Source organism: Bufo bufo, chromosome 2 (assembly GCF_905171765.1).
Source record: "Bufo bufo chromosome 2, aBufBuf1.1, whole genome shotgun sequence".
NCBI classification, from domain to species: domain Eukaryota; kingdom Metazoa; phylum Chordata; class Amphibia; order Anura; family Bufonidae; genus Bufo; species Bufo bufo.
Genome location: NC_053390.1, coordinates 805,465,015 through 805,693,251, shown reverse-complemented (window position 1 = coordinate 805,693,251; position 228,237 = coordinate 805,465,015). Strand labels below are relative to the sequence as shown.

The following is a 228,237-nucleotide window of genomic DNA, read 5'->3' as shown; positions in this document are numbered from 1 at the left end:
AAGTCAGGTTAAGGCCTCATTCACACGTCAGTGTTTTGGTCAGTGATTTCCATCAGTGATTGTGATCCAAAAGCAGGATTGGAGCCTCCACAGAGATGAGGTATAAGGGAAAGATCTGCACCTGTTCTGTGCCTAGAGCCGCACCTGGGTTTGGCTCTAAATCACTGATGGAAATCACTGACCAAAACACTGATGTGGGAATGAGGCCTAATACTGGTATATTTCTACCAAGTAAAAGAAATGGTAAGATGTGATGTGTGTTGTTTCACCAACTAGATTAGCGCTGTACATCATGGCTGCGTCTCTTCTCCTTCTGCAGAGGTTGTTGCTGAGTCTTTAGCTTCTAGCTTTTGCAGCACATCCCTTCACTTTGTACTAATACAAAACCATCAAAGTGCCGCACACTGTGCTCCTGCTACACACACCTTGCCCTTTGAATGTAATAGTTCTATACACGCCATGCCCCTTCAATACAAGGGTCCATTCACTTGTAAAATGCGGAACGGAATTGCGGACCCATTCATTTCTATGGGGCAGCACATAGAAATTCCGAACCCTGAAAAAAATAGAACATGTCCTATTCTATGAGAATGCCGGCGATGTCCGTGTTTTGTGGATCCGCAAAATACACGGCCGTGTGAATGGACCTTATTAGTGCTACACACAAGTGCCCCCTGAATATAGTACTACACACCATTCTCCAAAATATAATAGTGCTATATACACCGTACTCCTGAATATAACAGTGCAACACACACCATGCCCCCTGAATGTAAAAGTGCTATAAACTGTGCTGCTACTGAATATACACTCATTGACAAAAAAAAAAAATGCATCAAGGAGTTGTTGGAAAAAGTTTTTTTCCAGCTGGGAAACTCCTAGGCCATGGCATCAGTAAGCAACCTAATTAGGACTGATTAGATGAGTAAGTGCTCATCTTCTCGCCCCTTTTTTGTGAAGAAAGTGACTATGCATGCTGATTGATGTGGGGTTGATAACATCCACATATGTTCATGTTACCCCTCCACCTGTAGTCATGTCCAGTTATACAGGAAGAGGGAGATCTATGTCTTTCCCCTTCTTTCGGCTGCCTTTCAGCACCTCACTAACTCCCTCCTTCCTCCTCCACACTGACCAGCTTGAGGGAGGCTGCTTGAACCTGCTCTTTCTCAGGCTGTATGGCAACTAGAGATATAAGGTCTTGTCTGGTTTTAAAGCTAAGAATCCAAATAAGACCAGGATAGCAGTACAAGAGCCATTGGAGATCGGGTCAGGAGTGAAATCTGCAGGTATTCCCAGAGCATCTCATTCACAACCCAGTTCCTAACAGTTGCCCCCCTAATCCTGGTCATAGATTTTTAGCTTAAAACAAGACCTGACTCAAATCTCTAGCTACTTTACAGCCTGAGATAGAGCTGGTTGGGGGTTTCTGGAAATCAGGGGAGCCTGGGCCCCCCTGAGCCAGCAGGAGAGTGGGGCCTGCAGCAGGTACTCCAAATGCACCAATCAGGCCCTGGCTGTTCTCCCCATATGGGGTTCAGTGTATCGGTTAAAACCCTGAAGAGAGTCCATGTGACAGATTTAAAACACAAGATACCCGTCCATAGAGAATTTGTGCTGGGCAGAGTATTGCACCAGAGCCCAAAAGAGACTGAGTAGGTTGGATCCATGTCTGGACTCCGACTGGTGACAGATTGTTTACATTGTCGTAGTTAACTCTTTGTAGCCAACCAGGCTTGTAATGCAGCATTATAGAGTCATGCCCATCTTGGCCTTTCATGGACAGTATGGGAATAACCCGAGTTGCTATACTATTGCTAAAACTAATAAATATATATATTTTATTTTTTTATGAACGAAAAAGGGGGGGTGTATGTATGTATGTGTGTGTACGTAGTCTGCTATACTATTACTAATACTAGTAACTTGCTATAACTTTTTTTTTTTTTGTGAATTTTCTTACTTATTATTATTTTTTTATTTTTATGAATTAACCCCTTTCTGCCATAGTCAGGACAGAAAGGGGTTAATTCACAGGGTGCTAGTAGATCGCGATGTAACCCGATGCTTTTATACGTCGGGTTACAGGTTAAGAGCCTACCAGCATGATGTATAAAGTCGTGCAGCGGCAGGCAAGAGGTTAACGTCTCTCTTTGGGGACTTGAACATGCAATTGTCTGATCACTGCTCCCATAGACTCCAATGAATTTCCATGGGAGCTGGTAGCCTTCGATCCTTCCCTAAGGCTCCAGGCTGCCACAACGAATGAACTGCTTCCCCGATCTCGGAGCAGGGAAGCCATTCGGGCAGCGGGAGTGCAGTACTCCCTGGGAAACAAACTCTCAAATGCAGTGGTGACAATCGACCAGGATATCTAAGGGGTTAAATGTCTGTGACCGCAGTTATCACAACCCCTTTAAGAAAACAGAACATTTCCTAATTCAAAGGGGTTACTCAAAGTAGATTATCACTTGTGATAAGGTAAGGCTCAGCTGCAAATATCACGATGATTCGTGCCACATGGCAAACTCGGATCTGCTGCATCTGTACATCATGTTTGGTGTTCTACAAGCATTATGCACTCATTTCTATTTAAGATGTGATAATTCAGCTTCCTGCCCCTGTAGCAATGCGTTGTATCCGTCCCCATTTACTCGGTTCTATCTTCTACGAGGCGCTTGTGCCCATTCCCTGTTGCCATGACAACCACATCACCATTCCTGACAGTATCCTCCTGGTAGATTCTTCCTGAGCTTCGGCATGTGACTCCGATGTGTCAGAAACACTCTGCGGAGACGAGCCGAGGCCTTACATAATATGTGCGAAGGTCTGGTGCATAGTCTTACATCCCCACCCCAGTCATTATATACATCTGCCGCCTCGTCTTCTCCAACCCCAGCTTTGCTCTAGGTGAAATGAATGATTAAATGTTGTCTGAATGAATGGGAGATCACATAAGACGTGGTCACAATGAGCTGTGGCTTAGGGGGGTCTCCAGAAGTGGATAACTATCATATGACCACTACAATGTTATAGCCTCCTTGCTGGATATGTACACCTTTAAAAATGTTCCATCTTGTCATTTGCATGATTAGGTAAGCACAATATGCACATAATTATTAACGCTATGGAATATAAATAAAAATCAAGTAATGTTAGTATTATCTATAATAGCGGAAATAGCAATAGTTTTACATGCAGTACCATGCTTGGCCACATGGTGTGCTGTTAAAGAGCTACAATCTGTAACGGCCAGTGGGTGTGGACCCACTGTACCAACTAACCAATTTGGCTTTGGGCTATCTCTAATGGCGTTATCCTGGCAGTCTCCTGGTTTACAACCTTTTAACCCCTATACAGGAATCTGGACTTCGCTGCAGTGGAGCCACCAGGCCAATATCTCTTGAGATAGACCTGGTTTAGATGGCAACTGACGCATGGGGTGCGACATCGGTGCGATATTCATAGTCAGAAACAGGCTGAGGTCAAGGCAGGCAGAGTTCATGTATGTCTGTGAAACTGAATATACTCAATATGGTAGCCAGGTTATAGTCAGGGCAGGCATCGGATAATCAGAGTCGATGAAGGGGCAGAGGTACGGTACACCTGCAGACAAACAGATATGCACACCTACACTTGGAACATTAACTCTAGGGACCTAAGCTCAGGCACCTTCCACCTGGGGAAGGTGCCTAAAATAGACACAAATAACCAGCCATTGACTGGAAGCAACTGGAGCCTTCAAGAGCCAGGAAGCGTGCTCACCGTAAATACAGGCCTGGAGGCCTTCACAGAGCAGTGCAGGCCATGGCCTGCATAGATCGCATGGGACGCCGGTGAACAGGACTGCTGCTGGTGAGTAGCAGGGGGGTGAGCAGATCCTGTTTGTTGGCTTCTGAGAAGAGGCAACTGTGCCAGAGGGAGGGAACTGGACAGTGGTGGGCATGGGCCACCATTGTAACCGTCTGATTGATTATTCTGGGACAATGCACACCCTTTCCTTTGCATTCGTTTTGATTAGATTCCCCTAATATCTGAGGTCACCATAGCTGGTAATTGAAGAATTTCCTATGAAAGCTCTTGAGTAGCTCATGACATCACAGGGTTGTTCGCTTGTCATATCCAACACAGGTTTCGGCTACAGCCTAATAGAGGATAGTAAAGTTAATCTATGTCGTTCAGCTTTAGAAAGACCAAAAGCTTAAACATCACATCTTAACTGTAAAACAGCCATGAGACAGCAACTTGACTAGACAACCTCTTCAATTGGTGATCCATTGATTAATTCTGGGTCAGATTGGCCCACCAGTACCATAGGTTTCCCGGTTGGTCCAGGCTTAGACACAATGATAGGCCCTCTAGATGCAGCAGAAGACAGATCCGTTTGGAGGTGATATTGACGGAAATCACCTGCCACCATTACTTGCCATGACCAAGGCCCACTGGCTAGTTGCCACCATGGTGTTCACCACAATTGCCATTGACTTTTACCTAAAAGTTTTTGGTTAGAACATCCTAGGGAGATAAACTGTTAAGCTTGTGTACTTGAACTGTAGCCACCAAGTTGTTCCTGAGCCTCACCATTACGTAAAAGTTTCTGATCTTCCAAGCCTGTGTCTGCTATGCCATTCTCTGAAAACCAACATCTCATTGCCTGGTCTGGTACATAATCGTTGACCACAAAGCTGCTCTAATACGAGAATTGGGTGATTAAGTGTTGCCCACAAGTCCTCTAAATAAGCCTTGTTCAGAATCAAGCCCCATCTGGATAAAATTATGATGTTTTGAGTAATTTGGTAAAGGTCACTTCTTGTCTTACCAACATAGGAACGTCAGCATTACAAATGACGTCATTCGGACCCCAGTCTACTCTATACTTAGTGGTCAGTGCTCTGTTGGTGATGTACGGCAAGGGCTTAGCAGCCAGTTTAATGCTTGTCTATTGAAACAGCACAAAATTACAAGGACTTGCTATTTTGAACGACAACCTGCTGGCTCTAACAGTATTTTCTAAGCAGAGCGTTTTTTAGAAAATGCAATCCAAAGTCACCTTCACCACTCGGGAAACTCTGATTGAAGACACTGCCATTAGTGGCATTCACTAATATTAAAGATAAAGCCTACATATAAAACTAGATCATGTCAGATTTCATTTAAGGCAAAGTGATCTAATTGGTGGCCCATTATGAGCCTTTAGTAGATGCATCCAGGTTCTGTCAGGGTCACCAGCTTAATATGCCATGTGTATGTAAGTTGTGCTTATTAACAAGGTCAATGAACCATTGGAATGCACAAGTAAAACTCCCTCCATATCTCAACTTTGTGCTGTGTGGACCAAGCCTAGTGGTATGCCGCCAGGTATGGAAACAATGGTAGATATGTAGCACTGGTGAAATCACCGCCTTCTGATCTTCACCTTGAATTTTTGATGATGATCTAAATGCCACAAGAGATAGCACAAACCAAATTGTGTGTACAGCATCTTACACGAGTGTACAAGTAGCTCAAGATCCCAACCAAAGGAGTTCATGGGAGTGACTTTCCTTCATGATAATGATGGTAGTATATCTCCTGGAGCATCTTCTCCAGATCACCATTCTGGACTCCTACATAGACTGCACCATGTTACTGTTCAATTGAAGATATATATATATATATATATATATATATATATCAGTATCTACTCCTTGAGAACAGATGATTACCCTCTTGACCTTGTTCCCTAGTCATCTACTGTCGAGGGAAACTAGGGACACCACTATCTGCCCAAAATCATTGGCTTTGGCCAACGTTAATCTAATGTGTATGGCCACCCTTACTTTACTTGCACTAAGCTGTATGGCACATTCAAATTTTGAGCTTTTTTCCAGAAATTTTGACTATTTTTCCACAGTTCATCTACTTGTGCAAAGTGGATATGCAAAAATTCATGAGGAGATGTAAATGTAACAGAAACTTGAAGAAGTTACTCATGGCAAAATTGTTCTCCACAATATGCTACCAAAGAAAGCAAGGGTCAGACATGTTGAAGTTCAACAGATCCAGTCCATTGTTCCACTTTAGATAGGTAGTGCTAGATATACTAGGCCACCGCTTATGCATCTCTCCTAATGTTTCCTGAGGAGTTGTTGATTGTTTTCCCTGTTTTCGATCAAGTTGCAAACTATACTAATAATTCTTTCTTGACATATTAGGTGAAGAACAATATCCAAGAGCCATGAATTCTATATCCATGCCCCCAAGCTACATTCCCGTAACTAAATTGGTACCCATAGGCGCAGACCACATTTACAGAAAATAACTATAGACACTGTTTGAAAGATGACCAGAGGCGGTATCATAAAGAGATGACTATTCCGACCAGAAATGATAAACCGAGAAAAGTTTCCTGAACTGTTCCAAAAACAGCGGTGGTGGGGGTCTGCTGAGTATTGTGATTTCCGGGATGCGTTTCACTTGCCTCCCTCTGTTATAAAAGCCTCTGACTCTCTCTTTGATGCCTCTCCTGACTGGGACTCTCGCTGGCAGGCTTTACAAATGTTATCACATGTGAAGTAGAGGGTTTAAAGGGAATATTTTAAAGGCAGGTTCATCGAGAGTTCATACTGCACTATAGAACAGCCATGAGTGACGGCTCATCCGCACATTAAAAGGCAATTCAACCCATTAAACCAGACCAAAAAGATCGGCTGGAGCTCCACTGTTTATTTATGGATGGAGCAGGTTTACAGAGGAATAATGTGACAGGCAAGTCAATATATAGCGATACAGCAGCGGGACTCAAAAGTGCAGCCAGAGCTCTTATTAAAGTCACCTTACAACAACAATGACAAACAATTAAAGGGGTTCTCCAGGACGGTACCATGGATGGCGCATCCATGGCCACCTATGGCACATATCCGGCCAAACACCCCTCTTGCCTCTAGCTACAGATCCTTGCTCTTTTTAAAGGGGTTATCTCATGATTAATGTAAAAAATGAAAATCAGACATCATATATACATGACAATCTCTAACAAAGCTAGAACCAGCCCTGGACCTCCCATGGATCCAGAGATCTCCCCATCCATTGCTCTGGTAGAGTGATATCAAGCTGACAGCTCAGGAGGCATGTCCTTTCTGCTGCAGCTCTCTTCCTATCACAGCTCAGGAGGCAATTAAAGGACTGAATTGAGCATGTGCGTCCACCTCGCTAAGGTGGACAGAGAAATAAGAATAAAGAACAAAGAGCAGGTGGCGCTATACATATACATTTTATTGAATAATCAGTGGCGACTGACTACATTTTTTATTACATGCAATTACGAAAGTATTCAGATCTAGAAAACTGGCGCGAAAACTGTAGAATAGTTTTTTATGGCACAACCCCATTGAAGCTGGCCATACACATTAGATTATGATCTGCTGTGATCGCCAGATCCTGTCCTATGCATCTAGTTTCATCCAACAATCCAGATGAAAGAAAGAAATCTGCTGTCAGCCATCACAAACGATTGCCAGCCAAAATAGTCAAAATTGGCTCTTTCAGCAAACTTTCATCTACGCCTTGGGCAGCAGAAGGTCAGACTAACATTTAGGTTTTTATTGAACCAAAGGCCACACTATATGATTGCTGGATGAAATCACCGTTTTCTGCAGGACCAGCCGATCCTCTGAGGCCTCGCTCACAGAGAGCTCGTTAACGGAAATCCGCCTGGAAGAATGCCTCAGAACTGCCTGACCATGGCTTCTTGCACTGGTAAAAGAAGTGTCCTGCCCTGTCTCACCCCAGTTTCCACAGAAAAAGAATACTGGGGGCTACACACTGATTATCTCCATTGAATGAGGCTAATTGCAGTGGCTGGGTTTAGGGTGGTCCCAACGCCACTCTGGGTACCCTGGACACCATCGAGAAGTTGCTGCTCTCTGGAAGGGATGGTAAGGCGTGGTGCCCCCCAATGGTATATAAGTCCAGAGAGTCGGGGTCTGCAGTAACCAGTGAGCTTCAGTACTGGAGGAATTCAGGTGCAAAACTATAGAGGCGAGACGTAGGGCTTCTCCAGTCTCCTCTCCAGCAGAAGAAGGTTCAGTGCTGAGGAAAGGACTGAGCTAGCTGTCCCTCAGATCAGAAGGCTGGTACCCTGGTCAAAGGGCTGGTGACTCAGGGTCAGTGGCAGAATATCCCTGTCTCATTCATGCAATCTGGCAGAGTCTCGTCTACTAAACACTGGTACCTATCTGCAGACCAGCAGAGTCTCACCCCCTAGTAGTCAGAAGGCACTCCCGCCCCCAGTAGTTCTAACGCTCCTTGTAGTAGCCCCAGTAGATATAATGCCCCCTACAGTGTTCCCAGTATTTATAATGTCCTCTACCATTATAATGCCCCACTGTAGTGCCTCCAGGACTTATAATGCCCCCCCCCCCCCCCCCCGGAGAGTTCCCTGTAGTTATAATCCCCCCTGTAGTTCCCCCAACAATGATAATGCCCCAGCCCCTCCAACATACAGGCCCATGTAAAACATTGCTCCCCTTCCTTCAGCCTCCTCCAATGCACAGTCTCATGAAAACAAAATTTCTTACCTCCCTTCAGCTCCCTCTAATATACAGTCCCATGTAAATAACATCCCTCTCCTCCCTTCATCCTCCTCCAACATACAGTCCCATGTAATTAACAGCCTCTTTTAACATATAGTCCCATGTAAATAAAAGCACTCCCCTCCCCCAGCTGCCTCCAATATACAGTCCCATGTAAATAAGATTGCTCCCCTCCCTTCAGCCCTTCTAACATATAGTCTCGTCCTAGCTTTGTTAGAAAGGGATTGTCCTGTACGGTATGATTTCAGATTTTTATCAATCATGGCATAACCCCTTTAAGTGGGGTTACATGCACATTTCTAACTATGACTAAGGACTAGCATACAGCCCCAAACGCGTCAGCTGTGTATCGTTTCCGCACTTGGATTTACTGGATTTAATAAGGACATCATTGTTTTTACAGTATAATGTCTCCTTGTGGCTGCCCCCATACAGTGTAACGTCTCCTTGTGGCTGCCCCCATACAGTGTAACGTCTCCTTGTGGCTGCCCCCATACAGTGTAATGTCTCCTTGTGGCTGCCCCATACAGTATAACGTCTCCTTGTGGCTGCCCCCATACAGTGTAACGTCTCCTTGTGGCTGCCCCCATACAGTATAACGTGTCCTTGTGGCTGCCCCCATACAGTATAATGTCTCCTTGTGGCTGCCCCCATACAGTATAACGTCTCCTTGTGGCTGCCCCCATACAGTATAACGTCTCCTTGTGGCTGCCCCCATACAGTATAATGTCTCTTTGTGGCTGCCCCCATACAGTATAATGTCTCCTTGTGGCTGCCCCCATACAGTATAACGTCTCCTTGTGGCTGCCCCCATACAGTGTAACGTCTCCTTGTGGCTGTCCTCATACAGTATACCGTCTCCTTGTGGCTGCCCCCATACAGTGTAACGTCTCCTTGTGGCTGCCCCCATACAGTATAATGTCTCCTTGTGGCTGCCCCATACAGTATAATGTCTCCTTGTGGCTGCCCCATACAGTGTAACGTCTCCTTGTGGCTGCCCCCATACAGTATAATGTCTCCTTGTGGCCCCCATACAGTATAATGTCACCTTGTGGCTGCCCCCATACGGTATAATGTCACCTTGTGGCTGCCCCCATACAGTATAACGTCACCTTGTGCCTGCCCCCATACAGTATAACATCTCCTTGTAGCTGCCCCCATACGGTATAATGTCTCCTTGTGGCCCCCATACAGTATAATGTCTCCTTGTGGCTGCCCCCATATAGTATAATGTCTCCTTGTGGCTGCCCCCATACAGTATAACGTCTCCTTGTAGCTGCCCCCATACGGTATAATGTCACCTTGTGGCTGCCCCCATACAGTATAATGTCTCCTTGTGGCTGCCCCCATACAGTATAACGTCTCCTTGTAGCTGCCCCCATACGGTATAATGTCACCTTGTGGCTGCCCCCATACAGTATAATGTCACCTTGTGGCTGCCCCCATACAGTATAACGTCTCCTTGTGGCTGCCCCCATAAGGTATAATGTCACCTTGTGGCTGCCCCCATACAGTATAACATCACCTTGTGCCTGCCCCCATACAGTATAACGTCACCTTGTGCCTGCCCCCTTACAGTATAATGTCACCTTGTAGCTGCCCCCATACGGTATAACGTCTCCTTGTAGCTGCCCCCATACAGTATAACGTCTCCTTGTGGCTGCCCCCATACAGTATAACGTCTCCTTGTGGCTGCCCCCATACAGTGTAACGTCTCCTTGTGGCTGCCCCCATACAGTGTAACGTCTCCTTGTGGCTGCCCCCATACAGTATAACGTCTCCTTGTGGCTGCCCCCATACAGTATAATGTCTCCTTGTAGCTGCCCCCATACGGTATAACGTCTCCTTGTAGCTGCCCCCATACAGTGTAACGTCTCCTTGTGGCTGCCCCCATACAGTATAACGTCTCCTTGTGGCTGCCCCCATACAGTATAACGTCACCTTGTGGCTGCCCCCATACAGTATAACGTCACCTTGTGGCTGCCCCCAAACAGTATAACGTCTCCTTGTGGCTGCCCCCCATACAGTATAACGTCTCCTTGTGGCTGTCCCCATACAGTATAACGTCTCCTTGTGGCTGCCCCCATACAGTATAATATCTCCTTGTGGCTGTCCCCATACAGTATAACGTCTCCTTGTGGCTGCCCCCATACAGTATAACGTCTCCTTGTGGCTGCCCCCATACAGTATAACGTCACCTTGTGGCTGTCCCCATACAGTATAATGTCTCCTTGTGGCTGCCCCCATACAGTATAATATCTCCTTGTGGCTGTCCCCATACAGTATAACGTCTCCTTGTGGCTGTCCCCATACAGTATAACGTCTCCTTGTGGCTGCCCCCATACAGTATAACGTCACCTTGTGGCTGCCCCCATACAGTATAACGTCACCTTGTGGCTGCCCCCATACGGTATAATGTCACCTTGTGGCTGCCCCCATACAGTATAATGTCACCTTGTGGCTGCCCCCATACGGTATAACGTCTCCTTGTGGCTGCCCCCATACAGTATAACGTCTCCTTGTGGCTGCCCCCATAAGGTATAATGTCACCTTGTGGCTGCCCCCATACAGTATAACATCACCTTGTGCCTGCCCCCATACAGTATAACGTCACCTTGTGCCTGCCCCCTTACAGTATAATGTCACCTTGTAGCTGCCCCCATACGGTATAACGTCTCCTTGTAGCTGCCCCCATACAGTGTAACGTCTCCTTGTGGCTGCCCCCATACAGTATAACGTCACCTTGTGGCTGCCCCGATACAGTATAACATCTCCTTGTGGCTGCCCCCATACAGTATAACGTCTCCTTGTGGCTGCCCCCATACAGTATAACGTCTCCTTGTGGCTGCCCTCATACAGTATAACGTCTCCTTGTGGCTGCCCCCATACAGTGTAACGTCTCCTTGTGGCTGCCCCCATACAGTATAACGTCTCCTTGTGGCTGCCCCCATACAGTATAACGTCACCTTGTGGCTGCCCCCATACAGTATAACGTCTCCTTGTGGCTGCCCCCATACAGTATAACGTCACCTTGTGGCTGCCCCCAAACAGTATAACGTCTCCTTGTGGCTGCCCCCATACAGTATAATATCTCCTTGTGGCTGCCCCCATACAGTATAACGTCTCCTTGTGGCTGCCCCCATACAGTATAACGTCACCTTGTGGCTGCCCCCATACAGTATAACGTCACCTTGTGGCTGCCCCCAAACAGTATAACGTCTCCTTGTGGCTGCCCCCATACAGTATAATATCTCCTTGTGGCTGCCCCCATACAGTATAACGTCTCCTTGTGGCTGCCCCCATACAGTATAACGTCACCTTGTGGCTGCCCCCAAACAGTATAACGTCTCCTTGTGGCTGCCCCCATACAGTATAATATCTCCTTGTGGCTGCCCCCATACAGTATAACGTCTCCTTGTGGCTGCCCCCATACAGTATAACGTCACCTTGTGGCTGCCCCCCATACAGTATAACGTCTCCTTGTGGCTGCCCCCATACAGTATAACGTCTCCTTGTGGCTGCCCCATACAGTATAACGTCTCCTTGTGGCTGCCCCCATACAGTATAACGTCTCCTTGTGGCTGCCCCCATACAGTATAACGTCTCCTTGTGGCTGCCCCCCATACAGTATAACGTCTCCTTGTGGCTGCCCCCATACAGTATAACGTCACCTTGTGGCTGCCCCCCATACAGTATAACGTCTCCTTGTGGCTGCCCCCATACAGTATAACGTCACCTTGTAGCTGCCCCTATACAGTATAACGTCACCTTGTGGCTGCCCCCCATACAGTATAACGTCTCCTTGTGGCTGCCCCCATACAGTATAACGTCTCCTTGTGGCTGCCCCCATACAGTATAACGTCTCCTTGTGGCTGCCCCCATACAGTATAGCATCACCTTGTGGCTGCCCCCATACAGTATAATGTCTCCTTGTGGCCGCCCCCATACAGTATAACGTCTCCTTGTGGCTGCCCCCATACAGTATAACGTCTCCTTGTGGCTGCCCCCATACAGTATAGCATCACCTTGTGGCTGCCCCCATACAGTATAACGTCACCTTGTGGCTGCCCCCAAACAGTATAACGTCTCCTTGTGGCTGCCCCCATACAGTATAATATCTCCTTGTGGCTGCCCCCATACAGTATAACGTCTCCTTGTGGCTGCCCCCATACAGTATAACGTCACCTTGTGGCTGCCCCCCATACAGTATAACGTCTCCTTGTGGCTGCCCCCATACAGTATAATATCTCCTTGTGGCTGCCCCCATACAGTATAACGTCTCCTTGTGGCTGCCCCATACAGTATAACGTCTCCTTGTGGCTGCCCCCATACAGTATAACGTCTCCTTGTGGCTGCCCCCCATACAGTATAACGTCTCCTTGTGGCTGCCCCCATACAGTATAACGTCACCTTGTGGCTGCCCCCCATACAGTATAACGTCTCCTTGTGGCTGCCCCCATACAGTATAACGTCACCTTGTAGCTGCCCCTATACAGTATAACGTCACCTTGTGGCTGCCCCCCATACAGTATAACGTCTCCTTGTGGCTGCCCCCATACAATATAACGTCTCCTTGTGGCTGCCCCCATACAGTATAACGTCTCCTTGTGGCTGCCCCCATACAGTATAGCATCACCTTGTGGCTGCCCCCATACAGTATAACGTCTCCTTGTGGCCGCCCCCATACAGTATAACGTCTCCTTGTGGCTGCCCCCATACAGTATAACGTCTCCTTGTGGCTGCCCCCATACAGTATAGCATCACCTTGTGGCTGCCCCCATACAGTATAACGTCTTCTTGTGGCTGCCCCCATACAGTATAACGTCTCCTTGTGGCTGCCCCCATACGGTATAACATCTCCTTGTGGCTGCCCCCATACAGTATAACGTCACCTTGTGGCTGCCCCCCATACAGTATAACGTCTCCTTGTGGCTGCCCCGATACAGTATAACGTCTCCTTGTGGCTGCCCCGATACAGTATAACGTCTCCTTGTGGCTGCCCCGATATGGTGTAATTTCTCCTTTTTTTAAAATGGGTATTTATCACGATATATATCATTATTGCGATAAATTTCTAAATATCGTTATCGTCTGAATATTTTTGATATCGCCCAACCCTAAGCCCAATAGGGTTTAGGTCTGGAGACATACTTGATCAGTCCAGCATCTTTAACCCTGAGTTTCTTTAGCAAGGCGGTGGTCGTCTTGGAGCAGTTTGCGGTCGTTATCATGTTGGAATACTGCCCTGCGGCCTAGTTTCCCAAGAGAGGGGATCATGCTCTGCTTCAGTATGTCACAGTACATGTTAGCATTCATGGTTCCCTGCAGTGATGGCCTTGCGGTTCACCCGGCAGTCGGTTCGCAGCGAACTTTGCACGTTCGCGATCCGCCGAACATGCGAACATATGGCAATATCCGCGCGCGCCATATTCTTTAGCATTGCGCCGAACTTTGACCCATGACACATTAATTAGGTAGGACAGGACAGCCAATTGAGACGTTTCAGCACATAGACATACCCCCTACCCTATAACAGAACCCGATCTGGCAGCCATTTTACATTATGTGTTTTGCCAGCTAATAGGGCCACAAAAGTCCTTTTAAGGACTGGTAATGTTGTGCTATCGATAGGTGTGATACACAGAGGGGTGTGATATACTTCTACTAACATAGAAAGTATATTATAGTGCATTTGTATGCTTCCAGAAAATACTGATTGAGGACTGCGATCTATCAGCTTCCACAAAATAGTGATAGAGGTTTTCCATATACCTGCGTCCACAAAATGACTGCTTGAGGGTGATATACCTGCTTCAACTAACAACTGATTGAGGCCTGCGATATACCTGCTTCCACAAATACTGCTCTTCTATATGTACTTTGTCACAGGGTCATTTTAAAAATTACAAGCAGAGGAAGAGGCAGGCCGTTCCGCAGGGGTGGTAGGGGTCGGGCAGGTGCTCCAGGCCGGAGCCTAAGTGGGAAGTTGCAGAAGGTGTGTGTGATTATGTCAAAGGACGCATCAGAGTTGGTTGAGTGGCGCACTCAGCCTTCTGCTTCTGCACCCTCTTCATCCTTTGTATCTGCACCCTCCTAACTCTCTGTTGTGTGCACCCCCAAAGACACTACCACCATAGCCCCTCCACTCGAGTCAGAGGAATTATTTTCCCATCCATTCCCAGACCTTACCGGTGCGCAGCGATTCTTGGCATCGGATGAGGAAGAGGAGGTAGCAACAGCCGCCACCGAGCGGTCTGACGACAGTACCCAGATCAGCCCAAGGAGGGAGATCCCCGCTGTTGCTGCCTACTCCGAGATCTCTTATGTCAGTGGTGGTGAAGGTGACGATGATGATGTGTCGATGGATGTCACGTGGGTGCCCACAAGAGAGGAAGAGGAGGGGAGTTCAGAGGGAGAGACGGAGCAGCAGATAGGGAGGAGAACTCGCAGTGCACAGGAGGCAAAAAGCAGACTGCAAATGTATCTGGAGCGAGCCATCCACCATGCACGTCACATCTTGCGCTCCCAGGATGCCGGCACATGGCTCCGCAGTGTGGGCTTTTTTTTAACATGTCAGCTGCTGACAATAGTGTTGCCATCTGCAGCCTGTGCTGTCAACGCATAAGTTGCGGTAAGCCCAACACTCACCTAGAGACGACCGCCTTAAGAAGGCACCTGGCCTCCCATCACCGAGCCCAGTGGGAGAAACGCCGTCAGAACCCACAAAGCCACACTCCCGGCGATCCACGTCCTGCCTCTTCTCTTTCTCCTCCCATTTGTCCTCCACTCCAGGCTTCCGTGGCCCAAATGTTCGAGCGTAAAAAAAATGATGACGCCGGATAATACTTTTGTCCAGATACATCTGACCACAGACACGTGGTCTAGCAAACATGGGCAGGGAAGGTACATAACTTTTACTGCCCACTGGGTGAACCTTCTGACTGCCTCTTCTTCTCCTCCTCCTACTCCATCCTCCCTCTCCTCCTCGGCTGACTCCTGCTTTTCCACTGCTACCGCCTCTTCCGCTGCCCCCCCCCCCCCCCCCCCAGCTCCCCAGAACCTATTCGACATGCCAGGTGAGATGTTGCCATGCTGTGCTGCGGTTGTTGCGCCTGGAAGACAAGAGCCACACCGGTCCTGCACTGCTTTCAGCTCTGCGGTCACAGGCCGATCAGTAGCTAACCTCGCTCAATTTGACAGTTGGTAAAGTGATGTGCGACAACGGTGCCAATCTGCTGAGCATGCTGAAATAGGGCAAAATGACACACTTGCCGTGCATGACACACGTCCTAAACTTAGTCGTGCAGCGATTCATTGCCAAATACCCCGGGGTCTAGGACGTCTTGCGGCAGGCCAGGAAAATCTCTGCCCATTTTAGAAGATATTACACAGCCATGGCTCGCCTTGCTGACGTCCAGCGGCGACACCACCTGTCCGTCAGACGTCTGATTTGTGACTGCCCGACGCGCTGGAACTCCACCTTGTATTTGCTTGATAGGCTGCTCCAGCAGCAACGTTAACGACTACCTGTACGAACTCTGCGGTAGGACAGGTTCTGGGGAGCTTGTTTTTTTTTCACAGCGCCAGTGGCTGCTCATGCGCGACGCATGCAGATTTCTGCGGCCATTTGATGAGATCACCAAACTGGTCAGTCGCAGCCAGGGCGCCATTAGTGACATCGTACCTTACAACTTCTTTCTGCAGCGTGCATTGCATCGTGTCATTAATCAAGCCGTCGAGGAGCAGGAGCTGGAAGATGAGGAAGTCGCAATACTGAATGAATTCCCAGGGGGGGCTACTCCATCTGAGACAAGTCAGCAGGAGTCTGAAGAGGAGTCAGAGGAGGATGGTGCCAGGGTGGAGGAGGATCAAGAAGAGCATGTTCTGGGATTCATGGTGTTGTCCATGGCTGGGGGGAAGAGACCGAGGAGGACATTCTACTGGGCGATGAGCAGGAGCCAGGGAGCTCCCCCGCTTCCAATTTAGTGCAAATGGGGACCTTCATGCTCCACTGTTTGAAGAGGGACCCCCGTATAAAAAGCATAAAGGTCAAGAACCTGTACTGGGTGGCAACGTACTTACACCCCCGGTACAAACACAAAATGGCTGACATGTTAATTTCCAGGCATTGCTTCGAGAGATGCTGCATTCTGCTGTTACGGGCACTGGCAGAGGAATTTCCACCCACAGCGAAACAGTTGCAGCTACCAATCCTACCGCGCCTGCAAAAAGAGGGCGGCTTAAAGATGTGTCGGTCACTTTGAATATGAGATCATTCTTGCAGCCAACCCATCGACAGCCGCCCTCCGGATCCAGCCTCAGGGAACGCCTAGACCGACAGGTGTCTGACTACATTGAGCTAACGGCCGATGTGGACGCTCTGAGAAGCGAGGAACCACTGGACTACTGAGTGTGCAGGCTTGACCTGTGGCCAGAGCTGGCACAATTGGTCATGAAACTCTTGGCTTGCCCCTTGTCGAGTTTCCTGTCCGAAAGGACGTTCAGTGCAGCAGGGGGGATAGTGACCGATAAGCGCACTCGCCTAGCTCACAACAGTGTGGACTACCTCACATTTTTAAAAATGAATGAGGCATGGATCTCAGAGGAGTTCAACACCTGTGATGACCACGTGTAATTGAATTTCCTCATGCCAGCCCACACATATCCGCCACCACCCAGAACAAAGAATGGTCCTTGCCTTATGTATATACAGCGGCATAAAAGGCCTTTTATGTCAGGTGAATGCTTGGGGCCTGTACTGGCCGACAGTTACATATTTATCCTGTGACCGCCTAATGTACCTCCAGCCACAGAATCCAAAGTTCTTTGCTGTCAGGTGAATGCCTATTGCCTAATTTTTAGGGCCTGTACTGGCCGACAGTTAAATTTTTTATCTCTAGCCACATAATCACACCCTTGTCTCACTCCTCTGCCTCTCATTATGGTTGTGTATGAACCGCATTCACCATAGCGACCTTCTAATGTCACAGGGTCATGTGACTGTGCCCCCCACCCCTTACTGTGCCCCTCACCCCGTACTGTGCCCCCTTATACCATGCATTGTGCCCTCTTACTATACCCTGTGCAGTGCCCCTAGTCATTCCCTGTACTGTGCCCTTATACTCTTTTATCCGGTCACGGTATGGCGGTGTTATCCGGTCACTGTACAGAGGTGTTATCTGGTAACTGTATGGTGGTGGTATCCAATAATTGGATGGGCATAACTGTATCCCTTTCCCTGCCCACGCCATCCTTTTTTAGACCTGGCATGAGCAGGAAAAATATGCAGATTGCGGTGCCATTATCTGTGTCATAAATACTCCTAACATAGACGTATTTCTATATAATAAATGATCACCTAATTGTATTATTATTCGGGGGTAGAGCTAATATCTTTATATTATATAGATATTAGTGTATTATACTGTGCCCTGTATTTCCCAGTAGAAAATGATCCTTGGGAAACACAGTCCTCATCCCTGACCACCAGGACCAGGTAGCGCTCTGTCAGTACATGGCGGCCTCCCCTTTCCGCCGCGTTGCCCCGATGTGTACTGGTGCTTATTCTGACACTAGGGCTGGGTTCACATCCTATTTTTTCCATCCATTTAATGCATACCAAAAATGTATGCGTTAACAGATGCCTCAGACTGATGCCGTACAGTGGCCTCCGTTCACCATACAGTTCCATGGTAGAAAAAAAATACGTTAACATATGCATTTTTTTAATGGACTCTGTAGGATACTGTCACGGATGGTGTTGCAGAAAACTGGAAGTTATAAATAAACATCCGACTGACTTGATCCCAAACTAAGGAACATATGGGTGAGCCCTATAAAACCCCTAGAGCTCTCCCTGACTGCTCTTCCCATGCAATAATCTTTATGATAGATAATTGCATGCCCTCATACCTAGACTGTGTGACACCTGAAAACCCTATAATAGTGAGGGGACACGACCACCGGCTCCCTGCACTTAATACGGAGGGAGTCAGGGTCACCTAGAATCAAGCCAGCACGGAAACACAAATAAAGGAAAAGACTTATCTGAGGAACCAGCAGTTGCAACCTCTAGCAGTGAACACAATCCAGGAAGTAGTATAAACCGCAAAGTGAGGCAGTATGGGAGGGAATATAAAGGGAGGCAATCAGTGTAAATAGATGACAGCTGGGAGAAGGAAAAGAGATGACAAAGTGAAACCAAAACAAAGAACATCATGCAAGAGGTACAGAAGAACGTCTGCCAGAGCTTCTCAGAGAGCTGGCGGTGACAGTACCCCTCCCGCTACGAGTGGACTCCGGACACTCAGAGCCCACCTTCTCAGGATGGGACCTATGGAAAGCCCTGATAAGACGAGTGGCCTTAATGTCCGCCACTGGGACCCACATCCTCTCCTCGGGTCCATAACCCTCCCAATGAACGAGGTACTGGAGAGAACCGTAGATAATGCGAGAATCCACAATCTTAGAGACCTGAAATTCAAGATTACCATCAACAACAATCGGAGGAGGAGGCAAAGAGGAGGGTACAGTGGGTTGGACATACGGTTTTAATAGGGACCTGTGAAAAACATTATGGATCTTCCAAGTCTGAGGAAGATCAAGACGGAAAGCAACGGGATTGATGATGGACAAGATCTTGTAAGGCCCAATAAACTTAGGACCCAACTTCCAGGAGGGAACCTTCAGTTTGATATTCTTTGTAGACAACCACACCAGATCACCCACATTCAGGTCCGGACCAGGCACACGTCTCTTATCCGCCACACGCTTATATCTCTCACTCATCCTCTTCAGATTACCCTGAATCTTTTGCCAAATAAATGACAAAGACGAGGAAAATCTCTCCTCATCAGGTAAATCAGAAGACCCCATTCCAGAGAATGTCCCAAACTGCGGATGAAACCCATATGCACCAAAAAATGGTGACTTATCCGAGGACTCCTGGCGACGGTTATTTAAAGCAAACTCAGCAAGGGACAAAAAAGAACACCAATCCTCCTGATTCTCCGCCACAAAACAGCGCAGATATGTCTCCAGATTCTGATTGACGCGTTCGGTCTGGCCATTCGACTGCGGGTGAAAAGCAGAAGAGAACGACAACCGAACCCCCAAGCGAGAACAGAAGGCCTTCCAGAATCTGGAAACAAACTGCGTGCCCCTATCAGAGACTATGTCTTAACCACTTAAGGACCACAGGTTTATACCCCCCTAAAGACCAGGCCCTTTTTTACAAATCGGCACTCCACAACTTTAGCGGTTTATTGCTCGGTCATGCAACTTACCACCCAAATGAATTTTACCTCCTTTTCTTCTCACTAATAGAGCTTTCATTTGGTGGTATTTCATTGCTGCTGACATTTTTACTTTTTTTGTTATTAATCGAAATTTAACGATTTTTTTGCAAAAAAATGACATTTTTCACTTTCAGTTGCAAAATTTTGCAAAAAAAAACGACATCCATATATAAATTTTTCTCTAAATTTATTGTTCTACATGTCTTTGATAAAAAAATAATGTTTGGGTAAAAAAAAAATGGTTTGGGTAAAAGTTATAGCGTTTACAAACTATGGTACAAAAATGTGAATTTCCGCTTTTTGAAGCAGCTCTGACTTTCTGAGCACCTGTCATGTTTCCTGAGGTTCTACAATGGCCAGACAGTACAAACACCCCACAAATGACCCCATTTCGGAAAGTAGACACCCTAAGGTATTCGCTGATGGGCATAGTGAGTTCATAGAAATTTTTTTTTTTTGTCACAAGTTAGCGGAAAATGATGATTTTTTTTTTTCACTAACTTGTGACAAAAAATAAAAACTTCCATGAACTCACTATGCCCATCAGCGAATACCTTGGGGTGTCTTCTTTCCAAAATGGGGTCACTTGTGGGGTAGTTATACTGCCCTGGCATTCTAGGGGCCCAAATGTGTGGTAAGGAGTTTGAAATCAAATTCTGTAAAAAATGACCAGTGAAATCCGAAAGGTGCTCTTTGGAATATGGGCCCCTTTGCCCACCTAGGCTGCAAAAAAGTGCCACACATGTGGTATCGCCGTACTCAGGAGAAGTTGGGGAATGTGTTTTGGGGTGTCATTTTACATATACCCATGCTGGGTGAGATAAATATCTTGGTCAAATGCCAACTTTGTATAAAAAAATGGGAAAAGTTGTCTTTTGACAAGATATTTCTCTCACCCAGCATGGGTATATGTAAAATGACACCCCAAAACACATTCCCCAACTTCTCCTGAGTACGGAGATACCAGATGTGTGACACTTTTTTGTAGCCTAGGTGGGCAAAGGGGCCCATATTCCAAAGAGCACCTTTCGGATTTCACTGGTCATTTTTTACACATTTTGATTTCAAACTTCTTACCACACATTTGGGCCCCTAGAATGCCAGGGCAGTATAACTACCCCACAAGTGACCCCATTTTAGAAAGAAGACACCCCCAGGTATTTCGTGATGGGCATAGTGAGTTCATGGAAGTTTTTATTTTTTGTCACAAGTTAGTGGAATATGAGACTTTGTAAGAAAAAAAAAAATCATCATTTTCCGCTAACTTGTGACAAAAAATATAAAATTCTAGGAACTCGCCATGCCCCTCACGGAATACCTTGGGGTGTCTTCTTTCCAAAATGGGGTCACTTGTGGGGTAGTTATACTGCCCTGGCATTTTCCAGGGGCCCTAATGTGTGGTAAGTAGGTAAATGACCTGTGAAATCCTAAAGGTGCTCTTTGGAATGTGGGCCCCTTTTCCCACCTAGGCTGCAAAAAAGTGTCACACATCTGGTATCGCCGTATTCAGGAGAAGTTGGGGAATGTGTTTTGGGGTGTCTTTTTACATATACTCATGCTGGGTGAGAGAAATATCTCAGCAAAAGACACCTTTTCCCATTTTTTTATACAAAGTTGGCATTTGACCAAGATATTTATCTCACCCAGCATGGGTATATGTAAAATGACACCCCAAAACACATTGCCCAACTTCTCCTGAGTACGGCGATACCAGATGTGTGACACTTTTTTGCAGCCTAGATGCGCAAAGGGGCCCACATTCCTTTTATGAGGGCATTTTTAGACATTTGGATTCCAGACTTCTTCTCACGCTTTAGGGCCCCTAGAATGCCAGGGCAGTATAAATACCCCACATGTGACCCCATTTTGGAAAGAAGACACCCCAAGGTATTCAATGAGGGGCATGGCGAGTTCATAGAATTATTTTTTTTTTGGCACAAGTTAGCGGAAATTGATTTTATTTATTTTTTTCTCACAAAGTCTCCCTTTCCGCTAACTTGGGACAAAAATTTCAATCGTTCATGGACTCAATATGCCCCTCACGGAATACCTTGGGGTGTCTTCTTTCCGAAATGGGGTCACATGTGGGGTATTTATACTGCCCTGGCATTCTAGGGGCCCTAAAGCGTGAGAAGAAGTCTGGAATATAAATCTCTAAAAAAATTTACGCATTTGGATTCCGTGAGGGGTATGGTGAGTTCATGTGAGATTTTATTTTTTGACACAAGTTAGTGGAATATGAGACTTTGTAAGAAAAAAAAAAAAAATTTCCGCTAACTTGGGCCAAAAAAATGTCTGAATGGAGCCTTACAGGGGGGTGATCAATGACAGGGGGGTGATCAGGGAGTCTATATGGGGTGATCACCCCCCTGTCATTGATCACCCCCCTATAAGGCTCCATTCAGATGTCCGTATGTGTTTTGCGGATCCGATCCATGTATCCGTGGATCCGTAAAAATCATACGGACATCTGAATGCAGCCTGACAGGGGGGGTGATCAATGACAGGGGGGGTGATCAATGACAGGGGGGGTGATCAATGACAGGGGGGTGATCAGGGAGTCTATATGGGGTGATCACCCCCCCTGGAAGGCTCCAGGGAGACGCCTGTATGTGTTTTGCGGATCCGATCCATCTATCAGTGGATCCGTAAAAATCATGCGGACGTCTGAATGGAGCTTTACAGGGGGTAATCAATGACAGGGGGGTGATCAGGGAGTCTATATGGGGTGATCACCACAGTCATTGATCACGCCCCTGTAAGGCTCCATTTAGACGTCCATATGCGTTTTGCGGATCCGATCCATCTATCAGTGGATCCGTAAAAATCATGCGGACGTCTGAATGGAGCTTTACAGGGGGGTGATTAATGACAGGGGGGTAATCAATGACAGGGGGGTGATCAGGGAGTCTATATGGGGTGATCACCACAGTCATTGATCACGCCCCTGTAAGGCTCCATTCAGACGTCCATATGCGTTTTGCGGATCCTATCTATCAGTGTATCCGTAAAAATCATGCCGACGTCTGAATGGAGCTTTACAGGGGGGTGATCAATGACAGGGGGGTAATCAATGACAGGGGGGTGATCAGGGAGTCTATATGGGGTGATCACCACAGTCATTGATCACGCCCCTGTAAGGCTTCATTCAGACGTCCGTATGCGTTTTGCGGATCCGATCCATCTATCAGTGGATCCGTAAAAATCATGCGGACATCTGAATGGAGCTTTACAGGGGGGTAATCAATGACAGGGGGGTGATCAGGGAGTCTATATGGGGTGATCACCACAGTCATTGATCACGCCCCTGTAAGGCTCCATTCAGACGTCCGTATGCGTTTTGCGGATCCGATCTATCTATCAGTGGATCCGTAAAAATCATGCGGACATCTGAATAGAGCTTTACAGGGGGGTAATCAATGACAGGGGGGTAATCAATGACAGGGGGGTGATCAGGTAGTCTATATGGGGTGATCAGGGGTGATCAAGGGCGAATAAGGGGTTAATAAGTGACAGGGGGGGGGGTGTAGTGTAGTGGTGCTTGGTGCAACATATTACTGAGCTACCTGTGTCCTCTGGTGGTCGATCCAAACAAAGGGGACCACCAGAGGACCAGGTAGCAGGTATATTAGACGCTGTTATCAAAACAGCGTCTGATATACCTTTCAGGGGTTAAAAAAATCACATCTCCAGCCTGCCAGCGAACGATCGCCGCTGGCAGGCTGGAGATCCACTCTCTTACCTTCCGTTCCTGTGAGCGCGCGCGCCTGTGTGCGCGCGTTCACAGGAAATCTCGGCTCACGCGAGATGACGCCAATCGGCGTTAGCGTAGCCTGGGGGAGCCGCCGCGATGACGCCTTTCGGCGTTACAGTTGCGGCAAGTGGTTAAGGAATGCCATGCAATTTGACAATGTGATCAACAAATGCTTGCGCCAGCGTTTTAGCATTGGGTAACCCAGGAAAGGGAATGAAATGCACCATTTTGCTAAAACGGTCCACTACTACCAGAATCACAGTCTTCCCCGAGGAACGAGGCAGGTCCGTAATGAGATCCATGGACAGATGCGTCCAAGGACGAGAAGGAATGGGTAACGGGAGGAGAGAACCCGATGGCCGTGAATGAGGGACCTTGGCACGAGCGCAGGTCTCGCAGGCTGCCACAAAACCCTCAACCGTCTTACGAAGAGCCGGCCACCAGAATCTCCGAGCAATGAGATCCACTGTGGCTCTACTCCCCGGGTGCCCAGCAAGGACAGTATCGTGGTGCTCCTTAAAAACCTTGTGTCGTAAAGCGAGAGGCACAAACAACCTCCCAGGAGGACAAAGATCAGGAGCCTCTGCCTGGGCTGCCTGAACCTCTGCCTCCAAATCAGGATAAAGAGCAGAGACGACCACCCCTTCAGCCAAAATGGGACCCGGGTCTTCAAAGTTCCCCCCTTCCGGAAAACAACGTGACAGGGCATCAGCCTTCACATTTTTAACCCCAGGGCGGAACGTGACAACAAAATTAAACCTAGAAAAGAATAAAGACCATCTGGCCTGTCTCGGGTTCAGACGCTTGGCTGATTCCAAGTAGGCCAGATTCTTATGGTCGGTAAACACGGTAATAGGGTGTCTGGCTCCCTCAAGCCAATGGCGCCATTCCTCAAAAGCTAATTTGTTGGCCAACAACTCCCTATCTCCCACATCGTAATTTCTCTCTGCGGAGGAGAGTTTCCTTGAAAAAAATGCACACAGTCGCCATTTGGCAGGAGAGGGACCCTGAGACAAGACCGCACCCACACCCACCTCAGAAGCGTCCACCTCAACAATGAAAGGCAGAGAGACATCAGGTTGTACCAAGATGGGAGCGGAAGGAAAACTCTCTTTGATACTAGAAAAGGCCTTAAGCGCATCTACCGACCAGGAGGAAAAATCTACCCCCTTTTTAGTCATATCAGTGAGTGGCTTAACAACAGAGGAATAATTTAAAATGAACTTCCTGTAATAATTGGCAAAACCCAAAAACCTGCATCAGCGCCTTCTGATTCTCAGGAAGCTCCCAATCAAGCACAGCGCGGACCTTCTCGGGGTCCATCCGAAAACCAGAAGCGGAGAGAAGAAAACCCAGACATTTAATCTCCGGAACCGCAAACACACATTTCTTCAGTTTAGCGTACAATTTATTATCCTGCAGAATCAGCAAGACCTGACGTAGGTGGTCCTTATGAGTTTAGAAATCAGGAGAAAAAATCAAAATGTCATCTAGATACACCAGTACAAATTTCCCCATTAAATGATAAAAAATGCTGTTCACAAAATGTTGGAAGACGGCTGGAGCATTCTTTAAACCAAAGGGCATAACCAAATTCTCGAAATGGCCCTCAGGGGTATTGAAGGCCGTCTTCCATTCGTCCCCTTCCCTGACCCTGACTAGGTTGTATGCCCCTCTTAAATCCAACTTAGAAAAAACTTTAGCCCCAATAATCTGGTTAAACAGGTCCGGGATCAGAGGAAGCGGATATGGGTCACGAATAGTGATACTGTTCAGCTCCCTGAAATCCAGACAAGGTCTTAAAGAACCATCTTTTTTCTTAACAAAAAAAAAAACTGCGGCAACAGGTGACTTCGAGGGTCGGATGTGTCCCTTTCTCAATCTTTCAGAGATATAAGTACGCATAGCGACTCTTTCAGGTTGGGAGAGATTATATAAACGTGATTTTGGCAGCTTAGCGCCTGGGATGAGATTAATAGGGCAATCGTACTCCCGGTGAGGGGGCAACTCCTAGACACCACTCTCGGAAAACACATCCAAAAATTCAGAGAGAAAAGATGGTACAGTCTTGGTAGAAACCTCTGAAAGAGACGCCGTGAGGCAATTCTCTCTGCAAAACACACTCCAACCATTTATTTGCCTCGCTTGCCAATCAATGGTGGGGTTATGTTTAGTGAGCCAGGGTAGCCCCAACACTAGAGGAGTAGGTAATCCGCTTAGGACGAAACATGACATATCCTCAACATGAGTATCACTCACAGTCAAACGGATATTGTGAACTATGCCCTTTAACGATTTTTGAGAAAGTGGAGCGGAATCGATAGCAAAAACAGGTATATCCTTTTCCAAAGTGCATACCTGGAAACCATGTGTTATAGCAAATTGATTATCAATGAGATCGACAGCTGCTCCACTATCTACAAAAATCTCACAAACAATGTTCTTGCTCTCTAGCGCCACCCTGGCAGGTAGGGGAAAACAGGAACTACAAGCAAACGGCAAACCTTCAATTTCCGCATCAACCTTGCCAATAGTAACAGATGGAAAGTTTTTAGAAGGGTTTTTTCTTTTTGTTTCTTTATTACCCTCAGAAAACTCCCTGAATCTCCTAGAGTGGCAAACATTTGCCAAATTATTTATACCTCCACAACAGAAACAAACCTTCCTCTGAGAGCTGAATCCTCTACTATCAGTGGCAAGCAAACCCAGCTGCATGGCCTCCTCAGAGGGGATTGAGAGAGACTGAGACCCCTGCGCACTGAATGAGACAGACCCACTGTTCTTGGACTGAATATGACAGGAAGGAGTGATCTCTCCTCTCTCTCTAAGACACCTGTCAATACGAACAGCTAGAGACATGGCAGACTCTAACGAGGCTGGTCTCTCATGAAAGGCAAATGCATCTTTCAATCCCTCTGAAAGACCATGGCAAAATTGACTTCGGAGTGCAGCATCATTCCAACCAGTATCAGCTGCCCATCTCCGAAATTCAGAATAATATATCTCTGCGGACTGTTTACCCTGGCATAAAAGACACAGTTTAGATTCAGCCAGAGCAATACGATCCGGGTCATCATATATCTGCCCCAGGGCTACAGAAAACTCATCCACCGATTGGTGGGGCCGTGCCCCCAACGGCAGCGAAAAGGCCCAAGACTGAGTGTTATCCCTGAGCAGCGAGATGATGATCCCCACCCTCTGCTCCTCATCACCAGAGGAATGGGGAAGTAGGCGAAAATGGAGTTTGCAAGCCTCTCTAAAACGAACAAAATTCTCACTACCCCCGGAGAACGTATCCGGAAGCGAGATCTTAGGCTCGGAACAAACTCCATGAACGCAAGCAGAACCGGTCACCTGAAACTGAGACACAGTTTTACGGAGATCTGCTACCTCCAGTGAAAGACCCTGCATGCAGTCAATCAAGGCTGAAACCGGATCCATGCTTAAGACGGTAGTGGCGGTTTATAATGTCACGGATGGTGTTGCAGAAAACTGGAAGTTATAAATAAACATCCGACTGACTTGATCCCAAACTAAGGAACATATGGGTGAGCCCTATAAAACCCCTAGAGCTCTCCCTGACTGCTAAGCCCATGCAAAGATCTTTATGATAGAAGATTGCATGCCCTCGTGCCTAGACTGTGTGACACCTGAAAACCCTATAATAGTGAGGGGACACGACCACCGGCTCCCTGCACTCAGGCCCGGTGCTATAATAAGGCAGACCAAGCGGCCGCCTTAGGGCGCTGAGAAGGGGGGGGGCGGAAAAATGTAACTTTTTTTTTTTCATTAATCACTTGCATGCCGCCGGCCTCCTGCGGCTGTTCTCCTCTGTGTGGTGGTCCTCATATCTTCTCTCTGGGCTCCCGAATCCTGACAAGTTGTTTGAGGACCTTTCCCACTCTGCCAATCAGTGGCCGCAGCTGTGTCACATGTCAGGGCAATGATTTCCCGCTGAGCCAATCACTGTTCTGACACATGACACAGCTGCAGCCACTGATTGGCTGAGTGGGAAAGGTCCTCAAAGTCTTGTCGGGAGCACAGAGAGAAGATACCAGGACAAGGAGGAGAAGGGGAGCTGCTGCAGATGGGAACAGGCCCAGGTGAGGAGCATAATTTTTTATACAACATTAATAGAGGGGGAAAATGTTCCATATTGGGGGGGGAGGGTGATGTGACATGGGGGGGGGGATAAATGTGCCATGGAGGGGGTTGAAATGTGACATGGGGGGGAGAAATGTGACACACAGGGGGTGATGTAACATGGGGGGGATAAATGTGCCATGGAGGGGGAGAAATGCGACATCGAGGGGGTTGAAATGTGACATGGGGGGGAGAAATGTGACACAAAGGGGGTGATGTGACATGGAGGGGGAGAAATGTCACATTTCTCCCCCTCCATGTCACATCACCCCCCATGTCACATTTCTCCCCCTCCATGTCACATCACCCCCCTATGTCACATTTCTCCCCCCTCCATGTCACATTTCAACCCCCTCCATGTCACATCACGCCCTCCTTTTTACATCACCCCCACCGAGTTGGGGGGGGGGGGCGAAATGTAGCTTCGCTTGTGTGTGCAAAAATCCTTGCACCGGCCCTGCCTGCACTTAATACGGATGGAGTCAGGGTCACCTAGAATCAAGCCAGAATGGAAACACAAATAAAGGAAAAGACTTATCTGAGGAGCCAGCAGTTGCAACCTCTAGCAGTGAACACAATCCAGGAAGTAGTATAAACAACAAAGTGAGGCAGTATGGGAGGGAATATAAAGGGAGGATATCAGTGTAAATAGATGACAGCTGGGAGAAGGAAAAGAGATGACAAAGTGAAACCAAAACAAAGAACATCATGCAAGAGGTACTGAAGAACGTCTGCTAGAGCTTCTCAGAGAGCTGGCGGTGACAAAGATAGAATCAAACATTTACATAAATGTCAGGGGTGTATCACTGTCAGATACTGTAACTCTACCTCATTGTGACTGATACCACCAGAAAGTGACTGGATAACACCGCCATATATAGACTGAATAACACCGCCAGCATGAACCAATATTACCAGGGAGACATTGCATTGAGTCCGCTCATACCGCACCGCAAGTTCTTACTCTTTACAGACTGGGCCGAATATCTATCTTCTATAGATATATGAACCTATAACAAGAGGGGAGATCTCTTCGTGTGGACTGCAGATCCTACGTCTTACTACGGTTCAGGAGCAGAGTAATGTTCCCTTTGCTCAGGGGGTATGGACTAATCATCTGACTAGAGTGTGACACTTTGAGCCTAGAATATTGGACCTTTTCACAAAATTCTAATTTTAAGCTGCATTACTGAAATAAATAAACTTTTGCACGATATTCTAATTTTTTGAGTTTCACCTGTAGATAGATATGAGATAGATAGATAGATAGATAGATAGATGATAGATAGATAGTAGATAGATATGAGATAGATAGATAGATAATAGATAGATAGATAGATAGATAGATAGATAGATAGATAGATAGATAGATAGATAGATAGATAATAGATAGATAGGAGATAGATAATAGATAGATAGGAGATAGATAGATAATAGATAGATAGATAGATAGATAATAGATAGATAGATAGATAGATAGATAGATAGATAATAGATAGATAGATAATAGAGAGGAGATAGATAGATGATAGATAGATAATAGATAGATAGATAGATAATAGATAGATAGATAATAGATAGATAATAGATAGATAGATAATAGATAGATAATAGATAGATAGATAATAGAGAGGAGATAGATAGATGATAGATAGATAATAGATAGATAGATAGATAGATAGGAGATAGATAGATAGATAGATAGATAGATAGATAGATAATAGATAGATATGAGATAGATAGATAGATAGATAGATAGATAGATAGATAGATAGATAGATAGATAGATAGATAGATAGATTAATAGATAGATAGGAGATAGATAATAGATAGATAGGAGATAGATAGATAATAGATATATAGATAATAGATAGATAATAGATAGATAGATAGATAATAGATATATATGAGATAGATAGATAGATAGATAGATAGATAGATAGATAGGAGATAGATAGATAGATAGATAGATAGATAATAGATAGATAGATAATAGATAGATAGATAATAGATAGATAGATAGATAATAGATAGATAGATAGATAATAGATAGATAATAGATAGATAGATAGATAGATAGGAGATAGATAGATAATAGATAGATAATAGATAGATAGATAGATAATAGATAGATATGAGATAGATAGATAGATAGATAGATAGATAGATAGATAATAGATAGATAGATAGATAGATAGATAATAGATAGATAATAGATAGATATGAGATAGATATGTGATAGATAGATAGATAGATAGATAGATAGATAGATAGATAGATAGGAGATAGATAGATAGATAGATAGATAATAGATAGATAGATAATAGATAGATAGATAGATAATAGATAGATAGATAGATAATAGATAGATAATAGATAGATAGATAGATAGATAGATAGATAGATAGATAATAGATAGATAGATAGATAGATAGATAGATAGATAGATAGATAGATAGATAGATAGATAGATAGATAGATAGATAGATAATAGATAGATAATAGATAGATAGATAGATATGTGATAGATAGATAATAGATAGATAGATAGATAGATAATAGATAGATAGATAGATAGATAGATAGATAGATAATAGATAGATAGATAGATAGATAGATAGATAGATAATAGATAGATAGATAATAGATAGATAGATAGATAGATAGATAGATAATAGATAGATAGGAGATAATAGAAATGATAGATAATAGATAGATAGATAGATAATAGATAGATAATAGATAGATAGATGATAGATAGATAGATAGATAGATAGATAGATAGATAGATAGATAGATAATAGATAGATAGGAGATAGATAGATAGATAATAGATAGATAATAGATAGATAGATAGATAGATAGATAGATAGATAGATAGATAGATAGGAGATAGATAATAGATAGATAGGAGATAGATAGATAATAGATATATAGATAATAGATAGATAATAGATAGATAGATAGATAGATAGATAGATAGATAATAGATAGATATGAGATAGATAGATAGATAGATAGATAGATAATAGATAGATAGGAGATAGATAATAGATAGATAGGAGATAGATAGATAATAGATATATAGATAATAGATAGATAGATAGATATGAGATAGATAGATAGATAGATAGATAATAGATAGATGATAGATAGATAGATAGATAGATAGATAGATAGATAGATAGATAGATAGATAATAGATAGATATGAGATAGATATGTGATAGATAGATAGATAGATAGATAGATAGATAGGAGATAGATAGATAGATAGATAGATAATAGATAGATAGATGATAGATAGATAGATAGATAGATAGATAGATAATAGATAGATAGATATGTGATAGATAGATAATAGATAGATAGATAGATAGATAGATAATAGATAGATAGATAGATAGATAGATAGATAGATAGATAGATAATAGATAGATAATAGATAGATAGATAGATAGATAGATAGATAATAGATAGATAATAGATAGATAGATAGATAGATAGATAGATAGATAGATAGATAGATAATAGATAGATAGGAGATAATAGAAATGATAGATAGATAGATAGATAATAGATAGATAATAGATAGATAGATGATAGATAGATAGATAGATAGATAGGAGATAGATAATAGATAGATAGGAGATAGATAGATAATAGATAGATAGATAGATAGATATGAGATAGATAGATAGATAGATAATAGATAGATAATAGATAGATAGATAGATAGATAGATAGATAGATAATAGATAGATATGAGATAGATATGTGATAGATAGATAGATAGATAATAGATAGATAGATAGATAGATAGATAATAGATAGATAGATAGATAGATAATAGATAGATAGATAGATAGATAGATAGATAATAGATAGATAATAGATAGATAGATAGATAGATAATAGATAGATAATAGATAGATAGATATGTGATAGATAGATAATAGATAGGAGATAGATAGATAGATAATAGATAGATAATAGATAGATAGATAGATAGATAGATAGATAGATAGATAGATAGATAGATAATAGATAGATAGATAGATAGATAGATAGATAGATAATAGATAGATAGGAGATAATAGAAATGATAGATAACGGATAGGGTGAGGATGACGTCATTATTATCCCAGTCCCATCCCTCGTTTATATTGCACCCATTTCTATTACAGACCTCTCCGGACAGTTAGGGGTTACTGAGTGTAGCAGAGCTGACTGGGACAGTTGAGCTGTATATGTTAGCTGGATATACACGATAGCACCTTGGATGAGCAGACAGAACATGCTGGGAGTTGTGGTCCTTGCGGGGACGCTGTGTACAGGTCAGTGATGACGTCACCCCCGCCGTGTCAGTCAGGATGAGTGGCTGGGGCCCCGCGGGGCAGGTCCGGGGGATGTCTGCTCCGTACTGACGGTGCCGGCAGCGCTGCTCCCCCTCCCCCTCCGCCTCCTCTCCAGCCGGAGCTATTCCTGACACACAGAGGGATGCGGGGGCGGCCAGGGGAGCCGCTGCTGCCAGTGCAGGACACGTAGAGCCCGGGCATCACCCCATGTGCACCCCGGACTGCAGCCGTGAAGATGCCAGCTAGAAGCCCCCGGGCAGAGAGGTGAGTGCCGGGCTGTGCTGCACTGCAGCTCTGCGCAGATGATGTCATCCCCAGCAACCAGCAGCACAGAGGAGCTGACTCACTGCCAGTGCTGGGTATTACTTGGGCTTAGTCACTGCCAGTGCTGGGTATTACATGGGCTTAGTCACTGCCAGTGCTGTGTATTACATGGGCTTAGCCACTGCCAGTGCTGTGCTTTACATGGGCTTAGTCACTGGCAGTGCTGGGTATTACATGGGCTTAGTCACTGCCAGTGCTGTGTATTACATGGGCTTAGTCACTGCCAGTGCTGGGTATTACATGGGCTTAGTCACTGCCAGTGCTGGGTATTACATGGGCTTAGTCACTGCCAGTGCTGTGTATTACATGGGCTTAGTCACTGCCAGTGCTGTGTATTACATGGGCTTAGTCACTGCCAGTGCTGTGTATTACATGGGCTTAGTCACTGCCAGTGCTGTGTATTACATGGGCTTAGTCACTGGCACTGCTGTGTATTACATGGGCTTAGTCACTGGCACTGCTGTGTATTACATGGGCTTAGTCACTGCCAGTGCTGTGTATTACATGGGCTTAGTCACTGGCACTGCTGGGTATTACATGGGCTTAGTCACTGGCAGTGCTGTGTATTACATGGGCTTAGTCACTGCCAGTGCTGTGTATTACATGGGCTTAGTCACTGGCACTGCTGTGTATTACATGGGCTTAGTCACTGGCAGTGCTGGATATTACATGGGCTTAGTCACTGGCAGTGCTGGGTATTACATGGGCTTAGTCACTGCCAGTGTTGGGTATTACATGGGCTTAGTCACTGCCAGTGCTGTGTATTACATGGGCTTAGTCACTGCCAGTGCTGGGTATTACATGGGCTTAGTCACTGGCAGTGCTGTGTATTACATGGGCTTAGTCACTGCCAGTGCTGTGTATTACATGGGCTTAGTCACTGCCAGTGCTGGGTATTACATGGGCTTAGTCACTGGCAGTGCTGTGTATTACATGGGCTTAGTCACTGGCACTGCTGTGTATTACATGGGCTTAGTCACTGGCAGTGCTGTGTATTACATGGGCTTAGTCACTGCCAGTGTTGTGTATTACATGGGCTTAGTCACTGGCACTGCTGTGTATAACATGGACTTAGTCACTGCCAGTGCTGTGTATTACATGGGCTTAGTCACTTCCAGTGCTGGGTATTACATGGGCTTAGTCACTGGCAGTGCTGTGTATTACATGGGCTTAGTCACTGGCACTGCTGTGTATAACATGGACTTAGTCACTGCCAGTGCTGTGTATTACATGGGCTTAGTCACTTCCAGTGCTGGGTATTACATGGGCTTAGTCACTGGCAGTGCTGTGTATTACATGGGCTTAGTCACTGCCCATGCTGTGTATTACATGGGCTTAGTCACTGCCAGTGTTGTGTATTACATGGGCTTAGTCACTGGCAGTGCTGTGTATTACATGGGCTTAGTCACTGGCACTGCTGTGTATAACATGGACTTAGTCACTGGCAGTGTTGTGTATTACATGGGCTTAGTCACTGGCAGTGCTGGGTATTACATGGGCTTAGTCACTGGCAGTGCTGTGTATAACATGGACTTAGTCACTGCCAGTGTTGTGTATTACATGGGCTTAGTCACTGGCAGTGCTGTGTATTACATGGGCTTAGTCACTGGCACTGCTGTGTATAACATGGACTTAGTCACTGGCAGTGTTGTGTATTACATGGGCTTAGTCACTTCCAGTGCTGGGTATTACATGGGCTTAGTCACTGGCAGTGCTGTGTATTACATGGGCTTAGTCACTGCCAGTGCTGTGTATTACATGGGCTTAGTCACTTCCAGTGTTCTGTATTACATGGGCTTAGTCACTGCCAGTGCTGGGTATTACATGGGCTTAGTTACTGGCAGTGCTGTGTATTACATGGGCTCAGTCACTGCCAGTGCTGGGTATTACATTAACTTAGTCACTGCCGGTGCTGGGTATTACATGGGCTTAGTCACTGCCAGTGCTGTGTATTACATGGGCTTAGTCACTGCCAGTGCTGGGTATTACATGGGCTTAGTCACTGCCAGTGCTCTGTATTACATGGGCTTAGTCACTGCTGTGTATTACATGGGCTTAGTCACTGCCAGTGCTGGGTATTACATGGGCTTAGTCACTGCCAGTGCTGTGTATTACATGGGCTTAGTCACTGGCACTGCTGTGTATTACATGGGCTTAGTAACTGGCAGTGCTGTGTATTACATGGGCTTAGTCACTGCCAGTGCTGTGTATTACATGGGCTTAGTCACTGCCAGTGCTGGGTATTACATGGGCTTAGTCACTGCCAGTGCTGGGTATTACATGGGCTTAGTCACTGCCAGTGCTGGGTATTACATGGGCTTAGTCACTGCCAGTGCTGTGTATTACATGGGCTTAGTCACTGCCACTGCTGTGTATTACATGGGCTTAGTCACTGCCAGTGCTGTGTATTACATGGGCTTAGTCACTGCCACTGCTGTGTATTACATGGGCTTAGTCACTGCCAGTGCTGTGTATTACATGGGCTTAGTCACTTCCAGTGCTAGGTATTACATGGGCTTAGTCACTGGCAGTGCTGTGTATTACATGGACTTAGTCACTGCCAGTGTTGTGTATTACATGGGCTTAGTCACTGGCAGTGCTGTGTATTACATGGGCTTAGTCACTGGCACTGCTGTGTATAACATGGACTTAGTCACTGCCAGTGCTCTGTATTACATGGGCTTAGTCACTTCCAGTGCTGTGTATTACATGGGCTTAGTCACTGCCAGTGCTGGGTATTACATGGGCTTAGTCACTGGCAGTGCTGTGTATTACATGGGCTTAGTCACTGCCCGTGCTGTGTATTACATGGGCTTAGTCACTGCCAGTGTTGTGTATTACATGGGCTTAGTCACTGGCAGTGCTGTGTATTACATGGGCTTAGTCACTGGCACTGCTGTGTATAACATGGACTTAGTCACTGGCAGTGCTGTGTATTACATGGGCTTAGTCACTGGCAGTGTTGTGTATTACATGGGCTTAGTCACTTCCAGTGCTGGGTATTACATGGGCTTAGTCACTGCCAGTGCTGTGTATAACATGGACTTAGTCACTGCCAGTGTTGTGTATTACATGGGCTTAGTCACTGGCAGTGCTGTGTATTACATGGGCTTAGTCACTGGCACTGCTGTGTATAACATGGACTTAGTCACTGCCAGTGCTGTGTATTACATGGGCTTAGTCACTTCCAGTGCTGGGTATTACATGGGCTTAGTCACTGGCAGTGCTGTGTATTACATGGGCTTAGTCACTGCCAGTGCTGTGTATTACATGGGCTTAGTCACTTCCAGTGTTCTGTATTACATGGGCTTAGTCACTGCCAGTGCTGGGTATTACATGGGCTTAGTCACTGCCAGTGCTGGGTATTACATGGGCTTAGTCACTGGCAGTGCTGTGTATTACATGGGCTTAGTCACTGCCCGTGCTGTGTATTACATGGGCTTAGTCACTGGCACTGCTGTGTATTACATGGGCTTAGTCACTGGCAGTGCTGGGTATTACATGGGCTTAGTCACTGGCAGTGCTCTGTATTACATGGGCTTAGTCACTGCCAGTGCTGGGTATTACATGGGCTTAGTCACTGCCAGTGCTGGGTATTACATGGGCTTAGTCACTGCCAGTGCTGGGTATTAAATGGGCTTAGTCACTGCCAGTGCTGGGTATTACATGGGCTTAGTCACTGCCAGTGCTGTGTATTACATGGGCTTAGTCACTGGCAGTGCTGTGTATTACATGGGCTTAGACACTGCCAGTGCTGTGTATTACATGGGCTTAGTCACTGCCAGTGCTGTGTATTACATGGGCTTAGTCACTGCCAGTGCTGGGTATTACATGGGCTTAGTCACTGCCAGTGCTGGGTATTACATGGGCTTAGTCACTGCCAGTGCTGGGTATTACATGGGCTTAGTCACTGCCAGTGCTGGGTATTACATGGGCTTAGTCACTGCCAGTGCTGTGTATTACATGGGCTTAGTCACTGGCACTGCTGTGTATTGCATGGGCTTAGTCACTGCCAGTGCTGGGTATTACATGGCTTAGTCACTGCCAGTGCTGTGTATTACATGGGCTTAGTCACTGCCAGTGCTGTGTATTACATGGGCTTACTCACTGCCAGTGTTGTGTATTACATGGGCTTAGTCACTGGCAGTGCTGTGTATGACATGGGCTTAGTCACTGCCAGTGCTCTGTATTACATGGGCTTAGTCACTGCCACTGCTGGGTATGACATGGGCTTAGTCACTGGCAGTGCTGTGTATTACATGGGCTTAGTCACTGGCAGTGCTGTGTATTACATGGGCTTAGTCACTGCCAGTGTTGTGTATTACATGGGCTTAGTCACTGGCACTGCTGTGTATTACATGGGCTTAGTCACTGCCAGTGTTGTGTATTACATGGGCTTAGTCACTGGCACTGCTGTGTATTACATGGGCTTAGTCACTGCCAGTGCTGTATATTACATAGGCTTAGTCACTGCCAGTGCTGTGTATTACATGGGCTTAGTCACTGGCAGTGCTGTGTATTACATGGGCTTAGTCACTGCCAGTGCTGTGTATTACATGGGCTTAGTCACTGCCAGTGCTGTGTATTACATGGGCTTAGTCACTGCCAGTGCTGTGTATTACATGGGCTTAGTCACTGGCACTGCTGTGTATTACATGGGCTTAGTCACTGGCAGTGCTGGGTATTACATGGGCTTAGTCACTGCCAGTGCTGTATATTACATAGGCTTAGTCACTGCCAGTGCTGTGTATTACATGGGCTTAGTCACTGGCAGTGCTGTGTATTGCATGGGCTTAGTCACTGCCAGTGCTGTGTATTACGTGGGCTTAGTCACTGCCAGTGCTGTGTATTACATGGGCTTAGTCACTGCCAGTGCTGTGTATTACATGGGCTTAGTCACTGGCAGTGCTGTGTATTACATGGGCTTAGTCACTGCCAGTGCTGTGTATTACATGGGCTTAGTCACTGGCACTGCTGTGTATTACATGGGCTTAGTCACTGCCAGTGTTGTGTATTACATGGGCTTAGTCACTGGCAGTGCTGGGTATTACATGGGCTTAGTCACTGCCAGTGCTAGGTATTACATGGGCTTAGTCACTGCCAGTGCTGTGTATTACATGGGCTTAGTCACTGCCAGTGCTTGGTATTACATGGGCTTAGTCACTGCCAGTGCTGTGTATTACATGGGCTTAGTCACTGGCAGTGCTGTGTATTACATGGGCTTAGTTACTGGCAGTGCTGTGTATTACATGGGCTTAGTCACTGCCAGTGCTGTGTATTACATGGGCTTAGTCACTGGCACTGCTGTGTATTTCATGGGCTTAGTCACTGCCAGTGCTGTGTATTACATGGGCTTAGTCACTGGCACTGCTGTGTATTACATGGGCTTAGTCACTGCCAGTGCTGTGTATTACATGGGCTTAGTCACTGGCACTGCTGTGTATTACATGGGCTTAGTCACTGGCAGTGCTGGGTATCACATGGGCTTAGTCACTGCCAGTGCTGGGTATTACATGGGCTTAGTCACTGCCAGTGCTGTGTATTACATGGGCTTAGTCACTGCCAGTGCTGTGTATTACATGGGCTTAGTCACTGCCAGTGCTGGGTATTACATGGGCTTAGTCACTGGCAGTGCTGTGTATTACATGGGCTTAGTCACTGCCAGTGCTGTGTATTACATGGGCTTACTCACTGGCAGTTCTGTGTATTACATGGGCTTAGTCACTGCCAGTGCTGTGTATTACATGGGCTTAGTCACTGGCAGTGCTGTGTATTACATGGGCTTAGTCACTGCCAGTACTGGGTATTACATGGGCTTAGTCACTGGCACTGCTGTGTATTACATGGGCTTAGTCACTGGCAGTGCTGTGTATTACATGGGCTTAGTCACTGGCACTGCTGTGTATTACATGGGCTTAGTCACTGCCAGTGTTATGCTTTAAATAAGCTTAGTCACTGCCTGAGCTGTTTAGTAAATGGGAAGATTCACTGGTTGTGCTGTGCGTAAGATGAGCTTACTCAGTGGTAGTGCCCTTTCATAGAGGGTTTAGTCACTGGCACTGCTATGTAGTAACTGACAGCCATTGGCACTGCTGTGTTGTAACTGACATGAGTCACTGGCACTGCTGTGTTGTTTCTGACATTAGTCATTGGCACTGCTATGTAGTACCTGACATTAGGCACTGGCACTGCTGTGTTGTTTCTGACATTAGTCATTGGCACTGCTATGTAGTAACTTATATTAGTCTCTGGCACTGCTATGTATTAACTGACATTAGTCACTGGCATTGCTATGTAGTAACAGGTATAAGTCACTTGCACTGTTGTGTAGTAACTGACATTAGTCACTGGCACTACTATGTAGTAACTAACATTAGTCACTGGCACTGCTATGTAGTAACTGACATTAGTCACTGGCACTGCTATGTAGTAACTGACATTAGTCACTGGCACTGCTGTGTAGTAACTGACATTAGTCACTGGCACTGCTGTGTAGTAACTGACATTAGTCACTGGCACTGCTATGTAGTAACTGACATTAGTCACTGGCACTGCTGTGTAGTAACTTACATTAGTCACTGGCACTGCTATGTAGTAACTGACATTAGTCACTGGCACTGCTGTGTAGTAACTGACATTAGTCACTGGCACTGCTGTGTAGTAACTGACATTAGTCACTGGCACTGCTATGTAGTAACTAACATTAGTCACTGGCACTGCTATGTAGTAACTAACATTAGTCACTGGCACTGCTATGTAGTAACTGACATTAGTCACTGGCACTGCTATGTAGTAACTGACATTAGTCACTGGCACTGCTGTGTAGTAACTGACATTAGTCACTGGCACTGCTGTGTAGTAACTGACATTAGTCACTGGCACTGCTATGTAGTAACTGACATTAGTCACTGGCACTGCTGTGTAGTAACTTACATTAGTCACTGGCACTGCTATGTAGTAACTGACATTAGTCACTGGCACTGCTGTGTAGTAACTGACATTAGTCACTGGCACTGCTGTGTAGTAACTGACATTAGTCCCTGGCACTGCTGTGTAGTAACTGACATTAGTCACTGGCACTGCTATGTAGTAACTGACATTAGTCACTGGCACTGCTATGTAGTAACTGACATTAGTCACTGGCACTGCTGTGTAGTAACTGACATTAGTCACTGGCACTGCTGTGTAGTAACTGACATTAGTCACTGGCACTGCTGTGTAGTAACTGACATTAGTCACTGGCACTGCTGTGTAGTAACTGACATTAGTCACTGGCACTGCTGTGTAGTAACTGACATTAGTCACTGGCACTGCTATGTAGTAACTGACATTAGTCACTGGCACTGCTGTGTAGTAACTGACATTAGTCACTGGCACTGCTATGTAGTAACTGACATTAGTCACTGGCACTGCTGTGTAGTAACTGACATTAGTCACTGGCACTGCTGTGTAGTAACTGACATTAGTCTCTGGCACTGCTGTGTAGTAACTTACATTAGTCACTGGCACTGCTATGTAGTAACTGACATTAGTCACTGGCACTGCTATGTAGTAACTGACATTAGTCACTGTCACTGCTGTGTAGTAACTTACATTAGTCACTGGCACTGCTGTGTAGTAACTGACATGAGTCACTGGCACTGCTATGTAGTAACTGACATTAGTCACTGGCACTGCTGTGTAGTAACTTACATTAGTCACTGGCACTGCTGTGTAGTAACTGACATTAGTCTCTGGCACTGCTATGTAGTAACTGACATTAGTCACTGGCACTGCTGTGTAGTAACTGACATTAGTCACTGGCACTGCTTTGTAGTAACTGACATTAGTCACTGGCACTGCTATGTAGTAACTGACATTAGTCACTGGCACTGCTGTGTAGTAACTTACATTAGTCACTGGCACTGCTATGTAGTAACTGACATTAGTCACTGGCACTGCTATGTAGTAACTGACATTAGTCACTGTCACTGCTGTGTAATAACTTACATTAGTCACTGGCACTGCTGTGTAGTAACTGACATGAGTCACTGGCACTGCTATGTAGTAACTGACATTAGTCACTGGCACTGCTATGTAGTAACTTACATTAGTCACTGGCACTGCTATGTAGTAACTGACATTAGTCACTGGCACTGCTGTGTAGTAACTGACATTAGTCACTGGCACTGCTGTGTAGTAACTGACATTAGTCACTGGCACTGCTGTGTAGTAACTGACATTAGTCACTGGCACTGCTGTGTAGTAACTGACATTAGTCACTGGCACTGCTGTGTAGTAACTGACATTAGTCACTGGCACTGCTATGTAGTAACTGACATTAGTCACTGGCACTGCTGTGTAGTAACTGACATTAGTCACTGGCACTGCTATGTAGTAACTGACATTAGTCACTGGCACTGCTATGTAGTAACTGACATTAGTCACTGGCACTGCTGTGTAGTAACTGACATTAGTCACTGGCACTGCTGTGTAGTAACTGACATTAGTCACTGGCACTGCTGTGTAGTAACTGACATTAGTCACTGGCACTGCTATGTAGTAACTGACATTAGTCACTGGCACTGCTGTGTAGTAACTGACATTAGTCATTGGCACTGCTGTTTAGTAACTGACATTAGTCACTGGCACTGCTGTGTAGTAACTGACATGAGTCACTGGCACTGCTATGTAGTAACTGACATTAGTCACTGGCACTGCTATGTAGTAACTGACATTAGTCACTGGCACTGCTGTGTAGTAACTGACATTAGTCTCTGGCACTGCTGTGTAGTAACTTACATTAGTCACTGGCACTGCTATGTAGTAACTGACATTAGTCACTGGCACTGCTATGTAGTAACTGACATTAGTCACTGTCACTGCTGTGTAGTAACTTACATTAGTCACTGGCACTGCTGTGTAGTAACTGACATGAGTCACTGGCACTGCTATGTAGTAACTGACATTAGTCACTGGCACTGCTATGTAGTAACTTACATTAGTCACTGGCACTGCTATGTAGTAACTGACATTAGTCACTGGCACTGCTGTGTAGTAACTGACATTAGTCACTGGCACTGCTATGTAGTAACTGACATTAGTCACTGGCACTGCTGTGTAGTAACTGACATTAGTCACTGGCACTGCTGTGTAGTAACTGACATTAGTCACTGGCACTGCTGTGTAGTAACTGACATTAGTCACTGGCACTGCTGTGTAGTAACTGACATTAGTCACTGGCACTGCTGTGTAGTAACTGACATTAGTCATTGGCACTGCTGTGTAGTAACTGACATTAGTCCCTGACACTGCTGTGTAGTAACTGACATTAGTCACTGGCACTGCTATGTAGTAACTGACATTAGTCACTGGCACTGCTGTGTAGTAACTGACATTAGTCACTGGCACTGCTATGTAGTAACTGACATTAGTCACTGGCACTGCTATGTAGTAACTGACATTAGTCACTGGCACTGCTATGTAGTAACTGACATTAGTCACTGGCACTGCTGTGTAGTAACTGACATTAGTCACTGGCACTGCTGTGTAGTAACTGACATTAGTCACTGGCACTGCTGTGTAGTAACTGACATTAGTCACTGGCACTGCTGTGTAGTAACTGACATTAGTCACTGGCACTGCTGTGTAGTAACTGACATTAGTCACTGGCACTGCTATGTAGTAACTGACATTAGTCACTGGCACTGCTGTGTAGTAACTGACATTAGTCACTGGCACTGCTATGTAGTAACTGACATTAGTCACTGGCACTGCTGTGTAGTAACTGACATTAGTCACTGGCACTGCTGTGTAGTAACTGACATTAGTCTCTGGCACTGCTGTGTAGTAACTTACATTAGTCACTGGCACTGCTATGTAGTAACTGACATTAGTCACTGGCACTGCTATGTAGTAACTGACATTAGTCACTGTCACTGCTGTGTAGTAACTTACATTAGTCACTGGCACTGCTGTGTAGTAACTGACATGAGTCACTGGCACTGCTATGTAGTAACTGACATTAGTCACTGGCACTGCTGTGTAGTAACTTACATTAGTCACTGGCACTGCTGTGTAGTAACTGACATTAGTCTCTGGCACTGCTATGTAGTAACTGACATTAGTCACTGGCACTGCTGTGTAGTAACTGACATTAGTCACTGGCACTGCTTTGTAGTAACTGACATTAGTCACTGGCACTGCTATGTAGTAACTGACATTAGTCACTGGCACTGCTGTGTAGTAACTTACATTAGTCACTGGCACTGCTATGTAGTAACTGACATTAGTCACTGGCACTGCTATGTAGTAACTGACATTAGTCACTGTCACTGCTGTGTAATAACTTACATTAGTCACTGGCACTGCTGTGTAGTAACTGACATGAGTCACTGGCACTGCTATGTAGTAACTGACATTAGTCACTGGCACTGCTATGTAGTAACTTACATTAGTCACTGGCACTGCTATGTAGTAACTGACATTAGTCACTGGCACTGCTGTGTAGTAACTGACATTAGTCACTGGCACTGCTGTGTAGTAACTGACATTAGTCACTGGCACTGCTGTGTAGTAACTGACATTAGTCACTGGCACTGCTGTGTAGTAACTGACATTAGTCACTGGCACTGCTGTGTAGTAACTGACATTAGTCACTGGCACTGCTATGTAGTAACTGACATTAGTCACTGGCACTGCTGTGTAGTAACTGACATTAGTCACTGGCACTGCTATGTAGTAACTGACATTAGTCACTGGCACTGCTATGTAGTAACTGACATTAGTCACTGGCACTGCTGTGTAGTAACTGACATTAGTCACTGGCACTGCTGTGTAGTAACTGACATTAGTCACTGGCACTGCTGTGTAGTAACTGACATTAGTCACTGGCACTGCTATGTAGTAACTGACATTAGTCACTGGCACTGCTGTGTAGTAACTGACATTAGTCATTGGCACTGCTGTTTAGTAACTGACATTAGTCACTGGCACTGCTGTGTAGTAACTGACATGAGTCACTGGCACTGCTATGTAGTAACTGACATTAGTCACTGGCACTGCTGTGTAGTAACTGACATTAGTCACTGGCACTGCTGTGTAGTAACTGACATTAGTCTCTGGCACTGCTGTGTAGTAACTTACATTAGTCACTGGCACTGCTATGTAGTAACTGACATTAGTCACTGGCACTGCTATGTAGTAACTGACATTAGTCACTGTCACTGCTGTGTAGTAACTTACATTAGTCACTGGCACTGCTGTGTAGTAACTGACATGAGTCACTGGCACTGCTATGTAGTAACTGACATTAGTCACTGGCACTGCTATGTAGTAACTTACATTAGTCACTGGCACTGCTATGTAGTAACTGACATTAGTCACTGGCACTGCTGTGTAGTAACTGACATTAGTCACTGGCACTGCTATGTAGTAACTGACATTAGTCACTGGCACTGCTGTGTAGTAACTGACATTAGTCACTGGCACTGCTGTGTAGTAACTGACATTAGTCACTGGCACTGCTGTGTAGTAACTGACATTAGTCACTGGCACTGCTGTGTAGTAACTGACATTAGTCACTGGCACTGCTGTGTAGTAACTGACATTAGTCATTGGCACTGCTGTTTAGTAACTGACATTAGTCACTGGCACTGCTGTGTAGTAACTGACATGAGTCACTGGCACTGCTATGTAGTAACTGACATTAGTCACTGGCACTGCTGTGTAGTAACAGGTATAAGTCCCTGGCCGCGCTCTGCCTTTGGCCTGACTCTGTTCCTGCTAATGACTACATTACATTGAGACTTATCACAGTTATGTTCTAAAGCAGGAACAGATCAGATGATTAACCCCTTGGTGTCCAGGCTATTTTGCTCTTTAGTGACCAATACATTTTTTTAATTTTTTTATCATCGCACGTTCCAAGAACTCTCACTGTTTTAGTTTTCCTTAGATGAAGCCGTATGAGGGCGTGTTTTGCAGTAATTTTTTTTAGCACCATTTTGGGTTACTCAGAACTTATTGATTAACTTTTATTAAACACCAGTACCGCCATCGATTTTTACTTTATTCTCTGCATCGGTATGATTACCTCAATACCAAATATTACTACAGTAATTTTTACTACAGGTGAAATTCGAAAAATTTGAATACCGTGCAAAAGTCCATTTATTTCAGTAATGCAAATTAAAAGGAATTGCATTAATGCAGCTTAAAATTAGAATATTGTGAAAAGGTTCAATATTCTAGACTCAAAGTGTCACACTCTGGTCAGATGATTAGTCCATACCCCCTGAGCAAAGGGGACCGGAGATTGTGACTTTGGGGTTTCATAATCTGTAAGCCATAATCATCCAAATTATACCAAATAAAGGCTTGAAATATCTCGCTTTGCCTGTAATGAGTCTCATATATTAGTTTCACCTTTTAAGTTGCATTACTGAAATAAATGAGCTTTGCACAATATTCTAATTTTTTCGAGTTTCACCTGTGCTTACACAAGAAAAACCCTTTAAAAAAAAAAAGTTTTTACATCGCCGCATCCCGAGATCCATAACTTTAAAAAAAAAAAATTCTATGGAGCCGTGTGCAGACTTCACTTTTGCTGGAGGACTTGTAGTTTTCTTTGGTATCATTTAGGCCTGCCTAACACTTTTTGATTACTTTTTATTCAGGTTTATTTTGTGGCAAGTAAAAAACTGCAATTTTGGCTTTTTTTTTCAACATGAGGGATAAATTACATGATTGCATAATGCGGCTCATTACGGATGTGGCGATACCAGATATGTGGATGGCATTTTATTTTTGCAACTTTTTTCATTGAAAGCATTCTTTCAATAGAAAAAGGTGTATTTTTTAACTGTTTCACTTAATTTCACTTTTATTTTACAATTTATTAGTCCCAGATGGGGATTTTGACAGGCAATCCCCCGATCACTTCTATAATACACAGTTCTACTTATGTAGTACAGTGCACTATCCACTGTCAGTATAGTATTAGGCTGTGCCTCTGGCATATACCAAGGGAAGACTTTAAGAGCCTTCATTAGGCTCCCGGCTGCTATACTAAGGCTACTTTCACACTAGCGTTTCTACGTATTTTCCGCTATTGAGACCCATCATAGGCTCTCAATAGCGGACAAAAACGCTTCAGTTTTGTCCCCATTCATTGTCAATGGGGACAAAACTGAACTGAACGAAATGGAGCGCACCAGAATGCATTGCGTTCCATTTGGTTGCGCTCCCATCACGGACAGAATAACGCTGCAAGCACACAATGTAAGTCAATGGGGACGGATCCAATTTCTCGGACACAATAGAAAACGGATCAGTCTCCCATTGACTTTCAATGGTGTTCCTGACGGATCTGTAATGGCTATATACAGACATAATACAACTAGATCCGTCCGTGACGGATGCATGCGGTTGTATTATTGTAACGGAAGCGTTTTTGCAGATCCATGACGGATCCGCAAAAAACGCTAGTATGAAAGTAGCCTAAGACATTGGCACCCCACAATCTCATTCGCAAAGGCGCCGATGCTTGACAGAGGGATGCTTGTCTAATGCTTAGATTAGGTTGCCATGAAAGGCGGCGACCTAACCGAAAGCCCCTTACTAACTAACCGCTGTAAAAAAGGTGTATTGGCAGTCACTAATGGGTTAAGGGGGTTGTCCCATGATTAGTGTAAACAATAAAAATCGTATATTACATGACCATCTCTTTCTATCTGACCCTGTACCTCACATGGATCCAGAGGTCTCTCCAATTCATTGTTCTTATTGCTGTGCTAAATTCTCTTCCAACTGGGGGGGGAAAGGGGGTCCTTTCTGCTGCAGCTATCTCCCTATCACAGCTTAGGCGGTGTCCTTTCTGCTGCAGCTATCTCCCTATCACAGCTTAGGCGGTGTCCTTTCTGCTGCAGCTATCTCCCTATCATAGCTTACATAGCACTTCCTTTATGTAAATGATGCAGGCACAGATAGTACTTCCTCCATGTAAATGATGCAGATACAGATAGTACTTCCTCTATGTAAATGATGCAGGCACAAATAGTACTTCCTCTATGTAAATTATGCAGATACAGATAGTACTTCCTCTATGTAAATTATGCAGATACAGATAGTACTTCCTCTATGTAAATTATGCAGATACAGATAGTACTTCCACTATGTAAATTATGCAGATACAGATAGTACTTCCTCCATGTAAATGATGCAGATACAGATAGTACTTCCTTTATGTGAATGATACAGGCACAGATAGTACTTCCTCTATGTGAATGATACAGGCACAGATAGTACTTCCTCTATGTGAATGATACAGGCACAGATAGTACTTCCTCTATGTGAATGATACAGGCACAGATAGTATTTCCTCTATGTGAATGATACAGGCACAGATAGTACTTCCTCTATGTGAATGATACAGGCACAGATAGTACTTCCTTTATGTGAATGATACAGGCACAGATAGTACTTCCTCTATGTGAATGATACAGGCACAGATAGTACTTCTTCTATGTAAATGATGCAGGCACAGATAGTACTTCCTCCATTTAAAGGATGCAGGCATAGATAGCGCTTCCTCTATGTAATTGATGCAGTCACAGACAGCTCTTCTTCTATGTGAATGATGCAGATACAGATAGTATTTCTTCTATGTAAATGATGCAGGCACAGATAGTACTTCCTCTATGTGAATGATGCAGGCACAGATAGTACTTCCTCTATGTGAATGATGCAGGCACAGATAGTACTTCCTCTATGTGAATGATGCAGGCACAGATAGTACTTCCTCTATGTGAATGATGCAGGCACAGATAGTACTTCCTCTATGTAAATGATGCAGGCACAGATAGTACTTCCTCTATGTGAATAATACAGGCACAGATAGTACTTCCTCTATGTGAATGATGCAGGCACTGATAGTACTTCCTCTATGTACATGATACAGGCACAGATAGCACTTCCTCTATCTAATTGATGCAGGCACAGATAGCACTTCCTCCATGTAAATGATGCAGGCACAGATAGCACTTCCTCTATCTAATTGATACAGGCACAGATAGCACTTCCTCTATTTAAATGACACAGGCTCAGATATCACTTTCTCCATTTAAATTATGCAGGCTCAGATAGTACTTCCTCAATGTAAATGATACAGGCACAGATAGCACTTTTTCCATGTAAATGATGCAGACAGATAGCACTTCCTCCATGTAAATGATACAGGCACAGATAGCACTTCCTCCATTTAAATGATGCATGCAGAGATTGAACTTCCTGTATGTAAATGTTGCAGCCACACACAGTACTTCCTCTATGTAAATGATGCAGGCACAGATAGCACTTCCTCCATTTAAAGGATGCAGGCATAGATAGTACTTCCTCTATGTAAATGATACAGGCACAGATAGTATTTCTTCTATGTAAATGATGCAGGCACAGATAGCACTTCCTCCATGTAAATGATGCAGGCACAGATAGTACTTCCTCTATGTGAATGATGCAGGCACAGATAGTACTTCCTCTATGTGAATGATGCAGGCACAGATAGTACTTCCTCTATGTGAATGATGCAGGCACAGATAGTACTTCCTCTATGTAATCGATGCGGGTACAAATAGTACTTCCTCCATGTAAATGATACAGGCACAGATAGTACTTCCTCTATGTGAATGATGCAGGCACAGATAGTACTTCCTCTATGTGAATGATACAGGCACAGATAGTACTTCCTCTATGTAAATGATGCAGGCACAGATAGTACTTCCTCTATGTGAATGATACAGGCACAGATAGTACTTCCTCTATGTAAATGATGCAGGCACAGATAGTACTTCCTCTATGTGAATGATACAGGCACAGATAGTACTTCCTCTATGTGAATGATGCATGCACAGATAGTACTTCCTCTATGTAATCGATGCGGGTACAAATAGTACTTCCTCCATGTAAATGATACAGGCACAGATAGTACTTCCTCTATGTGAATGATGCAGGCACAGATAGTACTTCCTCTATGTGAATGATACAGGCACAGATAGTACTTCCTCTATGTAAATGATGCAGGCACAGATAGTACTTCCTCTATGTGAATGATACAGGCACAGATAGTACTTCCTCTATGTAAATGATGCAGGCACAGATAGTACTTCCTCTATGTGAATGATACAGGCACAGATAGTACTTCCTCTATGTGAATGATGCAGGCACAGATAGTACTTCCTCTATGTAATCGATGCGGGTACAAATAGTACTTCCTCCATGTAAATGATACAGGCACAGATAGTACTTCCTCTATGTGAATGATGCAGGCACAGATAGTACTTCCTCTATGTGAATGATACAGGCACAGATAGTACTTCCTCTATGTAAATGATGCAGGCACAGATAGTACTTTCTCTATGTGAATGATACAGGCACAGATAGTACTTCCTCTATGTAAATGATGCAGGCACAGATAGTACTTCCTCTATGTAAATGATGCAGGCACAGATAGTACTTATTGGTCACAGATAGGATTTATTGGTCACTCATGTGACGTGCGTTTCGACACTCACAGGTGTCTTTTTCAAACAGAAAGTGAGCATGCTGCTCACTTTCTGTTTGAAAAAGACACCTGTGAGTGTCGAAATGCGCGTCACATGAGTGACCAATAAATCCTTTTGAGCAAAGAAAATTGGAGTGCCGGTTTTTCTTCGTTGACGGAGGCAGTACTATCTGTACCTGCATCATTTTCAGAGAGAGACAGGAAGGCAGCACTATCTGTATCTACATCATTTACAGGGAGGCAGTACTATCTGTACCTACATAATTTACAGGGCGAGACAGGGTGAGCAGTACTATCTGTACCTGCATCATTTACAGGAAGAGACAGGGAGGAAGTACTATCTGTACCTACATCATTTACAGGAATAGACAGGGAGGCAGTACTATCTGTACCTACATCATTTACAGGAATAGAAAGGGAGGCAGTACTATCTGTACCTACATCATTTACAGGAATATACAGAGAGGCAGTGCTATCTGTACCTACATCATTTACAGGAATAGACAGGGAGGCAGTACTATCTGTACCTACATCATTTACAGGAATAGGCAGGGAGGCAGTACTATCTGTACCTACATCATTTACAGGAATAGACAAGGAGGCAGTACTTTCTGCACCTACATTGTATAACAGGAAGAGACAGGGAGGCAGTACTATCTGCACCTACATTGTATAACAGGAAGAGACAGGGAGGCAGTACAGTCTGTACCTGCATCATTTACAGGAAGAGACATGGAGAGAATACTATATGTACCTACATCATTTACATCATTTTCAAGACACAGGGAGGCAGGTCTTTCTTTGCCTACATCATTTTCAGGGAGGCAGTACTATCTGTAACTACATAATTTACCTGAAGACAGAGTGGGGGGGGGGCAGTTCTTTCTTTGCCTACACTATTTACTGAGAGGCCGCACTCTCTGTGCTTACATCATTTTGAAAGTTAAATCATGTACTGTATAGTTCCCTCTACGAAAGGTGTCTACCACGTTCCAGTGAAATGTAAGCACCTATCCGGTGAGGTGACAGCCCGTTGTCATATGGGCTGTTCCTAAGCCTTATCCATTCTAAATTCAGAGTTTTTTGTGATAGTGTTTCTTTGATTGGGTTTTCTGAATAACCAAGTGGAGGACTTCTGCGAAGTGTTAATTACCACTGATAAATCCAGTGCAATGTTCATTGAGTTAAATGTTTTAATTTATGTACGTACAGTTAATGAAATTGTATGGACAACGTGTGTTTAACAACTTGGCAAATTGTGCTAGGTTGTCAGAGGATGGACTAGGTCCGCCCCCTGACTAGTCAGTGTTGGGGCGGACCTAGTCCATCCTCTGACAACCTAGCATACTGTGGAGGAGATTGCTGCTTATAAATGCAGCTGTCTTCTCTACTGACGAGCAGCAGATTGTCGAGAAGGAACGCTTCCCTCCCTATAATCGTCTGTTAAATCTATCAGTGTAAAGGCGCCTTAAAAAGGTCTAGAAGTCACAAGGCTGGGCAAGTTTCAGACATCAAGGTATTGTGCTTAAGGCAGAAATTCAGCTGCTGTGGAGGGAGTATTGTTGAGGAAATTTACTTTAACCGCTTGCCGCCACGCTAACGCCGAAAGGCGTCATTGCGGCGGCTCCCCCAGGCTACGCTAACGCCAATAGGCGTCATCTCGCGTGAGCCGAGATTTCCTGTGAACGCGCGCACACAGGCGCGCGCGCTCACAGGAACGGAAGGTAAGAGAGTTGATCTCCAGCCTGCCAGCGGCGATCGTTCGCTGGCAGGCTGGAGATGTGTTTTTTTAACCCCTAACAGGTATATTAGACGCTGTTTTGATAACAGCGTCTAATATACCTGCTACCTGGTCCTCTGGTGGTCCCCTTTGTTTGGATCGACCACCAGAGGACACAGGCAGCTCAGTAAAGTAGCACCAAGCACCACTACACTACACTACACCCCCCCCCCGTCACTTATTAACCCCTTATTAGCCCCTGATCACCCCATATAGACTCCCTGATCACCCCCCTGTCATTGATCAACCCCTGTAAAGCTCCATTCAGATGTCCGCATGATTTTTACGGATCCACTGATAGATGGATCGGATCCGCAAAACGCATCCGGACGTCTGAATGAAGCCTTACAGGGGCGTGATCAATGACTGTGGTGATCACCCCATATAGACTCCCTGATCACCCCCCTGTCATTGATTACCCCCCTGTCATTGATTACCCCCCTGTAAAGCTCCATTCAGACGTCCGCATGATTTTTACGGATCCACTGATAGATGGATCGGATCCGCAAAACGCATCCGGACGTCTGAATGGAGCCTTAAAGGGGCGTGATCAATGACTGTGGTGATCACCCCATATAGACTCCCTGATCACCCCCCTGTCATTGATTACCCCCCTGTAAAGCTCCATTCAGATGTCCGCATGATTTTTACGGATGCACTGATAGATGGATCGGATCCGCAAAACGCATCCGGACGTCTGAATGAAGCCTTACAGGGGCGTGATCAATGACTGTGGTGATCACCCCATATAGACTCCCTGATCACCCCCCTGTCATTGATTACCCCCCTGTCATTGATTACCCCCCTGTAAAGCTCCATTTAGACGTCCGCATGATTTTTACGGATCCACTGATAAATGGATCGGATCCGCAAAACGCATCCGGACGTCTGAATGAAGCCTTACAGGGGCGTGATCAATGACTGTGGTGATCACCCCATATAGACTCCCTGATCACCCCCCTGTCATTGATTACCCCCCTGTCATTGATTACCCCCCTGTAAAGCTCCATTCAGATGTCCGCATGATTTTTACGGATCCACTGATAGATGGATCGGATCCGCAAAACGCATCCGGACGTCTGAATGAAGCCTTACAGGGGCGTGATCAATGACTGTGGTGATCACCCCATATAGACTCCCTGATCACCCCCCTGTCATTGATCACCCCCCCCTGTCATTGATCACCCCCCTGTCATTGATCACCCCCCTGTCATTGATCACCCCTCTGTAAGGCTCCATTCAGACATTTTTTTGGCCCAAGTTAGCGGAATTATTATTATTTTTTTCTTACAAAGTCTCATATTCCACTAACTTGTGTCAAAAAATAAAATCTCACATGAACTCACCATACACCTCACGGAAACCAAATGCGTAAAATTTTTTAGACATTTATATTCCAGACTTCTTCTCACGCTTTAGGGCCCCTAGAATGCCAGGGCAGTATAAATACCCCACATGTGACCCCATTTCGGAAAGAAGACACCCCCAGGTATTCCGTGAGGGGCATATTGAGTCCATGAAAGATTGAAATTTTTGTCCCAAGTTAGCGGAACGGGAGACTTTGTGAGAAAAAAATTAAAAATATCAATTTCCGCTAACTTGTGCCAAAAAAAAAAAAATTCTATGAACTCGCCATGCCCCTCATTGAATACCTTGGGGTGTCTTCTTTCCAAAATGGGGTCACATGTGGGGTATTTATACTGCCCTGGCATTCTAGGGGCCCCAAAGCGTGAGAAGAAGTCTGGTATCCAAATGTCTAAAAATGCCCTCCTAAAAGGAATTTGGGCACCTTTGCGCATCTAGGCTGCAAAAAGGTGTCACACATCTGGTATCGCCGTACTCAGGAGAAGTTGGGGAATGTGTTTTGGGGTGTCATTTTACATATACCCATGCTGGGTGAGAGAAATATCTTGGTCAAATGCCAACTTTGTATAAAGAAATGGGAAAAGTTGTCTTTTGCCAAGATATTTCTCTCACCCAGCATGGGTATATGTAAAAAGACACCCCAAAACACATTCCCCAACTTCTCCTGAATACGGCGATACCACATGTGTGACACTTTTTTGCAGCCTAGGTGGGCAAAGGGGCCCATATTCCAAAGAGCACCTTTAGGATTTCACAGGTCATTTACCTACTTACCACACATTAGGGCCCCTGGAAAATGCCAGGGCAGTATAACTACCCCACAAGTGACCCCATTTTGGAAGGAAGACACCCCAAGGTATTCCGTGAGGGGCATGGCAATTTCCTAGAATTTTTTATTTTTTGTCACAAGTTAGTGGAAAATGCTGATTTTTTTTTTTTTTTTTTTCATACAAAGTCTCATATTCCACTAACTTGTGACAAAAAATAAAAACTTCCATGAACTCACTATGCCCATCAGCGAATACCTTGGGGTCTCTTCTTTCCAAAATGGGGTCACTTGTGGGGTAGTTATACTGCCCTGGCATTCTAGGGGCCCAAATGTGTGGTAAGGAGTTTGAAATCAAATTCTGTAAAAAATGACCAGTGAAATCCGAAAGGTGCTCTTTGGAATATGGGCCCCTTTGCCCACCTAGGCTGCAAAAAAGTGTCACACATCTGGTATCTCCGTATTCAGGAGAAGTTGAGGAATGTGTTTTGGGGTGTCATTTTACATATACCCATGCTGGGTGAGAGAAATATCTTGGCAAAAGACAACTTTTCCCATTTTTTTATACAAAGTTGGCATTTGACCAAGATATTTATCTCACCCAGCATGGGTATATGTAAAATGACACCCCAAAACACATTCCTCAACTTCTCCTGAATACAGAGATACCAGATGTGTGACACTTTTTTGCAGCCTAGGTGGGCAAAGGGGCCCATATTCCAAAGAGCACCTTTCGGATTTCACTGGTCATTTTTTACAGAATTTGATTTCAAACTCCTTACCACACATTTGGGCCCCTAGAATGCCAGGGCAGTATAACTACCCCACAAGTGACCCCATTTTGGAAAGAAGAGACCCCAAGGTATTTCGTGATGGGCATAGTGAGTTCATAGAAGTTTTTATTTTTTGTCACAAGTTAGTGGAATATGAGACTTTGTAAGAAAAAAAAAATCATCATTTTCCGCTAACTTGTGACAAAAAATAAAAAGTTCTATGAACTCACTATGCCCATCAGCGAATACCTTAGGGTGTGTACTTTCCGAAATGGGGTCATTTGTGGGGTGTTTGTACTGTCTGGGCATTGTAGGACCTCAGGAAACATGACAGGTGCTCAGAAAGTCAGAGCTGCTTCAAAAAGCGGAAATTCACATTTTTGTACCATAGTTTGTAAACGCTATAACTTTTACCCAAACCATTTTTTTTTTTACCCAAACATTTTTTTTTTATCAAAGACATGTAGAACTATAAATTTAGAGCAAAATTTCTCTATGGATCTCGTTTTTTTTGCAAAATTTTACAACTGAAAGTGAAAAATGTCATTTTTTTGCAAAAAAATCGTTAAATTTCGATTAATAACAAAAAAAGTAAAAATGTCAGCAGCAATGAAATACCACCAAATGAAAGCTCTATTAGTGAGAAGAAAAGGAGGTAAAATTCATTTGGGTGGTAAGTTGCATGACCGAGCAATAAACAGTGAAAATAGTGTAGTGCCGATTTGTAAAAAAGGGCCTGGTCTTTAGGGGGGTATAAACCTGTGGTCCTTAAGTGGTTAAAGAGCATCTGTCAGCAGTTTTGTACCTATGACACTGGCTGACCTGTTACATGTGCACTTGGCAGCTGAAGACATCTGTGTTGGTCCCGTGTTCCTATGTGCCCGCATTGCTGAGAAAAATGATGTTTTAATTTATGCAAATGAGCCTCTGGGAGCAACGAGGGCGTTGCCATTACACCTAGAAGCTCAGCTCTCTCTGCAACTGCCGCGCTCTCTGCACTTTGATTGGCAGGGTCAGGCGTGATGATAGTTTCACTGCCCGGACCTGTCAATCAAAGTGCAGAGAGAGCAGAGCATAATTTTTCTCAGCAATGTGGTCACATATGAACATAGTCCATCAAAGGGACGCGTTTCGGCTCAATTGCCTTTCTCAACAGATAAATATACATGTTCAGCAACTCATATATATATGCGTATCAATGATTGAGGAAAGGAAAATGACAGTGATGTGAACGCCCATAATAGGGGCGGTATGTACATGGTCACATGGTAACAAAATCAAGGTAGTCAATCAGGGAATCAAAAGCGCAACAGGTATCAAGATACATGTCAATCGTAATGAAATAATGTTGTTAAATACCAATACAGCTGAGGAACTCCTTCATTTATATGGTAGATGTCTAGAAAAAATAATAATGCAAAAAAGATTATGAAAATTAGTAAAAATAATAAGATGAACAGAAAAATAGCACTACAAGAACTCAGATATGCATAATTTCATAGTCGCGGTTGAGGCCTCTCGGATATAGGGTATCAAGGGTATGAATCCAGTACGCCTCCCGGGGCAAAAGTAATTTTTTGATGTCGCCACCCTGCCTGGGTCTAGAAATTTGTTCTATCACCTGGAATTTTAATTGAGCGACTGTATGGTGAAACTTATCGAAATGGGAGGGAACTGGTAAAAGCAAATTTTTCGTCCTAATGGTGGATTTATGTTTTCCAATGCGGTCTTTGACGCTCTGCATAGTTTCCCCAATGTAAAGCAACCCACAGGGACATTTTATTAGATATATAACGTTGGCTGATTCACAAGTGAAAAAGCCATCAACTGCATATGAGCGTCCGGTATGTGGGTGGTGAACATTGGGCCCTTTGATGACATTGGAGCACTGGAAACAATGGAGGCACGGAAAAGTGCCCTTCCGCTGTGTAGCCAGGACCCCCTGTTTAAGAGTACCACGGGTGCTTCCAATGTCCGCACGTACTAGCTTGTCCCTATAGCTAGGTTTTTTTTTGTTACAGATAAGGGGTGGATTTTGGAATTCCTTGATTTGGGGGTATGCTTTACCTAACAGACACCAATGTTTTTTAACGATGTTATCTAGTTTAGAATTGAATGGATGGAATTTGTGAATCAGTGCCACTCGTAGACTTTTCTCTTGTTTATTCTCAGAGCTACGGGGAGAATCTAACTCCTTTATGGTGTTAGTTAGGATAGATGACGGGTACCCTCTTTCTTCAAATCTTGTGGTCATCTCTTCTATTCTATGACCCAGTACTGAGGGGTCAGAGACAATTCGTCTAACCCTCTGATACTGGGACTTTGGAATAGCTTTTTTAAGAGCAGGTGGATGGGCGCTGGTGATGTGGAGGATACTATTTCTGTCTGTCTCCTTCCGAAATAAATCAGTTGACAAATTACCTTTCACATCCTTGATAACCCTTGTATCCAAGAAGCTGACCATCCGACTATCACTTGTGACTGTAAATTGTAGACTAGTACATGCTTGGTTCAGGTATGAAACGAATACCGTGAGGGGCTCCTGTGACCCCCCCCCCCCCCCCATATGCAAATGCATATATGTCTCAATTTGAGGATAACTTTGTATACAGCAGTCAGTGGTATCACAACCACATTTTAGTGTGGAAAAGATTTATTGACGACATTTTTTGCATATGGGTGGGGTCACAGGAGACCCTCACGGTATTCGTTTCATACCTGAACCAAGCATGTACTAGTCTACAATTTACAGTCACAAGTGATAGTCGGATGGTCAGCTTCTTGGATACAAGGGTTATCAAGGATGTGAAAGGTAATTTGTCAACTGATTTATTTCGAATTGTCTCTGACCCCTCAGTACTGGGTCATAGAATAGAAGAGATGACCACAAGATTTGAAGAAAGAGGGTACCCGTCATCCATCCTAACTAACACCATAAAGGACTTAGATTCTCCCCGTAGCTCTGAGAATAAACAAGACAAAAGTCTACGAGTGGCACTGATTCACAAATTCCATCCATTCAATTCTAAACTAGATAACATCGTTAAAAAACATTGGTGTCTGTTAGGTAAAGCATACCCCCAAATCAAGGAATTCCAAAATCCGCCCCTTATCTGTAACAAAAAAAACCCTAGCTATAGGGACAAGCTAGTACGTGCGGACATTGGAAGCACCCGTGGTACTCTTAAACAGGGGGTCCTGGCTACACAGCGGAAGGGCACTTTTCTGTGCCTCCATTGTTTCCAGTGCTCCAATGTCATCAAAGGGCCCAATGTTCACCACCCACATACCGGACGCTCATATGCAGTTGATGGCTTTTTCACTTGTGAATCAGCCAACGTTATATATCTAATAAAATGTCCCTGTGGGTTGCTTTACATTGGGGAAACTATGCAGAGCGTCAAAGACCGCATTGGAAAACATAAATCCACCATTAGGACGAAAAATTTGCTTTTACCAGTTCCCTCCCATTTCGATAAGTTTCACCATACAGTCGCTCAATTAAAATTCCAGGTGATAGAACAAATTTCTAGACCCAGGCGGGGTGGCGACATCAAAAAATTACTTTTGCCACGGGAGGCGTACTGGATTCATACCCTTGATACCCTATATCAGAGAGGCCTCAACCGCGACTATGAAATTATGCATATCTGAGTTCTTGTAGTGCTATTTTTCTGTTCATCTTATTATTTTTACTAATTTTCATAATCTTTTTTGCATTATTATTTTTTCTAGACATCTACCATATAAATGAAGGAGTTCCTCAGCTGTATTGGTATTTAACAACATTATTTCATTACGATTGACATGTATCTTGTTACCTGTTGCGCTTTTGATTCCCTGATTGACTACCTTGATTTTGTTACCATGTGACCATGTACATACCGCCCCTATTATGGGCGTTCACATCACTGTGATTTTCCTTTCCTCAATCATTGATACGCATATATATATGAGTTGCTGAACATGTATATTTATCTGTTGAGAAAGGCAATTGAGCCGAAACGCGTCCCTTTGATGGACTATTGTTACAGGCAATAAAACTTTGCAAGCATTGAAGACTCGTCTGCTGGGATCTTTCTTTTCATCACACGTGGTAATTATCCTATCCCGTGCGGCGAGCACCTCAGCGTGTGCCGGCCAACTTCTTGTTACATATGAACATAGGACCAACACAGATGCCTTCACCTGGCAAGCGCACATGCAACAGGCTTCATAGGAACAAAACTGCTGACAGATGCCCTTTAAGACAGATTGGCCACCCATTTCTAAATCTCTGCACCCTTCAGTCCAGGAACTGCAGAAGGACTTAAAAATAACCTTATTGCTTGCCTGTGATTCTGCAGAGAGACTGCAAAGTGTTCTTTAGGGAGAAAGGGGAGTACTATAACCACCATCATTGGTACTGTCCATTCGATGCTATTGAGAGAATATTGCACTGTGATCTGCTATGGAACTGTGCTTTGCTGCTATTTGTACTACTACCTCGATCATCCACTTAAAGAAAGACTTGATTTATTTCAACTAACAGGCCTGATCATTGTCTCTACTATCCATCTGTCCTGCCTTGCACCCAGCAAAATATCCAACATAAAGGGCACCCCAACCTGCACCAGGCTAGGGTTGCCACCTTTACCCACATAAAATACCAGCCAAGTTAGTCCACACCCCAAAAGGGGTGTGGTTGTGGGGGCGTGGCTTAACACTGGGTGTTAAGTCGCTATGTCACAATGTGGCTCCCAGTATTAATAATGCCCCCATTAGTGCCCCCCAGTATTAATAATGCCCCCATTAGTGCCCCCCAGTAATATTAATGCCTCCATTAGTGCCCCCCAGAATAGATAATGCCCACCATTAGCGTCCCCAGTAATAGTAATGCTTCCATTAACGCCCCCTTGATTAGTGCCCCCCAGTAATATTAATGCCCAAATTAGTGCACCCAGTAATAATAATGCCTCCATTAGTTTCCCCCAGAATTAATAATGCCCCAATTAGCACCCTCCCCCTGGAATTAATAGTGCCCCATTAGTTCCCCCATAAATAGTATGCCCCCCAGTAATATTAATGCCCCAATTAGTGCCCTCAGTAATAGTAGTGCCTCTATTAGTGCCCCCCAGAATTAATAGTGCCCCCATTACCCCCCCTCAGAATTAATAGTGCCCCCATTAGTGAGCCCCAGTAATATTAATACTCCAATTAGTGTCCCCCAGAATTAATAGTGCCCCCATTAGTGAGCCCCAGTAATATTAATACTCCAATTAGTGTCCCCCAGAATTAATAGTGCCCCCATTACCCCCCTCAGAATTAATATTGCCCCCATTAGTGAGCCCCAGTAATATTAATACTCCAATTAGTGCCCCCCAGAATTAGTAGTGGCCCCATAGGGGCCCCCGGTAATAGTAATGCCCTCATTAGCACCCTCCAGAATTTGTAGTGCCCCCATAGGGGCCCCCGGTAATAGTAATGCCCTCATTAGCACCCTCCAGAATTAGTAGTGGCCCCATAGGGGCCCCCGGTAATAGTAATGCCCTCATTAGCACCCTCCAGAATTAGTAGTGGCCCCATAGGGGCCCCCGGTAATAGTAATGCCCTCATTAGCACCCTCCAGAATTTGTAGTGCCCCCATAGGGGCCCCCGGTAATAGTAATGCCCTCATTAGCACCCTCCAGAATTAGTAGTGCCCCCACTAGTGCCCCTGATTGCTGAATGATTTAATCTGGGGAAGGAAAAGGGTAAAACTTAAACAAAAATATCTGTGGTTAGCGGAAGAGGATGGAGGACTATCGGTCCCCTTTTTTCAGGGACACTATCTAGCCTCCCAAATGCAGTGGATAAAGTCAGGGGGGAACAATATAAAGGAATATCTAGAACAGGGCTTTAGCGGCCCAAAATATAGTATATTTAGCATACTGGAGACGGGATTCATCAAAAATAAAGGGAAAAATGTCCAATATGTCGAATGGTGGATTTGTTTTCGGGCAAGATAAAAAAAATATTAGGAATCTTGAACACTTCATATTTTTCTCCTTTGTGGTGTAATAGCAATATTGTAGAATTTCAACTAATCACAGACGATTAATACTCTGAAAATATTGGTATTATTTATGTATCACAGTTAGTAAAGAACGGGACAATAAGAGCACTAAGAGAATTGTGCCCCCGGTGAAAATCTACCGGTATCACCAACTAAAACCCGCGTCTGAAGCCTCACAAAATAGGGAATATTTTATTACTACAAAACACGATTTCATCGATTTTTGTTATCAACACACGACAAGGAGGGTGACTATCTGCCAAGTGTATAGGATAATAAGGAAGGGAATGGGGAAAATACTAAAATGTAATAGTGAGGGAAAATGGGAAGAAGATATAGGACTAAACTCAATAGAATGGGGGGAGCATATACAAAAACATTACAAAGTCAACGATTTCTAGTAATTTGAGGATTATTTATTTTAACATTATTCATAGAATATACCTGACTCCAGTATTGCTAAGTAAGATTTATAAAGAACGAGAATCGAAATGTTGGAGATGTAGTAAAGAGTCCGCTGACTACATCCATATGACATGGACCTGGTCTAGTAGGCAATCGTACTGGCGAGAGGTCATTGGGTTCGTCACTGCAGAGTCTTCCATATAAACCGGAAGCGGCCGTCCGAGGTTGTTTACCATCATCAGTTAGGGTAAGAGAGGAAAAAAGGGTCCGGATAAGAGGTCTTATGGCGGCAAAGGTTATCATTGCGAGAGAGTGGGGATCAAAAAGAGCAGCGGACATTAGGGAATGGAAGAATCGAGAGATATGAGGAATATGTGGTACGTCCTGAATATGTGTCATCTTTGTCCCGGGGCGGGGGGGGGAGAGATTGGGTGACCATTGGCGAAGTTTACCGAGATGACCATCATGGGGGGGGGGACGGAGGACGGACGGGTGACAAGTTTGGATAGGTCAGTGGGTGATCCGAGTCAACTCTAATATGGAATTGAATATTCGAATTCTCTTAAAACAGCGAAGACTACTGAGGTTTGCATGTTACTGTCTGTTCAATGTGATGTAACTTTTTGTACCTGTTATGTTGGCAGATTGTGTCCTGTTGTACTCGGAATCAGCACTGCTACATTTTATTTCAATTTTGTACTGTAAGGAAAAAAAAATGTAATAAGCAAAAAAAATAATATAATAATACCCCAATTAGTGCCCCCCAGAATTAATAGTGCCCCCATTACGGTCCCCGGTAAGAGTAATGCCTCCATTAGCACCCTCCAGAATTAGTAGCGCCCCCAGTATTTAATATGCCCCCATTAGTGCCCCCCAGAATTAATAGTGCCCTATTAGGGCCCCCGGTAATAGTAATGCCCCATTAGTGCCTGCACCCCAGAATTAATAGTGCCCCCAATATTAATAATGCCCCCATTAGTGCCCCCAGTAATAGTAATGCCCCCATTAGTGCCCCCAGAATTAATAGTGCCCCCACTAGTGCCCCCAATATTAATAATGCCCCCATTAGTGCCCCCAATAATATGAATGCCCCCATTAGTGCCCCCAGAATTAATAGTGCCCCCAATATTAATAATGCCCCCATTAGTGCCCCCAGTAATAGTAATGCCCCCATTAGTGCCCCCAGAATTAATAGTGCCCCCACTAGTGCCCCCAATATTAATAATGCCCCCATTAGTGCCCCCAATAATATGAATGCCCCCATTAGTGCCCCACAGAATGACTAATGCCCCTATTAGTGCCCCCAACCCCCCAATTAATAATGCCCCCTTCTCTGCTTGTGCAAAAAAAAAAAAAAAATAGCACTCACCTCCTCAATTTGCTTGCGCCTCTGTGAACACTCAAGACAGGACCTGCGCTCCCGGGTGATGACGTCTCGCAGGTCCTGTCCTCCAGTCAGCAGCTAGTGTTCACAGCGGCGCCATCTAGTGGGGGAGGGGTGTTAGTTAAAGGCTGTACTAATGAGCGATCCACAATGGAAGTGCTCATTAGTAACAGTTCTTATAGAAAAATACCGGCAATTGTTATTGCTGTTAGAAAAAAATTCCGGCACCGGCAGGGGCATTAAAGTACTAACTCGGCCGGTGAATTACCCGCTGGGTGGCAACCCTGCACCAGGCAGGAGCCCAAATACCAGGGTGTGCCCCGAGGTAAGAAATGGGGCATCCTCCAGTCATTACACGATTGTGAGACCCAGTACTGCTGATGTAGGGATCAGCGGAGGTCCCAGGGGTAGGATCTCCAACAGTCTTATCAAACCGACAGGCTGTAAATGACTGTCAAAAGAGCAATCAATATGAACAAACCATGCAGCACGTTCAACTCTGCTACATCTATACAAGAATGTATATTTTAGTTGCTGACTGACTCATAGCTCAGCACAATTCAGGGCATGTGTCCTGGAGAGATGACAATCTTGACCTGAATTTGTCTCTCAGAATTCCCCCCCTCACGTAGACTAGGTGAGCCGTATACACCGGGGCCGCGCAGCCGCAGGTAGACCGCCAGAACAGAACGATCTGCATGTTGCCATGATGTCTCCCAAGGGCCCGGCCTGACCTGTTTCAGCACTTTCTTCCACATTGTGAAATGTTTTGCTATATTAAGTACTGGAGAATATGTAATGACTGCCACGTCTTAACCCTTTCACTCCCAGGTGTCTTTCCTTGTAATATTTTTTTAATTGTAATTAGCTTTATTTTGTGAAGAAAACAGACACTCGTGAAAATCCCCACATTCGGGGGTCGAATGGTAATGCGGAAATATGGCTGTCTGTGGGCGCATAATGAAATGTTGTGAAGGGAGTCACAATGTAATGTGTCCTCTGATCAGCACTACTACCAGCTACTTATCATGTCCGCATATAGAATTAACCACCGTGTACATACATTACTTATCCTGTACTGATCCTGAGTTACATCCTGTATTATACTCCAGAGCTGCACTCACTATTCTGCTGGTGGAGTCACTGTGTACACACATTACATTACTTATCCTGTACTGATCCTGAGTTACATCCTGTATTATACTCCAGAGCTGCACTCACTATTCTGCTGGTGGAGTCACTGTGTACACACATTACATTACTGATGCTGTACTGATCCTGAGTTACATCCTGTATTATACTCTAGAGCTGCACTCACTATTCTGCTGGTGCAGTCACTGTGTACATACATTACATTACTTATCCTGTACTGATCCTGAGTTACATCCTGTATTATACTCTAGAGCTGCACTCACTATTCTGCTGGTGCAGTCACTGTGTACATACATTACATTACTTATCCTGTACTGATCCTGAGTTACATCCTGTATTATACTCCAGAGCTGCACTCACTATTCTGCTAGTGGAGTCACTGTGTACATACATTACATTACTTATCCTGTACTGATCCTGAGTTATATCCTGTATTATACTCCAGAGCTGCACTCACTATTCTGCTGGTGGAGTCACTATGTACATACATTACATTACTTATCCTGTACTGATCCTGAGTTACATCCTGTATTATACTCCAGAGCTGCACTCACTATTCTGCTGGTGAAGTCACTGTGTACATACATTACATTACTTATCCTGTACTGATCCTGAGTTACATCCTGTATTATACTCCAGAGCTGCACTCACTATTCTGCTAGTGGAGTCACTGTGTACATACATTACATTACTTATCCTGTACTGATCCTGAGTTATATCCTGTATTATACTCCAGAGCTGCACTCACTATTCTGCTGGTGGAGTCACTGTGTACATACATTACATTACTTATCCTGTACTGATCCTGAGTTACGTCCTGTATTATACTCCAGAGCTGCGCTCACTATTCTGCTGGTGGAGTCACTGTGTACATACATTACATTACTTATCCTGTACTGATCCTGAGTTACATCCTGTATTATACTCCAGAGCTGCACTCACTATTCTGCTGGTGGAGTCACTGTGTACATACATTACATTACTTATCCGGTACTAATCCTGAGTTACATCCTGTATTATACTCCAGAGCTGCACTCACTATTCTGCTGGTGGAGTCACTGTGTACATACATTACATTACTTATCCTGTACTGATCCAGAGTTACATCCTGTATTATACTGCAGAGCTGCACTCACTATTCTGCTGGTGCAGTCACTGTGTACATACATTACATTACTTATCCTGTACTGATCCTGAGTTACATCCTGTATTATACTGCAGAGCTGCACTCACTATTCTGCTGGTGCAGTCACTGTGTACATACATTACATTACTTATCCTGTACTGATCCTGAGTTACGTCCTGTATTATACTCCAGAGCTGCACTCACTATTCTGCTGGTGCAGTCACTGTGTACATACATTACTTATCCTGTACTGATCCTGAGTTACATCCTGTATTATACTCCAGAGCTGCACTCACTATTCTGCTGGTGGAGTCACTGTGTACATACATTACATTGCTTGTCCTGTACTGATCCTGAGTTATATCCTGTATTATACTCCAGAGCTGCACTCACTATTCTGCTGGTGCAGTCACTGTGTACATACATTACATTACTTATCCTGTACTGATCCTGAGTTACATCCTGTATTATACTCCAGAGCTGTACTCACTATTCTGCTGGTGGAGTCACTGTATACATACATTACATTACTTATCCTGTACTGATTCTGAGTTACATCCTGTATTATACTCCAGAGCTGCACTCACTATTCTGCTGGTGGAGTCACTGTATACATACATTACATTACTTATCCTGTACTGATCTGGAGCTATATACTGTATTATACTCCAGAGCTGCACTTAGTATTCTTCTGGAGCAGTCACTTATGTGCTGATTCTGAGTTGCATCCTGTATTATACTTCAGAGGTACACTCACTATTCTGTGCAGTGGAGCTCTGGTCTTTGGTCTGTATACATGGTGGTTTGGCCTGAAGTCTGTATAAATGGGGGTCTGGTGTCGTATAATGGGCTGGTCAGTGTGTGAATAAAGTAGAGTATGGTGTCGTTTAGAGGGCTGGTCTGGATAAAGTGAGGTCTGCTGTCGTATAAATGGCTTGTTTTGGGCCTGAATAAAGAGGGGTCTTGTGTCGTATAAAGGACTGTTCTTGGTTCTGGATAGTGCAGGGTCTGGTGTCGTATAAAGGGCTGGCCTGGGGTCTGGATAAAGTGAGGTCTGGTGTTGCATAAAGGGCTGGTCTGGGATCTCGATAAAGCGGGGTCTGGTGTTGTAAAAAGGGTTGGTTTAGGGTCTGGATAAAGGGAATTCTTGTGTCGTAAAAAAAAGGTCTGGTCTGGGGTCTGAATAAAGGGGGGCAGGTGTTGTATAAAGGGCTGGTCTGGGTTCTGGAAAATGCAGGGTCTGATGTCAAATACAGGGCTGGTCTGGGGTCTGGATAATATAGAGTCTGGTGTTGTATAAAAGGCTTGTGTGAGGTCTGGATAAAGGATGGCTGGTGTCATATAAAGGGCCGTTCTGGGGTCTGGATAAAGTGGGGCCTGGTGTTAAGTAAAGGGCTGGTCTGGGTTCTAGATAATGCAGGGTCTGGTGCTGTATAAAGGGCTGTTTTGAGGTCTGGATAAAGCAGGGTCTGGTGTCCTATAAAGGACTGATCTGGAGACTGTAAAAATCAGGGTCTGATGTATAAAAGGGCTGGTCTAGTGCCTGGATAAAGCAGGTTGTGGTGTTCTAGGAAGGATTGTTCTGGGTTCTACATAATGCAGGGTCTAGTGTTGTATAAAGGGCTGTTCTGGGGTCTGGATAAAGTGGGGTCTGGATAAAGTGGGGTCTGGTATTGTAATAAGGGCTGCTTTGGGGTCTGGATAAAGGGGGTTCTTGTGACAAAAAAAGTCTGGTCTAGGGTCTGGATAAGGGGTGCTGCTGTCATATAAAGGGCTGGTCTGGGGTCTGGATAATGTGGGGTCTGGTGTCTTATAAAGGGCTGGTCTGGGTTCTGGAAAATGCAGGGTCTGATGTCATATACAGGGCCGGTCTGGGGTCTAGATAATGTAGAGTCTGGTGCTTTATAAAAGGCTGGTGTGAGGTATGGATAAAGGATGGCTGGTGTCATATAAAGGGCAGGTCTGGGATCTGGAGAAAGTGGGGCCTGGTGTTGAGTAAAGGGCTGGACTTGGGTCAGGATAAAGCAGGGTCTGGTGTTGTATAAAGGGCTGGTCAGGGGTCTAGATAATGCAGAGTCTGGTGTCGTATAAAGGACTGGTCTGGGGTCTGGATAAAGTCAGGTCTGGTGTGGTATAAAGGGCTTGTCTCGGGCCTAAATAAAGAGGGATCTGGTGTCGAAAAAAGGTCTGGTCTTGGGTCTAGATAATGCGGAGTCTCATATAGTATAAAGTGCTGGTGTAGGGTCTGGATAAAGCGGGGTCTCATATAGTATAAAGTGCTGGTGTAGGGTCTGGATAAAGCGGGGTCTCATATAGTATAAAGTGCTGGTGTAGGGTCTGGATAAAGCGGGGTCTCATATAGTATAAAGTGCTGGTGTAGGGTCTGGATAAAGCAGGGTCTGGTGTCATATAAGGATTTTGTCTGGGGGGATCAGGTGTGTGGTCTGTATTCATTTTGGGGTGTTCTATGTTATATGTACTATATGTGACTCAATTACTATAAGTTGGGGGGGGGGGGTTCTAATGGGTGGGGCATAAGGAAAAAAATTAGCCTTTTTTCCTCCTCACATGCTCCATGATGGCTTGCTTTTACCGTTGTCCCACATATAATACCATGGGTCATTGAAGCAGGTTTCCCCCTTCTACTCCTTCATTGTGCAGCCGCATCGCGGACAGATGTGATATTGCTATGTGATGTCATCGCTATGTAGATCCCTCCTCGCTGTATCGGCGGTTGTATACTGCATTATAGTTACAGCAATCCTTCTCGGAGATATATATATATATATATAACACGAGATGATTCATCCCGGAGGTGCGTTGGGTACGGGCCCAAATCAGGTACGTATAATGGTCTCCATAGCAACTGTGCAGATAGTCGCTGCTAAACTCCTGACAGAAAGGGATCCAGAGCCAAGCACTTCTCTAACCTGGGAAAAATGCAATAAATGAACATTATGGTGAACACGAGAGATTACACCATCTGCAAGCTAATTATGGAACTCAGTGGGGGTCATTAAGCAAATATAAACTGCGTTATTACCGGAAGTCACCAGCAGAACTGGTTTTGTCAGGCCTGATATAAGGGGGTTCACTAATTTAGAAAAACAATTACGTAATGAGCATCCCCTTTTTCACAATCCTCATCTCGAGCAGAGAACGGTGGTGACAAAATGCACCTCTTGCCCTGGAGGAACCAGCAGTGTAATACTTCCTTTCCCCTGTGGGGGTGCTGCAGGGAAAACACTTTCTGCCAATCATTAACCAACAGTATACAGAGATGTAATAAAGTTTATAGTTGCCTGAAGTATTGTAAAACATTTCATGTCGTGTAGACATGTTCAAGGTTCTCTTCGGTGGAGGCCCCTGAGCTAATGACCACAAGAAGGAGAAGACCCCTGTGTTCTACCAAGGACCAAGTCCCTTTTGGCTTTAAGTCTTTCTATGGATAGATATTTATGGAGATCCCGTAGACTTGGTAGTGGGGCTGTACCCTAAGAATCTGATCACAATAGTGCCCTAATAAGGTCCTGGGAAATAGTTTTTCTACACCAGACATCCCCATAATAAAAAGTGTCAGGCTGTACCCATAGAGAAACTGGGGCTTGCCACCACCGGTCTCGTGTGCCTTACGTCATGGACGGACTCAATAATTGCCAAAAATGGTTAGATCAGTCCCATCTACGTCGGTTTGGGAGGTCAACTTTTTATTTTCAGACAGGAAGCTGCATTTTAAGTCAAGAATTTCCCATATGGTTCAAAGCCAAGTTTTCATTATATTTTGCAAACTTGCATATTCTGAAGGAATACGTGTAAGGACATGGATCTTTGGGACTAGAGATGGCCGGTAGACAAGGTGTTAATGGTTCCCTTCCTGGAAATTTCTGATGCAGAACTCATTATCTTGAGATAAGCTCCAGCAGATGTTTATTGCAGGCGGCGGTGCAGGAGAAGGAAGCGGTGATGCTTCAGTGGACAGAGGAGTCCCTGTTTGGTAGCAATGACTTGAAGGCTCTGGTTCCAGGTTGTGATGGCATCTTTTATGGAGGTTCTTCTGACTGAAATGGAATTGTTTGTGGGTGGCCTGTTGGTCGTCAAGCATCTAAGGCAACGTGGATCAGGGACATAATAATAATAAAAATAATAAACCAGGGGCTCATGACCATCCACCGGGTATGTCTGCTCAGACCTGGGTTTTATCAATGTATGTCCATCTAGTCCAGCCTACACTATTATCCTGCAATGTGGATCTAGAAGAAAGAAAAACTTTTCATTTTAGGGTACTACTTTCACACTTGCGTTGTTTGATCCCGGCAGGCAGTTCCGTTGCCTGAACTGCCTGCCTGATCAGGCAAACTGTATGCAAACGCATGTCATTTTTCTGACTGATCAGGCATTTTTCTGACTGATTAGGATCCTGATCAGTCAGAAAAATGCATTGCAATACCAGATCCGTTTTTCCGGTGTCATCAGGCAAAACGGATCCGGTATTTATTTTCTTCTCATTTTTAAAGGTCTGCGCATTTCCTATGGAAAAAAATGCATTCAGGCAAATATTCAGTTTTTTTCGCTAGAGATAAAACCGTAGCATGCTACGGTTTTCTCTTTTGCCTGATCAGTCAAAATGACTGAACTGAAGACGTCCTGATGCATCCTGATCGGATTACTCTCCATTCAGAATGCCTGGGGATAAAACTGATCAGTTCTTTTCCGGTATAGAGCCCCCAGGACGGAACTCAATGCCGGAAAAGAAAAACGCTAGTGTGAAAGTAGCCTTAGGGGAATAAAAAATTCCTTCCCGACTCCAATCAGGCAATCAGAATAACTCCCTGGATCAACGACCCCTCTCTAGTAGCTATAGCCTGTAATATTATTACACTCCAGAAATACATCCAGGCCCCTCTTGAATTCCTTTATTGTACTCACCATCACCACCTCCTCAGGCAGAGAGCTCCATAGTCTCACTGCTCTTACCGTAAAGAATCCTCTTCTATGTTTGTGTACAAACCTTCTTTCCTCCAGACGCAGAGGATGTCCCCTCGTCACAGTCACAGTCCTGGGGATAAATAGATGATGGGAGAGATCTCTATACTGACCCCTGACATATTTATACATAGGAATTAGATCTCCCCTCAGTCGTCTTTTTTCTAAAGTGAATAACCCTAATTTTGATAATCTTTCAGGGTACTGTAGTTGCCCCATTCCAGTTATTACTTTAGTTGCCCTCCTCTGGACCCTCTCCAGCTCTGCTATGTCTGTCTTGTTCACAGGAGCCCAGAACTGTACACAGTACTCCATGTGTGGTCTGACTAGTGATTTGTAAAGTGGTAGGAATATGTTCTCATCACGGGCATCTATGCCCCTTTTGATGCAACCCATTATCTTATTGGCCTTGGCAGCCGCTGCCTGACACTGGTTTCTACAGATTAGTTTGCTGTTTATTAAAATTCCTAGATCCTTTTCCATCTCAGTTTGGCCTTGACAAAATGTGTGAACATGTGAAATGGCTGTAGGCCCTTCCCTCCACATGTCATGAACATGCTTTGAGTAAAGGAATCGATAGAAGATAGATAAACAGACAGGCAGTCAGATAGACATAGTTATTGGAGATAGATAGATATGAGATAGATAATAGATAGATAATAAATATAATATAGATAGATAGACATTATATAGATAGATAGATAGATAGACATATAGATAGATAATAGATAGATAGATAGATAGATAGATAGATAGATAATAGATAGATAGATAATAGATAGATAGATAGATAGATAGATAGATAGATAGATAGATAGATAGGAGATACTCCATACATGATGACATATATGGACTTGATGACTGTCGTCGTTGACGGTGCAGGGCTTTTCTCGCTAGTTCCCAGGCTCTATAATTAGATGATGATTTTTTTCATCAGAAGAATATAATAGATATTTCTTGGCTGGTGAGCTGGCACCGCGCTGTACAGAAGCCTCGCCACCCACCTATCAGCCCAACTGAACATTCAGTCCTACACAGCGACGTGACTCAGTGCTGGAGACACCACTACACACACACATGAAGCTGCAGCTCCTTCCATATGATCCCAGGGAAGGCTCGGCCGTGCTGCAGTGCTGGGGATGGAGCAGCCCCGAGGAGCTATCGCACAGCATGGGGACTGAGAGGCCCCACAACGTGATCTGAGAAGACAATTTGCAAAGGTAAGAGGAGGGGGAGCACCAGGCCTCAGCTAATCACAGCCAGCAGCAGCTCTCCAGCCTGTCACAGGCTCCTCCAGACCAAATGTGCCATTCTTGTGGCTGCATATAGGCACTTAATAGTAGGAGGATGACTATGAAGGCCTTTAGTGAGGAGGATGATGATGAACCTAACTATGACACAGGATAAAAACAATAATGGTCTTCATTAAAGTCATGATGAGGATGATGATGATAAAATTTATGTGATAGAACTTGTTATCAATGAGGGTGATGATTATTATATGGTCTTGTTTGATGATGAGGATGATATGGATTTTTAATGATGATGATGATATGGTATGGGCCTTAAGACCCTCGTGGATGATGATGATGATGTTATAGATGATTATGATGAAGATTATATGGACCTGAAGACCCTTGAAGATGATATTGGGCAGACTAGATGGGCCAAATGGTTCTTATCTGCCGACACATTCTATGTTTCTATATGAACCTACTTGATGATAAAGATGAAGATTATATGGACCTGAAGACCCTTGAAGATGATATGGACCTACTTGATGATAAAGATGAAGATTATATGGACCTGAAGACTCTTGAAGATGATATGGACTTGCTTGAGGATGATGATTACTGATGATGATATGGATGGGAAAAAGGCTCCTACATGGGTTGAAACATTGTGTGAAATATACCTCATTTTTAATAAATTTGAATACTTCAAGTTGGATGCTGGTGAAATTCATATTTGGTGGAGAAGTTATGGATCTGAAGAGGATGGTGATGATGATCCAATTGTCTTCATATTACTAGTAATTATAATAACAGGGAGGATGATGAGGATGATACGGACTCTAAAGGCCTTTAGTAATGATAGTTGTGATGTTTATATAATAATGGTAAGTGACTGAAGGAGCTTTATAATAATAGTAATGATGATGATGATGATGATGAGGACTCAGATTTTATAAGGCACATTAGGTTGGCTGACCACCAGTCTTGTCATTGTGGATATCCTGGCATTGGGTGCAGGGAGTAGTCTGGAATTGGGTCAGCACTCCTTACAGCTCTGTATTTATTGTAAACAAGTTGAAAACATCCTGCACTAGACAGTAATCACCGCCAACGTGTTTCGGACATAGTGCGACTTTTCCTTAATCATGGCGTGAGGATGACAATGACTGACTTGTAGGACTTTATTAATAGTAATGATGATGATGATGATGAAGAAGCTGATGATTGTGATGATGATGGTAACGATCCAATCGACTTATCATTAATAATGATAATAATAGGGATGATGGTGAGGATGGTGGTGAAACCAACCAAGGTTTTAGTGATATTAGTCATGAAGATCGTATAGTGATAAGTGACTGGAGGAAGCTTTATAATGATTTATATATGATGATGATGATGGTGATGATACAGATTTTAAGGCACTTGAAGACAATAACTGACTTGAAGGACATTATTAATAATGATGGTGATTATGATGAAGATGATGGTGAGGACATGGATTTTAAGACACTTGATGATGATAACGACTGACCTGAAGGACATTATTAATAATGATGATGGTGATGGTGATGATTATGATGATGATGAAGACATGGATTTTAAGGAACTTGATGATAATGACTGACCTAAAGAACATTATTAATAATGATGATGGTGATCATGATGGTGATTCTGATGGAGACGACATGGATTTTAAGGAACTTGATGTTGATAATAACTGACATGAAGGACCACTATTAATGATGATGATATGGACTGATGCGTTAATGATGTTCACAGTCCCCACAGTCCATGTATAGGATAGTAGTCCCTGCATGTATATGCTGCCATCTATAGTGTTACATGTAGCAGAGCTCTACTCTTCCTCTTACATACATGTGAAGCTCTTCCATCATCCACTCAGGGTGATTTATATGTAGGAATGTTCCCGCTCAGTTAACCCTCTCCTGGCTCTTATTCTCTGCAGCACAGGCCGGTCCTTGTTCTGTATGGGAGAAGATATGAAAGGATAGGTCTGTTGGTGTCTGGTTCATGTGATGATGGGGGTTGTAGTGGAACATATAGGGGTGTTACTGGTAGTAGCAGACTTGTAAATAGGGCCCCCATGAGGATTTACCACAACCCCCCACTGAACAGCACAAAGGCCTGCGATGCGCGCTGCCCCCTGTGGTGCCAAGCACTTTCCCCTTGACAAACAGCAGAATGATGGGAGTCATGTAGGGGAGTTTTGGTGTCAGGATGGGGCTGTGGACACCTGGACCATGGGGACATCACAACTAACTCAGAAATGGCTGTCTATGGCTTATACTCTCTGTCCTCATTCACATTAGGAAGAGACACAAACTGCAGCTCTGACATATTGGAACTCATCACAAGCAGGTGTACGGCTTCTGAACGATCTTGTTATATTTTGTCTACCTTATCGCACAACTGATGTACAGAAGTATTTGAACACCCTGCGATTTTGCAAGTTCTCCCACTTAGGAATCATGGAGGGGTCTGACATTCACATTGTAGGTGCATTCCTACTCTGAGAGACAAAAAAATTCAGGAAATCACATTGTATGATTTTTAAAGAATTTATTTGTCTTGCACGGCTGAACATAAGTATTTGAACACCTGAGAAACAGCAAGAATTCTGGCTCTCAAAGACCTGTTACTGTGCCTTTAAAAAGTCCACCTCTACTCCACTCATTAATCTAACTTAGTAGCACCTGTCTGAGCTCTTTAAAGACCCCTGTCCACCCCACAGTCAGTCAGACGCCAACTACTACCATGGGCAAGACCAAAGAGCTGTCGAAAGACACCAGAGACAAAATTGTGGGCCTCCACAAGGCTGGAAAGGTCTACGGGTCAATTGCCAAGCAGCTTGGTGAAAATAGATCAACTGTTGGGGCAATTGTTAGAAAATGGAAGAGGCTAAAGACGACTGTCAGTCTCCCTTGGACTGGGGCTACATGCAAGATCTCCCCTCGTGGAGTATCACTGATGATAAGAAAGGTGAGGAATCAGCCCAGAACTACAAGGGAGGAGCTGGTCAATGACATGAAGAGAGCTGGGACCACAGTTTCATTTTCAAAGGTCACTGTCGGTAGAACAGTACTCCGTCATGGTTTCAAATCATGCATTGCCATGTCCAGGCCCGTCTGAAGGTTGCCAATGACCATCTGGATGATCCAGAGGAGGCATGGGAGAAAGTCATGTGGTCAGATGAGACCAAAGTCGAATTTTTTGGTCTAAACCTTACTCGTCGTGTTTGGAGGAAAAAGAAGGATGAGTTGCATCCCAAGAACAGCATCCCTACTGTGAAGCATGGGGGTGGTAACATCAAGCTTTAGGGGTGCTTTTCTGCGAAGGTCACGGGACGACTGCACTGTATTAAGGAGAGGGTGAATGGGGCCATTTATTGTGAGATTTTGAGCAACAACCTTCTTCCCTCAGTCAGAGCATTGAAGATGGGTCGTGGCTGGGTCTTTCAACATGACAATTACCCGAAGCACACAGCCAGGATAACCAAGGAGTGGCTCCATAAGAAGCATATCAAGGTTCTGGAGTGGCCTAGCCAGTCTCCAGACCTAAATCCAATAGAACATCTTTGGAGGGAGCTGAAACTCAGTGTTGCTCAGCGACAGCCCCGAAACCTGACAGATCTAGAGGAGATCTGTGAGGAGGAGTGGGACAACATCCCTGCTGCTGTGCGCAAACCTGGTCAATAACTACAGGAAACGTCTGACCTCTGTAACTGCAAACAAAGGCTTCTGTACCAAATATTAACACTGATTTTCTCAGGTGTTCAAATACTTATGTTCAGCCGTGCAAGACAAATACATTCTTAAAAAATCATACAATGTGAATTCCTGAATTTTTTTTTTATTCTGTCTCTCAGAGCGGGAACGTACCTACAATGTGAATGTCAGACCCCTCCATGATTTCTAAGTGGGAGAACTTGCAAACTCGCAGGGTGTTCAAATACTTCTGTTCCTCACTGTATACACTGAATATGACTTTATTTCTGGTATAATGAGTTGTGAGATCATCACAACAGTGATGTACAGACATAGGTAATAGGGGTTGTAGTGTTCTAGGTATAGAGCATAATAGAATTGTATTATGGGCATGTCCAGTGGTCACTACATGTTGGGGGTTGTAGTGTTCTAGGTATGAAGCATAATAGAATTGTATTATGGGCATGTCCTGTGATCACTACATGTTGGGGGTTGTAGTGTTCTAGGTATAGATCATAATAGAATTGTATTATGGGCATGTCCAGTGGTCACTACATGTTGGGGGTTGTAGTGTTCTAGGTATAGATCATAATAGAATTGTATTATGGGTAGAGATGAGCGAACTTCTGTTTTAAGTTCGGCATCTAAAGTTCGGCTTCCGGTTAGCGGAGGATCCCGATATGGATTCCGAATTCCGTTGTGGTCCGTGGTAGCGGAATCAATAATGGCCATTATTGATTCCGCTACCACGGACCACAACGGAATTCGGAATCCATATCGGGATCCTCCGCTAACCGGAAGCCGAACTTTAGACGCCGAACTTAAAACAGAAGTTCGCTCATCTCTAATTATGGGCATGTCCAGTGGTCACTACATATTGGGGGTTGTAGTGTTCTAGGTATAGAGCATAATATAATTGTATTATGGGCATGTCCAGTGGTCACTACATGTTGGGGGTTGTAGTGTTCTAGGTATAGGGCAGGGATGGGCAAGCTGCGGCTCTCCAGCTGTTGTAAAACTACAAATCCCATCATGCTCTGCTGTAGGCTGATAGCTGTAGGCAGACTGGGCATGATGGGATTTGTAGTTTTACAACAGCTGGAGAGCCGCAGTTTGCCCATCCCTGGTATAGGGCATAATAGAATTGTATTATGGGCATGTCCAGTGGTCACTACATGTTGGGGGTTGTAGTATTCTAGGTATAGAGCATAATAGAATTGTATTATGGGCATGTCCAGTGGTCACTACATGTTAAGGGTTGTAGTGTTCTAGGTATACAGTATAATAGAATTGTATTACAGTCCTGTCCAGTGCTTAGGGCATGTTAGTGGTTGTAGTATTCTATGTATAGTGTATGATAAAATTGTATTATGGTTATGTCCAGTGGTCACTACATGTTGGGGGTTGTAGTGTTCTAGGTATAGAGTATAATATAATTGTATTCTGGTCATGTCCACTTGTCAGGTTATGCTGGGGGTGGTAGTGTTCTCTGTATAGAGTATGATAGAATGTATTATAGTCATGTCCAGTGGTCGGGTGTTGCTGGGGGTTCTAGTGTTCTCTGTATAGAGTATGATAGAATGTATTATAGTCATGTCCAGTGGTCGGGTCTTGCTGGGGGTTGTAGTGTTCTCTGTATAGAGTGTGATAGAATGTATTATAGTTATGTCCAGTGGTCGAGTCTTGCTGGGGGTTGTAGTGTTCTCTGTATAGAGTATAATGGCATTAATCGTAATCGCCAACAGTGCTGCCCCGAGTAATCGGGCGAGGAGAAGAGCAATCAGTGATCACTATAGAGCCCAGGTGGTGGTTCACTGCTTCGTCTCGCCTGCTCCCTCGCCCGCTCCCTCGCCTCTCCTGCTCCCTCACATCGCCCGCTCCCTCTCCTGCTCCCACATCTCGCCCGCTGCCTCGCCTGCTCCCTCACCTCGCCCGCTCCCTTGCCTTTTATGCTCCCTCGTCTCTTCCGCTCTGCTTCTCCCGCTCCTTTGCCCCCCACTCCTTCGCCTCATCCACTCCCTTGCCTCGCCCGCTCCTTCGCCTCGCCTGCGCCATCGCCTCTCCCTCGCCTGCTCCCACACCTGTCCCCCTGCCTCACCTGCTCCCTCACCTCGCCCGCTCCCTTGCCTTTTCTGCTCCCTTTGCCTCCCCCACTCCTTCGCCTCATCCACTCCCTTGCCTCGCCCGCTCCTTCGCCTCGCCTGCGCCATCGCCTCTCCCTCGCCTGCTCCAGCTCCCTCACCTCACCCTCGCTCCCTCGCCTCTGCTTCGCCTCGCCCGCTCCATCGCCTCTCCCGCTCCCTCACCTGCTCCCTCACCTCGCTCCTACTCCCTCGCCTCTCCCACTCCCTTGCCTCAACCGCTCCCTTGCCTCGTCCGCTCCCTCGCCTCTCCCACTTCCTCGCTTATCCCGCTCATTTGCCCCCGCACTCCTTCACCTCGCCCACTCCCTCGCTTCTCCCGCTTCCTCGTCTCGTCCGCTCCCTCACCTCGCCCACTTCCTTGCCTCTCCTGCTCCCTCACCTCACCCGCTCCCTCTGCTCAACATTTGATGTATGCTTTGTATTATCGCTGTGACGTAATACTTCTCATATGACATCCCAGCATTCCATTATAGCGATAAGCCGCGTGGAGGACGTGTGGAGATAACTGGGTTGAAAGTTTAGACTTTGCTTATAAATTCCTACAAACTTCACTTTGATCTGTGAGAAACCTGGAAATATTTGAGGTCTGTCCAAGTGAGAAATCATCGTGATCTCAGCACCTTGTCTGGAGAAGACGATGGGGGAGATTTATCAAAACTGGTATAATTAAAACTGGCTTAGGTGCCCATAGCAACCGCAACCAATCAGATTCCACCTTTCATTTTTCACAGCTCCTTTGCAAAATAAAAGGTGAAATCTGATAAAATCTCCCCCATCATGTTTTCTCAATAATATTCACTTTGTATCTACGCTGCAGCGGTGGCCATAACCCCTGGAAACCACCAGTGTATAATATGATGGAAAAATGAATCCAGCCAACAAAGGGGGCAATATGGATAATACCAATACATTAGTAAGAGCCTTGTAGTAACTTTCTCTACGTGATAATGATGTCATTTGCTGAAGTGAGACAACCCCTCTAACCCTGCCACAGGCAGGGCTTGATAGAAACTTTGGAAGTAAGATCATGGTATCTGAGTGCTTCAAAGTCCGAGATCAGAGTTGTCTCCGATCGTGGCTATGGTGCCGCTGAGCTCCTATGCACCATACATGTACGGGTTAATGCACCACATCAAAAGCTGAAAAAAAAGCACGTGCAGTTTTCTAGATACGGTTTTAGCTGCATATAACATACCCCTTGGGCACGTTCACACAGTGCACTTTCCGTGTGGACTTCGGTGCATATACCAGTCTGAAATCCGCGTAGATTCTGCTCAATATCCGCCTCCTCGAGTTGTCAATCGGAATCCGTCCCAATTCGATTTTGCCTGTCCGGATTAGACATCCTTGTGGTTAAAAAAAATGTTTTTGAAAATTGACACGTTCACTCTTCAAGTAGTTTCCGTGGTCGGTGGCCACTTGCAGATGAGCTCCATTGAATCGACATTTGGATCTGTGACGTGTACAACTGCAAATCCACCACAGAAATTGAAGGTTTAGATTTCCTGGAGGATTTTTCTGACCAGTGACCAGTTTTATGTACAGAGTGGGGCGGACAGAGCAGGAAGTCTTTTGGGTGACGCTTCAGCCATTAGCTGTGGAGCAGGAAGTGATGTCACAGGAAGTCATTTTGGCAACTTCTGCTGTACAACCCAGCATAACGAAAAGCGGACGGAACCGTTATGCTGGCCATAGACTTCTATTATGACGGAATGAATAACGGAATGCCTCTAAAGGCGTTCAGTTATGCATTCCGTCATGGAATTGCGTTATGGTCCGTGGTAACGGAATCTATAACGCAATTCAGCATATACCCCAACACGAACTTCAAAATATGAAGTTCGCTCATCACTAGTTATAACTCACAAATACAGCCACTGGTTAGAAGAATACATTCACAACAGATTACATCATGCCCCTTTCTGACAGGTCATAGAATTTTTTTTTTGTGGGAGATCTTCTTTAATAGATTATCCTTAGGACAGATCATCTGTGTCAAATCAGAATGGGTTTGACTTTCACCACCCCTCTTGAATGACGCATCCCCTTCATTTTTTAGCAGGTGCATATGCAGTGTGCTGGTCCGCAGGGGAGGCATGCAGAGAGTGGAGATTACGGGAGTAGTGGCAATGGGGATGGTCATAGTCCTCAGGTGCCCCTGATGTTTGGTGAGTGGAAAGCAGGGTACAAGGCAAGAGAACAAGGGACCAGATCAGACATGGAGATCAATGACCAGGCCATCTTGGTTGTAGTAAAATAAGGCATCTCTTTTACTGAATAGATGATGGGAGTCATAGTGCTAATATGAGCAGTAGGCACAGTTCTCACGTATATCACAGAGTATTCCAAAGGCTGTGTAGTGGGGTGGGCGCCAGAAGCAATATAACCTAAACCACGAGCAGTGAAGTCTACAGCCATGTTCGTGCTTTACCTTTACTGTCTTTGTCTCCAAGCACAGTCCTTTGAAATAGTCATCAACCTTCTGCAAAAATTCATTGCTTCTTTCCCTCAGAGGTTGGTTTTCAACAACGTTGCTTTTCTGGCAGTTTTTCCACTCACAGGGATGGTGTCTCAGCGAAGTCTACAGTTGTGTGCATGCATAACCATTACTGTCTCTGTCCAACCACCGTCATTTTAAATAGTTCTCAACCTTCTGCAAAAATTCAATGCTTCTTTCCTCAGAGGTTGGTTCTTAGACAAGTTGCTATTCTGGCCGCTTTTCACTCACAGGGATGATGTCTCCCTCTGGAAGAATCCTCTTCTCCTGCTTCAGTTTGTCTTGCTTACACACCTGCACATGCATACACATCATCTCTCTTGGCCTTCTTGCCAACGACTCTACTATCCAGGGAAAAGTGGGGCCGGCCCTCTATCCGGCAACTATCACTTAGGACTGCCAGTTAACTATTTTCTCCCCATATGCAGCCTTTCAGAATACATAGTGCATAGATAAGCCTCTTTAGCCATTTCTACCAAAGAAAGTGCACGGGGAGCATCACAGTCAGGGGTTATACAAGCCCCATCCATTTTCAGCCAAAATGTGCTAGGGACAGTTCCTACAAATTTGGAACTGTTGGCTACTGTGCGAGTACAATGCTTTAAAATTGGTAGTGGTTGTGCCTGGTATTGCATCTCAGTCCCTTTCACTTAAAGGTTTTTTTTTCTGGTACTTTCATATTGATGACCTATCCTCCAAATTATTTTTATATGATTTTGGTCAGAATGGATAGAGCGTAAATGTTCCACTGCATAGGACTGAAATGTTGGATGGTAGGATCCTCCCTAGACATATGTAGCCTATAAGGTCATATCGTAGCTGGAGGTCGGAAGCCCTCTCTATTAGCGCCAGCAGCCACATACTCTCGCTGTACTTACAGTAATTATTCGTATTAATAGGACAATAATAGTAATAATATACCCGCGGTAATGACTTCTATGTGCTCATTGTGCTTTCAAGTCAAAACAGCCACCGCAGCTGATTTGTGAAATATCTTCTCAGCAGCAGGAGGAGCCATGTTATCGATGACAGGTCTATACAAGGCACACCTGATTGCTAGCCGGAGCCATGAATGCCACGTCTGCAGTGGGAGTATTACGGTGCTCAGATATTACAATAGCACAGCTGTGTGCATGGGGCTGTCACGGTGTAAAAACCTACAGTATTATGGAGACCCCCACCTCCATCTCTTAGGTAGGTATAGTCTACATCATACATATATACATGTTCACAGTGCAGAAATTTACTCCGCTGCAAAATCCATGTGGAATCCACCACAGGGCTTCTCTCTTCCATGTCACTGGCAATTCTGCACGGAATCACAGATTTTTTTCACAAAAAAATAGTGACGTCACAACGACGTTGTGGGTAGCCACACGCACATTAGTCACACTGGATGGGGCAAATCTGCGTGCGAATCTACTTTGAGGGTCAGTCTTGGATTTCTGCGGCTGATTTTCTTCTAAATCAACATCAGACTTTTCAGTCTAAACATTATTATTATTTATTATTATAGCTCCATTTATTACATATGAAAGGGATCACATACATAACATAAAACAATTGCACTAAGCATTAACAAGACGAGTTACAAACTGGTACAGAAGGAGAGAGGGCCCTGCCCGTGAGGGCTTACAATCTACAAGGGATGGGAGAAGGATATACAGGTTCTTCTAAAAAAATTAGCATATTGTGATAAAGTTCATTATTTTCTGTAATGTACTGATAAATATTAGACTTTCATATATTTTAGATTCATTACACACAACTGAAGTAGTTCAAGCCTTTTCTTGTTTTAATATTGATGATTTTGGCATACAGCTCATGAAAACCCAAAATTCCTATCTCAAAAAATTAGCATATCATGAAAAGGTTCTCTAAACGAGCTATTAACCTAATCATCTGAATCAACTAATTAACTCTAAACAACTGCAAAAGATTCCTGAGGCTTTTAAAAACTCCCAGCCTGGTTCATTACTCAAAACCGCAATCATGGGTACGACTGCCGACCTGACTGCTGTCCAGAAGGCCATCATTGACACCCTCAAGCAAGAGGGTAAGACACAGAAAGAAATTTCTGAACGAATAGGCTGTTCCCAGAGTGATGTATCAAGGCACCTCAGTGGGAAGTCTGTGGGAAGGAAAAAGTGTGACAGAAAACGCTGCACAACGAGAAGAGGTGACCGGACCCTGAGGAAGATTGTGGACCGATTCCAGACCTTGGGGGACCTGCGGAAGCAGTGGACTGAGTCTGGAGTAGAAACATCCAGAGCCACCGTGTACAGGCGTGTGCAGGAAATGGGCTACAGGTGCCGCATTCCCCAGGTCAAGCCACTTTTGAACCAGAAACAGCGGCAGAAGCGCCTGACCTGGGCTACAGAGAAGCAGCACTGGACTGTTGCTCAGTGGTCCAAAGTACTTTTTTCGGATGAAAGCAAATTTTGCATGTCATTCGGAAATCAAGGTGCCAGAGTCTGGAGGAAGACTGGGGAGAGGGAAATGCCAAAATGCCTGAAGTCCAGTGTCAAGTACCCACAGTCAGTGATGGTCTGGGGTGCCATGTCAGCTGCTGGTGTTGGTCCACTGTTTTATCAAGGGCAGGGTCAATGCAGCTAGCTATCAGGAGATTTTGGAGCACTTCATGCTTCCATCTGCTGAAAAGCTTTATGGAGATGAAGATTTCATTTTTCAGCACGACCTGGCACCTGCTCACAGTGCCAAAACCACTGGTAAATGGTTTACTGACCATGGTATTACTGTGCTCAATTGGCCTGCCAACTCTCCTGACCTGAACCCCATAGAGAATCTGTGGGATATTGGGAAGAGAAAGTTGAGAGACGCAAGACCCAACACTCTGGATGAGCTTAAGGCCGCTATCGAAGCATCCTGGGCCTCCATAACACCTCAGCAGTGCCACAGGCTGATTGCCTCCATGCCACGCCGCATTGAAGCGGTCATTTCTGCAAAAGGATTCCCGACCAAGTATTGAGTGCAGAACTGAACTTAATTATTTGAAGGTTGACTTTTTTTGTATTAAAAACACTTTTCTTTTATTGGTCGGATGAAATATGCTAATTTTTTGAGATAGGAATTTTGGGTTTTCATGAGCTGTATGCCAAAATCATCAATATTAAAACAAGAAAAGGCTTGAACTACTTCAGTTGTGTGTAATGAATCTAAAATATATGAAAGTCTAATGTTTATCAGTACATTACAGAAAATAATGAACTTTATCACAATATGCAAATTTTTTGAGAAGAACCTGTAGTAGGTGACGGTTAAGCTGGTCATGATGGTATAGAGGCAGCAGGGTCACTGTAGGTTGTAGACTTGTCTCAAGAGGTTTGGTTTTCAGGTTTCTTTTGAAGGTTTCCACTGTAGGTGAGAGTCTGATACGTTGCAGTAGAGAATTCCAGAGTATGGGGGGATGCACATGAGAAATCTTGGAGGCGATTGTGGGAAGAGGAGAGAAGAGAAGGAGGTCTTCTGAGGAACAGAGATTGCGTGTGGGAAAGTATAGGGAGATCAGGTCACAGATATATGGAGGGGACAGGTTGTGGATGGCCTTGTATGTCATCAGATTCTCTGGACAATTGGGAGCCAATGAAGGGATTGGCAGAGAGAAGAGTCAGAGAAGTAATGGTAATGGGGAGAGTTGGGCGGCCAAGTTGAGGATAGATTGGAAGGAAGCAAGAGTGCTAGATCCGAGGCCACAGAAGAGGATGTTCCGGTAGTCTAGACGGGAGATGATGAGGGCATGTACAAGCATTTTTGCAGACTCCTGGTTGAGGAATGTGCAGATCTGAGAGATATGCCCAAATGCAGCTGTCCAGCTGTTGGGGAACTATACCACCCAGCATGCTGGGAGCTGTAGTTAATCAACAGATGGAGAGCCACACTAGTGTTGCAAAGAATGTCTATGGCACAGTAGAAAAGTCACCACGAAAACACCCATGCCTAATGGATTTGTAGGACACATCCACATTGAGAACAAATTCCAGTAGTGGACAGTAGAATACCCTTCGCGGGGTAATTGGTCCCACTGCAAACATGTCCTACCTGTGAGATTTACATTTATGGCAACAATGGGGGTCCTCCAACCTCTGTCCCACCTGACAATGTGTCTGCTACATCCAGACAGAGAAAGAAGGGAGCAGCCGAGCAAGACATTGTTGCTGGGCCCAGAAATGTGACCCAACTCTATCAGACATTGTGCTATGACGTGTCTGGCGGCGCCTTTCTCAGAACCATGTGTGTATGGGGGAGTAAGGGGAGATAGCTGTTGGTCAAACAAGCAATATGATTCCCACATGGAGGACACCTGTAAAGGCCCTAACCTGCCGTGACCTCCATAAAAGCAAATACATTTTTATAACATCCCGAGTTTTCATTACCAGTGAGTAATGCGGCATCCACATACAAATAATAGGAGATGAGAAGACATTTTCAACACATGGATGAAAAGAAGTCAGATCTGGAAGAGTGGTCTTTCCAGGGACTGGAGCAATGTGTTCAGAAAGAGAGCGTACGCTGGGGATGCAATTAACCGGCGCTCCAGAGTACAGCTTTTCTCACATTCACTTCTGCTGATTAACTCATGGGGAAAGCTGAGTTGTACTTTTCTCTCTTCATTTTATGCAAATATCTTCATTTTGCTGCCTTAACTAGAGCAGAACATCTCAGAGTCTTTCAGAACCGTTTTAATCTGAGGAGCAGAAGACCTGTGGGAATTTGGAGGCTGACCTTAGGGCTAAGACAGTAGTTTAGATGAAGATGGAGTTTAGAAGATATGCAATAATCATTATAAGATGTCATCCCCAGAAATATAGACACGTCAATAGGTTGTCATGTAGTTTACAATGATTATTGGATCAAGGATGGAGCATGAAGCTTAGTTATACACCGGTTACTACTACGGACTATGAGCAGAAGTGATTTAGCTCTCTGTACCTCCTGACAATGATACCTGTGTAGTAGCGTCCATTCTGGTGACATCATTGTAGTGTTACTAGATGACAACATGAGTGACCACATCACGGTACACTTGGAATGAGGTCCGCAACCACATTAACACAAAGAAAGCATATTAAAATGTAACACCAGGTACCTGATGGTCAATGGGTTGTGCAACATCTGGTCCCTGGTGGCCAGTAAAATATTCCACAGTTTATTCCTAAGTGGTAATTAAGATCTGGTGATTACAGTGACTGTGTGTTATAAAAAGTTATACTTTCATCACTTGGTACCTGGTGGATAGTGGTATAGCCATTATCTAGATCTTAGTCATTAAGGGGGCAGTCATAATCTGGTTCCTGGCGGTCAATTGTTCAGGTATCTTCTAGTACCTGGTGGTCAGTAGTTTAGCTATCATTTAGAAAGGGCCGTACTAGGGCTTCAGCCTAAGGGAGGCCCACATGATTGAATTTTGGTAAGGGGACGGGTGAACTAGGGGTTAATTTAACTGATGCGGGGTGTGTCTTTAGGGGAGGGGGCAAGGCTTTATAAGGGAGGGCATCGTGGGGCACGGACGCCATTTTAGATTGCACCTCAGAACAAGCAGAGCAGAAGGCACCTGATGGAGTCGGTCGAGGAGGTTCTCAGGCGGTTGCGGGCGGCAGCGTAGGCCCCCGGTCCCCAGTGACTCTGTGAGCAAGTGACAGGTCTTCTGCAGGGGGAGGCGGCGGGCGCATTAAGCACGCAGCAAGTAACGAGACAGCCGCGGCGGGTACACCCACCGGCACGCCTTAGTCCTCGTGAGGCCTCTAGGGTTCGGCGCCGAGTTGAGAGCCCCTCCAGGGACCCTCCACAAAGGGGGAACGGCAGGCAGCCCAGATCAGCGTCCTCCCAGAGTGGGAGGAATCTCTTTATGCAGCGGAGCCCAGAGCAGGGTGAGGGGCTCACCCCCCTGTCCTCAGCAGCTGGCAGAGTGGCATCAGGAGCGGGAGCTGCAGGCTCTTCCCCCTCTGGGAGGCCCGCTCGGTGAGGGAGAGGCGTAAGCAGCAGTATTACTGAGGCTGTGCATTCAGGGGCCAGTAGTGTGCACGGGCCTTTTAATAGGGACAGTTCCCATTTGGACACTTCTGCACACATGGAAGAAGAAGAAGAGTCAGGTGTGACACAGACCGCACCCAGTATGGACGATGCTGGGGTGCAGTCCTGCAGCGGTGGGTCGTCAGGAAGAATGAGAGAGGACACACCTGGACGGGACGGACGTCAGGAGCCAGGACCATCGGCTGCAGGGTTCACAGCGCCCGGACAGCCAGGGAAGACATTGTGGGGATCCCTGCATTCTCTAGTTAGTAGCCCGGGGGTGTTGGAGGTAGGGGGAGTTAGTTGGGGGCCTAGGGCAGCTATTGAGCAGCCTTGCGGGTTGGGTTAATGGTTTGGAGGGTTGCGTCCATCTCCGTTACCGGCTTGGGGGGTAGGGTGGGGGTAAGTGAGGCAGTGAGGAGTCAGCCAACTTGGGCTGGGGGATCAGTGTCAGTACAGACTCAGGCGGGAGGGGAAGAGGATAGGCCTAGGGTGGACAATGGGGCTAAAGGGGAGGTATATGTACGCTTTGAAGGCCCTTTAGGGAGCGCATTTGAAGCAGGACGTGCGGGAGCGTATATGGAAGGGGGAATACGTGGATATATTTTCTTTACTCCCGCTAAAGCATTTTAATTTGGACAGGGCAAAGAAAGATTAGGGAAAAAAGGAAGAGGAAGAAAAGCACCGGCATAGATTGATCCCGCGCACTTTCTCAAATTGGTTACAGGCATTTGCAATTCTGGCGAGTGTTATTGGAGAAAAGACACCTGAGTGTTGCTCGGCTCTTTTCTGCTATCTAGATGCGATAGGGGAGGCATACAGGGTTTATGGGGGTTTGGGTTGGCTCCGTTACGATGAGCAGTTTAGGCAGAGAAAAGCTGTCCGCCCTAACATCTGGTGGGACCATAAAGATATTGATTTATGGTTAAGGATGACTGTGCAGGGTAGGCAGGGGGAGTCAGGGGGATCAGGTCAGGTTAGTCTCGCAGCGGCGTCCGCAAAAGGGTTGTGTTTCCTGTTTAACGAAGGAAGCTGCAAGTTTGGTGGGAAATGCAAATTTAAACACGAATGCTATATTGTGGCGGGAACCATGGAGCCAATATTTTCGTCAGCTGGCCCCAGAAGCAGATGCCGAAGGGTTGGAATGTCTGGAGTCCTTATTGGAGCTCATGGAGGTACAGTAGAGGGCCTTCTTCTGGCATCCTTGAGTGCAGGTACATGGACGGCATACGAAAAAGCCTGGGCTCTTTGGGAGCAGTGGTGTGAGATCATGGGGGCGAGGGTAGATGAGGGGGAAGTTCCGCTTTTGTTATTCTTGGGACATATAAAAGAAGAGGGCTGGTCAGTCGGGCAGTTGAATAAATGTGTGGCGGTTTGGCCTTCGGCTTCAAGTTAAGGGGTCTCTCAGACGTTATGAAGGCTTTCTTAGTAAAACAAGTTTTGAAGGGGTTGGAGAACACAGGACAGAAGGAGACCTGTGTCGTTTTCCTTGTTAGAAATTGGGGGGCAGAATGGAATTAGTGTGTAATTCGTTGGGGAAGTACGCTTATGTAAGTTGGCTTTTTTCTCTGGCCTTTTTTGGGGCTTTCCGTTTGGGGAAATTGGTGTGCAGAAGTGTTCGGAGTGTGGGGGGTATTTATGGGGAGGATGTAGATTTGTACCATGATAGCGTTGAGGTTAGGATTAGGGTGTCTAAGACAGATAGGAAGGGAAAAGAGTGCCGGGTTAGTTTGTTTTCGGTCCCGGGTTATTCTTTGTGCCCAGTGCAGTGTTTATGGGATTTCAGGTCGGGTACGAGTTTTGGTAGTGGTCCGCTTCTTAGAAATGAAGACGGGTCTTTTCTGTCACGCTTTCAGTTTTTGGCAGTGTTCAAAAATTTTTTGATAGGTTTGAAGGTGGATCCAATGAATTTTACAGGTCATTCATTCAGGATTGGTGAGGCAACAAGGTTGGGGTTGAGTGACGACTTTATCAAAAGGATAGGTAGATGGGAGTCTATTAGGTTCAGATCTTATGTTATGCTAGGTAGTTTGGAGTAATAATTTGCTTGTACAGTAAATTGTTATTGTGTTTTCTTTTCTAGGGAGTTCTTCGGCATTAGTGTGGATCCTTGGGCACTCATTCGTTTTTTGGGGTGCGCTTAGGGCCGATGTTCAGCCGATCGGGCGCCAATTGGGTTTTGAGAGGGACGTCGCTGTCATACGGTGGCTCGGGTCTCGAGGTATGTTGGGGGGAGGTTAAAAGAGGTCCATCGATTTGCACGTTTGGATAGGTCTCTGACATTTTGGTGTTGCATGCCGGGGGTAATGATTTGGGGGTCAATATATTGTGCTACACTCTGAAATATGTTTCCTATAAGACGGTATTTTGCACTATGGTATTGCTCACCCCACCTACTTGTGCTGCCCCTCCTTCTATCAATTTGGACCTGCTTACAGTCTGCCCCTGGCCACACAGAGGGACACTGCCATGGCTGCACGTGCTGTCATTTCTAAATTAATTAAAAGTGGTCTCATGATTTGGTTGTTTCACCCGCAAATAAAAAACCTCAGTGGCCGCATGCTGACATGATTTTTGGCTGCATCGCGGTTCCGCCTGTGGCTCTAGTCTATGAGTTGTACTGAAAAGCTCAGTGGTACTGAAAATAGAGATGACAGCATCGACACGGGTGAAGAATTTTTCATCTTTTTTGATGCTTACAAGTTATCGCAATGTTTTGACCCAGGCAGGGGTCTTTGTCAGGCATATGTTTGACTTGTATAAACCTTAGAACAAACATGTACTAGAGTATGAGTTCGGAGAGAAGTCTCAAGAGCATGCGCATTGTTCGTTGATGGTGTGAAATGCATGCGCAGTGACTCTTCAGAGACTCCTATCCTGTTTATGGGCCATTTAGGTTTACATGTAATAAAACTTTTTCGGCAGTCTTAGCTTATAAAGTTTTGACATAATTTATTCCTTTCGTGCCTATTTTATTAGTATATTGTGTTTTGAGAATGACCAAAGCATTAAGTTTGGGTGCTCATGTCCTCAGACTGGTTACTAGGATTTTGAAAGGCTCCACCATGGTCTGTTTTTTGGTTAAAAAATGTATGTTGCTGGTTATGGTGGTCACCCAACAGTAAGCAATGAGTCTGATTTACAGTTAGAGGAGACTGCTTGACTAGATCCAATATGTAGCAGGCTACAAGCCAAGACTTCTTATATAATAGGTCTATGGATATGGTTGAAGAAGCAACTCACTTAACTGCTTGGAACAATCTGCTGAGGTTTCTTCTCCCTTGAGTTCTTCTTGATGTGTCGCAGTCATGTTAGACATTCATCAATTCTTGTCTCAAAGATGGGAAGAGACCCTTCTAGCAGGTCAAAGCAGTTCATGCTATAAGCATGGAGGACAGTTGCATTTCTACAGTGGTTTGATATCTTTTACTTGTCATGATTTACACAAGGAAAATAGAGGTCCGTGTCCACCAAAGCTTATCCACCATTAGAACTTGCTGACATTGGTAGAAAGGACAGGGGTAGAATACATGACTCGACTGCATTGCCACACTTTCACTTCTGTTGGAGTATGACTACATTGTGACCCCAAAATGTTGTACCAAGTCATAGAGTATGGGTCACTGCATTGGTATAGTTCAGTACTTCTTCATACATAACTGTGCACCATGCTTTAAAGGTTTTTTTCTGGAAGGATTATGTTTTTATATATGTAGCAGAATGGTCTCCACTTCCTGGACCAGGCTCCACACAGAAGATAGCAGGAGATGCTCACTCAACCAGTCACTGGCCACAGTGGTGAGCTGCCTCAGGCAGTGATTGGATGAGATGGCATCTCCAGGTACTTCCTGTTTGTTGAGGCAGGACCAGGAGGTTAAAACCTAGCGGAGACCAGGTAGGCATCGGCAGGGCAGGGCAGCCACAGTGACTTATTGAGATGAGCAATGCTTCATTTTTTTTAGCCCATTCTGTTCCACATATAAAAAACAAAATCCCACCAGAGAACTCATTTAATTAGGAAGTCCTAGAAATGTCCAATTGTTCTTACTGTAATTGTCAACTAGACTATATGTGGTCGTAATAGAAGCTGATTTAAAGCTTGGTCATTGGAAAAATATTCCAACAATCCACAGACCAATGAGCAAACTTCAAGACAAGCGGAGATGGAGGCAATAAAGTCACATCTATAAGAAATACCTGGTCCTAAGGAAACTCATATAGTTGAGATCAGCTTGAGCATTTCACTGATCCTCATTTGATCTAAAAATTCTTACAAGACAATGGATCGCCAATAAGTGACATAAAAGGACCCTTAAAGGAAACCTGTCAAAAGGTATGTGCTCCTCAAGGTGCCACCAGTAGCTGATACTTCTGCCCATCTAGTCTTCAGCAATGTTCATATTAGTCCAAAGGGGTGCCTCAATATGATAAAAAAAAATAGCTTTGATTTCTCCTCAAGACATACGCCCAAATCCCAGCCCTTCTGGCTTGAAGGATGCCCCCGGGGGACTGGAAATGTCATTACAAGGCATGGCAAAATGAACAATCGCACACACGCAAGATTCTCTGCTTGTTATGAGTTTGAAGATGTGAATGAAGCCAGAAGAGACGAATTCAGCCTTTGAGGCCTGAAGGGGCGAATTCAGCCTTTGAGGCCATCGCTTCTTTCAGTTGTCTCTCCATCTCTTTGACCTCAGATATCCCAACGGCATCAACATCAATTTTTTATCTTAATGAGGCACCTATTTGTGCTAATAAGAACATGGTTGAAGACTAGCAGGTGCCAGATACTGGTGGCAGTGTGGGGGGCAGATGCTTCCTGACAGGTTCCCGTTAGGGGTAATTTTAGATATGTGAGATGTCTTTTTTGATCAAATGGCACTTTGGGGGGGGGGGGGGGCATAACTCTTCTGACAGCCCTTTTCTCAACCTGTGATGTCATCAGTCATAAATACCTCTTTAAAGGGGTTGTCCAAGTTATTTTTCTTGATGATGACCCATCTTGAGGATAGGTCATCAATAAAAATAACTTGGACAACCCCTTTAACATCCACTAGTATTGTTCCCAGTTTTACCCTAGATGACTAAGGAATAGAATAACCTTTCTACTTAAGGAAGCTGGCGCTATACCTTGACCACCAAAGGTAGTGACATTTAACTCTCCTGTACCTGGACGTATTATGTAGTACGAAACTTTTTCTTATTTTCTTATCCAAAAAATACATCTCACGACAGACGCATTTGCGATGTCCAATGGAGAAAAACCTTTTTTGAAAATCTACAATTTTTTTAATTTCATTTTGAAGTTTGGTACCTTTTATTCTCGGCCTCCAACGTTTAAATATTTTTGCAAGATTCCCGACTGAGAACAAATACAAGATGTGACTGTTCCGTCCAATGTCACCTTCACCTACCTACCTTATCTGTAGAGACCCCTCAGGCTAGAACCACCCTCCTATCAGCGTCGCCCTCTGACAGGATCAGCCAAGGCACATTTTTGTCTTCCAGGCATTTCCTGTAAAGGCCGCTCTTCTTCAGATGCTTCATCCCCGTTCCCCCTGCAGGGAGTGAAACATTTCAAAAACTCTTTTTTACAAGTTGCGGTTCTGATTGGTTTTCGTGGGGCGCAGAATGCATCACCCCCTCCCCATCTGTAATTAGCCCGCAGCTCCGCACAGCTCGCTCGGTAATTTCCGTCACCGGCAGCCTTCAGAGATTAACATCTGATTCTTGTGGATTAAACCTTCATTTCTTTGCTCGAGGGGAGGTAAAATGTGACGCGCTGAATAATGTCTTTAGCCATGAAAAATACATGGTTTAAGTCATTTTACCTCTCATTCCGGAATACTTTTATTAAAGGGGTAGGCTCTGTTTGTAGAGATGGGCATTTCATGCTATGAACCAAATCGGAGAGTGGCTCCTGCTCTGAGGCACTTAACGCAGTCAAGTACTAGCGGTTAATTTAAATGGGAGTCATATAATACTACACCTGTGAAGTCTTTGGTTGTCTGGAATGTACCCTACGTTTTATGAGCTGCTGATTTGTCCCTCCAACATGCTTTACACTGCAGCTCTGCTGTGTATAAGCACAAGCCCACCATGACGTCAGGATGATTGCAGACTACACCAGAGTCTAGTCGCCTGATCTATGCCAGGTGCACTTAATGAAATCGGAATATGGAGATATGCTATCACTGGAACCTCTCAGTAGTGCAGCCTCGCGTTTTGGGCCCGTAACATATCTAATTTAGGAGATAAGATATCTGAATATAGTTTTCATATTGTTACTGTACATAAAGCGGGTTTTATGACCATTTTCTGCCAGAGGTCTTAGTGTAACATACAGATGCAGCAGAGTTGTCTTATTCCATAGGAGTGCCTGACGTAGAAGATACACATACATCTGTATATAGGGGTTTATCCCAACCCACCTTTTGATCGCAGAGGTGGACTGAACACTCGAGTAAGCTTCCAAGGAACCCTGCCAAGACTGTAAGTAGAACCAACCTCCTCAGGGGCCCAGACAGTGTCAGTCTGGCCTATGCCGATAGGACGTTGGCTCCAATGTGTTGGTTTCCATGCACTCTATTATATTACTGGTCTTGTCCTGACCCTGAGCTGTTAAAATTCAATGACGTGAGCTCCCCCTAGTGGAGGCAGCTGACAGAAGGAATCTTTCAATTTTACACTTTTATACCCTAGACCATCCTCATTACCCCTTCAACCGCCAAAAACAATATACTTACCGAGTGGAAATATATTGGAATATTCGATATTTCCCTGTAATAATCCTAATCCACTATGTTTAGTGTAAATCAGTACTAAGCCCTTCACCACCCTAGATCACTAGGGATATTACGTATTAACCATAACCACCATAGAACACTATGTATAATGTATAGCAATTTTAACCAAAGATTGACCACCGAAGATTTTATATATTAACCCCGGAACTGCTTTAGACCACCAGGAATGTGGCTGTAGATAAAGAAGGGAGTTCAGAGTGAGTCAGTATATAAGGATTTTTTTTTTATAGATTATATCACTATATAAACTGTAATATGGTACCAGGAGGTAAGCAGATGGAGATCAGGAAAATTACATCAAATTCTGTTCTTCCCCACGTGTAATGCTCCAGAGCTAAAAGCGTAATGCCGAAAAAGTGTCAAAACAGCCGATCATCATCCTGCAGATGGAAAGTGTTATATCATCTATAATATATAGCAGAAGAAAGTAAACCAATTACACACAGTTTATACTGTATATTCCTCCGCTGAATAGGTTGGGGCTGGGGGGGGGTCAAAGGAGGTTCTAGGTGACTGCCATCCAATATACAGCATATGACTTACTGCCTTACAGATCAGGACCAGGACTGTCCCATGACTGGATGGTGTACTATAAGCAGACGCAGAGTTTTGAGATGTGTTTCATCCATGGAAATCACGGTTTCTTTTTATTTTCCAAAAACAGCACCACTCATGTCTATAGGCCAAGTCTGGTATTGCAGTCGAAATACCAGACACATCTGATAGGGATTAGTGGTTCTATTCCTGGAAGAAACACAATCTCAAAGACCACTTTGAAGCCTTCCTCCATTGGCTTCACAGGGTCCTCCTCAAGTCTTCCTCTCAGTACATATCTACATGACTAACTGTTCCCTTCCCTTGAAAGTTTATGATTTTGTCCGACATTTTCTTACACTACCTGTAGCCTCGCTTAAGAGATCCAGAAGAAGTCCATATAAGTCTAGAGAAGCTGTATGGAGAGAACGTCCTGTGACCACAAGTCATACAAGTGGTGGTCACCCGGACAGGAAGACAACTAGGAGTTCCTGGGAAATATACTTGGGGAGTGAAGATAGATAAACCTATATTCTACATAGATGGTTTTGTATCTACAGCTACTGTGAAGGCCTATGTGTCTCCATGGTTACAGACTACAAACCAACCTTGTGTAGTCTGACTCTGCAGTCATGCTCCCATCCATCTAGTTTCTTCTTCTTCTTGCTAATCTATGAAATACATGATAGCCAGAAGAAGGGTGCAGATAGAAGGGGTGTACATGGAGACACATTGGCCTGTATATAGATTTATCATCAAGATTTTTTGCAAATCCATAATAGCATGTAAAGGACCTGGACTGAAATTAGTAAATTAGAAGGAATGTACCCATGTGCAGGGGCCAGGAAGGACAAAATGTAGCCGAGCTAAGTTTGGTACAACTCATAGCACTATCACGATGCACATGACATCTTCTAAGGGTTAATGGACGCAGTGGGCTCTGCTACATCTCTGTGTAAAATCCTTGTGGCGTGTAATCTCTGTGTGGATGTAGCCGTGTTCTGCAGGTGTGATACTCCAGCAGACACTGATTGTTCCTGACACATGTTTCAGGGAGAGGAACCAGTAGGCGCCGAGATCATTACACATTGCAAATGAGGGAAATGGCTTCCCAAAGTCTCCAAGATTAATTGTAGCGTGCACGCTGGCGAGCAGCGGCGATGAAGTCTGTAACCATAGCAGCCGCTCCTCCAGCAGAATCCCACTCACTCCGATCAGAGAGATGGAACGCCGCTTTTTTTAGCTTATTCCTCCAAGACAAACCTTAATTAGGACGGGGCTGATATAAAGAGCCTGTGCAGGGGGGTCAGTGTCTACCACCCATACTGTGGGGGCAGTGCTGCAGATAATATAGGGTTACTATGGATGCCTCGGTTATGGGGACACTGTTAATGTCTCTGTTATGGAGGCGCTATGGATGTATCTGTTATGGAGACACTATGGCTGTCTCTATTATGGGGTACTATGGCTGTCTCTGCTATGGGGGTACTATGGCTGTCTCTGTTATGGGGGTACTATGGCTGTCTCTGTTATGAAGGTACTATAGATGTATCTGTTATGGGGCACTATGGATGTATCTGTTATGGGAGTATTATGACTATCTGTTATGGAGACACTATGGCTGCCTCTGTAATGGGGCACTATGGCTGTATCTATTATGGAGGTACTATAGATGTATCTGTTATGGGGGCACTATGGATGTATCTGTTATGGGGGTATTATGACTGTATCTGTTATGGAGACACTATGGCTGTCTCTGTTATGGGAGTACTATGGCTGTATCTGTTATGGAGACACTTTGGCTGCCTCTGTTATGGGAGCACTATGGTTCCTTCTATTATGGGAGCACTATGGCTGCTTCTGTTATGAGGGCACTATGGCTGCCTCTGCTATGGGTGCATTATTCCTGCCTCTGCTATGGGGGCACTATGGCTGAATTCTATTATAGGGGCACTATGCCCACCTCTGTTATGGGTGCATTATTCCTGCCTCTGTTATGGGGCACTATGGCTGCCTCTGCTATGGGGGCACTCTGCCTGCCTTTATTATGAGGGGACTGTGGCTGTCTCTGCTATGGGGACACTATGTCTGACTCTGTTATAGGTGCATTATGGCTGCCTCTGTTATGGGAGCACTGTGCCTGCTTCTGTTATGGGGCACTGTGCCTACCTTTGTTATGGAGGAACTATGGCTGCCTCTCCTATGGAAGCACTATGGCTTTCTCAATTATGGTAGTACTACCTCTCCTTTAACTCTTTAAAGCTTTATTGATTTTTCCAAACAGCCAAGTGTTGTGACAAATCTAAAATTAGACAACCCTTCAGTCTGGTTATTGACTCTTTATTCTACCACCGTGAGTGGCAATATCTTGTACAAGCACTGGAAGATAGTGAACTCGCTATAATCATTACCCTATCGACACCAGTTTCATGTAGAATTACAGTAAGGGAGATGCAATGGATTTGCCTTTAGGTAATTTTTTATGATTGCATTTTACTGATTTTTGGCTAAAAATCTTTTTTTCAATTGGTCTTTATTAAAAAAATATTCAGCCGTTCTGTCAAAAAGGGTTAACTGTCTAGCTGTTTGAATCCTACTTTCACTTTGTGCCCAAGGAGCCGTCAGCTGAGCCGCCTGACGGAACAGAGTGAAAATACAGATCCTGCTAGTAGTAGAGAATCTCAAGGCTGTACAGAGAAAAGAGCTCTGCATTTTTTTTTTATAAAAAACAATTGCAAAAAAAGATTTTTAGCTTAAAATGAGTGCAGTACAATAATAAAAAAAAAATTGCCCCCAAATTTGTACATAGCATTTAAATACCAGCTTTTATGCCAGAAATATACACGCAGCGGTATTGAGACTATTTATAGGGAATGGAGATGTCGACCTACCCTAAGAAGTAGGGGTCATCAGCATTGTCTTGATTTTAGAATATGACCCTGCTTATATCTAGTGATGCCTTCATGGAAGTGCCAATAATAGTGGTGGACCTGAAGCAATCTCAATTCCCACTGGGCCATCATCCCTTTTAAATGATCTCCAACTTCCAAGGATGTCCAGGATTTCAAAAACATAACTGCTTTTTTTACAAAAAACAGTACATAGGGTGGTGTATAGGATGGTTGCTGTAAACAGGGGTAATAATAACCTCAGCAGGATTTCTAGAAACATCCCCCCCCCCCTCCTCTTCAGAATTTCTTGGAGAAGATTTTCTTTCATTCTACAATGAGCGTCTTGAGCTGCATCAAATCTCATTGTGCAGATTAATGATCTCCAGGCCGAGATGCAGCAGCGTTCATACAAATCCTGCCCTTCACACAACATCCTGTCTCTTATCATTAGGACGCGGTTCTGCAATCCCGCCGAGCATATTCTGCACATGGAAACTCCGGCTAAATGCTAATCATCCGAGGCAAATATAGGCCACGCGTCACTGCAAGCACACACTGAAATCTGGTGCGGTCATTAAAACCGCCATATCTGGTGAATTATTGCTGCAGCTCTGTGTATTTCTGCCATTCACCTACAGACGTTAACACTTGCAATTGTCACCTAGGATTCCAACTGTTATAATGGTGAGGAGGTGACAATTCACATCTATTTTACTGCAGGCTGTAAAGAAAGTTGTTGTTTTGTAGTGTAACATGTTATGGTGCCACCTAGTGACCATTAGGGAATCTGGAAGTCAAAATAATAAAACATTAAGTCCCAGAGGATATAACTGTGGCGAAACCGAAGTCTTGGCTCATGTTTGGGGAATGGAATAACTACACTCTTGGGGATTGCTATATCACAATACTCCCCTGAGTATAAGCTCTTGTAAGAGCTTGCTCCTGGTTCCTGTCTCTGGATTTAGGAGAGGTTCACCCACTGGAGCCTTGTCGTAGGTCCAGGGTGGGTAGGAGACGGCGAGACCTCCACCAAGCTTCGGCGGTTCGTGGGGTCTGCAGTGCTGACGGTGTCGAGTGGAGTGCTTGGAGTCCTCTAGAAGCACTAGGAGCAGCTATCGACGGAGGTACCCGGTCGGGGTGCTAGGCGTTTCGTTACAATAACCTTGTCTGGTTCTCTGAGACAATTTTGCATACGATAAGTTTAGACTCACTGGCACGTATGTCACATGAGGGGCTTAGATATATGGGCTTGGCAGATACATAATGTGCTGGCTAGGAGAATGCCTGGCAGGTGGTGGGCTTAGATACATCAGTTGAGCAGGCATTATAGTCGAACATAATGGAATTAGCTACACTGACTTATCAGATGGGAGTATGCATGATAGGCTATGATACCTTAGATAGTATCACACACACGACAGGATTAGATACATTAATACCCCCCCAACGGTTCCATCTTTTATGATTCTGTCCTGGGAAACGGTTCTAGGTAGATCAGCATGGGCTTAGATAGGGCTTAGATACACTGGATTAGTAAACTTTTGAGAAGGGACGTCAGGGAGATTCTGTAAGGAGCTGTATAAATCTGCACGCTTTACTCGACAGTTAAATTATTTTGCCTTCAACTCCACCCATTTATATGAGACATGCCCCCCACCTATGACATTTGATTCTCAAATAGCTCATATGACCATCTTCATCACACCCCAAAATTAATGCAGACATTATAAACTAATACAGACCCTCCACATCCAACCCTTTAAACAAATACAAACCCCAGACCAGACCTCCTAAACTAATACAAACCCCAGACCAGACCTCCTAAACTAATACAAACCCCAGACCAGACCTCTTAAACTAATACAAACCCCAGACTAGAACTCCTAAACTAATACAAACCCCAGACCAGACCTCCTAAACTAATACAAACCCCAGACCAGACCTCCTAAACTAATACAGGTCTCAGACCTCCTAAAGTAATGCAAACCCAAGACCTCCTAAAGTAATACATACTCCAGACCATACCGCCTAAAGTAATACAGGCCCCAGACCAGACCACTTAAAGTAATACAAACCCCAGACGAGAACTCCTAAAGTCATACAGACCACAGACTAGACCTCCTAACGAAATACAAACCCGAGACCAGACTGCCTAAACTAATACAGGCCCCAGACCTCCTAAAGTAATCCAAACCACAGACCAAACCTCCTAAATTAATGCATACTCCAGATCATACCACCTAAAGTAATACAGGTTCCAAACTATACCTGTAATGAAGGAGTGTGTGTATATAGAAGGAGTGTGTGTATATATAGAGACAGACTCATCAGCTGGCCTAATTCATTAGCTGAAAGTACTAGCTTCAAGTACTACATTAAGTACTAGTAAAGAGATATTGCAGGAGATAGTCAGGAGGTAGGCTGGAAGGTGGAAACAATACAAAAAAAAAAGGTAAGATTTGTTTGATTTAAAGTTACAAATTTATTTTTTTTCTCCTCTTTAAAATGGCAGACTTGGTTCAGTGCAGGAATTGTTGTGCATTTATTTCATGTTCCACTCTTTGGAGATTCGGATGCTGTCAGATCTGTAGACAGTTCTCCTTACTGCAGCAGGAAATTGCATTTTTGAAAGCTGAAATATTTAAATTATCTGTTAAACAAACTCCAGCTAGGACTGCTGCAATGCCACTGCCACAGAGGACCCCCAGAAATGGCAGATGGGTTAATGTAGGTTCTGGAAGTCTTAGAGTGGTGGATAGAAGACATGTCCCACAGTCGGTGGTTCTCCATAATTCATTTGCAGCACTCTCAGAATGTAAGGACAACATGGATATGGACTCAAGCACAGAGGGTGAGAAACCATCGACTCCTATGTCTAATGTATGCAACAAAAAAGATAAAGTGAAGTCTCAAAGGATGCAGCTGTTGCTGGGTGATTCAATCATAAGAAGTGTGGAGCTTAAAGAAAATGGTTTTGTGAGATGTCTCCCTGGGGCTACTGCTAGAAGAGATAGAAGACGTATTATTAATATTGTTAAGCAAGCAAAGCAGGAAGGGGACGTGGATGTTCTTGTCCATCTAGGGACAAATGACCTGGCTTGCAATGAAGTGTCAGAGGTGAAAAAATCTTTTATCACACTTGGTAATGACGTACAGGATTTTGCATCCACCATTTCATTTTCTGAAGTTCTGCCTGTGCATAATGTTCAGAATGATAGGCAGAGGCGCATAAAGGAGTTCAACATATGGCTTGGTAAATGGTGTCAAGAGCAAGGATTTGGCTTTGTTTCTCATGATAGCTCTACTTGGAATAGAAAGGAACTGTACAAAAAAGATGGATTGCATCTTTCTCTCAAAGGAACAAATGTACTTAGTGAACAGCTCCAAGAATTTGCGAAAGAGTATTTAAACTGGGAAGGGGGGGCAAAAGAGTGAAAATAAAAGAGTCCAATTGCCCCCCGAAACAATGCCAGAACAGGTCAGAAGCACAGAGGTTAAGAAATGATAAGCTCAGAGTCCTGTCTACAAATGCTCGCAGTTTAGGTAAAAAAATCAATGAACTTGGGTCAATAATGGCATCTGAGAATGTAGATTTAGTGGCTGTTACGGAGACATGGTTTAATGAAAGAAATGACTGGGACATAACCATACCAGGGTACTCTTTATACAGAAGAGACAGAGAAGGCAAGAAAGGAGGAGGAGTGGCCCTGTATGTGAAAGATAGCATTAAATCTAACCTAATACAAGTTGGTGAGGCCAACATAGAGTCAGTTTGGGTTACGTTGCAGTTTGCTAACCATGCAGTAACTCGTGTAGGTGTGATATATAGACCACCTGGTCAAGTTAAAGAACTAGATGATCTACTAGTTGAAGAAATAGCTAAAATGACAATGAAAGGAGAAGTTATCATTATGGGAGATTTCAATCTTCCAGATATAAACTGGAAAACCAAAATAGCAAGTTCTACCAGGAGTACAGATATTCTAAATTCCCTACTGGGGTTATCTCTACAACAAGTGGTTGAGGAGCCAACCCGGAGGGAGGCCATTTTGGATTTGGTATTCACAAACGGGGATTCGGTATATGATGTCATTGTAGGCGAAACCTTGGGATCTAGTGATCACCAGTCAGTGTGGTTTAATATAAGAACTGTGAAAGAGTCCCACCACACAAAAACAAAAGTTTTAGATTTTAGAAAAACAGACTTTTCAAAAATGAAATTAGTCATAAATGAGTCCTTATCAGACTGGAACGGATTACATGGAGTCCAGGAGAAATGGGACTACTTAAAAGGTGCATTATTGAAGGCAACAGAAAATTGCATTAGACTCGTCAGTAAAAGCAAAAAAAGGAGGAGACCAATGTGGTACTCAGCAGAAGTGGCCCAAATCATTAAAAATAAAAAGCTAGCATTTTGTAATTATAAAAAAACCCAGAGCAATGAAGATAAGGAAATCTACAAGATTAGGCAGAGAGAGGCCAAGCAAGTTATAAGAACTTCTAAAGCGCAGGCAGAAGAAAAACTAGCTCAGTCTATGAAAAAAGGGGATAAGACATTCTTCAGATATATAAATGAAAAAAGGAAATTAAAACAAGGAATAACTAAATTAAAAACAAAGGACGGAAGGTATGTAGAAGAGAATAAAGGGCTAGCCGACTGCCTTAATGAATACTTCTGTTCAGTTTTTACAAAAGAAAAAGGAGAAGGACCTCCACTAGAAAGAATGACTATTAAATCGTTTGATGCATGTATCTTTACAGAGGAAGATGTTCTAAGTTTGCTGTCTAAGGTGAAGACAGATAAGTCACAGGGGCCTGATGAGATACACCCAAAATTATTAAAAGAGCTTAGTGGTGAGCTGGCAAAACCGTTAACAGATTTATTTAACCAATCATTAGTAACAGGAGTCGTCCCGGAAGATTGGAAATTGGCAAATGTCGTGCCCATTCACAAGAAAGGTAGTAGGGAGGAATCAAGCAACTATAGACCAGTGAGTCTGACATCAATAGTAGGCAAATTAATGGAAACCCTATTAAAGGATAGGATTGTGGAACATCTAAAATCCCATGGATTGCAAGATGAAAAACAACATGGGTTTACTTCAGGGAGATCATGTCAAACAAATCTTATAGATTTTTTTGACTGGGTGAATAAAATAATAGACGGTGGAGGTGCAGTAGACATCGCATATCTAGATTTTAGTAAGGCTTTTGACACTGTCCCACATAGAAGACTTATCAATAAACTGCAGTCATTGAGCATGGACTCCCATATTGTTGAGTGGATTAGGCAGTGGCTGAGTGACAGACAACAGAGGGTTGTAGTCAATGGAGAACATTCAAAACAAGGTAATGTTACCAGTGGGGTTCCACAGGGATCTGTACTGGGACCGATTTTGTTTAATATCTTCATAAGTGATATTGCAAAAGGCCTCGCTGGTAAGGTTTGTCTTTTTGCTGATGACACAAAGATATGTAACAGGGTTGATGTTCCTGGAGGGAAACACCAAATGGAAAAGGATTTAGGAAAACTAGAAGAATGGTCAGAACTCTGGAAACTGAAATTTAATGTGGATAAGTGCAAGATAATGCACCTGGGGCGTAAAAACCCAAGGGCAGAATATAGAATATTTGACACAGTCCTGACCTCAGTATCTGAGGAAAGGGATTTAGGAGTAATTATTTCAGAAGACTTAAAGGTGGGAAGACAATGTAATAGAGCAGCACGAAATGCCAGCAGAATGCTTGGATGTATAGGGAGAGGTATAAGCAGTAGAAAGAGTGAAGTGCTTATGCCGCTGTACAGAACACTGGTGAGACCTCACTTGGAGTATTGTGCGCAGTACTGGAGGCCATATCTCCAGAAGGATATAGATACTCTAGAGAGAGTTCAGAGAAGAGCTACTAAACTAGTACATGGATTGCAGGATAAAACTTACCAGGAAAGGTTAAAGGACCTTAATATGTATAGCTTGGAAGAAAGAAGAGACAGAGGGGATATGATAGAAACTTTTAAATACATAAAGGGAATCAACTCGGTAAAGGAAGAGAGCATATTTAAAAGAAGAAAAACTACCACAAGAGGACACAGTTTTAAATTAGAGGGGCAAAGGTTTAAAAGTAATATAAGGAAGTATTACTTTACTGAGAGAGTAGTGGATGCATGGAATAGCCTTCCTGCAGAAGTGGTAGCTGCAAATACAGTGAAGGGGTTTAAGCATGCATGGGATAGGCATAAGGCCATCCTTCATATAAGATAGGGCCGGGGGCTATCCATAGTATTCAGTATATTGGGCAGACTAGATGGGCCAAATGGTTCTTATCTGCCGACACATTCTATGTTTCTATGTTTCCTAAATTAATACAAACCCCAAACGAAAACTCCTAAAGTAAAACAGACCACAGACTAGACCTCCTAAAGAAATACAGAACCCAGACCACCTAAAATTAACATCCGTTATTAAGACCAAGGATTATCCCCAAACGCCAGACCAGACATACAAATACTAACCTCTCCCAAGTCTTGCACAGTGTTCTGGGTTCTGTATTTCTTTAGGAGGTCTAGTCTGTGGTCTGTTTTACTTTAGGAGTTTTCGTTTGGGGTTTGTATTAATTTAGGAGGTATAGTTTGGAACCTGTATTACTTTAGGTGGTATGATCTGGAGTATGCATTCATTTAGGAGGTTTGGTCTGTGGTTTGGATTACTTTAGGAGGTCTGGGGCCTGTATTAGTTTAGGCAGTCTGGTCTCGGGTTTGTATTTCGTTAGGAGGTCTAGTCTGTGGTCTGTATGACTTTAGGAGTTCTCGTCTGGGGTTTGTATTACTTTAAGTGGTCTGGTCTGGGGCCTGTATTACTTTAGGCGGTATGGTCTGGAGTATGTATTACTTTAGGCGGTCTTGGGTTTGCATTACTTTAGGAGGTCTGAGACCTGTATTAGTTTAGGGTAATGATTATAGCGAGTTCACTATCTTCCAGTGCTTGTACAAGATATTGCCACTCACGGTGGTAGAATAAAGAGTCAATAACCAGACTGAAGGGTTGTCTAATTTTAGTTTAGTTTAGGAGGTCTGTCTAATTTTAGTTTAGTTTAGGAGGTCTGGTCTGGGGTTTGTATTAGTTTAGGAGTTCTAGTCTGGGGTTTGTATTAGTTTAAGAGGTCTGGTCTGGGGTTTGTATTAGTTTGTAAAATGCCCTGATGCCAGGGATCGGGAGTGAGGAGAAGTGCAAGTTGCACTTCTCCTCACTCCCGATCCCTGGCATCAGGGCATTTTGTTTGTCGACATCTGGGAGTGAAGAGTGCAGAAAAGAGGAGAGGTGAGTATTTTTTGAAGTGGACGTGGGAGACTTGTTTGCTCTTCTTGAAGTCCTGGAGATCTCCTCGTTTCCTGGGTGTCTCCCGGACATTCTGAAAGAGTTGACACGTGATAGACCTAGATACATTAGACCAGGGATGGCTAACCTATGGAGTTCTGAGAACAGCCAAGCAAGTGTACATCTTGGGAGTTGTAGTTTTACCACAGCTGGAGCGCCAGAGGTTAGCCATCACAGCATTAGACCATATTTGCCTTCTTTTCAGACCAGCATCTCAGGAGGGTAGGTCAAAATCACGCTCTTTGATACATACCTCACCCCCTTTACTAATGTGAGTCTCCAGTTATGCCCCTTTACCAACCGTTCCTGGAGTCCAGGAGGTCTACCCATGAAAGGATTAGATGTACTGGAGTAACATCACCCTCTCCCTGGAGAGAGATGGCAGTCGCAATCAGGCCATGGAGCCTGTGGGGTCCCATGAGAAGACACCAGTGTTGTATATAGCACACGGTAAGAAGTGGCCCTTTTGCATTGGGGCCCAGAAGCGTTAGGCTATGAGTGAGGGCCGTGTGTATTATCTCACATCATGATTATTTCCGGTGTCATGGAGTCCATCTTTCCGTCTGTCAGAGCCGTCTCCCACTGCGTGTCCCGCCGTTCATTACTTAATTACCGTGTAATGTGCAGACACGGGCTCCTCGTACAACGATGTAAGGATCACTTCACATTATCCTCACATATCTGCCATCTTTTCAGCTGTTTACTGTTTCCTTGGCAAAAGCTGTTGCCATGGCGATTTCCAGGCCCCGTAGTCAGTGCAGATGGAGGTGGCCATTTTGACATCTTCATTAGTTGGGTTTATTGGATTGACATAAAGGCAGACTGCCTGTGCTTTACGTTTCTTTTACTAGGTGACAGTCACACCAAAACTGAGGCCTGAGCCCTAGCAGTGCCTCGTGCCTCTGCACTATATTCATGAGGTGGATTTGTTTATCCATGAGTCTCGTGAACATTCGGCAAGAGTAGGCAGCCGTAATACAGTATGAATACAACGTCCATGTAACCCCTTAGTGACCAGCCTGTTATGGGCCCTACTGACCAAGCAATTTTTTTATTTTATTTTTTTTCATCGTCGCTTTTTAAAAACTATAACTTTTTTATTTTTCTGCCTCTGTGGCGGCGTATGAGGGCTTGTTTTTTGCGGGACAAGTTGTAGCTTTTGATGGCGCCATTTTGAGGGTACAAATAACTTCCTGATTGACTTTTATTAACTCTTTCTGGGAGGTGGGTAGGAAAAAACAGCAATACTGCCACTGAGTTTTTACATTATACATTTTGCGGCATTAACTTTTCAGCATCAATAACACGTTAAATGTATTCTCTGGGTCAGTACAATTACAGTGATACCAAATACATATGGTATTTTTTTACATTTTACTACTTTTTTGCAATAAAAACCCTTTAAAAAAATGTTTTTGTATCGCCTCATCTCAAGACTCATAACTTTTTTGTTTTTCTTTCTACGGAGCTGTGTGAGGGCTTGTATTTTGCCGGACGTCTTGTAGTTTATCATTTTGGGGTACATAACACATTTTGATCACTTTTTATCCCGTTTTTTGGTGGCAACTAAGCAAAAAGTAGCAATTCTGTTCTTTTTGTTGTTTTTTTTTTTACGGCGTTCACCCTACATGATATTTGCATAGTGCGGGTCGTTCCCATTTAATAGTAGGGACTGCACACCAGCGGAGGTTTCCATTTCTCTCTCCATATGGTACATTTAGTAGACAGATAGCAAAAAGTTTGAGGAATGAGTGGAGTATTCTGCAGAAAGGCCCTCTCCACTTTGACGTTCACACCGCCTGGTCCTGTCATGGGATTATAAATCATATAACTGTACCATAAAATATACTCACATCCATAACTAAATAATAAAACACGTGGACACAAGTATTTGGGTGGAATAAATTAGGCCACGGCCAACTTTATTAAAGATTATCTTAAACCAATTAAAGCTGTATCAACCATACCAATAACGTAATAAACAAAAATTAGACCAGCCATAAGCTCGGCCTAAACTTCTCGTCCGCTCACCGTTTCAGTGAGCGACTTTGTACCCTCCTTCTAATAAAGTGGCAATATCAAAACTTTCAACAGGGAAGGGTGGGGGCAGCACATTTATACACATTTTAGGCGCCCAAAAAACACAATGGAGGCTAACGGGATGATTATAATCCCATGAGGATCCCTCCATATATATAGGGATCCTAACAATCAAAGTGGAGAGGGAGCGGCAGTGGCAGAAAGAGCAGAGACTCTAGGTGTTTTCTATGAACATGGGACCAACACAGACGCCTTCAGCTGCCGAGTGCACATGTAACAGGTCAGGTACAAAACTGCTGACAGATGCCCTTTAATAAGGATCAGTAAAACAATATCCATATATTGAAGTATTTGAAATGTATAAGAGCTCCAGCATGTTGCCCTACTATATATATGGTGTGATTTTATATAAAGACTAGGATGTAGCTGAAACGTTGTGATTTTTTTTTGTACATTTTGGATTCTGACATCCAAGGAATTTTTTTAAAGGTTTACTGATCGCTGAATGTGGATCCATTGGCGGGAGGATCTGCTGCATTCCTGATGGGTAATCATGAGGAACATTGTGGCTCCTTTTTTTAAAAAAAATTGTGTAAGCTATAGAGAGTGTCAAAACACTGCCCCTTGTGGTCAATCAGGTATTGCACGCATTCATAGACCCCTGTAAAAAATATAATATATTCTAATATCCAGTTATGTAAGGAAAATGGGAACTACACCAAGAACCTGCGGTAGAAGTGAAATCTGTGTGGGAAATGTGGGCTCTTCTTTTCCTGGGCTGATGCCATGTCAAACCTCCTTCACAGCAACTGATGAGATGGAGCCGATGCCTTTACAATGTCAGCTCTTCAGCACAATTCAGTAAACGCCTTCGAAATCCACAGTAGAAGCTCGTGCTGAGGCGGCTGAGCAGTGATCTTCCATATCTTGTTAACTCTTAAAGGGATTTTCCACATAATATAGAACTGGCTGTGCGGCAGTGTATGGTATGGTTACCCGTATCGGTCTAATCTCAACTATAATTCTCAGTTCTGTTTCTTTAAAACTTAGGCTACTTTCATATCAGCGTTTTCAATTCCGCTATTGAGATCCATCATAGGATCTCGATAGTGGAAGAAAACGCTTCAGTTTTGTCCCCATTCATTGGGGCAACTACAGGACCCTGAAAGATTATCAACATTAGGGTTATTGACTTTAGAATAAAGACGACTGAGGGGAGATCTAATTACTATGTATAAATATATCAGGGGTCAGTATAGGGGCGGGCGAGTTTTCCGCGCGGGTGCGATGCGTGGAGTGAACGCATTGCACCCGCACTGAATCCGGACCCATTCATTGCGGACAAGAATAGGCAGTTCTATGGGGGTGCCGGCCGGGTGTATTGCCGATCCGCAATACACTACGGACGTGTGAATGGACCCTTAGAGGGTGTGATTACTTTTTCAACCGCCCTTTTATTGGTCCAGCGCTGGTAGAATGAAAAATGAAGCAACAGTCTTGATTTAAAAAAATAAAATGTATGAACCTTTTGTGTATACAGTTCCTATGCCGACCTATGTGTCTCCATGGTGACAGACTACAAATAAACCATGCGTAGTCTGGTCTGCGTTCATGTGTTTCTCTCGTGGAGATTTTTAGTAAAGACTATTTGTAAAGTGGCTTTGTTTTCTTATTTGAGATGTATTGGCCAAATGGTTGTGAAAGTGTACCCTTGCAGGAACTGGTTGGACAGAATTCTTGTTGGTAAAGGAGATAACGGAATATTCTGCCCGAAATACTGGCTGTTCACCGCGATATCTCTCTTAAAGGGGTTGTCCAAGACTATTGAGGTATCACCTATATGTGTTGGATAGTCTCCGTCAGTTATATCCAACGGGGACACCCCTAACACATTAAGGTCATCATTGGGTTATATGGTTAGTATAGGGATCACCAGGGCACATTTAGTCTAGGTACGAGGACAGGGTCTTCCCTGGGCAAAGGGTTAGATAGGGGCAGTGAAGGGCTGGTTAGGTCCAACCCCCCATCACCTCCCACTCCTCCTGCCCATACCTGGTAGATCCCATATTTGCTTGTATGTCTGGTCTCTAAGATAATCACATTATTGGCCAATTTTTGCACATCAATCATTGGGATAAGATCCTAATTTTTTTTAAAAGATGAATTCAATTTTGAGATTTTAAGAGTTAGCTTATGTTGCTGGACCGGTTGTCCAAGACTATAATACTGATGGTCTATCATTAGGATGGGTCATCATTATCATTGTGGCATCTTCATTACCAGGGACAGTGCCGTTCATTTGCTAGTGCCTGGTACTACATGGAGCGCTGTCCCATTCACATTAATGGAATCAGTACCACAAACAGCCACTACAAAAGGTGTGGCGCTGTGCTTGGTATACAATGAAGAGCCCACAGCACTTGCACCTGGGCCTCTTCAAAAAGCCGATCGGTGGGGGTCCCGAGAGGTGAATCCCCACTGATCTGCTATTGGATAGGCATCAGTATTATAGTCTCGGTCAACCTCTTTAAATTAGTCATACACAATATTAAGAAAAAAATAAAATAAAATAAGGTAAAAAAAAATATGTGACCTATCTCTATCCAGGTGCAGATACTGTAGAAATTGATGGAAAATAAACACTCCATTCTGTAGTTTTGCCACTTTTCGAAGACTTTCTGTGGAGGCAGGTGTGAGCAGGCTTTGGCAGTATGTCAGTGAGTTAGTAATACCGTGATATTGGATGCCATGGCACTTCACCACCCCTCTCCATTGGAAGGCTTCCCCCTTGTGAAGCTTCGCCCCAAGCTCTCCTGCAGATCTGGTAGACCTCCGCTGGGCATAACTGGGGGCTGGCAGGACATGTGGAGTGGTAGTGGTTCACAGTGGCTGACCTCACTCCAGCGCTCCCTGGGCTGGGCTGTGAATTGAGGGCACTCCCTTTCTTCCCTCAGGACAATACCTGGTTTTCTGGGTGTTCCTGCCTGGTATTAGGTGGGGTGCCCATGCTGTTAAGTAGATGGGTGCAAGGCAGGAGAGAAGGGTTGATGGTGGGACCGAAGGAATGGATGATGAGTCGATGACCAAGCCTGTTTGGTTGCAATAAATAAAGTCTAATTAGATAATGGGAGTAGTAGTTCATACAGCAGCAAAAGGCACAGTTCTGAAATATGTCACAAAGTAGGCTTCTCCCAATAAATGTGTATAGGCAGTGACAATGATGGTAGTAGTAGTCCCCCCGTAGTCTCTCTCTAGATACACTTTGCAATTTTCCCAAATAACCACAGACATGCAATTCTATTCTCATTAAAGGGGTTATACCATCTCGCTAAGATATGCCCCCAATGACTGATAGGTGTGGGTCCCACCTCTGGGGCCCACACCTGTACTTAGAACGGAGCCGGTAAAGTCCCAGAGGACTGAGATGGGACAACCCCTTTAACTCGGTCTGTGGGGTGCAGATCTTACATCTGGATGGTCAGTTCATGTCAAAGTGTGGCGGGCACTGAAGCAATATACCCTTTCCACAGCAGTAAAGTCTTATTGCCATAAACAAGCAATTATCTTACTAACTGTCCTTGCACCAGTCCTTATCATCCTAAACAGTCTATAGATACTTTGCCTACTTCTCTCAGAGGTTCGGCACTTCTCCTCAGCATGAATGGATAGAGGATCCTTGTGGTAGGCCTCACTCTGCACAGACCCATGCAGATCCTCACACTTAGGGTGCCTAAGCCAGACTCCCTGGCTGATGCAATCAGACTACACAACTCCTCCCTCAGACGGGGAAGGTCCTGCCTTCCTTTTACTGAGTACGGCTAAATAACTATGCTGTTTTCTCATTTTCAGCTTGGAATCGCATAAATGGCATAGGAAAGTACATTCACCCGTTAACCCTTTTAGCGGTAAATTAACCCTTTAGCAGTGATACACTTGGTTACTGCACATGTACCGTATTACCTGTATTATACAGTACTAGCAGAAGGACCCGGCTTCGCACAGGTATATTTCATCTATTTCATTGAATGTTTGTGTATGTCATTAAAAGATATCGACAGTATCCACTATAACAGTGACATCTACAGTACCCCGTCCATTTAACAGTGACCTTCACAGTGGCCTGCCCTTTAACAGTGACCTCCACAGCAGCCGCCCCTTTATTAGTGAACTCCACAGTACCCCATCTGAGTGATTTCCACAATAACCCGCTTCCTTAACAGTGACCTCAACAGAGCTCTGTTCCCTTAAAATGTGACCTCCACAACACCCCACCCCCTTAACAGTGACCTCTTCAGCACCCCGCCCCTTAACACTGACCTCCATAGAGGACCGTCCCCTTTAACAGTGACCTCCACAGAATCCCGCACCCTTACAAGTGACTTCCACAGCAGCCCGATTCTTTAACAGTGACCTCAACAGCATCCCGCCCCCTTAACAGTGACCTCCACAGCAGCCTTCCCATTTAACAGTGCCCTCCACAGCAGCCGCCCCTTCATTAGTGACCTCCACAGTACCCCATCTCCTTAACAGTGATTTCCACAACACCCCGTGGCCTATACAGCAATCTGCCCCTTAACACTGACCTCCATAGCGGACCGTCCCCTTAACTGTGACCTCCACAGCAGCCTGCCCCTAGGGTGGCCAGAGGTCCAGTTTTAGGCCGGACAGTCCAACTTTCAGACTCCCTGTCCTCCGTTTAAAGCTGACCTGCAGCAGTGAAGAGAGAAGACTGGGTTGTTATGGAACGACCTGCAGGCTACTATTGGCTAATGTAGGTCATGTGATGTGCCATATTTGCATTTTTTGGGGGATTATCTCAGGAACGGTACATGCTAGAGAGCTGCAACCCCCACAAGATTTATTTCCAGGTAGCAAGGCATGTGTATACTGAGTTTAGTTGAAATCGACGGTTGCGTTTTTGAGTGATCGCGGAACATACACACATACATACACACATACATACATACATACACACATACATACATACATACATACACACATACACACATACACACATACATACATACATACATACACACATACATACATACATACATACATACATACACACACATACACACATACATACATACATACATACATACACACATACATACATACATACATACATACACACACATACAGTACAGACCAAAAGTTTGGACACACCTTCTCATTCAAAGAGTTTTCTTGATTTTCATGACTATGAAGGCATCAAAACTATGAATTAACACATGTGGAATTATATACATAACAAACAAGTGTGAAACAACTGAAAATATGTCATATTCTAGGTTCCTCAAAGTAGCCACCTTTTGCTTTGATTACTGCTTTGCACACTCTTGGCATTCTCTTGATGAGCTTCAAGAGGTAGTCCCCTGAAATGGTCTTCCAACAGTGTTGAAGGAGTTCCCAGAGATGCTTAGCACTTGTTGGCCCTTTTGCCTTCACTCTGCGGTCCAGCTCACCCCAAACCATCTTGATTGGGTTCAGGTCCGGTGACTGTGGAGGCCAGGTCATCTGGCGCAGCACCCCATCACTCTCCTTCATGGTCAAATAGCCCTTACTTTCAAAGTTTTCCCAATTTTTCGGCTGACTGACTGACCTTCATTTTTTAAAGTAATGATGGCCACTCGTTTTTCTTTACTTAGCTGCTTTTTTCTTGCCATAATACAAATTCTAACAGTCTATTCAGTAGGACTATCAGCTGTGTATCCACCTGACTTCTCCTCAACGCCACTGATGGTCCCAACCCCATTTATAAGGCAAGAAATCCCACTTATTAAACCTGACAGGGCCCACCTGTGAAGTGAAGACCATTTCAGGGGACTACCTCTTGAAGCTCATCAAGAGAATGCCAAGAGTGTGCAAAGCAGCAATCAAAGCAAAAGGTGGCTACTTTGAAGAACCTAGAATATGACATATTTTCAGTTGTTTCACACTTGTTTGTTATGTATATAATTCCACATGTGTTAATTCATAGTTTTGATGCCTTCAGTGTGAATCTACAATTTTCATAGTCATGAAAATAAAGAAAACTCTTTGAATGAGAAGGTGTGTCCAAACTTTTGGTCTGTACTGTACATACATACACACATACATACATACATACATACATACATACACACATACACACATACATATATACGTCCTTTATATATATATATATATATATAGATTAGCATAGCGGTCAGGGTTGGATTACAGGCAGGACACGGCTATGTGCTTTAGAGTCTCTGACTTAGTGGAGACCTAGAGGGCCTCTATCGCCCACCATCGCTGAGGACTGTTCATCTCTGAGGTGGCTGCCGCTGTGTATACATAAGACTCCAAATGTGAACAGAACCTAAAATGATCCTTGTCTCCTTAATTCCCATAGACTTCAGTGGAAAGGGCCATGAGAATGAGTGTGATCTGGTCATGAGGAGGTTAATAAAGAGCCATGCAGTATCTGTTGTAAATCAGAAAAACTCCTCTTACATTTTGGAATTTACCCCTCCTTCTCATAAAACATATCCTCCTACCCATCAAGTATTACTCACCAGGAGCAGGTGCGACATACAGCTGCCTTGGAGCAGGGCCTGTGTTTCTTACCATTTTTAAAGCAACCCTTTTTTTTGAGTCTGGGGTAGGAGACACTTTGAGGTCTGATTCTGGGGCCTGAGATACTTTGGGTCAGAAATTCTGCAGTGCCTGTCAGGGGTCTGGAACACTTTGGGGTTTGAGTCTGGGGCCTCAAAGTCTTTGGTGTCTGAGTCTGGGGTATGAGACACTTTGGTGTCTGATTCTAGAGCCTGAAAGTCTTTGGGGTCTGTGTATAGGGCCCGAAAGTCTTTGGGGTCTGAGACTCTTTAAGTCTGATTCTGGGGCCTGAAAGTCTTTGGGGTCTGAGTCTGGGGTAGGAGACACTGGGGTCTGATTCTGGAGCCTGAAAGTCTTTGGGGTCTATGTATGGGGCCCGAAAGTCTTTGGGGTCTGAGACACTTTAGGGGTCTGAGTCTGGGCCTGAAAGTCTTTGGGGTCTGAGTCTGAAGTATGAGACACTTTGGAGTCTGAGGCCTTGAAACACTTTTGGGTTCTGAGTCTTGGATCTAAAACACTTTGGGTTCTTGGTCTGGAATCTAAAACATTTTGGGTTCTGAAACATTTTGAGGTCCGAGTGTGTGATCTTAGGCACTTTGGGGTCTGAGTCTGTGATCTGAGGCACTTTGGGGTCTGAGTCTGGGGACTGAAACATGTTGGGGTTTGAGTCTGGGACATGAGACATTTTGGCAGTCTTATTCTGGGGCCTGAGACACTTTGTGGTTTGAGTCTGGGACATGAAACACTTTGGGTTCTGAGTCTGAGATCTTCAACACTTTGTGGCCTGAATCTGGCTTCTAAAACTTTTCAAATCAGCTCGTGATATGAAATACTCTGAAGTCGGAGACTTGGCTCTGAAACACTGATGTCTGGGAGCGCTGCTCTTGACTTAAAAGCATTAAGTTGGTAGGGGTCTATATAAAAGGGTGCGGCACATGTATGGGAATCCAGATAAGCCCCTGATGACCATTTAAAAAATAAATAGGCAATTATAGCTATGGCCCAGGGGAAGCTGAGCTCCATCTTATGCATTTCTGGGAAAGGTGGGTTATAACCTACTGTAGCTGTCGTTGAACCTGCCTAGTAATAGGTCTCCCGTCCTCATATTGCTGCAGGACTCTCTGACATTCAGGAGTCCAGAAAAGCTGGGTGATGACCCTGGAGGCATCTAGAATGAGGCAATGTTGGATTTTCACCAACCTTTCTGACTAAAACATTGGGAATTTTAGGCAGAGGGCCCTTTAAGCAGTGGGGCTGGTGTTGACAAGCTGCCAGGCCCTTCACCCCTCCCATCCCAGTACACTGATGATTTCCCAGTGCGCCCCCTTTATCTGGCACTCTTCCTCTGAGCTGTGCCAGACACGTGACCCTGAAGAGACATCAGGAATTCTTGGTATGTGCATGAGCACTGATTGGAATATGTGCAGGTCCAGTGATTGCACCTTACAAGGCGCCGCAGTCCAGAACCTCTCCGCGGTCCTCAGCGCCACCCTAATGTAGAGTCATCCTCAATCTGCAGGGATAGAGCGGCATCCATTCACTGACAGGTAGGAACAAGTGCACAAATCTCTCTTTTGGCCTTAACATTTGCTCCAATGTATTAGTGCAGGACAGTGTATCAGAAGATTGTCTAGACTGAATACAACTGTAGCAAACTCTCAGCTGTGAGAAGTATTAGATACCTACCAGGTTTTCCATTGCTGTGTGTGAACGAGCCACAAGTAATCTGTCTGCAGATTGCTCCCTCTAGTGGTAGCTTTTATGCCATACCTTTGTGTGGGGGTCCAAACCTTCTGGATTAGTCCCCTGCGCAGAACCCCTCCTGACCCAACAACTTACTTCCATTCACTTGAATTGCCATTCTTTGCACAGTATTTGGCGGGGGGGTGATAGTCTACAGGAAAGAAGCCGGAGGGGCTACAGAGCCTTCTTTTGTATTTTGCCACCATATAGCAGTATTATTTCTGCTTTGTATGGTGGCCATTTGCCCGATGTATCACTATCGGGGCACTGTTTGATAGATGAATTACTTGAACAACATATGGTAGCATTATTTCTGCTTTGCATGAAGGTTTATTAGATCACTGTATGGTATAATTTGGGCACCATATGGCTATAATATGTGGTCATTCCATAGCATAAGTTATTTGGACACCATATGGCAGCATTATTGGTACTCTCAGCATGGCAGTTTTATCAGTTCCCTGTTGGTTCAATTTTTGTAATATAAATTAATTCTATATTATAATTATCTGGACTCCATACTTGCTGTATATGACAGTATTATTAGGCTACTACATGGCACTATTGTTTGGACACTGTATGACTGTAATATCTGGGCATTTTATAGCATCATTATTTAGATATCATATTTTAGCATTATTTGTGCTCTCTGTATGGCAGTTTTATTAGAGCATTATACAGCGCTATTCTTTGGACACTGTTGGTTGTAATATCTGCTAATTTTATAGTATGTGGCAGTATTATATTTACTTTATTTGGCAGTATTATTAGGCCTCTGTATGATGCTTTTTTATTTGGCCACTGTATGGCTGTAATATGTGGTCCTTCTATAGCATATTTATTTAGCAGACATTATTTGTGCTCCCTGTATGGCGGTTTTATTACATCACTATATTGTGCTATTATTGGGGCACTGTCTAGAAAAATTATTTGCAGAATTCAGGTACCATTATCCCGATGAAGGTGTACTTTAGTTATATTTGGACAGTGTATGACAGTATTATTTACACCTTGTATGAACTTTTATGTGGACACTGTATGGCACTATTATTTGGGCACTATATAGCAGCACTGTGTGGCATCATATGGCAGTATATATTTTTACGGCAGTATGATCTGGTTAGAAATATAAAAGGCGTTCTTTTGGGGATGTAGATGCGGTAGGCGGGGTGTATGGTGGGATATGATTTTAAATGGCAGAAAATACAACGCAGACAAATAATTTCCGTAAATTTTGACTTGATGATAATGAGAAGCTGGATATTTCATAGGAAGGGACATGGCCCGGAGGTATTGTAGGGTTAAGTCACCTGTTGTTGACACCACGTTACCTACCATGCAGGAGTATTTATCAGTCCTCGAGGGCGAAGGTTGTGTCATATGTCAGTAGTGCAGGACTGACTGCAGACACAGGGGGAATGATCTGCGGCTGCAGATGATTATAGCAGGTAAGGCCAGAGCGAGGTGGCGGATTAATTTACTGGGTGGTAATGGTTTCATTAAAACTGAACCCAAAACCCACGGCGGCGACGTACAGGGGGCCCGGAGAGCCAGTGCATTATCTGTACAGGGCTTGAGATTATCCACTATTTTGGAGGGGGGTGTAGTATTTATGGGCCCCCGGGAGGAGGCACATTATGAAATTTGGGGGGCCCCCTCTTTGCTTTTGGCCTAGCCTTTCATGTGAATTCATAATACTCGCATTCTGTGGTAGAAGGCGGCTAATTATTAACTGAGTGCCAATCCTGGTCATAGACAAACACAGATGAAAGAATTTACGCACACAGTGGGATTTACCCCTTCACTGCCGGAGCAGGAATTGGAGCCTGGAAAAGTTGGGTTAAAAAAAAAAGCTCATCATGAAGAATTTCCCTAGTAGAACAGAATGCCAACATTGATTGTGGCAGCCTGTATTCTGAAAAACCTCCTGATAGGCGTATCGTGTTTGCCCTTTTAACGGGGGTGCAGCTCAACCCCTGGGCCCTTCCACAAGGACTTTTTGGCCAAAATGTGGAGTAAACAGGTGGCACTACAACACTACCTGGAGCTTGTCTGCACCCAGCATAGCCAAACACCATGCCATGGTGGTCAGCCTCTTCGAACCAGCTGGGTCCCAAGACGATTGCTGGTCACCTGGTCCACGCCTGGTCTCATTTTAGACCTCACGTTGATTTTCACACTGTTCTGCTGCTTCTTCTCACATCTTGCCCCCTTGGACATCAGAGAATAACTCGCTGGCTGTACTATATTTTTAATTACATGTAATTAGAAAAGTGTTCAGATCCAGGTGCTGGTCTGAACAATGTAGAATATTTTTCGTGGGACAACCCCTTTAGGTCCTGTGTGATAATCTGTAGTTCTTATTGATACAATTTTTGTTTGTGAATGACTTTCTGATCACTTTTTATTCCATTTTTAGGGGAGGAGGCGAATCAACCATTTAGATTTTCTTTTCCGTCACACCATTGACTTTATGTGATAAATTATTTGATATTTTTGGGTCTCGACAGTTATAATGATCCTCATTTTTTATTATTTACTTTTAAAATGGGGAAAGGAGTTGATTGGAATTTATATATATACAGTTGCAAGAAAAAGTATGTGAACCCTTTGGAATGATATGGATTTATGTACAAATTGGTCATAAAATGTGATCTGATCTTCATCTAAGTCCCAACAATAGACAATCACAGTCTGCTTAAACTAATAACACACAAAGAATTAAATGTTACCATGTTTTTATTGAACACACCATGTAAACATTCACAGTGCAGGTGGAAAAAGTATGTGAACCCTTGGATTTAATAACTAGTTGAACCTCCTTTGGCAGTAATAACTTCAACCAAATGTTTCCTGTAGTTGCAGATCAGACGTGGACAACGGTCAGGAGTAATTCTTGACCATTCCTCTGTACAGAACTGTTTCAGTTCAGCAATATTCTTGGGATGTCTGGTGTGAATCGTTTTCTTGAGGTCATCCCACAGCATCTCAATCGGGTTGAGGTCAGGACTCTGACTGGGCCCCTCCAGAAGGTGTATTTTCTTCTGTTTAAGCCATTGTGTTGTTGATTTACTTCTATGCTTTGGATCGTTGTCCTGTTGCAACACCCATCTTCTGTTGAGCTTCAGCTGGTGGACAGATGGCCTTAAGTTCTCCTGCAAAATGTCTTGATAAACTTGGGAATTCATTTTTCCTTCGATGATGGCAATCTCTCCAGGCCCTGATGCAGCAAAGCAGCCCCAAACCATGATGCCCCCACCACCATACTTCACAGTTGGGATGAGGTTTTGATGTTGGTGTGCTGTGCCTCTTTTTCTCCACACATAGTGTTGTGTGTTTCTTCCAAACAACTCAACTTTGGTTTCATCTGTCCACAGAATATTTTGCCAGTACTGCTGTGGAACATCCAGGTGCTCTTGTGCAAACTGTGCAGCAATGTTTTTTTGGACAGCAGTGGCTTTCTCTGTGGTATCCTCCCATGAAATCCATTCTTGTTTAGTGTTTTACGTATCACAGATTCACTAACAGGGATGTTGGCATATGCCAGAGACTTTTGTAAGTCTTTAGCTGACACTCTAGGATTCTTCTTCACCTCATTGAGCAGTCTGCGCTGTGCTCTTGCAGTCATCTTTACAGGACGGCCACTCCTAGGGAGAGTAGCAGCAGTTCTGAACTTTCTCCATTTATAGACAATTTGTCTTACCGTGGACTGATTAACAGCAAGGCTTTTGGAGATACTTTTATAACCCTTTCCAGCTTTATGCAAGTCAACAATTCTTAATCGTAGGTCTTCTGAGAGCTCTTTTGTGCAAGGCATCATTCACATCAGGCAATGCTTCTTGTGAAAAGCAAACCCAGAACTGGTGTGTGTTTTCTATAGAGCAGGGCAGCTGTAACCAACACCTCCAACCTCATCTCAACGATTGGACTCCAGTTGACTGACACCTCACTCCAATTAGCTCTTGGAGATGTCATTAGTCTAGGGGTTCACATACTTTTTCCACCTGCACTGTGAACATTTACATGGTGTGTTCAATAATAACATGGTAACATTTAATTCTTTGTGTGTTATTAGTTTAAGCAGATTGTGATTGTCTATTGTTGTGACTTAGATGAAGACTAGATCACATTTTATGACCAATTTGTGCAGAAATCCATATCATTCCAAAGGGTTCACATACTTTTTCTTGCAACTGTATATATATTTATTTATTTTTTTAACTTTTTCATTATTATTTTTTTAGTCCCTCTAGAGGACTTGAACATGCGATCATCTGTCCGCTTCTACAATAGAATGATTTGCCACCGGGTGTCTAAAACATGTAGGGCAGGTATCGGGAAGGGGTTAAAGAGCACCCCTCCTGACAGGTCTGTTTTAGTAACTACTTGCATTCCTCATGTAATAACAATTCTGGAGCATCCATTTTATGACTCTATGTCGTGCCTTCTTCTATTATTCCAACTAGAAGTTTATCAATGAATTGTCATCAGTCTGCAACAAAGATCCATCTGGGTGTTACCAGTTGGGGGGAGGGGGGGGGTCCCTGCACAGTCTGCCACTGGAAGCACTGATTGGAGAGTGTCAGACTGTGCAAGGACACACCCCCCAACTGGTAACATCCATCTGGACCTTCACTGCAAACTCCTAGTATTTCACTCATGACTTCTAGCAGAAATAATAGAGGAATGGCATGACATACAATTATAAGAATAGATACTCCACAATTGTTATTACATGAGGAAGACACTAAATCAGGGCAGAAGTGACGGCCCTTTATTGGTATAGAGTGCATACATATAGAACATTTTAGGGATTTATTTTATATTTAATAAAGTGGCCCAAAAGAGAATATACAGAGTTTTTAGACTATTTTTAATACTTAGTTTATGGATTTGCTTATGTGTAACTTCATATACTGGAGGTTGTTAGAATTATGACAAGCCTATTACATATTTGTCAGCATCAAAGATGAGCAAATTCCTTGAGATAAATTTTTGTTTCCGAATCGTCATATTTTATTAAATTTTTTTTATTTGTGTCTAAATCAATTCTACCCGGTTCACAAGTGCTTCAATTGTCCTGAAAATGGGTACATGACACTCTGAGGTCCCCTAGGATTCATATTTTTTCTGTCATTTCTTTATCTATTTTTTTCCAATTTTTTTGCTCTCTCCCCCCTTCCTTTTTTTTAAGATACTTAAGGCAATGACAGCAATAGTAAATAATATCAGTGTGACACTGACATATATAGCTTTAGGTAAATGTATGGTTAATGGTGTTAACAAACAGCCTGATTAAAAACACACTGCGCCGTCACATTTTTATGCCTTTTTAAAGTTAAAAACATTCCAAAAATTGTCCCTTATTGGGGGCAGATGGTGTTTAAAGTCACACTGTGTTATCTGAAAAAACTGTGTCTTGTTCTCAACAACCGTTCCAAAAATAGTTCCCTAACCCTTTCGCTACCAGCGGCGTACATGTACGATGCTGGAGCGATAGGCAAACATGGCGCCTGCTCGCACATGCAGCGGGCATCATGGCCAGCAGGTCTCTGCTCTTTCAAACAGCAGAGACCTGCGGCTAATTACCACGAACGGCAATAATGCTGATCTCGTAAATCAAGGCCTTTAGATGCTGTGATCAAATTAGATCACGACCTCTAAATGCGCAGAAACCCATACGCTCACGCCTCAGGGGTTGTTACCGGCATCCTCTGTGGCCAGTGAGGATGACGGTAATTGATATGAAAGTGCTCAGCCTCGCTGAAGAGGCTAAGAGCATTCAAACTGAAATTCTTATTTTGGCCACCAGATGGCAGGCCAGCATAAGAAATGAGCAATAGACAGTAATAAAGTCATTTTAAAAATACACGATTTTTCTAAGATAAAAATAAAAAAATAGATTTTGTAGGCTCACATATGAGATTCAAAATCATTACAAAAAAAAAACGTAACAAATATATAAAAAAATGTAAAATATAAAAGTTTAAATCACCCCCCATTCTGTATAATTAAAAAATAAATACCTAAATAACAAAAAATATAAACATAATGGGTATCACCGTGACCGAAAATGCCCGTACTATTAAAATATGAAAATATTTTTCCAATATGGCGTAACAGAAAAAAGTGTAAAAATTGACAATTTGCAATTTTTTCATTGCTTCTCTTACCCCAAAAAATGTAATAAAATGTGATCAAAATGTCACATAGATTCCAAAATGGTATCAATAATTTTTTTTCAAAGTTTAAATAAATTTTTTGACTATTTAGACATAAAACAACCTATACATATAGGGTATAGTTGTAAGCGTACTGACCCAGAGAATGAAGGGTCAGTTTTGCCACAAACGAAATGCCGTGGGAACAAAATCTGTAAAACGGTGGAGGAATTGCATTTTTTTTTCCAATTCCACCTCATTTGGAAAAAATATTACCACTTACCACTACATTTTATGCCATAGTTAATGGTGGCATTAGATAGTACAACTTGTCCCGCAGAAAATAAGCCCTCATACAGCTATGTGCATGGAAATATAAAAAAGTTATGGCTCAAGGAATATAGGGAAGAAAAATGAAAATGAAAAAAACCTCCGGTATCCTAAGGTTTAATGGGGGCAGATGCTTGCCCCTATTTATACACACACGTGCTAGTGTGTCACAAGAAACATTGGCTTGTTCTGAACAAGCCTGGAAAAATTCTCCCTTTGAATTGTGAGCCGCAGTACAGTGTGGATGTGGTAAGGTTAGATAATAGTGGCATGTGGTCCCAATACTAGTGGCAGCAGTAGCAGCATAGCATGGGACGGACAAGGCAGTAGATGTGTGTGTGGCTGTTTAGGGGTAGTAATAGTAGTAGTATTGGGCCTGCCATAAATAGGCCATAAATACTGCTCAATGCTCAAAAAGTTGAAAATTATGGTGCACACGTGGAGTGTGCCATAATCTGTCACTTTTTTACGCCACAATAGATCCTTTGATTGGCAGGATACTCAGAGAAGCATTTGTGAATTGTGCCATAAAAAGAGTCTACACGGCACAGCTCCAATTTCTTGTGTTTTTAGACACTTTTCCTGATATAAAACACAAAGAAAAGTCTTCAAATTTGGCAAATTTGTTATGAAGAAGATCCTGGTTTGGTTTATAACTGCTGACAGGTTCATTTTAACTCCTTAAGGACACAGCCTTATTTCACCTTAAGGACCAGGCCATTTTTTGCAAATCTGACCAGTGTCACTTTAAGTGGTGATAACTTTAAAACGCTTTGGTTTATCCAGGCCATTCTGAGATTGTTTTTTCGTCACATATTGTACTTCATGATACTGGTAAAATGAAGTCAAAAAAATTCATTTTTATTTATAAAAAATACCAAATTTACCAAAAATTTGTAAAAAATTGCTAATTTCCAAGTTTCAATTTCTCTACTTCTATAATACATAGTAATACCTACAAAAATAGTTATTACTTTACATTCCCCATATGTCTACTTCATGTTTGGATCATTTTGGGAATCATATTTTATATTTTGGGGGCTGTTACAAGGCTTAGAAGTTTGGAAGCAAATCTTGAAATTTTTCAGAAATTTAAAAAAAAAATTTTAGGGACCAGTTCAGGTCTGAAGTCACTTTGTGAGGCTTATATAATAGAAACCACCCAAAAAGAACCCCATTCTAGAAACTACACCCCTCAAGCTATTCAAAACTGATTTTTACAAACTTTGTTAGCCCTTTAGGTGTTGCACAAGAATTATTGGCAAATGGGGATGAAATTAGAAAATGTAATTTTTTTGCCAAATTTTCCATTTTAACCCCTTTTTTCCACTAAAAAAGCAAGGGTTAACAGCCAAACAAGACTGTATATTTATTGCCCTGACTCTGCTGTTTACAGAAACACCCCATATGTGGCTGTACACTACTGTACGGCCACACGGCGGGGCGTAGAGGAAAAGGAGTGCCGTGTGGTTTGTGTTGGGCTGATTTTTATGGACCGGTTTATTTACACCGTGTCCTGTTTCAACCCCCCTAATGCACCCCTGGAGTAGAAGTTCCCTAAAATTGACCCCATTTTGGAAACTACGGGATAAGGTGGCGGTTTTGTTGGGACTATTTTTAGGGTACATATGATTTTTGGTTGCTCTATATTACATTTTTGTGAGGTAAGGTTACCAAAAATCGAAATTCTGAAATTTCATCTCCATTTGCCATTAACTGTTGAGGAACACCTAAAGGGTTAATAAAGTTTGTAAAAATCAGTTTTGAACACCTTGAGGGGTGTAGTTTATTAGATGGGGTCACTTTTAGGGAGTTTCTACTCTAGGGGTGCATCAGGGGGGCTTCAAAAGGGACATGGTGTCAATAAAAAAGGCCATCAAAATCGGCCTTCCAGAAACCATGTCGGTCCTTTCCTTTTGCGGCCTCCCTTTTACTGATACAGCAGTTTACGACCACAAATGTGGCGTTTCTGTAAACTGCAGTATCAGGGTAATAAATATTAACTTTTGTTTGGTTGTTAACCCTTGCTTTGTTACCGGAAAAAACTGATTGAAATGGAAAAGTGCCAAAAATAGCTGTTTTGGCACCTTTTTCTTTTTTTTACTGTGTTAATCTGGGGTGTATTTTTATAGAGGAGATTCTTACGGACGCGGCGATGCCTAATAAGTCAACTTTTTTACAATTATTTAGGTTTTAGATTATATTATCCTTTTTGATCCAAATTTTTTTTTTTGGTATCTCTAAAGTCTAAGAGTCATTTATTTTTTGTTTTTTAGCTGATTATCTTATGTAGGGGCTCATTTTTTGCGGGATGAGAGGATGGTTTTATTGGCACTATTTTAGGGGCTATATGACTTTTTGATCGCTTGCTATTAAACTTTTTGTTATGTAAGGTGACAAAAAAAGTTCTTTTTTTGCACCATATGTCTTTATTTTTTTGGACCGTGTTAGGCTCCTTTCACACTAGCGTTCCCGTGTCCGCTCGTGAGCTCCGTTTGAAGGGGCTCACGAGCGGCCCCGAACGCATCCGTCTGGCCCCAATGCATTCTCAATGGAGGCGGATCCACTGAGAATGCATCCGCCTGCCAGCGCTCAGCCTCCGCTCCGCTCAGTGCTTGCAGCGTTCGGGTGTCCGCCTGGCCGTGCGGAGGCGAGCGGATCCGTCCAGACTTATAATGGAAGTCAATGGGGACGGATCCGCTTGAAGATGACACCATATGGCTCAATCTTCAAGCGGATCCGTTCCCCATTGACTTTCAATGTAAAGTCTGAACGGATCCGCTCAGACTACTTTCACACTTAGAAAATTTTCTAAGTTTTAATGCAGACGGATCCGTTCTGAACGGATGCGAACGTCTGCATTATCGGAGCGGATCCGTCTGATGAAACATCAGACGGATCCGCTCCGAACGCTAGTGTGAAAGTAGCCTTAATCTGGGGGGTTAAGTCATGGGGTATTTTTATAGACCTAATAAGTCTACTTTTTTAGAATTATTTCGGTTTTAGACTATATTATCCTTTTTGATTATTGAGATTATTACCGACGCAGCGATACCTAATTGTATACTTTTTTTTTTATTATTTTAGTTTTTACAATTTTTTGGGGTGTCTCAAGTCTGAGAACCAGTTTTTTTATCCGATAGTCAGTGGCTAAATTGGGATATAAATTTAGTACTCCATGGAAGTGTGATACTCCCTGAAGCAACCGTCAATGCAGAGGCCCGGATGATCGGGGCACGTGTCGCACTGAGTAGTGGTGTCCTTCCGTATCCCCCTCCTGTGACACACTCTGCACTTTTTTTGGGTTCGTCCCTTCTTTCCAGTATGGGGGACCACACCTGGAAAGTGTTGGCCAGGGACGATCCGGGCGCCTCCAGTTCCCGAGGTACTCCGGCCTGCTCTTTCCCGGTAAGAAAAGATCAGGTCCTTGAGGACTGCCTCATAGAACTGGAGGAATGTCCCTGTGTTGCCAGCGCTCCGGGACAGCACAAATGAGTTGTACAAGGCAACCTGCACCAACTTTTTTGTACCATGCCCGGGTTTTGCGCATGGCGTTATATGGCTTGATGACTTTATCAGAGAGATCAACTCCTCCCATATACCGATTGTAGTCGACAATACAATCGGGCTTGAGGACCGTTGCCGCGGTACCTCGCACAGGGACTGGGGTGGTGCTGTTACCATGAATTGTGGACAGTACAAGGACATCCCTCTTGTCCTTATATCTGACCAGCAACAGGTTTCCACTGGTAAGTGCACGGGTCTCACCCCTGGGGATATGTACCTGGAGGGGATGGGCAGGGAGGCCGCGTAGATTTTTCCGCACGGTCCCACAAGCGGACGTGGATCTGGCGGCGAGGGACTGGAACAAGGGGATACTAGTATAAAAGTTATCCACGTAAAGGTGGTAACCCTTATCTAGCAGTGGGTGCATAAGGTCCCACACAAGTTTCCCGCTAACACCCAGAGTGGGGGGACATTTTGGGGGTTGAATACGGGAATCTCGCCCCTCGTACACACGAAACTTGTAAGTGTACCCTGAGGTACTTTCACGAAGTTTGTACAGCTTCACGCCATACCTCGCCCGCTTTGAGGGAACATACTGGCGGAAAATGAGTCTCCCCTTGAACGCAATGAGAGACTCATCAACCGCGACCTCCCTTCCAGGTACATAGGCCTGTACAAATTTGGCCCCAAAGTGATCGATGACCGGCCGTATCTTATACAGACGGTCATAGGCAGGATCACCTTGGGGGGGGACATGCTGCATTATCTGAATAATGCAGACATTTCTGGATGGCCTCAAACCGGGAGCGTGTCATGGCCGTACTGTAAAGTGGGGTCTGGTAGAGGACGTCCCCACTCCAGTAATGCCTGACACTAGGTTTCTTGACTAGGCCCATATGCAGCACGAGGCCCCAAAATGTCCTCATCTCGGCTGCACTGACCGGGGTCCAGCCACCGGGCCTAGCCAAAAAGGAGCCCGGGTGTTGAGCAATGAACTGTTGGGCGTACAGGTTCGTCTGCTCCACCATTAGATTTACCAGTTGGTCACTGAAAAAATGACAAAAAAAGTCATATTCAGTGTAGCCCACTGTGGAAATCTGGATTCCTGATTGGCCTTCAAACTCAGGAATCACAGGCTCAAATCGCTCTGGGGTACACCAGACAAGTTCACCGGCAGGGTGCTTCGGTGGATTTAACTGGTGGGCCGGAAAACTAGTACAAGCCCCAGAGCTGCTCGTACTAGGGTGGGCCACAGGGTCCCTAGCATGGCGATCCCCTTGCTCCGTCTCCGCCGCCTTGGGGGCTTATCATCATCACTAGATGATGAGGAGGACGCGGATGACAACAGGAAAGTGGGGTCATCCTCGTCCTCACTGGGACTCTCAGAGTCGGAGGCAAGCAGGGCGTATGCCTCCTGGGCCGAGAACGTCCGGCAGGCCATAGGGGAGTGTGTGTCTGCGTGTGTATGTGCGTGTGTGTAAATCTTTATTTGGTGTGCGTGGGGGCACGGGTGTTCGCGTACTTATCCCTAAAACTAACAGAAAAAAAAAAAGACTAACTAAAAAAAGTGAAAAAAAAGTTTAAAAAAAATTCAAAACCGCTGATCAACCGTCCGAAGTTGATCAGCGGTGGGGTGTGCGATACGCTAACAGTGGCCGGACGCTAAGAGTGCCGGCCACAGTCAGCGTACGAACCAAAAAAAATAATAAAAATGCCTGCGCCCCAAAAAAGTTGTGGGGGGGGGGGGGGAGGCTGCAGGGGGGCAAGCGGCAGCACCCCTGGGGGGTCTAGGGTCACACAGCTGTGCTGTGGACCCCAGACACCCTACTTAGGGTGATGCAAGAAAACTTTTTTTTACCACTAACTTTCCCTTTATTTTCCCTGCCTAGCCCAACCTTTCCCTAGTCTTTCCCTAATTACCTGCAGATAAGATGGGGATGCTGGGGCACAGATCGGGTCCTGGGGCAAGGATGGGTGCTGGGGCACAGATGGGGTGATGCTGGCTCAGATCCGACATGTGCAGGCAGCGCTCCTCTCTCCTTGGGCACCGGACACAAAAGGAGGAGGAGAGGAGCGCTGCTATCATTTGAATCTCCTGCCTGCCCGCCCTCCTACCAATCAGAGGCGATCCTGAGAGGTGATGTCACCATTACCACTCAGGATCGCAGGATGGTGATTGGTGGGGTAAAATCACACCATCCTGTTCCGGGTTATCGGGTCCTCAGAGACCCGAATAACCCGGAAACGCAGAAAACCGCAGGTCTGAATTGACCTGCGGTTTGCTGCGATCGCCTATTGGGGGGGGGGGGGACCCCCCGGCGCATTTGGCCCAGTTGCCTGCTCAATGGTTTGAGCAGGCACCGGGTTCCGATCACCGCCCGCCATGTATTGCATGCTTGGCTCTTCACGTCTGGTTGGCCTTGGCGCAATCTGCAGTTGGCTGAGGGTCTCTGGACCCTGGCTCCCCTGTTGGGGTCATCTCATCATCATGGGTCGTCGTGGACCCTTACAAACACGAGTAAAGTTTACACTCCTCTTTGTGAATCTTTGATGCATCTCAGAGTCTTTGAAGGCTCCACACCGGAGATTTCTGAGCTATCCTCTGCAGATTTTCAGCTCCTCTTTGTAAAGAGCCAATGAAGATTAAATATTCTGCACAAAATATGAAAAAGCTCTAATTACGCGAGCTCCAGAATGAATCTTTGCCCTGCCCGATCTCACAGGACTGCAATCATTTTTGGCGGAGATTGGTTTTTTGGTAATCAAGTTACTCCACGCGTTTTAAGTTCATAGGAAATATGCCACATAGAGGCGAGTTATGAATTCTCTCTACAGGAGCGAACATTGCACGTAACCTTTCCTTCAACTCGCTTTCAACTGCTGCAATTGCTGAAAACACTTAACTGGGGAAATCTCTGGACTGAGAAATTGATTCTGACAGCACGGAGACCAGAGCAATGTAGGGAGGTGTAGAGGGAGGGGAGCCAAAAGTTCACAGCCAAGGCGAGAAACTCGGGTGGGGGGGAGGGGTACTCAAACTTCATAGGCTAGCGGAGTTGTTAACGAGATGTATAACGTGATCCACATTGTGATTAGATAAATGTCAGTCTAACGGAAGCAAGTGTAGGGTTATCAGGAAGTAAAACTATTAAGGTGACCATACACGTTGGACTCATGTTGGCTGTACCCTTATCTCATATGTGTTTGATAATTGCCCGATGTCATCGATTCTAACGTTCATCCTGATCCTTTATGCTCAAGGGAGAGAAGCCACCACCATAGGGTCCAGCAGAAGCTCGCTCCTGTTACCCTATTCCCATCACCTTTGGCCAAAGGGAGCATCAGAAAAGGTCTGGTGGCCAAACGCTGTTGAACGTGTATGGCCTCCTTTAGGGAATTGATTGTATATTTTGCTCAGTCTAAAACAAGGTGTCCAAAAATGTTGCTTCTAAAATCCAAAATTCTACCTTCAGCTGAGTTGTCCTGTAGTAGTTTGTAGGGTCTCAAATGTTCAACGTAGGCAGATCTCGACAAATCCCAGATGATCTACAAGACACCAAAAATGTGCTAGTGGTGCATAACTTTTTGTGCTGTTTTCTAAAGGTAACCTCATAGTCAAACAGGTCTTATTGATGGCAAGTAAAACAGTCAAGATTGCTGAAAGAGTTCTGTAACAGGTTCCAAATGTCTAGAATCTATCCACTCTAGTATTTGATGGGTTCTGAGCTATGTGGGTCTTCGACAAGGATAAGAGTTGTTGGGTGAGAACCGTCATGGCCATCATTGTGATGCTGCTCCCCAACTTGATCCTGTTACTCAGGATCAGTACAGGATAAGTAATGTAATATATGTACACAGTGACTGCACCAGCAGAATAGTGAGTGCAGCTCTGGAGTATAATACAGGATGTAACTCAGGATCAGTACAGGATAAGTAATGTAATGTATGTACACAGTGACTCCACCAGCAGAATAGTGAGTGCAGCTCTGGAGTATAATACAGGATGTAACTCAGGATCAGTACAGGATAAGTAATGTAATGTATGTACACAGTGACTGCACCAGCAGAATAGTGAGTGCAGCTCTGGAGTATAATACAGGATGTAACTCAGGATCAGTACAGGATAAGTAATGTAATGTATGTACACAGTGACTGCACCAGCAGAATAGTGAGTGCAGCTCTGGAGTATAATACAGGATGTAACTCAGGATCAGTACAGGATAAGTAATGTAATGTATGTACACAGTGACTGCACCAGCAGAATAGTGAGTGCAGCTCTGGAGGATAATACATGATGTAACTCAGGATCAGTGACTCCACCAGCAGAATAGTGAGTGCAGCTCTAGAGTATAATACAGGATGTAACTCAGGATCACTACAGGATAAGTAATGTAATGTATGTACACAGTGACTCCACCAGCAGAATAGTGAGTGCAGCTCTAGAGTATAATACAGGATGTAACTCAGGATCACTACAGGATAAGTAATGTAATGTATGTACACAGTGACTCCACCAGCAGAATAGTGAGTGCAGCTCTGGAGTATAATACATGATGTAACTCAGGATCAGTACAGGATAAGTAATGTAATGTATGTACACAGTGACTCCACCAGCAGAATAGTGAGTGCAGCTCTGGAGTATAATACAGGATGTAACTCAGGATCAGTACAGGATAAGTAATGTAATGTATGTACACAGTGACTGCACCAGCAGAATAGTGAGTGCAGCTCTGGAGTATAATACAGGATGTAACTCAGGATCAGTACAGGATAAGTAATGTAATGTATGTACACAGTGACTCCACCAGCAGAATAGGGAGTGCAGCTCTGGAGTATAATACAGGATGTAACTCAGGATCACTACAGGATAAGTAATGTAATATATGTACACAGTGACTCCCCCTGCAGAATAGTGAGTGCAGCTCTGCAGGATGCAATTTACGGTATGTTCACATCATAGATTTTTTTCTGCTTTTTTTATTTTATTTGTATGATTCTTACTGAGAAAAAAAATACAGCCAAAAATGCAGCAAAACCTTAATGAAAATGAAAATAGCCCCATTAATGTTGTATGGTTTACTGGGTGGGAGTTGAGGTATAAGGGGCCCATTGTGACCCATATAAACCTGAAGCTGACCCTGTATTCTGTGGAGGTAAATCTGCTTTAGCACAGGTTTTTAGCAGTTCCCAGTTGGAATAACCCTTGGTTTTCTTTCTCCTTCAGTGCCGTTGAGTATCCTCGCACATCCTCTTCTCTGCTGCCATGGCAAAATTAGAGTCAAGAACTGTCCTGAGTGACACAACCTACCAGAACCAAGAGTCCTTCCACTCTTTCGCCAGCAGGTCTTCTGACTCTCCCTCCCAGGGCATTATGGGCAGTGTGGGCAGCGGAGTTGCCAATGAACAAGAGTTTGCAATGAAGAGTGTGGGAACCAGAACTCAGAACAGCCTCAAGCAGAACGACAGCTTCAGAAATGGCTACTCGAACCGATACTCGGGGGAAGAGAAGAGTTACAAAACGGAGAAAAACTCCATGTATATCAACGAGCAGCGCAAGAGCGAAAAGGTGACAAAATATAATATAATGTATCGTTACTCCCCACTGCTGTCCTCCAAATACAGCACCACTCCTGTCCGTGGACTGTGTCTGGTATTTCAGCTCGTTCTCATTTATTTGAATGCTGCAATACTAGATACAGCCACAGGGAATAGGGGGCGCTGTTTCTGGAAAGAAAAAAACAGACCCTATTTTCTAATCTTAGAGAACTCCTGGGATTATCCTTGCCTTAAATCATTGGAAGGTGATTGCTTGTATTTCACATGCGGATTTTAACCCTGGAGTGACCTGTCTAATTTCCAAAAAGAAAGTGTATGTATTTGCATATACCATACTGTGCTATATATACATTAAGGTGTTCTTGATAGGGACTTACACTAAGATTATACTGCATTTAGCCCACACCAGTTAAAAGGACTGTCTCATGAAGACAACCATGTGGTACTGATTAGATTTATTATACTCCAGAGCTGCAGAAATGTGAATGCAGCTCTGGAGTATAATACAGGATGTAACTCAGTATCTGTATAGGATAAGTAACATAATGTATGTATACAGTGACTCCACCAGCAGAATAGTGAGTACAGCTCTGGAGTATAATACAGGATGTAACTCAGGATCAGTACAGGATAAGTAATGTAATGTATGTACACAGTGACTGCATCAGCAGAATAGTGAGTGCAGCTCTGGAGTATAATACAGGATGTAACTCTGGATCAGTACAGGATAAGTAATGTAATGTATGTACACAGTGACTGCACCAGCAGAATAGTGAGTGCAGCTCTGGAGTATAATACAGGATGTAACTCTGGATCAGTACAGGATAAGTAATGTAATGTATGTACACAGTGACTGCACCAGCAGAATAGTGAGTGCAGCTCTGGAGTATAATACAGGATGTAACTCAGTATCTGTATAGGATAAGTAACATAATGTATGTATACAGTGACTCCACCAGCAGAATAGTGAGTACAGCTCTGGAGTATAATACAGGATGTAACTCAGGATCAGTACAGGATAAAGTAATGTAAATGTATGTACACAGTGACTGCACCAGCAGAATAGTGAGTGCAGCTCTGGAGTATAATACAGGATGTAACTCAGGATCAGTGCAGGATAAGTAATGTAATGTATGTACACAGTGTTTCCACCAGCAGAATAGTGAGTGCAGCTCTGGAGTATAATACAGGATGTAACTCAGGATCAGTACAGGATAAGTAATGTAATGTATGTACACAGTGACTGCACCAGCAGAATAGTGAGTGCAGCTCTGGAGTATAATACAGGATGTAACTCAGGATCAGTGCAGGATAAGTAATGTAATGTATGTACACAGTGTTTCCACCAGCAGAATAGTGAGTACAGCTCTGGAGTATAATACTGGATGTAACTCAGGGTCAGTACAGGATAAGTAATGTATGTACACAGTGACTCCACCAGCAGAATAGTGAGTGCAGCTCTGGAGTATAATACAGGATGTAACTCAGGATCTGTAACATAATGTATCTGCACAGTGACTCCACCTTGGTGTTTTGTCCTTGGTGAACTATTGAGTGGACACCCCTACATACCCCTTAAAATCATTTTTGATATCTAGTGATAAAAGGTAAATCATTTTCCATTTCTCATCAATTTATGTTTTTACAGAGCAATGAGACTTTGGTGAGACCCTCTGCCTTTAAACCGGTGGTCCCGAAGAATTTCCATTCCATGCAGAACTTATGTCCACCAGTGAACAATGGAGTCACTGAGAACCGAAAGGGCTCTGGTCATGGGAACAGCAACAGTTCAGCTGCCTTGAAAAGCAGTTTGGAGAAGACCAGCCACAATAGGTCTTCCAACCAGGTGGGAGGTCTATCTGACTCTGGTCGCAATTCATTGACCAGCCTACCAACGTATGGGACTGGTTATAGCCAGCATGTTGGCCCAATGAGTGCGTCAACAAGCCATATAAATCGCATTGGGACTACCTATGTAGAAAAAAATATAGTAGGTTATAATGGAATTTCTACCTCAGATAGCGGCCGATCTTCCAGCAAAAGCACGTCTTCTTTTACCAGACTGAACCATCTTAACGAGACCATGCCTTTCCATTCGCCCTCAAGTGACGACATCATTCAAGACCTAGAAGATCGTCTCTGGGAAAAGGAGCAAGAGGTGATACAGATGAAGAGGAACTTAGACAAAAGCGAGGCTGCAATTTTTCAAGTCTTTGAAGAGAAACAGAAAATCTGGGAACGGGAAATGGATGACTTGAGACAGAATTACGCCAACAAGCTGCAGCAAGTGTCCAAGAAAGCACAACGTGCCCAGCAAGCGTTACAACTGCAGATATTCAAGCTCCAGCAGGAAAAGAAGAAGTTTCAAGATGATGTTGCGCAGTTGCTTCAGGAACGGGAGGAATTAGAGAAGAAGTGCATGGTCTTTAAGAAAGAGCAGTCCGAGTTCCTGCCAAAGATTGAGGAAACCAAGTGGGAGGTAAGATGCCAAGATGATATCATGAGAATATATCAATGTTCATTGGACAGCTGTAATTAGGCCCACAAAAATGTATATGCTAGACAACAAGACTTTGGTCAACTTGAGAGACCTCCTCAACTTTGGCCATGTTTGATAAAAAGGGTACATATAAAATCAGTCTTTGAGCCAAGGTGCTCAATAGGGGGTTAAAATGGAATTTAACATGCTGTGTCTATTAGACTTGATCATTTATTTTTTGAGGAAAATGATCCAATATCACATGTCTGAGAGAGGCAAAAGTATTCAAACCTTTTCTTTCAGTATCTCCTTGTATAGCAATAACTAAAGCTAAATGTTTCCAGTAATGATTGATTAGTCCTGGACAACGACTTGGAGGAATTTTAGCTCATTCTCTACTACTGCTCACTTCATATCCCGCTATAACATTCCTATTGGGTTGAGGTCAGGACTTTGGCCATTACAAAACTTTAACTTATTCTTCTTTACCCATTCTTTGGTAGAATTACTTGTGTGCTTAAGGTTGTTGTGTTGCTGCGTGACCAACGTTCTCTTGAGATTCAGCTCACGGACATATGTCCTGACATTTTCCTTTAGAATTTTCTGCTATAATTCAGAATTCATTGTTCCACCAGTGATGGCAAGCCGTCCTGGCCCAGACGGAGCAAGACAGGACCAAACTGGGATAATACCACCACCCTTTTTCACAGATGGAATGAGGTTTTTCTCTTGAAATAAGTTGTTTTCCTTTCTCCAAACATAACACTTCTCCTTTAAACCAAAAAGTTTTATTTGGTCTCATCTTTCCACAAAGCAATTTTCCAATAGCCTTCTGGCTTGTCCAGGGTCTTTTCAATTTTTATTTTGGAGAGTAGCGACTCTTTTTGCAAGCCTGTCATGTACATCATTGTTGTTCAGTGTCCTCCTAACGGTAGACTCATGAACATTAGCTAATGTGAGAAAGGCCTTTAGTTGCTTAGAGGTTACCTTGGGTTTTCTGGGTTACATGCCTTTCTCATGGTGTGATCTTTGTTGGTTGACCACTCCTGGAGAGATTAATAATGGTCTTGAATGTCTTGTACACAATCTGTCTGCCTGTGGATTGGTGGAGTCCAAAGTGTTTAGAAATCTTTTTGTAACCTTTTCCAGCCTGATGAGCCTCAACAACTCTTCTTAGGTCCTCAAAAATCTCCTTTGTTCATGCCATAATACACTCCCACATACATGTGTTGTGAAGACTTTGATAGATCCCTGTTCTTTAAATAGAACAGGTCGCCCACTCACACATGATTGTCTTCCCATTGATTGAAATTATAAGCTAGTCCTAAAGGATCACATAAATTTGCCAGTCATAGACGTAATATATTGGATCATTTTCCACAATAAATAAATTTACCAAGTCTAATATTTTTGACTCATTTCTTTGATTATCTTTATCTACTTTTAGGACTGATATAGTTTTAGGTCAAATTTATGCAGAAATATGGATATTCTGAAGGGTTCACAAATGTTTAAGCACCACATATAGACATACCGACATGAAAGTCAAGAGCCTGGGGGATGCAGTAAATTAGCAGACTTGCTTTGATAACTACATCAGTGTTTCTATATGGTAAACATGGTTGCAGGTGATTGCAAAAAAAAAATGAATGGCCCACACATGACCTTCATTCCATAATGAGGTTGTGTTGAGGTCCTGGTAATGACAGGCTTTTGCAACTAATTGATTGCAGCAGCCAGATTGTCTTCTGCAAACTCTTTCATGTCAGCATCTAAAATATGTGAGCTTTTCTTTGCAGGTTTGTCAAAAAGCTGGGGAGATATCACTTTTGAAGCAGCAATTGAAAGATGCCCAGGCAGACATTGCTCAGAAACTCAATGAGATAGTTGGCCTTAGAACACAGTTAAAAGAAGTAAAAGCCTTGCTACGGGAGAAAGAGGAACAGATTTCTTCCATAAAAGATTCCTACAGCTCGAAGAGTGTCAGTCTGGAGATCTGCGAGAACGAAGTGCAAAGAAAGCAAAGTGAAGCTCAGCAAATGAAGGAGAAGCTCAGTCAATGTGAACAGGAGATAGCGGGTTTGAAGGAGACCTTGTCGGATCTGGGTCAGAACCCGTACGCCATGGAACTCAATGACAAACTGAGGGACACTCTGGCATGTGAGAGCGATGAGGCCAAGATGAAACGCCAAAACGAGGACAGTGTAGGCACTCTTAAGAAGGATATGGAGAAGCTCCAGGTTGAGTTGGCAATGGAGAGACAACAGCGGGACCAGCAGGTGGTGGACTTTGAGGAGGAGAGACGCACGTGGCAAGAAGAGAAGGAAAAAGTCATAAAGTATCAGAAGCAGCTTCAGCTCAACTACGTGGAGATGTATCAAAAAAATCAGCAACTGGAGCAAAAGATCAATGAGTTAACCACAAAGGTCACCACACCGCCAGCAGAAGACAAGAAGCCTTGGACGCCATCAAGGTTGGAGAGGATAGAATCCACCGAGATATAAAGATTGTTGACTGAGTGTACACAGCTAGTTACTCACTGTGCATGTGCTACCTACTCCAGCCCATGGTATCAGGAAAAGACCTAACAGAGTCTAAGGGGACCAGTGACTACAACTCCATAGAAGACGACCCTGAAGGACTCGAAAAAAGGCGTCTCAAGTGCTTGCTATAATCTACATTTATGGTATACAGTTTGTTATGCCGCCAATGATACTCTGTGTCTGTTTTTCTTTTCCCTTCCGCTTTCACCTCCCTCTGACTGCCGGTCGAATAGGTGTATTATATTGTTATAATGTACCGCTGGGCAGTCAAAGGGGAAGTGCAGTGTTGTGACTGTTACCAGTCCTTAATCCTTTAGGACTCACGGAAAGAAAGGTCAAAGTAACTTGGATAATGAGTTAATTTTAGCCATATTGGCTAGCAATGGAAGTTCTGCTGTGCAGTGAAATCTAGCAATCTTTAATAGACTTCCCACCGTTCTAGGCACTGTTTACTGTGAATTATCCCAAAATCTTTCGAGGGATAGTAGTAAATGTTCTCTGTTAAACCGCCAGGTTTTTCCTATAGTATTACATAACAATATTTTTGCAAGTCTGCACTGCTGACTGTGAGGTAATTCACCAGTCCGTGTGTTGTCACGATGAGGGTTATTGTAAGGAGGTTTTCTTTTATGTCATCCCTTTGCCTTTTAATTGCCTTTCTCATAGCCCTCAACCTTCCCCTACCCTGGACCGGGATGTAAGCATCCCCCAATAATCCCACTGCTGAGACCTCCAGATGCAATCTGTGAAAGAACCTTTTAGTAAGAGTGTCATTTTCTTGTGGCGCCTCCAAAGGGGAAATGAAGTATTACACGGTGCTCATTGAAACCAGTGTCCTTTCTGTGTAATACAAGGTCAAGTCTGGTCCTCCGAAGAGAAAGACACTCTTTGCAGCTGCTCTCTTAAAAGCTTTTGTCCAATTTAGGAAAAAACATTTTCATCCACCCTATTAGTACATTCTGAGTTAATAGAGCAGAGTGGGCAAAGAGTGTCTCCTCCCTTGGAAGACTTGTCCTTTCCTGCATTACACAGACATTCCTTTGATGTGAATGGTCACGATGTAATTTATCATTTCCCCATTGGTGGCACCGCAGGGAAATTGAACACTCACAAGTTCACATAGTGTCTTCTTGCTTGCACCTCCAGCAATCAGCTGTATAAAAATCTGGCAGTAAGGGCTCATGCCCACGAACGTAAGGGCTCCGTGCCCGTGCTGCGGACCGCAAATTGCGGTCTGCAATGCACGGGCACCGACCGTGGGGCAGCCACATGTGGATCGCGGACCCCATTGAAGTGAATCCAACGGTCCGCACCGCTACAAAGTAGTGCATGCACTACTTCTTTGCGGTGCGGAGGCACGGCCAGAAACACCACGGAAGCACTCCGTAGTGCTTCTGTGGGGTTCCGATCCGTGCTTCCGCACCGCATCTCCGGATTCAAGTGAATGGGTCCGCACGCGTGATGCGGAATGCACACGGCTGGTGACCCGTGTATTGCGGAAGCGCCGTATGCGGTCCGCAGCACGGGCACGGAGCCTTTACGTTCGTGGGCATGAGCCCTTACTGCCAGATTTTTATACAGCTGATTGCTGGAGGTCCAAGCAAGAAGACACTATGTGAACTTCTAATTGTCAAGAGACCCTTCCAACAAGGAGGAATTGTCCAAAAAGGAGAAATCGCTTATTGAAGGGCAGTTCTAGTTAAATTCGCATGTCTTGTTTCAGGTGGCTTATCTACAGGTCACCATCCAAGGAACTAAACGAGTGAGAACGATGGGTGATGCTTTATGGGTTCTTAACCCGACAAGAGTAGGAAGGGCACTGGTCCCTTAATGGAAGACGACCACTCATTACCTCCTTGTATGCCTGGGTTTGGTAAAAGATGTCCACCCCTTGTATCCTTCAGTAGGTCCCTATTTACTTCTGAGACAACATACTGACTGGAAAGAAGTTCTCACCACCACAGAGTGCTGTTACAGGCTGAGATAAATTCTGATAAAAAAATCCCAGGGATAAAACCAAAGAGAAGTGCTGTACAACTTCAGGAATAAATTGCCTCTTCCCTCTTCTTCAGGGATTTACTGGCGACACCACCAGTACAGCAAGTACAGGATATCAGATGAGGCGAGAGCTTCTCAGAGCCTCCCGCCAAGCTGTAGTATTACAGACGCGTGGCTAGCAAGTGTTACCTTGGTAATAATGCACAGTTCACAGTGGGTAGACTTTAGCACGCTAGATTTTACTCCATGAAAATGCTGCAATGAATTGTGAGTGTGCTTGTTTACTAATCCAGCATCAAGAGTGTCCTTGAGGTCGGAGTACACAACGTGCGAAGAAGCTTGGAGCAAGTTCTTCAGGTGGATGGTCAGGGAGATGTGCTACATAACCATATTGTGTCTTATAACTTAGCTGTGAGGTATCTAAAGCTGGTCACACTGCACTGCCGGATGATCAAGGCGACTTAAAGGGGAACTCCACTCATTGCTTTGTATATTGATGACCCACTTGGGATATCCGGGAAAGGTCAAATGTAAAAGATTGTAGAATGGAATTGCATAAATACTTTGTTTCATTTGCTTACATTTCATGATTTCTTTTGAAGATTTTTTTATAGTGCGGTGGAGCTTAACGTAATGCTAACCAAGGAGAAGGACATAAGCAGGGGTGGCGTCCGACACTTGATTTGTGTCATGGAGCCACGAAGCTGTTACAATGTAGAAACCATATTGTTACAGGACACTTAGTGAATTCAGGAACGTCTAAATATCATGTTGGGTGGGGCTTAGATGTCACATGACTTAGATGCAAAAGGAGAACATAAGCAGGGGCGGAGTCTAGTCTAACACACGGTAACTATGTGTCGTGGAGCACTAGTGGCTACAATGGTAGAAACCATAATGTTACAGGCACTTAGTGAATTCAGGAACGTCTAAATATCATGTTGGGTGGGGCTTAGATGTCACATGACTTAGATGCAAAGGAGAACATAAGCAGGGTGGAGTCTAGTCTAACACACCGGTAACCTATGTGTCGTGGAGCCACTAGTGGCTACATGTAGAAACCATATTGTAACAGGAAATATAGGGAATCCAGTAATGTTAAATTTAGCATTCTAAATACTTTAGATACAGGGTGGAGCTTAGATGTCATGTGACTAGAAGCACCTATCAGATAATGGCTTTGCAGGGAGTCTGAAGATACCAGGAACATATGTGTCATGGTGCACGAGTTGCTACAATGTAGATACCATATTGTAACAGTAAATTCCAGAATTCTCTACACTGCACATGTGATGAACAGATACAAACACCATGGGATGGCTGATTTTTTTTTTTTTTTTTTTTTATGGAGTTCTCCTTTAAGTCCATCAGCCCATCCTGTATTCATTTAGTGGATGCAAAATGAAACTCCCAAAAAATTGACCTGGTACAAAAAGTCTTGATTATAGTCATACATAGGATGTGTCCTCCCATTAGATGTCTTTACTCCAAACAAGAAACTTCAGGTCTCTAACATTCTTGATACCACCTGGAACAACATGTCTTCTTCTTAGGCCCCTCTTGCACACGAACGTTTTTTTTTTTTTTTTTTCATTTTTTGCGTTGTTTACGGACCGTATACGGAACCATTCATTTCAATGGATCCGCAAAAAAAAACGGAGGTACTCTGTATGCCTTCCGTTTCCGTTATTTCCGTTTTTCGTTGTTCCGTTCAAAGAAAGAACATGTCCTATTATTGTCGCATAACGGACAAGGGGAGCACTGTTCTATCAGGGGCCAGCAAAAAACGGAATGCACAGGACGTCATACGTATTTTTTGCGGATCCTTTTTTTGCGGACCGCAAAGTACTAAAAAAGCCAAACCGGTCGTGTGCAGAGGCCTTAGTCAGGAAACCGTCTGGAATTTCATTGAAAGATCTTTATCCACACGTGTGACAGCTTCGTGTCTCAGCTAAAGCAAACCCGAAACTTAAAGGGGTTACATGAGATTGGAGAAAAAGAGTCTGTTTCTTCAAAAACACCCAACACTTAGTCTATTGGCCGTGTCTGGCATTGCAGCATTGACTTGAATACAGCTGAGCTGCAATACCAGACACGGCCTATGCACAAAAGTGGCGCTGTTACTGGAATTAGAAGTAGACATCTATTGACAAACCCCTCTTAAGTTCTAGTTCTCCACCCCAGTGTCTACCCATCACACGCCTCATTAATGTATTGCTATCTTTAAACTTTTCTGGGAAAAAATGACAAAAAAATAGTCTTGGATGTCCCTAATGTGTTAAATTTAGAGAAAAAGGCAGATGGCAAATTCAGTGAAGACGACCATTGGCCTTTCTGAGGTCTAGTACGGTCGGAGTGTGTAATATCATGCTCTTTCTGGGTACTATCAATGTCATTCAACATTTTATAAAAGTATCTCTCCTTCTGCTATACAGGAGACTGCCTCAGAGATACACAGGCTTGTCAGTTCCACTCAGGCGACAGAAACTGAGGCACAAAATGCAGGACGATGAGAGGCAGAAGTGGGGAAAATATAGAACAAAGTAACCAAAGTAGAGACGGTTTGTATAATAGATGGAGGAATAACCACAAGAGGGCGCTAGAAAAAAAAGCGCCCAGCCTACAAATGACCTCTGATCTGATCGGCAATGATCATTAATTTAGGCAGCAGTTACCACTGCCAGAGACATGTCAGGTGACCAAGGCGCGCACAATCACTGATCTTAGATGGATGACTTAAATTTGGACAGAATGTCGTGATTGGCTGGCAGGGGTCACTTAGGCTTGTCCCTGTCGAATGGTCATAGGGGAACAGCAGGCCCAATCAAAATGGTCCCTGTCACATGAGCTACCCATCGCGACTCCTTCCTCCCAGGCTGCGTCCTGTAAAGCACCAGCGCTGAAAAGCATAATGCGCATGCGCAGAGGAAGCAGTTCTACCTGTATCTGGCCATTTGCTGAATACCTTTAGCGCTGGCACAGAAGAGGATGCAGGGGGAGTGGTCATGTGGGTAAATCACATGATCGCCCCCGTCTTCATTTCTATAGATGTGACAGCACACCATCCCCTGTTTACACCAGTATTACCAGTATCTTTAGAAAGTGTCCAACCCCTTTACATCCTGGAAAGCCATTTCAAGGGTAGGGCCTCCTGTCAAAGACATACAGTAGCTAGGTATTCTTTCACCCAGGGCAAAGATTTTGTTCTTTGACTTTCGGGGCACCACCCAACACCCAGTGCACAAGCCCTCCCAGCCACTAGCCACGCCCTTCCCTTTTCTTTCCCCACCCCTGAGTAAATCTCTCAGCCAATCCAATGGTTGGCACTGAAAGAGTCCGGTAGGTGAGGAACTAATAGACGTTAGAGCTCTCGATTCTGTGTCTATAAAACTAGAATTTAAGGCTCAGTTCAAAATTTTAAAGTGCTCCTAGTCCCTACAGTAGTCTGGTTTTTGACTTGGCACTCTCTTACAGTTAATTTCATAATAGAGCATGGATATCACATTTTCATTAAAAATATCAAAAATTAAAGCGAGTCTGTCCCTACGAAGCCAAATATAATGCCTCGTAATAAAATGGTACCTTTCTTCCTTCCATCCATTGCTTGATTCCTGAGGAAAAAAACTTTTGTTTCGGTATGTAAATTAGCTCTTAAGTGCACCGAGGGTGGCCCCTATCCCATTGTTGCACCCTAGCTCTGCCGCTGTTCTGTCGAAGCTCCTCCTTCTCTTGCTTCATTGACAGGGCCAATCTTTGGATCCTTCTCTTGCCCACCCAGTAATCTTGCGCCTCTATGTACCGTGTATGGCATGGTGCGGGTGCAAAACTACAAGATGGGCTAAGAGGAGGATTCAAATGAATGGCCCTGTCAATCAACCAAAGCAAGGAGGGGCTTCAACAGATAAGGAGCAATGGTCCACCCTCAGTGCACTCACTCAAAGGCTATGTACATCTTCGTGGCATATTTTTTTGATTATAGAATTTTACTCATTTTGGGCTAAAAATAATTTTCAATTGGTCTTTGTTAAAAATTTTCAGCCGTTTCTGAGATACAAGGTTTAAAAAAAAACATTCTCTTTGCAACCTTCTTTGAATCCCATCATCTAACAGCTCATGTACAGCTCTTATCCCCTGACCTCATAAAAAATTATTTAAGCCGTATTCTTATCAGTTTAATAAGAATTGAGCTACAGTGAGTGTTTATGAGGTTAGGAGATCAGAGATAAGAGTTACACATGAGCTGTCAGATGATGGGATTCATTGAAAAACTGAAAGTGACAGCTTGCAAACAGACTGATTTTTTAACCCTTGTATCTCAGAAATGGACCAATTGAAAAAATTATATTTAGTGCAAAATAAGTAAGATGCAATCACAAAGAACGGCCCCTTTAAGAGCTAATTTACATAATGAATCTAAAGAACTTTTTGCAGGAATAGAGCCATATTTTAACACTTTCCCGGCCCTACCAGACATTATGCTTGGTTCAATAAGACTCTGACAATGATGAAATAATGGATTACTGCTCATATAATCTCCACGTACCCGCGTCTTTGAGATGTCACAAGACCCTGTCAGTCACCAGCGTGCCCACCTACTACTTAATGCCATCAATGTCGCTTCCCCCACCCCCCCAACTCTGCCCCATGACTGTGTCCCGCACATGATACAGAGCAACGAGGGAGCCTGCAATAAAGTGTATGCGTGCGTCGTTGCGTGAGTGCGTGTAAACGTGCACGCGTGTGCATGTGACTAGCCTCCTGTGTGTGCATGCACAGATTTAAGAGAGATATATAAATAGGCAAATAATTGTATATATATAATTTTATATGGAGAAAAAAAAAACTGCTATCAGAACGCAAGGTGTCTATGAGAGAAAATATGTGGACAAAAAAATCCTATTTTCTGTTATTTTATTTCGTAGTTTCTGCCGTACGAACTGTTGTCAGTGATTTACTGGTGAAGAGATGTGTTATGATATCACCCAATTTACTGTTGAACGTTCCACTTTAAACACAATGCTGTGTAATGGGACACCTTCACGTGTATATTTTATGTGTTGCTGGTTCTTTTTGACCACAGGGCACCTGTTGTCTCTATGAGCTGCGGGAGTGGGCAATTTGTCCCCTGATCCAAAATGTCTCAAAGATATAAAAAAAATAATGAATGTCCATCTAAATAGATCAGAAATTCCATACTGATGTTCCTAATACACAGCTCCAAATCCCCTACATAGTCATAAAGGTAACTGATAAAATTATGTCTGCCCGATGTCACCACTAGAGGGAGCTTAAGAGCAAGCTTCGCAAAAAGCACCCTCTAGTGGTGACTCCAGGGAGACCGAATTTTATCATTTACCACTATGACTATGCAGAGGATTTGGAGCTCAATATAAGGAAAATGTAGCGCTGAATACTACCACATAATATTTTGAGGATATGTTAGAAAGTCAGAATTTTGTGGATTTTTGATTTTGGATCAGTTCCCCAAATTGCCCCCTCCCTTTTATGCAGACAGCGGGGTGCACTGTAAATAATACAGAACTTGGAAGAAAGATTTGCTGGCAATTTGAAGTAAGTGCCCGGCTGTTGGACGGGATTTGATCCATCTTTGATATGCTGCTACGTTCTATATAAAACAAGTGTACTTTGATATAAATAGACCTATTTCTGTATATAAAGTATGTAAACTTATCTGTCAGAGATACTCACACGAGGCGGACGTTTCTGGAAGGATTCACAGCGAGGTTGGCAACTGGAAGTGAAGATCGGCTTCAACAATATTTGGGAAAGTGTTTTGCTTTATTGTTATAATAAATGGAAATACAAGCAACATCCACCATGATCTCTGTGTCTTCCTTCAGCCGGCTCTGCCCAGATTACAGGCAAAAATCATATCTGTCTTAAGGAGCCTGGTAGTTCTTCTCCTTCTTCTTCTCCTCTTTGTTCTTGCCCTCTTCCTCATCCTTTTCTCTCCTCCTCTGTCTTAAGGAGCCTAGTTCCTCTTCTTCCTCCTCTTCTTCTTTCTACTGTCACGGCTGTGGATGGGGGAAATCCTCAGCCGTGTGGAGCCCGGTGATGTTACGGCTGCTTGGCCATGAAGACAGGATTAGGGAGCAGGTCACCTCCTAAACGCATCCCTAACCTAACCCTGGCTCCTAGCTACATGAGCCAACCTTGATGGTAGGAGGGCCCATGCTCCGGAACCTAAAAGTCCCTGCTAGCCCTCAAGATGACCCTCACCTAGGAGCTGAGTAAGACAAGCCCACTCCTCCTAGACACGGAGGAGCAGGAGTCTCAACGGCCAAGCTGCAGGAAAAGGGGAGACATAAACAGCTCTATGGATATGGCAGGTGAACAAAGAGTTCCACCTACCTGCCACAGCCTTGCTGACTGGATCCCTGTGTTAGCAGGGTGCAGATCACAAACGCATCCCCACACAGGGACCCAGATCCATAGCTGCACAAAATCACATATAAAACATCACACGGACATCACACATAACTAGAAATAACTTAAAACGACATTATGGTTATGACATTAAGGTTTATGACCACAGGGGTGGCTCTTACTGGCAGGTAATAAATACATGAGGCTGCTCTCAGCTAAGCATGGCTGAAGCAACCTGAAGGCCTGTAAAAGCAGTGAGGCTTTATAGGCCAAGAAGCCACACCCCACAGTCGGACACACCCAGTGATCACACACACTAGGAAGGAGATTAACCCTTCCAAAACCAGGGAAGGGAAAACACCACTTAAAGAGACGTGCACACAATAAACTAAAAAGGAAGTGCACACATACACACATCACACAAAACCGCATGCACAACGTAGCGAGCTGCAATGGCACAGCTCAGCCTGCTACGCTGCCACATACACAACTGTTGCCAGCGGCAACCACAGGTGAGGCAAATACCACAGCCCTCACCTGTGATTGAACGCAAAGAAAACCGCTGACAACCGCATGCGGTTCAGGAGTCACGGTCATAGCCATGGCCGTGACACTCCCACCCCTCAAAGCCCCCCCACCAAAAAAAAGACACGTGAGGGACTCACACAAGGGGATGAGAGAAGGGGACGTCCACTCTCAGGACATGGTTCCCAGAAAGTCGCTGTCAGCTGCATCCTCTCCCAGCACACAACACAGCCAGTCCGACGAGGCCTGCAGCCCGCACCAGCGACACGGAAATGGAACCACTGAGAGTGGACGAGGGACTCTCCACTCACGTCCCCACTCCAGTCGCTGCCAGCAGACACTCCTAACCAGCACGCAGCCGGACCACTTACGGAGTGCTGCCAGCAGACGACCAGAGATGGGAACATGGAGAGGGACGAGGGATCCCCAACGCGGACACGGAAGGTACGGTGGCGGGGAATAAGCCACCAACCGTGCCGTTAACGGAGAACCCCCAGGAACGCTCTCCCTCCGGAGAACGCGCATGCAGACCACAATGGTATGGCACTGCATGCAGCACCCTCTTTCGAAGGTGTGCAACTCGCACACCAACAAACACCCTAGTGCTATAAAATCAGGGGGACGCCAAACGAGGCAACGGTGAAGGGAAGGCGGGGAAACGCCACTCACCGCGCCGTCAGAGGCGAAACCCCCAGAACGCTCTCCCTCCGAAGAGCGCGGATGTAACCCTTCCGCAGAGGGCGGTACATGCTTCACCCTCTTTCGAGGGAATGCATACTCCCACCCCTCAAAGCCCCTCCCAACAAAAAAAAAGGGGAAGGTTGGTGAGGCTTAGAAAACAATGGGAGGGGGGGAGGGGAAAGACAAACAAAGGGGACACCAACACGGACAACGGTGAGCAAGGAATGGCAGGGAATGCCACTCACCGCGCCGTAAATGGTGAAAGCCCCAATAACGCTCTCCCTCCGGAGAACGCGCATGCACCCCATCCGCAGATAGCGGTGCATGCTTTACCCTCTATCGAGGGAGCGCCACGTAAGAAGCGACTGTGGTCATACTGTCACGGCTGAGGATGGGGGAAATCCTCAGCCGTGTGCAGCCCGGTGATGTTACGGCTGCTTGGCCATGAAGACAGGATTAGGGAGCAGGTCACCTCCCAAACGCATCCCTAACCTGACCCTGGCTCCTAGCTACATGAGCCAACCTTGATGGTAGGAGGGCCCATGCTCCGGAACCTAAAAGTCCCTGCTGGCCCTCAAGATGACCCTCACCTAGGAGCTGAGTAAGACAAGCCCACTCCTCCTAGACACGGAGGAGCAGGAGTCTCAACGGCCAAGCTGCAGGAAAAGGGGAGACATAAACAGCTCTATGGATATGGCAGGTGAACAAAGAGTTCCACCTACCTGCCACAGCCTTGCTGACTGGATCCCTGTGTTAGCAGGGTGCAGATCACAAACGCATCCCCACACAGGGACCCAGATCCATAGCTGCACAAAATCACATATAAAACATCACACGGACATCACACATAACTAGAAATAACTTAAAACGACATTATGGTTATGACATTAAGGTTTATGACCACAGGGGTGGCTCTTACTGGCAGGTAATAAATACATGAGGCTGCTCTCAGCTAAGCATGGCTGAAGCAACCTGAAGGCCTGTAAAAGCAGTGAGGCTTTATAGGCCAAGAAGCCACACCCCACAGTCGGACACACCCAGTGATCACACACACTAGGAAGGAGATTAACCCTTCCAAAACCAGGGAAGGGAAAACACCACTTAAAGGAGACGTGCACACAATAAACTAAAAAGGAAGTGCACACATACACACATCACACAAAACCGCATGCACAACGTAGCGAGCTGCAATGGCACAGCTCAGCCTGCTACGCTGCCACATACACACTGTTGCCAGCGGCAACCACAGGTGAGGCAAATACCACAGCCCTCACCTGTGATTGAACGCCAAAGAAAACCGCTGACAACCGCATGCGGTTCAGGAGTCACGGTCATAGCCATGGCCGTGACATCTACACTTCTTCTTCCTCCTTTTCTTTTTCATTTATTTCTTCCTTTTCCCATTCCTTCTTCTTACTCTACTTCTTCCTACATGTCTTACTTTTCTTCTTCTTCATCCTCTTCCTTCTCTTTTTCATCTTCTCCTTCCCCTCATACTTCTTCCTTTTCCTACCTTTCCCCTTTTTTCTTCATCTTCTTATTTCTTCTCTTTTTCATTTCCTTCTTCCTCTTCTGCCTCCTCTCCTGCTTCTTCTTCCTCCTCTTCTTCCACATCTTCCTTCTTTCTCTTTTTCATCTCCTTCCTCTTCTCCTTCTTCCTCTTCTCCGTCCTCTTCGTATTCTTCCTTGTCTCCCTTCTCTTACTCTTCTTCCTTGTCTCCCTTCTCTTACTCTTCTTCCTTGTCTCCCTTCTCTTCCTCTTCTTCCTTGTCTCCCTTCTCTTCCTCTTCTTCCTTGTCTCCCTTCTCTTACTCTTCTTCCTTGTCTCCCTTCTCTTCCTCTTCTTCCTTGTCTCCCTTCTCTTACTCTTCTTCCTTGTCTCCCTTCTCTTACTCTTCTTCCTTGTCTCCCTTCTCTTCCTCCTCGCCCTTCTCTTTCTCCTCTTCCTTATCTCCCTTCTCTTCCTCTTCTTCCACATCTCCCCTCGTCTTTTTTGTCTCCCTTCTTTTCTTCTTCTTCCTCGTCTTCCCTCTCTTCCTCTTCTTCATTCTCTTCCTCTTTTTCTTCCTTCTCTTCTTTTTCCTCTTCTTCTTCCTTTTCTTTTATCCCCATCTTCTCCCTCCTTATGTGACATAGCAGTAAATGGGTGTAGCTTATTGAAAAAGGAATGTGGCCTATGATACAAAAGCTTATCTACAACATTCTTATGTATTTTTTATATAAAGTTTTTATTATTTTATAGGTAGACATAATCTATGACTACCTGAACAATGTAACATGGTACAGGTTAAGACATCAATGTACTTATATCAGCAGTACAGAATATCCACAATGTGTCATGACAAAATACACATAATAAGGTAAGTAATAATATGCGAGTTAAATATCCTTAAAGGACCATATATATCAGGGAGTTGGAAGAGCTAGAACATTATATATATATAGAATAATCTAGATCTCTGACATTGATAAGAAAGAAAACCTTTGGGAAGTCCCTTTTTATCTAAAGTGCTATTTAGCACTTATTGTTAGAGGACGCTTGGAAGCAGAATTGGGAAGGATTTAAGGTTATAATGGGATATGAAATGTAAGGAAAAAGGACTAACCTAGCAGAATCAAACTTGACCCAAATGTGGGGTTGCAAACCTATGAACAATCCATAGGTACCATTTTTTCTCGAAAAGAGTATGATTGCCAGACTCCCAAGATGAAAGTTCTTCAAATCGGTATATCTGATCGACCTTTTGCTTCCATTGCACAATAGTTGGGAGAGAGGTTTGCAGCCAGAATTTGGGTACAAGAAGTCTTGCGGCTATCAATAGTTGTTTAAAGAGGAAAGGGGAGGGTCTTTCTCATCAATCCAGGCTAATAGGGCTTTACAGGGAGAGACCTGCACATCATTGTGACAGATTTCGTTACTAATATCAAATATGGTTCTCCACCAATCTTGTATTTTGGGACAGTCCCACCAAATGTGGAAAAAGGAACCTCTGTCCCTCTCGCACCTCCTACAGACATCCGAAGAGCTATCAGAATATAAGCAAGATTTCTCTGGGGTTATGTACCATCTAGATAACAATTTGTAGCTATTTTCCTGAACCCTAACACATCTAGAAGATTTGGTGATGGACATAAACAATTTGGGGAGTATGTTTAGGGGTAGATCTCTGTTTAAGTCTTTTTCCCAGTGTCGGATGAAAGAGGGCTTAACTAATAAGGGACTTGATCTCAACCTGTTGTGGATTTGTGATATAAGCTTTTTAGGCTGTTTCGGGGAATTAATAATGGATTCCATCCAAACCAAGGGCCGAAGCAATTCACCCTCGCGTGTGTAGCGGGACAAAAACTGTCTAATGTATGAAATTAGTGTTAGTCCAGTGGGCTGGGGTTTTAAAATATCAATAATTTCGCTAGTGCTTATTATTCCTCCTGAATACTCCAGGAAGGATGAAATAGGAATAGGCGAGCATCTTAGTTCTCTAGGGGTAGATGACAATCTATCAGGTGAGATTGTTCCAATCACATCTCTAACTTGTAAAAGAGGAGAAGGGAAAGGGATTGAACAGTGTGTGTAGAGTAACCATTTCCAAGCATTAAGTGTAGCTCTTAAAATGGGGTTAGGAGAGGGAGGTGTAACATTTGGGTATTGGCTTCCTAGAAGAAGCGAGCGAAAGGATCTGCCCATCAGTTGTTGTTCTAATGAAACCCATGATTTATAAGAGTTAATTCGTAACCAATCGATTACCCTAGAAAGCAGTATTGCATTACCATAAATCTCAGGATCAGGAAGGCCTATACCACCCAGCGCCATGGGTTTTGAAAGCTGGGAATAAGAAATCCTCGATTTCTTACCGTTCTATATAAAAGACCAGAATTTTTTCCTCATCTGCTCATAGAATGACTTAGGTATAGGGATAGGCAGAACTTGTTGGAGGTATGTAAGACGAGGTATAATCAAAGATGTCAGGAGATTCTTACGCCCAAACCATGACAGGTAAGGGGTACGGTGGTTGAGGTTGTCTATGTCCTTAAACATAGATTGGAGCAAGGGGGGATAGTTAAGCGAAAAGAGGTCAGGGACGGAGGGACTTATCTTAACTCCCAGGTAAGTTAAGAAAGGAGAAGACCAGTCAAAAGGTGATTCAGTTTTTAGGGTCTGTTTGTTTAATGTGGAAATGCCTATACACATAATTTGGGATTTTTTCCCGTTAATTTTAAAATGAGAGATAGTGCTATAGTTTTGTAAATGTCTTTGTATAATAGGGAGAGAAATCATGGGATTAGTGGTCATGATCATGACGTCATCAGCAAAGGCTGCTAATTTGTGTTCTTGGTCACCCAGTCTAATACCACTAATGACTGGATCATTTCTCAGTGAGACCAGGAGGGGCTCTAATGCTAGAACAAAAAGTAAAGGCGACAGGGGGCAGCCCTGTCTAGTGCCATTACAGATGTTAAAGTAAGAGGAAAAGGTGTCGTTGATCATTACCTTAGCAGTGGCAGATGAGTACAATGCAAAGACAGCTTGGACATAGAGACCAGGGAGACCGAAACGCAACAGAGCTTCTCTCAGGTATAACCAATTAATCCTATCAAACGCTTTTTCTGCGTCAGTACTCAAAAAAAGTAAAGGTTTTGAGAGTGTTGATGCATGACATAACACGTTAATGACTCTAGACATATTGTCTCTACCTTCTCTGTTACGAACAAAGCCCACCTGGTCCCTATGAATCAAGAGGGGAAGGAAGTTGGCCAGACGGTTGGCTAGCATTTTTGCCAAAAACTTTAAATCTATATTAAGAAGTGAAATAGGCCTGTAGCTGGCGCATTGTTTTGGGTCTTTTCCTTCTTTAGCAATCAGAGTAATGTGTGCTACCGTCATGTCCCTGGACAAGATACCACCTTTTAGAGTAAGATTGCAGACATCTAAAAGATGGTGTAGTAGTTGGCTCTGGAAAGTTTTGTAGTATGAGGCCGATAGACCATCTGGGCCTGGACATTTACCTACAGGTATTTGGAGAAGGGCGGTTGTTAGTTCATCTAGAGTAAAGTGGGAGATCAAGGCCTTCTTTTGTGAATCTATCTAAGACGGGAGGGTAACTGAATCTAAGAAGGAAGATATCAGAGATTTATGGGAATCAGGGTCTTCTGAAGGGGATAAATTATAAAGGGCCTCATAAAAATCTCAAAACTGGGCTGCAATTTGGGAGGTGGTGAATATTGGCTCTCCTATCGGTGAAGTTAGCTGATGTATAAAATTATTAGCTCTCCTGTTTTTTATTTTGTGCATCAGGAATTTGGAGGCCCTGTCTCCATGAGCAAAATATTTATGTTGGGAATTAAAGTAAAATTTGGCTACTTTAGTTTGTAAAAGGGCTTTCATTTCAGCCCTAAGTGTCGATAGCTCTTCAAGTTGGAGGTCCGACAAGGAGCTCTTATGGAGTGTCTCTATGGCTTTGATTTTTAGTAGGATGGATTCAATTTTTTCTCTTCTGATTTTCTTCAAAAATGTTCCTATGCTAATGAAGTGTCCCCTAATGTAAGGTTTGTGAGCGTCCCAGAGAGATAGAGGTGAAGTAGAGGGTTGTTTGTTGAGGAGAAAATATTCCTTTAGAAGGGCCTCAATTTTATTTTTAGATTCTGTATCTCCCAGTAAGGATTCGTTGAGACGCCACCTAAAGGCTCTCGGATGCTGTGAAGGCACGAGAATGGAGAGAAAGATAGGGGCATGGTCAGATAAGTGGATGGAACCAATGCTGGCCTCTGAGCACATCTGAAGGTGTTCTTTGGACACAAAAAGGTAATCTAGATAATGATAGGTGTTATGGGGATGCGAGAAAAAAGTGAAATCCTTGGAGTCGGGGTGGAAGGCACGCCAAGAATCTACTAAATGCAGGTTCCACAAACCTTCATAGCTCATAGGAAACGTAAGGATAGGGCTGATTTGTGTGAAGAAGCATCCAGGTGAGGATTCAGGGTTGCATTAAGATCCCCTCCTAGGACCACCAGACCTTCCTTGAAGAAATCAATAATTGGGATAATTGAATTAAGCCAATGTGTTTGTTTAGTATTTGGAGCGTATAAGTTGATGAAAGTGTATGTCTGAGAGCCAATGTGACCTTTGACTAGAATATACCTTCCCTCCGGGTCTTGGAGGTGACTTATATATTTAAAGGGTAGTTTTCTCTAAAATCCTATGCTCACCCCACCCGAGGCAGCAGAGACCCCTCCGCAATGGTACCATTGAGGAAAAAAAGAAAATGTCAGATTGGGGTAATGGTTAAATCTGAAGTGCGTCTCCTGGAGAAAAAGGATGTTTACACCTGCCTTACGCATCATGGAGGAAATCTGACTACGCTTAGAGGGGGAGTTGAAACCTTTAACATTATAGGAAGCTATATGTATGTCAGCCATATTGGTTTGGGTGACTAAAGTTGCTTTTGCAAAACTCACGATTACCCTAACCAACAAGCCCAGTCCGAAATGTTTTTAAGCCTCTCCCTCAGCTGTGACCAAGATGATAATGGTGAGAACCCCCGTACGAAGTATTTACTAGTAATGAGCGGCCGCAGAGTCCTGGCCTCGTCACCTGCAATTATTCGCTGTTCATTAAACCCCTGTCTAATAATGATATACATATTTTGGGGAACATTTAGGGTGCTGCGCTTCTCTATAAAGTTGCTGCATCTAACTCGAAGGGTTCATTTTGAATGATTGTCATATGAAATGCCCATCCTACAAAATCTCCTCTGCACAGTATATATGGACTCATCGTAGCCCAGAAACAATAGGAAGCCCTGGCCTTTTGAAATTGCAGTCTTAAAATTATACACTATTAAGAATACTAGGATTTACCAGAATTATATTTTAAAAGTAAAATAGCCCAGTGTTCAGTCAGTCAGCTGAGATAATAATTACTTCAACCAGGAGCTATGTGTATGGATGGGTAACTTGGAAATAAGCACTTATCTGAAATAGAGAATAAGAGCACCACCTGCTGGTCATATAGGGGTACTACAATGAGTAATATAGTTTCTTTTTTTTATTTTATATTGTATTATCTTATATTAACACAAACATCTCCCACTGTGCTGTACAAAGAATAATTATTCCAGGGTCCAACTAAGGCTCCTGTAAAGGACGTAAGAATTCATTCATGTAATTCCGTATACAGTGAACAATATCACATTTATAATAATAATTATATGCCGCTGCAGGATTTCTTCCTGTTTTGTTAAATGGTCTCCTGCAAATCACTGTAAAATCTCAATGTATCCCAACAGAAAAAAATAAGGAAAAAAAAATTGCCCAAATTATACCAGCGTGGTCCATATCACTATATACATGAAGATGTAGAATGTATGCCATCTGTACGTACAGTGCCTTGAAAAGGTATTCATTACTCTTGAACTTTTCCACATTTTTTCCCGTTACACTCACAAACTTAAATGTATTTTATTGGGATTTTTTGTGACAGACCAACACAAAGTAGAAAGTATGGGTGAAGTGAAAATAAAATGATACATGGTTTTCACAATTTTTAATAAATAAAAATGAAAAGTGTGGCGTGCATTTGTATTCCGCCCAATGTACTCCGATAAAATCCAGCGTAACCAACTGCCTTCATAAGTCACCTAATTAGTAAATAGAGTCCACCTGTGTGTAATTTATTCTCAGTATTACTACAGCTGTTCTGTGAAGGCCTCAGAGATTTGTTAGTGAACATTAATGATCAAACAGCATCATGAAAACCAAAGAACACACCAGACAGGTCAGGGATAAAGTTGTGTGCAAGTGTAAAGCAGGGTTAGGTTATGAAAAGTATCCCAAGCTGAACATATCATGGAGCACTGTTCAATGCATCATCTGAAAATGGAAGGAGTATGGCACAACTGAAAACCTACCAAGACATGGTCGTCTACTTAAACTGACAGCTTAGGCAAGCAGAACACTAATTAGAGTAGGAGCCAAGGGCCCCATGGTCACTCTGAAGGAGCTGCAGAGATCATAGGCTCAGGTAGGAGAATCTATCCACAGGACAACTATTAGCTTTATGGCCTTTATGGAAGAGTGGCAAGAAGAAAGCCATTTTTAATAGGAAGCCATAAGAAGTCCCATTTGCCACAAGCCATGTAGGGAACACAGCAAACATGCGGAAGAAGGTGCTCTGGTCAGATGGGACTGGCAACTGCAAAGCGCTATGTGTGGCAGAAAACTAACACTGCACATCACCCTGACCACACCATCCCCACCGTGAAACAAGGTGGCGGCGGCATCGTGGTGTGGGGATGCTTTTCTTCTGTAGGGACAGGGAAGCTGGTCAGAGTTGATGTGAAGGTGGATGGAGCTAAATACAGGGCAATCCTGGAGGAAAACCTGGTAGAGGCTGCAAAAGACTTGAAACTGGGGAGGACGTTCACCTTCCAGCAGGACAACGACCCTAAACATCCAGCCAGAGCTACAATGGTATAGATCAAAGCATATTCATGTGTTAGAATGGCCCAGTCAAAGTCCAGACCGAAATTCCACTGAGAATCTTTGGCAAGACTAGAAAATTGCAGTTCACAGACGCTCTCCATCCAATCTGACTGAGCGCAAGCAAAGAAAAATGGGCAAAAAATTTCAGCCTCTAGATGTGCAAAGCTGGTGGAGACATACCCCAAAAGAAGCTGTAATTGCAGTGAAAGGTGGTCCTATAAAGTATTGACTCAGGGGGCTGAATACAAATGCACTCAACAGATTTTTATTTATTGAAAATTTTGAAAACCCTGTATCATCTTCTTTTTACCTCACAACCTCATAAATCCCCAATAAAATACATTTAAGTTTGTGGAAAAGTTCAGGGGTATGAATACTTTTTCAAGGTACGTATATAATTATATACAGGAGATGCCCAGGTTATACCAGCATGGTCCATATCACTATATACAAGAAGATTTATAACTTATACCAGCTGTACATATATAATTATATACAGGAGATGCCCAGGTTATACCAGCATGGTCCATATCACTATATACAAGAAGATGTATAACTTATACCAGCTGTACATATATAATTATATACAGGAGATGCCCAGGTTATACCAGCATGCTCCATATCACTATATACAGGAAGATGTATAACTTATACCAGCTGTACATATATAATTATATACAGGAGATGCCCAGGTTATACCAGCATGGTCCATATCACTATATACAAGAAGATGTATAACTTATACCAGCTGTACATATATAATTATATACAGGAGATGCCCAGGTTATACCAGCATGGTCCATATCACTATATACAAGAAGATGTATAACTTATACCAGCTGTACATATATAATTATATACAGGGGATGCCCAGGTTATACCAGCATGGTCCATATCACTATATACAAGAAGATGTATAACTTATACCAGCTGTACATATATAATTATATATCAGAGATACCCAGGTTATACCAGCATGCTCCATATCACTATATACAAGAAGATGTATAACTTATACCAGCTGTACATACATAATTATATATCAGAGATACCCAGGTTATACCAGCATGGTCCATATCACTATATACAAGAAGATGTATAACTTATACCAGCTGTACATATATAATTATATACAGGAGATGCCCAGGTTATACCAGCATGGTCCATATCACTATATACAAGAAGATGTATAACTTATACCAGCTGTACATATATAATTATATACAGGAGATGCCCAGGTTATACCAGCATGGTCCATATCATTATATACAAGAAGATGTATAACTTATACCAGCTGTACATATATAAATATATACAGGAGATGCCCAGGTTATACCAGCATGGTCCATATCACTATATACAAGAAGATGTATAACTTATACCAGCTGTACATATATAATTATATACAGGTGATACCCAGGTTATACCAGCATGGTCCATATCACTATATACAAGAAGATGTAGAACTTATACCAGCTGTACATATATAATTATATATCAGAGATACCCAGGTTATACCAGCATGCTCCATATCACTATATACAAGAAGATGTATAACTTAAACCAGCTGTACATATATAAATATATACAGGAGATACCCAGGTTATACCAGCATGCTCCATATCATTATATACAAGAAGATGTATAACTTATACCAGCTGTACATATATAATTATATACAGGAGATACCCAGGTTATACCAGCATGGTCCATATCACTATATACAAGAAGATGTATAACTTATACCAGCTGTACATATATAATTATATACAGGAGATGCCCAGGTTATACCAGCATGGTCCATATCACTATATACAAGAAGATGTATAACTTATACCAGCTGTACATATATAATTATATACAGGGGGTGCCCAGGTTATACCAGCATGGTCCATATCACTATATACAAGAAGATGTATAACTTATACCAGCTGTACATATATAATTATATATCAGAGATACCCAGGTTATACCAGCATGCTCCATATCACTATATACAAGAAGATGTATAACTTATACCAGCTGTACATACATAATTATATATCAGAGATACCCAGGTTATACCAGCATGCTCCATATCACTATATACAAGAAGATGTATAACTTATACCAGCTGTACATATATAATTATACAGGAGATGCCCAGGTTATACCAGCATGGTCCATATCACTATATACAAGAAGATGTATAACTTATACCAGCTGTACATATATAATTATATATCAGAGATACCCAGGTTATACCAGCATGCTCCATATCACTATATACAAGAAGATGTATAACTTATACCAGCTGTACATATATAATTATATACAGGAGATGCCCAGGTTATACCAGCATGGTCCATATCACTATATACAAGAAGATGTATAACGTATACCAGCTGTACATATATAATTATATACAGGGGATGCCCAGGTTATACCAGCATGGTCCATATCACTATATACAAGAAGATGTATAACTTATACCAGCTGTACATATATAATTATATATCAGAGATACCCAGGTTATACCAGCATGCTCCATATCACTATATACAAGAAGATGTATAACTTATACCAGCTGTACATACATAATTATATATCAGAGATACCCAGGTTATACCAGCATGGTCCATATCACTATATACAAGAAGATGTATAACTTATACCAGCTGTACATATATAATTATATATCAGAGATACCCAGGTTATACCAGCATGCTCCATATCACTATATACAAGAAGATGTATAACTTATACCAGCTGTACATACATAATTATATATCAGAGATACCCAGGTTATACCAGCATGCTCCATATCACTATATACAAGAAGATGTATAACTTATACCAGCTGTACATATATAATTATATATCAGAGATACCCAGGTTATACCAGCATGCTCCATATCACTATATACAAGAAGATGTATAACTTATACCAGCTGTACATATATAATTATATACAGGAGATGCCCAGGTTATACCAGCATGGTCCATATCACTATATACAAGAAGATGTATAACTTATACCAGCTGTACATATATAATTATATACAGGGGATACCCAGGTTATACCAGCATGGTCCATACCACTATATACAAGAAGATGTATAACTTATACCAGCTGTACATATATAATTATATACAGGGGATACCCAGGTTATACCAGCATGGTCCATACCACTATATACAAGAAGATGTATAACTTATACCATCTGTACATATATAATTATATACAGGAGATGCCCAGGTTATACCAGCATGGTCCATATCACTATATACAAGAAGATGTATAACTTATACCAGCTGTACATATATAATTATATACAGGAGATGCCCAGGTTATACCAGCATGGTCCATATCACTATATACAAGAAGATGTATAACTTATACCAGCTGTACATATATAATTATATACAGGGGATGCCCAGGTTATACCAGCATGGTCCATATCACTATATACAAGAAGATGTATAACTTATACCAGCTGTACATATATAATTATATATCAGAGATACCCAGGTTATACCAGCATGCTCCATATCACTATATACAAGAAGATGTATAACTTATACCAGCTGTACATACATAATTATATATCAGAGATACCCAGGTTATACCAGCATGGTCCATATCACTATATACAAGAAGATGTATAACTTATACCAGCTGTACATATATAATTATATACAGGAGATGCCCAGGTTATACCAGCATGGTCCATATCACTATATACAAGAAGATGTATAACTTATACCAGCTGTACATATATAATTATATACAGGAGATGCCCAGGTTATACCAGCATGGTCCATATCATTATATACAAGAAGATGTATAACTTATACCAGCTGTACATATATAAATATATACAGGAGATGCCCAGGTTATACCAGCATGGTCCATATCACTATATACAAGAAGATGTATAACTTATACCAGCTGTACATATATAATTATATACAGGTGATACCCAGGTTATACCAGCATGGTCCATATCACTATATACAAGAAGATGTAGAACTTATACCAGCTGTACATATATAATTATATATCAGAGATACCCAGGTTATACCAGCATGCTCCATATCACTATATACAAGAAGATGTATAACTTAAACCAGCTGTACATATATAAATATATACAGGAGATACCCAGGTTATACCAGCATGCTCCATATCATTATATACAAGAAGATGTATAACTTATACCAGCTGTACATATATAATTATATACAGGAGATACCCAGGTTATACCAGCATGGTCCATATCACTATATACAAGAAGATGTATAACTTATACCAGCTGTACATATATAATTATATACAGGAGATGCCCAGGTTATACCAGCATGGTCCATATCACTATATACAAGAAGATGTATAACTTATACCAGCTGTACATATATAATTATATACAGGGGATGCCCAGGTTATACCAGCATGGTCCATATCACTATATACAAGAAGATGTATAACTTATACCAGCTGTACATATATAATTATATATCAGAGATACCCAGGTTATACCAGCATGCTCCATATCACTATATACAAGAAGATGTATAACTTATACCAGCTGTACATACATAATTATATATCAGAGATACCCAGGTTATACCAGCATGCTCCATATCACTATATACAAGAAGATGTATAACTTATACCAGCTGTACATATATAATTATATACAGGAGATGCCCAGGTTATACCAGCATGGTCCATATCACTATATACAAGAAGATGTATAACTTATACCAGCTGTACATATATAATTATATATCAGAGATACCCAGGTTATACCAGCATGCTCCATATCACTATATACAAGAAGATGTATAACTTATACCAGCTGTACATATATAATTATATACAGGAGATGCCCAGGTTATACCAGCATGGTCCATATCACTATATACAAGAAGATGTATAACTTATACCAGCTGTACATATATAATTATATACAGGGGATGCCCAGGTTATACCAGCATGGTCCATATCACTATATACAAGAAGATGTATAACTTATACCAGCTGTACATATATAATTATATATCAGAGATACCCAGGTTATACCAGCATGCTCCATATCACTATATACAAGAAGATGTATAACTTATACCAGCTGTACATACATAATTATATATCAGAGATACCCAGGTTATACCAGCATGGTCCATATCACTATATACAAGAAGATGTATAACTTATACCAGCTGTACATATATAATTATATATCAGAGATACCCAGGTTATACCAGCATGCTCCATATCACTATATACAAGAAGATGTATAACTTATACCAGCTGTACATACATAATTATATATCAGAGATACCCAGGTTATACCAGCATGCTCCATATCACTATATACAAGAAGATGTATAACTTATACCAGCTGTACATATATAATTATATATCAGAGATACCCAGGTTATACCAGCATGCTCCATATCACTATATACAAGAAGATGTATAACTTATACCAGCTGTACATATATAATTATATACAGGAGATGCCCAGGTTATACCAGCATGGTCCATATCACTATATACAAGAAGATGTATAACTTATACCAGCTGTACATATATAATTATATACAGGGGATACCCAGGTTATACCAGCATGGTCCATACCACTATATACAAGAAGATGTATAACTTATACCAGCTGTACATATATAATTATATACAGGGGATACCCAGGTTATACCAGCATGGTCCATACCACTATATACAAGAAGATGTATAACTTATACCAGCTGTACATATATAATTATATACAGGGGATGCCCAGGTTATATCAGCATGGTCCATATCACTATATACAAGAAGATGTATAACTTATACCAGCTGTACATATATAATTATATACAGGTGATACCCAGGTTATACCAGCATGGTCCATATCACTATATACAAGATGATGTATAACTTATACCAGCTGTACATATATAATTATATACAGGTGATACCCAGGTTATACCAGCCTGGCTCATATCATTATATACAAGAAGATGTATAACTTATACCAGCTGTACATATATAATTATATACAGGGGATGCCCAGGTTATACCAGCCTGGCTCATATCGCTATATACAAGAAGATGTATAACTTATACCAGCTGTATATATATAATTATATACAGGAGATACCCAGGTTATACCAGCATGGTCCATATCACTATATACAAGAAGATGTATAACTTATACTAGCTGTACATATATAATTATATACAGGGGATGCCCAGGTTATACCAGCATGGTCCATACCACTATATACAAGAAGATGTATAACTTATACCAGCTGTACATATATAATTATATACAGGGGATGCCCAGGTTATACCAGCATGGTCCATACCACTATATACAAGAAGATGTATAACTTATACCAGCTGTACATATATAATTATATACAGGAGATGCCCAGGTTATACCAGCATGGTCCATATCACTATATACAAGAAGATGTAGAACTTATACCAGCTGTACATATATAATTATATACAGGAGATGCCCAGGTTATACCAGCATGCTCCATATCACTATATACAAGAAGATGTATAACTTATACCAGCTGTACATATATAATTATATACAGGAGATGCCCAGGTTATACCAGCATGGTCCATATCACTATATACAAGAAGATGTATAACTTATACCAGCTGTACATATATAATTATATACAGGAGATACCCAGGTTATACCAGCATGCTCCATATCACTATATACAAGAAGATGTATAACTTATACCATCTGTACATATATAATTATATACAGGAGATGCCCAGGTTATACCAGCATGGTCCATATCACTATATACAAGAAGATGTATAACTTATACCAGCTGTACATATATAATTATATACAGGAGATGCCCAGGTTATACCAGCATGCTCCATATCACTGTATACAAGAAGATGTATAACTTATACCAGCTGTACATATATAATTATATACAGAAGATGCCCAGGTTATACCAGCCTGCTCCATATCACTATATACAAGAAGATGTATAACTTATACCAGCTGTACATATATAACTATATACAGGAGATGCCCAGGTTATACCAGCATGGTCCATATCACTATATACAAGAAGATGTGTAACTTATACCATCTGTACATATATAATTATATACAGGAGATACCCAGGTTATACCAGCATGCTCCATATCACTATATACAAGAAGATGTATAACTTATACCATCTGTACATATATAATTATATACAGGAGATGCCCAGGTTATACCAGCATGGTCCATATCACTATATACAAGAAGATGTATAACTTATACCAGCTGTACATATATAATTATATACAGGAGATGCCCAGGTTATACCAGCATGGTCCATATCACTATATACAAGAAGATGTATAACTTATACCAGCTGTACATATATAATTATATACAGGAGATACCCAGGTTATACCAGCATGCTCCATATCACTGTATACAAGAAGATGTATAACTTATACCAGCTGTACATATATAATTATATACAGAAGATGCCCAGGTTATACCAGCCTGCTCCATATCACTATATACAGAAGATGTATAACTTATACCAGCTGTACATATATAACTATATACAGGAGATGCCCAGGTTATACCAGCATGCTCCATATCACTATATACAAGAAGATGTGTAACTTATACCAGCTGTACATATATAATTATATACAGGAGATGCCCAGGTTATACCAGCATGGTGCATACCACTATATACAAGAAGATGTATAACTTAAACCAGCTGTACATATATAAATATATACAGGAGATACCCAGGTTATACCAGCACGGTCCTTATCACTATATACAAGAAGATGTATAACTTATACCAGCTGTACATATATAATTATATACAGGAGATGCCCAGGTTATACCAGCACGGTCCTTATCACTATATACAAGAAGATGTATAACTTATACCAGCTGTACATATATAATTATATACCGGAGATACCCAGGTTATACCAGCATGGTCCATACCACTATATACAAGAAGATGTATAACTTATACCAGCTGTACATATATAATTATATACAGGAGATACCCAGGTTATACCAGCATGGTCCATACCACTATATACAAGAAGATGTAGAACTTAAACCAGCTGTACATATATAAATATATACAGGAGATACCCAGGTTATACCAGCATGCTCCATATCACTATATACAAGAAGATGTATAACTTATACCAGCTGTATATATATAATTATATACAGGAGATACCCAGGTTATACCAGCATGGTGCATATCACTATATACAAGAAGATATATTCCTTATACCAGCTGTACATATATAATTATATACAGGAGATGCCCAGGTTATACCAGCATGGTCCATATCATTATATACAAGAAGATGTATAACTTAAACCAGCTGTACATATATAATTATATACAGGAGATACCCAGGTTATACCAGCATGGTCCATATCACTATATACAAGAAGATGTATAACTTATACCAGCTGTACATATATAATTATATACAGGAGATACCCAGGTTATACCAGCATGCTCCATATCTCTTAGTGGAGCCTGAACTTGATGTGTCCAGTCCATTCAGCTTTCACTTCTTCCTCTGTGTCAGTGCAGGGCGGAGGATGGAGAGGATGTGCGTCGGTGATTTAGCAGGACTCTGCCCGATCACTACTGCTACCACTAGGCCCTCCTCGCTGTCTGGCTCCAATGTCTCTGCTGCAGTCATAAAGTATGTGCCTCCTTCTTTATACCTGATGTACATCCAGCCCCTACATAATGGTCCAGCATATGGTGGCTTGCACATTCTCAACCTTGTGTCAGCAGATTGGGGGCAGCTTGTCCCAGTCAGACCCCAACGGTGAAATTGTCTCAGGACACAAAGTGATGGTTGAGAGGTATCTCTCAACCAAGTTCAGATGAGATGATTTTGGGGGCAGAAACCTTTGTCTGTGCAGTGTATCATTTTTTTTTACCAGATGAAGACAAAAATGGTAGCAAAAAGCTTAAAGGCCATCTCTTAGCAAGATTAACCCCATTAAACCAGGTATTTTGCCTTGTGGGGTTGATGCTGCTGATTACAATTATATCTGCTTTGTGAAAATCGGTTGTGGCTTTCCCAAGATAAAAGCCTTTCATTCTCTATGCACGTTGGGGGTTCAGTTCCCCAAGGGGCGGTCTCTAGACTCCCTGTGCGCCTCAGATTTCCAGTGTTGGCCACGCCCCCGGGCATACTGAAGCCCTCATGTGTACAAAGAGTAAATGTCTTTTTTCTCGGGAACGCCCCAAACGTTTTTCACAGGATAGGTATCATTTTAATCAGCAGAATAAACACTATCAGACACAGGCCTAGTTTAAAGGGTTGATACTGCTCACACATGCTTTGTAAATCTATTTATTGATATTGTTGCGGCCAATTATTATTTCTTACATCACTGGTAAGTAGGGCTGATCATCGTATTCCACAGATCGACAGAAAGGCCCGCAGATCAACAGACTGAAAACATCTCTGACTGAGAAACAGGACCCCAAGAACAACTGCTGTGCTACATGTTATAGGTGGTCGTCAAGAAGTTCACCTTATTACCACAAGAGGGCAGCAGAGCACCATTTAACATCTTATATGAGACTTCTTTCTGCCTTGTATTCACAGATGTAAGCAGGGGTGTGCCATGAGTTTTGTAACCAGACATGAAATCCAGTTGTCACAATACTGAAATATTTGTGTGACAAGGCAAATTGTATTCTCTATCACAAAATCACTTTTTATCTATTTATTACTTTTTTTTTTTTTTTTTTTTTTTTTTTTTTTACCCTGCGGTGTTACCCATACTTTATATTCATATATTACCCTTAGGATAGGCATTTGCTCACTTTACTTTTTATGGGGCACAGTGCCGAACATTTTGTTGTGGCGGTGCCTGGTATTGCAGGTGAATAGAGCTGCAATACCAGAAACAGCCACTACTAAATGAATGGCGAGTAAGCAATGAAGAGGACGTGGCTTTCGTCAGAATGAAATGGCCCCTTCAGTCAACTGGTCAGTAAATTTCCTGTGAGTCAGACCCCACCGATCTGACCCAACGGACCCTTCAGTCAACTGGTCAGTCAGTTTCCCGTAAGTCAGACCCCACCGATCTCACCCAATGGACCCTTCAGTCAACTGGTCAGTAAATTTCCTGTGAGTCAGACCCCACCGATCTGACCCAACGGACCCTTCAGTCAACTGGTCAGTCAGTTTCCCGTAAGTCAGACCCCACCGATCTCACCCAATGGACCCTTCAGTCAACTGGTTAGTGGGTTTCCTGTGAGTCAGATCCCCACTGATCTGACAAACGGCACCTACAGTCAACTGGTCAGTGGGTTTCCCGGAAGTCAGACCCCCACGATCTGACCCAACAGCCCTTTCAACTCATCAGTGGGTTTCCAGTGAGTCAGACCCCCACTGATATAACCCAATGGACCCTTCAGTCAACTGGTCAGTGGTTTTCCTGTGAGTCAGATCCCCACCGATCTGATCCAATGGCCCCTTCAGTCAACTGGTCAGTGGGTTTCCCATGATTCGGACCCCGACAGATCTGACCTAACAGACCCTTCAGCCAACTGGTCAATGGGTTTCCTATGAGATGGACCCCCATGATGTGACCCAAACGGCACCTTCATTCAACTGGTCAGTAGGTTTCCCGTGAGTCAGACCCCCACCGATCTCACCCAACAGCCCCTTCAGTCAACTGGTCAGAGGGTTTCCTGTGAGTAAGACCCCCACTGGTCAGACCCAATGGCCCCTTCAGTCAACTGGTCAATGGGTTTCGCATGAGTCAGACCCCTACCGATCTGACCCAAAGGCCCCTTTCAGTCAACTGGTCAGTGGGTTTCCCCTAAGACCCCCACCGATCTGACCCAACGGGGACCCTTAAGTCAACTGGCCAGTGGGTTTCCCATGAGTCATACCCCCACAGATCTGACCCAACGGACCCTTCAGTCAAATGGTTAGTGGGTTTTCTGTGAGTCATACACCCACAGATCTGACCCAACGATACCTTCAGGCAACTGATCAGTGGGTTTCCCGTAAGTCGGACCCCGACCAATCTGATCTAACGGACCCTTTAGTGAACTGGTCAGTAGGTTTCCCATGAGTCAGACCCCCACTGATCTGATACTGATGGCCTAGGCCCTATACTAAGGATTGACCATTCTGGAAAACCTCTTTAGAAATGATCATTGGATGGAGGATAGTCAGACAGGTTGCTGCTTGACAATGCCAAACCTAGCACTGGGCCCCCCCAACCCACCCGGACAGCACCACAACGACAATGGCCCCCGCGCAGCACCACACCATGCACGTGCCCATTGTCATTGTGGTGCTGTCCGGGTGAGTTGGGGGGGCCCAGTGCTAGGTTTGGCATTGTCAAGCAGAAGTGGTGCTGTTTTGCTGCTGGGTCCCGCCGCCTGCTGGGTCGGCGCTGTGGTGTTGGTGGTCACCGCGCAGTGCCGCGCCAAATTTAGAGTAGGTCCCACTCATAGAGGTAACCTTGGCGTGGTGAATGGACTTATGCCTTTTGATCAAAATGTACACTGATGCCTCAGTTAGCATGTAGCATAGGAGGCGGTACACATGCGCCAAGTAGCGCTGGTTCCTGCTGAGTAGCAGTTATGAGATTAAAGCATAGCATGTGGATGCGCCATCCAGTTCTTTTTCTTTTTTTTGCACTTCCATATTTTTAATTCCGCTCCCCGTGATTGCTGGATTCAGGGCACACCTGTCAAAGACTTCTTTCCCATAGACACACATCATGGGTGAAGTTCTGTCACTGTGTAGCCCTAGTTTTAACTGTGAATGCTAGTGTTACAAATGTGCCGTACAGTGCCCATATAATACCGCTATACCACACCTACCTGCAGGACTGAAATTTTAGCCTCTTGTCCTGCAATTCAGCAGCGACCACTGTATGTCCTCCATGTCAGAGGCAGCACCGGGACAGGTAGGACAGCTCGCCAACTAACTCCATACTCCTCTGTTCATATGGCACACCCACAGATGGCCCTGAAGCTAAGATTTAGGGGGCTTCTCGGGGGGCTTCTCATGCTGTAGAACTTCTTTAGATGCCCCTATGACATGGAAGACACATCAAGGCCACTATTTGAATCCTAGCATACAGCTCTTCGTATCTCAGCTTCCCGGACTCCACTCTGGACTCCAGAGGAATACCTCAGTGTGGGATTGATGACGGTTGTGTTAAGAAGAGCAGAGACATAAGCGCGGCCATGTTTGAGGTCTTTATTCACTGTACAGTACATCTATACACAGCGGTGGTCCCGCTTCGTGTGGTGGTTCTGCCTTGGAGAAGGTCTAGGGCCTAGGAAAATACAGAGTCCTGTTCGCAGGCCGGGTCCATCGTGCAGCTCTCTACAGGAGATAAAACATGAAACAATCATAGCCTCCAGTCCACACACAATAATAATAATAAGATATTAACACACAGCTGAAGGTTTGTTACAATGTATCACTGCAGGCAATCCTTTATGAGCCTCAACATTCTCCCCTGCCTTGGACTTGTACATATCTATCAATGATAACATTCTCAGGGGAGAAGATCTGAAGACTAAAGAGAAGTCCTTGCGAGCCCCAAAGCAGTGGTGGTCTAGATAATAGAGTTTTCCAGAACGTTAATATTGAACATACCAATCTGTGATCGACTCAGAATGAAGGACCTCATTTATACATGGTTTTCAGTCACAGCGCCATGTGGATGATAGTGGCTGAGCCTGGTATTGCAGCTCACTCCTATTCATTTCATGCCCTTGATTTCCCGGCTCTCTCGTGTGTTGGTTGACTACAGTTTAGTTTATAGTGATGATAGAAAGACTAGGCCTCGCCAGGTGGTAGGCCTCCCTGTGGGCTCCTCTGTAGAGGCCTGGGGGGTGGGGGGGGGGGGGGGTATTGCTTCAGTTCTTCCACACAAGTTCTCCTGATGGTCTGAAGGACCCACTGAGACCAATCATCAAAGCACTGTGGGATGTCTTATGGCCAATGAAGACCAGAAAATACATGTTCCACTCACATGGATTCAGGAAGCTGAGCTATAAGGAGCTGTTTGTAAGACTGTCACATTGTAAAGTTATGTGAGCTGTCTTTGTGGCTTGGAGATGTGCTGTGGTCACTGGGGATTTTTCTTCAAATTTGTTCCCTTGTGTGAGGACTCCCAACAAACAGCTCCCCGTATCTCAGCTTCCTGGACTCCTGTGCAGCACTGGCAGAGTGGTTACTCGAAGTGAAGGGGGTTCTCCCAAGCTGGCTGCTCAAGGGGAGGGGAATTTGGGGGGGGGGCGTGTCCTTTCTGCTACAGCTGTTGGCAGTTGTAGGACAGATCTGAGCATGTGCGTCCACCTCAATGTGGACTGAGATATTAGAAAAAGAGCAAACAGCAGGTGGCGCTATACAGAAAGATTTCATTGAATAACTCAGTGGCTATACAATTTTTTTTATTACAAGCAATTACAAAAGTATTCAGATCCAGGGGCTGGTTTGAAAACCTACAACCCCTTTAGCTTAAAGGGGTTATCCAACCCCCAATAATGCTCCCCCCCCCCCCCCAAATGCCCGGGCCCCTCACACAGACTGTACTTGCCCTGCTGATCCATGCGACGTGTGGCCGTGCAGGGATAGAGAGGGACTCAGGGAGCTGGATAAGTACAGTCTGTGTGAGGGGCCCGGGCATTTGGGGGGGGGGGCATTTTTGGGGTTTTATAACCCCTTTAAGCCTAATCCAAAGTAGCATTTATGGATGAAGTTATTTAATTGCCTCTATGAATGTTTCTGGATGCACATAAGGGAGCACTGATTGGTTGTTGTAAATTGCGCCCCTAGGCTGCTGCCTATACCGAGCGACCCTCATCTCATCCCTTATTATGAGCCTAACTGCCTCAATGTCATAATCACAGGGGTCCTGGAAGATGAGATATAAGGAGCTGTTTGCTGTGGTCCTCGCAGAGTCCTAAATAGTGTGAGGACCCCTTTAAACAGCTCCTTATATCTCAGTGATTTGAGGGAAGAGGGATATCGGAGTTCCGTCCCACCGTGTAGGTCCTCACCATGGTTGCAGCAGATGCCGGAGGCGGCGCAGTTCCCTCCATTATTCCCACATGGTTTCCTTCCAGATTCACACGGTGAAGGGAGGAAATTTTCTTCTTGACATCTCAGAGTCTCCGTGGTGCCAAAGTAACAACCCAGCTCCTCTCCACAGCAGATGTTGGGCCCAAAGCAGTGACCTTTGTTCCTTGGTCCACAGGGGATACACTGAAAAGTAGAGAAGACGTCTTAACACCTGAGCAAAAAGCACATGACCGTGCAATACCAGGCATAGCCTGAGGACAAAAGTGGCGCTGTTCTTGGAAAAACTCAGTATGGCTTATTAGAAGGATAGCCAGTCAAAGGACCCCAAACAGACAGAAGGTTTACAATGTGACAACTTCACGCTGTAAAATGTCTAAAAGAACTGTTTTCAGTGGTCGTGGTATGCCCCCTGCTGGACACAAAGAGTATAAAACACCATTTCTGACTTTCCATTCATACATGCTGGGTGTTGTGGTTCTATAATAGCTGATACACCGATACAGTATAGCAAAACCTCAGTTGTGCACCCAGCATTGTCAGTCTCTTAAAGGGGTATTCCGATTTCCTCCTTCACAGCTGTGTTGTTCCCATGAAATCCTATTGTATGTCTGCTACAAGCTTGATAATTAAGCTGGGTCTACACGTTTAAGGAACCAACTTGTGCAGATGTAGCAGAGCTGAATTTGTCAGCCCTGCCTTGTGCCTAGTGTCACACATAGAAGACATGGAGTGCCCATAACAAAGGTCAAAATGAACTCCCTAGTCATGTAGTGGGTTTTACACCAACTTCCTAGCTCAGATGTAGCAGAGCTGAATTACTTTATTATTTTGGGCATGTAACAGCAGCTTACTAGTGCATACAGTATGTGATTTAAATGACTCGCTTGTGCCCTATGATAGATGTAGCAGTGCCAAGATTGCCATTTGCATTACCTATTTGTGCCAACCCGAAATGCATCAAGTATTACTTCAATTTGCTAGGGCAGATGTAGCAGAGCTGAACACGCTATGTAATTATTGTGCGCATTTTCATAGCTCCATAAAATATGAATATAGTAAGATATGCAATAACTTATAGTGCAGATGTTGCAGAGCTGAATTTGTAATCTAAATGTCTATTCTGTGCTGTGGCAGCTTCCAAATCATATAATGGAGTCATGCAGGTGTAGCGATTCTGAGTTTGTCATTTGCATCATTCTATTTTTGCTTTGTGGTAATTCCATAATAATGTGGTCATTTTTTACACAAGATGACCAATACAGATGTAGCAAAGCTGAGTTTGTCATTTACATTATTCTATTTTTTTTCCTATTGATACTGTTTAATGATGTAGTAACAGCTGCCTAACGGAGTATTGCAGATGTAGCAGTGCTTAATTATTCATTTATATTACTTGCTGGTGCCCTGTGCTAAAGTAGGAAGTAGATGCTGCAGAGTTGAGTGTGCGCTTTTTATAATTATTCTACGTCATAATAGCTCTCTAAATTAGAATGTTTTACAGTTTGCACATACTAATTCAGATGTAGCAGTGCTGATTGGGTCATATAAATAGTTCTTTTGTGTGTGTTAATATTTTACTGAGTGATGGATGTATGGATGTAGCAGTGCTGAGTACGTCAATGTAGAGTGGCAAAAAGAGGTTATCTAAATGGAACACAAAAGATACAGATCGATGACAAATTCAGCTCTACTACATCTTCTAAACAATTGACATTAAGATAAGGTTCTATAACCGTAATTACTGTATAGTAGTATATACTTCTATATGGTGTACATAGATGGGCAGCATACGCATCGTATACTAACATCACTTCTTTGGAAGATGTAGCAGAGCTGGGTTTGTAATATACCTTTTATCTCAGTAGGTTTTCTCGCGATCCCATGAAAGGCCACATATATCACCATTAATCTTGCCAAATAACAAACTCAGCTCAGCTTTACGGTTTCTCATACAAAGCTCCAAACCCACTGAATAGACAATATAGCTTCAAAATATAACAAGGTCACTACCTGCAGCCACCACCAGAGGGAGCCTAATGTGTAAGGCCCAGTTCACACTTCAGTTATTTGATCAGTTATTTCCATCATTTACTGTGAGCCAAAACCAGGTTTGGGTTAAAAATACAGAACAAGAGCAGATCTTTCCATTACACCTTATCTCTGAGTAGGCTTCACTACTGGTTTTGGCTCACAAAAAAATGATGGAAATAACTGACCAAATGTGGTGGCTGCAGGAGGCCAGCATGTTTCATTGTATATCTATGTCTTTGCAGGGGATTTGGAACTCTGAATTAGGAAAAATGGAGCTATAAATTATAAAATAAATCTGCAAAGAAATTTGGGCCCAAAACTTTTTTTTTTTTGCAGTTTTTGTGATACATAGGGTTAATAATCAGTCTTTTGCAGGCTGCTGCTCCTGAGTTCCGTCAGCTGAAGGCTCATTCGAAAACTTTTCTCTGATCTTCTGACCTCATAAACACTCATAGATAAACGCTTATCAAACTGATAAGAATGCGGCTTAAATGAGTGTTTAAGAGGTCAGTAGATCAGAGATAAGGCTTCACTGATTACTAACCCCATGTATCACAAAAACTGCTGGAAAAAAAAAAAAGACCAACAAAAATGTTTTTTTTTCAGCCCAAAATGAGTAAAATGCAATAATAAAAAACTGCCTGCCCAGTTTTGAATAAAAGGGTGCCCTGATGATAAGCTGATCACAGGGTTTTTTCCTTGCTGGGATCTCCCGCATTCAGCTACAATGTATGGGAGAACCTGACAGCTCGTGTTTGATTGCTCTATAGTGCCACCGCAGGTGAAATTAAGCATTACACCGTCAAAATTAAAATAATTTCAAAAAATAGCTGTACATTGTCTCCCCGAGCTTGAGACACTCTTTGTAGCTGTCCTACACACAGTATATGGGATCATCGAGGATGGAACCCTCGTCAGGGATCCAAGCTCATATCTCATCGAAGGTCCACCTTATCAGAAAGAAGAAATAACACTCCAAGAAATCTCTACAGGTCTCCATGGGTTCACCACAAAGTTTCAGCTCAGAGTCAGGCTGTCTTCCTAAAGGCTCAAGAAGCATCTAGTGATTCTTTGGAGTGTTTCCTCTTCGTGGACATCACTGAAGATCAGTAGACCATGAGTGAGAGATGACCATGAGCTCTTACCTTTCTTACGTCCATGAAGTCTATCACCGATCTCTTTCCTCCTATGGGGCAGTTTTGTATATAACAAGCTGAAGACAAGGCTAACCAGCCAAAAAAGGTCACGGCAAGTGCAGTGTAAGACATGGCGGTCATGACTCCAGCTGGTCTGCGAAGATGAGTGTTCCTTGGAGTTCTTCTGCACCTGGACAAGCACTATGCTGTATATATATATTCCCTAATGGATACATCTCCGCCCACCCACCCCCGTCCTCCAGCAATGTCACGAATACTATTGTCAGCAGAACACATTGATTATGGCACCAAATTCCTCAATTATTAACCCAAGGTTAAAGATGTGAGGTCACTAAAGAACATATAATTTTGTAAGAAGATTTCTAGAACGTGTTAAGAAATAATGCAGAGAGGAGTAAGACATTCCTTTCAATTATCCCATCCTCAGGGTCAGCGTGGGGTGGCTTCTCCTTTATCAGTGGTCACAACCTTCTTAAGCTTTGTCCCTCTGCTCAGTCTCACTTGTTCCGAATATAGAACATTAAAGAAATATTCCACATTAGAAAGTGAAATAAATTCCTTGCAAAATATAATATTGTATAGAATGTAGCAAAGTGAGAGCGAATGAATCAGATGTAGTGTGTGCAGTGGGAAGAGGATGTGTGGAATCTGATAGATAGATAGATAGATAGATAGATAGATAGATAGATAGATAGATAATAGATAATAGATAGATAGATAGATAATAGATAGATAGATAGATAGATAGATAGATAGATAGATAATAGATATGAGATAGATAGGAAATTGTTCTGTCTCCATAAACTTTCACACAGTGTGCAATCTGACATTCAGCATAAACCATTCCTGTCTTCCAAATAAGAGGACTGTTCTTTGTAGTCTAACTTGTTTATTGGCAAAACAGGATTGTTTGATATAACTACAAGAATACAAATAGCACGTATAAGTATAAAGTATAGATAGCATGTACTACAACATTTGCATTAACACTGAAGCATATGGTAAAATGGCTGCCTGTACATAAGATTACATGTCTAGCTAACAGTAGTAACAACTCCCTGAGTAACAGTTACAACTAGCTGAACAGCTCTGCATAATATATGTCCCTGAAACAAAGGTAGATCTCTCACCAGATATGTTTTTACAAGGATGGTGGAGTTTGAGAAGGAGATATGCAAAGGAGAGCTCTGCTGATGTGTCCTGGAGACTGGAGACTTCTCTTTCCCAGGATGCTTTGCACTCCCACAACGCAGTAGTATAGTAACAGAAAAACAAAGTGCAATACAACTTAACACCGCTAGATGGTGCTATAACCACATTAAACACTTGAGAAATACCAAACCTCTGGCAGAATCAACTAGAATCATTTTCCCTAACGCTGCTGGGCAGAACAGAGATAGACAGAAAGATAAATAAATATGAGATAGATAATAGATAGATAATAGATAGATAATAGATAGATAGATAATAGATAGATAGATAGATAATAGATAGATAGATATGAGATAGATAGATAGATAGATAATAGATAATAGATAGATAGATAATAGATAGATAGATAGATAGATAGATAGATAGATAGATAGATAGATAGATAATAGATATGAGATAGATAGGAAATTGTTCTGTCTCCATAAACTTTCACACAGTGTGCAATCTGACATTCAGCATAAACCATTCCTGTCTTCCAAATAAGAGGACTGTTCTTTGTAGTCTAACTTGTTTATTGGCAAAACAGGATTGTTTGATATAACTACAAGAATACAAATAGCACGTATAAGTATAAAGTATAGATAGCATGTACTACAACATTTGCATTAACACTGAAGCATATGGTAAAATGGCTGCCTGTACATAAGATTACATGTCTAGCTAACAGTAGTAACAACTCCCTGAGTAACAGTTACAACTAGCTGAACAGCTCTGCATAATATATGTCCCTGAAACAAAGGTAGATCTCTCACCAGATATGTTTTTACAAGGATGGTGGAGTTTGAGAAGGAGATATGCAAAGGAGAGCTCTGCTGATGTGTCCTGGAGACTGGAGACTTCTCTTTCCCAGGATGCTTTGCACTCCCACAACGCAGTAGTATAGTAACAGAAAAACAAAGTGCAATACAACTTAACACCGCTAGATGGTGCTATAAACACATTAAACACTTGAGAAATACCAAACCTCTGGCAGAATCAACTAGAATCATTTTCCCTAACGCTGCTGGGCAGAACAGAGATAGACAGAAAGATAAATAAATATGAGATAGATAATAGATAGATAATAGATAGATAATAGATAGATAGATAATAGATAGATAGATAGATAGATAGATAGATAATAGATAGATAGATAGATAGATATGAGATAGATAGATAGATAGATAGATAGATAGATAGATAATAGATAGATAGATATTAGATAATAGATAGATAATAGATAGATAGGAGATAGATAGATAGATAGATAGATAGATACAGGGTTGGACTGGCCCACAGGGGTACAGGTGAATCCCCCGGTGGGCCCCTAAGCAAGGTGGGCCCCTAGTCTCCCACCCCCTGCACAAGTGGCACATAACACATTAGATTTAGTACACTACATACATATATTCAATGTACAGCACATAAAACAGCCTATGTTCATATAAAAAAACTTGTTAAAATATTTATTATATTTGAATGTATCCCTACGGTGGGCCCCCAAAATAAATTTTACTGGTAGGCCCTAGGTACCCCAGTCCGACACTGGATAGATAGATAAATAGATAGATAATAGATCGATAGATAACGAAATATAGCTAAGCAAACAAGGACTACAACTAGCAGCATACTGTTTTATGCACGAAAAGACACATGGAGAAACTAGAAACATGAAGAAATGTAAACTGTATCACTCCTATACTTACTATATAAAAGTTGGAAGCTTTTTGAGCAAATTATTTATCGAAATTGTGTTGGGACAATCCACCAGCAACAAGGTGGTAGATAGATAGATCGATAGATAGATACAGTGAGGAGCAGAAGTATTTGAACACCCTGCGATTTTGCAACTTAGAAATCATGGAGGGGTCTGAAATTCACATTGTAGGTGCATTCCTACTCTGAGAGACAGAATTAAAAAATAAAAAAATCAGGAAATCACATTGTATGATTTTTAAAGAACTTATTTGTCTTGCACGGCTGAACAGAAGTATTTGAACACCTGAGAAACAGCAAGAATTCTGTCTCTCAAAGACCTGTTACTGTGCCTTTAAAAAGTCCACCTCTACTCCACTCATTAATCTAACTTAGTAGCACCTGTCTGAGCTCTTTAAAGACCCCTGTCCACCCCACAGTCAGTCAGACGCCAACTACTACCATGGGCAAGACCAAAGAGCTGTGAAAAGACACCAGAGACAACATTGTGGGCCTCCACAAGGCTGGAAAGGTCTACAGGGCAATTGCCAAGCAGCTTGGTGAAACTAGATCAACTGTTGGAGAAATTGTTAGAAAATGGAAGAGGCTAAAGACGACTGTCAGTCTCCCTCGGGGCTCTATGCAAGATCTCACCTCGTGGGGTATCACTGATGATAAGAAAGGTGAGGAATCAGCCCAGAACTACAAGGGAGGAGCTGGTCAATGACATGAAGAGAGCCTGGACCACAGTTTCAGAGGTCACTGTCGGTAGAACACTACACCGTCATGGTTTCGGATTATGCATTGCACGGAAGGTTCCCCTGCTCAAGTCATCACATGTCCAGGCCCGTCTAAAGTTTGCCAATGACCATCTGGATGATCCAGAGGAGGCATGGGAGACAGTCATGTGGTCAGAGGAGACCAAAGTAGAACTTTTTGGTCTAAACCTTACTCGTCGTGTTTGGAGGAAAAAGAAGGATGAGTTGCATCCCAAGAACACCGTCCCTACTGTGAAGCATGGGGGGTGGTAACATCAAGCTTTGCGGGTGCTTTTCTGTGAAGGGGACAGGACGACTGCACCATATTAAGGAGAGGATGAATGGGGCCATTTATTGTGAGATTTTGAGCAACCTCCTTCCCTCAGTCAGAGCATTGAAGATGGGTCGTGGCTGGGTCTTCCAACATGACAACAGCCCGAAGCACACAGCCAGGATAACCAAGGAGTGGCTCCATAAGAAGCATATCAAGGTTCTGGAGTGGCCCAGCCAGTCTCCAGACCTAAATCCAATAGAACATCTTTGGAGGGAGCTGAAACTCTGTGTTGCTCAGCGACAGCCCCGAAACCTGACAGATCTAGAGGAGATCTGTGTGGAGGAGTGGGACAACATCCCTGCTGCTGTGTGTGCAAACCTGGTCAAGAACTACAGGAAACGTCTGACCTCTGTAACTGCAAACAAAGGCTTCTGTACCAAATATTAACACTGATTTTCTCAGGTGTTCAAATACTTATGTTCAGCCGTGCAAGACAAATAAATTCTGTAAAAATCATACAATGTGATTTCCTGATTTTTTTTTTCATTCTGTCTCTCAGAGCGGGAACGTACCTACAATGTGAATTTCAGACCCCTCCATGATTTCTAAGTGGGAGAACTTGCAAAATCGCAGGGTGTTCAAATACTTCTGTTCCTCACTGTATATAGGAGATAGATAGATAGATAGATAATAGATAGATAGATATGAGATAGTAGATAGATAGATAGATAGATAGATAGATAGATAGATAGATAGATAGATAGATAATAGATAGATAATAGATAGATAGATAGATAGATAGATAGATAGATAGATAGATAGATAGATAGAGAGATGATAGATAGATAGATAATAGATAGATAGATAGATAGATAGATAGATAGATAGATAGATGATAGATAGATACATAATAGATAGATAATAGATAGATAGCAGCCTCAGTCATGTGACCGCTCTGGTGCCAACTCGTTAATGATCTCAGGCCAATACCACATTGCAGTTGCTTGTCCAGTACACTAGAGGTGGGTCACTATTTTGGGCACTAGGAATGACACCCTTCAAGTACCAGTCATTGCACCGCCCACTAGAAATCGATGAGAGCAGTAAGGATTATCTATCATCAACAGGATAATGAATCTCTGGTTCCAGCCTGACATCGGGGAGAACAGGGAGGTCGTCCATCTTACCCGTCACACTCTCTCATGGGGGGTAAGGTGGATCAATGACTGCGTATGAGAAGTGTGCACCTACCAAAGGAGCCCAGGTAGCTGTTCTGTGGCTCGTAATATCAAGCCCATGAAAATGCCCATTATACCACCCTGAACCGTTAGTGCCCATTATGCCAACCTCATTACTGTTCCCATAGTGCCAGACTCAAGGAAACATCTAAGTACTTACCTGTGCCATGCTCCCCTATTATTCCTTCCAGGAAGTTACCAGTGAGCGGCCACTCACCAGCTACACAGGGGCCCTGAGGAGGAGAGGGCCCACTCTGGCCATTGTTTCCATTGCCTCCGACTCTTCTTCCTGCTCCTTGATCTGTAACCATGAGTAAAATTAATAAAATTACCCAGACATTCTGTTATCTCCCTCAGCCAATCACAGAGACTCTAGGTCAGCTACCCTCTACTACCGTAGATCACCAGGGATATGATCATTAACCCCTTCATACCCCTAGACCATCAGGATGTTATCAATAATCTCTTCACAAACCTAGCCCACCCCTAGTGTTATCATTACCCCTTCAGACTCTTAGACCTTTAGGATGTTACCATTATCCCCTTCACAACCCTAGACCACTAGGAAAGTTATCACTAAGCCATTCACAACCCTAGACAGTCACTAGGGATGTTATGATTGACCACTTTACTTCCATGCCTGGACCATTTATGATCAGCTGTGCAGATCAAGACAGATAGACACCCACTCCACCATTCAGACTCATGATCAGCTTATCATCAAGGACTTTTGACATCAATTGACAATGTCCAAAGTGGACAATATCTTAAAATAATACTAAAATGTGCATTAATGAATGATCTTTGATGGCCTATCAAGGGATGGGAGACCCATACGCTCTGCTTGGACTGGGGTCTTTAGTTGTCGCTGTCCAACAGATGGTGACTGCCGATTGAGAACTTTACTGTTTGCTTCAGTGAGGCTTAATAGTGGTTCAAGCTTTTCGGGTACGGACTGAGGTCACAATACAAAAGCTGCCTGTATTCTATGACCACTGTGGCCATTGTGCTCTCCTCGAGCGGCTGTTCTTGGTCCCTTTGTTCCATCAAACCACTAACGCACTGATCCCTCTAAACCGAGCAATACAGAACCCCATCAAATAGATATTAACATACAGCATCTGAATAAATAACCATACAGAAGCCATATGTACAAAACATCCAGGCAAATTGTATCATACAGCATCAATGTGGTGGGCAGCAATGGTCATTGTCTACATCACTGGTGGTCTATGGCAGTGAAGCGGCAATATCTCTGTTCCAAGTTGGGCTACGTCAGTGATGAAGGTTAATGTCTGTATGTCTGGTGGTATATGACAATAAAGGTGTTATTGTCAGTGTCCATGGTGGTCTACAGCAGGGAAGAGGTTAATGTCAGGATTCCTAGTGGTCAAGGATAGTAAGGGGGTAAATTGGAGTATCCATGGTGGTCTTGGACAGTGAAGGCATTCATGTAAGTTTCCTTGCTGGTCTAGGGCAATGATGAGTCAGTCAGTATACCTGATGGTCTAGGGGTTAATGTCAGTATATCGGGTGCCTTAGGGCAGGGAAGAGGTTCATTTCAGTATACCTGGTACCGTAAGGCAGTGAGGAGGTGAATGTCAGAAGCCCTGGTGGTCTAGGGCAGTGAAAGGGTTAATGTAAGTATCTCAGGAGGTGGCAGAAGCAGGGTTAATGTTACATACCCGGAGTCCAGTGGTTACTCACCTCTCTGGGCTCCAGTTTTGTCCAGGCTGTAGCTTTCTGTCATAAAGGTGAGACCGAAAATCGGTATCTTTATGGCTACACAGTTCTCTCTATGATCGGGCAGAGTGACTCAGGGCCGCTCTGCCCGATAGTTTGTGCCACTTAGGGACCCAGTTGCAGCTGCAACCATTGCTACCCCTATAGCTATAATGCCGCTGTGTGAAGAGATCTGTTAGACCTTTTTGGGGCATCATGGCTGGCAGCACTATGGTGGGCGACCCCATAGCCCTTACTACACTGTGCGGTTTTATACACTGCTGCCATGTTGTGCTATTTTACTATGAAGTTGGGACTGTGTGTGTTTGTTCCTGATTTTGAGCTTGGCTGGTTCACTGGTATAGTTGGGTTGGTCGAGCGTTACGCTTTCTTCTCTAGACAGGGGCGCACCACCAATGAGGCCAGGTGAGGCGATCGCCTCAGGCAGCACCTGGCAGGGCCCGAAGAGGGGCAGCAGAAGGGCCATGGGCTGAAGGGAAGGGGTTAGGTTAAGAAATTGGCATTGTCTCTAGTACAGATGTAGCAGTGCTGTGAGACAATGAGTCTGGACAGTAGACGCCCTGCAGGGTCTGGTCTACAATCAATGTCTTCCTATACTCATCCCCATCCATCAGGAGCCTTCAATATACAAAGGACACAACCCAAATGTGATGACTGCGTGTACGGAGCGCGTCCCCCTGAGACCGTAGAGTGGACCTCCCCAACCAAAAATCCATATCAAGCCCCTGCCCAAGAATCCCGTATTATAAACACCCAAAATATTCTGATCGACTCAAAATCAGTTTAACCCCTTAAAGAGAGAGACATTTTGGTCTTACAAAAAACAGCTATTTCAACCCATTTTTACAGGGTTCAGTGTACGGTATAAACAGCGCGATAACTTTATTCTGCGGATCCGTACGATTACCATGGTAAATTTATAGTTTTTATTGTTATACTACTTGTGCAATAAAAACACTTATGTTTTTTTTTTACAAAACTATTATTTTAAATGGATTATTTAATGAAAATATTTATTTAACCCTTCACAACATTGCATGCAGCCACAAGGTTTTTAACAGTACAAAAATACGTATTAAAAATGCAACCTCCCTTTTCATGTTTCTTTTGGAAAAATCAAAAAAATACAAAAATAAAGGTAATTAGTTTCGCTGCGTCCAAAAATGTTATTTTTGCAACATTTTTTTTAATCTCGCACGCATGTGTGTGCGTTCACTTCGGTAATCGGTGTGGCAGTGCACGCATCCGCTGTAGAGATGACTTTAGCCCCGGCAAGCAGCAGGGATGTACTGCGCATGTGCCGAATACCAAAGCGATGGCGCAGGTTCAGTAACATAGGGCCAGGCGGGACTACATCTCTGAGAGGGCAGCCAAGACTAAGGAGCATGTCTTAGGGTACATGCACACGTTCAGGATTCATGTGCGGAGAATCCGCATTAATTGGTGCGGATTTGCATACGGATTTGCGTGCGGATTTGGTGAGGATTCGGTGAGGATTTTCCGCATGCGAATTTCACTAAGTGAATGAAGAAAATCCGGTCAGGAAAAAAAAAATTAATTGACATGTCGCGGATTTTAAAATCCGCACCGCAGCTCAAAATCCGCGCGGAAAAAATCCGCATCGTGTGCATTGAGAATTTCAAATTCTCATAGAATACAATGGACATGACCTACGGTGCAGATTTTCAGCACGCAATCCTGATCGTGTGCAGGGGGCCTTAGGGGTATTCCCATCTGAGACAATGGGGGCATATTCTAGCGATATGCCCCCATTTTTTGAGATAGGAAAACCCCTTTAAAGTGCAATGAAGTGCAACAGTGACACCTTCATTGCACCGAACTGTACATTTGCATATGCTGCCAAGAATCTGGAAGGGACCAGAGGACCATCGCACACTTAGCTGTTTTTTTGGTTGGATATCAAGCTATGTGGTAATTCCTTTTAAATGGTGCCATTAAAAAATAAAACTTGTCCCACAAAAAGCAAGTCCTCATACGGCCAACACAACAGAATACTGGGATGCCAGGTTTGATGAGGACATAACAAAGCTGCCCTTCTGCTAACGATTGAGCTGGCACGGGTTCTGTGACCATGCAATCACATTGATGTACTGTGTGTTGGTCATAATGCAGGATGGGGGTTATATCCAGGTGGATAATTCCAGGTGGACAACTCCACCAAACCTGCCCAAAACTAACATCTTGTTAAGATAATGGTTGTTCACAAGACTTCATTTATAGCAGTTGTCTTTCCCAAGTCCTAACAGTGTCTCTGGGTAATAAGTCCTCCAGGACTTACACTGGGGCAGTACAGCATGGCACCTAGAAAGTCACAATAAAAAAATTAGGAAGAACATATCAGCGCTGGCGGCCAACAAATACACAAAAATATCTCATCAGAAGGTGACAGGAGCTGAATGATGATGGCAACAGAAGAAAGAGTTGAAAGTCCTGCGGTGGACAAGACAGAAGATGGTAACGGTACTCCGGGAGAGAGCGGTAAATGACAGGGAGCAGAAAGAAAGACACAGCAGAACTGACCCTGCTCTGATATATAACCCAGCAAAAGCAAACAAAACAGAATCCACACAATTACTATGCTGGCAACATTGAAAGACAGAAGAACCACAGGTCACAGGATACACTGATAAATTACCAATAGACTGGACTGTAATACAAGAAGCTGCAAACAAATGCACAGAACTTTTGCTATGCCCGGCAAAGAAGCACAGAAGCTCTTCAAATTTAAAGGAAGGCAGAGCAATCAAAATCTTCTTCCTAATTTAACCAAGGTAAGCCAGGAATCATAACATATCTCTTGTCCCACTCGTGTTCTATTCAGTCTGGGTTTGGGGGCGGTGGCCTTGGAGGTGGACCATGACACAACTACAACATGCAAACATGCTACCTATGCCAACTGCAAACTCTGAGATTCAAGCCTCTGCATCTGCAGATCTTTTGGGACTATGTAACACAACCCTAGAAGAGCTAGGAGAAATGTAGTTCAGCTCAGGAGCTTGGTTGGATGTTCATGGGCTAGAGTAATAGAAGTTTTGTGTGTCAGGGTTGGCTCTCTATTAATTAGTGTCCTTTGTTTGTGTTTTGATCACTGACCCCCGTCTTCTACATTGGTTGATCATGAAACGGCAGGTAAAAAGTCTCCAGAGATAGTGTCTTGGTCTGCAGGTTACAAATACACAATATATGGCTAGCGTGCTTAGGGCATGATTAGTATGGTTTTATCTATAGGGAATGCTGCTACAGCAGTCATACCCGGTCCCGGAATGGGTTACATATTTCGCATTTGGGCCTAGAGCCACTGGTGGTCAGAGCTTGGAGCCAGCACAATGTGCCAGTGTAGATTAAGGGTAAGTACCAAGGTGGGGTTCCATTTTGATTTACGATTGGGTTCTTCAAAGGAGTAAAACTCAGTGAGGCACCATCATGGTTCTGATGCTTTGGGTGCCAACACCCATATGATCTCCTCCATTTTAAAAATCTCAAGACTTTTGAGGGACACGTCTTAAAGAATTTACAGATGCAACCCAACACGTTAGATGGGCCACAACCTGGCATATACTCATCTGTTCTTATAAACATTTGCCCGGTGTCTTGATCCCCTTGTCATAGCAGATGGCAAAGTTATGATTGGAACCAGTTAAGCTCCTTCATAAAAAGAATACGTAAATCAAGATGAAGATTTCACCCCATAGATTAGAAGTTTAATATTCCTTTAAACACATTGATTCTAATGAGGTTTCTTCGAATGAAGCTCAAATCATTCCTAATGTATTATTGTCATCATGTGTTAATGTCACTAAGTGACACATCTGGAGACATCGACCAGAAGGTCACCTCACCTCCATGTTTCTCCTTACCCTTCTGTCCCATGGTGCCCCGTCCTTAATTTGTACTGAGGTGTCCATGCCGTAGAACAATGTCTTGAAATCCTGATACCTAATTATTCCTTAATGACAGTCGGCATGGTACAGTTAACATCTTACTTCACGCCGTACTCCTAAAAACAATGGCTAATGGGAGACAGTCATCACCTTAATGTTCATGAAGATCGAACAGTTTAAATGCCAGCCACTTAGACTGTAATGCAATACAATGACTGGTCGTAATAGTCAAGAGGTGTCAGGTTGTCAAAATTCAGAGCTTATTAGGGCAATTAGACTGGAGAGCGGACCTGCTTAGCTAATGAACTGACCTCACATGAAGGATCTAACATCCAAGGAAATTAAGTCATTAGGCTGGTTGACATCTTAAATGGCGTATATGTAAATGTTAAATTAAGGATCAAGATTAGACTAAGCGTCTTAATCTTAAGATTTTCTTAACCGCTTCGTGTCTACTCAACAGATGATGGTGGTATCTTTCGTGGATGTACTACATATCAAAGATTTCCAGGGTCTACCTGCCATAGAGGAGGCAATGCCATGTTTATGGAGACTATAGGTTGCGTAGCCAAGTGACCTTCTAATTCTTCTTCTGTCCTAAATTCAATTCCTCCCTGATAACACTGCCAAGATGTCCATACATAAGATAAGTTGACGAAATGCAACATGTCCAAACCCTTTTACCTCAACAACAGATATTGGGAACTATTAGGCAAGTGATATAGACATGAGATTGTTGGCAGAAACAGTTGAACTCTTATACCCACGGGCGGCTTTACTCTGTGGAAATAGGTGTCAAATGTCAATTTTCAACTGGGGGTGGGCAATAGTCTGTTTTTGTAAGGCATCTTCAAGGAATAACCCCACTTGGCAGCATGTGGTTCCACACAGACGTATGTGGTTATGGACCAGCAAACATATGTGACATCATGGTGCAGGCCAGGGCCTTGAAGAGAAGAAAAGTCATTGTGAAGAGAGAGCTCCGGGATTTGATTTCAAGGTCTAGGGTCTGATTCTGGAGTCTGCTCAGGAGATCTCATTTAGAGGTCTAATTAATCTATGTGGGCTGTTCTAGAGTCTTAATTTAGGACCCCTAAAGTCTCTAAATGGGGTTATCTTCTTCTGAATCTTTGGGGCCTGTTTCTGTATTAGTGCCTGGGCCTCCCAGAGGGTTTTGACGTGGGACTCTATAATTTTCATGCATATAAGGTCCAGTTCGCTATTTAGTGGACTACATGTTACTGTACTTCAGGGTTTCCAAACATTTTTATCGCTAGGTATCTGCTCGAATTTTTTTTTTTATCTTGGGGAACAACTACTAATTATTTTTATTAAAATAGAAAAAAAGGCTGAAAACAAGTAATGCACAAAGACCCTAAACTGCAAGATGTCTCCAGATAACAGACCAGACAATAAATTCAGGCCCCAAGCTCCTAACTTAATTCAGATCACCGACCAGAACCTTAATTAAATCAGACCCCAGATCAGACCTTGAAGCTAATTCAGACTCCTGATCAGACACCTCGTAAATTAATTCAGACCTATGACTAGACCCTAGTCATAGGTCTGAATTAATTTACGAGGTGTCTGATCAGGAGTCTGAATTAGCTTCAAGGTCTGATCTGGGGTCTGATTTAATTAAGGTTCTGGTCGGTGATCTGAATTAAGTTAGGAGCTTGGGGCCTGAATTTATTGTCTGGTCTGTTATCTGGAGACATCTTGCAGTTTAGGGTCTTTGTGCATTACTTGTTTTCAGCCTTTTTTTCTATTTTAATAAAAATAATTAGTAGTTGTTCCCCAAGATAAAAAAAAAATTTCGAGCAGATACCTAGTGATAAAAATGTTTGGAAACCCTGAAGTACAGTAACATGTAGTCCACTAAATAGCGAACTGGACCTTATATGCATGAAAATTATAGAGTCCCACGTCAAAACCCTCTGGGAGGCCCAGGCACTAATACAGAAACAGGCCCCTAAGATTCAGAAGAAGATAACCCCATTTAGAGACTTTGGAACCAGTCAAAGTAAAACTGTCTTTGTTGACATAGCGACCTAGCACAGCTTTAATTTTCAAGAAATGTGACTGGTTGCTATGAGCAACAAACATTTTTATTTATTTTAATTTTCATATGCGTCTTACAGGTTGTTCCTCTGGTGGGTCTGAGGAAACACAGTCTGACACTACTGGTGGAGGCAACGAAAGAGACTATTTCTCCAGGAGAAACATCATTCCTATGAAGTTAGTGGCACCTTTCACACTTATATTACGGATTCACCAACCTTTTGTAGGATTTGAACCTCGCTGTGGAACGGCAATACTTATTTTTGAGAGTTTTGCACGCCTGTGATCATCTTGGAAAGGTTGCAAAGTGTTTAGAATGAACTCAGGGACTACTATCATCATTGTTGACATTTGCTTATATACAGCTATTAGGAAGACACTGCACTGTGACTTCCCTTGGAACTGCGCTTTGATGCCATTGGATGTACTACAACTCCCATTCTGCTCTTTAGTAAAGAAAGACTTGTTTATTTTCTAGTCTGCCTGGTTACTGACTCCAGCACTATTCGCCGGCTACAGCGCCTTCATCTACTGCTTTGCGCCCGTACAACACTTATAACACCAAGGACAACCCAACTACCATCAGACAGGAGCCCCAATATCAGAGTGTGCCCCAAGGGAAGAAAGCGTGCGCCCTCCTGTCAATGCTCTGACCCTAGGAAGCATCAGTGAGAGGATTGACACTGTGGATAATTATTGCAGCCAAAGCCACTACCACTCCCATCTGCTCTTGGCTCCTCTGGGGCTTCCCGCACAATGAACCTCTAACCAGCACAGTGGAGGCTAGAGGTGCCACCATTTTTGGGCACAAGATTTTGGGAAGAGAACACAATGGGGGTAATTTAAGAAGGGCTATGCACCAGAATTGTATACTTATCAACATTTTTGTTAGTAAATTTGGGGCATTTAAGCTTTGACCAAAGAATTCCTCAAACCCATTGGGAATTACGACTTCTGGGCAGGGTTTAATTAAGCCCCATGTTTTTTCCAGTCTGGGACAAGGAGAATTTTGTAGAATTGTCTTGAAAAATCCCTCCAGTGTGAAATTTACAGCAGTCACTTTGTACCCCTTGCTGTAAGTAGAAATGAGCAGATTTGCATGGATAATTGCTGAAACGTCTTGTGATTAGCATGAGTGTGTGGACGAGTCAGTTCTCCGGTGGTTCCTCCTCCTGTGTCTTTATAAAGGCTGTCCCTTCTGTCAGCACCTTTCTTCTGATGACACATACTTAGAGGTGACAGTCTCTGCCCCTGACCTGCAGACAGAGTCGTCTACATTGCTCCATGTAGCTGTTCAGGTAAGAAGATGGCAGAAGGGATGGGGGAGGGGATGCAATTTCTACAATATTTTCCAAACTCATAACTTTATGATTATAGTTAATTGTAAACTTTCTGAATGGGGTTCAGCTGTAAGACACCAAAATCTTTGGAGGAGGTGGTTTTAAGATACTTTTGATTTCTCTCTTTTTAGAATGGGTGCAGTAGAGCGCTGTTTTGCTAGCCTCAGATGAACAAAAAAATACGATATATATCAGAATCAGGCTGGCTTTAACCATAGGGCAAGCAGTGCAGTTGCATCGGGCAAACCTGGTGGTACTATTTTCATCTGTGTTTGCGTAGTGCAGTAAAAACTACAGGTGATGCTCACCCTATAGTTCTTCTTTAGGTGGGACACAGGAGGACAGGAACACAGAAGACAATAGGGTAGAACCAGACACAGATAACAATTTGGCAGGACCAGACACAGGAGGCCAGGAACACAGAAGACAGTGAGGTAGGACCAGACACAGGAGGCCAGGAACACAGAAGACAGTGAGGCAAGACCAAACACAAGAGGAGAGGAACACAGAAGACAGTGAGGCAGGACCAGACACAGGATGACAGGAACACAGAAGACGGTGAGGTAGGACCAGACACAGGAACACAGAAGATAGTGAGGTAGGACCAGACACACAAGGACAGGAACACAGAAGACATTGGGGCTGGACCAGACACAAGAGGACAGGAACACAGAAGACGGTGAGGTAAGACCTGACAGATAAAGATAGGAGCACAGAAGACAATGGGGCAGAAATAGACACAGAAGGACAGGAACACAGACGAAGGTGGGGCAGGAACAGACACAGGAAGACAGAAACACAGAAGACAATGGGGCAGTCCCAGACTCAAGAGAACAGAAACACAGTAGACAATAGGGCAGGACCAAAGACAGGCACACAGAAGACAGTGGGGCAGGACCAAACACAGGAGGATGGGAACACAGAACACAATTGGGTAGGGCCAGAGAGACAAAGTCAGGAACACAGAAGATAGTGGGCTAGGATCAGACACAGAAATACAGGCACACAGAAGACAGTGGGGCAGGATCAGACACAGGAGGATGGGAACACAGAAGACAGAGGGGTAGGACCCGACAGAGGAAGACAGGAACACAGAAGACAATGGGGCAGAAATAGACACAGAAGGACAGAAACGCAGACAAAAGTGGGGCAGGAATAGACACAGTAAGACAGAAACACAGAAAACAATGGAGCAGGACCAGACATAAGAGGAGAGGAACACAGTAGACAATAGGGCAGGACCAAAGACAGAAACACAGAAGACAGTTGAGCAGGACCAAACACGGGAGGACAGGAACACAGAACACAATGGGGTGGAGCCAAACAGACGAAGACAAGAACACAGAAGACAGTTGGGCGGGACCAGACACAGAAGTACAGAAACACAGACGTCAATGGGGAAGGAGCAGACACAAGAGGACAGGAACACAGTAGACAATGGGGCAGGACCAAAGACAGGAACACAGAAGACAATGGGGCAGGACTAAACACTGAAACACAGAAGGCAAAGAGGAAGAACCAAATACAGGAGGACGGGAACACAGAACACAATGGGTTAGGGTCAGACAGTCGAAGACAGGAACACAGATGACAGTGAGGTAGGAACAGACACATGAGGACAAGAACACAGAAGACAGTAGGAATGGACCAGAAACAGGAGAATAAGAACACATCAGACAATGGGGTAGGAGCACACACATGACAGGAACACAGAACAGAGAAGTGAAGGACCAGACAAAGGAGGACGCAAACACAGAAGACAATGGCTCAGGCCCAGACATAGGAACACATAATACAGTGGGGCAGGCCCAGAAGGAGGTACTCTTTACAGAGCAGAGGGCAGTGCCAAACCTACAGAAACACAATTTACAATGAGCAATGTAAAGGTGTGGGGGCTCATAAACCGGCTGCACTGGGCCCACCAATGCATTAAAACAACCACAAACAAAATATTGGGTTACAGATATGCAGCACAGTCCATTAGGGCATATATGTAATTGTGAGTTGCCCCTTGCTCAGGACTCTGTTAGCCAGAGGTTCATCCATGCTTTGGTTTCATAGGAGACATTGTGGCCGTCATGGGGGGAAATCTGTGGCTGTTATGCTTAAGGGTATGTGGGGTAAAAATTTAGCCTGCACAGCATGGCAAAATCTGAAGAGATGCGTACCAGTTGGGAGAAGCCTTCATGCCGGTCTGGACCACATGGAGAAGATGAGGAATGTGAAGAACAACTACAATCAGGGGAGATGTCACACGTAAGTCACTGGATTTAGTTGTTGCTCATTATGTGAGGGGCTAGGGATTAATGCAAGACAAGTGCCTATGGGGAAAAAACCTCAGTGCCTCATAGTATTCCCCAAGATACAACTTTAAAGGCTTCAAATGAGGTCAGGAGATCAAAGATAAGAGCTACACATGAGCAGTCAGATGACGGGATTCAGAGAAAAGAGAAAGTGACAGCTTGTAAACAGACTGATTTTTAACACCTATAACCTAGAGTATGCACAAGATTAGTACAGAGAAGTATCTTCAAAGTTCTTCATCTTTGTACATAGAGAGGAACTGGATGTTCAGATATGATCCAGCGTTTTCACCTTTTCAAGGTTTGTCGGTAATTATTTTGTTTTCCAGCAGTAAAGTCGTCTACCTTTAGCAGAGATCTCCTGGCTTTTATTCCTTCTGCAGCCCAGACGCCGCGGTGAGGATGGAGAGGTTTCTATATGTCATATACCAAGCTGTGCCAATGTACAGGTGAAGTAAATGAAGCAGTGTGGTACATCTAGATGTTCCCCCCACATTACTCTTGTACTTACAGCAGTGCTTTCCTTTGTTTTTGTACTTACAGCAGTGCCTCCCTTTGCTCTTGTAATTACAGCAGTGCCTCCCTTTGTTCTTGTACTTACAGCAGTGCTTTCCTTTGCTCTTGTACTTACAGCAGTGCCTTCCTTTGTTCTTGTACCTACAGCAGTCCCTTCCTTTGCTCTTGTACCTACAGCAGTGCCTCATTTTTCTCTTGTACTTACAGTAGTGCCTTCCTTTTTTCTTGTACCTACAGCAGTGCCTTCCTTTGCTCTTGTACCTACAGCAGTGCCTTCCTTTTGCTCTTGTACTTACAGCAGTGCCTTCCTTTTTTTTGTACTTACAGCAGTGCCTCCCTTTGCTCTTGTAATTACAGCAGTGCCTTCCTTTGTTTTTGTACCTACAGCAGTGCCTCCCTTTGCTCTTGTACTTACAGCAGTGCCTCCTTTTTCTCTTGTACTTACAGCAGTGCCTTCCTTTTTTCTTGTACCTACAGCAGTGCTTTCCTTTGCTCTTGTACTTACAGCAGTGCCTCCTTTTTTCTTGTACCTACAGCAGTGCCTTCCTTTGCTCTTGTACTTACAGCAGTGCTTTCCTTTGCTCTTGTACTTACAGCAGTGCCTCCTTTTTTCTTGTACCTACAGCAGTGCCTTCCTTTGCTCTTGTACTTACAGCAGTGCCTCCTTTTTCTCTTGTACTTACAGCAGTGCCTTCCTTTTTCCTTGTACCTACAGCAGTGCCTTCCTTTGCTCTTGTACCTACAGCAATGCCTCCCTTTGCTCTTGTACCTACAGCAGTGCTTTCCTTTGTTCTTGTACTTACAGCAGTGCCTTCCTTTTGCTCTTGTACTTACAGCAGTGCCTTCCTTTGCTCTTGTACTTACAGCAGTGCTTTCCTTTTTTTTTGTACTTACAGCAGTGCCTCCCTTTGCTCTTTTTCTTACAGCAGTGCCTCCTTTTGCTCTTGTACTTACAGCAGTGCTTTCCTTTGTTTTTGTACTTACAGCAGTGCCTCCCTTTGCTCTTGTAATTACAGCAGTGCCTTTCTTTGTTTTTGTACCTACAGCAGTGCCTCCCTTTGCTCTTGTACTTACAGCAGTGCCTCCTTTTTCTCTTGCACTTACAGCAGTGCCTTCCTTTTTTCTTGTACCTACAGCAGTGCCTTCCTTTGCTCTTGTACCTACAGCAGTGCCTCCCTTTGTTCTTGTACCTACAGCAGTGCTTTCCTTCGTTCTTGTACTTACAGCAGTGCCTTCCTTTTGCTCTTGTACTTACAGCAGTGCCTCCTTTTGCTCTTGTACTTACAGCAGTGCCTTCCTTTGCTCTTGTACTTACATCAGTGCTTTACTTTTTTTTTGTACTTACAGCATTGCCTCCCTTTGCTCTTTTTCTTACAGCAGTGCCTCCTTTTGCTCTTGTACTTACAGCAGTGCTTTCCTTTGTTTTTGTACTTACAGCAGTGCCTCCCTTTGCTCTTGTATTTACAGCAGTGCCTCCCTTTGCTCTTGTACTTACAGCAGTGCCTCCTTTTGCTCTTGTAATTACAGCAGTGCCTTCCTTTGTTCTTGTACCTACAGCAGTGCCTCCCTTTTCTCTTGATGTACTTACAGCAGTGCCTCCCTTTGCTCTTTTATTTACAGCAGTGCCTTACTTTTCTCTTGTACGTACAGCAGTGCCTCCCTTTGCTCTTATACTTACAACAGTGCCTCCCTTTGCTCTTGTACTTACAGCAAAGCTTTCCTTTGTTTTTGTACTTACAGCAGTGCCTCCCTTTTCTCTTGTATTTACAGCAGTGCCTCCTTTTGCTCTTGTAATTACAGCAGTGCCTCCCTTTGCTCTTGTACCTACAGCAGTGCCTCCTTTTGCTCTTGTAATTACAGCAGTGCTTTCCTTTGTTCTTGTACTTACAGCAGCGCCTTCCTTTTGGTCTTGTACTTACAGCAGTGCCTTCCTTTGCTCTTGTACTTACAGCAGTGCTTTCCTTTGTTTTTGTACTTATAACAGTGCCTCCCTTTGCTCTTGTACCTACAGCAGTGCCTCCTTTTGCTCTTGTAATTACAGCAGGGCCTTCCTTTGCTTTTGTAATTACAGCAGTGCCTTCCTTTGCTCTTGTACCTACAGCAGTGCTTTCCTTTGTTCTTGTACTTACAGCAGTGCCTTCCTTTTGCTCTTGTACTTACAGCAGTGCCTTCCTTTGCTCTTGTACTTACAGCAGTGCTTTCCTTTTTTTTTGTACTTACAGCAGTGCCTCCCTTTGCTCTTTTTCTTACAGCAGTGCCTCCTTTTGCTCTTGTACTTACAGCAGTGCTTTCCTTTGTTTTTGTACTTACAGCAGTGCCTCCCTTTGCTCTTGTAATTACAGCAGTGCCTTTCTTTGTTTTTGTACCTACAGCAGTGCCTCCCTTTGCTCTTGTACTTACAGCAGTGCCTCCTTTTTCTCTTGCACTTACAGCAGTGCCTTCCTTTGCTCTTGTACCTACAGCAGTGCCTCCCTTTGTTCTTGTACCTACAGCAGTGCTTTCCTTCGTTCTTGTACTTACAGCAGTGCCTTCCTTTTGCTCTTGTACTTACAGCAGTGCCTCCTTTTGCTCTTGTACTTACAGCATTGCCTCCCTTTGCTCTTTTTCTTACAGCAGTGCCTCCTTTTGCTCTTGTACTTACAGCAGTGCTTTCCTTTGTTTTTGTACTTACAGCAGTGCCTCCCTTTGCTCTTGTATTTACAGCAGTGCCTCCCTTTGCTCTTGTACTTACAGCAGTGCCTCCTTTTGCTCTTGTAATTACAGCAGTGCCTTCCTTTGTTCTTGTACCTACAGCAGTGCCTCCCTTTTCTCTTGATGTACTTACAGCAGTGCCTCCCTTTGCTCTTTTATTTACAGCAGTGCCTTACTTTTCTCTTGTACGTACAGCAGTGCCTCCCTTTGCTCTTATACTTACAACAGTGCCTCCCTTTGCTCTTGTACTTACAGCAAAGCTTTCCTTTGTTTTTGTACTTACAGCAGTGCCTCCCTTTTCTCTTGTATTTACAGCAGTGCCTCCTTTTGCTCTTGTAATTACAGCAGTGCCTCCCTTTGCTCTTGTACCTACAGCAGTGCCTCCTTTTGCTCTTGTAATTACAGCAGTGCTTTCCTTTGTTCTTGTACTTACAGCAGCGCCTTCCTTTTGGTCTTGTACTTACAGCAGTGCCTTCCTTTGCTCTTGTACTTACAGCAGTGCTTTCCTTTGTTTTTGTACTTATAACAGTGCCTCCCTTTGCTCTTGTACCTACAGCAGTGCCTCCTTTTGCTCTTGTAATTACAGCAGGGCCTTCCTTTGCTTTTGTAATTACAGCAGTGCCTTCCTTTGTTCTTGTATCTATAGCAGTGCCTTCCTTTGCTCTTGCACTTACAGCAGTGTCTTCCTTTTTTTCTTGTACCTACAGCAGGGCCTTCCTTTGCTCTTGTACCTACAGCAGTGCCTCCTTTTGCTCTTATACTTACAGCAGTGCCTTCCTTTATTCTTTTACTTATAGCAGTGCCTTCTTTTGCTCTTGTACTTAAAGCAGTGCCTTCCTTTATTCTTTTACTTATAGCAGTGCCTCCCATTGCTCTTGTACTTACAGCAGTGCCTCCTGTTCCTATTGTATTCACAGCAGTGCCTCCCTTAGCTCTTGTATTTACAGCAGTGCCTCCCTTTGCTCTTGTACTTACAGCAGTGCCTCCCGTTCCTATTGTATTCACAGCAGTGCCTCCCTTAGCTCTTGTATTTACAGCAGTGCCTCCCTTTGCTCTTGTACTTACTGCAGTGCCTCTATTTGCTCTTGTTCTTACAGAAGTGCCTCCCTTTCACCCCTGTAGTCACAGCAATGACTCCTACTTTCATACTAAAGACGCAGCATTGCCTCCCCACTTGGCTCAGAATTCACAGCTAGGCTCCCTCACTTCTGAAGCGGTGACTCCTTGTTTTCCCCAGGAGATATTGCAGTGCTACCACCCATTCCACAGTAGTCAGACCAGTGACTTCTGCACATTCCTCCAGTAGATGCAGAAGTGCACCCTATAGTCACAGCAGTGCCTGTTTGTCCACTATCCCTCTTTTTGCCACGGAAGACGGTCTAGGATGGAGACGATATCCATCACTCTGTGATCAGATTGGAACGGAAATGGCTAGGAATGTGACTAATTATTGCGGTACCAGACTCATTGTGACGGTTCCCATGGGCAGTAACTTAGGCAGTATAAAGCATTTCATGTAAAATGATGATTGTCACAATAATCTGTGCAGGGTCCTCAAGCTTCAGGGGAACTGGAAAACGTTTTATGGACTATCCCGGATTTTACAGACGGATGGCAACTTTGGTAACGAGGACCCAGGACCTAGAAGAGGCGAGTATGGTCTGGGGTCTGAAATGATTTAAGAGTTCAGTCTGCTCTGGGGTCTGAATAAGTTCTGGTGCCTGGAGGGGCGGAACCGTCATGGTAGCAGAGGTAGTGACTGCTGTGTAGGGGGCCCAGGTCTTTAGTCAGGGCCCCTTCCTTCCACACTGTATACAGTGGGGCAAAAAAGTATTTAGTCAGCCACCTATTGTGCAAGTTCTCCCACTTAAAAAGATGAGAGACGCCTGTAATTTTCATCATATGTACACCTCAACTATGAGAGACAGAATGAGAAAAAAAAATCCAGATAATCACATTGTCTCATTTTTTAAGCATTTATTGGCAAATTATGGTGGAAAATAAGTATTTGGTCAATAACAAAAGTTTATCTCAATACTTTGTTATATACCCTTTGTTGGCAATGACAGGTCAAACGTTTTCTGTAAGTCTTCACAAGGTTTTCACACACTGTTGCTGGTATCTTGGCCCATTCCTCCATGCAGATCTCCTCTAGAGCAGTGATGTTTTGGGGCTGTCGCTGGGCAACACGGACTTTCAACTCCCTCCAAAGCTTTTCTATGGGGTTGAGAGCTAGAGACTGGCTAGGCCACTCCAGGACCTTGAAATGCTTCTTACGAAGCCACTCCTTCGGTGTGTTTGGGATCATTGTCATGCTGAAAGACCCAGCCACGTTTCATCTTCAATGCCCTTGTGATGGAAGGTCGTTTTCACTCAAAATCTCACGATACATGGCCCCATTCATTATTTCCTTTACACGGATCAGTCGTCCTGATCCCTTTGCAGAAAAACAGCCTCAAAGTATGATGTTTCCACCCCCATGCTTCACAGTAGATATGGTGTTCTTTGGATGCAACTCAGCATTCTTTCTCGTCCAAACACGACGAGTTGAGTTTTTACCAAAAAGTTCTACTTTGGTTTCATCTGACCATATGACATTCTCCCAATCCTTTTCTGGATCATCCAAATGCTCTCTAGCAAACTTCAGACGGGCCGGACATGTACTGGCTTAAGCAGGGGGACACGTCTGGCACTGCAGGATTTGAGTCCCTGGTGGCGTAGTGTGTTACTGATGGTAGCCTTTGTTACTTTGGTTCCAGCTCTCTGCAGGTCATTCACTAGGTCCCCCAGTGTGGTTCTGGGATTTTTGCTCACCGTTCTTGTGATCATTTTGACCCCACGGGGTGAGATCTTGCGTGGAGCCCCAGGTCGAGGGAGATTATCAGTGGTATAGTATGTCTTCCATTTTCTAATAATTTCTCCCACAGTTGATTTCTTCACACCAAGCTGCTTGCCTATTGCAGATTCAGTCTTCCCAGCCTGGTGCAGGTCTACAATTTTGCTTCTGGTGTCCTTCGACAGCTCTTTGGTCTTGGCCATAGTGGAGTTTGGAGTGTGACTGTTTGAGGTTGTGGACAGGTGTCTTTTATACTGATAACAAGTTCAAACAGGTGCCATTAATACAGGTAACGAGTGGAGGACCGAGGAGCCTCTTAAAGAAGAAGTTACAGGTCTGTGAGAGCCAGAAATCTTGCTTGTTTGGAGGTGACCAAATACTTATTTTACCGAGGAATTTACCAATTGATTCATTAGAAATCCTACAATGTCATTTCCTGTATTCTTTCCCCCCATTCTGTCTCTCATAGTTGAAGTGTACCTATGATGAAAATTACAGGCCTCTCTCATCTTTTAAAGTGGGAGAACTTGCACAATTGGTGGCTGACTAAATACTTTTTTGCCACACTGTATATATACTGTAGGTAGTAACAGTGCTCTGCTAACAGCCATCATGTAATCAGAGCAGGAGTGGTGGAGCTCAGCAGTGGAGGGGTGGTGAAGGACCTGTGATGGTGTCACTGTCATGTGATCAGTGCAGGAGGGGCGGAGCTCAGCAGTGGAGGGGTGGTGAAGGACCTGTGATGGTGTCACTGTCATGTGATCAGTGCAGGAGGGGCGGAGCTCAGCAGTGGAGAGGTGGTGAAGGACCTGTGATGGTGTCACTGTCATGTGATCAGTGCAGGAGTGGTGGAGCTCAGCAGTGGAGGGGTGGTGAAGGACCTGTGATGGTGTCACTGTCATGTAATCAGAGCAGGAGGGGCGGAGCTCAGCAGTGGAGAGGTGGTGAAGGACCTGTGATGGTGTCACTATCATGTGATCAGTGCAGGAGGGGCGGAGCTCAGCAGTGGAGGGGTGGTGAAGGACCTGTGATGGTGTCACTATCATGTGATCAGTGCAGGAGGGGCGGAGCTCAGCAGTGGAGGGGTGGTGAAGGACCTGTGATGGTGTCACTGTCATGTGATCAGTGCAGGAGGGGCGGAGCTCAGCAGTGGAGAGGTGGTGAAGGACCTGTGATGGTGTCACTGTCATGTGATCAGTGCAGGAGTGGTGGAGCTCAGCAGTGGAGGGGTGGTGAAGGACCTGTGATGGTGTCACTGTCATGTAATCAGAGCAGGAGGGGCGGAGCTCAGCAGTGGAGAGGTGGTGAAGGACCTGTGATGGTGTCACTGTCATGTGATCAGTGCAGGAGGGGCGGAGCTCAGCAGTGGAGGGGTGGTGAAGAACCTGTGATGGTGTCACTATCATGTGATCAGTGCAGGAGGGGCGGAGCTCAGCAGTGGAGGGGTGGTGAAGGACCTGTGATGGTGCTCATTTATATGTCAAAGATGATAATCCCAATAATATTCACTGTAATCCTTATAACAGGCTTGGTAATTAATTAAAAGGTGGGAGATCTGCCTACACTATGTCCACACAGCCAGGTACTGGATATAATAACTTCTTACTTGTAATTAGCAAACCACAGGGCGGTCTCCCTAACGACAGGCAAAATCCTCTGCTCCATTATTTGTACAGGATGCTTTCTGACTCTGGTCCACCATGTCCATAGAGGCAGTGGCGTGCCTAGGGTGTTTGGCACCCGGGACGGGTCCTTTCTCTGGCACCCCCCACCAATAGTTAAAAAAGATTGTACCCCCTAACAGTAGTATTGCCCTCGTACAACCTTCACAGTAGTTTTGTCCAGATATGTGCCCCTTCAAGGTAGTAATGCCTTCACTGTACAACTTTTACAGTAGTTATGCCCACATTGTGCCCCTTTAAAGTACTTATCCCTTCATTGTGCCCCCTTCACAGTTGTAATACCCTCTTTGTGCCTCCCTCACAGTACTAATGCTCTCTCTGTGCCCATTTCAAAGTAGTAATGCCTTATCTGTGCCCCCTTCACAGTTGTAATGCCCTCTCTGTGCCCCTTCAGAGTAGTTATGCCCTCACTGTGCCCCCATAACAGTAATAATGCCCTCTGTGCCCCTTCATAGTAATAATGCCCACTCAGTCCCCCATAACATTTATGCCCACCCACTTTACAAGAGTAATGCTCTCTGTGCCCCCTTCACAGTAGTAATGCAATCTGTGCTCCTATTATAGTAGTAATGCCCATTGTGCACCTTCATAGTAGTAATGCCCATTGTGCCCCCTTAATAGTAGTAATACCCATTGTGCCCTCTTCATAGTATTAATGCTTAATGTGCCTCCTTCACAGTAGTAATGCCCATTGTGCCCACTTCATAGTTATAATGCCCAATTGTATCCCATTTATAGTAGTAATGCCCATTGTGCCCCCTCGATAGTAGTAATGCCCATTGTGCCCCCCTAAATACTAGTAATGCCCTATGTAGTAGTATTGCCTCTGTGCCCACTTTGTAGTAGTAATGCCCTCTGTGCCCCCTTTGTAGTAATAATGCCCCCTGTGCCCCCTTTGTAGTAGTAATAATGCCTTCTGTGCCCTCTTTTTAGTAGTAATGCCCTCTGTGCCCCCTTTGTAGTAATTTAGCCCTCTGTGCCCCTTCCATGGTAAAAATGTCCTCTGTTAAATAAAATGTAAAAAAACACAGTACCTACTCACCTTGTCCCGTTCCTGAAGCTCACTGTCCTCTCTCCCCTATAGACACAGATCGCTCTGCAGTTCTGTGTGGGCGGACCTTATGCAGATTTCCGGTATGCAGACTCCGCCCACACAGGACGGCAGCGCAATCCGTGTCTGCAGGCTGAATGGCGGAGCGGGGAGAAGTCTTCCTGCTTCACCATTCACTGCGGAAGAGACAGAGCGCAGGGAGCTGAGTGACAGGACCAAAGCTCCCTGTGCTCCAGAAATGAACGCTTCCATATATGTATATGGCATCCCCTGAGAGCCGACACCCAGGGAGGACCGCCCCCGCCTTCCTCTGGGCACGCCACTGCATAGAGGCATGTGGTAATAGACGACTTTGCACATAGTCATCTGGCTATGTCTAGGCGCTTTTAGGCTTCTCCCGGTCACTGGTGCTTGTGGAGCCCATGAGCTAATGCAGCTTCTATCTCCACTAGACTCACTCTATATCCATGCATTGACTCTCTGATCTCTGCTAGGTAGCTGTAATACTGTCCTCCATGCCTCCTCAGCTTGATCAGGGCCAAGGGGCTAAATTGGCAGCTACATCTTAGACAGGGGCTGCTCCACACCTCCATCCGCTTACTACTTGCTTAAAGGGGTATTCCCATCACAATGATCACTGTTAAATCTGTTAATGATTTGACAGTGATCATTTTTCTAAATACATTTTATTACCCAATTCCCACCCTTTTTGAGAAAATAAGTCCCCTCTTACCTGATTGTTGTCTTTCGTCTCCCCTGGTTACGGCCACCTCTCCTGTCGAATCCCGCCGGGCCGCGCTTGCGCAGAAGCTTGAAGCCACGAACACGCACGCCGGCTCTGTACTATACAGGCCAGGAATAAGTCACCATGGCGCATGCACGGCGGCGTGTGCATTCAGGGAGAAGACGTCAATCAAGCCCAGCCGAATCCAGGAAGTGAACGTCGCGCTGGACGAAGGTAAGTATTAAAACTGAAGATGGGAATATCCCTTTAACTCTCCACTTCCTCTCTGTTTCTACTTCCTCTCTGTTTTAGCATACCCTAGCTATAGATAAGTGATGCCAGCACCACCTAGGGGTGAATGGTTGAAATGACACCCTAACAGCCTGTTATCAGGAATATAATGGGTACATACAGAAATACATCAGAATAGAATATACCAAAGTTTAAAGTGCCCACGAATATCAAGGAGTGGGACACTGCAGAGGAGGGGTGGAGCTCAGCGATGGAGAGGTTGTGAAGGACCTGTGATGGTGTCACTGTCATGTGATCAGTGCAGTAGAGGCGGAGCTCAGAAGTGGAGAGTTGGTGAAGGACCTGTGATGATGTCACAGTCATGTGATAACTGCAGAAAGGACAGATCTCAGCAGTGGAGAGGTGGTGAAGGACCTGTGATGATGTCACAGTCGTGTGATGAGTGCAGGAGGGACGGAGCTCAGCAGTGGAGAGGTGGTGAAGGACCTGTGATGATGTCACAGTCGTGTGATGAGTGCAGGAGGGACGGAGCTCAGCAGTGGAGAGGTGGTGAAGGACCTGTGATGATGTCACATCAGGGGAGCTTTGTTTGGTCTAAAAGAAAGTAAAAAAACATTGATTCAATGTAAGAGACAGGGAAACGCTGGGAGTTGCAGTTGTCTTCTCTTATGCCTCCTCCTGTAATGTCCTCTGATGTCACATAATAGCTTGACCATGCTGAGAGTTGTAGTTCTCTCCTCATAGCTCTTCCTGTAGTGTCCTCTGATATCACATAATAACAGCCATGCTGGGAGTTGTAATCCTCTCTTATAACTCCCTCCTGTAATGTCTGATATAACATAATAACAGCCTGGACTTGCTAGGAGTTGTAGTGCTCTCCTCTTATACCTCCTCCCTGTAGTGTCCTATCACAGGAGGCGCCGAGTCTGGACACCAAAGCAGAGATTTCCAGTCTGTCCTATAGATTATCCTGCCCCACTGTCCTGCTGTGATGTCCTCCTTTTGGAGGGACAGTCCCTCTCTTTGACCCAAGTCCCTCTGCCCCTGTTTGCTCCATAAATGTCCCTTTTTTTGATCTGAGGTGTAGATTTTCATTATTGCAATTACAATATTGGTCCAGAAAGTGTCTGGTTCCTCTCTGTATATTAGAGCCCACCTTGTATATTATTTCATTGCTTGATGCAATTTCAATTTTAGCAATTTCTATATTCAGATACATTTTGCTCTATTTTGTAAGAGAAAACTATTGAAGTGTATAAATATGCAAGAAAAATTAGATCTTTCCCACAATGGACCATAAGTATCCCTCTTTGAATGTCCAAAAAGTTGGGAGGTATGCTTCTGGGGGTGTGATGTCCTCCTTTTTGGGGTTATGAAAGTGCCCCCTACTGCCGGTACACACAGTAATAATGACTTCTGTCTGTGCCCAGGTGATGTCTGTCCTCCATTACTGCCCGCTCCCCATTTCCCGGTCACGCTCTCTCCGGCAGGTGATGCAGGGACATTTCCTGCAGGACTGAGGAGAAGAGCGGATCCCCGGGCCTGTCCTCGTTACCTCACCGCATGGCGCCTGCTGCGAAGAGCGGGAAGTGCTCTGTTCATTAGGAGACGGTGAGTACCTATGATTTTTATTTTATTTACACCACTGGGGCCTTCATTTATATTAGAGGGGGCACTACTGTGAGGAGGCATAAGGGGGAGCACTACTATGATGGGGCATTAAAAGGGAGCAATGCTGTGTGGGGGCATTAAAGGAGCGCATGTCCTGAGCTTCCAGTCAGCAGAGTATTCCCCGCAACGCGAGCAAGTGGAGGAGGTGAGTGCTTTTTTTTTTCAGAAGCAGAGAAGGGCGCACTAATGGGGGCATTATTCTAACTGGGGGCACTAATTGGGTCATTATTCTAACTGGGCGCACTAATAAGGGCATTATTATTTTAACTGGGGGCATTATTCTAACTGGGGGCACTAATGGGGGCATTATTCTTCCTGAAGGCACAAATGGGGGCATTATTCTTCCTGGGGGGCACTAATGGGGGGCATTATTCTTGTGTGTGGCACTAATAGGTGGCATTATTCTTCCTTGGGGCACTACTGGGAGCATTATTCATGCGGGGGACACTAATGGGGGCATTATTCTTATGGGGGCGCTAATGGGGGCATTATTCTAACTGGGGGCACTAATGGGGGCATTATTCTAACTGGGGGCACTAATGGGGGCATTATTCTCACTGGGGCACTGATGAAGGCATTATTCTAACTGGGGGCATTATTCTAACTGGGGGCACTAATGGGGGCATTATTCTAACTGGGCGCACTAATGTGGGCATTATTCTAACTGGGGGCATTATTCTAACTGGGGTCACTAATGGGGGCATTATTCTAACTGGGGGCACTAATAGGGCCATTATTCTTCCTGGGGGCACAAATGGGGGCATTATTCTTCCTGGGGGGACTAAGGGGGGGGGCATTATTCTTGTGGGTGGCACTATTCTACCTGGGGGGGACTACTGGGGGCATTATTCTTGCCGGGGGCACTAATGGGTTATTATTCTTATGGGGGGGGCGTTAATGGGGGCATTATTCTAACTGGGGGCACTAATGGGGGCATTATTCAAACTGGGGGCACTAATGGGGGCATTATTCTAACTGTGGGCACTGATGAAGGCATTATTCTAACTGAGGGCACTAATGGGGGCATTAGTCTAACTGGAGGCACTAATGGGGGGCATTATTCTAATTGGGGGCGTTATTCTAACTGAGGGCACTAATGGGGGCATTATTCCAACTGGGAGCACCGATGAAGGCATTATTCTAACTGGGGACACTAATGGGGGCATTAGTCTAACTGGAGGCACTAATGGGGGGCATTATTCTAATTGGGGGCACTAATGGGGGGAATTATTCTAGCTGGGGGCACTAATGGGGGGCAATAATCTAACTGGGGGCCCTAAAGGGGGCATTATTGAAACTGGGGGCACTAATGGGGGCTTTATTCTAACGGGGCACTAATAGGGTCATTATTGTAACTGGGCGCATTAATGGGGGCATTATTCTAACTGGGGGCATTAATGTGGGCATTATTCTAACTGGGGGCACTAATGGGGTCATTATTCTAAATGGGCGCACTAATAAGGGCATTATTCTAACTGGGGGCATTATTCTAACTGGGGGCACTAATGGGGGCAATATTCTAACTGGGGGCACTAATGGGGTCATTATTCTAACTGGGGGCACTAATAGGGCCATTATTCCTCCTGGGGGCACAAATGGGAGCATTATTCTTCCTGGAGGCACTAATGGGGGGCATTATTCTTCGGGTGGCACTAATAGATGGCATTATTTTTCCTAGGGGGCACTACTGGGGGCATTATTCATGCGGGGGCACTAATGGGGGTATTATTCTTATGGGGGGCACAGATAAAGGCATTATTCTAACTGGGGGCATTATTATAACTGGGGGCACTAATGGGGGCATTATTCTAACTGAAGGCACTAATGGGAGCATTATTCTAACTGGGGGCACTAATGGGGGGAATTATTCTAATTGGGGGCACTAATCTAACTGGGGGCCCTAAAGGGGGCATTATTGAAACTAGGGGCACTAAAGGGGGCATTATTCTAACAGAGGGGCACTAATGGGGTCATTATTCTAACTGGGCTCATTAATGGGGGCATTATTCTAACTGGGGGCACTAATGTGGGCATTATTCTAACTGGGGCACTAATGTGGGCATTATTCTTTCTGGGGGCACAAATGGGGGCATTATTCTTCCTGGGGGGCACTAATGGGGGCATCATTCTTGCAGATAGCACTAATGGGTGGCATTATTGTTCCTGGGGGGCACTACTGGGGGCATTATTCTTGCGGGGGCACTAATGGGGGCATTGATATTACTGGAGGGCGCTAATGGGTCATTATTCTAACTGGGTGCACTAATGGGGCCATTATTCTAACCAGGGGCATTGATTAAAACATTATTCTAACTGGGGGCATTATTCTAACTGGGGGCACCGATGGAGGCATTATTCTAACTGGGGGCATTATTCTAACTGGGGGCACTAATGGGGGCATTATTCTAACTGGAGGCACTAATGGGGGCATTATTCTAATTGGGGGCACTAATGGGGGGAATTATTCTAACTGGGGGCACTAATGGGGGCAATAATCTATCTGGAGGCCCTAAAGGGGGCATTATTGAAACTGGGGGTACTAATGGGGGGCATTATTCTAACAGGGGGCACTAATGGGATCATTATTCTAACTGGACGCATTATTGGGGGCATTATTCTAACTGGGGACACTATTGTGGACATTATTCTAACTAGGGGCACTAATGGGGTCATTATTCTAACTGGGCGCACTAATAAGGGAATTATTCTAACTGGGGGCACTAATGGTGGCATTATTCTAACTGGGGGCACTAATGGGGGCATAATTCTAAATGGGGGCACTAATAGGGCCATTATTCTTCCTGGGGGCACAAGTGAGGGCATTATTCTTCCTGGGGGCACTAATGGGGGGCATTATTCTTGCGGGTGGCACTAATAAGTGGCATTATACTACCTGGGGGCACTACTGGGGGCATTATTCATGCGGGGGGCACTAATGGGGGTATTATTCTTACGGGGGCACCCATGAAGGCATTATTCTTACTGGGGCCATTATTATAACTGGGGGCACTAATGGGGGGATTATTCTAACTGAAGGCACTAATGGGGGCATTATTCTAATTGGGGGCACTAATGGGGGGAATTATTCTAACCGGGGGCACTAATGGGGGCAATAATCGAACTCGGGGCCCTGAAGGGGGCATTATTGAAACTGGGGGCACTAATGGGGGCATTATTCTAGTATGGGGCACTAATGGGGGCATTATTCTAACTGGGCGCATTAATGGGGGCATTATTCTAACTGGGGGCACTAATGTGGGCATAAATCTAACTGGGGCACTAATGTGGGCATTATTCTTCCTGGGGGCACAAATGGGAGCATTATTCTTCCTGGGGGGCACTAATGGGGGGCATTATTCTTGCGGGTGGCACTAATGGGTGGCATTATTCTTCCTGGGGGGCAGTACTGGGGGCATTATTCTTGTGGGGGCACTAATGAGGGCATTAATATTATTGGGGGGGGGGGGGGCTTATGGGGCATTATTCTAAATGGGGGCACTAATGGGGGAATTATTTTAACCAGGGGCACTGATTAAGGCATTATTCTAACTGGGGGCATTATTCTAATTGGGGGCACTAATGGGGTCATTATTCTAAATAAGAGGCACTAATGGGTGCACTATTCTAACTGGGGGCACTAATGGGGGCATTATTCTAACTAAGGGCACTGATGAAGGCATTATTCTAACTGGGGGAATTATTCTAACTGGGGGCACAAATGGGGGCATTATTCTAACTGTGGGCACTAATGGGAGCATTATTCTAACTGGGGGCACTAATGGGGGCATTATTCTAACTGTGGGCACTAATGGGGGAATTATTCTAACTGGGGGCACTAATGGGGGAATTATTCTAACTGGGGGCACTAATTGGGGCATTATTCTAACTGGGGGGAACTAATGGGGGCATTATTCTAACTGGGAGCACTAATGGGGGCATTATTCTAACTGGGGGCACTGATGAAGGCATTATTCTAACTGGGGGAATTATTCTAACTGGGGGCACTAATGGGGGCATTATTCTAACTGTGGGCACTAATGGGAGCATTATTCTAACTGGGGGCACTAATGGGGGCATTATTCTAACTGTGGGCACTAATGGGAGCATTATTCTAACTGGGGGCACTAATGGGGGGATTATTCCAGCTGGCGACACTAATGGGAGCATTATTATAACTGGGGGCACTAATGGGGGCATTATTCTAACTGTGGACACTAATGGGGGAATTATTCTAACTGGGGGCACTAATGGGGGGCATTATTCTAACTGGGGACACTAATGGGGGACATTATTCTAACTGGGGGCACTAATGGGGGCCATAATTCTAACTGGGGGCACTAATGGGGCATTATTCTTCCTAGGGGCACTAATGGGGGCATTTTTTTTCCTGGGGGGCACAAGTAATGGCATTAATCTTCCTGGGGGCACTAATGGGGGCATTATTCTTCCTGGGGGGCACAAATAGGGGCATTATTCTTCCTGGGGGCACTAATGGGAGCATTATTCTTCCTGGTGGTCAAAGTAGGGGCATTATTCTTCCTAGGGGCACTAATGGGGGGCATTATTCTTCCTGAGGGGCACTACTGGGGGCATTATTCTTGCAAGGGCACTAAAGGGGGCATTAATATTACGGGGGGGGGGCGCTAATGGGGCATTATTCTAACTGGGGACACTAATGGAGGCATTATTCTTACTGGGGCGCACTAATGGGGGCATTATTAATTCTGGGCGGCACTAATGGGGACATTAATATTATTGGGAGCCACAGTATTATAGTGACTTAACACCCTGTGTTAAGCCACGCTCCCACAACCACACCCCCTTTTTGGATGTGGCTTAACTTGGCCGGTATTTTTTGTTGGGAAAGGTGGCAACCCTATGTGTGCCCCCCACATTTGCTGGCACAGTGTATCTTCGGGATAAAGTAGTCAATTGTCAGTCCATGCTGGGAGTTTGGGTAGTCTTTTCTGACTGGAGTTACCCTTTAAGAAGTGGACAGCACAATAGTAGGGGAGGCCTCCACCTGAACTTACAATGGGGTTAATTGATGCACAATCAGATCTTAACCAGGTTTATTGGCTTTGAATAAAACATCTTGGGTTTAATTTACTGAAATCAGTGAGAAGAAAACATTGTATAATTATTATTTTCGGAGACTGGAGAGGGTAAAAGCGTTCGCCCCCCACGCAGCTCCCCGCTACATCCTATTTAAAGGGCACCTGTTGCAGGATCGGTGAAAAGCCTCAGACTGCTGTCATGTACGGGTGATTATTTTCAGTTTATAGTGTACTCTATGTACCGCTACAGTCACATGACCCTGTCCACGCCACAAAGCGGTCGTTTCACTGAGGTCACGCCCATCGCTCTCCTTATCTGGTTTGGAGGGTGTCACCATCTTAGTGATTTACCGTGAATGGAGATGCTGAAAACCTAACCCATCCCATGCATGTTCACAGCAGATGAGCTTGTTGCAGTGTATTAGTCCTCCGCACTGAACACATGGACCGATCTTCTGCCATCATCTTCTAGACCAGTAACGTCCAGCACTCCAGCTGCTGTGAAACTACAACTCCCACAGTCCTCCTTTCACTTCTATGGGAGTTACAAGAACCAAGTAAGTGTGCATGCTGGGAGTTGTAGTCTCACAGCAGCTGATCCCTGTTCTAGACTGTAACATGGTGATGTTACCTCTCCTCTGTGAATAACAGGGTAGTGTCCTCTGGCTTCCTCTAGGTGGCAGTGGAGATATAGGTTTCTTCCTTCTGCAGAAAAGCTAATTTGCATACATTTTCCCAGAGAGCGTGTGACACGTCCTACACTGAGTTCTCCACAAGGAGAAGAGGTACCTGCCCTCACTAACCTGTCTGTACTGATACATTGTAACAAACTGCAGCTGTGTGAGCAATAGACTGTCCGCATCAATAAAAATAGATACCTGTTTAATAGAACAGAAAGATAGATAGATATGAGATAGATAGATAGATAGATAATAGATAATAGATAGATAGATAATAGATAGATAGATAGATAGATAGATAATAGATAAATAATAGATAGATAATAGATAAATAGATAGATAATAGATAGATAGATAATAGATAGATAATAGATAGATAGATAATAGATAGATGTGAGATAGATAGATAGATAATAGATAGATAGATAATAGATAGATAATAGATAGATAGATAATAGATAGATGTGAGATAGATAGATAGATAATAGATAGATAGATAATAGATAGATAGATAGATAGATAATAGATAATAGATAGATAATAGATAGATAGATAGATAGATAGATAGATAGATAGATAGATAGATAGATAATAGATAGATAGATAATAGATAGATAGATAATAGATAGATGTGAGATAGATAGATAATAGATAGATAGATAATAGATAGATAGATAGATAGATAGATAGATAGATAGATAGATAATAGATAGATAGATATGAGATAGATAATAGATAGATAGATAATAGATAGATAGATAGATAATAGATAATAGATAGATAGATAATAGATAATAGATAGATAGATAATAGATAGATAGATAGATAGATAGATAGATAATAGATAGATAATAGATAGATAGATAATAGATAGATAATAGATAGATAGATAGATAGATGATAGATAGATAGATAGATAGATAGATAGATAGATAGATAATAGATAGATAATAGATAGATAGATAGATAGATAGATAGATAGATAGATAGATAGATAGATAGATAGATAGATAGATAGATAATAGATAGATAGATAGATAGATGATAGATAATAGATAGAGAATAGATAGATAATAGAGAGGAGATAGATAGATAGATAGATAGATAATAGATAGATAGATAGATAATAGATAGATAATAGATAGATAATAGATAGATAGATAATAGATAGATAGATAATAGATAATAGATAGATAGATAGATAGATAGATAGATAATAGATAATAGATAGATAATAGATAGATAGGAGATAGATAGATAGATAGATAGATAGATAATAGATAATAGATAGATAGGAGATAGATAGATAATAGATAGACCGACCCCGGATGTGTCCCCATTTCTCATCCCTCTATTTCCCACATGTTTTGGCAATACTAATGTATATTTTTTAGACCTGCCAATAAAGCTTTTTTGATTTGATAGATATGAGACAGACAGATGGCTATTAGGTAAATAGATATTAGGTAGAAAGATCCATTGTTACAACAGATGATATGACGGCTATTAGATGTGATATAGATGGACACACAGTATATTGCGGTATATAGTAGCACACAGCAGCCATATGACAGTGCAATAAAAGACTTTATTTGCTCTATATACACTGAACTGTCAGCCACCTGGTTACATGAAGGGAGGCGCCATACATGAGGCACATGAGGCACATGAGGCACAGGAGGCGGCCGCGCTCAGTAGAACTGATGCTTGCTTTGCTGTTGTCTGTTGGCCATGTGCATGAGTCTGAGGAGCAGATCGCTGGCGGAGCCGTCCATCTGGGTCATGTTCTGCTCGGGGGTCACTCGTCTCCGCTCGCTGTCTTCATCCAGGCAGCTGGAGTCCACGACGCAGGTGTCTGTGGGAGCACAAGGGGACAGGTCATCTACTCCACTCACCACCAGAGCTGCCTTCACCATAGATCTTAGTTAATACTTATAAAAAGTAATGTACTGATTCTTTCAGGAATGCGCAGGGCTAACGCAGTCCATGTACCTGGGCCACAGCCGGGCTAATAACGTATCCCTAACCCAGCTGCATGTAGCAAACTCAGCTCTGCTCATCTCTTTAGCACCAGACAAGCTCAGCGCTTGTGTATCTGACATACAAAGTCTGCCACTCATATGTACTGCAGGCGACAAACTCAGCCCTGCTGCATCCCACATACTAAGTCGACTATGCCTTTCACGTTCAGCACTGCTACATCTGAAAGCCTCAGCCTTGCTACGTCTCAAATACTAAACCTAATACACCTTTTGCATTTAGCCCTTTAAAAATTCCCAGACCCTGCTGTGCTACATCGGACAAACAGAGCTCTGCTTCGTGTGACACACCTGCCAATTTCAGCTCTGCTACACCTGGCAAACACAGCTTTTGTAAGGCTGACAAACTCAGCGCTGCTACATATGGTGGTACACTAAGTCTGCTATACCTTTTAAAGTCAGCACTGCTACATCTGACAAGCTCAGCCCTGCGTACTAAAGTCCGGTATTACTTTTTAAATTTGGCTCTGCGACATCCGACAAACTCATCTTTTTTTTTTTTTTAACTGACAAACTTAGCTCCACTATACCGGACCCCCCCGGTGGGGTTCAACAAGGGTCAAAACGGAGCCAAAACTACGTGGGGGTCAACAAGGGTCAAAACGGAGCCAAAACCAGGTGGTTATTACAATCACTGAGGAAATCACTGATCAAACACTGACCAAACACTGATGTGTGAAAGCGACCTTATATGGGCATTGGCTTAATGACATGACGGTGGATTTTGGACGTGGATTTCGCACCAAAAATCTGCATCAAAAACACACCCAGAATTTGCCCATTGACTTCAATGGGGAATCCGCATGTTAAACCATAGACTTTTTTTATTTATTTTTGGCAGTTGCGGTTTTTAAAATTAGAATTCGGAAAAAGGAGGCGTCCTCAATCTAGACGCAGAATCCGTGTCCAGAATTTCTCAGGCAGAAATGAAACTCTCCACCAAAAACCATAAAAAAACAAAAACTCACGCAATAAAACCTGATGCGATGCAAATTCCGTATAAACTCGGAGCATTTTATGTCGCCACTTAGTCACGCCCCCTTGTGTAGACACTTGTCACGTAAAATCTAAAAAAAATCTAAAAAAAACTTCTTCTCGGTGAATCCCTAGGTGTAAGTGCGCACCTGACATACTCTACTCTGCTACATCAGGAAGGGCTCTGCTGAGCATTGGCTGATATGGAGACTTACCGTCACTGCAGCAGACTCCCGGTGCTGCGCATCGGCCTCCACTGCTGCAGGGTTTTCCACCGGCCTCACAGGGGGAAGGTAAGTAGTTTTCTTCCACACAGCGAAGGGTTTCGGGGGTCCCGACGTAACATCCTAGATCTTCTCCACAGCAAATGTTTGGTCCGAAACAGTTCCCTCTGTTCCCCGGGCCACATGGTATACACTGCAGGGAACAATCCGCCATGGTTACCGCACTATCCGCCATGGTTACCGCACTGCAGCCTGTTCCTGCAGTCACCACCAGGGGGCTCATCACATTTCTATATATATGGAGCTTCTGCTGACTACAGTGTGAGCTGTGAGCTCCCCCTAGTGGCAAAAGTAGGCTGCCAGAATGTTATCATTTCCTTGTAAAGGTAAGCAGGGGATTTGGTGCTGTGTGTCAGAAAGACGGAACTCTTACCTCCAGAAAGATATGATATGGAAGGACACAGCATATAATGTTAGATACATTAAAAGAAAAATAATGACAGTGGCGTCACATATTACAGCTATATGTCCAGTATGGCAGTATTATTTATGTGCACTATATATTGATATTAGTTATGTGTACAGTATGGCAGTATTATTTATGTGCACTATATATTGAGATTAGTTACGTGTACAGTATGGCAGTATTATTTATGTGCACTATATATTGAGATTAGTTATGTGTACAGTATGGCAGTATTATTTATGTGCACTATATATTGAGATTAGTTACGTGTACAGTATGGCAGTATTATTTATGTGCACTATATATTGATATTAGTTTTGTGTACAGTATGGCAGTATAATTTATATGCACTATATATTGATATTAGTTATGTGTACAGTATGGCAGTATTATTTATATGCACTATATATTGATATTAGTTACGTGTACAGTATGGCAGTATTATTTATGTGCACTATATATTGATATTAGTTTTGTGTACAGTATGGCAGTATTATTTATGTGCACTATATATTGATATTAGTTATGCGTACAGTATGGCAGTATTATTTATATGCACTATATATTGATATTAGTTATGTGTACAGTATGGCAGTATTATTTATGTGCAGTGTATAATGATACTCGTTATGTGTTACTTATATGCACTATATCATGGTTTTAGTTTACAGTATGGCAGTATTATTTATGTGCACTATATATTGATATTAGTTGCGTGTACAGGTGGCAGTATTATTTATGTGCACTATATAATAATTGTAGTTAGGTTTACAGTATGGCAGTATTATTTATGTGCAGTGTATAATGATACTCGTTATGTGTTACTTATATGCACTATATCATGGTTTTAGTTTACAGTATGGCAGTGGTATTTATATGCCCTGTGTAAAGTGTACAGTATAACGGCATAATATTCCTACACTGTATGGTGGCATTATGTATTCATCTTATAGGAGCACTGACTCTGTGACTCTCCCTCATCACAGTCCTGTGTATTCTTCCCCTTCAGAGGAGCCCTAACCGCACAGTGAGTATATAAGCCCACTTACTGCCATCTCCCCACATCCTTTTCTTCTAATGGCGCCCCCTACTGTCTACTGCTGTAAAATCAATGCAACTCGTGTGTCATTTGACAAGAGGTCATAAAAGAGAAAGATACATCTATCTGTACAGCATGTCATGAAATGCTAGTAACGGTCAGATGTAGCAGAGCTAAATTTGTCATGGAGCTGCTAGTTACCATATAGATAGGTTTACCTCCAAAACCACCCATCACAAATAAGCCGCATCAAATGGCAAACTCAGCACTGCTACATCTATAGATGCAAAGTCTCTCCCTGTATAGTGCAACTGTGATTCACAAAAATTGTGCCAAATGACAAACTCAGCACAGTTCAGTTAAATGTCTATAGCTGTGAAATAAAAATCTGCCGGGCCGTCCTCTGTCCAAGCTGCTGAAATGCATCTAGTGCTGTACAATTCCCTGGCTGTGCCAAAGTCTCTGCAAGACCACAGCACAGATGTAGCTGAGCTGAACTTGTAGAGATGTAGCTGAGCTGAATTTGTCTTCTGCTGACTACCAGAATTACCCAATGAGCAAATATATCGAAGCAGGTGCAGTTCTATAGAGAAACAGACATTGCGACACAATGTGACTATTGACAAGCTCGGCTCTGCTACATATGTATCCTGGCATTGATGCCAGGGACAAGCTATAGACTAAACAATTGTAGCAGAGCTGAAATGGCTTAATGATGTCACATTGTGTTCTCTGGACTGCACCTACGCCTTTGAAGTTAGTATAGCTCACTGAACTCTGCTACATCTGTAGATTATGAGGCTATCCACAGCTGTGGATTTACATAGGACTGCAGGTGAACTTGCTGAACTATTCCAACATATCACAATGCACAAATCATTCAGCCCCAAATCCAGCTCTGCTACATTGTGCACCCTCGGACCAGCGTCCATAGTAGGAATATACCACACTAATGTCCACAGGGCATTACAATGTAGCAGAGCTAAGAGTGTACGATGAAGAAATGCTAAAACACTTAGCTGGCCATACATTTCCTAATGCAATCCCCGTGCACATGCAAGTCTGAAGTCTAATATTGAGTTTGTCATGTGGCACAACTCATTGTAGATTTACATGGGACTGCAGGAAAGGCTAACTCATTATGGAATCAGAATGCATTTACAAAGCAGCTGCAAATTCGGCTCAGCTACATCTCCATCTAAAGGATGACTATTCTCTAGGGATGCCTATCTGCTATTGCAGAACTACAAGTCTCAGCATGCCCTGATAGGTTTAGCCTATGAGGGCATGTTAGGTGTTGTAGTTTCGGTGGGCTGGGCGGATACTGCACCTGTCGGACTGCTGTGTCGGGGTAGGACCTCTTGCCTCCTCTGGGGCAGTTCTGGATGTAGCAGGCGGATGACAGGGCCAGCAGGCACAGGAAGCAGGCGGGGACGGTGCTGTCCAGCATCCTCGCAGGCAGGAGAAGCAGCAGTGGTGGCAGGAAGGTGTGCAGTGCGGTGCGCTCTCCGGACCAGTGCTCTCCACTTCTGACGAGCTCCTTTTTATACTCCTTTCATTTCTTCTTAATGCCGACGTAATTGCTTGTGTCCTATTGTTGTGCTGCCTGCAGTCAGCATGCAAACAATGAGTGACAAGCAATTAGCAGGCGGGGGAGGGGGGGGGGGAGAGGAGCATCCATCGGCGTCACCGCATGCCCCAAATCTCTGCACCTCACTGCGAGGCAGACCGCCACTGTGTACAGATATGTGGATGGATATAGATAATATAGATAGATATGTACAGTTGTGTTCAAAATAATAGCAGTGTGTTTAAAAAGGTGAATAAAGCTCAAAATCCTTCTAATAGCTTTTATTTCCATACACACAAATGCATTGGGAACACTACACATTCTATTCCAAATCAAAACATGAAGAAAAATATATAAAATTAGTGTTGTTCCTCTAAAAAAGTGAATATTAGACTGTTCAAAAAAATAGCAGTGTTTGTATTCTTCTTTACAAACTCAAACATTCACTATATAAACTGAGAAATGTTTGAAGATTCTGCTTTCCTTTGAATCCCTTCACTAATATTTAGTTGTATAACCGCTGTTTCTGAGAACTGCTGGACGTCTGTGCTGCTCGGAGTCACCTCCTTCTGGCCCCTGTGTATTCCAGCCCAGGATGATGGGTCTACATTCCACAGTTCTTCTCTATTTCTTGGTTTTGCTTAAGAAACTGCATTTTTGATGTCGCCCCACAAGTTTTCTATTGGATTAAGATCCGGGGATTGGGCTGACCGCTCCATAACGTCAGTCTTGTTGGTCTGGAACCAAGATGTTGCCCGTTTACTGGTGTGTTTGGGGTCGTTGTCTTGTTGGAACACCCATTTCAAGGGCATTTCCTCTTCAGCATAAGGCAGCCTGACCTCTTCAAGTATTCTGATGTGTTCAGACTGATCCATGATCCCTGGTCTGCGATAAATAGGCCCAACACCGTAGTATGAGAACATCCCCATATCATGATGCTGGTCCACCATGCTTCACTGTCTTCACCTTGTACTGTGGCTGGAATTCAGTGTTTGGGGGTCGTCTGACAAACTGTCTCCGGCCACTAGACCCAAAAAGAACAATCTTACTTTCATCAGTCCACAGAATGTCTCTTTAGGCCGGTCAATGTGCTCTTTGGCAAATTGTAACCTCTTCAGCACAAGTCTTTTTTCCAACAGTGGGACTTTGCGGGGGCTTCTTGCAGATCGCTCGGCTTCACATAGGTGTCTTCTCATTGTACCAGGACTCACAGGTAACTTCAGACCTTCTTTCATCTTCCTGGAGCTGATTGTTGGCCGAGTCCTTGCCATTTTGGCTATTCTTCTATCCATTCGAATGGTAGTTTTTCGCTTTCTTCTACGTCTTTCAGGTTTTGGTTGCCATTTTAAAGCATTTGTGATCATTTTAGCTGAGCAGCCTATCATTTTCTGCACTTCTTTATATGTTTTCCCCTCTCCAATCAACTTTTTAATCAAGGTACGCTGTTCTTCTGAACAATGTCTGGAACGACCCACTTTACTCAGAATTTCAGAGAGAAATGCACTGTAACCAGCATGTACAACATTCGCTGCCTTCCTTCCTTAAATAAGGGCAATAATTGGCACCTGTTTTTCAAAGAATGAATGACCTTGAACTCCACACTGCTATTATTTTGAACACAACTGTAGATAGATAGATAGATAGATAGATAGATAATAGATAGGAGATAGATAGATAGGAGATAGATAGATAGATAGATAGATAGATAGATAGATAGATAGATAATAGATAGATAGATAATAGATAGATAGATAATAGATATTAGATAGATAGATAGATAGATAATAGATAGATAGATAATAGATAGATAGATAATAGATAGATAGATAATAGATAGATAGATAGATAATAGATAGATAGATAGATAGATAGATAATAGATAGATAGATAGATAGATGGATAGATAGATAGATAATAGATAGATAGATAGATAGATAGATGGATATGAGATAGATAGAGAGATAGATAGATAGATGGATATGAGATAGATAGAGAGATAGATAGATAGATAGATATGAGATAGATAGATAGATAGATAGATAATAGATAGATAGATAGATAGATAATAGATAGATAGATATGAGATAGATAATAGGTAGATAGATAGATTAGATAATAGATAGATAGATAATAGATATTAGATAGATAGATAGATAATAGATAGATAGATAGATAGATAATAGATAGATAGATAGATAGATAGATATGAGATAGATAGATAGATAGATAGATAATAGATAGATAATAGATAGATAGATAGATAGATAGATAGATAGATAATAGATATTAGATAGATAGATAGATAGATAATAGATAGATAGATAGATAATAGATAGATAGATAGATAGATAGATATGAGATAGATAGAGAGATAGATAGATAATAGATAGATAGATAGATAGATAGATAGGAGATAGATAATAGATAATAGATAGATATGAGATAGATAGATAGATAGATAGATAGATAGGAGATAGATAGATAGATAGATAGATAGGAGATAGATAGATAGATAATAGATAGATAGATAGATAGATAGATAATAGATAGATAGATAGATAGATAGATAGATAGATAGATAGATAGATAATAGATATTAGATAGATAGATAGATAGATAATAGATAGATAGATAGATAGATAGATAGATAATAGATAGATAGATAGATAGATATGAGATAGATAGAGAGATAGATAGATATGAGATAGATAGAGAGATAGATAGATAATAGATAGATAGATAGATAGGAGATAGATAATAGATAGATAGATAGATATGAGATAGATAGATAAATAGATAATAGATAGATAGATAGATAGATAGATAGATAGGAGATAGATAATAGATAATAGATAGATAGATAGATAGATAGATAATAGATAGATAGATGATAGATAGATAGATAGATAGATAGATAGATAGATAGATAGATAGGAGATAGATAGATAGATAGATAGATAGATAGGAGACAGATAGATAATAGATAGATAGATAGATAGATAATAGATAGATATGAGATAATAGATAGACCGACCTGGAGCTGGAGCTTAACCAATCAGGGAGCTTCAAAGCAGCAGTAGAAACACTGAAAGGAAAAGCCTGCAGAACCTTCTATGTCATCAGAAGACAACTGAACCACCTCAAACCACCAGTGAGGGTCTGGCTGAAAATATTTGTCATCGCCCCGATTCTGCTCTATGGCAGTGAGGTGTGGGGCCCGGCCACCTACCCAGACCAGTCAAAGTGGGATTCCAGCCCAACAGAGACCTTCCATCTAGAGTTCTGCAAATACCTCCTCCAAGTCTATCGCAGCACCTCCAACATGGCGTGCCGGGCAGTTTTACACTATGGCTCACCGTGCAGAAGAGGGCAATATCCTTCTGGGCGCACTTACAGGACAGCAGCCCCGGCTCTTACCACCACCAAGCCTGGCTGAGCCACAGGGCCCAGAGCATACCCTGCGCCCTCCAACTGAGTGTCAGCTGTCTGCCCCGTGTCAGCGGTCTGCCCAGTGTCAGCTGTCTGCCCAGTGTCAGCGGTCTGCCCAGTGTCAGCTGTCTGCCCAGTGTCAGCTGTCTGCCCAGTGCCAGCTGTCTGCCCAGTGTCGGCTGTCTGCCCAGTGTCAGCTGTCTGCCCAGTGCCAGCTGTCTGCCCAGTGTCAGCGGTCTGCCCAGTGTCAGCTGTCTGCCCCGTGTCAGCTGTCTGCCCAGTGTCAGCTGTCTGCCCAGTGTCAGCTGTATGCCCAGTGACAGCTGTCTGCCCAGTGCCAGCTGTCTGCCCAGTGTCAGCTGTCTGCCCAGTGCCAGCTGTCTGCCCAGTGTCAGCGGTCTGCCCAGTGTCAGCTGTCTGCCCCGTGTCAGCTGTCTGCCCAGTGTCAGCTGTATGCCCAGTGTCAGCTGTCTGCCCAGTGTCAGCGGTCTGCCCAGTGTCAGCTGTCTGCCCAGTGTCAGCTGTCTGCCCAGTGTCAGCTGTCTGCCCAGTGTCAGCTGTCTGCCCCGTGTCAGCTGTCTGCCCAGTGTCAGCTGTCTGCCCAGTGTCAGCTGTATGCCCAGTGTCAGCTGTCTGCCCAGTGTCAGCGGTCTGCCCAGTGTCAGCTGTCTGCCCAGTGTCAGCTGTCTGCCCAGTGCCAGCTGTCTGCCCAGTGTCAGCTGTCTGCCCCGTGTCAGCTGTCTGCCCAGTGTCAGCTGTCTGCCCAGTGTCAGCTGTCTGCCCCGTGTCAGCTGTCTGCCCAGTGTCAGCTGTCTGCCCCGTGTCAGCTGTCTGCCCAGTGTCAGCTGTCTGCCCAGTGTCAGCTGTCTGCCCAGTGTCAGCTGTCGGCCCAGGAGGTCATAGAGAGCTGCAAAGAGCGATACATAGAGGAATGGAGAAGTGAAATAAACACCTCCCAGAAACTCACTGTATACCAATCACTGTAAAGGGACCACACCGAGGCGCCCTACCTGGAGAGGATACCCAACCCCAAACACAGACAGACCCTGAGCCTGTACAGACTGAGCGCCCACAGCCTGGAGACGGGGCGGCACAGGCAGACATACAAGCCGCGGGAGAGCGGACTGTGCCAGCACTGTGTGCAGGGGGCCCTGGAGGATGAGGCCCACTTCCTGCTACACTGCAGCAAATACTCACCTGTGAGGGCTACTTACTTCCAGAGACTCTCCACTCACATCACGGATTTCACCTCCATAGATGAGCAGAGGAAACTCCACCTCCTACTGGGGGAAGAGGAGTCCACTGTGGAGATCGCTGCCCAATATGTCTCTACCTGTCACATATCCCCATACTGCCCCTTTAACCCAACATCCACCCCCTTTAATTCCCACATCAAACCCCCCTCCACAATACCGATTATTTCTTAGTGCTGTGAATATGTTGGGGAAATAGTTGTAATTATTCCATCATTTGGTTCGGTTTGTGTTTGAACACAAAGATATATTTATAATCAGTCCATATTTCTTACATCTCCATATGCAGATATCACAGTCGCAATTCCCAACATTCCACCATGAAGGAGATATTTGTTCCCAGCAAACACTTACTTCTCACATCTTGTCGGCTTATACATGCAAGACATACAGATGAAGCCGCCACTTACGGTATGACCAGACGGCGTGGCCGTGCTGCGGGCGAGAACCGCGTGGCCGTATAAGCAGCTAGCGGGCTCGCTTTAACTAACCCATTGTTTTGTCAGTCTGCATTGTTAATTGCCTTATGGTACTCAACTCGAACATACCCGGGGTACCCTCCGGTCCTGCCATGCTGCCTCTGGGACCCCCACTGGAATCCTTTCAATATGGCCACCACCGCCTCAGCCTTGCCCATGCAGAACACTGTAGAAGTGTGTGTATGTTATTGTATTGCATCCCATGATATTTTTCTATGTGCCTTGGCAGCAGCTGCCTGGCATTAATTGCCACAATTTAATAATGTGCAGATTGCATTGCATAAGTTTTCCTTTTTTTTTTTTTAAATCTCCTCCAGATTTTCAGTCAGAAGTTCCGTGTCGTAAGACCTGCCCCGTTGCGACATTCTCTACGGATTTTTTATCCTGATTTGCGGATAGAAAAGCTGCGGCGTATGACAGTAGAGTCAGTTTGGTCTGGCGGTGCTCTAGTATAGAAGAAGAACTATACTCTCATCATGGCCCTCCCTTTCTTTGCTTTGCATGCCATGAATTTTTTTATATTTGCTTTAGCAGCAGCTGCCTGACACTAGCTGCTGCACTCATCATTCAGATGAGACGCTACGTCTACAGATGCTATAGGCGGTGCACCGGTACCCTTTGCACCCACTGGTGCCTAACCCCCTGCCACTTAATGGACACCAGCGTTATAAATGGCACATGGTGGGTGATGGTCCCTGCTACAGGTTTTACATCTGGATCCAAAAGTTACACCTCTCCTTGCATGCCATGACTTTATTACAATGGCCTTGACAGCAGCCGTCTGACGCTAGTCCAAGACTTTCTACCAGGAGATTCCTACGACACCCACACCTTTTGGCCCCTATGCCATAAATCTTCTATAGGATAATCCCAGTAATAATCTACGAAGACGGACGAGGGCGTATTCTCCTACTTGACCCCACTTCAGCGTGCCCACGAGAGGAGGTCACGACGTATGACGGCCACATTCGGCACACAGTCATGGGACCTGTAAACAAAGGCGAGCGCTCGAACCTATGCATAAGGCGCGACCCCGCCTGAACTGCTCTGCGCGGGCATATGTTACCGTTAAGTGCCTGATCTGGATTCAGCGAGGCCTCCGTCTCATCCTCTGATTAGGGAGTGAGCTGGCATATTCAATCTGTGTTGGATTATTCTCTCTTGATCAGTGTAACGTGTCAGGATGCTTCCCCGAGGAGAAAACACAGAGGACCTCATCTACGCAGGGGGTGACCCCTGCTACGTGAAATTAAGATGCAACCAAGCATCAGTGTATGATCGGCGACGTCACCTGCTCCTGGGGGAGGGGGGGTGAAAATCACCCTCATCTCTACACCCACCCCACCCCTCGCCATTCATAATCTCAGCCTAATATCTCAGCCCCGGGATAAGTGGAGGAGATCTCCATTGACAAAGTGATGGATGATCTCGGGGATGCCGGGAAATGGCTCTAAGGTCTTTCTCCTCTGATTAGAAGAAACCTCCAAGATTAGTGCAGCGCCGAGTGATGGATACTGTACGTATGTAGGGCACGGCTGCGTTCACACCTTCCTAGCAGAAGAAAGCTAGAAGATCTTAGGGCTCATGCACACGGATGTTTTTGCGTTCAGTATACGGGGCGTTTTTTTTTTAGTTCCGTATGCGTTACTTATACTGAACCATTTATTTCAATGGGTCAGCAAAAAAAACTGGTGTCTCCGTGTGCATTCCGTTTCCGTATTTCTGTTTTTCCGTTCAAAGATAGAACATGACCTATCATTGCCCGCAAATCACGTTTCGTGGCTTCATTCAAGTCAACGGGTCCGCAAAAAAAACCCGGAAGACATACGGAATGTACTCCTTATGTCTTCCGTATCCGTTTTGTTTTTGCGGAACCATCTATTGGAAATTTTATGCCCAGCCCAATTTTTTTTAAATGTAATTACTGTATACTGTACATGCCATATACGGAAAAACGGAACGGAACCAGGTGCTGGTTTGAAAAATGTAGAATATGTTTGGTGACACAAACCCTTTAAATAATGCGGCACGTTGCAGCAAATTCAGATGAAGTTCTGTTTTGGAAACACTGAGAGATCTCGCGTCTCTTCCCTGCCGTCAAAGTTGCAGTCGGGTACAACTTGGGTGCATGAAGTTGCATGGATGGTCCCAAGACATGAGGCCAATCTTCTTGAAGAGACAGGTGCGACTTGTCAATGTTTTCACCACGGAATCTATTGTAGATGAAAAAACGGCAAGTTGTGAAACAAAGTCGCATGAAGCCGCGGTTTAGACGCCCCTGGGAATCGCTCACAAAAATTCTCAGCCGTTCATCAGAGTTGCAGCTTTGTGAGAAGAAGCAATGCGACTAGAGATCATTTTCCTGAAAAAGCAAAAACTCAGGGACGTCCCTCAATGGTTGGATTGTTAAAAATTCAACGATTCAAGAATTTCTCAGTTGCCCGTGTCCCTGACAAAGCTTCCAGTACTTGTCAACTTATGAGAAAGGACTTAAAGTGCAACCGAAGAGGCGCACGGTGCACACCTTGAAATTACAGAATTTACATGACCCCTTCATCACAGCCCACAGACCAGACTCCTTAAACTATTACATAGACCACAATAGACCCCAAAAACATAGACCCTATAATCCCTAGAGATATACCTCCGTGATCCCCAAAACAAATATAGACACACACACCACCCCCGAAAAATACAGACCATACACACACACCAGACCTCCAAAATATAAATCTTAGATCCCCTAAAAAAAATATAGATCCACCCCACCCCAAATAAAATGCAAACCTCAGATCAAGTAAAGATATGCACCCAAAATCAGACCCCTTTTAATACAGACCCCAGTCAGTCTAGAGCGCCCCTATATACAGACCAACCTCCTCTTTGTACTGATCCCAGGCAATACCCATCCATTCATACAACCCCCCTTCCCCATTTGTACAGAACCCAGTCCAGACTACCCATCTGCATAGATCCAATACCAGGCCCCATTTATACTGACCCTAGACAGGGCACCCAACCTAAGCAGACCCCAGACTAGATCCCCCCTTTATACAGACCCCAGACTAGACCTCCCCTTTATACAGACCCCAGACTAGACCTCCCCTTTATACAGACCCCAGACTAGACCTCTCCTTTATACAGACCCCAGACTAGACCTCCCCTTTGTACAGTCCCCAGACTATACCCTTCTATTTATACAGACCCCCCATTTATACAGACCCCAGACTAGACCTCCCCTTTGTACAGTCCCCAGACTATCCCCCTCTATTTATACAGACCCCCCACTTATACAGACCCCAGACTAGACCTCCCCTTTGTACAGACCCCAGACTATACCCTTCTATTTATACAGACCCCCCCACTTATACAGACCCCAGACTAGGCCTCCCCTTTGTACAGACCCCAGACTATACCCTTCTATTTATACAGACCCCCCCCCCATTTATACAGACCCCAGACTAGACCTCCCCTTTGTACAGTCCCCAGACTATACCCTTCTATTTATACAGACCTCCCATTTATACAGACCCCAGACTAGGCCTCCCCTTTATACAGACCCCAGACTAGGCCTCCCCTTTTTACAGACCCCAGACTATACCCTTCTATTTATACAGACCCCCCATTTATACAGACCCCAGACTAGACCTCCCTTTGTACAGTCCACCGACTATACCCTTCTATTTATAAAGACCCCCCATTTATACAGACCCCAGACTAGGCCTCCCCTTTGTACAGTCCCCAGACTATACCCTCCTATTTATACAGACCCCCCACTTATACAGACCCCAGACTAGACCTCCCCTTTGTACAGTCCCCAGACTATACCCTTCTATTTATAAAGACCCCCCATTTATACAGACCCCAGACTAGGCCTCCCCTTTGTACAGTCCCCAGACTATACCCTCCTATTTATACAGACCCCCCACTTATACAGACCCCAGACTAGGCCTCCCCTTTGTACAGACCCCAGACTATACCCTTCTATTTATACAGACCCCCCACTTATACAGACCCCAGACTAGACCTCCCCTTTGTACAGACCCCAGACTATACCCTTCTATTTATACAGACCCCCCACTTATACAGACCCCAGACTAGGCCTCCCCTTTGTACAGTCCCCAGACTATACCCTTCTATTTATACAGACCCCCCACTTATACAGACCCCAGACTAGGCCTCCCCTTTGTACAGACCCCAGACTATACCCTTCTATTTATACAGACCCCCCCCCCCCCCCACTTATACAGACCCCAGACTAGGCCTCCCCTTTGTACAGTCCCCAGACTATACCCTTCTATTTATACAGACCCCCCACTTATACAAACCCCAGACTAGGCCTCCCCTTTGTACAGTCCCCAGACTATACCCTTCTATTTATACAGACCCCTAACTTATACAGACCCCAGACTAGACCTCCCCTTTGTACAGTCCCCAGACTATACCCTTCTATTTATACAGACCCCCCACTTATACAGACCCCAGACTAGACCTCCCCTTTGTACAGTCCCCAGACTAGACCTCCCCTTTGTACAGTCCCCAGACTATACCCTTCTATTTATACAGACCCCCCACTTATACAGACCCTAGACTAGGCCTCCCCTTTGTACAGTCCCCAGACTATACCCTTCTATTTATACAGACCCCCCACTTATACAGACCCCAGACTAGACCTCCCCTTTGTACAGTCCCCAGACTATACCCTTCTATTTATACAGACCCCCCATTTATACAGACCCCAGACTAGACCTCCCTTTGTACAGTCCACCGACTATACCCTTCTATTTATAAAGACCCCCCATTTATACAGACCCCAGACTAGGCCTCCCCTTTGTACAGTCCCCAGACTATACCCTTCTATTTATACAGACCCCCCACTTATACAGACCCCAGACTAGGCCTCCCCTTTGTACAGACCCCAGACTATACCCTTCTATTTATACAGACCCCCCCACTTATACAGACCCCAGACTAGACCTCCCCTTTGTACAGACCCCAGACTATACCCTTCTATTTATACAGACCCCCCACTTATACAGACCCCAGACTAGGCCTCCCCTTTGTACAGTCCCCAGACTATACCCTTCTATTTATACAGACCCCCCACTTATACAGACCCCAGACTAGGCCTCCCCTTTGTACAGACCCCAGACTATACCCTTCTATTTATACAGACCCCCCCCCCCACTTATACAGACCCCAGACTAGGCCTCCCCTTTGTACAGTCCCCAGACTATACCCTTCTATTTATACAGACCCCCCATTTATACAGACCCCAGACTAGACCTCCCCTTTGTACAGTCCCCAGACTAGACCTCCCCTTTGTACAGTCCCCAGACTATACCCTTCTATTTATACAGACCCCCCACTTATACAAACCCCAGACTAGGCCTCCCCTTTGTACAGTCCCCAGACTATACCCTTCTATTTATACAGACCCCTAACTTATACAGACCCCAGACTAGACCTCCCCTTTGTACAGTCCCCAGACTATACCCTTCTATTTATACAGACCCCCCACTTATACAGACCCCAGACTAGACCTCCCCTTTGTACAGTCCCCAGACTAGACCTCCCCTTTGTACAGTCCCCAGACTATACCCTTCTATTTATACAGACCCCCCACTTATACAGACCCTAGACTAGGCCTCCCCTTTGTACAGTCCCCAGACTATACCCTTCTATTTATACAGACCCCCCACTTATACAGACCCCAGACTAGACCTCCCCTTTGTACAGTCCCCAGACTATACCCTTCTATTTATACAGACCCCCCATTTATACAGACCCCAGACTAGACCTCCCTTTGTACAGTCCACCGACTATACCCTTCTATTTATAAAGACCCCCCATTTATACAGACCCCAGACTAGGCCTCCCCTTTGTACAGTCCCCAGACTATACCCTTCTATTTATACAGACCCCCCACTTATACAGACCCCAGACTAGGCCTCCCCTTTGTACAGACCCCAGACTATACCCTTCTATTTATACAGACCCCCCCACTTATACAGACCCCAGACTAGACCTCCCCTTTGTACAGACCCCAGACTATACCCTTCTATTTATACAGACCCCCCACTTATACAGACCCCAGACTAGGCCTCCCCTTTGTACAGTCCCCAGACTATACCCTTCTATTTATACAGACCCCCCACTTATACAGACCCCAGACTAGGCCTCCCCTTTGTACAGACCCCAGACTATACCCTTCTATTTATACAGACCCCCCCCCCCCCCTTATACAGACCCCAGACTAGGCCTCCCCTTTGTACAGTCCCCAGACTATACCCTTCTATTTATACAGACCCCCCACTTATACAAACCCCAGACTAGGCCTCCCCTTTGTACAGTCCCTAGACTATACCCTTCTATTTATACAGACCCCTAACTTATACAGACCCCAGACTAGACCTCCCCTTTGTACAGTCCCCAGACTATACCCTTCTATTTATACAGACCCCCCACTTATACAGACCCCAGACTAGACCTCCCCTTTGTACAGTCCCCAGACTAGACCTCCCCTTTGTACAGTCCCCAGACTATACCCTTCTATTTATACAGACCCCCCACTTATACAGACCCTAGACTAGGCCTCCCCTTTGTACAGTCCCCAGACTATACCCTTCTATTTATACAGACCCACCCCCACTTTCCGACTGGCAATGAAAAAGCGACCACATGAAGTGCTCCGCCCGGACCGCACAAGTATTTTAATTTTCTTAAAAATTTTGTGGAACGGGTGCGGGCCCATTAATTTCAATGAGGCCGCAAAAGATGCAGACAGCACACCGTGTACTGTCCGCATCCGCACTTCCGTTCCGTGGCCCGCCAAAAAATACAGAGCATATCCTATTCTTGTCCGCAGCCATAGACAAGAATAGGCATTTCTATCATAGTGCCGGCCATGTGCGGTCCGCAAAATGCGGAACGCACATGACCGGTGTCTGTGTTTTGCGGACCACAAAACATTTGCGGACGTGTGAATGGATCCTTACACCTGGTGCAGAGTAGCACCCTCCCCCACGGGCGGCCGATCGTCTTCACGTTACACAATGTAATCACAATTATTGCAGCGCTCATCAATCTCACCGTCAATAAGAAGATAAATCTATAAGTGATTAGAGATACATGACAGATGTAGCAGAGCTCAGTCAGTCATTCAAAATCATGGTCTGCGTTTTACATAGGACTGCAAGTAGACCTATAGCATTTATTAGCTTAGAGACTTAGATTCATAGAAGGGGTCCGCAGCACTCGTCAATTCCAAAAAAAGTATGGTTTATTTAGAAGGCAACAAACATAGCATGGCATTCACTTCTATGGGGCCAGGGCTGCGTGATAAACGCAGAATATACAACATGCTGCGACTCTCACACAACCCGGAACTGATGCGTGAAAAAAACGCTCATGTACACAGACCCATTGAAATGAATGGGTCAGGATTCAGTGCGGGTGCTATGCGTTCCCATCACGCATCGCACCTGCGCGTTAAACATGCTCGTGTGAAAGGGCCCTTAAAGGGGCTGTATAGGATAAAGGGCTCTTTTATTTACAATAACACACTGCTGGGCGGAGGCTTCTGCCCAGCAGTGTGTTTGGTGATGTCGCCGGCTCTGATGGGCCGGCTTTAGCGCTGACCTAGCTGTTTTACAAGCTAGGGCAGCGCTAAAGCCCACCCATCAGTGCCGGTGATGTCACCGGGCTCACTGCTGGGCGGAAGCCTCCGCCTGGCAGCCCTAAGGAGAGCCTGGTACGTCACCGGAACTCCACAAAATGCCTTTGCCCTGCACGATTCAGAGCAGGGCAAAGGAGAGCATCGGTGGATGAAATGCTCCGATGCTCTTGTCAGGGGGCTGCCTGGGTGAAATTATGGGTATGTTCGGGTACAGCTCTGAACCCGGACAACCCCTTTAAAGGCTGTATTCACACAACAGCCGTGTGACGTCTATTGGGCTATTTATGTGGCCGTTTCTTTTTAACCTCCAGTGTATAGCGGGCGTCAAAAAAATTAAGGGTGTCCAATTTTTGGCTGTTTTCAGACGGACCCCATTTAAATCAGTGGGCCTATTTTTAAGGACAGGACAGGAGTGCACCCATCTAATAGGCGCTAAAAATGGGTACACTAGTAAAAAAAGGAGTTAAAATAAATACCTCATCCACTTAAACCAGAGAGGACACTCGCTTTGCACTGGTAGTAGCAGGACCTGACGCTCCCAGCATGGTGACGTTACATGATGACACTGGCAGCATCAGGTCCTGTTGCATCCAGTGCAGAGCGAGTGTTTTCTCCCATACTAGTAGTTGACGTAAGTATTTTTTTGTTTCTTTTTTAAAAAGGATCTGTCGGCACTACCAGGGGTATGGTGGGGGCCATTATAAATACTGGGGCACTATATGGGGGGGGGGGGGCAATATATAGATATATATACAGTACAGACCAAAAGTTTGGACACACCTTCTCATTCAAAGAGTTTTCTTTATTTTCATGACTATGAAAATTGTAGATTCACACTGAAGGCATCGAAACTATGAATTAACACATGTGGAATTATATACATAACAAACAAGTGTGAAACAACTGAAAATATGTCATATTCTAGGTTCTTCAAAGTAGCCACCTTTTGCTTTGATTACTGCTTTGCACACTCTTGGCGTTCTCTTGATGAGCTTCAAGAGGTAGTCCCCTGAAATGGTTTTCACTTCACAGGTGTGCCCTGTCAGGTTTAATAAGTGGGATTTCTTGCCTTATAAATGGGTTTGGGACCATCAGTGGCGTTGAGGAGAAGTCAGGTGGATACACAGCTGATAGTCCTACTGAATAGACTGTTAGAATTTGTATTATGGCAAGAAAAAAGCAGCTAAGTAAAGAAAAACGAGTGGCCATCATTACTTTAAGAAATGATGGTCAGTCAGTCAGCCGAAAAATTGGGAAAACTGAAAGTAAGGGCTATTTGACCATGAAGGAGAGTGATGGGGTGCTGCGCCAGATGACCTGGCCTCCACAGTCACCGGACCTGAACCCAATCGAGATGGTTTGGGGATGAGCTGGACCGCAGAGTGAAGGCAAAAGGGCCAACAAGTGCTAAGCATCTCTGGGAACTCCTTCAAGACTGTTGGAAGACCATTTCAGAGGACTACCTCTTGAAGCTCATCAAGAGAATGCCAAGAGTGTGCAAAGCAGTAATCAAAGCAAAAGGTGGCTACTTTGAAGAACCTAGAATATGATATATTTTCTGTTGTTTCACACTTGTTTGTTATGTATATAATTCCACATGTGTTAATTCATAGTTTTGATGCCTTCAGTGTGAATCTACAATTTTCATAGTCATGAAAATAAAGAAAACTCTTTGAATGAGAAGGTGTGTCCAAACTTTTGGTCTGTACTGTATATATATAGTGGTGAACTTTATGGGGGACACATATATATTGGTCCACTAAATGGGAGCCATTTGATGTCCAGGGGTCACTATGGGAGGAATTATGTATTTGTAGTGCCCTGGAGCAAGGGTATTTTGGACTATGGACATTTGCCCTTATTGCTACTATGCAAAGCCATGAACTCCCTATGTTATTGCACTTTGAAGGGTTAACTTTGAAGCGAATACTAGTTTATATTGTTGAAATGCATTTAAATATTTATTGTAATATATCCTGTTCATTTGCATTATAGCTGAACTGCATTGTGAAAAAAGTTAATGTACAGCCAGCTACTACTGAGATAATTTATGACTTTCTACCTAAGCAAAGTTTTGGAGGGAAGAAGCAGACAAACTGACCTTCTGACCATCTGGTTTAGCTCTGCTGTTTATGTTTGAAGACTTTTATGTCTTGTTTATGTCTAAGTCATACCCATAGAGTTGCATTGAAACTCGATACAAGCCTATGATAGAAATTGTAACAATGTTTTTGTTTAGGCTGTGTTTCTCCACTCCCCTCTTCCTTTCCCCACTAGGAGGCTCTAATTCAGCTGGAAGCTGTATATAAAGAGAGCGGTCAGAGCCCTTAGTTGACTGCAGATGGGGACCCGTGTTTAGTAGAAGAGACTCTGCCAGATTGCATGAGTGACCAGAAGAAGACGCTAAGAAGGCAATGCTGAGCCACAGACCCTGGGTCACCAGCCTTTGGCCAGGGAGACAGCCTTCTGAGAAAGAGGGACAGCTAGCTCATGCCTTTCCTCAGCATCAAACCCTTCTTCTACCAGGGAGGAGACTGGAGAAGTCAGCCCTATGCCTCGCCTGTATTGTTTGGCACTTGAGTTCCTTCAGTAAAGAACACCTTGGTTTACTGCAGACCGTGACTCTCCGGACTGATTTCCCATTAGGGTGCACCACACCATTTTTAAAGGCTGTTAAAAAGAGATGCAAAATGGCTGATAAAAACGGATATATGGATAGAAAATGAATGCACAAATGCATCAGTTTTTAATGGCCGCTTGTTTTCATTGTCGTTTGAATGTAGCCTAAATGGGGTCATGGACATGGTCTTATATCAGTAATTTGGGCAGTTTTCTGTGATGTTAAAGGGATTTTCCAGTGAAACAAATATTGGTGGCAAAAAGATCTTGGCTTCAGCGCTGACCCACCATTGACTTCAAGGCATTTCCTGAGTGTTGAGACGAGACCTAGAAATAGAGATTATCGGGGACCTGGTTGTCACGGCGGGGAGTGGGGGAAACCCCCCACTGTCCGGTATCAAAGGGATAAAGGGTAGCTGCTAGGCCAGGATGCCAGGATCAGGTCACCTCCTACAGCGTCCCTAATTCTGACCCTGACTCCTAACCGTATGAGCCAACCCAGATGGTAGGAGGGCTCATACTCCGAAACCTCGGGGCCCTACTAACCCTCAAGAAATCCCTGGACTAGGAGCAGGGTAAAGATGACCTGTTCCTCCACAACACGGAGGAACAGGAGTCTCTAAAGGCCTAGCTGGAAGGAGAAGGGAACACATACAGCATATGGAGATGGCAGGTAAGTGAAACCAGTAACACACTTACCTGCCACAGACACACTGACTGGAACCCGTGCACAAGTGCTGGTGTCCACACCAACATTAAAGGACACAGCACACACCATGAACCACACAGGAACCCAGGACACTCATAGCTGCAATAAATGTGAGACAGGGGAATGTCATAAAAACATGCTGGACACCAAACACTACCAGACATGTAACACCAAAAGTAGACATACCAACACCCTGATCAAAACCCACTCCATACACAAAGGGACAGGAAGGGAAGGAGACACTGGAATAACATTGAACATCTTTGACCACAAGGGTGGCCCTCACTGGACAGATGGAACAAGCCAGGAACCGTGAACCACCAGCATACACCATGGCTGGAGTACCCCCCAGCTTCAGGCATCCAGCAGAGGCTAAATAGCCCAAGCAGCCACATCCACACCCATAAACCCAGTGTTAACAAAACACTAGGGAGGGAGTTAACCCTTCCAACACCAGACAGAGGAAGGAAGCCACTAAAAGGGAAAGTGCACACACAAGCAAACAAAGCCACTGGCAACAGCATGCGTGGCAACCATGTCACGGCAATCACCCAGAAGGCCGAGACACTGCCACCGCATGCTGTAACAGCAACACGTTGCCGCGGGCAACCGCAAGTGTGGCAACAGTGTCACAGCGTACACCATAGGCCGTGACACTGGTACCGTAGCATCATCACAGGCAGGGATTGCCGGAGCTCAGAAAAGATGGTTTTAGTACTAAAGACATAAGCTTCATCCCAATGCTGAGAAGTACCGATGAAATCTTCGTTCAGCAGATCAATCCAGCCAATCTGAGTTTTATTGACTTGCAGTCTTTCCATTTAGGCAAATCGATTGGCCCTTTTTATTCTGTTCCCAAAAGAACAGATCGGGCTAATGAGCCAATCCTATGAATGGATTCAATTACCGTCAGCCCCATGTGTCATGTTATCTAATCGTGCAACCATTTATCTCCTCCAAAAAGCAGTGAAGAACATCTCAACTGCATGCCTTCTCTTGTCTTATAGCTTAGTAGAGATTTTTTCCAAATTCAAAAAGCCCAGACTGTGGAAAAGTAATTTTGGTGAATTTAAAATAAATAAAAATAAAAGTGATTCTTTGTTGTTGAAATAAATGCGTTAAAGACGTATTACTAAAGTATAATCGGATGGAGGGGCTGCAGATGGAACCTAGCTGATGATATTAAATAATGTGGTGCCTAAAATGTTTACATTGGTTCCAATAAACAACATTTAACACCTATCCACGGGTGATATGATCATGAAAATGGGGGTTCCCAACTCTGTGAATAGAGTGATAATGCACCTGCACGACCACCCCTCCATTCACTTCTATGGGACTAATGGAGATAGCCAAGCACTGTACTGGGCTATCTTGTGGTGATGATGTGGTCTTGGGAAGGTGGTGATAAGTCTGTGGTGATGATGGTGTTGTGATAGTGCCAACACCATCAATGTGGTCTGGTTATTTGGTAACGATGGTGTTGGTAGAGGTGTGGTTAATGGTGGTTCCTTGTAGTATGGTGGTGGCGTGGTGGTCTGGTGTTCCAGAATGGTGTGTGTGGTGGTCCAGTATGGTGTTGGTGGTGGTGGTGTGATAATAGTGTGGTGGTCCATTATGGTGTTGGTAGTGGTATGGTGCCACAGTAATAGTAGTGTGGTGGTCCAGTATAGTGTGGGTGGTGGTGTCTGCATTCTACTTTCTCCTGTAGAAATCCATATTTGAAGAAGGTCCAAGGGTTTGGACCAAAACTTTATGTTTATCTATTTTGGATTGCCAGCCACTATATGGGATGGTGGAAGCATAATTGTAGTGTGGTGGTCGGGTCTAGGATGGTGTCAGTAGTGGTGTGGTCCGGTATGATCTCAGCGGTAGTGTGTTGGTTCAGTATGGTATCAGTGGTGGTGTGGGGTAGCGTTATTGTAGTGTGTTGGTTCAGTATGGTATCGGTGGTGGTGGTGTGGGGGTAGTGTTATAGTAGTGTGGTGGTTCAGTATGGTGTCAGTGGTGGTTTGGTTTTAATTGTTAACTTGTTTGTTGCTTATGATTCTGTATGTACATGATCCCTCTGATTGAAAAACGCTGCGGAATATGTGTTATTATTATTATTATTATGGTTGTAGTGTAATGGTGTAGTAGTAATGTAATGGTGTAGTGTAATGTAATGTAGTAGTGTGATAGTAACGTGATGGTTCAGTATGGTGTCAATGGTGGTTTAATAGTAGTGTAATGGTAGTGTGGTGATTCGTATGGTTTTGGTGGTGGTGTCGGAGTAGTGTAATAGTAAAGTGATGGTTTAGTATGGTGTTAGTGGTGGTATGGTGGTAGTGTAATGGTAATGTGGTGGTCCAGGATGGTGTTGGGGGTGTTATAGTAGTGTGGTGGTTCAGAATGTTGTCAGTGGTGGTGTGGTTGTAGTGTAATGGTAGTGTGGTGCTCTATTGTTCAAGTGGTATGGCGGTCAAATATGGTTATGAGTGCTGATGTAGTGTGGTGGTGGTATGGCAATGGTAGTAGTAGTAGTATGGCCATTCACGGTGGTGGTGTGGTGATGGTGGTAGTAGTTCATTGTAGTGGTGTATTGGATAGTGGTTAGCCAGTGTGGTGTGAAGATATCAGTGGTGGTAGTGTGGTGTTCTGATGGTGGTAGTGGTGTATAACAGATTTTAATGTCTACCTCTGTGGGAAGCCATGGTTTATCTGCCCACATTCTCCTTCAAAAAGTCCAGGAGCATAGCACCATGGAGAGAAGAACGGCACATGTACCACCAATGTGCATTATCACAAGTTATAATCGGGGTGCATTGTCCCTTCTATCCATTCTAACCAAGATTTCTGGGGGCTCCATCTTCAAGGAATCTGTCCAAGAAGCGTCCTCCACCCCATCGTTACAGTATAGAAACCGCACAAGCATCTTCTATGTCTTCAGAATGACTGCACTGTGCGGAGTGACGCCCCCGGTACAGTAATGGCACCTGACGGCCGATCGTCTTCACGTTACACAATGTAATCGCAATTATTGTATCGCTCATCAATCACACTGTCAATAAGCAGATAAATCTATAAGTGATTACAAGCTGCGAGAAACACAACTCAACACATACGCAATACAATGGAGGACAACATTGCTGCAGAGGAAAACTGTAACAGATGTAGTCGTTCACACTCATGGTCTGCATTGTTCATAGGGCTCCAAGTAGACCTACGGCATGTATTACGTTAGAGGCTTAAAGGGGTTGTACAGGATTAGTAAGGATGGCTGATTCCTTTCAAAAACAGTGCCACACCTGTCCAGTGGTTGCACCTGGTAATGCAGTTCAGTTCAATCGAAATGAATGAATACACATAAGGGGAATGCCGATTTCAACAAGACTGTCTGACTAGCTTATGTGGATGGGGGTGTGCTGACTATCCCCTGAAGGAAGAAGGAGGAAGGGATGGGCATGCTGGATTTCAGTATGTCTGATCTTTTTCATCATTTTGCTGCATTTTGGTTTTACGTTATGCTGGAGTCCTCTCCGTTTTGCAGCCCATAGACTTCTATTATGACGGAATGAATAACGGAATGCCTCTAAAGGCATTCCGTCGTGGAAATGCGTTATGGTCCGTGGTAACGGAATCCATAAGGCAATTCAGTAAATACCACATCACCCTCTAAGTTAATAACGAATTTTCTTAGCATTTAAACCAAGTACGCGGTAAGATTTCTTTTTTATTGAGCAATATACTGTCATAGGAGCGCTCAGAGACTTGATGCCAACATCTCTTTCTCAGAAGTTCAGGTTATGGTGTCCTCAAA

General features: G+C 43.9%; 3 protein-coding genes across 6 annotated transcripts; 1 reads left to right on the top strand and 2 right to left on the bottom strand.

Moving 5' to 3' along the window:
- Positions 1 to 32,283: 32,283 nt before the first annotated feature.
- LZTS3 (leucine zipper tumor suppressor family member 3) lies at positions 32,284 to 134,158 on the top strand. 4 transcript variants are annotated; one of them, XM_040419326.1, is made up of 4 exons: positions 32,284 to 32,388; positions 127,579 to 127,920; positions 129,559 to 130,389; positions 132,189 to 134,158. In XM_040419326.1, exons 2-4 carry the CDS (start codon positions 127,618 to 127,620, stop codon positions 132,891 to 132,893), a joined length of 1,839 nt encoding a protein of 612 aa, XP_040275260.1. In that variant the 5' UTR covers positions 32,284 to 32,388; positions 127,579 to 127,617; the 3' UTR covers positions 132,894 to 134,158. The 4 variants fall into 4 exon arrangements, with proteins under 4 accessions (XP_040275260.1, XP_040275258.1, XP_040275256.1 ...); XM_040419324.1 differs by lacking the exon at positions 32,284 to 32,388 and adding an exon at positions 69,899 to 69,973; XM_040419322.1 differs by lacking the exon at positions 32,284 to 32,388 and adding an exon at positions 112,036 to 112,160.
- Positions 134,159 to 163,348: 29,190 nt separating this feature from the next.
- LOC120991838 (mesotocin-neurophysin MT) lies at positions 163,349 to 168,404 on the bottom strand. Its single transcript, XM_040420591.1, has 3 exons — positions 168,282 to 168,404; positions 165,084 to 165,288; positions 163,349 to 163,398 (listed from the first exon to the last, which is right to left on the bottom strand). The coding sequence occupies exons 1-3, from the start codon at positions 168,402 to 168,404 to the stop codon at positions 163,349 to 163,351; spliced, it is 378 nt and encodes a 125-aa protein (XP_040276525.1).
- Positions 168,405 to 203,649: 35,245 nt separating this feature from the next.
- On the bottom strand, positions 203,650 to 208,151 carry LOC120991837 (vasotocin-neurophysin VT). The gene is made up of 3 exons (XM_040420590.1): positions 208,032 to 208,151; positions 205,188 to 205,389; positions 203,650 to 203,813 (listed from the first exon to the last, which is right to left on the bottom strand). Exons 1-3 carry the CDS (start codon positions 208,149 to 208,151, stop codon positions 203,650 to 203,652), a joined length of 486 nt encoding a protein of 161 aa, XP_040276524.1.
- Positions 208,152 to 228,237: the final 20,086 nt, after the last annotated feature.

Excerpts from the sequence above, each read along its gene's own strand:
- LOC120991837 (XM_040420590.1), bottom strand. The coding sequence starts at position 208,151 with ATGCTGGACAGCACCGTCCCCGCCTGCTTCCTGTGCCTGCTGGCCCTG. Across the intron at positions 205,390-208,031 it reads CCGACACAGCAGTCCGACAG|TGTATACCATGTGGCCCGGG; the intron begins GTGCAGTATCCG and ends TGTTCCCTGCAG. Across the intron at positions 203,814-205,187 it reads GGGAGTCTGCTGCAGTGACG|ACACCTGCGTCGTGGACTCC; the intron begins GTAAGTCTCCAT and ends GTGCTCCCACAG.
- LZTS3 (XM_040419326.1), top strand. The coding sequence starts at position 127,618 with ATGGCAAAATTAGAGTCAAGAACTGTCCTGAGTGACACAACCTACCAG. Across the intron at positions 127,921-129,558 it reads AGCAGCGCAAGAGCGAAAAG|AGCAATGAGACTTTGGTGAG; the intron begins GTGACAAAATAT and ends ATGTTTTTACAG. Across the intron at positions 130,390-132,188 it reads TTGAGGAAACCAAGTGGGAG|GTTTGTCAAAAAGCTGGGGA; the intron begins GTAAGATGCCAA and ends TTTTCTTTGCAG.
- LOC120991838 (XM_040420591.1), bottom strand. The coding sequence starts at position 168,404 with ATGTCTTACACTGCACTTGCCGTGACCTTTTTTGGCTGGTTAGCCTTG. Across the intron at positions 165,289-168,281 it reads ACTTCATGGACGTAAGAAAG|TGTATCCCCTGTGGACCAAG; the intron begins GTAAGAGCTCAT and ends TCTACTTTTCAG. Across the intron at positions 163,399-165,083 it reads CGGCATCTGCTGCAACCATG|AGAGCTGCACGATGGACCCG; the intron begins GTGAGGACCTAC and ends TATCTCCTGTAG.